This window comes from Labeo rohita, chromosome 8, assembly GCF_022985175.1.
Source record: "Labeo rohita strain BAU-BD-2019 chromosome 8, IGBB_LRoh.1.0, whole genome shotgun sequence".
NCBI lineage: Eukaryota > Metazoa > Chordata > Actinopteri > Cypriniformes > Cyprinidae > Labeo > Labeo rohita.
Window position 1 is genome coordinate 2,315,536 of NC_066876.1, and position 222,797 is coordinate 2,538,332.

Here is a 222,797-nt window from a genome sequence, read left to right on the forward strand (position 1 = left end):
TAAATATTCTACTAGAGAGGTTTATTTTATTTTATCATATTTATTTTATTTATTTTCATTTTTTTTTTTTTTTTTTAATTTTATTTATTTATTTATTAAGTCATTATTCAGGTGTAAATTTGCCCAGACAGTACATGGACGGCATAATGTGTATTCAAGAAAGCTGGAGGGTTAGATTTCTTGTTGAAATGTGACTTGGAGGTTTCCAAACTGCCAATTAAGCTTTCTAAATTCCATAAACAAATTTTATATTATTGGAAAATAATATTCACCCATAATTTCACACCGCACAATTCTACCTTGTGGAATAACAGAACCATTGCAATAAATAGAAAAACTGTATTTAAACAGGAATGGTATGAAAAAAAGGTGTTATATGTTGTAGATTTGTTAGATGAAACTGGTCAATTTATTCATCATAATTCATTCATGGAGAAATTTGAGATAAAATGTTCCTTTAGAGAATGTAATACTCTGTGTAAAGCCATCCCTCCTTCGTTAAAACAATTAATGCAAAACACCCTCACATATTCAAATGTATCTGTTAAATTGAGTTGGAGATTAGAGGAATACATACTGGGGACAAAAAGTGTAAGAACAAAGAAATAGGAAATGTATTAAAAAGTATATTATTTTCAGATTTTAATACACCTGCAAAAATAAAACTTTTTGATAATGAGGTATTTAAAAATAAATTTTGTAATTATCTTAAATGGCCAATTCTACCTAAAATGAAGGATATTCAGTTTAGAATTATAAACAATGTTTATCCAGCTGCTGAAATTTTACGGAAAATATTCCGTTTTGAGGTAGATCCTTGTGTTTTTTGTTTAGAAGTGCCTGAAACTGTTGAACATTTATTTTTTTCTTGTCCAGTCACATTACAGTTTTGGCAGGATATCTACAGCTGGCTAAATATTGATATTAGTTCTAATATTCCATCATTTAATTTGTTTCAGGTGTTGGTTTATGTTGATGGTTTTTCGAAAAAGATGTCATTGATGGTAAACATAATTGTGACAATGGGTAAATATCATTCACATAAAAGTAAGTGGAATAACAGTAAACCCTCTATACATTGTTTTAAAAATGAGTGTAAAAAATACATAAAATCTTTAAAACACTTATCCAAATATAATGAACCCCTTGGTGAATGGTATAAAACCATGTATGAGTCTCTTTCCTTTTAAAAATTGTAAGATTTTGTATATTTTATTCATTTATTTTCCTTGCAACCCCCCAAAAAATGTTTTGTTTGTTTGTTGTTTATTGTGTGTAGATTTATATATACACATGGACATTTATGTATGACTGGGATTTAATTATGTAAAAGTGTATATTTTTCATATGCATATTTGTGTTCCCCACTTGAGTTTGTAAATTAATATTGATCAATAAAAAATACAAAATAAAAGTACATGGACGGCATAAAGTTAGTCACAAGGTACTTGTTACTTTTTTAAGTGCTTATTAGATGGACCTAAATTGATTAATTGGTCCTACTACAAAATTCAAAATAAAATAAAATAATAAAATAAAAAGGTTTAAATGATTGGACTGGAGTCTTTGTCGTCAGTTAGGGACTTGGGTGTGCTATTTGACAACTGTCATTTGAAAGCCACATTACTAAAACTTCTCAAACCTATTTTTTTCATTTTAAAAATATTCTAAGGAAGAATACAGATCATCTAAAGGAACTGAACAAACTTTAGAATCAAATCACTTTTGGGAATATTAGAACTTACTAAATAAATGAAGATCATAATGAAGATCTGGCCATTTAGAATAGAGGTGTCTGGGTAAAACACTTACCACAACCTTATGCAAAGCACAATACAACAAACTGTCTTTTAGTGCCATTTGTCAAAGACCATTGGACTATTATACTAACTGAATTACTGAACAAAATATTAACCTTAAAATCCACAAAAGCTTGTTGTATTGACACCGTCCTAAACAAAATTATTAAATACACAGACTGCAAATTTAAATTGGCCGTATCTTAGGTCTTTTTAAAATCATTCTCGGTGCAGGTGTATTTCCCAAAATCTGAAACAATGGTTTCATTACTGAAACTATTAGCCCTATTTATAAAAGCAAAGACAAATTCATCCTCAACTACTGTGGTACATGTTTAAACAGTAACCTCTTCTGCAACATTCACTGGCTTCCAACCAAAACACTGCAGACCATTTCCACATTGTACATAAACTAAGTGACAAGCAAATTTCTTCTCATGCTTTGTTGATTTCAAAGAAGTTCTGACTCAGTCAGGCATGAACATAAATTGAACACTCTAAAAATAAATACATAAATAAGTAAATAAAATAAAAATGTCCTGCTCATTGTTATTATTTTATCAAACATTTTTGTGTGTGCAAAATGTGTATTTCTGTAATTTAAAGTTACCAGTGTTTTGGCAAAATAAAGCCTTTTCAACACGCAAATAAGTCTCTTGAATCTTGACAGAGAGAAATCGCGAGGTGGTCTCCAGTGTAAATCTCGCGAGAGTTTTGCGTAGGACGGTTACCTTATAGAGCCGTTCACAAATAAAGTTTGGCTCTTCAGCTGTGCTCAGCTGCTCAAAATGACGCTGTTGAAGTGTCAGCATTGTGTTGGAGAGGATAAAGCAGCAGAGGATACAGAGCATGTGGAGGTTTGTAGTCATTTATATTTTCAGAAGCAGCTGTTTTCACCATTAAAGAGCGAGGCCTGAGTTTGTGTGAGCTAGTCGGCTAACGTTAGCACATCTGGTACAGTTCATTTAGAATATTTACCTTCAGCGATAACAAATTACTTTACTATTATACGGCTCGATAACCTGTTAAAGTAGTGTTTTAATAAAACAAAGTCTTGCCCAGTGTGAATCTATACAATAGTTATAGCATAGTTATACCAATGTATGTATCATAACATTAGTTATTACCTTTAGGTATAACCATGTGGTTCCTGTATTTTCCATAAAATATGTTACGAAACATACACGGAAAAGGTCTAACACATGCAGAGCTAATCACTGCTGCCATAGTAAAAACAAGACATATTATATAATGCTATATAATTCTTGGTGCAAAAACACAAGTTACTTATTCTATCTATCTATTAGCCATTGTTTTCAGTGTGAAATTATTTTCATGAGAGTTAGGAATATTTCTTCCTTAAATTGTCATTAATGTGAATGAAGTACACTGCCTGGTAAGCAGTCGATTTAAATAAGCAACAACTTTTAGGTACGAATAGATTTTTAGGATCGAATCATTATTTGTAGCGATAAAAATGTTTCTGGCTTGTTGTATTTTTGGCAACAGTTCTTTGGCAAAAACTGATGCAGTGTGCAGCCTTTTATTTTCCAAACAACCATGTCAGAAGACATACCCATGTTCATATTCAGGATGACAGTGTCAGGATTGCTGATGTTCAAGTTGCGAAAGATTTGCCACCACAGAGTCCTGACCTTAACCCCACTGAAAGGCTTTGGGATGTGCTGGAGTCATCTTTACACTGCCTGTCTAAAAAGAAGTTGCACATTCTAATATTTAAGCTTTGATAACATTATGTTCTTTTGTTGTGGCGTTGTTTTAACAGCATTATTCAACGTCACAATGTTTATTTCCATCAAGCATTAATATTTTTGGCCAAGATGTTGTATTGAAAATGGTAGAGTAAAGCCACTAAAGTCTACTCCAGCACATCCCAAGGATTTTAAATAGGCTTAAGGTCAGGATTCTGTGGCCAATTCATGCATGAAAATAACTCCTCATGCTCACCAAATTACTATTTAATAATTTGGGTCCAATGAATCTTGACATCGTCATCCTGGAATAAGGGAAATGGGTATGTCCTGCAACATGGTTGTTTAAAAAATGAAAAGTTACACAAGCTACGGTTAAAATAATTATTGCAAAACATTCAACATACTAGAAACATTAATCACTGTAATAATGATCCAATCCAATATTTACTTGTATATGCAAATGCCAAATTCAAATATATTTATTTAATTTATTTGGCCAGGCAGTGTATAATACATCATGATAGGTGGTTGCTGTTCTGCATTAAGTTATGGTGATTTAAGCACAAATTCATTGTACTGCAATATTTCAAATCCCTATTGTTATAGTAATGAAAAATTTCATGCAAATAATTAAAAAATAAATTGAAAAATAAAACATTGTGATGCATTACAGTAATGTGACTTGGACATGTTCTTGTGAGATTGTGTGTGTTTTATTAACTAACACTTTTCATGGCAGAAAATCTTGCCACCCGGCTATAGTCATCTACTTTGTCATCATGAACTGCTGGAAATGTCCGGGGATGTTGAAAACTTCAGAGCGGCTCTTAAATTGCAAATGACTACTGAGGAGCAGGTCCAGAAGTGGCTGGAGGACTTCCAAAAGTCCTCAGCTTTAACATGGAGGAAATCTAGGACGTATCCTGACTCTGGACGCTACAACAAATACAGAGTAGGAACAGCCTGTTAATGTATACTTTAAATGCAACATGATATCAAAATAGATGCTGTTTACCTTTCTTAATAGACACACCGTTCTTATTGTATGTAATTGATTAGTGTAATAACATTCTCTAAAATTACTTTTTTTTTGTTGAATCATCAAATCACCTTGGCTAAAGTAAAGCTTTGGTGATAAGTATTGTAATAAAGAAATTAAATGATGATTAACAATAATGTAATAATGGTGACAGGATTGTGGCATATTTTGGAAAAAAAGGATTTCATGTTTAGTATTAATTTGAGAGTTTGTGTTTATTTCACAGGTGGATCTGAGATGCCAACACAAAACATACAGTTCATCATCCAAGACGACCAAAAATACCAACTGCCCTGCCACCATGTTTCTTATTCTCAAGAGATTTATGTATGAAAGAAAGTCCAGGTGAGACAAAAATGAGACCAAGGTAATGTACTATAAATACAGTTCAGCTACATTTTGAGCACCCAAACATGTGTTCACAACAAATGTAATTCACAGAGTCATGCGATTTATTTTGAAACTCTACATTGCAACATAATACTTCATTTATCCTTCCACAGATCAGGAGACCCACACATTGAAGAGGGTTATTTCCTTCATGTGAACCTGAGGAATGAACATAATCATAGACTGAACACAGCAGAGGTCATGAGGTGGAGAGATGTGTCAAATGACACCATTGAAAAGCTACAACAGCTCTACAAAAGCGGTCACTCTCCTTCATCTGCCCTCAAAACTATTAAATACAATCTGCAGGAAGAGGAAGGCGATAACTACATTTATGCTATAGCCGATCGATCTGTTTGCCCAGACCTTCAGTTCTGCTACAGGTCAGTCATTCAGTACAATCTGTATTTAAAATGTGTAACGTTAATGCAGTGAAGCTGTTTATGAGTCAATGAATTTTCATTAAAATATCTTTAAAAATATCTTTATAAAACGTGTTCAGATTCTTAAAAATCTTTTTGATAATAGCTTTTATGTTTATTTCACATGTTTTTGGAAAACGTTTTACATACAGTTTTGTTTAATGAGTTAAAAAAGAGGTGGCGTCACATATATTTAATCCTAAATATTGTGATGTTTCTTAAGGATTTTATCATTTGACAAAGTGAATTAACCTTGAGAAGACAACATTTGTGATTTTTAAAAGACTTCCTGAATTGACAAAGTCATAATCCTGCCTCTGATGACATTTACATTTTGATCACATGATGCTGACTTTGATTTTGTGGACAAGGTTTTCAATATATTAAGAATTAATTCTTAAAAACATGTTAATGAAGCTTTTTTTTACTGACTTGGTGCTGAATTGACACAGTCATAATCTCTGTGATGCCATTTATGTATTTCTACATTTTGTTCACACAGTGCTGAGTCAGATATTATGGACAAAGGTTTTCAATATGTTAATTATTATTATAATTTTTTAACACCACCTAAATCAGTGCTTCTGGGAAAAATAGCATCAACTCTATCTTATGTAAATATGCATGTTGTTACTATTGAATATTAAAACAGAATTTTTATTATATTTCACTACAGATTATACCACAAGCTTTTTCAGAAAACATGTGCTGAACCTGCAGGTGAGACAATTCTGCCAAACCTGGAGTGTGTGTGTATATATACACTGCCCTCCAAAAGTTTGGAAACGCCCTAGAAAAGTGGGGTTTTGGACAATATTGGCATGAATCCTTTTTAATTTGTGATAATTTTGCACTGGTAAGGGACAACACAAATTACGAAGACATATTTTATTACGGAAACAGTTTATACATAGAAAAAAACGTACATTTTCGATTCATCAAAATATCCAGCATTAGCAGCTATTACAGCTCTGCATAATCTGGGCCTAAATTCATTGTATTCTAAACTTGATTAGCAATCAATTGTTGAAGATATTAAGGTGTGCTGACCCAAAAATCTTTTAAAAACCTGGGCCAAGTTTAAACCAGTAACCAGGCATCACAGCTGACAAAGGGGCATGTCTGACTTTGACATGTATATTGCCATTATTATGTGATCAAAATGAAAATTATTATTGCTGCTCTTCAATGATAATGACAACTTACTTTAATGTCCAAAACCACACTTTGCCAGGGGTGTTTCCATCTTTTCGAGGGCAGTATATATTACTGAACAGACATCACTGTCAGAGAAGTCTTCTAGCAGAAAAATAACGCTTAATGAATCTGTCTCTTTAGTATTGAGACAATATTGTAAATATACTCCGCTAGATGTGATGCCTTTAGAATGACTAGCAATGCACCTTAAGCACCTTTAGCAATGACTACATTCACAATATAGCATGGCCTTTTGTACTTGATTTTTAGGCTGAATAGCGATATATAGTATATATCTTCTGTTTTTTTCTAAAGTGGGCTAAATGTTAAGTTGTCTTTACATAAGGTGTCTCAGGTCACACAATGTGGAAATGGAAAGCTATGAAAACAAATAAAGTGAATGTATCTGCACACAGAAAAATAGGGGTATAAAATTGTACCTTTGGGGGGTACCACAGCTTGTCGTTGGAGTAGTACCCTTAAAAGGACATCTTTGTTTTTTTTACCCCTAATAGGTAATACCTTAGAGTAGTAATATGTACCCTTAAGGTACTAATATGTATCTATTAGGGGTAAAAAAAAAAGGGGGTACTGCTCCAGTGACAAGCTGTTGTACCCAAAAAGGTACAATTTGAAACCCCTATTTTTTGTGTGTGTGTGTGTGTGTAGGCTAGGCTATATAAAAGGTAAAAATTTACATTATTAATCAAAAAAAGTATTGCTTTTTAAGGCAGAACTTAAACAAATTTGAGATTAAATAAAACAAAAGCACAGACTAAATGTTAAGACCTTTGATTTACCCCATTACAACAGTCCATATACAGTTACCACTTTTGTGTGGAATGGAACTAATAACACCTACAGTACCTACATGGTAATGAAATTTAAGGAAAAGGTGCTTTAAACTATATGCTTATGAAGCGTTATTGAAGCGCTTAAAATAAAGCATGTCACATGTTTAGGACAATTTGGATATTGCACTGTCTCTAAAGCAGTCACTCTGTGTACTCATTATTTGTGCTTGCAAATAATCACACTACTCTATAATCATGTAAACGGTAGTCTTGTGTTTTTGAAAAGATACTGATATATCTTACAAAGTCAATATACCGCCCATTCCACCTTTTTGCCTAATTGTAACTCAGAGTTACATTAGTGTGTGTGTCTATAAATACAATAGAATGTATACTTTAAAGGGGTCATCGGATGCCCATTTTCCACAAGTTGATATGATTCTTTAGGGTCTTAATGAAAAGTCTATAATATACTTTGATTAAAAATTCTCAATGGTTGTGTAAAACAACACCCTTTTTACCTTGTCAAAAACAGCTCTGCAAAAATCATCTCATTCTAAGGGGTTGTTCCTTTAAATGCAAATGAGCTCTGCTCGCCCCGCCCCTCTCTTCTCTCTGTGGAGTGACGAGCTTGTTTACATTAGCCGCATTTAGCCGCGTTTAGCCGCTAAACTTACTAACTACCACGTTATAAGGAAAGACGATCGCAAAGATTCATAAAAAAACCCTTATACTCACTTCTGCTGTAAGTGAAGCTGGATCATGAATGATTCGCGTGAACATGGACGGATATATGTAGATCGGGAGGCGCATTCCATTTACAAACAAACATAATCCACTGCATCTTCAGCGGCTCAGATGTCGGGAGTAAATGACGACCACTATGTTCATTATTACATCCAGCAACACAACACCTCAGTCGCTTAATCTAACTTACATCCCTGCTCCGGCATCAGAACTATAGAGGTTATTGGACTGTTACAGCTGATCTGAGGTAAGACGCTCATGTCAATCAACTATCGTGGGAGCGGCCTCTGGCATTTGAGAACGGCTCGATTTGAAAAAGGGGATATTATTTTTAAAGATTAATTAAAAACCACTGCATGGATTTTTATCATTATAGGGTAGATTTGTACATACACTGACAACACACATTAATGTTCAAACAACATGTAAAAGTGAACTTTGCATCCGATGACCCCTTTAAAAAAGTGTCAGATATATTCGTCATTTATGCTTTTTTTTTAATTGAATTATATCATATTAAATTGCTTGGCAAAAACTGTTGTTTAATTCCAATTTTTGTGGGGGGGCAATATATGGGTGTCTGCAGAGAAGGACATTTCAGACGAGCTTTTTAAACCGTTAGAGTTGGAACAATCATGGGAGACGGCAGCAGTGACAGGTGAATAGAAACATTTCATGCACCTGCTGAAATGAACCAAGTCTACATCAAAAATAGTTGACTATAAAAAGATATAGAAAAGATTTCACAACATTGTCCTTTCTCTAAAACAAGCAGATGGACACAGTGCGTGCATTGAAGATGGAGTGTCTGTTGACGCTGTACCAATGATCACCACAGGTGAAGCACAGTTCACATACATTATGTAAATATGTGATTATTACATGGGCTATTAAACAGTCTTTCTGTTTAGAAGCAGAGCATTTCACAGAAGACAATGAGCCAGGCCCAAGTACGTTATTTTCAAGCATCTTACATTAATCTCACATTAATCAGACTAATCCTGTTAAGAGTCAACACAGTCATTGTCATTGTATCGGTGTGTTTAGGTGCAACTGAAGAGGTCGTTGGGTCTTTGGATGGACAGCTTGAAGAGATCTTTGGGATGCTGAAAAGGAAGCTGAATGAGGATGCAAGTTTTACACCGCCTATAAGAGCTTTTGTGTCCAGTTTCTTTCAAATAAAGACTGACAGTGCTCTTCAGGCATCACTCTTTTCCTTTGGTAAGGCCACTCCGATAATCAATCAGATCAATTTACTACCAGCTACAAGTCCACGGAGAAGAGGGGCTTTGGCTGGACGAAGAGCTGTTGGCAGACCCCCAAAGAACTCAAGAAGAGAGCACCCATACTGCAACAGCAGATCCAACAACACTCCCCAAACTCTCACATTCTGTTTGCAAGACAATAATACCCTTGAGAAGACAGATTAACCACCTATCCCCAACACATTACCACCTCCAGCAGCAGCATTTGGTGGGTGTACACATCCAAACACTATATAGAGGCTTGAATCAATAAGCCTTCAGAAGATTGGCATGAACATCATGAAACATGAACATTTCAACATGAAATCAATATTTACCCCATTTACTTTATATTTCTGGTCTTGATTGCACAGTTCAACAGTGCATGTTATTCTAGAAGAGAAAACATTTGTGTTTGTAATTTTGATCACAGTGTAATAACTGTTTTTTTTTTCATGTATGAAACTCAACTTTTCATCATGTGGTCAATTGACTGATCAAGTTCTACCTTAGGTTGTTTTTTTTTTCTCTCAATTGAATCAGTTTCACTCTGCAGTGTCATATCATGACTTAATAAAGTAACTGCAAATGCTGGCCACCATATATTTAAAGGTGTCCAGACACCTGAACCTGTTATTTTAACGACCCTATAGAAAGAGAAAATATGTTTCTGATATCTTCATTGTCCAGACCCATGTAATGTGAACAAGCATTACTGCTTTTATGTCATATGTCACCAAAGTTTATTTATGTCCAATGCTGCTTCAGGGTTGTGTGTGATGGTGTGGTTTACATTTTGTCAAAATATCACTTGATATCACATGTAAATTCATGGGTTTTCAGTATCATGAATGGGATGATTTAAATAAATAGTGTAATAAATAGTGTAGTTGTGCTTTGTAAACAATGTACGAATAGTATGTTGTGCTATTTTGATCGGAAGACATTCAAATCCTGTTTAAAGTGTAGTTATAGATTTAGTACTGGCCTTTGTAAAGTACATTTAAAAATAAACCTGTAAAGTCATGATTAGTACCTATATAGCTGCGACTAAAATCATTTAGTTTTGCTGTTATATTGCATTGCTGCAATATAGTTACCACAATAAAATAATATTTTGAAAAAACAATCACTAAAAGCGGGACGCCGCCTAACCTTCAATAGTTTGTGAATTAGGAAGCGTTAACCCTAATCTAGTATTTTGCCTAGGGATAGCTACAGTTCTCCCCATAGAAATTTAATGGCTTTGTTTGTTGTCCACAAGAAAGATGAATTACCCAAGAAAGCCATGCAGTTCATAATGTTAAAGATATTTCAAATAGGAATGCATTTCACAAGCCAGTCAAAACCTTTATTTAGTTTATTGCATGTGCCAAAGCCCAGCAGATTGAAAAGGTTATACAAAACAGTCCAGAACTTGCACAGTTAAAAAAGGCTTTACATGGTATGGACAGATACTTTGAATTCCCTGGTTTATTTGAATGTATTGAAAGCTGTCTTGTGATGCATCATGGCTTCGCAGTTGAAAGCACAGCTTCTGTCTTGCAGTCCAGTCATATCTTTCCTGGGTCCTCCTTAAGCGTAACAGTTCTGTTGAACACCAGCTGGGGGAAAAAGGTGACAAAGATGAGGGACTGTTTTTCTCTACTGTATGTTAATCTCTTATGTAATTGTGTGTTTCTGGAAATACCTTTTCAGACGTGCTATCAGGGTCCACAGAGAAATACCCCACTCGCTCAAACTGAAACTTATCAAACACTTTGGCCTTGCCCACGGAGCGGTCTACTAAGGCACTTTGTATCACTGTTAAGGAATTCTAAGAATGGCAAAAAAAGAAAAACAGTGATTAAAGGTGAAGTCCACTTCCAAAAGAAAGATTCACATATAATGTACTCACCCCCTTGTCATCCAAGATGTTCATGTCTTTCTTTCTTCTGTCGTAAAGAAATTATGTTTTTTGAGGAAAACATTTCAGCATTTTTCTCCATATAATGGACTGATATGGTGCCCCGAGTTTGAACTTTCAAAATACAGTTTAAATGTGGCTTCAAACGATCACAAATGTGGTTGTAAACGATCCCAGCCAAGAAAGAAAGGTCTTCACTAGGGATCTAGTGAAACGATTGGTTATTTTCATAAAAAAAAAAATACAATTTAAATACTTTTTAATCTTAAACACTCGTCTTGTCTTTCTCTCCCTGAACTCTGTGTATTGTGGTTCAAGACCGTTAGTGTATGTCGAAAAACTCCAATCGTATTTTCTCCCTCAACTTCAAAAATCATTTTAAAATTACCCTACATCACTGTAGAAGTACCGACACAGTCTTTACAAAGTGAACATGCAAAGAAGATCAAACACTCTTAACAAAAAAGGTAAAACAGCGATATAGGACGATTTTGAAGTTGAGGGAGAACATGAGATGGGAGTTTTTCGACATACACTAACTGACATGAACAGGAACAAAAACAGTCCAGACAGAGTAAGACAAGATGAGTGTTTGACATTAATAAGTATATAAATTGTATTTTTTTTAATGGGATTATTTACAGCTGCATTTGTGATTGTTTGAAGCCGCATTTAAACTGCATTTTGGAAGTTCAAACTCGGGGCACCATATCAGTCCATTATATGGAGAAAAATCCTGAAATGTTTCCTCAAAAAACACTATTTCTTTATGACTGAAGAAAGAAAGACATGAACATCTTGGATGACAATGGGACAATCAACTTTTTCAAAAAGTTGTAACCAATAAGAGAAATGTCTATATTATTACATTCATTTTCTGCAGTTCGATTGCTTTGGTTGTTTAGGTAATCACTACTACACTGCTCATATACTTAGAGTTACAAGTTTTTCAAATCTTCAGTTTTGGTATAATTTCTTACGGGGTTAATGTCACTCAGGAATCCAGCAGGAACTTCAGCTGGGTCCTCTGGGTTTTTATGGAGAAACCTACAGAAAGGAACAAGAGAGAGTGAAGATGTGACATCATAAAATATTATTCAAAGTAAAATTCTCAGGTTTGTCAATACACAAGGAGACTTACAGGTTTTCATACAGGCGCACTTCACACTGCAGTGGATCGCTCACCCAGTGAATGAACGCTTTGGGTTTTTCTACAGAGTCCGAGCTGGCACACGTCACCTCTAGCTCACACACTTTACCACTGCCATCCTGACAACAAAACAAGAAGATATTAAATAACATTGTAATTTATTATGCATTTTCAACAGTTCTGAGTTGATCCTTAATTTTGTCTGAACAAAAAGGGTGCTAATGTACAATCACTTGTCTGTATTTGCACTCTTCAGTTTACTTTCAGTCTGTGCTTTAGTGGTAGGGATTTTTTAGTGACCTTTTTATTGTTACACCAGTTGGTGATAACAAATGAATAAAAGTTAGTCACTGAATCATTAACTCAACTGACACAGAGTTATTCAGGAATAAAGCAATAAATGACAGATTAATCAAATTCATGATATGTATTCGGACAATTTTACCTTGAAATGTAAACTTATTTTTACTTATGTCACCTATTTTAGCCTGCATATTTTTTTGAATGGTGCATAAACTTGTGAAATGAAAGCTGCCAATAACAAATTCAACAAATATCAGTCAATGTCTGTTATATGCCTTTATAAGCACACTAACCATGTAGGAATTACATTAATGACAATGTTTTGACTTGTAAAGACAATTTTATGAAGGCCAGTTTAATATGAAGTAATAAACTAAACCATGTAAATCATGTGAATGACAGGAAAGTGAGTGGTTGTTCACCTTGATGACACGCTGTACAGAGATGACATATCCCGCATGTCTCAAGCCCACCGGCTGATCTGGAGTCAGGCGCTTATAGCCCTTCTCCATAACCTACAGCAAAAACAAGATCACCTTTGCTTATATGGGATGCTAATGCATGTATATTTTTTTTTTAATCTTAAGAAAAAACAAAAAACAACAAACCTCTCTAAAGTCACTCTGCTCAATGAAAATGGTCTTTGAGAAGGGAACCACGTGACTGCCTTTGGCTTCATTGGCTGGAAAATCTGGGACTCGAACCTCCTTCTGAATGGGGGAAAACAAAGAAGTGATCCACTGCAGTTATGAAAGCACACTTATACAACCATCTACATTATATTATATTATATTACATTATAAATTATATTTTACTGTTGTCCATTCTCAGTGCTACCAGCAGTCTTTGTTTCAAGACCACTAGCAACTACAGTAAATTACCTCAGAGGTACAGCATTATTTTGCATAATGTGCATAAATCTATAAAAAGCAAGAAAGAAAAGCTAAATGATACTAAATACTAACTAATTCACAGAAATAGCAACAAATTACATATAAACAAATACTTTTGTAATTTTTTGCAATGGAGATTGCCTTTGATGTTGTAATAGACATTTTTAACACATGCTTTTACCTTACCATAGTTTTTAAATTTATTAAATTGAATTATATTTACTCACTAAACTCATTAAAACAGTAATTACATGAATATTTAATTTAAATTTATTTATGTGATGAGTAGCCACTTAATAAGCAGAATAATGTACTTCCAGTCAGTCACTAGATCAAAACTGCAAGGTTGCTAAACTGTTGGGATTTATTTTGTGATAATGATGACAAGCTGCATATTATCACATGTAATGAAGGCTTATGAACTTCTGCATGTGTTCACCTGTGCACTGGTTGGCAGGTTGGTGATGGTGACTTTGAGAGGCTCGAGTATGGCCATGGCACGAGGAGCGGTATCGTTAAGCACGTCTCTAACACACGCCTCCAGCAGGTGTGGCTCCATTGTAGTCTGGGCAACAGTCACACCCACCTAAAACAGAACAACATATGTTGACAGCTGGTAACAATTTCTAATAGTTAAAGCCAAAATCTGCTTTTTTTTTAAATTATAAGCATCAGCCAATAAGTTTTCCTGTTAGACAGTTTAGAGTTGGAAGCAAGACTATTAGAAGTTCCACAGTGAAGCACAGATGCACACAACTTCTATAAAACAATGTACTTTTAATATTTGTTAATATTTGGCAACTATTCGGAATATTTCAGAATCGATTCTGAGCTTAAAAGCGTTGTAAAGCGGCTTTCACACCGAACTATTTTGAACTTTAAGCACAGTTTGTGCACCAGTGGTGTGCTCCGCTGCGCATGTTCTTTGGTCCACGCAGAAACAAACCATCCTCGCACGGCACAAGCAATTGAAGGGAATGGGGTTTCATAGCGCAGCGCTTTCCGCGTTCCGTGTGAAAGCTGCTAGACACATGCGCACTGCTTGACAGTGTGTGCTTCCACCCGCCGTGTTTTACTTTAGATATGCTTTCATTAATATCGTTTGTAATGCAATACTATTAGATGCACGAAACTCATACACTGAAGGACTTTCACGTGGGCTTTGTGTATGTTGTCCTGAAGATCGAATGCGGCTGCGGTTAAATGCACTTCCATTTTTGAATACTTTTCTATGAAATTGATGTTCACACAGTCAGTTATGTTTTCAGAGCAGGACAAAACATCTGATATATGGAAATAGATCTGTGCATTAGTGTGAATACAGTCTGTTAAAGCTGCCCCTGTCTATGATCTCATCAGGAATAATCAAATGGCAATAATGCTGAGGAAAAAAGAAAAACCCATAACTACTGTCTGAAAACTTTTGGATACTTTAAGAACAATTATTTTAAATAAGTGATTGTTTTAAAAAGTAGCCAGTTTATATAATAAAAAAAGTAAAGTTTGCACAAAATAAATTTGATATAAAATGTATATGAAATGTAGCCATGTGCAGTAGTATTGAAAACTGAGAATGTGATGCATAGTAATATTGAGCTGATAATGAAAATTGTAATTGAACTGAATCATAAAATCAGTGAAAATTCACATGCCTACTTTTAAGATGACAGTACTGACATATAGTACCATACATTTATAACCATACATTCCAACTATAAACAAAGCAAAGAATCTGCAATTTTGGTTAAAATGTAAGGTTGTAAAGATGTATTTGCACAGCAGAAGAATTAATTGGGGGAAAAAAAAAAATTCAGATCCTGAATCGTTTCGGTTTCGGATTGTGACTCCCAGAATCGGAATCGGATCGGATCATGAAGTGCCTGAAAATTCCCACCCCTATTTACTAGTATTATATTTAAAAAGACTCCATTTCATAAGACAATAAAATAAAAATAAAACGTGTCAGTAGTGATGAAGCCTAGCTATTTGTGTTTTTTTTGTTGTTGTTGTTGTTGTTTTAATAATAAGAAAACTTCAGCACTATTTGATATTACGTGGAATGTTTTTGTTTATATTATTGATTTTTATAATCCATCAGTGATTAATAAGTCATCAGGTGCATTTTTCACTTTTACTTATTGATATCGTCAACAACCAGTATTGGTTGACCTCTAGAGGTGATCATTAGCTATTTTTCTTTTCTCTCTCACCCGGGCACAGAAATTGTTAATAGCTTGCGAAGGGAACCCACGTCTCCTGAGAGCTGTGAGAGTAAAAAGTCGTGGATCATCCCAATCTCTGAAAAATACAAGAGACCAACACAATACAATAATTTACAATTCACAATTAAATGGCACACACAAGACTTTGTAAAATGTATGTGTGTTACCTAACAGTTCCTGTTTCCACCAGTTTAATGATCTTCCTCTTGGAAACAACAGTGTAAGTGAGGTTGAGTCGACCATATTCCCACTGCACCGGGCAGTACACATCCAGAGCATTACACAACCAGAAATATGAGGATCGTCTGAGAGAGAGAAGAAAAACAAGCATGTAGTACACACAGCAACGTTCTATTAGTAAAAATCCTACTTTGATAGAGAAACTAATTGTTTGACATAATGTTTTAATAAATAAATATTGTTACACTGACAGTGCGCTCTAAAGTATGCTGTCTGACACATATTCTCAACATGAAGTTGTTTAATTGCAAATGTATATGGATAGTTGGATGCATGAATCTTGATTGGACAATGCAGAATTCCAATGTACTAAAATAAACAATATGGTACCAGCCATATAGTGAAACAGCTGTTCACTCACTACTCTGTATAAAATGCATGACAGCTTATATTTATATGCATATTTTTTTTGAGGTGTTTTATTTTATTTATTTATTTTTTTACATAATTTGCATACAATGTTTACATTAAATAATACTTATAACAGCATTTTATAATTATGATACTAGACTTAGCCACGGAATTGTATGGGGGTAGAATTGTTGCATTACTCCAAATGAATAGATTATGATCCACAAATAAATGTGAAGTAATTAACAACAATTTAATACTTTTATACTTTTGGTGAACCAATATAGATTCTTAGTAGGGCTGCAACGATTAATCGCACGATGTCGTGAGGCGCGTTTAGTCAAAGCGAGTAATACACAGAGCCGTACATCACTGACAAGCTACGCCAAATCGCGCGCAAAATCGAATTCAATTTTGAGCGCGATTTTGGCGTAGCTTGTCAGTGATTTACGGCTCTGTGTATTACTTGCCGCTCCAGCTGAACGCACGTGATGGAGCTTTACTACTAATCAAAGTACCGGCTTCATTGACTAAACGCGCCTCACGACATCGTGCGATTAATCGTTGCAGCCCTAATTCTTAGAGCCCCAGATTGATCATCTTTTCATCTGATCAGTGAACAAAACTTCACTAAGCCTATTCAAAGAGTACAGATAAAACCCCTATAAACATATTAAATAATCTCTTTTGAAAAAATGGTTTAAAGACTGAAATGTAATGTTTACTATTTTATAAAACTTTTTTTTGTCAAAACTTTATTTCAACATGAATTGCATGTTAAAGGAGAAGTCCACTTTCAAAACAAAGATTCACAAATAATGTACTCCCCCTTGTCATCCAAGATGTTCATGTCTTTCTTTCTTCAGTCGTAAAGAAATTATGATTTTTGAGGAAAATATTTTATTTTCAAAATATTTCTCCGTATAATGGACAGATATGGTGCCCTGATTTTGAACTTCCAAAATGCAGTTTTAATGCAGTTTTTTTTTTTTCATTAAAAAAAATACAATTTAAATACATTTTAATCTCAAACGCTCGTCTTGTCTTTCTCTCCCTGAACTCTGTATATTCTGACTCAAGACAGTTAGTGTATGTCAAAAAACTCCAATTGTATTTTCTCCCTCAACTTCAAAAATCATTTCAAAATCATCCTACATCACTGCAGAAGAACCGACACAGTCTTTGCAAAGTGAACATGCAAAGAAGATCAAACACCCTTTACAAAAAAGTTAAATATAGCAATATGGGGCGATTTTGAAGTTGAGGGAGAACATGAGACATACACTAACTGTCATGCACCACAACAAAAACAGTCCAGACAGAGTAAGACAAGACGAGTGTTTGAGATTTAAAAGTATATAAATTGTATTATTTTTATGAAAATAACCGATCGTTACGCTACATAAGGTCCTTCTTCCTCAGCTGGGATCGTTTACATCAGCATTTGTGATTGTTTGAAGCTGCATTTAAACTGCATTTTGGTGGTTCAAAATCTGGGCACCATATCAGTCCATTATATGGAGAAAAATGCTGAAATGTTTTCCTCAAACATACCATCCCTCACATAATTTTTTTACGACTGAAGACAGAAAGACATGAACATCTTGGATGACAAAGGGGTGAGTACATTATATGTAATTGTTGTTCTGGAGGTGGACTTCTCCTTTAATAGATAACATGTTGGGCCCTATTTTAACGATCAAAGCACATGGTCTGAACATTCACTTAGGGTGTGTCTGGATCCACTTTTGCTAATTTAACGATAAAAAGTGGTCAGCACATCAGGGGCATAGTTGAAAAGGGTTGTACATATTCTCTTAATGAGTCATGGGTGCGTTCTGGGTGTAACATGCGATAAACCAGAGTCTCACCTCCCATTGCCTTTAAAAGCCAGTTGGGCTTGCACCATGATGGATTCGCAAGTGCATTTACTATTGAAACAACGTGGCGCTGGAAGTGAAAATGATAACTGCATCAGGCTGAAACTAGCAAAAAAACACTTGCGTTGTACCCGGTGTCACATTGTGCCAGGTGTATGGTAGGGCCCGTTATTTTGTAAATCACCCAACCATTTTGGTAATTTAAAATTCATCCATCAGTGTTAATGTTATTATTTTAATGTTTATGCAAACAAAAAGTGCTAATAATTTTATTTTGTTTATTTTGATGAGTTACTGTTACTATAGCCACCATTTAAAATGTTTATTTTCCAACAACAAACTGGAGTAGAAACATAACTATATCTTTAAAGGGGTCATCGGATGCAAAGTTCACTTTTTCATGTTGTTTGAACATTAATGTGTGTTGTCAGTGTATGTACAAATCTACACTATAATGATAAAAATCCATGCAGTGGTTTTTAATTAATCTGTAAAAATAATATCCCCTTTTTCAAATCGAGCCGTTCTCAGATGCCGCTCCCACGATAGTTGATTGACATGAGCTCTTACCTCAGATCAGCTGTAACAGTCCGACCTCCATTGTTTCAATGCGGGAATTAGACAAGAATATCTCAGATTGAGTGACTGAGGTGTTGTGTTGCTGGATGTAATAATGAACATAGTGGTCGTCATTTACTCCCTGACATCTGAGCTGCTGAAGATGCAGTGGATTACGTTTGTTTGTGAAGGGAATGCGCCTCCCGATCTACATATATCCGTCTATGTTCACGTGAATCACTCATGATGCAGCTTCACTTACAGCAGAAGTGAGTATAAGCGGTTTTTTTTTATGAATCTTTACGATCGCCTTTCCTAATAACGTTCTAGTTAGCAAGTTTAGCGGCTAAACACGGCTAAAATAAACAGGCTCGTCACTCCACAGAGAGAAGAGAGGGGCGGGGCGAGCAGAGCTCATTTGCATTTAAAGCAACCTCGACCAGAATGAGATGATTAAGGCAGAGCTGATTTTGGCAAGTTAAAAAGGGTGTTGTTTTACACAACTATTGAGAATTTTTAACCAAAGTATATTATAGACTTTTCTTTAAGACCCTAAAGAATCATATCAACTTGTGGAAAATGGGCATCCGATGACCCCTTTAAATAAAAAAAAAAAAATAGCCTTATGTGCAATTAAAGTTTTTGTATATTTTTGATGGCTTATTATTATTATATCTAAAAATGCTAATAAATGTAATACTTTGAACTTGTTAGTTTTAATCTTTAATAGTATAGTAATGTACCAACTGTACAGATTACAGCTGTAGTAGAGACATTTTTCCCCAATTGCTCCCAGGACGCCAGAGAAATGTCTGCCCACTGCTCCGGGTGTGTGTTCACAGTGTGTGTGTGTGTGTGTTGGTTTACTTCTCTCTGCTGTGTGTGTGCACTTGGATGGGTTAAATGCAGAGCACCAATTTCGAGTATGGGTCACCATACTTGACAACACATCACGACTTTCACTTTTTCATCTGATATATATCCATATACTGAGCAGAATTGAGATTGGAATAAAACAGAAATCAAGAACTCAAAAGAATCAAAATTGAATCTGTGTCAATACCCAGGAGATATACTGACAAAATAAAATACATCAGCGTTGAGTGACATACCTGGACTGAAACTCTTTAGTGCACAGTGAGTGTGTGATGTTCTCAATGGAATCACACAGACAGTGTGTGTAATCATATGTAGGGTATATACACCTGTACACAGAAAAGAACGTTACAACAATAATAAACACAAACCACATCATGTGATCAAAATTAAGGGTCTTACCAAGTGTCTCCTGTCCTGTGATGTGGCGTGTATTTGATCCGGTATGCCACAGGGTCCATTTTTCCATCTTCCATCACCATCTTCATTCTGAGAGTGACTTCTCCCTCCGCAAACATGCCCTTTTTCATCCTGTCAAACAAAACCAACGATTCTTCCACAGGTCGGTCTCTCCATGGGGAGGGAGGGACGTTGTGACCCTTGAGTTCCTCTCCACGCTGGTGGCACACGTATGCATGACCCCTGACACACAAACAAAAAGAATCATTAATCAATCATATAAACCACATTCAGATCCAACACACACTAATGACACTGCTCTGGTAATTTCACTGCTCAAAATATTAACAGTAACAGTAGTCAATATAGCTTCAAGTATATCAGTATGTCCGGTTAGAAAGCATAAGTCATCATAAATCAGTTGCCACATTAACATAGACACTTTTTGTTTCAACTGGAATTAAATCATTCCAGTTTACTAATCCGAATACAGTGTTTACATGAACGCTAAACATAGCGATTGGGGTGATGTGCATATTTATGTCACGTGTTTCAAATTGGATTTAATCTTTTGACATGCACACACTGCACAAATATACTGAATTTCCCACTGTTTTCGCATACTTTCATATCCTCCTTTTCTTTGCTTTAAAACACAGAATTAATATTTATGTATTTGGGGTCCAGATTGATAGATGACAAGCACACAAAGCTTTGTGCAATTATGCTGTACAAGTGTTTACATGTCCTATCGAATGGATTAAAAAAGGTTTGTCCCATCCCTCTTAAACCGAATGAAATTCCAAACTGTATGGGCATTTTTGTACTAAATGAGGTGTTTACATGCAGCTTTTTCGTTCCGACCAGACTTTTAAACCAACTGTATTTGGAATACAACGCTCTAACGCATCTATTTTCTTCTGCTTTGGTGCATGAAAGTACATGAGAAATACTCCTGCCACCACAGCTGGAAAAAATGCTAGAGGAAACACTGAAAGTTGCTTTGATGAAATTCTTTAAATTTCATTAAATGTTTTACTTTAATTTCTGGTGTGATTTTGACTTCCAGTGACCACTGTCACATTTTATTCCCAATGAATTACAGTGTATACAAGTAAAGATTTTCAATTTGAATATTTCACTCACTGGGATGTGTGTGATTTAAGCATTCCCTTAATTTTTTTGAGCAGTGTACGCATAATAATTCCATTTAAAGAGGTCATATTATCAGTGGTTATATATTATATTTTAAAGCAAAAGTTTACTAAGTTTATTACTATGAAAGAAAATCTAAATCTAAAAAAGGGCGAAGGGCCCTGAGGCGTCAGATTCGTAATCCCACCTGCGAATGAGATCAACAGCAAGATCGTAGAGAAGCTGGAAGTGATCAGAGGCGTGTGTAACAGCATATGGTTTGTACCCTGAGTGAAAAAAAACAACAAACAAACAACAATGTCTTTAATGAAAGTTCACATTTGAAATGTTGTAATATTTGTTGTCCAATACAAAGCCTTTTCTTGATCTTTTTTCATTTAAAATCTAGTTTTAAAATGTGTTTAAGTGCATAATGCATTGCAAACGCACACTGCTGCAAAGGGTGGTATAGTAGGTTAAGTATGCTGTTCATTTTTGAGTAAACTACTCACTGAATACCAGCTGTAAACAGCAATCAGCAATGACAGGCAAGTCAGATACTCACCCAGCCATTCCACCATTTCTTTGATGGCAGTAAAGTACTTCTCTTCTTCTTTTTCAGGGTTTGTGTCATCATACCGCAGGAAACAGATCCCATTATTGGCCTTCAAACATACACAGAAAGGAAAAGTCAGAAAGGAATTTCTTATTAGACACACGTTGTTCATATGAGTGTGTGTGTGTGTGTGTGTGTATACCTTGGCATAACCAAAATTGAAATTGATTGCTTTGGCATGACCAATATGCAGAATCCCATTAGGCTCAGGGGGAAAACGGGTGCGCACCTACAAAGGAGGAGGAAAAACGAGAACTGGATTTAAACAAAATATTAGATAAAAACAAAACTGTTTTTTAAATAGAATATTAAATAGATAAAAACAAAAGTGTTACGATCATAATTTTGGTCAGTGTAATAACCTCTACACCTCTGATGACACTTGGGTCACAGCGATGAAATGTTAACCAAAAGACTTCTAGGCATTTAGTAAACCTGCATTCAGTTCATACCTGTCCTCCAGTGATTTCCAAGTGCTTCTTGAGCAAATCCATGGTGTTGGGTGTCACAACATAACCCTCCGTCTTGTAATTCTCCCCTAGATAGAAAGAGAAAAATAAACCACATGATTTACTTTTAGCCATTGTGCATAACACTGCACACTGAGGATCTGTTTCAAACTCTGCAGAGTCTATGAAGATGCCAGTGATTCCTGGACAAAGACATGTCAACAGTCTCACCTGGTTTATGGAACTTGAGCGATTCTCCTCTCAGCTGCTCCATCAATGATTTCCCCTCTGTGTTTGCTTCACCTACAAAGACACATATACAAGTATGATCATATGTATAAGTATGACATCGCTATATATGATGAACAGCTTGAATTTAGGCTTTTTTTGGACGATCACTTTAAAGGAATTGTTTGACCAAAATTTACATAATTTGTCATCATTTAGTCTATGTCTACACTAATACAGGTACTTTTAAAAATGCATCTGTTTCTCTATGTTCTGTCATTGATGAGAATGTTTTCATCCAGTGAAAACTGAGCTTTTTAAAGAGACTCTCTGAAGTGGATAAATTTGAGTAAATTATCTGTACATTTTTGTTCTGGAAGTTAACTTATCCTTTAAGCCAGCATATGTCACCAAAGAGAAGTCTGTAGTTTCATCAAGTTGGGAAATTTCTATTAAATATTACTGGGGTTATTTTTATTTATTTAAAAAAAAAAAAAAAACTATCCACAGATTAATTTTTCACAATAGGTTCTAAAACATTAATTTAGAACATTTTAATCATGTCCACTTTAATCAAAAACATTAACTTCCCCTTCCCTGATGCTGACAAATTTGCATTGGTGCAAGGGCTGGGTAAAAATCCCTCCCATCCACCAACCTGTCACTCACATGAGATCTAACCTGTCACTCACTATTTGCAAAGGACAACGATCCAATAATTTCCAGATGGACAAAATCAAGTCTCATCCTACATTTTTTTCACATTTTTGAGACCATGTCACTCAGATAAACATCACAATAGATAAGGAAAAAAATGATCGCAATGTGCTGCACTGCAATATTTACATACAGTACTTGCAATGTACAGGATATAGAAAATCTCCTAAAAAAACAAACTATATTTTCGGCACAATATATCATCATACTACCCAACCCTAGTACCGCTGACGCAGCATTTAATTTACACAAAACCAAAGATGCATGAGAGTCACATTAAATTGCTGTGAAAAAAAAAATCTGTGTTACCGTTTACTACAGAAGCCTGCTCAATCTTCACATCTTTCTCTGCAGCTTTCGGTTTGGCAGCCTGTTAAGAGAGAAAAAAAAAAAAAAAAAAAAAAAAAAAAAACACTTTTCACAGGTGCACTGCTGACAATAACAACAACAACTGGCATGCACTGTAATGAGATTAGATGCCCAAATTTGAATTGTAATTGGGCATATTCAACATAGACTTGCAGAACAAGACTCATAGAACATAGAATGCAGTCAGTTATGTCTTAAGTGAACGTAAACAGCTGGGAGAATATCGGATGTGCATCAGTATATTGGATCCGTGCATTTGGTCTTAAAATGACAGCATCCTAATATACCTGCTACTGCCTGTGCCCTTAATCTTAATCAAATAACAAAACTGCTCCTGACTGAATCACTTTAGTAGCTATAAAATAAAAAATATATATATTGAATTTATACAAATAAATATGTCTGCTTGAAAGAATGAAGATGTTGTTCACAAATTGTTACAATGAATGCATATATAACCATTGGTCTTTTAATGAAATGAAGGACATGTTTGTGTTCCTTTACGGTTTTATTTAAACATAAGATGAATAAAGAAACGTCATATGTCACAACAGTTAAATCTGTGTCTGTACTGCATATTCAAACCTTACTGTCATTCATATTAACAGGTTAACAGATGTCTTCACCTAGAGCATATAATGATTTTTGGCATGTTAGATAAATGTTTAATTAATGCATTATAATTACTTAAGAAGTCTAAAACCTGGAGTAAGAGACTGTGATGCACCTTTTTTGGACTGGTACAACATAACCTGCCTATATACAGTTACATCATGGAAAATGTTATGGGAAATTTTGTTTTGTTATGGTTTGAAACAGACCAGTAGAAAGGGGTATGTGCGTGCCACAAGAAAACAGAGAACGTGAAAATATACCTTGGGCTTTTTCTCCAGATCTGCCTCAGTTTTTGGGCCCAATAGGTGCAGCACCTGGGTAACAACACAAAGTTTCAGTGCATATACACACAATGATACACAAAGATTTGGACTGATTTGAGCAAGACAATAAATCTTGTCACACAAACCTGCATATCCACTTCACTCTTGACAATCTTTCCATCAGCCCATTTGAGAGCAGTTCTGGCCTCACCTGTAGATCACAAAACAAAACTATTTCTCACCAGCACCACACATGACTGTATTCAGACACGTATGATATGCTGCCTCACCCATGAGTATCCCCATGTTAAAGCGATATCTCTCTGCCAGCAGCTGATCTTTGTGCTTCCTGATGATCAGTTCTACCTGTGGAATTATTAAAGTGAATGGCAGATTAGAATTAACAAAGAGCTAATTGGAAACTCTTAAAATGTAACATATTTGAAAAATGTTGTTATTCAGTTTAACCATTTTGGTGCTTGGACACTAAATAAACAGTTACACAGACCAGTCATTCAGATGAACCTACTTATCATCATAAACATAACAGTACTACTACTAATAATAAAAATATTCATATTCTGAAAATAGTAATAATAATAAATAAGTAGAACTGGCAAATTTTATGTCCTCCCACAAGTAGGGATGGGCGCTATGGGCTTAAAAACTTATTACGATAATTTCTGGTATTTATTGCGATAACGTTATCTATGATAATAATTCAGGGAAACACAGTTTTTTAGACAAAAGTATTATCTTTCCTTTTTTTGTTGTTGTTGTTGTTGTGAGCAGTACTGAGTACACACATAATGTAATGAGTTTGTACTTTCTAGGGATGCAACAATACAGTTAGTCCACGGTTCAATACGTACCTCGGTTTTTAACCACGGTTTTCCGTTCGGTTCTGTAGCTTGCCACACCAGTGTGTTTTGTTTTTTTGTTTTTTTGCATCTAATTAATAACAAAATACTTCTGTAAATCTCAGTACACTGGAAAAAGCGTGGATTATTATATGTCTGCTTAATATTTCTTTTAAGAGAGGTATTATTTTTTTCGATTTTTACGCAAAATAGGATGGGTTTCATCAATACTGGACGCCAAAGGGCGCCCTCATGCAGAAAATCCACATATGCATCAAAGAGAAAACACTGATGACGTTCCAGCCAGGAAATCTCTAATATGGATAAAAGCATCGCTATTGCTGTAAATGAATAAAAACAAGATGCAGCGTTGAACGTTTTGAATGATGAAATGTAAGGAGAATAAACGCTCGTCTGCAATAATCTATGGTTTATCTGTGTTCATCAAGCCATCTCGGGTATTTTCATAATGATTAAGTGTATTTGTAAGTAGGGCTGCACGATTAATTGCACAAGCTACGCCAAATCGCGCTCATAATCGCAGATGAATCGCATACGATTATGAGCGCGATTTGGCGTAGCTTGTCAGTGATTTACGGCTCTGTGTATTAATTGCCGCTCCAACTGAACGCACGTGATGGAGCTTTACTACTAATCAAAGTACCGGCTTCATTGACTAAGCGCGCCTCACAATATCGTGCGATTAATCGTGCAGCCCTATTTGTAAGCCATTGCTAATGAACATACAGTATAGATTATATTGTCAGCCTCATTCTATGATAAGAAGCCACATCAGATCACAAAAGAAAGTTCAAACACTCGACTGATGCTGTGAAGTAAATATAAGTTATAATGTTCTCTTTTGTTGGACAACAGCTTTAGAAAGGCTTATCATTGAATGTCATTAGAAGGGAAGATGCTCTGCAAGTGTTGCTTTTTCAAATATAAACGGGGAGGTGTTTCCTCATTTCAGCATGTGAAATCATGGCCACACACAGCAAATTTCGAAAAAAGGAGGAAATTATTTAAACGCAAAACCGAAAAAACGCAATTCATAAGTGCGTACTGAACCCGTGGATGTCGTACCGAACGGTTCAATATTATATTGAGTATTGTGACATCACTAGTACTTTTTCCACTGGAAGCTCCTAACATTAAGACGAATTCCTTGTGTGTGAAACACACTTGTCAATAAAGCTCTTTCTGATTCGGAAGCCGGAGGGCGGCATTGCACAGAAACTCCACATATGCTTTATAGCAGAAGTAATAGTACTGACTCTAATCCAGAGTTATTAAGGTGATTTTGAGAAATAGCATGCCAATAAATTATATCTTTGTTGGACAACAGGCTTGTAAACAGGCTCAAACACATGCAAAACTGCACCGCACACATTTGCTACAAGTACAGTTAATGTTATTTAAGGCTCAGACTGTTTTTTTGTTTTGTTTTTTTCACACTGCACAGTTTTGACCAAGCAAGTTCCAGATTGAAGCTCCTCATTTAGCGATATACTAGTTTCACGTCTGTCTTCAACATGTCACTCCGCACTGTCGTGTTGCACACAGAAATATGTCAACAACTAGACTTTATCATTATTATCGCGGGGGAAATTTTTTACCGGTATATCGCAAATAATAAGATATCGCCCATCCCTACCCACAAGTCATGCCACAAAAAACCTTGGCGATTGAGGTATCCTTACCGCATCCTCTATCTGCTCAGGTGTAACCACCACTCCCACCCCACAAGCGGTCTCAAATTCATGTCGATCCAGATTCTCCTGAGGGTGGCTTTTTAAAAAGTCCAACGCCGCTGAGAAAAAAAACAAAAACAAAACAAAACGTCAACAAGTTGTAAAATGCACATTATTGAAGCCCTATGAACCATGAGTAACTTTACATATTATGTAGATATCTGCTGTAATAAATCACCATGTCAACCAGTTGCGTGTCTTGGTTTTGGTTTTCCACAATCACGATTACGGTTTAAAAACATTCACGTCGCAATGAAAAATCACACAATCACTGCTGAATTTAATTAGTTTATAATTACACAAGGAGTGCACTTATTATAAAATCTCTTAAACAATAAGTACAAGTTCCTTAAATGTACTTTTTTGAGATGTTTTTTCTCATTCACTTTCATTTTCATTTTGTTATAGTACTTCAGTGAGGTGTTTTGTTTTTTTTTGCAAACAAAAAAGATTTTATTAGAAAAACACAAAACCTATGCATCATTATTTGGATTTTTTTTTTTTTTTTTTTTTTTAACTGGCATACATATTATTTTAATACTGAGAAAAGAACAGAGTGACAGAAGGAAAATCAGATACCTGACAGCTGCAGTTCTGTGGTTATTTTCCGTGTAACTATGTATTCTGTGAGGAAAGACAGACGATTGGGGTCTTTGAGTCGGGTCACCATACTGTACAGCAGAGTGCCGACAGTCTTATCAATGCTAGTAGAGCCCAGCAGCCCTTGAGCCTGAAACATAAACACAGCGGCAACATCAGCAATAATATTACAAATCACTTCCTAGTACTTTCTGTAAATGTAACGGGTAAAGAAACTGTCATGTAAGTGAAGTCCTCTAGAGGCTGATGAGGCTGACAGCGCACAGCAGCAACTTCTTATGATCCGTATTAATTAATTATGCGACGTTACCTGCTCGACTGCCTTCTTGAGTGTTGATGAGAGCGCTTCATTTTTCAAGGTTTCCTTAGCTTTTTGCTCACTAAGGCCAATGGACATGAAAATAGACACCGCGTCCGCCATTTCCCTTCCTGCACACACGCCGGTTTACACTTCCGCCAACCCTGCAGAAGGCGTGGATTTACGACAACCCTCAGCCAGCGTAGATTCTGATTGGTACAAACCACGAATTCTCCAATCAGATTTGTGCATCATTCCACCAATCATCGTTGTGCTTCTGTTGACACATAGTTGCATCAGTCGAACTTTGCCATGTGAAGTGTAACAAATTGATACATAAAAATATTTAATCAGTGTAAATGTTTTAAACTAAGCCGTGTAAAGGAGCTCTGCACCAGTTTAGATATGTTGATGTAAATGTACAGATCAAGACCACGGTGAAGAAGACAGGAATAGTTTACTTATGGCCAGTTAAACATTTTTAGACTCTGGCTCAGATTGTCCGACAGAAAAATCTTAGCAGCCCAGACATTCTCTCTGATTACCTATTTGATAGACAATTCCCATATTTTATTTTTTATTTACTGTGTATTTTAAAGTGTATATATATATATATATATATATATATATATATATATATATAATTTTACTATTTAAAATAACTGCTTTCTATTTGTATGTATTTTAAAATGTAAATTATTCCTGTGATCAAAGCTAAATTTTTAGCATCATTACTCCAGTCTTCAGTGTCACATCGAGATCCTTCAGAAATCATTGTAATATGCTGATTTGCTGTTCAAGACATTTATTTATTTATTTATTTATTTATTTATTTGTTATTTTTAGTATTAGCTTTATTAATATTTAAAACAGCTGAGTACATCAAGACTCTTTGATGAATAGAAAGATCCGAAGATCAGCATTTATCTGAAATAAAAAGCTTTTGTAACACTATTCCTTTCAAAAGCTTGCAGTTAGTATTTAAAAAAGATCAAAAGTGATGACAAAGACATTTGTAATGTTACAAAAGATTTCTGTTTCAGATAAATGCTGTTCTATTTATCAAAGAAACCTGAAAATATTCTTCTCGGCTGTTTAAAATAATAATAAATGTTTTTTGAGCAGCAAATCAGAATATTCTAATAATCTCTGAAGGATCATGTGACTGGAGTGATTGAAAACTTTTGAAATCACAGGAATAAATTACATTTTAAAATACATTAAACTAGAAAGCAGTTATTTTCAGTAGTAGACATATTTCAAAACTGTACTGTTTTTGCTGTGCTTTGGATCAAATAAAGGCAGGCTTGTAAGCAGACCTGTAGTGTACACGAACTGGACTTTATGTTAATACATAATTCACTAAGCGGAGTCCTTCAAATGAACTGAGGAGGGCAGCAACACGCCTTTAATGCGTCTGTCTGCCGCAGATCAGAAGAAGAAGACGGCTGGCCGTATCACCATCGTTTCCTAGTGCTAGTCTAGTAGGAGGTTTCGATTTGTATGTCATATACCAGTTCTTGGCATTATTATATTTAACACATTTTTTTGGAACAGATTTAAGTACGTAACAATAAAACGTCTGGAATAAAAACAAACAAATTGAGATTTTTTTTAATGCATCTTGATGGAGGATTTCTCGTTTTGTGTTGTTGAGCATTAGCTAACAACAACCCTAAGGGTATTTGTACATGCACGATGATATATTAAGTACACTGCCATAGTGTGCCTCAAATGTGTCTCTTTGTAAGCTACAGAACTCATTCCTGTTCACTTTTCTTATGTGCAAACCAAAAGCATGTATTTTAATGTGTTTTAGTTTGATTTATTATTTCCTTTAATGTATTTTTGTTATCACAGTTGCTGACTTGATTTGTCCTAATGGTGTAAGGAACAGAACTACATAATGTCCCAGCATGCTCTGCTCTCGGCTGGTTGTAAGGCATGGCGGTCACTGTCATGTCCACGGTCAGAGCTTCGGCTGGATCTCACTCTGGGATGTGGTCAGACGTTCCGGTAAACTTTCTACTACTCAGATAGCACACGCACGTCTGCAAGATGTCTGTTAAAGATCTGGAAAGCATCTGCTGTGTACAAACATCTGAAGAACATCTTTAAGATGTCCGTTTCATAAACATCTGAAAGACATTTTCTAAATAAATAAATTCAACAACTTAACATGACGCCTCCTAGAGACTTACTGACGATGAGACAAACACTCTAAAAAAAATACATCTTCCAGATGTCACATGCATCAAGTAGACGTCTCTGAGATGTACGTGTGCAATCAGGGTACTGTTTCATTGCTGTCTTCAAAAGTAGCTTTTAAGATTTAAAGAGGTCACCTTTTTGTTGAATTGTCTTGATGTCCATTTACTGACATACTGATATGAAAATGTGGGTGGTATTTTAAAAAAGCTGTAAGCAGTGTACAGTATATACAGTAGCACTGTGCACTATTGTGTAATTAGTAAACTAGCATTCCATTCTGAATAACGCCTTAGAATAAAACAAGCAGGGTTTTTTGTTTGTTTGTTTGTTTTTTGATATTGCATATGAACTTCTGTTTGGTTTTTTATTATATGATCATATTGCCCATCTTTTTAGTTGGCGTGAAACTGCGGATGATCACTGGACGGGAGTAATGCGAGGAAAAGTCTGGACACTAACGCAAACAGAAGATACGTTATGGTACTATGTTTACAGTCATCAAATACATGCCGGAACAGAAAACAGACTGAAACAGGTGAAAGATGAAGAGCAGTTATTGGGGAATATGCCAAAACGAAAGATGGAAATAAAGCAGGAAATTGACATAAAGCAGGAAGAGGCAGGATTGTGCACAGTGATGTCAAAGCCTGACAAAAAGAGGAGGAACTTCTGAGGGACTATTTCCAGTTAGATGTTAAATTAGAGGATCTCTACAGGGATTGGAGCACCGTGGATCCACACTTCAAACATACAGCAAACATCTTCACAGGTACATGTCTCATTAAAGGAATAGTTCACACAAAATGACAATTATTTTATGATTTTCTCATGTCATATGATTTTCCACTGAACACAAATGTTTGCCTGAATGTTCATGATGCTTTTTCCATACATTGCAAGAATATATGCTTTCTTATAATGTTGATATGTATATATAATCATAAATAATTGTAATTCTGATTTAATGCTGGCAAAAATAGAACCACTTGAGAGAAAACTGCCAGGAGATTTATTTCTTAGCATAAAAGAGAACAACCAGTTATAAGAGGAATACCAAACTATTGTTTTAATTGTGAAAATATAGCCGAAGTACCACTGACATTTAAAAACAATGGACTTTTGACCAGGCTCCTGAAACAATCAGGTCTTCACTTTAAGTTTCATTTAGTGATGAGTGAGTTTTTGCTAGAAAAAGTGTTCAGAGCCAACAAAAGCTATAAAAAGAGTGACACGGCCTGCAGAAGTGACATGCATGGTTGTTGTCACCATGAGAATGACCTACTGCATCCAAAGCACAATAAACTCATTTAACCTTTTCCAAGGCCCATATTTACAAAATATAGACTTCTGGGAATCCATACTCTGATCTCAAGAGACCAAGTTAATCATTTTGAATGCAAAAGCATCCAAAATGTTCTGTTGTTGCTGGAGGAGGAGTACAGTGAGAAGCGTCTGGTTCCCACAGTGACGTTCAGTGGTAGTAAAGCTCTTCTATAGGGATGTATGAGTGCTGAAGGTGTGAGGGAGTTGTGTTTTATCAATGCTGTCATGAATTTACACACCACTGTGTGATGTAATACAAAAAACTGAAACAGAAGATGCTACCCACTCTTAATTCCCTGCATTGTTGGGCATTTTTTCAGCATGACACTGAAGATATTTATTATCACAAGGTGAAAATCCTTCAGTGGACATGTATTTTACTCAGTCTTAACACTCTTGATCAGCTGTGTGGGATTCTGTAGAGACGAGCTGAGCAAAACTCCCTGTTAAAGACCAGGGCATTTAAGGAGGTCGTCTTCCAGGAGTTAAACAGGACAGATGTGGCATTTGGTCGTGAGCTTGTACTCTCAGTGCCTAGAGGAGTCAGAGCAGTATACTAGAATATTATACATTTGCTGAATTAAATCTAGGGTGTACTCATTTCTGCAATTCTTCTTTTAAACAAAATTGGCTTATTTACTTATTTTACAGAAAATGTACGTTTTGCCATCTTTTCATGAATTATATTAGTGATCATTAAGAAAATACATCTTTTATATTTATTAAGAGGGGGTGTACTCATTTATGCTGTGCACTGTATATGCTAAGAAATAAATCTTCTGGCAGTTTTCTCGCAAGTGGTTTCATTGTTGCCAGCATTAAGTCTGAGTATGATTCAGGAAGCTATAGAACATTTTTAATTGTCAGGAAATTACTTGTCTTTAAAAGTTTTGGTTCAATATACAGATCTGTTGATCAAAAATTGCCTTAAACCTACACTATTAATTTATTTATTTTTTTGTTTTGTTTTAATTACTAATTAATAATTTAATGTATTACTAACTTTCAGGAGGGTGTACTCATTTTTGCAACACAACCTTTTAGCACTTTGATAACAAAAATCTTATTTTCCTAAATAATTTTGACATTGTTCTTTGGTAATTGATCAAGCAGGCTTGTTGGAACATTATATCTCCAAAGAACCTTAACATGTCTTCAAAGTTAAAGGAGCTCCAGTTCCAGAACAATAATTTACAAATAATTTACTCACCCCCTTGTCATCCAAAATGTTCATGTCTTTCTGTCTATAGTCATGAAGAAATTATGGATTTTAAGGGAAGCATTTCAGGATTTTTCTCCATATAATAAACTGATATGGTGCCCCAATTTTGAACTTCCAAAATACAGTTTAAATGCGGCTTCAAACGATCACAAATGTGGTTGTAAATGATCCCAGCTGAGGAAGAAGCATCTTATCTAGCGTAACGATCTGTCATTTTTTTTTCAAATAATAAAAATTGATATACTTATTAAGCACAAAAGCTTGTGTAGCACAGGCTCTGGGATGCGCATCCACAATGCTACGAGTTAGTAATGGGTCATCCTTGAACGATTCTTTCTTGAACGTTCTGTACTGGAATTAGTTCACGTGTTTTGAGTCACGTGATGAACGAACAACTCAAACCGAAAAATTGTCAGATAAGAGGTGAGGTGAGCTAATCATAGACTAAAGACCCAGGTAAACAATGAATGAATCTTTTCTGTTTCTTATAGCATTATAGTTTTGTCTTGTTTGTAGTGTGATCAACGTTGTGTAAGCAGTAGATGTGTTAGGGAAGTAACACGTAACATTTTAATTATATTTTGCTAAAATGAACGAAATGACTTGAAAAAAGATTTGTTCATTTTGCTGAACGAGACTCAAAGGTCCGAGTCTGTAAAATGATCTGAACGTCCCATCACTACTACGAATCACATGTAAGTTCATCGTCTGTGTACTGAGTATGACGAAAATCTCCATCTTATTTTCTCCTACACCTTGAGAGGAGGACATCGTTGTACCTTTTTGTTTGTAAACAGTGTTTGACTTACTTGCACTTTCTTAGTCTTTGCGCGTTCGCTTTGTAAACACTGGGTCTGTAGATCCGCGTGACCTTTCGACGTGATTCAATAGTACGTAGCGTCGTGAACGCGCATCCCAGAGCCTGTGCTACATGAGCTTTTGTGCTTAAAAAGTATATAAAAAAATGATTTTCTGAGAAAAAACGACCAATCGTTTCTCTAGATAAGACCCTTCTTCCTCGGCTGGGATCGTTTAGAGCCTTTGAAGCTGCATTTAAACTACATTTTGGAAGTTCAAAATTGGGGCACCAATGAAGTCCATTATATGGAGAAAAATCCTGAAATGCTTTCCTCAAAAACCATAATTTCTTTTCGACTGAAGACAGAAAGACATGAACATCTTGGATGACAAGGGGGTGAGTAAATTGTTTGTAAAATGTTGTTTTGGAAGTGGACTTCTCCTTTAAGAGTAATTGGTGAATCTTTTAAGTTTTAGAGGAGGTGTACTAACTTACACTGTGCACTATATATATATATGTGTGTGTGTGTGTGTCTTTGTATGTTTTCAAAGTCATATGTGTGGGACAATTGAATAATAATTTTGTAATATATGTGCATTAACTGGGATATACTTTTGAGAAACTGATTAATAATGGCTGAGTGCATACAGTATATATACATTATAATAACATATGTAACTGAAATTATTTGCTTCTGCAAGAGGCTGCATTAACAGTGTATATCTACATTACAATAACATCCGTAACGGAAAATATTTGTTTCTGCATAAGGCTGCATTACATTGCTTACATATTTTTAAGTGCAACATAAACCAAAATATACTGAGGTCATCTTTAACAATGCAGAAGAAAGAGTCTTTTGGAAAGTCTTTAATACAAAACACCTTTTTTTCTCTGTGTTTGTCTGTTTGACCATCTCAGGAGTGCGTTTGTTGCGTCAAGACCCCATCGAGTGTCTTTTCTCATTCATCTGTAGCTCGAATAATCACATCTCGCGGATTCAGGGCATGGTCGACAGACTGTGTCAGACACTTGGGACTCTCCTCTGCAAGCTTGATGATGTGGCCTATCATGATTTTCCCCCTCTGCAAGCTCTTACAGGTAGCTTTACTGGCTTTCGTTGTACTGATATGTAATATTTGTAATTATAAATAAGACAGTTATGGCTTTTACCAATAATTTAAAATCTATATGAAATACAGAAGTAGTTATAAATAATGTACAGTGTAAATACTGGTAAAAATGTTTGACTGGCCAACATTATATAGCTGTTTTTAGGTGCTTTTTTTCACATTTGTGTTCATCCATATTATTTACAAAATACCACTGCCCTCTGAAACAACACATCCACAGTATTCCTACACATTATAGAAAAGTATGGAAAATTATGGCAGCCTACATTTTTTATAAAAACTAATGTTTTTCTCTTATAAGTAATTCAGGCTTTGTAGTAGTGTCGGCAAAAGTACCAGTACTTTGATACTGTCAGTACTGAAATTTAAAAATTTAATTATATAAGCTCTTCCATGCATTTTTGTGATGAGTTTCTATTCACAACGTATCTTCGAAGCATTGACTATTGTAGCCAATTACAGATATGTCTGTTGAGCTAAAGAATGCAGTGGCCATTCAGACGTGTTTAAGTTTGAGACTGCTCGAAATGCCAGAGTTTATATTTCAATTTTTATTCATGCTATGTTTTATTTCAACATAGATTGATAAGTAGTGTAACAAATACACAACATATATATATATATATATATATATATAATCATAAATAATTGTAATTCAGACTTAATGCTGGCAACAATGGAACCACGTGAGAGAAAACTGCCAGGAGATTTATTTCTTAGCATAAAAGAGAACAACCAGTAAGAGGAATACCAAACTATTGTTTTAACTGTGAAAATATAGCAGAAGTACCACTGACATTTAAAAACAATGGACTTTTGACCAGGCTCCTGAAACAATCAGGTCTTCACTTTAAGTTTTCATTTAGTGATGAGTGAGTTTTGCTAGAAAAAGTGTTCAGAGCCAACAAAAGCTATAAAAAGAGTGACACGGCCTGCAGAAGTGACATGCATGGTTGTTGTCACCATGAGAATGACCTACTGCATCCAAAGCACAATAAACTAAATTAACCTTTTCCAAGGCCCATATTTACAAAATATAGACTTCTGGGAATCCATACTCTGGTCTCAAGAGACCAAGTCAAACATTTTGGATCTAAAAGCATCCAAAATGTTCTGGTGTTGCTAGAGGAGGAGTACAGTGTGAAGTGCCTGGTTCCCACAGTGACATTCAGTGATAGTAAAGCTCTTCTATAGGGATGTATGAGTGCTGAAGGTGTGACAATAATAATAAAAACATATCTCAATCTCATACTAGTTTGGCTGAGGTAAAGATTTAAATAATATTTCATACCACCGTATTTCAGACATAATGTACATATTAATGTTTAGAAAATATCCTTTTCTGCTTCTGAAAATGTACAATCTTCTTCCAAACAATCATTTAATCAAATACAAATAACCAGAAACAGGCAAGCCATTTTATTTCAGTTCATGAAGCTTAGTGCAAGTAATCCATTGAACCTATAATAGAATATAAAAAAAGTTAATTAGTTAACAAATAAAAATGTACTATGGAGGTCTGTTGTTGGCAATTTATTTATTAATTTACCATTTTAGTTGCATTTTTGCCACAAGCAGTGGTTAAATGTGTATTAAATAAAAAATAAATGAATACACATAAAATATATTGATTTGAATTTAAATTAGTCTTAGATATCGTAATAAAATAATAACTAATAATCTGAGAGATTTGAATCCTTCCACTGAAAGACCATTCATCCAAATCTTGGCTTGATTTATGCGTGAGAAACATGAGATCTGTTCTCACATGTCATGCAAACACATTTGAGCTTCTACAAGAACCAATGAGATCTGTTCTTGCGTGTCATGTATGTTGTGAATAAAAGCTGAAATTAAATCTGTTTATCATGTAAAACTATCATTGAAAGTCTTTGATTAAACTGCTCAATATTAAACCACTTCATATGGATATATGATTTTATGTAAGTTACATAAGTTTTAGGAGAATGGATATTCATTGGAGTGACAGATATCTTTCAGATTTCATAAACATATTTGTTTATTTCTGAAGATAAATTAAAATCTCATTGATTTGGAACATTAGGAGGGAGAGTAAATGATGACAAAAATTGTTATACTTGGGTGAACTATCTCTTTAAATAATTTTATTAATGGGAAACGTAAAGAGCATGGAATGATATGAGAGACATAAAAATGGCACATGTGTAAGAAATGGGTTGCGTGTGACCAGTGTTGGGGGTAATGCATTACAAGTTACGTAATAATAATGCATTACTTTTGAATTTCTAAGAAAATATCTGAGTTACGTTTCCAAATAAGTAATGCCAGTTACCTTTTTCGCCATGTATTGATTGACAAATCTCCTGTCGGGAAATTGTGAGTAAACATGATGTTACTGTAATCTAAATTAAATGTGAACATGCATGAATTCATCTCACTCACCAAAAAACAGGTTCAGTATTCCTCAAAATGAATAAAAACAGTGAAATGCAAACTCAGAATATGACGCAACCCTGCAATAATTAAATATGTTAAATAAAACAAATATCCTAAATGTATTTAGTCCCGTTTTATTAACCAGTGTCTTTGCTTCTGACCTGCAATGATGCAACTCAACCCTACTAATAAGCAAAAATTACTTTAGATAAACCAACATTTGTGCTTCATTTTTTTTTTTTATAGCTGAAGAGTGATCTCCTGCATAAATGTACTTTTCTTTCAGCCTGAGGTGAATTCATTTCACTTTTGGTGTGAAAGGGCTTTTACATTAGAATTGTTTTATATTAAAAACAAAGAAGCAAGCCCCGCCCAGATTTAAAAAGTAACACATTACTTTCCATAAAAAGTAACAAAGTAACGTAATTGGTTACTTTTTCAGGGAGTAACGCAAAATTGTAATGCATTACTTTTAAAGGACTTTCCCCAACACTGCCTGTGACATCAGTTAGTTTTACAGTTTACCATCATTATACAAATGTATTTGGCTATGGCTGCTGAATAAATATTTCTGAAAATCACTGACACATCATAATCCAAAATTATAAAAGCTCTTAATATTTAATATTTGAATGTTGTTTGTTTGTATGTACGTGACAGACCCTAGTGTGGAGATGCGTTTGCGTGACTTAGGTTTTGGCTACCGTGCTCGTTTCCTGCAGCAGAGCTCACAAACCATCGTGAACTCTCATGGCCCCGACTGGCTCCAGTCGCTCCGCAGCGCCCCCTACCTGCAGGCCAGAGATGCTCTGAGAAGTCTTCCTGGAGTTGGTCTCAAAGTAATTGTTTATTCAGTCTGCATTTATGCATGAAAATACTCTATGCAAGTACATGAATGGAAACACTTCTAACCTCACAACTGCAATGCGAGTAGCATTAGCACACCTTCTGAGGAGGATATTCAACTGTTTTGGGAGAGCGACAGTTTAAAGCTGAGAAAGATGAAGTTACATAAATTGTTAGCATGTTCATAATTATTTGGAAATAATATATTTGATTTAATGGCACAGGCATTTGACAGTAACTCAATTGGTAAAACAGGAGAGAAAGTGTACCAACTGTAGAATGTACTGCCACAGTACATACTACCGAGTGTACTGTAGTATGTACAATGGGACACATGCTTAAAATGCAATGCAACACGTTTGTGTTTGTATACTTGCATAGAATATGCTTTTGACGTATGCTCCTCTGGCATTCTTCCTTCACTTTAGATTTTTTATTTTGGCCTGTTAGATTGTTTGTTCTGGCTATTAAATGCAGGCATTTATCATATCATTTATTATTTATAACTGTTCTACATGTGTAAAATATATGTTTTCCGGGGATCAGGTAGCTGACTGTGTATGTCTGATGTCACTGGACAAGTTTGAAGCTCTTCCTGTGGACACACATGTGTGGCAGATTGCCAAACGTGACTACAGCTTTGCTGCCGGGAACAGCCAGAAGACTTTGACTGATAGAGTCTACAAAGAGATTGGTTAGTACCCAAGAAAGATAACCCTGCCCTGAAAACTATGCACAGCAGCCTAGCATTTGTGCTTGTGAGTTCTGGACTGACAAACACCAAAAATCTACTTTACTTTTAAAGTAAATTACATATTTTTGATCCTCTTTTGCAGGTGACTTCTTTAGAAAACTCTGGGGTCCCTATGCAGGCTGGGCACACTCTGTAAGTAATACTGTGCAGCATTCATCAGATATTATTAGGGGCCAAGTACCAAAGTGCGAAGGCATCTATTGTATCCGTTGGCGTTCTTCTTCTTCTTCTTCTTCCGCTCTTGTGTCTATGGCAGCCCATAGAACCGCTTTTAAACCGTAAAGTTGTGAAATTTGGCACACTGATGGAGGACCGTCCCAACATTAACCATAGCAAATTTGGAGTCTCTAACTCAAACTCTCTAGCGCCACCACTTGTCCAAACTTTCACTCATGTTTAAGATAATTATCTTTTGAAGGCACAGAAGGAAAATTCTTTTTTTTTCTCTGAATTCTTGGATCATGCCAAAGTCCAAAATTCAAAAATCTTAAGGTTTAGTTTTTTTTGCTATTTTTAATTGTTTAAAAAAACCTACTTTTTCGAACTCGTCCTAGACGGTTTGTCTGATTTTCACCAAAATTGGCTCAGATCATCTTCAGACCATGCTGGCAAAAAGTTATGGAATTCAAGTTGATTAGTCGAACTGTTTTCGAATAACACACAACAATTTCTACGTAAAGCACACAAACATGGTTGTGAGGCTATATCTCAGCAACAGTTTGCCATATTGAGACCAAACTTGGTGTGTGTCATAACAAGCATGACCTGAGGCAACCTGCAGTGTTTTGGCGCAGTGCCACCTAGTGGTCAGGAGATATGAAAAATTGTAATTTTTGGTTATAACTTCTGAATGGTTTGGCCAAAAATCACAAAACTGGTCTCTTTAGATTCGGTGCATCATGACAAGTCGAACCATACCCAATTTCCCCATGTCAGCCATTTTGGGTGTTGGCCATATTGTTCAAAAAGCTATATTTTACGAACGCATTGACGTATCGTTACGAAACTCGGTATATGTCTTCAGCTCCATGCCCTGACAGTACTCAAAAAGTTTGGTGGCACCGACACCTTGTGGCCAAAGTTATAAAGAAGTTTACAAAAATGCTAATAACTTCTGCTTACATTAGCATAGTGTAATATCTCAATAGATTCCTTGGGTCAAGCCGAGAACATTGATACCCATTATGCCAATATTGGCCAAACATCATGTCTGCCATTTGATTAATGTACAAAACATACTTTTTTGAACTCCTCCTAGACCATTAGTTCGATTGTCACCAAATTGGACTGAGATCATCTTCAGACATTGCTGGCAAAAAATTGTGCATTTCGTGTCGATATACAAAACGGTTTTCGTTTATTGCATCAATGAATTTGCTGGAAAGATGCCAAACTACATCTGAGGCTGTATCTCTGCAAAGCTTTGACATACTTGCACCAAATTTTATATGTGCCATTGTCACCTCACACTGACCACGCCACATCAATTTGGTAACAGCGCCACCTATTGGTCAGAAGTGCTACACCATTCATTAAACATTAATAACGAAATTTCCAAAAATGCTAATAACTTCTGATTGCATTAGCCTATTGTAATAAAACTGGTCTCAAAATATTCCTTGGGTCATGCCGACAACATACATACCAATTACATTACCGAACTTCCTTTCTGCCATCTTGATTAATGTACAAAACCTACTTGTTCGAACTCCTCCTAGACCGTTGGTCTGATTCTCAACAAATTTGACTCAAACCATCTGCAGACTGTACTTAAACGAAGTTATGGATTTCATGTCGATAGACAAAACCGTTCTCGTACAGCACCACTACACATTTGTGGCATGATGCCAAAAAGACTCTGAGGCTGTATCTTTGTAAAGCTTTGATATAATGACACCAAACTTTGTGTGTGTCATCTCACACAGAACACGCCACATCAATTTGAAAACCCCACCACCTATTGGTCAAAAGTGATAAGCCATTAAATTGTATTATTTTTGGTTGTATTTATGTTTTTTTCAGCCATTTCAAATGATCTCATCCTAAAATGGCTTTAATTACTCGTTGTAGTCGGTCTGTTGCGCTGTGCCGTGCTTAGCTCCTTACTCTGCCTCTTTTGTGCTTGGCCCCGCAATTGCTGCTTGCAGCTATATTTATTATCATTATTATTATTATTAAAGATTTATTTATTCTTTATTATTTCTTTTTGGGGTCTCAGATACTTTTCTGTGCTGATCTAAAGAGGTTTCAGAAGCTGAAAGAAGAGATTCCTGTACTGAAAGATGAGAAAACAGAGCTGAAGAAAAAGATGAAAGAGAGAAGACATGACAGAAATGAAGAAAAACAAAGCGAAAAAGGCAAAAAGCATCAGAGGACATAAAATTATATGAAAGCATGGACAACATTCATCACTAATGCACTCAGACTTCAGCAAGTCTGCTTCCATTGTGCACTTTTTTATAAGTGTCGAGGAAACTAATTGAATTTCTACAATAGCTGTCAGAATCTCAAACAGCTCAATTTAATCTGTAATTTCAAAGAAAGGACAATATTTTTACACTTAAGTGTATAATAAATGTGCAGTTAAACACATTGAAGGGCTCTATTGAATACTCTATTTTCTAAGATCCATAAATCATGTAATGGCATTATTTTTTTAACATTATTTAAAGATAACATTAATATTAACTAGATCGCATCCCTGTTAACAATCTCAGTTTCTCTTGATTGTAAATCAAGCGCCTCTTCACAAACGTACTGTGACTTTTCTAAGCAACAGAGACACTCAGAAATGAATTAATATAAATGTCCTCTCAGGCAATAATGTTAAATATGGATTGACTTAAGCTTACAAATTTATTCAAGTTTATTCACTTGGCCATTGCTGTCTTCATTTGAAACCCCTCCACCCTTTGACAGGCCGAAGGATAATAATGTATGTAATAATTTACATGCATTTAATCGTTTTATTTATTTATTTATTTTTTTAGCAAAATGCTGTCCCCCTGCATATAGTGCATACCTCATTTTTACGCTTGTGTGTACAGTATGTGTGGTTGTGTAATTCAGTAATTCATTATAAGCTTTGTTAGTTCTAAGTTGGTTATTTCTGGCATTACATTTGATTCTATAGCGTATAGGAAGAGAAACTACACTGCAATTACCATGAATACCTTCAACATTCCCATTAAACAAGCACAAAAATTCATGCAGTAAGAGCAAGAGCAGGCCAATCGCCTGGAGACGCAAACAGTGACACTAAAAAAGGAAAGACTGGACTGAGTCAGTGGCTTATGTAAGTGTGACCCATGCTCTGTTCTTGCTCTGAGGGGCTTACAGCATGCCAAGCAATGTCAGAATAACTTGCATAATAGAAATGTTTTATCAGAGGACCAGATATCAGACAAAGACATTTTCAGGACTGAAAGTCTGTTTGGCTCCCACCCTCAGACATTGTATTGCTGTATATGTCTGCGTTGATGTGTAAAAAAAGAACAAGTTAACTGTGGATCTGCAACCGTAGTTATACGCATGTATGAATATCTATATCTACAGTAGCCTTCAGCAGACGATTTTGCTAAACTAATGCAATACAACAAGATGAAGGCATTAGCTAACACAACTTTTAAAATGTACCATAGTTTAAAAAAGTAATATTAAGTTAATAATATAGAAACACAAACCAACACATTCTCACTTGTGAAAGGTTATCCCATTTCTTAAGGAATTTAAATCTTGAGGATCTCTACAACCAGAGAGGCTGCACAATATTGTGGTATCTTGGAAAAATTTATTTTTACTGTTGAGTGTTGACACGGTGACCATTGAGAAGTCGAATGTGGAATACGTATACATATCAATGGTTAATATCTGAAGCAGAAAACACTTGCCTGAGATGCCTCGTTTGTAGTCCTGCTATTATTTCTGTGACTGCAGCATGTTACACATTTGAATAATGCCTACTTTGAGCTGGCCTCAAAGAACAATTGGGTAAACACTTCATATGTGAACTTTAAAGGGGTCATTGGATGCCCATTTTTCACAAGCTGATATGGTTCTATAACATACTTTGGTTAAAATTTATCAGTGGTAGTGTAAAAACACCTCAGAGTGAGCCATTCTATTGCATGTTCCTTTAAATGCTAATGAGCTCTGATCGCCCCACCCCTCTCTTCTGTGGGGTGACAAGCCGGTCTGTTTACTTTAGCCGCGTTTAGATGCTAAACCTGCTAACTAACACATTATTAAGAAAGGCGTCTTGCAAAAATGCATTAAAAAACCCTTATACTCACTTCTGCTGTACACTGTAAAAAACAATTTGTTGATAATTTCTAACCTGGCTGCCTTAAAATTTTAAGTTCAGCCAACTCAAAAAAAGTTAATTCAACTTGAAATGTTAAATTATACTAAGTGACAACTTAGATATTTGAGTTGAATCAACTTAAAATTTTAAGGCAGCTGGGTTACTTACCTATCTGTTAAGTTTAGCAAACACAAACATCTAAGTTGTTACTTAGTACAACTTAACATTTCAAGTTGACTAAACTTATTTTAGTTGACTGAACTTAAAATTTTAAGGGAGCAGGGTAACAAATTATTTTAAGCTGACTCAACAAATTGTGTTTTTTTATTTTTTACAGTGTTGGTGAAGCTGCATGATGAACAGGGGCGGATCTAGAAAAAAAATTTTAGGGTGGCAAAGGGGTGGCATGGGGTCTATGAGGGGTGGCAACACCAAAGCAAGCCCCCATGCATAGTTTTTGGGGATTTGTAGTCACACAGTTGTGTTTACAAATATTGCATTCCCATCAAGAAGACATGCGGCTCTATTAAAATACTAAGATGGTATAAATCACGTTTTAGTGCAAGTTTAAGATGTTAATGTTGATGATTTAATGTTGATTTTCTAACATTAGAAAGAAATACAATAATTTCAAAGCACTGAAACTGGATACGTTTTGGAAACACTGTTTGATGTGTTATTAACAGAGGTGGGAATGTCTGTAATCACCCAGAACACACTATCAGAACACACTATATAATCTAGCAACACCCCAGCAACTGCACAGCAAGAGTTTAGCAACCACCCAGAATATCCTAGCAACTAACTGGCAACACCTTAGCAAACATCTGTCTTTACTTATACAATCAAGTAATGTTGACTAAACATTACTTAAAATTTTGCATTTTGGACCTATTACTTAAAAATATGAGTTCATTTAACTTATTTACTATCAAAATGCATAAACTTAAGATTTCAAGTGTTGTGAGCTCAAAATCATGATTAATCATTTGAAAAAAAAAATCATTTTAAAAAGTCATCTTGAATGTTGAATTTTCAATACAACTGAAATATTTGAGAGAACATCACACAAGCTGACTTCATAAATTAATGTTGATTTTCCTGAAAAGGTTTTTTTTTTTTTTTTTTTTTTTTTTTTTTTTTTAAATACTCACCATTATAGTGAATAGTGTTACTTTTGGTTGGGCACTTTGGAACTTTGTTTATATTACTATAGTTTTCTTTCTGTTGTTGCAGCAATGCAGCATGAAATCAGAGTTCTTTGATTTCAAAGAAAGAAAAGTAATAAATAGATTGCTTTTAGAAGGTGATCTATATTCTAATTAAATCATTAGGTTTTTTAGGTAATTAAATCATGAGTGTTTTTCATGCTGATTAATGATTTTACAATTTTACTGATTTTCTTTTTTTTATAAACACTATAAGAAGCTTTTAACTGCGTTTATATAATCTTTTAATATTTGGGGTAATGTGCGTGAGTCACACACAGACTTCAATATTCAGCATGTGAATCACAACAGTGGTAACAACTCAATTTTATTTATTTTTATTAACTATCAATAACCATTTTATGAGCTTTTTTTGTTTGTTTTTTGTTGTGCTACTACTGACATGACTTGCAGTCAAATATAAGAACATTGTTTAACAGTTTTAAGTTACATTTTCATGTTGAGTTAACTTAAATATATAAGTACACTTAAAAAAATGAATACCAAGTGAACACAATCGTTTAAGTACATTAAATAAGTGCTAAGTTTGTTGAACTGAATGATTTAAGTACAGTCTACAAAACCGCCAAGTTAAATAAACTTAAATATGCAAGTTTTGGAAGATTCCATTACTCAATTAAATTGAGGCAACGAGTTTACTCAATCAATTTAGTCCAATTAACTTATTAGGGTTTTCAGTGTAGAACATCTGACCAAACTATTTGTTTTTAAACAAGACTTTGTCTTTCAAACTTTTCTATCTAGTTATTGCAGGTATTCTTAAATGTAACTATAGCAGTTTCTTGGTCTCCTGACACAAGACTATATATCTAGTAATTTCTCAATTCTGCAAAAATGCAGTAGGCTGTATAAAGTGGTTACAAATATAATTTGACAGTCACACTTGTGAAGGTGTACAACATGTGCTACAGTTTACTGTTACTGTGAAATTTCCATCATCTAATATACTGGTACTGTACTGTGTAATTATACTGTATGTGTAAGTATAAAACATGTAGATGTTTCGTTCATTTCTCTCCGTTGGATGCAGAGATTCTGATTGGTGTGTCATCAGTTTTGCTACTTAATGTTTAACTTTTTGAGAAATGCGTCTTTGTTTCCTGGTGAAAAAAACAGCATATGCTGGTAGGTATGTTTTGATGCTGGTTTAAGCTGGTCCTTTGCTGGTTTATGCTGGTCCTTAGCTGGTTTAAGCTGGTCCTTTGCTGGTTTATGCTGGTCCTTAGCTGGTTTAAGCTGGTCCTTTGCTGGTTTATGCTGGTCATGTTGCTGGTCAAGGACCATCATAAACCAGCAAAGGACCAGCATGAACCAGCAAAGGACCAGCTTAAACCAGCATCAAAACCTACCTAACCAGCATTCCAGCATCAAAACATACCTACCAGCATATGCTGTTTTTTTCGCCAAAATTCAAAAGCCTTTTGAAGATATCGCTGAATATTTATTTTACCATAGTAAAAGTAAATTTTTGGCTGAAGTAAATTTTTCTTCTCCATTTTTAGTATTCATTTAAAATTAGTCAAATCTGCTATTATTTTAATCGTCAATCTGTTATTTATCAGTTCAGATAATGCTTGGCAAGTCAGCAGAAGACACTAACCAGTTTTATATTCCAGTTGCGCTGATGAGGAAAGTTGTAACACTGCGTTACAATCTGCCCCGCTGTATTAAACTATGCTATTCTATGACATTAGCCATATCATTTTCACTATTTTATTGTATGGATTTTAAAAAGAAACCACAAGAAACAAGTAAATAAAGACTCACAATCGATGTTTAATGTTGAGAAATTATTTAAAAAAATGTAAGCATGTTACAACGTACCCCTCGCATGTGCCCCTCGCTCCCCTACAATATAGATGCCATAACTACACACTCCGCAAAGAGAAAAGCAAAATTTAGCTGTGAATTATTTTTATTAATTTTATTATTATTATTAATTTTTTTTTTTTTTGCAAGCATGTATTGTACATATTGTATTCTGTGAGCTTCACACAAGGAGTGTTAAGTTTATGTTGAGTTTTTACCTATACATAAGCTTTTGTATTTCTCATTCTGAACCATAACACTAAACTGTGCATTATATGTATATGTCGGTTTGTGATTATTCTGGTGTAAAGGATGAGTCTATATTGTCAGCTGCATTGCTCCCATGTGTACCTCACATGAATGAACAAAGCACTGTCTGTCCATATCAGATGGCCCCTTCTACAAATTTGTGCTTGTGCAAGTGTGTGTATGTTTGTGGATTGAGCTTCTCATTGATGATTATGCAACTGTTTTTGTGCCACAAACACTTTCTCTTGGTGGCCTAAATCTGTTATTTCTCATGTTAGGCTTATATCTTTCATTACACTGAAACCCTCACACATATTCAGTTACACAGTACAGCTTTCTCCATATTCAAACCATTCATTGTTGTGCGCCCAGTGGACGTTTATAGTTATTATAATCGCTCTGCCCCAAATGTTTGAAACAACCTTGAAACTTCATAATTCATTTAAAAATGGACATAAACAAAAAGCTGTAGGATTTTAAGAAGTAAGTTAATGTTATGATGTAAAATCAAGAAATATTGGAAACACTTTACACCTCAAGTCACCTGTATTTATATAGTGCTTTATACAACACAGATTTACAGCTGCTTTACATTGATAAACACTGAAAATACAATAGTAAACAGTCATTTATTCATTTTATTCATTAAGCATTCATTAAGATGTTCTCTACTACATTGTCAAATCATGCCGACTAACTTGGATTATCAGGTTTTGTTCATACTAGCTAAACTGCTAACATCAACATCTCAACCATGCAAGGCATGAACAGACAGCAATAGCACAGCATTGTTGCCATGAATGAATGCACTGGGAATGCTTGTGTGCAGTGTGATGTAATTACTGCTCACTGGGCAGCCGTGGGGAGAAACATGAAGTCAAACACAAAAGCCCTGGAGTTATATTTTCTGTTTGGTGTTCAGTGGTATTCAAATGAGGAAGCATCACTGTTCTTTTTATAAGCATTTTTTACATTTATATTGTTTAATTAAATCATTCTATCATTAAAATAATAATTTTCAGAATGCAGTAAAAATGTACATTCATGTATATCATTGCTGTGTTATTACTGTGTCTGTGCTCTTGGTTTATGTATTTGTTTAATTTGTAGTTCTAGTTCTTGTTTCTGTTTCCCTTTTTACTGTGTTCCTGGCCAAATTCTAGTCAATAATAAATATCCCTGTGCCCCACTGACTCTGAGGGGCAGAAGCTTTGAAGTGGGCACTTTTGAGGGAGGAGGGCACTTGTGTGGCATAATGAAGCCATTTAGAGCGCACTTGATGCCAATGGAACACTTCCAGGTGAACGGGTGTCTAAAGCATGTGTGTGCATTTGCCAGTCTCTGATTGGCCTGAGGATATAGATGTGATGTAGCACAGCGTCATCAGATTGAAATGCACGTCATCAGATTATAATTGTCTAAAGGAGAAACAAAGACACGACTGAGGCGTGGAATTGCGATGCCAAGGTTTGTTCAAAGGTTTGTTCGCTATGTATGTAACCTGGTTACATACATAGCCCAAGACATTCCACTGCGTTTTAACATCAGTTCTGCCATGCCACGGTAAAGTGCCTGCCCAACAAGGCTGTGTAACTCTGGCACAAACAATTGTTGAGTGCAAACAAGGACCTGGATCAACCATGAAGGACCTGAGGCCCTGGAGTTCAATCTATGTCCAAACAGTAAAATCTGATAAATATATGCGGATGCATGCAGCCCCTCAAGGACTGACCAGGCATGCTCCCAAACATATTACACACATATTACTGTGAATTTCCACCTGGAATAAAGCAGGGACACAAACACATTTCCCAAACTCATATCTTGTCATGGTGCAGACTAACTCCTGTGCTAAGCACACATGCTTGAGTTTTTCCACACACAAACGTTCTCATCAAGCATGTAGCTTCAGGATTGTCTTGTGTGCAATGCTTCAGACACCGGCGCACACAGTGCCATTGTGCCACAATGAGTTCCATTCTAAAGGAACAACATCACTGTAACATGCAAGACACTAAAAAAAATGCATTGAAGTGGCATATTTTGCTATTTTAGGTTTCTAATTTTGTTTTAGGCATTTCCAACAATAGGTTTACATGCATCCAAGGTCAAAAAAAAAACATTTTTCGTTTTTTTTTTTTTTTTCCTGTACAAATTACAAACAGTTTGGTTACTAACTATAAGTAACTTTGAAACTACATGTCAACTAACATTAATTTGCAACTAACTGTCAGCTAACTCTTTGGCCCGGTTTCAAAGACAAGGCTTAGACTAAACCAGGATTAGGCCACAGTTCAGTTAGGAAAATTAAGTAATTTTTATAAACGTGCCAATAAAAAAACATTACTGGTGTCCATCTTGAGAAAAAAAAACAAAGGCACGGATATATTTTAAGATCAGTTATTGCAAGTTTCTTTTAGTTGAAACAGCTCAGATTTACATTTTAGTCTGGGATTAGGCTTAAGCCTTCTCTGTGAAACCAGGGGTTAGAGTATTAGTAGACCATTAGGTTAAGGTTTGGGTTAGTAGAATAAATTGACATGTCCTCACAAAGTTACTTACAGTTAGAATGTCTAAAATGGACTACAAAATTATAAAAATTGTTACCAACAGTGTACCATTCTATTGTGGGCACATTTTCCAGTGCTTAAAACATGCTACATGCATAGGTCACATATCTCTTATGCCTAAAATTGGCCATGGACTCCCCTGATGGTGACAGAGTCTAGTCACACTCGTGGCCATAAAAGAGAATGAAAGTAAATGTCCTTGTCAGATTACTGTAATCCTGTTAACCTACAAAGGATTAGTGTCATATTTATGCTCCTCATATAATCTGACATTACATATCTTACCCAAATGTAAAATTGCAATCAAAATTGTTCAACCCCCAGAACAACAACAACAAAAAGCATCAGCAGTTTAGAGACATATTAAAACTTATGCAGCTATGTCATAATTATTCAACCCCTATTCAACATTGCTGTTTTTTAAATGACTTATGGTAGAGTACAAAATTATGTTAAATCACAATTAAGCCTTTAGAAGCAATACAACAAAACTTAATTAGCTTGAGCCGTTACATATAAATTCAGTACATACATGTGCTATCAAGTTGAGTAGCAAATATGGTCAAGTCAAAAGAGCTCCCTGTTAAAATGTGTTGTACCAGAAAACCTTTGAGGGAATTCATAAAAAAACGTTTGATCAGAGCAACTGTGAAAACCCCTCAGTTTACTACAAAGACTTGCAAGATGACCTGATGAAAGAAGGAAAAAATATTTCAATGCAGGATATAAGAAAAACAAAATAACTAAAAAAGCATGGCCATCATGTTGGGACATCTTGGCGAACACTACTCTTGACCAAGGAGAATATCAAATACCAACTTGAATATGCTCAGATGAATTTGGATAGACCTGTGGAGTTCCAGAGGAATGTTTTATGAGAGATGTGACTGAGCCAGAACTTACTGTACCCATGAATCATACAAAAAAGGCATAGCTCATGAACAGAAGAACACCATCACCACAGTCATACATGGAGGTGAACCAGTCGTGTTATAGGGTGTTTGCTGTTGCATGAAGTGGAAATGTTGACTGTATGAAGGACATCATGGATTCTTTAATGTGTCAGGCCTTTGGCAAAGATTATAATGCCTCCAGCGCATAGACTAAAGCTTGATGATCACTGGACATTCCAACAGGACAGTCATCCCAAATACATCCAAATCTAGTTTGGTTCCGAGATGGGTACTAAAATGTTCTTGAACTTCAGATTTAAATCTCATTACAAATCTTTAGTGTGTTTTGACTAAAGCAGAGGCAACATGAAAACCAAGGATTGTGAGTGATCTGGAAGCTTTTCCAAGCAAGGAATGTGCCAAGATCCCACTAGAGAGGTCTCAGAAGCTTGTAAGGACTTATTATAAGCAATATTTATTGGAGGTTTTAAAGAAATAATAAGATTCTCTACAAAATTTGACTTGTGGGGGTTAAATAAACAAGTTAGAGCCAATTCAGAATTTTTATTTTTTATTTTTCATCAGCTATAGAATCACTTAAATGTGTATTAAAGGGGTCATGACATGAGAAACCAAATTTCCTTTGATCTTTTGACATATAAGAGGTCTTTGTATGCTTGAAGGGTTATTTCACCCCAAAATGAAAATTCTGTCATTAATTATTCACCCTCCTGTTGTTCCAATCCCGTAAGACATTCATCAGACATTCATCTTCAGAACACAAATTAAGATATTTTTAATGAAATCCGAGAGGTCTCTGATTCTCCCATAGGCAGCAAGGGTACTACCACGTTAAGGCTCAGAAAAGTACCAAGATGAACGTTAACTTTGATGTGTTTGGTTTAAACAGCTCGTTTGCGTCTTTGTACAGAACAATCCCAGCATAAGGAACAAGTGGATCGTTTTATTTTAATGGCATCCTAAATTGTGCTGAGGAATGTCCGGAGAGTTCACAAAGAAACATTTGTTGTAAGATGAAGCGATACTAAATCTGACTGCAGCTGCATCACAACCCGTAAGTAAACGATTTCATAATGCTTTATCTGGAAATGATTATTTCATTTTGATCATGCTGTCAAAACATGCATGCAATAGTGAGGGGTGGGGCACTGATGCTGTTGATAACAGTGACTGACTACCTACAGGGTCAGAATGAGGGTTGAAAATAATCATTTTTCCACAAATGTATTTATTTATTATTTTTTTGTGGAAGAAATCCACATCACCACCCCTTTAATAGACGTTCTGTAATATTTGACTTATGTTTTGGTTTGATTGTTTTCATATAATTTTGTTCACAACAGCAAAATGTCTTGTCAAAGGGGTTGAATAATTTTGATGCAACTGTATGCAAATAAAAACCCAAAATGCAGTCATATTTTCAGCTGCCTTTATGACTGATAATTCAGACTGATCTCATTATATTTCTAAGTACACATTTTTATATGGTTAGATACCTAGCTATAAGTATAGGTATAGTATAGGTCGGTGCCACTCTCTCTCTATCCCTCTCTCTCTCTCTCTCTCTCTCTCTCTCTCCCTCCCTCTGGTTCGAACGAACGAGCATAGGCGCTGTATTCTGTGTCGCAATGTCTTCATGGACAGAATTGCTTAAGGAAATACGAATCACAAATGAATGAACGGCGCCAACGTCTAAACTGCAACAAACGACACAGGTAAGAATGCTTTATTTACTCCTCTCTGAGAACACATTGTTAAATATTAATGAAAATACGTGTGTATGCGCGCGCGAGTGTAATAAGATGGTTCATGACCATGACAGCTGCTTGCGCAGTGAACTCTTTCGACTTGACGTCTCTCGTGAAGCGCACATATTCAGATGAAAATGCTTAATTAGAGATATATGTTACTGTTGATTTTAGTGTCATTGCGTTGGGGAAAGCGTCGCGCTGAAGGACGTATCTACATATACAGAAAAATGGGAAGCGACTGCAGCACGTCTATAGCGCAACCCCGGACAGCAGAGGGTTTTTCCATACTGAACGGTCATACTCCACTCTAAAGATGCAGGCTATGTGCCTTAAGGAAATCGTGAATGCTGCACGGGTGTACACCCTCGAATACTTTGTCCGGTAACCTGATATGTGCTATATGTGATGCGTCAGGTTATACACATGAAAGTCATTTTAGCGGTAAGATCACGTAGAAATAGGTGAAACAACGACACAGTTTCACAAATCACAAGAATTACAAATATGCTTTTCAGTTATTTACATTATGTTTATAGAGGTTAGTTTATAAAGTTTGCTCTCAGGGGGAGTTACCGCTTTCAAAAATGCAAGCAAATGCCCAATGCTGTGATTGGCGAACTTAATCGTACCGTATCCACGCTCACCTCTGTGCCATGTCTCACGTGTTTTGATGCTCGAGATGGCCAGCAATGTATGTGGCCAGTGCAACCACAGTTGCAACAGTCTGTTACAGCATGGCAATTGCTTGTGCTTGCTATTATCTATTAAATTATTATTATAACTAGCATCTGGCGAAACTATTATTATTAAACTGAGAATATTACAAAAAGTCTCATGAAATGATTAAAACATTCTCATTCAGTCACCCAGGCGTGTCGTTCACTTACGTTTTACTTACCCTCATGTCATTGCAAAGCTGGAAGACTCTTGCTCATCTAAGGAACACAAATGATAATCATTTTAATGCAATCTGAGAGATTTGTTCCACTATTGAGAGTCTATTCACCCAAAACTGGATGCTTCAAAACATTCGAAATGAGATCAAAAAATAATTCCATGTCTTCTGAAGAGACACAATGCATTTATACAATGAATACAACCGATTTTACTCACAAAAGTTTTTATGAAGAAGATGGAGAGAATTAATTTCACCAGATGTTTAACCAGGTAATAAGTTAGAATGAGAGGTGAGTGTCGGATCTACTGACCTCGTGTCAATATGAGAATGCATAGGCTTAATGATGTCACAGACTATATAACCCTGTGAGAGAATAGTGTTGTTTTGGTTGATCAAGTGAGTCAAATTCTGATTGTACGAGCCACTCTGAATTCAAGCTGCAGCTTTGTTCATTGTTAGTAATCTTTGCTTGTTTGAGACACGTTTGACTTTGTATATTCCTGTTATACGTGTTTCTGTGCAAATAGTTCTGCTTCACTCAGCCCTATCCTACAATTAGAAGAAATTAGAACAGTGGAAGAAATATGTCTTCATTTAGGTGTAGCGTTTTATTTAATCTGCGTTGCATTAAGGAATTATGAATGAGACATTCCTCAGAGTATGAATTGTTTATGTAAAACAGCTGCTGTATACCTTTGTCACAAATTCAGACAAATCAATCAATCCATACATGTCTCTAAACTGACAGGAATGTTGTAAAACTTTTTGTTCTGACCTCAGTCAGACACACACACACAGTTAAATGGTTAAAGTTAACGGGACACAGTTCTGATCTTACTGCATACAAATGGGCCTCTGTCTGTGCCTGGAAACATTCATGGAAATGTACGGAAATGTCTGACTGTATGGAATCTGAGGGTGCATGGGAGGGAAATAGGGAGGCCAGCTGCACTAATAGACTCTCTTTCAACTGGAAACTTTCTTGATGCAATCATGTGGAATGTAACACTTTTTTGGGGGATCTTGTTTGTGTTTCTTTTACTCTGCTTAAATGTGTTTGAATTTATCTTACAATGTATTTTAACCTTTATAATTAGGGTCAATGACATGATGTTTATTTTTTTCCAGTGTGGATTAAAAGTAATGCAGTTATTATAGACAATGATTTCAGTACATCTCTTCTATTATTAACATGTTTCAAACATGTTTAATGTGTTAAAATCAAGCCGGCAACCTAAGCCCCAAAAATGGTAACCTAAATAAAAAGATTAAAGCGCACAGGGAAAAGAAAGCCACAGCAGTCAGGAGCATCATGTTGTAAACAATACTGACAACATGCACTTTCAACAGTTGCTGATAGTAATTTAACCAAAGTAACAAAGTGCCCATCTAAACAGGAACAGTAATGGTCACTTGCAGACAGATTTTAACAACTTTTGTACACACACTGTTTGTTGTGGTCTTGCTGGGATTATACCAGCATCCAAAAGATGACATATGCTGGTCATCTAGCATGCCAGCATCCCATGCTGTGGACCAGCATAACAGCACCAGCATCCCAAGCTGCTCCATAGCGATGGAATATTCAAGTTTTCTTACGGATATTGTGTGTAGGCTTATTCTTTCACTGCGTTTAACTTTTTTTTTGGAAAAAAAGCCTATGCACAAAGTGCATTATACAGGGTTTTTGGTGGTGTGCATAGATGTTTCAGCTGTATTTTGTCTTGACAAGAAAAGCATTGACTGTCCAACACAAACAAACACACACACGCATTTTTGTCATTATAAAAACTATAGAAGTCTATGGAAAGTCCCCACAATTCACACACACAGACACACACAAACACACTTTGTCAAGGAAAAAATAATTTCCTGATAACACAGCAACTGTACGTGTGAAAACACATTGACACATGTTGAACAAACAGAAACTGCCTGAAGGAAATGATCAAATCTGATTTTTCCAGGAACAGCAGAGCCAGACGGAGATCCTCTCTTTCCTTATAAAACCCCCCCTTTTCTTCTTATCTCTTCATCTTTGTTGATCCGTTACGCTCTTGGTCATAAAACATGTTATAACAGATCTTAAAAATGACATCTGAAAATGACAAATTAGACCCTTAAAAGGACTTCCATTGGTATTCAGCTTGATTCAGCCAAATAAAATAATATATATGCCCTTTTTTAACAAATGAAATACATTTTAGATTATCTGATTAAACTTTTAAAAACAGTATGCTAACAATTCCAGTTCACTAAATGTAAAAATGTTTAGATGTTTCAGAATCAGATAACTAGCAAAACAGGAACAGCTCAACGTGATGTCATGACTAAACTTAGGTATTAATACATTAGTGCATAGTACATAGAACCCCATAGAGGCCCTGTTGTGAGCATTCTCTCCCCTTGGTTTTCCAAGGATTCTTTTGTTGTTTTGTGAACTAATTTTTTCCTGAGTGGATTCTCTGAGTGATATTGTGTTAATTTACCACTGTTGCACTTCCATCCTTACAACTAGAATACTGGGTGTATTTGGGTGTATTTGTTTGTAAGCTAACTTTGTTTGTATTTTGTTTTGTTATGAGGTCTTGAACTTAAGTTTTTGTATTGTTAATTTAGAATGGGGTTTATTAGAGAGGGGGTGCTATTTTCTTTCTGGACTTGTTTTCTGTTGTTCTCTTGTTGTTAGTTAATGAGTTAGGGTATTTTGATGTATTTTCTTTTGGTAGATTATTTAGTTTCTGTTTACCAGTTAGATGCCTCTTTATAATAAAAATGTTAAGCTTTTCTTCATTTAAGTTGTAAAGTGGGTTTTCTCTTTTATCAGTTACTTTCTTGAGGTTGTTGATTGATCCTCAGTGCTAACACACACACACAACACCAACTTTTATTCTGTTATGTAACCTTCCCTCCCTAGACATAAAATAGGAATGTAACAAAAGAAATTAATACTTTTACAGCAACGATGTGATAAATTGCTAAAGAAGTACTGTTTTGTTAGAAAAGGCTTCTATTTGCCATTCTTTTTAACTTTTTATTCATCAAAGAATCCTGCAAAAAGGTTTGACATTGACATCAACATTGAGAATAAATGAGCATATTAGATTGATTTTTGAAGGATCATGTGACACTGAAAACTGGAGTAATGGCTGATGAAAATTCAGGTTTGCATCACAGAAATAAATTAAATTTTAAATTATAATAACATTTCACAGTATTTCTGCTTTTTCTCTATTGATCAAATTAATGTAGCCTTGATGAGCCTAAGAGACTTCTTTAAAAAACATTACAAATCTTACTTTTGAATGGCAGTGTAGGTCTGCTGCAGAAAGTCAATGACACTATTCAGAGCGCAGATTCATCTGCAGATTGCTAGAAAGTAGATTTGAGAATCTTATCATATGAGACAGCTCTCTTGCTCACGGTCAGGCACGTAGGAGAGCTTCATTGTAGAGTCACCTTGCACTGAGTTTATTGCAAGGTGTGGTTCAGAATGGCTCAGAGATCACTCTGTGACCAGATACGGAATTTACACCACAGGTCACAACATCTACTTATGTTTACCCTTTCAGCTACCTGGGTTCAATTCCCAGAGAATGCATCTTCAAAATCTGAGATTTCAGACAGTGCTAGGAATGCCAGCACCAGTAAATATACTGTTTAAGCGGAGATAGTCACACCGGATCATCAAAACTATCTCATTGGCATACTAGTGTGCAGAAAAGGAAACCCCTCCTATAGAGTGGTATATGTCAAATGACTTAAACCAAAACAATCTGCACTTAACCCACACAGATTCAGTGCCTTGCTTAAGGGTCATCTGCCAAGTATCAAGACTTGAACCCACAACCTTTGGGTGATAAGTCCAACTTGCTAACCATTAGGCCACAACTGCTGCTGTCTCTGTTACCCAGTATAACCTTGGATGTCTGAGAGAAAGGAGTGGGACAGACAGGGGCATCCCACAATTCCACCCATCTTTTAGAGCATATAAATCTAAGTACGAATCAGCTGCTAGTTAGACTTATAGTAAGTTGGAGGTATTGCCTTAGAGCCAGCAGCCAATTCCTGCTGCTGAAAGCATGTTTAGTAACTGCTTCAAGAGCTTTCTCTCAAAGGCGCAACTCCTATAATGTGGTCTATGTCTCACTTCTTTCCTTCAGAAAACTAAGGTAACCAGGCATTTTTGTGTTTGCCTAATATACAGATACTTCCTAAAGATGCACTTCATTCCCTGTTCCTGTCATGTTGCTTTTTGAACTACAATCAAGTTGAGTCACATTTATTTATATAGCACTTTATACAGTACAGATTGTCAAAGCAGCTTCACAGTGTTAAAGGAACACTTCACTTTTTTTGAAAATAGGCTCATTTTCCAACTCCCCTAGAGTTAAACAGTTGAGTCTTACCCTTTTCAAATCCATTCAGCCGATCTCCAGGTCTGGCGGTAGCACTTTTAGCGTAGCTTAGCATAGATCATTGAATCTGATTAGACCGTTAGCTTCTCACTCAAAAATGAACAAAGATTTTCAATATTTTTCCTATTTAAAACTTGACTCTTCTGTAGTTACATTGTGTACTAAGACTGACAGAAAATGAAAAGTTGTGATTTTCTAGATAGATATGTCTAGGAACTATACTCTCATTTCGGCTTAATAATCAAGGAACTGCTGCAGTACCATGGGCGCAGCAGGTGCAATGATATTTCGCAGCCGTCAGCACTTTCAGGCTTTGCATAATATCATTGCGCCTGCTGCACCCATGGTATAGCAGCAAAGTTCCTTGATTATTACGCCAGAATTTTTGTTTGTTCATACGATCCTGTTGCATATATTTAACATGCTAAATAGTAGTTGTAATGTTTGTCCAATGAAGATGTGTCCTGTAGAAGATAAAAAGAAAGTCCAAAATAGTACAAATAAAAAGCTATATATATTAACGAAACAAACACAGGTAATCCACAGATGAGTGAGCACCATAACACCGTGTAGACACAACAATACCCAACAATGAACTGAAACTCAAGAAGTACATAAATAAAACACTAGTTGGCAAGCTGGCAACCATTAGCCAAAAAAGCGTAACGGCTAAAGCTAACGCTTCCAGTCTAGCAGTACATGTGAAAGGAGACCAGGGGCTGTTTTTTAATAGATGTCAATGGAAGAGAGGCTTCACTACACTGAATAAACAGCTTTTTAGATTAAACGGCTTATAATTTAATCAATCGACAGCCTATTTGTGAATCATCAACATGTTTTACACTAAACAATACTTTTGGATTGAACTATTTTTTGAGTTTACTATGAAAAAAAAATGCTGTTTTATATGAGAAGTCACTGACTTTTTGCGACAGGAGGGATTCAGCTTACAGCAATTCTCATTTATTCCTATGGTATCCGTAAATGGCGAGTGTCATACAACCCTGACTGAAATTTTGGTTATTAAAGAACACATGATCCAAGTTAGCTGTTACGCTTTCTCCAATAGCAAGTAATACAGACCCTCTCATCTCCCTATAGTAAGGCAATCTCTGACATAAATAAACAGTAATAAACTATATGAAGACAAACCACACTGAATGTGATTGTGACTGTAATTTAAAGGGCCATTCTCACAAAGCTTTTATACATATTTGCTTACACAATCATTTATGAATAGTCTTAAATTGGCTTAAATTGTCATTTGATTCAAATCCAGACCAGAGTTTGCCTATTGTGCACCCCTAGTCTATGCGGACAGTTGTAAATCTCAAAAAATGTGGCCAGCATTGTCCATTATCTTTCAGCAGCTATTATACAATATTAACAAAGCATGAAGTGCCTTTTCTCTGACATGTCTTGGCCAGGATTTCAATATTTCCTAAAATATCCTGGTTTTGCTGATCACTCATCAGTCGATTAAAGTTGAGCGCACCTTATATGTACGCGTATTTGCATCGCTGTGACTGTTCTCTGTAGACCCCACCTTCTCACGCCTGACGACTGATTGATTATGTACAATGCCTGCATGTTATTGGTGAGACTACTTCTCGATCTTTACCTTCAGCAAGTATGAAAAAAGGAAAAAACAAAGCCAAAGCAAATCCTGGCCAGGATGTGTCTGAGTAAAATGGCACTTATGGTCACTCTAGTTTGACTCTTGGCCCCAGAGCTCTGTGAGAAAAGTAAAACTAAATGGCATATAAATGTTGTATATAAAGGACCTAGTACTCTCTAGGTCAGTGATCATCAAAAAACATTACATTTTGCATTTGGATGGCTACAGGAGGGTGATTTCAAAATATGGAGTGACCCACTGCACTTTGAAATCCTGTAATTCCTAAATGTAACTTCAAAACTTTACGAAATTAAGCGCATTTGACATATGATTACAAGTAAAAAGCAAGCAAATCAGTGGAAATCAGGCAATATGTAAAACCCAACATACACTTAAATGTACACTGTAAAATCCACTAGTTTACCTTACTTTGTTATAATTAGTTATCTTTACTTAATTGCTATACTTACTAGGTTTTATTAGATTACTTACTGCTTTGAGTGACGCTTACTTAAAATATTTAAGTAGCCACAAATTGGCATTAATAAACCAGTGAGAGGCAGCAGTGCACTAATATGTTGCTAATTTGCAAAATAACAACAGAAGAAGAAGAAAGGAAAAGTTTTTGAGGTGGAGCAATTCCTAATCTGCAGTTATCTTTCACTAGTTGCATTCACTCATTTCCCAAAGTCATCTTGAATGTTGTTTCAATACAACTGAAATATTTGAGAGAACGTCACATAAGCTGACTTCATAAATTGATGTTGATTTTCGTAAAATGTTGTTTGTGTGTTTTTTTAACTTACCATTGTGGTGATTAATGTTCCCTTTAGTTGAGCACTTGGGATTTTGTTTTTTTGTTATAATTTCTTCCTATTGATGCAGCAATGCAATATGAAATCATAATTTTCAATTTCAATGGAAGAAAAATAATATGTAGATTGTTTTTAGAAGATAACCTTCTAATTCTGTTCTTCTAATTAGCTGAATCTTTCAATTCTATAGTTAATATGTTTTTTTGCGTTTACTAATGATCTTTTACAATTTTGTTGTTCTTCATAAACAGCTTGAGAAACTTAATTGGGTTGAAACAATCTTTTAATATTTGTGGTAATATGAGCATGTCACAGACAGACTTCAACATTCAGCATGTGAATCACAACAATGGTAACAATTCGATTTTATTTATTTTTATTAATTGTGACAATAACCATTTTATTATTTTATTTTCTCTTCTCTTGTTGTGCCACTACTGACACTGTCAGTAAATAAAATTAGCAAATAAAAACAAAGCAATTGCATAATTTATTCATGCCGCAATGCATTCTGGGAGTGAGTGAGTAGCTATATTCAGTCAAGCGAAAACCCAAAGTAAAGGATCAAGTACCCCTACAGTTCTTTCTTAGTTGCTAGAACTCTCGTGTAAGTAAACAATACTAACTAAGCATTTGTCAGTACAACATACTATTCCTATTTTACTTCATTTCGTTTTTTTAAGGCAATCGGTTTGCATGTTTTTTTTTAAGTAAGCCCAACTAATTAGATTTTACAGTGTACATTACTGCAGTAATATTTAACATGTCTGGCTGACCTTCTGTGCACAAGACATTTCTTGTCCTGTGAACACTGCACTACATCCACTTCACCTGCCTCTAGTAACCTAGAAGGACAGATCAATTTCCTTGGTAGACACACGTTCAACTTTACCTCTTTAAAAGATGTAACCTTTGAATTTTGGAATAATTCATAGTCTGCTGATGGGTACCATATAATACTATGTAATCAATATAGGTAAAGATGTTGCTTGCTGAATGTAATGTGTGACTTTTTATGTTTTAAAATTGCAGGCAGGTGTGGTAAAGCCAGTTGGAAATAAACTTTCCAGGACGGTGGGTCCGCAGGAGCAGGGTTGAAGACCTCTGGTGTGGAGAATTGAAGCTGCAACAACGAACTGATGAAATGCAATGCAACAGCAAAATCCATCCATTTATCAGGTATACCTGCAACAATAATTAAAAAGCTTAGTTAAAACTGATGTTTATCTACTGATCAACAGTAAGAATAGTTTGTTTTTAATAGCATTTGTGAATTTCATTTTAAATGAATGCATTTGTTTTTGTCTGCAGGAGAAGAAATGAGAAGAAACGGGTGAGCATATGATTTCAACAAGAAGCCACAGCCATAGGCAGTTTCACTATAGGGCAGACTATCACTATGGTGCCTCTACTCCAACTCTTTCTTCTAATGCCTCTAATTAAGCCAGTCACAAATCACGTCCATGGAAACTCTCGTTTTCCTCTGACCACTCACTCAAATCATAGCCTTTTTTCTCAGACTTACGTGCTTGTCAGAAAAACTGGCTATAAATTGGAAGCCAGTGCTACGTTAGAAACTGTGAGACCGTTTCTTCATGGCTTCGATCGGAAAAGTGTCATTAAAAGTGGAAATTCAAATGAATGGACTGAAGGCAGAAATACCAAGGACACATTGTCAGCAAAAATGTTGCATACTGACATAACTGGGTCGAGAAGTACATTTTTGTTGTCACCCAAAAACAGAGTCAAAAGAGGTCCTACCCAAAATGTCATACTATCACAAAATGCCGATGGAAAGGAAAATAAGACTGCTGATGAGACACAGTCAGTGACAGATGAACCACTCACTGAATTTGAAGAGAAAGACTTGTCAACAGTTGGGTCAGGTGATATGTTAATACCTGGAGAAACTGCCTTTGTTGGGTCAATAACAAAGACTATAATATCTCTGGATAAAAAGCATTCCCAATACAGACCGCATGTTCAGACTGCTCATAGTGTGCTGGCTAGTTTGGGCACAGTACAAACAAATCCAACAATCAACTCTTCACTTCAGACCAGCCCTTCTACAACTTCACCACCTAATGAAAAGCCTGTATCCACTCCCAGTAGGATGAGCCAATTGGATACCAACAGGACTCAACTGGAAATAGGTAGAGTACAGATGTAGTAATGCTGCGTTAACTGTGAATAACAGTAATTAAAAAATGGAACCTCTGAGATTCTATTCTTTCCTCAATCATATGTTTCTATAGCAGCAATCACAGTTAAATAGTTCACTATATTATTTAACCTATTTATTCTGGTAAAAAAACATTTTTTTTTAGGCTGTGAACTCATAATTACAGTAGTTCCATGTTGTCTTTAACAAAAACAAGAGAAAAACAACTTTGATTTTGATGTTACTGTACCATTCCTTAAATTTTCTTTTGTTTATCAGGTAGGCTGGGGACAACCACTCCAGCTAAAAGTCAGCCAAAAAGACAGTTTACCACTTTACAATCACATATTGAAGCCACCTCTGTTAGCACAAGAACAACGAATCTACAACTAGAGGCACCATTACCGGGAGTGGACGTCATTAGTTCCAACTATTCACAATCAAAAAGCACTTCACAGTCAACAAAATCAGCAAAAATACCCAGCGAGCAGCCAAAGGAGCCAGGAACGAAAAGAACTGTGACTGATATAAAGAACACTAAAGGTATGATTTGTCTGAATGAAATTCACATCCAATTCACATCTATTAACTATGACTTTTGCCTCAATAAACTCCAAATTTGCTGCGTATTAATAATTGGTAAGGTAGTTGTTAAGTTTAGGTATGGGGTAGGAATGGGATCTAAAATATGGCCATGCAGAATAAGGCATTAATATGTGCTTTATAAGTACTAATGAACAGCAAATATGCTAGTAATATACATGCTAATAAGCAACTGACTGCAAGTTGCTGAATCCTTAAGGAACATTCATGTTTTTAATGTGTTTACACCTGTGATCAGATCATCTAAGGCCAAGTAGTTAGCCTGCTAGTCTACTTTTTATGTACTTATCAGATGTATACTTAATTATACATAAATATACCTGGCTTATACTGACAAGTATACAGAAAAGTCTAAGTCATCTTTTGATTAAGATATACTTAAGTATTTTACCTGGCTATTCATTTTTCCCCCCCATATTGGCTTTCTCTGAGGTAGTACTGTAGTTTTACATACTATCCTATAAACTTATATGCTAGCTTTGGGATGGAATATTTATTAATTTAACTTAAGTAAAGTTTAATATTTTACATTAGGTAGTAAGCATACCAAAATTAGTGCACTAGTAGTATGTGTTATTTATGTGGTATTTAAATGTTTTTTTAGTTTGAAAATGCACTTTGAAGAACTGCTAGTTTAATCATTTTTATATTGCAAGTGTACTTTGTCTAAGCAAATTTAACAATATATCACTTACTATTTTACATTGCCTGAAAAAAATATTCAAATAAAGTATTTGTTCAATAAAAATATTCATATGCCAATAACAATGACAGACAACAATTTATATAATTGTATTACATGTTAAAATGTTGTCTATTAATGTTATTGGCTTATGCTTAATTTTATTGAACACATATTCTAAATTGGGTGGCATGTTCTTCCCATTTCCTTTTGGTTTCTCCATAATCCACATACATGCAGGATAGGTGTCTGTCTGCAGGTGTAAATGTGTGGGTCTGGTATTGTGATCTAGTGAGTGAAATGGCTTATGGAACAAGAAAAAAACAAGCAAAATGTAGGATCGAACAGAGGAGAGGATTCAGTCATATCACAGGAAGATCACACTCTTCAAAACATCTTCTTTTGTGTTCAGCAGTAAAATGTAGTTCATAGAGGCTTGAGTAAATTATGACAGAATTTTCATTTTGGGTTAATTATCCTTTTAAATGTATACAAGCATTCAGTTGTCCAATTTACGTTAATCAGTTGTCATTTTATTTTGTCAAAATTCTAGCATTAACAATCAAAATTTACTAACCGCAAAACAATGCTCCAATCTATTTATTAGGCAATTTAAGAATTTAGATTCATAACTATCTATTTTATATTGTTTTATTTAAAAAATGGTATGAAAATGATTGTATATTGTTGTGTGGAGTTATGTTTACATCATAATCACACCCATGACCTTGGTGTTGCTATAGCACACTGCACTATTGTTTGAGCTAAGGAAAGCCAATGTGCTTGGTTCATGGTATGAATTTCACTTTAACTTTAATTTTCATTTTTAATTATGAATGTACACGACGATATAGGCTTATGCATTTATTTTGAAAAGAACAGATGAGACTGTGTAAGTTTTCATGTTTAACCCCACAGTGACAGCGATTTTAATATATTCTCATTTTTATGAACAAGTATCAATTTGTAAATCCTAACAGATCTTTTGGTCTATGCTGTTTGTTTTCGGGTGATGAATGAACAGTACATAGTGCACCTCCCATCCAATAAATCGCAATAGGCTAGGCTTTGTGTTACTTTTTATGAAACAAAGTCTTGGATTTCAAATTCTGTCCATTTCATTAAGAAATTTAAGCAATAAATACTGTTTTGGCGCTCTTTAATGTGGCGTGATAGATCGTTGTAGCTTCTGGGTACTCGCCTGCGCGTAATCAAACGCATAGCAAAAGATTCGTGACAGTTTCGTTTTTGTTCTGGATCCCGTGCTCTGCTGCTACACTGGAACGCACAGTTACAGTTACAAGTTACAATAGATCACCCTCAGTGTAATCTGTAAAAAAATTCCGTCAATGACAGACAATTTTCGGTTAACGCGACCTCTGACCTCAATAATACTTGCTCTCCGTCTTTTGCTTTTCACAGGTATACCCACTTTTCTAAGGACTGCCTCCCCTCACCCGACTGGACATGGACGTTTTCTATTCTCAGAAAATGATGGAAGATCTACAGAGAAAGACCAGTCAGTCTCACACAGAATAGTCCCATCTTTGAAGTCAAACCCTGCCTCTCCAACCTATGCCCTACCCAAGGACCCCTGTGCTTCTGGTGTGGGTCCCTGTGTTTTTTCCAAAGATCAAAACGATGATGACTACGGCGCAACAAATGGGAGCTTTTTAGTGTGGGCGGACTTAAAACGCACACTTTCATTTGCATGGGAGCTGCATGTATTTGGTTCTGCTGCCCTTTTCCTTCTATTGACTGCTAGCTCAGCCCTTGGTTTAGCATTAGCCCCCAGCTTGCACTGCCCTCACCGTGGTGAACTGATACTTACCAATAGCCTCTTGCTAGTTGTAGGTGCAGTTAGAGCAGGCCACTTCTTGCTGGACCCATATGGGACTCGGCTCCTCCTTCCACCTCCTGTCGTAATAGCTTTATACACCCTGCCGTTACCGCTGTTAATTCTGGCACAGGCTGCGTTAGTGATACTGGTATTAAAAGAGACAGGGGTAACCTGGCTTCCACCAGCACTTCAGCGCCCCCCTCTGTTAGGAGTGTTAGCTGTTTTCCAATGCACTCTCCTGCTTGCTGCAGACTTACTTTCCCCTGCACTTTCGCCTGCTGTTCCCATTGTCCTACAGAGCCTCACGCTGACTGCAGGCCTGGTACTGTGTTTAGGCTATCTTTTCTTGGCACTGCCACGCTTCTCTCACACACATGCAGCTCGGGCAGGAAATAAGGGGATGGGTGAAGGAAAGGTGCGGGTTTTAGCACGGGTACTGGCCGTGTGCGCTGTTCTTGGGGCACTGTGTTGTCTGTTGCACATTTACACCAGCCTGTGGCTGTATGGACTACTTGGAGACTGGAGGCGCTTTCGTTGGGCATGGTGGCTCTGCCAGTTCTGGGGACGACTGTTGGAGCTTGCCTGGGCTTTCTGCCTGCTTCTCATGTCCTCCTGGGTCTTCTGGAGACCCAGTGGAGGAGCACCGAGACAGGAAGGAGCTGCCACAGAAAGCTTGCCCTCACCCTCTCAATCATCGAACTCTACCGGCAGACATACATGCTGGGCGAAGATTGTGCAGAGCCTCAAGGTAAGGCAACAAAGGAAATCTGAAAGCAATGGGATTGGAGGGTCGACTAGTGGCGCAGTGGCTGGAGAGTTGCCCAATAACTGGACAGGACAGGAGCGATCAGGAGCAGACATTAGCAAGAGCCTCATACGAAATCGCGATCCACTCAAAGACAGCAATCATTTACGCAATCTGAAAAGCTACGCAGGGGGTTCTGCGGGTTCATTGCTGAGGCTGCAAGCTCTTTCTCAGCCGCCTCGGCGCTCTTTAAGCAGCAGTTTGGACATGGACAAGGAGTCAGCCATCTCACTCTGCGATTTTGACCTGCGCCCTCCAACTCCAATTGACCTCAGCCGCAGTATTGACGAGGCACTTCATCGTGAGCATCTGTTAAGGGGGGAAAGTTTGTTCAAGCCACTGCGACCGCCATCACCTCCTCCATCTCCGAACCTGTGGATGCGACGGAATAGTGACCCCCAGATCACACTGTCATTGAGCAGTGATGAACACACATTGCTCACAGAGTCCTCCGCAGGTCTGGATCGCTCCATTCCTAGTGCTGTGCCCAGCAGACAAGTCACGGCCCCCCCTACACCCACTCATCAGGGCTTCCGTTGGGTCTCTGAGGCACAAGTGCCTTCCTCTTTGTCCTGCCCGGTCTCACTGCACCCTTCCCCAAGCACAAGCTGTGCCCTCATGCCCAGCGCAGAAACCACAAGGCCCTTTCTAACCCCTGACCTCGACAGTTCGCAATCAAATTCCAGAGGGGGGCAAAGTTACTTGAAAGTTGCTCGAAATGATGACTCAGCCAGTGTCAGCAGTGACATTATTGACCTTTGAATATGTTATGACAGACAGCAACTCCAGATTACAGCGCAATCACATTCTAGAGATCCTACATTTAATCATGACTTGCGATTTAATTGTTGCATTTAAAAGGCAAGAGGAACAGATTAAGCGGCTTCATCAGATTTTATTAAATGGACTGAAATGTTAAGTGGAATAAGCACTGAAAATATTTACATCTCATTTTTCCTTCAAAAGTCTTGTTTACAGTAATGCACACACTATAGAAATCTATGGGGCAAGGCATACCAGAGACAGAACATCTGAAGCTTGTATTTGCTATTATTAATGTTTTTGTACAAAATGTGTGTTATTTGATCTGTAAACATTTTTTTTAATGGTGGAACTACTATTTTAGACAAATTAACCTCTAGTTGTGAATTAATGTCATTTCTATTGGTGTAGTTGCTCCATGTATAATACTTTGGCAAATAGTAGTCTCCCGTTGTTATATGTAATATTTAAGTTTTGTGGCTGTACTTTGCAGTAGTTTGTGTATTTTAATGTTAATTCTGGTGCAGTGCCTTGTCCCATAGAGTAACCTAAGTGCTACCTTAGCATGTATTGTGAAGAGCTGTGTCTGGATAATGCCAGAACAAAAATTATACTGGATTTGCCAGAACATGTTGACTTTCTGGCCCATGCTTTGTACTTCCAGTTTATTCCTGCAATGCAGCATATCTGAAACATACTAAACTATTCTCACAGCTAGAGTTATGTTTAGTAAAATAATTTTGATATTAATGACTTGTCAGAATAGAGGACCAGTACTTTGTTTGTTGGTGTATTCAGCAGTTTAGTCAAAATCTCAACACAGCTGGATGCTCAACACATCACTACTTTGTTCGGTACAGAAGAACTCTCATGTGAGCAATAAATTATAAAAAGCTGTGAGTATAACTTAAAAAGATTATGTACATATTATATTTTTGTTTGTAAATAATGATGCATTCTGATTACATTTAATGCATTTACTGTGAATGACAATCTTTCCTACAGCAAAGATATACTGTTCCTGGCAAAATAAGGACTAAAAATACACTACCTTTCTCCAGACGTATCTGTCTGTAGGACAACAGGTACACATCCTGATTAATGTCAGTGATTAATATGCTTTGTACTCATTTTCTTTTTGTTTATTTGAATGGTTTGGTTCTTCTCCCTTTCATTTTTAAAATGGCAAGTAATGGTTTTAATATTACTTTCATATTTGCAAATAAATAGGATGCTGTATACTGTAGAAATTCCAGTCAGAGGCTGATGAGTGAGTTTTTGTTTAGTGGTCACAGTTTGGCAAAATAGTAGAGTGTGCTGTCAAATCACCCAGTGACAAAAGTTCTTTCCCCGTTCATCCTTTTGTTTAAGTTGCCATTCATTTTCAGTCACTGACAGCTACAGTACATTAACATAGCTGCATTAACATTTGCACAGCATTCCCTCTTAAAAAAAAAAAAAAAAAAAAATCAGTGCCATAGCAGAAAACAAACACTTTGACTCAAACAGGCACTACCTGTGCTTGTGCTTTGCCATATTTTGATTCTTTTCAGTTTCAGACTCAAATTGAACTTTATAGAATGCACCGTTTTCATGGTACAACTGACATTTTGCTGTTGCCGATTGTGGAAAGCAGGAGTACTATTATAGATCACAGCAACGGTAGTTCATCAAATGATGCTCAATAATGAATAAGCACATTATAACTGGGCAACAGTCTAACACTTAGAACTGGCCTGCATGTTTACACCATTTACTTTATTTGCAAATTTTTGTGAGTCCTAGAATAAAGCAGACAGTGCATTTAAAAAAAACAACACTATGTGGGCACAGTTTATTCTTAGTGAGTTTTCCACTGTATTTGTTTGTCTCCATGTATTTTTTGTGGTCAAATTAGCTTTTGAATAAAACAGATGAAAGTACTGTCATCAACGTACTGTACTAAATATGATAAATATAAATATCGGAGGGTCAGTTTACACACTAAGCTATCTTTTACAACACTCTAATCATCTAAATAAGCAGTGCTGTCTTTAGTATTTGCAAAGAGTTTGCTCTTTCACAAGGTTTTTGTATAAAACACATTTACCACTTTTTGCAGTAATCAGCACACTGATGGTGTATTTGTACTTTTCTTTATTGCATATTACACTGGGATAGGGAAACATAACTGGAATATATTTTTAATAAAACATTATCATATTCAAATGATTATTTATTTAGTGATAATTCTTAGTGATAAGGTTCAAAACTCAAGTAAAAATTCAATAAAAAAAATCAATTAAATCTCAGTGCGGAACTTGACAGTGGTGTTCTTCATCTTCTGTTTGTAGACCTCATCAAACTGTTCATTTTGTGCCACAGTGAAGTGATTTTTCCAGTCTCCAACTTTACCTTTTGAAACAAAAAAACAAGAAGATGATTAAAGCAATTAAGTAAAAGGACAGAACTCAGAAGGACAAAATTAGATTGTGGTTTATTAACCTTTTCTCATGAAGGGTGAGATCTTGAAGTCCATGACTGGGATAGTGGAATAGTTGGTCATTTTGTTCTGTTTCATGGAGTCAAATTGAACCCCTTTTGTTATTTTCTCCCTCTCTTCAACTGAAGTGGACAAACCCAAGAAGGAGCACAAACGTTCCACCTCACGTCCTGTGTCCTGAGTAAGACGTGTAAAATACACATTATACACATTAAATGTATATAAATTTTATGCTTCATAAAAAGGTCACTGAACTGAACTTACTTCAACCAGATCTTCATAGAACAGGTACAGTAAGTTGGAATATGCCTGTTTTTTCTCCCACCATCCATTAACATGGTCAAACCAAGAACCAAACACTTCTAAAGGGAATATTAAAATAATTCCTTGGGTTTTTTTTTTTTTTTTTTTTTTCATTCATGTAGGTTATGTATGAGTTGCACATAAAAGAGAAATTTATTATTTTTACTCTCTCAGTGGTTTTGTATTTGGAACATGTTATTATAATATCTAAATATACTACCAAAATGGGTACAAAAATACCCATTGTAACTGACTAATACAATTTAATTTCATTACATTACAAAAATTTTTACTCACTCTTTCCCTCTATAAAGTTCTGTAAGTAGGTGTTCCAGTCTCCTGGTTCAGGTTCTCCCATGTTCATTCGATCAAAATGAAAATAGGAAACTGCATTGTCTTTTGCATTCCGTGCTACATACACAACCTGGTGTATGTGGAAAATGGACGAAAATATTATGACAAGAAACAAGATTTGCATTAAATTCCACAAATTAAATTACACAGCCAATGCAGTCTTCAACTGATGAAGTTAAGCTGTTCCACAGGGTTTCCTTCATTTAAGTGATGTTTCTAAGATGTGGACTTGAGTTTGACATCACACTACGCCAGATTCATTAAATATTACCAGCTATGTCACATCAAGAATGAAATCCCATATACTTTACCCTTGAGTTCTGCTCCCAGAAGGACTTGGGCACAAGCTGAACAGGTAAATGAGTTTTGATGAGGCGAGGAGAAGTGGGCAGATTATCAGCCAGTTCTGTCCCTGAAAGTCAAAAATGTGGTTCTTTAATAGTGACCAAGTTGTCATTGTGGTTAAGCCAAGACATACAGTATGTAAAAAATATTTAAAGCATTCATACTGTTTATATTCATTTATTTAGTGTCATTCAATAATTCAGGCACAAAACCTCAAAATTTATGTATTAGTACCTGTCGAAAGGGTGCTGCTCCACTGACCGCTTTTGTACATTTTTCTGAGAGTTTAGAGCAGGGGTCACCAAACTTGATCCTGAAGGGCCGGTGTCCTGCAGAGTTTAGATCCAACTCACCTCAACACACCTGCCTGGAAGTTTCAAGTATGACTAGTAGGACCTTGATCATCTGGTTCAGGTGTGTTTGATTAGTGTTGGAGCTAAACTCTGCAGGACACCGGCCCTCCAGGACCGAGTGTGGTGACCCCTGGTCTAGAGGCATCTTGCCCATTCATACTTTTGAGCCAGTTGACTACTTGCACTATACATTGTCAAGTTTGTTACTTCTGTTTAGTAATTGACTAGTTTTACATTTACATACTGTGTTTTCCAGGTGCTGTCACCTAGTTCAGGTTAGAAAGGGTTAAAAGAACACTCCGCTTTTTTTAAAATAGGCTCATTTTTCAACTCCCCTAGAGTTAAACAGTTGAGTTTTACGTTTTTCGAATCCATTCAGCCGATCTCCGGGTCTGGCGGTAGCACTTTTAGCGTAGCTTAGCATAGATTATGCTAAATATATTTTCAAAAAAAGTGGAGTGTTCCTTTAAGGTTAATTTAATACCTTTAATATCTTTAACTCAAGTAACGCTGTGCCTAGAAGAAGAGCACCAAATTACACACACACTTGGGTTTCCATGTTTTTATTCCCATAGACAATGATTTTTATACTGTACAAACTGTATTTTCTATCCCCTTCCCCTAAACCTATACCTCTCACAGAAAGTTTTCTGCATTTTCAGATTTTCAAAAAAATTAACTAAAAATATGGTGAATAAATGGGAACACACTGTTAATAAGGAGACCAAACCGGTGTCGGATTGATTCAGGTTAGTGGAAAAATATATTAATGTTGTTACCAAAAACAACTGAGCCATTCTACGTAGAACGTGGAATAAGTTGTGCATGTAGTCTGTTGGATTTTGAATGCAATTTCCAAAAAACAAACAAAAAAGCAAATATTTTCACCTTGGTTTTTAAATATCCCAATTAATGTTGTTAAAATAGTGTGAGTGCTGCCCATTTGTATATTTAAATTAAATGCAGCAGCACCTGCACAGTAAAGCCAGCAGAGGACCTCAGTGTGTGCTGCATATGACCTGTATCTGAAGACTACAGAGAACTGCTTCTGATTTGCAAGAAATGCAGAGATGACAGGCATTTTACCTTTTTACAGTATATACAGTCAAACCAAAAATTATTCAGACACCAGATATAATTTCTGATCGTTTTTTTTTTACTAGTGGGTGCAGGACACTATAGTTCATTTATACAAGTGAGGATAGCAAAATAAAGAAAACTATGACATATACCCCAAAAAATCTTCATATAGTGGACTACCAGTAAAACGGATACAAATTTGGGATCAAAAATTATTCAGACACTTTGGCCTGACCATGTTTTACTTAAGTGTTTTTATATCGCAGACTGAACAAAATTAAGCATTGCTTGGTAATTGGTTGAGCTAAATTGGTATTATCTAATTGTGTACTTAAATTTAACAGCTGACAGCTATTCAACCTAATTTATTACATACCTTTCTATCAAAGTTATCTGACATTATAAAGATGAATTTGTTCTGACACAGTTTAACTATGAGTTCTTGTCATACTTTATTACCATTTTCTAAATTATAGTGAATAAACTGAGATAATGTGAGAAATGTTAAAGGTATCTGAATACATTTTGATTTGACTGTAAATTATGAAACATATGGAACACAGAATCTGTGTAGGACTTTAAAACGTGATAAAACTCTGACCTGATGGTATCACTTTAAAACATGACTCCAGGAATGGCACTCTCATATAGATAGGCTGGGAGGTCTGCCGCTCTGGAGCATCATTACCAAAGTACAAAAGGTCTAGAATATATGACACCCAGGTGGTACCTAGAAAATCAGAGGAGAGTAGAAATTATTACATGCTTTAGACTCTTCCCTTAGAAACATAACAATGGTATAAGAAGATATGAAAAAAGAACCTAGAAAATAGATGCTTTTTGCATCACAATATGTGTCTTAAATCTTGGATTTGTAATAGACTTTTGTAAAAGACTTAAAATCAATTGCAAGTTTGGAATTTTGGGTTACACATGATAATGCAATTTTGTAATTTTTTGTTGTGTATATACTGTAAAAATGTAACAATTATTTTGACAGTGCAATGAGAGAGAAACTGTTATCATTTTCATACCAAAGTCTCATTTTCTTATTTCATACTGTTGTAACTGGTTAATTTGAAGGGGTCGTATAATGAGGAATCAAATTTTATTAAATGAAATATATAACTGTACTATAAAATCTTTCAGAAAGATTTAAAAGAGCATTTACTGGAACTTCTTAATAGCCAGGTTATATTTTCTTTTGAACACATGCCAAAAAGCACCATATCTAGGGAGGGCTATATAAGTGTTTTCAAGATAGATGTGCCTTCTCTTGCTTGCACAGTGATCGCTCAAGCTATATGTCTGCAAAACCAACAAATGTACACTCTGCCCCACCCCCATCCATTGCACAAGGCCTGATGACTATAGCTTCTCTACATCAATCCTCCCCCTTCTCCGCAGAGTGGGCAGGGTCTGTCTCATGGATCTTTGTCCAAAACCACAGCTTTCTGACACAAGGCACAATGCCTGTTTAGTGTTCAGGAACCTGTTGAATCACTGTATAGAGTCACTGTATAGTAATATAATTATAATAAGTAATATAAGTAAAAATAAATGATTTACGAGAAACATTATATAAGTTGTTATAGTTGGCTATATATATATATATATATATATATATATATATATATATATAACGTGTAACAGGATTCTGTGATGAGTAGCAAGTAATTGAGAAAATAACTAAAATTGTAACATTGTCTTTTGATCAAATTAATGTGTTTTTGCAAAATAATACTATTAATTTCTTAAATAAATAAATAAATATAAACCTAGAAGTATGCAATGCTCTCACCTGCTTTAGGGTAAGTTGCGATTAGAATATCATCAGGTCTTGCTTGAAAGTTTTTCACTTTTTCCCAGTTGTCAGTGAAATAGTGGACCATAGAAACACCCTCAAAATCGAACAACTCAGGTCGACTAGGTAGTTTCATCTGTATTGAAAAATGTCATTTTTATTGCTGAATTATCAGTGGTCATTAACAATGTCTGTTAACAAGTTAGATTTCAGATGCCAGTTACAAAAACAATTAACAGGTTATGTAGTAAGCATGTAGAAAAAAAAACATGCTTTTTGTCATAACTTTTATAAATAGAATTATATTGAAAAATTATTTCATATACTCATATTTCTAACACTCAATAATGGCACATATCAACATGATAAACTTGATAAATGGAGAATACAGTATAGAGTAATGGAGAATACAATATTAGTATACTGTAAGTACAGTACTTTGCAATTTGTACTTGAACCTGGAGATGGGAGTTCTTTCACTCTCCTACCACAACTTAGACAAGAAAGGGGTCGTAACAATGCATGCTATGAAAAAGTACAATTACTCACTGAGGACAAGTCTGGGATTTCCATTATGTTGAAATAGTGCTGTTCCTGTAAATCCTGTAAACTTCTGCTCTTCTCAAATGTGTCTTGCAGCCCTTCTGTGTTAAATTTATTCTGTGCTGTCACACTGTGCTTTTCCCTTTCTCTCTCTCTCTCTCTCTCTCTCTCTCTCTCTCTCTCTCTCTCTCTCTCTCTCTCTCTCTCTCTCTCTCTCTCTCTCTCTCTCTCTCTCTCTCTCTCTCTCTCTCTCTCTCTCTCTACTTTGACCCAAACTCAAACAACCGGTTATGCAAGTTCAGACAGACTTCCCTCTATTCATTCCTCCAAAATCATAGTGACAGATGAAATTTGAGTCCTCCCCCTACACTCTCTTTCTCTCTCTCACGCACATACACTCAGTATAGATTCCTATACTGTACAAACTTTCATTTTCAAAATAATAAAAATAAAATAAAATAAAAAGATTTATACGCTGTTTTCCTTATACTGAGCTAAGGATATTATCTGTATTTTAATATTCTCCTTCCCACTTGCTCCTTGAGAAATTGCTTTTGTTTCTCTTTTGTCACTTCGAATAAAATCATCTGCTAATTGCATAAATGTAAATGTAAAAATGTATAATGTTATGACAACCAGAAAAAGTATTATAAAAAAGTATTACAAAAGACACTTCTCAGGGCTTGTGGGGCTCCTCATACAATAGTTTAGTTTAGTTTAGTACCCATGTCATTATACACATTTGTGTCCTCATAAACATACCAGAACACACACACACACACACACACACACACACATCTATAGATTTATCTGGGTAATCAGTTCATATACTGTATTAGCTGTGAATGCTCTGCATACCCAAGCCATTTGATAGATTAAATTCGGGGACTAGTATCATTGTTATAAATTCCCTTGTCATTACAAGTATAACAGCTTATGTATGTAACAGAGACATGGTGTTCTGAAATGAGGAGGCAAAGACCTGACAGTTTCTTCATTATTTATTTATGTATTATAACTCAAATGTCAATTCATATCCCAGTCATACTTAGTGTTGTCACAGTGTAGCTCCATTTGGCTCTAAAACACCTACTTGGAAGTTATCTGGTTCAGTATCTTTAATTAGGGCTGAGGCTAAACTCTGCAGGACAGTGGTCCTCCAGGTACTAAATTCAACACTGCTGATTTTCACAGGCCCTTTCACACCGAGTGTGACGTGATAAAGTGAAGCGAATCACTGACAAATGGTGCTTTCAGACCAAACACAGAATGATTGATCACCTTTGGCTAATTCACACCTTTACAATAGGTGGCGCTAACCTAGAATGCTGTAAAAATACAACACTGCTGAAACAGACCTGGCTCCAGTGTGTATTTATGTTTGCACTCTGTGGAGCATCAAAGGTTTCTATTTACAACATGTTTTAGCAGCATTGAGCAATGTAGCCAATCACTGACACATTTTACCCAGGTTTATTGAAAATACATGCCTCTACTGACATTTCTGCAAAACTCAAAAACCTATCAAATGAACAGTTGAAATGAACACTAGAGGCAGCAACTCTGACAACTTTTATTTTTTGTTTTACGGTTTACATTTACTTAATGACAAGTTTACGCTACAGGATTTTAAGGCTGATTTAAGACAGATTTGCAAGTCACTGAGCTCGCTGACAGTTCAAGCTGTGATCGGGGGAAAACCGATCCATTGCTGAAACATCACAGATGCCAAACAAATATCTAGCATGCTAAATATCTGGACCTGTTGGCCAATTTGACAACCCGTGATGTCAGGTGTCGCGGCAAGCTACAGCCAATAAAAGAGCAAGGTATGGGTTAAGGTCACTGAAAGAAAAACAACAACAGAAACATGGCTTAAAGAAAAGTGTGGACACAAGAAATGGAGACATTTTTTTAGAACAGATCATCACGCAAACAGTTTGCAGTGCTAATTTCCTCCTGACGTCCATTATGAAAGGTTCCAACGCTCACTGATGCTCCAGAAGGAAAAACAATGCATTAAGAGCCGGGGGGTAAAATACTTTTGAACAGAATGGAAATGTATACATTTTTCTTATTTTGCCTAAATATCATATTTTTTTTATTTAGTACTGCCCTTCAGAAGCTACAGAAGATACTTACATGTTTCCCAGAAGACAAAATAAGTTAAATTAAACTTTTGACCTGTATGTCAGCTCGTGTTTGTGACTCCCTGTTGCAGGTCATTTACGTAGTGTCACAAAGTGTGAACAGCACTGCGATCTGCCGACGTTTAAAGTCGTGTAGTCTGAACTAGGCTTGAGACATAACCGACTGTGTTTACAAGGGTATTTTGTTCGAATTTTGTGTGTATTTGTCCGTTCAAGCTCACCATTGTCCGAACTTACGATGCATTCACACAGGACATTGACTGGATGATTGGATGCTGATGGGCCCATCATAGTGACAACAGCCAATCACATTACTTTTTTGGTGTTGCATAAACGAAAAAAATGTGAAGTTAATAGTTTTTTGTTAAAATGGGATGCACTGGGCATCAGTGTTGGGGAGTAACTAGTTACATGTAGTGGAATTACGTAATTTAATTACAAAAATGATTACAAAAGGGGTTGCATCTAATTTGTTTCACACACACCCACACACAGATTTAATTAACTTCTTTCATAAATTGCACTGACTGCTCTAAAATGAGACACCAATGTTTCAAGAGTTTAGGACACAGAATAGGACACATGCTTATTCAATAACTGTTTTATTTCCTATTTGGTTTATGCATATACTTTTTTAGGATTGTTTTTTTCAAGGCATTGTTAGATGCCAGTATTTCCTGTCATAACTATGCAAACATTTGATTTCAAAACTGTTAGACTATTTCTTGTTATGATTTTAGATCTGTATTTAACATCAGAATGATCTCAAAGTAAATCAGAGGTGTTAAGTCTGAATTTGTGGTGGCTGTGCTTAAATTGAATTATTACACAGCTCTGTGGAATGCTTGATTCTGATTGGTCAGTCGTGACATTACAAGGTGTGTTATTCCCTGATAACAACCGGTAAAAGCTAATAACACACACTCATCCGGGCAACTTAAGTCGATCGATAGTTTTTCTTGGTGGAAGCTTTGCGTTCAAATATTTCAACTCAGATCAGTGCTTAGTGTCTAATTATTTACTCTTGTGGCAAGCAGCTGTGTAATAAGTGGGATAATGTACATCCAGCCAGTTGTCATCACAAAATAAAGATGTATATTATCCCATACTTATTATAATCTTAATTCAAGTGATAAAGTTGTTAAGTGCTACTGTAAGGTTAACTCTGCCTGGTGTAATTGTTTCAAAATGATTAACAGTTGAAAATATTAGAAATTTAGAAAAGTAATCAAAAAGTAATCAAATATAATAAGTTGCATTACTTTTTTTTAGTTGAAACAGCTCAGACTTACATTTTAGTCTAGGACTAGGGTTAAGCTGTGTCTGTGAAACCAGGGGTTACTGTATTTTGGAATCCAGCAATATGGTAATTTGACATTAAGTGAATGTACCTGTCACACTCTCTACTTTTATATTGATTTCATTTTGTGGTATCAGTGTTTTTAGTTCTTGTATGCTTTTCTTTGTTTCCTTTGTTTCTTTGGTTTCCATAAGTATGTTTTCAATAGTTTCCGTAACTGTTCCCCAGTTCAGCTGTTGCATCCTTGAAAGGATGTGGATATCCTTGATGGTTGATCCAAAAATGGTTAATTTTAGGACACTCTAGCCAATAAAGGACTGCACCTGTCACCTAGCAACTGTGACACCTGCTGTTGATAAGCTGCAGTAACATTTGTATTGGACATTTTTGAAAGTGATATTCATATGTATACTTACTTTGCCCACCCCCGACTCCCCCCTCATATATATATATATATGTGACCCTGGACCACAAAACCAGTCTTAAGTCACTGGGGTATATGTGTAGCAATAGCCAAAAATACATTGTATAGGTCCAAATTATTGATTTTTCTTTTATGCCAAAAGTCATTAGGAAATTAAGTAAAAATCATGTTCCATGAAGATATTTTGTAAAATTCCTACTGTAAATATATCAGAACTTAATTTTTGATTAGTAATATGCATTATTAAGAACTTAATTTGAACAGCTTTAAAGGCAATTTTCTCATTATTTAGATTTTTTTGCACCCTCAGATTCCAGTTGTTCAAATAACTGTATCTCGGCCAAATATTGTCCTTTCATAACAATCATACATCAATGGAAGGCTTATTTATTGAACCTTTAGATAATGTATAAATCTCAATTTCGAAAAATTGACCCTTATGACTGGTTTTGTGGTCCAGGGTCACATATATATGTGTGTATATATATATGTATATATATATATATAGTACCCTCATGCACAGGAAGTATATATAATCTCTCTACAAGTATAATCTTTAGTCATTTTATATGTTCATAAACCATCAGTATATCAACATAACATTGTAAATATAAACCAAAATATACCCTTTTAAATAAAATGATTGTTAAAAGCATTATTTTGAACCAGATGTGGTTTCATCACAGTGTTTTTGTATACAAAGGCACTTTTTAAAAAGTCATGTCACTGGTTAGTTTTAAAAGCTTTACAATTTTTCACATGAGTCAACCTATGAATGGCTTAGTTACTGTATATTTAATTATAAGTCAAATATCTCTAAATTAACTGCATTTAGACTTCAGTCAGACACATTTTTAGAGATCCAGAACTCAAGTATTAAATCTCAGTGCGGAACTTGACAGTGGTGTTCTTCATCTTCTGTTTGTAGACCTCATCAAACTGTTCATTTTGTGCCACAGTGAAGTGATTTTTCCAGTCTCCAACTTTACCTTTTAGAAAGAAAAAAAAAATAAAAATAAAATAAAAGCAAGTGAAAGAACAGATTTTAGAAGAACTACGTTAGATGATTAGGTAGTTTATCAACCTTTCCGCATGAAGGGTGAGATCTTGAAGTCCATGACTGGGATAGTGGAATAGTTGGTCATCTTGTTCTGTTTCATGGAGTCAAACTGAACCCCTTTTGTTATTTTCTCCCTTTCTTCAACTGAAGTGGACAAACCCAAGAAGGAGCACAAACGTTCCACCTCACGTCCTGTGTCCTGAAAAAGTCATGGTAAAATCTATACTTTTGACACATTAAACACTCTGATTTTACTCTCAGTTAAAATGTTACTTTATGAACTGAACTTACTTCAACCAGATCTTCATAGAACAGGTATAGTAAATTAGAATATGTCTGTTTTTTCTCCCACCATCCATTAACATGGTCATACCAAGGACCAAACACATCTAGGAAGAAATGTCTGCTGTTAAATCATATTAGTTGGTGGCAAATTTATTATATTTAATTTTTCCCTCATATTAAAATGGTTCTCTAAAACGTTTTACAATGCAACTGGCCAGAATAAAAAAAAAAAAATGTTATTTTTATTATTATTATAAGGCTTTAACAATTATTTTACTTACTCTTTCCATCCATAAATTTATGTAAGAAAGTGTTCCAGTCTCCTGGTTCAGGCTGTACCATGTTCATTCGATCAAAATGAAAATAGGAAACTGCGTTGTCTTTTCCATTTCGAGCTACATACACAACCTAAAATGAGTAAAAAAACAAACGAACAAACAAAAAAACAACAATTATAACATGAAACAGAATATCAGGATGAGAAAAACCATGGTACTTTTGACTTAAAACCACACCTAAAATGTAAGAAATAATGTATCTGTGTAATGCAATTTTTAACAAACCATTTTAATTTGCAATTTACCACAACTGCTAAACATTTCACTTAAATAAAATTGCAATACAGTAAGGCACTTTCTATCAAACATAACTCTTTAAAACACAAAATAAAAACATGATGAAATGAGGATAGAACAAAAAGTACACTCAAAAAAATGGTTTTGTGCCACTGTACGTTTTACCCAGGTATTTATTGTTAAAACAACACAAGTATGTTTCTTTTCCCGCCAAAACACTATCATATTGTGCTCTATTAATTTAAACTGTTTAAGTTTCCATTTTACTTAATTATCAATCGTTAAACTAACATAAATGGTTTAATTTCGCCGTTCAAAAAAACGGATATGACGTTTCCAACGCATTTGATGAAGATGGTGTGAAGGAGGTGTATCATGGCGTCAGAGCTAGAAGTACCAGTCAGATAAGAAAATCTAAAGTTTTCTTTGTGTCAAGTCAAAGTCTTTAATTTCTGTAAGTGATTTACTACACCTGCTGTTAACAAGCAGAATCACTGAATAAAAGAGAAACACAAGAATTACAACTGATTTCAGCCTCAGATTAAATCAACTGAAATAAAAGACATTAAATCTCTCAAAATCTGATTAAACAACTCCACAAACAGCATCACCAGCTTCACTCATTACTAAGCAGACTGGCTTAATTGTAAAAAAAGAAACATAATGCCACCATAATTGTGGTCAAGGTTTGCTTTAGTTTGTCTCTTGACCCTTTTAATAACTTGCAATAATTTTGTTTCACAACAAACATTTGTGTATTGCTGAATCAAATGTTTAAAGCAACAGATTATTTTACACTTTGTGCTTATAGCTCATTTGTGCGAACATTATGAATTGATCTTTCTCTTTGGTTTGTTGATGGGCATATTGCTGAAAAAAGGTCCTATTAAACAATCACCACCATAAAGCTTCAATTTTGAAAAAAAGAGGTGCATTTGTTCAGGATTTTAGACATGAACACTTACCATATGATCCTCAACAGTGGTGACAACAATTATTCATACTGCAGTGCATGATGGGAGTTTTTACTATGTTGTTACCCAGCATGCATTGCAGCATAAAGCATTTTGCTGATTCTCACCATTGTTGAGATTCATATGGTGTTTACATATGCTTTACATGAACCTAAAATAATTCTTTACTATTACATTGTAGTTTTTTCTTTTGACTGCTGAAGTTTCACAGGGCTGGTTATGGTTATCTAAATGCATAAATTGTCCATAATTTAAATGAGTTGTCTGAAACAAACCTCCTTATGTTGATAAAGTGAAACACATTTGGCCAGTTTTTAATAAACCAAAACATGTTCACTGAACTGAATCAGTTTAAGTTACAAGGAAGTGAATAAATTGAGTTGGTTGGAAACTATTATTTCACATAAATTCTTCCTCATTCAGCTGTGTTGTCACAACACAAAGAGTTTGCATAGATTCAAAATATTCCATTCATGTTCATCAAAAACAATTTGGTTGTGTGGAACCACTGTCCATAATTGAATTAAGTAGGTTTAAAGAATCATTTTTTTGAGTGTAATACAAATAGAAGGATGATTATATGAAATCAGTTTTACAACATTATCATTCTGTGATTAATTGAAGATTACCTACCACATCACTAAATGTCGTCACCTACCACATCAGTAAATTAAATAAGGCCCATGTACTTTACCCTTGAGTTCTGCTCCCAGAAGGACTTGGGCACAAACTGAACAGGTAAATGAGTTTTGATGAGGCGAGGAGATGTGGGCAGATTATCAGCCAGTTCTGTCCCTGAAAGTCAAAAATAAATGTGGTTCTAAATTTAAAATGGTCCTAGTTTCATTGTGGTTCAGCTAAGACATGATTTGATGCCACTCAGAAATAGGAGGTATTTGAATGCATACATGGAACAGTGACATATTAGAACATTTTATGTGTTTAGGTAGATTTGTCTGTAGATTTGTCTAGACTGAGAACCTGCAGCTGTGTAATTACTTTTCCTTAATTTTTTCAGCTTCAATCTATTCTTAGCTCTAATCAGAATTTTTTAACTTTCCAGTCAGTCTAAGCATAGCACAGAGTCTGTTTTACAATAGGTATTTAATAATACAGTCTAGCAGGTGTGGCGACCATCGGTCCTGGAGAGCCATAGTCCTGCAGAGTTTGCTCCAGCCTTGATAAAAACTCACCTGCCTGTAGCTTTCTAGTAACCCTTAGACCTTGATTAGCTTCTTCAGGTGTGTTTGATAGGGTTGGAGCGAAAAACTGCAAGACTGTGTCTCTCCAGGACTGATGTTTGGCACTACTGCATTAGAGTGACCGACTCTATTACTCTGTGGACCTAGTATTTTAGACCTAATCAAAGCTGTTGATATAGCACAGCCTAACACTTTTTGAATCTCTCAGTTTGTGTAAATCCACGTGGGGTTCAGAGTACAATTTTTTATCCACGTTATTAAATATGTAGCTTTGTTTCATAATTACAGTGTGTACGTTTTTTGTTATTTACCTCAAAAAGAAAGGAAGTGAAAAGTGACAACATGCCCCATATGTGGGGAACATTGTAACATGTGAGGGGCATGTTGTAACATGACCATATGACAGCTTAAAATGTTGTCTGATCAAATTAAAAATATATACACAACAAATTAAAATATTTTGTCAATAAAATAAAATGATTAAATTTTTCAAATAAAATAATGGCGTTTTTTAAGAATAAAAAAAATGTCTAATTTTTGAGGTTTACAATGAACACATCGCTGTCATGCGTGGGACGGATATAATCGCGAAACACAGCTATTTTAAAATCCATAAAAGTAAATAGCGAAAATTACATTGCTAATGTCATAGAATAGCATGGTTTGATATAGCGGGGCAGATTGTAACGCAGTGTTACAACGCTCCCTATCAGTGAGATTGGAATATAAAAGTGGTTTGTGTCTTCTAAATGACAGATTGGAGATTAAAATAATAGCAGATTTGTTTCATTTTGGATGAATACTAAAAATTGAGATGAAAAACTTACTTCAGCCAGAAATTTACTTTTGCGTTTAAATCTTTTTTATTAAGGTATTCAGTGAAACAGTGCAGTAGTTATTGTTACATACCATGGTTTTAGTTATATAACCCTTTACCTCCCTCTCCACCCTAGGGACTTAAAATCATGCCACACTAATGGAGCGGTCAACACCGTGTGATTACTCAGCCTGCATTATCAAGATATATGAGAAGAGGACACCAGATCTTATAAAAATTGTCAAATTTATTTGCCATCAGGAATCAATTTTTTTCCAAATGTAGTACCTTAATCGTTTCTTCCAACCATAGTTTAGCTGATGGGGTTTCTGTTGTTTTCCAAAACCTTAGGATAAGTTTCTTTGCTACAGTAAGTCCACAGGACAGCAACTGTTGTTGAGATTTTTTAAGTGACATAATTTTATCAGAACTTCCAAATATCACAAGAAGTGGGTCGGGCACTAATACAATATGTAAAATATCTGACAGAGTTTTAAATACTTCAGTCCAGAATGAGATTAATTTAGAACAAAGAACATAACTATGCAAGGGAGTGGCTAAATCAGTCTGACATTTGTCGCAAAATGGGGAGACATCTGGAAAAACTCTATGTATTTTTGTTTTAGTATAATGGAGTTGATGGATAATCTTAAATTGAATAAGGCAATGCCTAGAGTTGACAGAGCATGTATGGATATTCTCTAATGCCTCAGTCCAGAATTCTGAACATATCTCCTCCCCCAGTTCTTGCTCTCACTGCAATTTTAAATTCTCTGTAGTAGGCAAGCTCTTTGATAACAATGAGTTGTACAACAGAGATATCAAATGACTGACCCCACCTCCAAGCCCCAAGAGATCATCCAACCTAGCAGGAATAACCTCATTCAGACAGGGTGTGTGCTTTCTTACGTAATCCCTAATCTGCAAATATCTAAAAAAAGTTACTTGCATGCAAACCGTATTGATCCTGCAACTGTCTAAAGGAGGCAAATGTACCACTTATGAAAAGGTTTCCAATAGTCTGAGCACCTAACTCCTTCCACTGTGTAAAAGCAGAATCCATGGTAGAAGGGATACATGAAGGGTTCCCACTGATTGGTAAAAGGAAAGACAATGGCTTTATTTCAAATTTTGATTTGATCTGCTTCCAAATACGAATTGTACTATGGATCATACAGTTATGGTTATATATTGACTTGTCTATCTTTATTGGAGACAGTATGATTGCACCAATATCATACGGGTTACATGCCTCTTTTCCATTTGGATCCAAATTGAGTGTGCTACAGTGTGATCTAGCCACATTATGATAGTATGAAGAGCACAAGCATAACAGTAAAGGGCAAAATCTGGAAGGCCCATAGAGGGGTCACTAGAGGGGGGAACTTGGCTTTATATAATGACTGAAAATCTTTTGTGACCTCAGTTCCTAAATATGTAAATTTATATTGTGTCATTTTAAATGGGAAGGTTTGGAGAACAGAAATGTCTCTGACCTTTATCGGCATTAATTCACCTGAAAATGTACCGTAATGACAGACCATTTCTAAGATTGTAGAAATAGTAGACTGAGGTTTGGTGACATATAACAGGATATCATCAGCATATAATGATATTATGCTTACTGCATTCTTTGTGCTATATCCATGTATGTTAGGGTTAGAGCGAATAGACTGTGCAGGAGGCTCAAGGGCCAGGGCAAAGAGTAAAGGCGATAGTGAGCAGCCCTGTCTAGAACCTCTGTGTAGGCTGAATGGAGGAGAAAGAATTCTGTTAGTAAGAATCCTTGCGCGTGACTTATGATAGAGAATTCGCATCCACTTTTCAAAATTATCGCCAGTTTCAAATTTTCTTAGGGCTGCGAAAAGATAAGGCCATTCTAATTGGTCGAAAGCTTTCTCTGCATCAAGAGAAACAATGACCAGATCGTCTGTGTGTACGTTTTGAGAATAGATTATATTAAAAAGACGTCTGAGATTCGAAGATGAGTGTCTTTTGGGAATAAATCCGGTCTGATGAATAAGTTTGTCAATTACAGAACTAAGTCTTACAGATAAAGCCTTGGCCAGGATTTTTTGGTCACATGGCAAAAGTGATATTGGCCTATAGCTACTTACTTCTACTGGGTCTTTCCCTTTCTTAGGTAAGACTGTTATGATGGCTTCATTTAAAGTAGGAGGTAACCTGCCAACCTCATATGCTTGAGTATACACTTTGAATAGATAAGGTGAGAGGAGATCGCCAAATTCTTTATAAAACTCGTTGGGATAGCCGTCTGGCCCAGGCGCTTTGTGACATTTCATTTTCTTGATGGTATCTAATATTTCTGAAACCGAGAGCTCAGAATTGAGGGCATTACGATCTTTCTGGGCTAAAGTGGGAAGGTCACAACTATCTAAGAAGTTTTTGACAACTTGATCATCATTTAGAAACCTAGAAAAGTATAACTCTTCATAGAATTGTTTAAATCTGATAAATCTGATTTCATTATGTGTGTTAAAATGTCATCATTTTCTGACTTTCTATTTTTCTAATTTGTCTTGCCAGCAACTTTTGGGGTTTGTCACCAATTTTAAAAAATTTTTTGCTGTGTGTATAGGAATTGTCTGACGATATGATCTGAAAGTATCTGATTATGTTTAAATCTTAAAGAAGGTATTTTCTTATAAGTCTCTATGGATGGATTTGTAGCATTTTCTTTATCTAAACGATTTATTTGCTGTTCCAGCTCTACCAATTTAACCCTTTTCCTTATCTTGCTTGCAGCCTGGAAAGAAATAATACAACCCCTGATATAAGCTTTCATAGTTTCCCAAAGTATTGAGGGGGAAGTTTCAGGGCGATCATTCATCTCAAAGAAAAAGGAGATTTGTTCTCTTATAAAATCACAAAATTTTGGTTGCTTTAGGAGCTGTGGATCAAGTCTCCATATCCTATCACAATGAGGCATGCTAGAAAAGTTTAAAGAAAATGAGAGAGGAGCATGATCTGAGATCACACGACTTTACTGGTGAGGGGCATCAATTTAGCATCTACTAAGAAGTAATCTATACATGTATATACATTATGAACATTAGAATGAAAAGAGTATGCTCTGTCCTGTGGATTAAAAATCCTCCTAATATCAAACAGATTAGAGTTGTTACAAAATTCCTTCAGAAAGATACTGGAGTTTGAAGGAGGAGCTCTGCGAGGAGACGAACGGTCTAAGTATGGATCCAAAACTAAATTCAGATCACCCCCAACAAGTAAATTAGTGTGCAAAATATCAGGGATTTTTGCGAAAACATGTTTATAAAATGAGGGCGAGTCCGTATTAGGTCCATACATTTTTATCAAAGTTATGGGTAGGGAGTACAATTCTCCAGCTAGTATTAAATACCTGCCCTCCTTATCTGCAATAGTTGACTTATGAATAAATGGTGTTCCTTTTCTAAAGAGAATGGCCACTCCTCTTGACCTAACTGCGCATGTAGCATGGTACATTTGACCAATCCACCTACACTTTAGCTTAACATATTCATTTTTATTTAGGTGCGTTTCTTGAAAAAAATGATGTCACTTGATAATGATTTTAAATGTGGCAGCACCTTACTCCTTTTAACTGGTTGGTTCAGTCCTTTAACATTCCAAGTAACCACAGTAAATTGTCTCCCCTTCTCTAATTGCATCATATTATTCTGCATAACGCAGGTTCATACCCAGCTACTGTATATACCATTGTGTGAAGTGAATAGATACAGATTGAATAGAAATGTACCAAAATTGCCTACCCCTTAACATACCCAATGTCTTGCCTATACTGAGAACCCTTCAAAGTAAGGCGTGACCTCGCTAAGGAAGTAACAGGGAAAGACAAAACAAATAAAACCATCAACAAAAATAAACAATCACTACTTCCCTTATTAAACACTTCTAATAGTAGAAGCCTAGAACAGCCCCACAAATAACAAATGTTCTGAAATCCAAAATTGACATTTTGAAGACCTAAACTTATTACAAATGTCCTGAATATCAGTGACAGAACAAAAAACAATGGTGTGAACAGCCACCATAGACTTATAAACAACCTAGAAGGTCATCTCTGTGAAGAAGCACGTACCTTTAAATGAAAAAAAAACAGTCCTTAAACCTGGACATTGAACCACTGTCCCCCCCCAGAGCGCTATTGTTAATATCAACCACTACTTTCAGCATCCTTTCGGCCAGCGCCAAAATGTAGCTCGGCGAACTCTTCGGCTTTTCTCGCGTCAGTGAAAACAGACTCTGTGCCATTGAAAGTTACTCTCAACTTTGCTGGGAATAGTGTTCCATACCGCACCCCTGGCTTGTCACGGAATAATTCTCTTGCTCTGTTGAACGCTGCTCTGGGCTTTGCAACTTCAGGAGTAAAATCCGGAAATATACGGATCTTTTGGCCAGTGTAGACAAGGTCCCTTCGTTCTGCAGCTTTCCTTAGGATCACTCTCACGTCTCAAAAATAGTGTAGTCACATTACGAGAGAACGCGGCGGGTCGGTGTCATTCGGGTGTGTACGCAGAGCCCTGTGAGCACGATCTACAAGCGGGTATTCATCCATGGAAAGCGCCTCTTTCAGAAGTTCAGAAACAAATGTATTCATCTCCTTGCCCCACTCGGTCCCTTCTTTTAGTCTGACAATCCGCATGTTTTGTCTTCTAGATTGTCCCTCCAAATCCATGCACTTATCTCTCAGTATGTTCACTTCTGAGCTTAGGCGTTTCACCTCTGATTGAAGCTTGGATACAGCATCCGAAGAATGTGTGGCCGACTGCTCTAGATCGGTGGGGGTAGAGCCATGTTGCTCTGTCGTAGTTTGCAGGGCCTGAATAGCTGCCTGGGTTTCCGATTTAAGAGCAGATATTTCCCTTCTAACAGTAGAGGCCATTTCTTTGATCCGAGTGTTGAACGTCTGACATATTTCTACTTTGGTAGCTCGTAGATCGGAATGTAACGCGTTAATGGCCTCCAAAATAGTAACGTCTGTCGATCATTACGAAACCTCGTCTGGTCGCCCAGCGTTGTCAGGAGAGCTCAGAGGCGTAGGGCCTATTTCGCACTGCTTTTTTCCTCTCAAGGTTTGTTGCTTCGAACTCGCTTTCATCTTGTCACCAATAAGAATGTGAAAAACTTAAGCTAACTAGAGCTTTAATGAAACTTTTTATGCAGATATAGTCCTTCAAAATGTCAGTTTATCTTTGATTTTTGCAGGAGCTGCCAAAGAGTGCATCCTATTGAACCATTGCTCGCTAGCACCCCCAGAAATTTACTTTTACTATGATAAAATAAAAATTCAGCGATATCTTCAAAAGGCTTTTTAATTTTGGCCCATTTTTTTCTCTGTATAGTGTTGCTATAGCAACTAGTAAACGCCGTTAATTTGGTAACGCCAGCGTGTGTGGAAATATTTAAGCCATGCGTGTTACAACTAACCCCACGTTAGGTTGTGCCCCGCTGAAGCCGGAGTTAGCACAATAAAAAATCACCACGCTCAGATGTCTTCAGGAAAAGGGCTACCAAGCCACTTCTGAAACAGTAACATGTAATGAATCTAGAATATATGAAAGTTTCAGTTTTTGAAATAAGTTACAAACAAAAAATGAACTTTTTCACGATATTCAAATTTTTTGAGATGGATTGGATTGCTGTGTGAGCATGCAGGGAACAGTCTTTCCATATCTAACAACAGAAGGTTCACTGTTAGATTGGGTGATTAAGTCTTCTCAGTCTGCCTGCACATATTTCCTGTGGAGTGCCACAGTTATCAATTCTTGTACCCACACATATACTCTTTTGCTCAAATGACAAATATAGGGATAGCTGTTGTTTTTTTAATGGCAAAATATGGAAATAATCTGTGATTTTTATCCTTTTGTTTACTGTATTTAGTGAAGTGATATGGACAGGTAATGTGGTCAAGAGCTGCCTGGAACTACGTTCAATACACATTTACCTGAAAATAACTGCACACCTTAGAACGTTCGTCAGCCAATCAGATTAAAGCATTCAGTGGCCCCCTGGTATAAGGCCCTGCTTAAACTAGTGCATTTTCGTTTAAAACTGCATTTTAAAATGAAAATGATCCTTGTCTACACTAGCGTTTTCACTGCATTTCAGAAACAATCTCCTACACACAACTGAAAACGCATGTCACATGACCATTCATGCAGGTACAACCATAGATATGTGTAGATGCCCTATTATTTGTGGACAGTGGGGAAAAAAAAGAACGAAAAGAAATTCAGTGAACACTTATTTTACTATGGTCTCTTACCTGGTGGCATCACTTTAAAACATGACTCCAGGAAGGGCACTCTCATATAGATGGGCTGGGAAGTCTGGCGCTCTGGATCAGTGTTACCAAAATACAGAAGGTCCAAAATATATGACACCCAGGTGGTACCTAGAATGAATGAAGAGTAGACTGTAGGCATTACTGCCTAAATCTTAGGTAATGGACCTGTGTAGTTCTAAATTTTAGAACAAGTGCAGGTCTCAAACTAACAGCAATATAGACCTATACACAGGATGATAATCAACAACCTAAAAGCACATGAATAACGTACTCCAACTCCAACAGAAAGGTACCAAGAACATCAATAAAATAGTCCATGTGACATCAGTGGTCAACCGTAATTTTATGAAGCTACGTGTTTTTTGCACAAAAAAGTATTCTCGTAGCTTCATAAAATTACGGTTGAACCACTGATTTCACATGGACTATTTTGTCGATGTTCTTGGTACTGTTCTGGGCCTTGAACATGGAAGGACCCTATCTATGGAGAGTCAAAAAACTCTTGAATTTCATCAAATATCTTAATTTGTATTCTGAAGATGAACAAAGGTCTAGGGGTTTGGAATGACATGAGGTTGAGTAATTAATGACAGCATTTTCATTTTTGGGTGAAATATCCCTTTAATTTGGATTGAGGAACATGTAGGAGAATTTGTGCATTAGTAATGATCTCTGACTGTTGAACATGAATAAGATCAGCAGTGTATAGAAGGGCTGCTCCATGCAAGGATTTTAAAAACAAGGAATAAAATAGATTAAAAATTAGCTTTGACAACTTCACTTACTTGAGTTACATTTTAAAGCACTGTCACAGATCACACCCAGATTTTTTTATTTGATGGTTCCTAAAAGAGCTCAATGTACCCAGATTAATCACCTCTATTTTTGATTAAAACATCCCTATAGTAACCACAAACACCCCAAGACACTGGAAGAGTTTGAGTTAAAAGGCAAATACAGTTGTGTGTCATCGGCGTTAGAATGAAAGGACACAATAAATTAATCCAAAATCATTGCTAACGGTAGAATATAAAGAGAAAAGAAAAAGGGTGCTAAGATAGAACAAAATCATTGTCCTTTGAAAAAAATAAGAAGGTACAAGGGGAACAAAAGAGAGGAAAACCAGGTAAAAGTCCATAAAACAGAACATAATTGTGCCAGCTAATTCAACTCCCTCTCTGTTACACATTTGACAGGATGGCTCACACACCCTGGTGCCACTAAAAGCTTTCTGATATCAGATGAAAATATTAACCAATGCCTATTCAGCATTCAAAAACTTGCCAGTCCAGACACCATCAAGTGCTCTCACCTGCTTTGGGGTAAGTGGCGATTAGAATGTCATCAGGTCTTGCTTGAAAGTTTTTCACCTTTTCCCAGTTGTCAGTGAAGTAGTTGATCATAGAAATACCCTCAAAATCAATCAGTTCAGGCCTACTTTGTTTAATCTGTGGCAGTGAAAAGTGTCAGTTTATTATTGAGGTTTCACTTCACTGAATAATTATCAAGCAAGACTACAAATGCTAATCACAACAACAACAATAAATAAAACAATACAATACACTATGCAGTAAGTACTGAGAAAACCATTAGGCTTTTCATTGTCATCCCTTTTAGGAATAGGACTCTTTTTGTTTCAGATTTGAGGTTTTGGAGTCTTTTACAGGTACACTGTAAAAATGCTTTTTCAAAGTTGTAAATAAAACAAAGAATATTTCTAATACTTTGTACAAGAAAATACTTTCTGTGTCTTTCAAGTTTAAAATGTCATGTTTCATTTAATGTGCTATTTGATGTTTCTTTGAAATGCTTTGGATAGTGCCGTACCAGTGTTTTAGCTTGCGAAACACAGCAGGTAATGTCATTTCAACATGGCAAACTACACTGAGAGTGGTGACCTGCACCATACATACAGTCATTTTTTTTAGCATGCTGTTATCTCAGTTATAACTTGCTATGTCTTTTCCCAATTTGTCACACCCAAAAGTAAAAAAAAAAAAACTGCTTTTGATTTATTAATGTGGTTTTCTTTAAAACACTTAAATATTTAATGTATTCTACTCACTGACGAGAAGTCAGGGTTTTCCATAATGACGATTCCTTGACAGCTGTTTTCTTAATCTTTCCTTTCCCCTTTCGCTCTTCTCTTTTGCTTTTTCCAGTTTCTTGTAGCTCTTCTTTGTTAAACTATATTCCATGCAGTTCTTATATGCTGATTCTACAAATCACAACGTATCTTATCCGTCCTCCCTTTTCCTGGCCCATCCCTCTCTCTCTCTCTCTGTCTCTCTCACTCTCTTTCTCTTACTTTCTTTGTACTTTGCACTCAACCTCAAACAACAGGTTATGTAAGTTCAGGCAGTAAATGTAATACAAAGGACACTTCCCAGGGCCCCCAAGCACTGGCTTTTGGTTCTCACAGGAAGTGAGTGTATATCTCAAAGGAGCAGTGTTTTTTTTTTTTTTTTTTTTTTTTTTGGGAGACTTGGAGAAAATGAATAGGCCCCTTTCCTTAGTGGTCCCAGATTACTTCCAGATTACTTTTTTCTTTCCTGAAACACCCGTAAAAACATTTAAGGAATGTATTTCACCATCACTTTATTATTTCCAGTAGACCTGTTCATTGGGCTTTAAGCTGTTCATGGTAGAAATTATTTATACATATGTGGTGATAAAGTATTTTGGAGCTGACACATCTAGGAAAGTATTCAATTTTCAATTAGATTTTTAAAAAGATGAGAAACACCACCACCACCAACAACAGCAACAACGTTGTATTGTTTAATAATTAATGTTTGTTTAAAAGATTTTACTTCAATTAATTATTGAATGAATGTTACAATTCCTTACTATTTCCAGGTTTTCACTGAAGTCTAGTGATTGGTGAAATTGGTGAAAAATCATAAAAACAACCACTAGTAATATGATTTAATGGGTTTTCCCTTTTGACCAATAGGTGGCGCTATTATCAAATCGATGTGGTATGGTCAGTGTAAAAAGACAATTGCTTATACAAAGTTTGGTGTCAATATGTCAAAGCTTTGCAGAGATACAGCCTCAAACGTAGTCTGGCATCGTGCCTCATGTTGCATCACTATACAAAAACATTAATGTCTATCGACACAAAATCTATAACATTTTGTCAGCACAGTCTGAAGATGATCTGAATTGATTTTGGTGAAAATTGGACCAACTGTCAAGGAGGAGTTTGAAAAAGTAGGTTTTCAATATAAATCAAAATGGCGGACAGGAAGTTCAGGCCACAATGGCATAATTGGTATCTATGTTGTCGGCATGACCCAAGGAATATTTGAGACCAGTTTCATTACAACAGGCTAATGCAATGAAAAGTTATTAGCATTTTTGGAAATTTCATAGTTAATGGTTAATGAATGGTTTAGTACTCTTGACCAATAGGTGGCGCTGTTACCAAATTGATGTTGCGTGGTCAGTGTGAGGTGACAATGGCACATAAAACATTTGCCATCAATATGTAAAAGCTTTGCAGAGTTACAACATGCAGTTTGGCATCTTTCCAGCTGCATCAATTCGTTGATGCGCTAAACGAAAACGGTGTCCTACTGTATATCGACATGAAATCAATAACTTTTTGTCAGCATGGTCTGATGATGATTTGAGCCAATTTTGGTGAAAATCAGACAAACCGTCTAGGGCGAGTTCGAAAAAGTAGGTTTTTCAAACAATTAAAAATCGCAAAAAAACTAAACCTTACAATTTTTGCATTTGTATTTGGTATTCATTCGACTTGAATCAGAAGAAAAAAGAATTTCTGTTTGATTCAAAAGTTATTAGCATAAACATGAGTGAAAATTTGGACAAGTGGCGGTGCTAGAGAGTTTGAGTTAGAGACTCCAAATTTGCTATGGTTAATGTTGAGACTGTCCTCTATCAGTGTGCCAAATTTCACAACTTTCCCACAAGTGGTTCTATGGGCTTCCATAGCGGAAGAAGAAGAAGAAGAAGAAAAAAGAATGCTAACGGATACAATCAGTGCCATTGCACCTTCAGTGCTTGGCCCCTAATAAAATAAAATAAAATAAAAATCTCATCATACATGTTAATACTATCCAGAATCTTTCACTTTCTCAACTACAGCCCTAGTGGCTTCTGGAGCAGTTTCACCTTCACTATCCGAAAAGCACTGATGTCTTTGGCATTTGTGACTGGTCAGTTTATATAAATGAACCTTAAGACAAAATATGGTTTAAAGCATTTCTTTATTTGAACCAGTAAAACAAATTAAACGTTAAATTTGCAGCCTATTTCCAAAGAATTTCCCCCAAACACTTCTACCTGCTGGGGGAACAGATAATCCCACTCCAATGTGACAGCATTAGTTGAATAATTGTTATTGTCTCTGCATACAGTATAACACTGGGATAAAGGAAGATGATATTTAAAAAAATATTTATAATATATTCTGTAAGTCAAAGCAGAGAAGCCATAATTAGGCTTCTGTTCTGGTGCAGTATTAAATCTCAGTGCGGAACTTGACAGTGGTGTTCTTCATCTTCTGTTTGTAGACCTCATCGAACTGTTCATTCTGTGCCACAGTGAAGTGATTTTTCCAGTCTCCAACTTTACCTTTTGAAACGGAAACAAAAAGATAAAAGCAAGTGAAATGATAGAATCCAGAAGGTCTAAAGTACTTGCACTTAGTGGTTTATTAACCTTTCCGCATGAAGGGTGAGATCTTGAAGTCCATGACTGGGACTGTGGAATAGTTGGTCATCTTGTTCTGTTTCATGGCGTCAAACTGAACTCCTTTTGTTATTTTCTCCCTCTCTTCAACTGAAGTGGACAAACCCAAGAAGGAGCACAAACGTTCCACCTCGCGTCCTGTGTCCTGAGGAAGACATACAGACAGCATCCACCAAACCTTACTGATTTTATGCTAATATGTTTGCCAAAAATCTCATTTTATATACTGACCTTACCTCAGCCAAATCCTCATAAAACATGTACAGTAAGTTGGAATATGTCTGTTTTTTCTCCCACCATCCATTGACATGGTCGAACCAAGGACCAAACACTTCTATTGGGAAATTTTGGATGTTAAAACAAATTCTTCAGTGACAAATTCGGTGACAATTTTCTTGATTTAAATGTAAGTGTTGCACAAAAAAAGAGCAATCAAATCTTTTTACTCTACCAATGCACATGTAGATTGTGTGTTTATGTAAACAACATATTCTGACATTAAAATGGTTCAAGCAATTTTTCCAACAACTTGCTAAACACATTGTCATGTTGACTGAAAACATTTTTATACTGATTTTGCAGCACCACAGTGGAAAAATATCCATTTCAGCTCGACATGAAATTGAAGTTTATTTTTTCACTGTAGTGCTGTGAAATTAGAATAAAAATGTTCTCAATAAATATGTTCCTTTGGAGATAATACAGCTGTGAAACTGTGATTGGAGTAAGTACACTATTATGATTGATCATTTTTAGGATTTTTTTTTTTTTTTATTATTATTCTTAACAATGACTCAAGATTTTCTTTTTTGTTTTGCTTCACCAGTGTGTAGAAATTATAAAACCCATGATGCAAAACAGAAAGCAAAGACAAGGCAAGACAAGAGCTTATGTTTTATATCTTGTCTTCTGTGAAGACAAACACAAAAGCTAGAAGTTCCCAGTCTAGCTACAAAAGCCTTTCATTTACATTAGTAACATTTAATTTACAGTAGTTACATTAGTAATATACCTATGTTTTAATGAGTTATTTGAAGGCGTAGAAAAGCAACTACAACCGTTCCTTTAATCTGCTTTGATTGGTTTGGTTTGATGGTGGAAAAGTTGCTTTAGTCATATCCACATTGTTATTGAAAAATATGATATAATTTCATTATTTTACCTCACAAAATATTTTACTTACTCTTTCCTTCCATAAATTTCTGCAAGTAAGTGTTCCAGTTTCCAGGTTCAGGTTCCCCCATGTTCATTCGATCAAAATGAAAATAGGAAACTGCATTGTCTTTTGCATTTCGAGCTACATACACAACCTGAATGAGTGGGGGAAAAAGACAAGAAACAAGATTTTCATTAAATTCATTAATGCTAATAACAATTATTCGGTATAACAACATGACGCAACGTCAAAGTTTCTACGACAGGGAATCTAAGGATCCACTTAAGAAACCTTAAGGCGGGGGGGTTGTAAGTTTTTTTTTTTTTTAATGTAGGTCTATATAAAGGCTAGTACAGAAATAGACTACAGACATTTCATGAAGTAATAAATAAAAAATAAAACACTGCAAAATCTTCACTGTATACATTAAAGATAATTCTTATTACAGTTAATAAGTGATTCAGTGAAGAACAGTGAGTGATTTTCTCTTTTTCTTTTGTTGTTTGATCATTGTTTGACGTGGTCGGCTGCTGCTTAAGGTTTACTTAAGACAAAACCGACTTCATTTACATGAATAGTCTCCAATACGAGCATGTGTGTAGCAATAACACACTGAAAAAAATGTTATGTTGAATTTACTTAATTTTATTACGTCAAGGGGTTGCACGAAATAAATTTATCTAAGTCCAGATATATTTTTTAAGTTGAGAGAATTTATATTTTATAAGTTGAGTTTACTTATATTTTATAAATTGGTTGTACTTATATTTTATACATTGAGTTTATTAATCTCTTTTCCACAAACAACATTACAGTTTGACTTGATTTCTGTCATATATCCACAAATATTATTTGAGAACATCTAAACAGAGGTTTAGATGTTTTATTAAAAAAGTTTTTCAGTTTCATTTGACCTCACCATCATGGCGAACAGGGTTTACTTTAGTTGGGCTCTTGAGCCTTCACTTTCTTAATATAATTTTTTTGTTCTTTGGTTGCTGTAATTGTGTTTACAGAGCACATTTGTTATAGCGCCAAAAAAAAAAAAAAAAACAAGGGGAGGGCCTTATTAAATGTTCTTGGTTAATTATTATTGATGGTGTAATCATCATCCAGTGGTCTGATTTGCTGATATCGTTCTATGGTTTACCTCTTAGTTTCATGATATTCACAATAGTTGTATGAACTCTTACTATTACTACTTTAAGATCTCCAGCATTACTTAGACACACACAGACATCAAGAATCAGCATATGAATCTCAACAATGGTGATATTCAACAGCTGCATGCTGGGAGTCATGGGTGAGTTTTATAATCTGCTGTTACCCAGCATGCAGCTGTTGAATGTCACCATTGTTGAGATTCAAATGCTGATTCTTGATGTCTGTGTGTGTCAAAGGGACACCGTAGATTTCAAGGTTTAGTGTATAAGATAAACATCCATAATAGTTCATACACTTGTTGTAAATATTATGAAAATAATAGACTAACCACTGCATGAGATCAGTGCATCAGGCCACTGGATGTTAGTGATTTCCCCACAAACAAAAATTAACCAAAAACACCTAATCAGACTTCTTTTTGGCTTTGTTATTTTGCTGTAATAGATGTGCTTCATACACATAATTATAGCAGCCAAAAAAAAAATAAAAAATCAAGAGTCCAACTAAAGTAAACCCTGATCGCCATGATGGTGAGGTCAATTGAAACATAAAAATATATATATATATATATATATAAAACATCTAAACCTCTGTTTAGATGTTCTGAAATAATATTTGTAGATATATGACAGAAATCAAGCCAAACTGTAATGTTTGTGGAGTTGTTTAATCAGAGATTTAATGTATATTAAATTTATTATATTAATTTCATTTTATCTTTGGCTGTGTCTGATTCTTGTGTTTCTCTTTCCTTCTGTGATTCTGCTTGTAAACAGCAGGTGTTGATCATTATTGGTCAATCATGACATAATGATCTCCTTAACTCCAACACTGTGTCAATGCTACTTGAACACTCTGTAGTGTGGAAACACATGAACACTGAGCAGGGTTTGTTTAACACTGGGAAATGTTACATAAACTTTACCTGTTTCATTTACGTAAGACTGATGTATTTGAATTACATTAAGTTTAATTGATTTGTTTAAATTAAAACTATGTAATCTAAATGCATGGAACTGATGTATGTAATTGAATTAAGTTTAGGGCTGAAATATTTTTTGAGTGTATATGGAAATTAAATGAAACTTATTTTTTTCTAATTACTTTTAATTGAATGAAATTAACTTGTTTTAAACAAGGGCAGTGAATTTGAAAATTAATAATAAAAAATAAGTAGGATTAAATAACACATTAAAATCAGTGAAATTAACCAGATAAAAACATGTAACATTTACAAGGGGTCAGAATCATTTTTTTCAGTGCAGACCCTATTAGAAGCGAAAGAGAACTCTGTATTCGCACACTGACTGAGAGGCGCGTTCTGGGATCGCGCTTTGAGTGTGCGCGCACTAGTGATGGGCGGATGGCGGGTCGGGTGAGTCGGGTAATAAAAAAATGCATTCTGATTATTTGCCGGTGGGTCGCGGGTGGATGAGATGAATCAATAGTGAGGCAAATATTAACTACATTTTCTAAAATATGAACCTGTTCTAAATACTTTTTTCAGGCAAACGATTTTATATTTGTGTGTGTGTCTGTGTGTTCACCTGTTCGAGAAGTTGTGACAGAAAAAAAGACATTCCAGATCAAGTTTGAAGGGAGTTACGCCTGTGTTAATGCTATTGAGTAGGGTAATATTTAGTGGTGTAGTGCAGTACCTGCGGATACCCATTTTTTAATCCGTCGGCTTTGCGTATACCCACTTCTAAATCCCCTTTGATGCGCATCATTCAGTAGTGTGTATCATGACAGGCCACCATTTCTAATTCAATCGTATGTGAATAAATGCAAATATTCGCTCAAAACACATAAAGACGGTAGGGAATGTGGCGCCGGCTTCCTTTGAAATATGTTCGATGATTGCGCCTGACACGCGCCCGCGCCCGCTCCGTCCGCGCCAGCACCAGATTTGCCGAGTAGTAAAATTAACAATTATTATTGATTACTAATTTGAATCAGTACGAAAACAATACCTTAAAAATGAAAAGAAATAGATTTTTAAGATCTGAAATTTCTTAAACTGGGTGAACCCCTGTAATCTTTTGTCCAAGGATCCAGTAGATTGCGGAGAGTCACGTCCAGATGTCAGTTAACGTTATTCTTTTTAGCGTGGCTTCGGCTTAAAAGCACGAACGATTAATCTTATGTAAGTGTGCAGCGATGTGCAGATCAGCTGAATCAATCTGCTGTTAAAAATGAACCATCCATTCATCATATCATCATGCAAAACTAACAATTAGAATAATCGTAAAGGACGATCGGGTGCGGGTTGGGTGGTGTTATCTAAATCAGAGAAAAATACAGGTGCGGGTGGGTGGCGGGCGTATAATTTATTTGAAGCTGCGGATTCGGGTGAAGACTGAGCTCATCCGCGCATCTCTAGTGCGCACATAAACCCGTCGGCTTTCAAGTAGCCTACTGGACAAGACTTTCGTGATAATGAATCGAGTCAGTGACATTCCGTCAACTGTCTCTGGACTCGGACGGACTCGGGATATTTTCCGAGTCCGAAAGGCTTGAGTCCGAGTCAAGTCCGAGTAAAAATGCATCCGAGTCCGTGACAAGTCCGAGTCGCCTAAAAATTGTACTCGAGACCGGACTCGAGTCCGAGTACGAGTCCGAGTACCCCAACTCTAGAAAATAGTGCAAGAAAAATGCCAAATTATTCAGTTTTCCTTCACAGTCAAAATAATAGATACTAACATTGTCTTTCATTGTCCTTGTTAGAATCTAAGAAAATGTAGTTTAGTGTTTCATAACCCTTAAATGTTGTTATGCATTCCAACAAATGCATAGTCCTTATTTAACCTTTAAAAAGAATTGAGAAAATTAAAAATCAAGGAAAACAAGTCCCTATGGCATCTGCTTGAAATGCAATGGATGGAGTCAAGAAAGAAATGGAAAGAACTATTCTGTAGTGTAATGTCATTGTGTCATGTAAAGAAAAGGGATTCATTCAAACTATAATCTCACATAGCTAGATCTACATAATCTATAGTCTCAAATATACTTTATAATCAAACCATCAGAACAATTACCGAATCTGTTAGGATGCTAGTAAATTACAGAGCTGGTGCAAACATATCCACATCATTATCTTTGTGCTTATTTTGTTATTGAGAGGAAAGTGTGCAGGCACAGCATATATTTACATATCCATCTTACATATTCATCAGTGTTTGGATGTTTGGTAACATATTGCTGCAAAGGTATTTCCAACTTTTTTTTTCTAAGCAAAGAAAATAAATCTGCAATGTAACAGAACATTTTCTGTTAAACATGAATCTCTGAAGCACAAATTAAAAATATTATTTTAAATTTCATAATAGGATGATCAATATAGACTGCTATTTCTAAGCTGTGGCAGATTCATGACATGTCGTCACCTACCACATCACTAAATGAAATTAACCCTCATATACTTTACTCTTGAGTTCTGCTCCCAGAAGGACTTGGGCACAAGCTGAACAGGTAAATGAGTTTTAATGAGGCGAGGAGATGTAGGCAGATTATCAGCCAGTTCCGTCCCTGTAAGTGAAAACATTAGATGTGTTTGTAAAAATGAACGTCCTATTTGTCATTGCATTTAAGCCAGAACATACAGATAAAAATTGTAATCTTCATATAATCATCAGTTTCAATCTTCAGATTATACAGTTTAGTGCATCACCATGCCCTCACTTTGTATTAATGAGTAGGGGTGTAACGGTACACAGATGTCACGGTTCAGTACGTACCTCGGTTCGAGGGTCACGTTTCGAAACGATTTCGGTGCAACAGAAAAAAAACAAATCTACTATGCTAGATTTCTTTCCATTTATTTTAAACAGACAGTAGTACAAATTACAATTTTTCCACCTTCATGTGAAAATACTAAATATTATATCAAATTAATGTCATATTTAGGCTATAAAATCTGCAGTACATACACTACCGTTCAAAAGTTTGGGGTCAGTAAGACTTGTAATAGTCTTTAAAGTAGTCTCTTATGCTCATCAAGGCTGCATTTATTTGATAAAAAAAAAAAAAAAAAAAAAAAGTAATATTGCAAAATGTTTTTACAATATAAAATAATGTTTAATAAGAATTTATTCCTGTGATGAAAAGCTGAATTTTTATCAGCTGTTACTCCAGTCTTAAGTGTCACATGATCCTTCAGAAATCATTCTAATATGTGGATTTATTATTAGAATGATCAGTGTTGGATAATATCAACAGTTGTGCTGCCAAATATTTTTTGGAACCTGTAATTTTTTTTTTCAGGATTCTTTCATGAATAACAAGTTTAAAAAGTACAGTGTTTATTCAAAATATAAATATTTTATAACAATGTAAATTATTTATTAATAACTTTTAATAAACTTTTAATTATTAACTTAATACATCCTTGGTGAATAAAAGTATTAATTTCTTTAAAAAAAAAAAAAATAAAAAAAAATAAACAATAAAAATGTACTGACCCCAAACTTTTGAACGGTAGTGTATATTCATACAAGGAATAAATACTTGACATATTTAATTTAGTTAACTGATAGACAAGGGGAAAAAAACTGTGCCACATGTAACGTAGCCTAAATTTGCTCAGTTTCAGTTCAGTTTTGTGACAAAAAGGAAACTCAAATGGCAGAAAGTGACATTCTGTTTATTTTTTGTTTTGAGTTGATTTTGCTGGTATGAGGAAAGTTGAAGTAATTTCAACACAAACACAAAACATATCAGTTCTAGGCTTCTAGCATTGCTAACTTGACAGCGCAGTTGGTACTTTATCAAAATAAAATACAGTGAACCAAACATCAGCGCGTCTGCCTCACTGTGTCACCGTTAGAACGCGACTGAAGTACAAAGTCTATCATTTACATAATAAATAATAGTTCAGCATTTGGATGCATTGCAAATATGGAAATATTATGGAATATGAGAGAGGTAGGAGCACAAAGCTCCATTTCGCAAACAGCTGAGTTTAAAGTAACCTTTAAAGTAACCTTATACTCCTATGTCAGGGAGAGATGCATTCAGAATCAGCACAGTCAGTCAGTCACTGTCTAGTGGGCTTTGTTTTTGAGTGCGCAACTCCTGCCATTCACTGTTCTCACTGTTCATAGAGTTGCATTACTGCGGGTGCCCCCTTCTGGATTGAGGGTGAATTGCCTGTATTCGTTGTAAGGCCTCATGCACTGAACTGAGATGCCCGTACCATGACGGTTCGGTATGAATACATGTATCGTTACACCCCTATTAACAAGTGACGACATACACGATCTGTTATGTGTCTTTGCATGTGCTGGTGCAGACCACTTCACAATATAAAAGCATTGCTGTCATTTGGTTCTCTTCTTGAGGGAGGATCGTCAAGTGGTTGCACCCTGTGGCCCATGCATGCCCCCCGCGACCCTGCTTCAGACACTGTCACACCCTGAAGTATTCCCCACAGCACAGCTCTGAAGTAGTGTCTCATCTTACTCCACGGATCTAAGATTACATATTTAACCAAGATGTTTTCTGCCCAATTCAAGCTTTTATTAGTAGGATAGACTGGAAAAATTTACTTCTGATGAGTCTCGACTATGACAGGATTTCATGAGTTCTGATCCTTACTGCATCTAATTCTGGGTGTATTTAAAAGGCAGAGCTGCTTGACTGAAATGTCAATCGTTCAGTCACAGATACCATGGCATTTCCAGGCGGGGTAATAAAAAACATTTGCGTGCCCTTATTTTCAGAAGTTGTGTAAAACCAGCTAATCAGATTAGATCTAACTAGACAAAGAAAGTGTTTTCCAGTGTTGTGTGTAATATAGATCAGACAGTTGCATGCACTGTGGACTGCCTGCTTGTGTGATGCCTGAGGCTGAGACTTTTTTTAGTGAACTGACCTGATGGTACCCCTTGAATACAGGCCTCCAAGAATGGCACTCTCATATAGATGGGCTGGGAAGTCTGGCGCTCTGGAGCATCGTTACCAAAGTACAGAAGGTCAAGTATATAAGAGACCCAGGTTGTACCTAGACAGTGTTAGAAACATAACTGTCAAAAAAATGTGAAAAGAAAAATAAACACTGTAAGGTGGTTCTTCATGGTCTCTGCATTACAATACATGTTTAAATTTTAGGCAATTTATTTGTTACAAAAATATAAAACTGTGACAGTTATTTTGACAATGTTCATGCATAGGTGAATGTTCTCTGAATTTTAATGATTAGATATACAGTTTGGGAATAAAAAAAAAAATAAATAAAAAAATAAATTATTACCATACCAAAGCACCATTTTTCGTCCACATATTAAAAGTCATTTACTTCAGAAGTAAAGTTCATATTAAGACATTGTAAAAGTAATTTATTGATCAGTTTATCTGAAATCTACTTAAGAGGCATGGTGGAGGCAGTGGACTGGTCATCACATGCTGACCAAAAAAAAAAAAAAAACCTGTAAAGCTCTCACCTGCTTTGGGGTAAGTGGCAATTAGAATGTCATCAGGTCTTGCCTGAAAGTTTTTCACCTTTTCCCAGTTGTCAGTGAAGTAGTGGGTCATAGAAATTCCCTCAAAATCAAACAACTCAGGTCGACTAGTTGGTTTCATCTGTAATATCGAGAGGTGTCAGTTTTATGATTGAAATGCCTGCAATTAATGGTCAGTAGAAAATCAGCTTTGGTTAATAACATTTTCAAAATGTGAAAACCTGTAAATAACAAGCAAAATTTTGGATGTCAGTAACAATATAAATTAAATATGATAATAAGTTTTAGGAAAAAAAAAGTTATAATTTTCATGGTTTTATTGTCATCACTTTTAGGAATAGAATAATATTTTATGAACAGAATTCTAGAATTCTGAATTATTAGGGGTGGTAAACTCAGTTCCTGGAGGGCCACAGCCCTGCTGAGTTTAGTTCCAACCCTTCCCAAACACACATACCATGTAGTGTTCAGATAAGGATTGAATAAGCTGAACTCTGCACCCCTGGTGTATTTCCTATTGTAATTGTTTCAAGGTCATATTAATAGCTACAGTATACAGTTAATGGTTTAATACTTGCCAGTTCTTATTCCCAAATACTCACACTCAAAGGTGAACGAAACAGCTATTAATTCAAGATTAGTTGATAATTACAGGTGTTGGGACTTACGTCAGGCGAGAGGCCAGGCCAGGAGCTGGGTTAGGGAGTTAAGTAGGTCAAGTATTTTTCCAACTATACTACGAAACTTTATAGAAAAGTATTTACTTACGGAGAACAAGTCAGGAATTTCCATTATGTTAAAAAGTTGTTGTTCTTTTAAATCCTTTTTTTTTTTTTTTTTTTTTTGGTTGTTTGTCTGATCCTCTCTTCTGCTCTCTTCAGAAGTCTGTTGCAGCTCTTCTGTGTTAAGCTACATTTTGTGCTGTCATGTAGTGCTGATGTCTGCAAATCACGGCTTATCTTATCTTCAGGGTGCTAATTAAGGCCAGTTAACATTGCTCCAACAAGCTCAAATAAACACCACAAACTCTTAGAAACTTAGAATGTTAGAAGACACATTTAGTGTGTGATATGACCAAAATCCTACACCACAATATGAGTAATTTCCAATCACAGTAATTACATAGTAATTATCATAGTATAGGAATTTTGTCTGAAACTAGTTATGTCTCTAGATTACTAATTGAAATGAAAGATATAATCTATATTACTCAAGGTCAAAACAAAACTGATTAATGTTTAAATCTTTTAGATATATCTGACCATTCCTATACATTTGCCCTATACACTGCAAATATTAGTCACACAGAACATGCTCACAGAAACTGTACAGCTTGTTTTACTGCCACACTGTTGAATATTCTCTCTCTTGCTCTCTGAATCAGTAATTTCACGTAATTCTTCTTACTAAAAGTGGCACTTGTTTATTCGCTAGACAAATAAATAAATGCAATATAGCTAAATCTCAAATGGTGGCTCATTTATATCATCAACAGACATCATCATATCGCCAAGCCCTAAAACTGCTTCATGTTGTAAAGCATTAAGGCATTGTAGACATGACTTGACCCAACAAAACCTAACTACCATGTTTTAATGGCACACGTTTGTTGTGGCAGTGCGAATCAGCTTTACACAACCTTTATGGAGGTCAGATGGTGTCATATGATTTTTTTAATTGCCAATCCTTACAACAAGTTTGTGTATAGGTGGTTTCCAACCGTGTTCCTGGAGTACCATTGCACATTTTGCAAGTCTCCTATATCTTGGTTAATGTTTATTGTATAATGTTTATATAACTATGCGTGTTCATTGTTAGATTATATTAGTTCTTGATGTTACAACACTTTATTTTAATATGATTAAATTAATGAGTGCATGTTCAAAGTGACAGAAATCACTGTTTAAATAGCTTTAAGAATAATGTGTAGTCTTAGTTTATGTTAACTAATGTTTGTATATGCATCTTTACAGCAGTTTTATTGATACACTGATTGCCCCGCTGCTTCTTCCTGTCAGGATGTGTGTAGGAAGGAGCCGAGGACGAGGAAATATAACAAATGGGCTTTAATGGAATAATCCAAACAAGGGTACAGGACTCTCGTCTCGCGCCATAACATATACACTGGGGAGGGGGGGTGGGTGCCCTGGAGGCTCGTGCAGGGCAGACACAGGACGGAGAAAAGGAAGTACTCCAGGGCAGATCAGGGATCTCAGGAAGCCATGGCGGGTCAGGCAGCTCAGGGAGCCATGGCGGATCCATGCCATCAACCGCTCCATGGCAGCTATGGTAGCCACAGAGAGACATTTGTGGCTAAACTTATCGGGGATGAAGGAAAAGGACTGGGCCTTCCTCCTAGATGCCCCGATATTGCCTCTGGTCTGTTTGGCGAAGCAGTCAATATGGTCATTGACAAGTTTCAGGAGGCAAAAAAGCAAACTGCGGCTTTTAAGCAGTACCTCCCTCGCCGCTCAAAATCTAAGATGGCTGCTCCGAGTGGGTGGCCCCAGCTATCAGTTAGCTCACTGTACCAGGAGGTACAAAAGGAGAGTGTCCCTCCTCAGGGATTTCTGTTTGTTACTACAGGGTTAATGAGTACAGTGCCTATGATAGAAATGTAGAAATTTTTAAAAGAAAAAAATAAATATACATCCATGCCAAGATGTTCTTAGAAATGCACTATTGTCACGATAATGCAGGGATGAGAGCAGAGACAGAGATAAGGTGCAAACCAAATAGGAGTTTTATTGAAATTAAATATGAAATATGAAATATGGAGACCTTGTTCTTCTTTAACCATTTTTTTGGTATAATGACTTGTGTGCTTGTGGTCATTGTCTTGCTGAATGACCCACTTTCTTCTAAGATTCAGTTCTCGGACAGATCTTCTGACATTTTCCTTTAGAATTTCCTGCTATAATTCAGAATTCATTGTTCCATCAATGCAGCAAAGCAGCAAAGCAGGCCCAAACCATGATACAACCACCACCATGCTTCACAGATGTAATAAGGTTCTTATGCTGGAATGAAGTGTTTTTCTTTTTCCAAACTTGTCCACATGATCCTTGCAACTCTGCCATTTATACCATGGTTTCTCAGTGTTCTCCTGATGATGGACTCATGAACATTAATATTAACCAATGTGAGAAAGGCGTTTATGTGCTTAAAAGTTACCCTGAGTTCCTTTGCAACCTTGCAGACTATTACAAGTCTTGCTTTGGAGAGATCTTTGTTGGTCGACCACTCCTAGTGAGGGTAATAGTGGTCTTGATTTTCCTCCATTTGTAAACAATCTGTCTGACTGTGGATTTGTGGAGGCCAAACTCTTTAGAGATGGTTTTGTAACCTTTTCTAGCCAGATGAGTAACAACAACGCTACAACAACAAGATCTACTTTGTTCATGCCATGATTCACTTCCACAAACATGATTCATCCTACTGACTGACAACACATCTGAACAAGTCTAATTTCACCTTAAAATGAACTGCTAATCCTAGAGATTCACATACTTTTGCAACACACAGATATATAACACCGGACCATTTTTCTCAATAAATAAGTGACAAACTATAAATTTTCATCTCTTTCAGGACTTGTGTGAAAATTTGATTAACTTTTTTTGTTATATTTATGCACAAATATAAAAATTCTTAAGGGTTCACAAACTTTTAGGGACCACTTTATATGTTTTCAAAAACAACAGAAAAGCTCTCGCTGTTTCCCTGCCTTAAAATTTTTAGTTTAGTCAACTTGAAATTTTAAGTTACTTAATGTTAATTTAGGTGACAACTTGAATATTTTAGTTGACTAAACTAAAAATGTTAAGGCAGTGGGGTAACAAATTATTTTAAGTTGAAACAACTATTTTTTTTTCACAGTGAACATACGTTTAAAAATTGTGATCCAGAATTTTCTCTCATGGCTCATGGCTACTCTCGTTCACCTCTTTCTAGTTAAGTACTTAGTTTCCGCTGTGTATTTTTAGACCTGTGTTTCAGTTCAGTAGTTCTTGTCAAGACTGATTTGGTCTCTTGATTTTTTCTCTTGTACTCGAGTGTTTTGTTTGAAATAAATATACTGTATGCTACATCCTCTCATCAACTCTTCCTTGCCTGGAAACAACTGGTGACAATATCCTCATACACAGAAAACATTAATAGTCTCTTTACAAGTATAATATTTAGCTAAACTCATTTTATGTATTTGCAAATCACCAATATATAAACATAACTTTGTAAATATAAACCAAACACTCATTTAAACAAAATGGGTGCTAAAAGCATTACGTTGAACTAGACGACAGGAATAAAAATAAGGCCCTATAAATACACATATACACTTTGAACTAAGTCATGTCACTGGTTTGTTTTGAAAGCTTTACAATTTTTCCACATAAGTCAACCTATAAATGGCTTAATTACTGTATATTTAATTATAAGTCAAATGTCTCTAAATTAACTGCATTTAGACTTCAGTCAGACACATTTTTAGAGATCCAGAACTCAAGTATTAAATCTCAGTGCGGAACTTGACAGTGGTGTTCTTCATCTTCTGTTTGTAGACCTCATCGAACTGTTCATTCTGTGCCACAGTGAAGTGATTTTTCCAGTCTCCAACTTTACCTTTTGGAAAGAAAAAAAAAATAAATAAAATAAAAGCAAGTGAAAGAACAGATTTTAGAAGAACTACGTTAGATGATTAGGTAGTTTATCAACCTTTCCGCATGAAGGGTGAGATCTTGAAGTCCATGACTGGGATAGTGGAATAGTTGGTCATCTTGTTCTGTTTCATAGCATCAAACTGAACACTTTTCGATATTTTCTCCCTCTCTTCAACAGAAGTGGACAAACCCAAGAAGGAGCACAAACGTTCCACCTCACGTCCTGTGTCCTGAAAAAGTCATGATAAAACATATTTTGACACATTAACACACTGACACACTGATTTTACTCTCAATAAAAATGTTACTTTATGAACTGAACTTACTTCAACCAGATCTTCATAGAACAGGTATAGTGAATTAGAATATGTCTGTTTTTTCTCCCACCATCCACTGACATGATCAAACCAAGGACCAAACACACCTAGGATGAAATGTTTGAAAGTTAATCTTTTTACTTCTCAATGTTCGTGTAGTGATAATAATATATTTATTTTTTCCTCATATAAAACTGTTTTTTTTTTTTAACATTTAACAATGTAATGGCCAGAAGAAAAAAAACTTTATTATTATAGACTTTAACAATTATTTTACTTACTCTTTCCTTCCATAAATTTCTGTAAGAAAGTGTTCCAGTCTCCTGGGTCAGGCTGCACCATGGTCATTTGATTGAAATGAAAATAGGAAACGGCAATGTCTTTTGCATTCCGTGCTACATACACAATCTAAAATGAGCGAAAGTGATTGAAAAAAACAAAAACAATAATAAATATTATAACATTAAAACGGGACATGAAACACACATTAAACAGTGTGTTGTAACGGGTTTGAATCAGTTTGTAAAACTGCTTTGGAAAAAACTGCATTGTATAAAGGGCAATATAAAGATAGATGACTTGACTTGAAAAAATGGTTGTCACACCTAAAATGTAAAACCACACCTAAAATGTAAGAAACAATGAATTTAATTTGTAAAAATGTATTGTAATGTAATAACAGTTTTTACAAACCACTTTAACTGGCAATTTACCTCAACTGCTAACATTTCAAATAAACGGCAATTTAATAAGACACCTTCTATCAAACATGAATTTTTAAAACAATAAATAAACAAATACAATTAAGATCTACAATTAAGAACATCTTACTAAAGTAAGCCACATAATAAAATGATTATATGAAATGAGTTCTACATCATCATTCTGTGATTAATTGAAGATTAATGTCATCACCTACCGCATTACTAAATTAAATAAAGGCCCATACTTTACCCTTGAGTTCTGCTCCCAGAAGGACTTGGGCACAAGCTGAACAGGTAAATGAGTTTTGATGAGGCGAGGAGATGTGGGCAGATTATCAGCCAGCTCTGTCCCTGAAAATCAAAAATTAAATGTGGTTCTAAATTTAAAAATGTTTCATTGTGGTTCAGCCAAGACATGATTTCATGTCACTAAATAGGAGGTATATGAATGCATACATGGAACAGTGAAATATGAGAACATTTTATGCTTAAGTAGATTTGCCTGAGACTAAGAACCTGCAGCTGTGTTTGCATACACGGTCCATTGCCTTGTCTTGACTTTAAAATATTGTGGTTGTTTAAAATGTTGTGGGGAAAGGCAACACTAAACCTGTTAATAAAGTGTAATCATTGTTTTGTTTTTTTTTTAATAAATTTATTAATGCATTTAGTCATTTTGTTGGTGAATTTATAACTAATTATGAGCATTTTTTTAATTTGTGATTTTAATATTAATGTGGGCTGTCAGATGTATTTGATTAGAGTTGGAGCGAAACTCTACAGGACTGTCTCTCCAGGACTGATGTTCGCCACTTCTGGACTATAGCAATTATTACTAGTCCTATTTGACTTAACCGCAGCTTTTGATACAACTGAACACACAATTCTCCTGTCCCGACTGGATTGCTGTGTGGGCATGCAGGGAACCACATCATGCTGTCTGTTGTGCTCGTGTTTGCTTGTCTGGTTGTATGCTCTGTCTTGACAACAAGGAGTAACTCACGGAAATCTGAGCTCACTAAACAGAGCGTCCTCATCTCCTGTTATTATTTCCTCACCGAAGATGGCATTAATAAATGCCCGTTCCTTGGTGAACAACACTATTTTATTAAATGACTTTTACTCATCTCACAACTTTTATGTTTATCACAGAATTCTGGATAAAGGTTGGTGATCTAACTCCTTTCTCAGATTTAGTCCCTGTTGACTGTACATTTTTTACCTCTCCTCGCTTGAGTGGTCGTGGGGGTGGGATAGTAACTATTTTAAAGAACTCTCTCTCTGCATGCTGTCGGCCATCTTCAGCTTCTTCACTTAGACTGGAATGGTCCTGTCTGTTTAAGGGTGATTTACCACCCTCCACACTCTACTAAGGACTTTTTATAGCAATTCACTGAACTTATCAGCAATATCGCCACTAATTATGATCACTTTTTATTGGTGGGTAATTTTAATATCCATGTCTGCTGTCCATCTTACCCCTTATTGCATGACTTTCTTAATCTTATTGATGCTTTTAATCTATCACAGTGGATCAAAGACTGTACTCATATTTAGGGCCATACGCTGGATTCTGCTCTCTGATCATAAGCCTATATTATTCTCACCGACTCTTCCAGAACTTTCTTGGTTCTACTCCCCACAATTTCAACTTGTGCTTTGCTGAATTTTGCTCACAGTTGCATCTGGATCAACCATTTTCTTACTTGGATGCTGATAAACATCATAGCCTCATGAATTCTGTCTGGCTTAAGGCAGTAAATGCAACTGCTCGACTTAAGCCTCACAAGCTCCAACCAAAATCTGAACTGTGACAAAACTCTGACACCCTTCTCTTAAGACAAAACTGCAGAAAAGCAGAACGCAAATGGAAAAAGGACAGGCTGCATATCTCTTTACAAATGTTTAAAGACTCTCTTACGTCTTACCAGACTGCTGCTAAATCTGTGAAAGCTGCATATTTTTCTAATCTAATTGAAACAAATTACTCTAAACCTAAGGTTTTCCTTTCAGTTATTCAATCTGTTGCAAATCCTTCTATTAACACCTTGGCTGTTGCCTCTGATGCTCTCTGTGAAAGCATCTTGAGATAATAGTGACAAAATAACTAAATTAAAACTGAGAGTGTGCCCCACTTTATTTGTGAATGTCTCTCCAATCATGTCGTCTGCCTCTGCTGTTTGGGATACTTTTGAACCTACCAATTTCCAGGCATTGAAGGAGGTGATTGACAAGTTTAAACCTTCATTCTGTTCTAACAATATCATTCATCTGAGATTTTTAAAATTAAGTATAGATTAGAACGGGCCTGGTCTCACAACTGGCTTTGTTCCTGCCAATCTTAAAGTGGCTACAGTCACTCCTCTGCTCAAGAAGCCTTCACTGGGTCCTTCTGTCCTTAAAAAAAAAAAAAAAAAATTGGCCTCTTTCTGTCTTACTTTTCATTTCAAAGATTTTGGAGAAAATTGTGCTGGATCAACTTCAACATTTTCTGACAAGCAATTGTATTTATGAGGTCTGCTTACAGCACTGAGTCTGCCCTTTTGAGAGTGCTAAATGATATTTACCTTTCTACTGATTCCGGTGACTTCGTGGTTCTTATGCTTTTAGATTTATCGGCCACCTTTGACACTGTAGACCACTCCACACTATTATGTAGCTTAGGGTTTCGGGTAGGTCTAAAAGCAAACTGAAATGGTTTCAGTCATACTTGTCTGACAAAAAGTTTTTAGTATAGTTGGGTAATTTTACCTCTTCCTCTGCTCCTCTGACCTGTGGCCTTCCACAAGGCTCTATTTTAGCTCTCTATTCTCTCTCTACATGCTACGTCTGGGCTCTAAACATGGTCCCAGAAATCTGAGATCCACTAGTGAGTGAATAGCCTGCCTTTAGAGATTAGAACAGCGCCTACTCTGTCTGTTTTTAGGTACTTGCTAAAAACCTATTTGTTTTCCTTAGTGTACTTTCCACTGCTGCACCACTGCGGGTATGTTGATTATCCCTTTGGTGCCACTCGCACGTAGTTTGGGAGCGAGGTTTGCACTGCCCAAGCTCATTCGGACAGTCCGACTCAGCTACGCGATTCAGTTTGCCAGGTGACCCCCCAAGTCCTTGAGACTTTGGTGGCAGATTGAGACGCCTATTGACGAAGGATGCAATCGAACCTGTCCCTCCAGCTGAGATGGAGTCGTTGTTTTGCAGCCCTTACTTTATCATGCCCAAAAAAGGTGGTGGCGTTCGACCAATTCAGGATCCGCGAGTCTTTCATGTCTCGATTCTTCCTCGACACAGGCCGTTCCTATGGTTTGCGTTCGATGGTCGGGCATGGCAGTACAAGGTCCTCCCCTCCGGGTTGTCCCTGTCCCCCTGTGTCTTTACAAAGGTCACCCTTGCTCCATTACATGAAGTGGGCATCAGGATCCTCAATCTCGATGACTGGCTCATCATGGCTCACTTGTGAGAACATTTGTGTGATTAAGGGAACGCGTTGCTCCGGCACCTCAGCCAGTTGGGACTTTGGGTCAACTGGGAAAAGAGCAAGCTTTCCAACATGCAGAGAATCTCTTTTCTCGGTATGAAGTATGACAATGCATCTCACCAACGGGCATTCCCAATCAGTGCTGAACTGCCTGAGTTCCTTCAGAGGCAGGAATGTGGTATCTCTGAAACATTTTCAGAGGCTCCTGGGGCATATGGCATCCACAGCTACAGTTATGCTGCTCGGATTGCTTCATTTAAGACCACTTCAGCACTGGTTACACTCCCGAGATGGGCATGGTGTCACGGTACATGGGCAGGCAGCCTCGGGGCTCTGGTCAGGAGCTCAATTGCTTTGGCACATCAACTGCCTCGAGTTGCTGGCAGTGCTACTAGCCTTGCAGCTGTTCCGCCCGCTGTTGCTTGGCGAGCACGTGTTGGTCTGCACGGACAACACTGTGTCCGTTTCGTACATCAACCAGCAGGGTTGTCTACGATCACATCGCATGTCACAACTCAGCCTCGGCTTGAATCGCTGTGCACCGTCCACATTCTGGGGGAGCTCAATCGTGCGGCCAACACGCATCAAGGCAGCTTACTTTCCCTGAACAATGACGACTCCATCCCCAACCGGTCCAGCTGATCTGGAGTCGATTCGGGGAAGCTCAGGGGAACATGTTTGCTTCTGAGTCCTCCCACTGCCTTCTATACTATTCCCTGACCCAGGCCCCCCTTGGCACAGATGCATTAGCACAGAGTTCCCTAACCACCGGGTCGCACCCACTACCGGGCCGTGGAAGAATTTCTACCGGATCATGAGAACGTTCTGGGGAAAATTTGTATAGATATGACACTCTCTGTTATTTATTGTGGGTAATTGATTGTTTTAATTATTCTGGGCAGAGCAGTCTGATGCCAGACCCAGTGTAGGTGTTAGCTTGCCCAGGTCTCCAGTACTGGGCTACATATGGCTTGTTTCCTTCAGGTGATCCCATATGAGTGTTCTTCTACGGTAAGGTTTCTCTCTTGGTAAACCCGACACGGGTCTGGGAAACCACTTTTGGAGGGAAAGTTTACGACTATTTGTCTTAGAGCAGTGGTTTTCAAACCGGTCCTGTGAGCACCCCTGCCCTGCACATTTTGTATGTCTCCCTTATCAGACACACTCAATTTATGTGCAGTTTCTACTAACGAGCTGATAAGTTTAATCAGGTGTGTTAGATGAGGGAGACATACAAAATGTGCAGGGCAGGGGTGCTCGCAGGACCGGTTTGCAAACCACTGTCTTAGAGCATGGTATTTTGCATACGTGATTCAATTGGGTGTTGATGCAAAAACTACTAAAGATTCTTAGAACACTAATATGTTGCATAGGTATCAACATGTAATATACACTCTCATTTAGATCATCAGAAGATGAATTCAAAGAGACCAATCATGGTATTGGTTGAGACTAATTAGTGTTTCTATCATAAGCATGCATAAAACAGTATACAATACAAAAGACAATATACAAGAACAGTAATAATACACACAATGATTTGAGGATATGTGTGTTCATTCACAGAAATGTTTGTCTATGAATTAATTAAAGAAGTCATTTCCTATGACAGTATGTGTCTGTTTTAGAGAGAATTAAGTAGGGGAAGAGTCTCTCTACATACTTTTAGGTTTTAAAAGTTTATCTGGTCTGGCATCCAGTGCGGTGGATTGGGTGAGGGGGTCTGTGATTGTTTTCTAATCTAATGATTGGTCCAAATGCCACATATTAGTGTATATATTATAGAATTATATAAGTGATAAATAATCTGGACAATGAACATAAAATGGGAAGGCTGTGGGGAAAAAAAATGTGAATAAATTCAGCAAACACTTATTATACTGTAGTCTCTAACCTGATGGTATCACTTTAAAAAATGACTCCAGGAATGGCACTCTCATATAGATAGGCTGGGAAGTCTGGCGCTCTGGAGCATCATTACCAAAATACAGAAGGTCCAGAATATATGACATCCAGGTGGTACCTAGAATGAATGAAGAGTAGATTGTAGGCATTATTACATGATGAAAAACCATCTTTAAAAAAACAAAAAAAACAAAAAAAACAATTGCCAATTGAACAAGGGGAACAAATGAAACAAGAACAAAACCAAGGAAAACCAGGTAAAACAAACTAAAATCCTGTAAAACAGAACATAACTGCACCAGCCAATTCAACTCTCTCTCTGTTACTCATTCAGTGGGATGGTGACCCTGGTGTCACTGAAAGCAAACTTGCACAACTTCTGATTTCAGATGAACACATTTACATGTCATCACTGCCGATTCAGCATGTGTGTGAATAGTGAGGGAATTTCAAGTACAGTAGCAATAGCTTGATTATTTCTGGTCCCAAAAATATGTACTAATAGTAAAAATAGACCTCAGGGGAAAAATAACAGATAAATAAATAAAAATATATATATTATATTTATCATACATGGAAAATATATATTATATTAAGTGGTCACGTGAAATGCTGGCAAAATTGTTAAACATGCAGTGTTCTCACCTGCTTTGGGGTAAGTGGCGATTAGAATGTCATCAGGTCTTGCTTGAAAGTTTTTCACCTTTTCCCAGTTGTCAGTGAAGTAGTGGGTCATAGAAATTCCCTCAAAATCAACCAGTTCAGGCCTTTGTAGTTTAACCTGTAGCATTCAAAATTGTAGCATTGTCAATTTATTATTAAGGTTTCACTACACTGAATAATTATCAAAGAGATTGTTTCATAGTTCTGGTGCAACATCATACAATAATAATAATTTAAAAAATCAATAATATTCGAGCAATACCAGCACCAGTTTGTTCTGACCCCTTGCGGCAAACAACAAATGAAAAAATTCTAACTTGCAAACAACAAATGAAAAAAAAAAAAATCATATATCATCCACCAATCACAAAATTCATCAAACAAATAACCCAATAACCAACTTAAAAAAGAATAAATTAAAAAATTAGTCAAAAATTAGTTAAAAAGGTTAGTCATCCCCGTTGTCAGCCACACTGCATTTGGAGGTTTGCCATGCCCACGCCCGGTTGTACGGAGTTAGACGTGCTAAATACCCAGACTCATTGTGTAGTTTAGAGAGCTTCGTTGATTATAACAGAACATGTGAGATCGCGATGAACTAAGATGAGTGACACTTTTATACGTGATAATAAAGTGAGCGAGCTTTGCGCACTTTCTAGGCTATAATCCGTTCAGAATTTGTATGAAACGTTCGTTTTATACGGTGCAATGTTTCGGGATGACATCTGCATATTTATGCTAGATTCGTTCTTCGCCCGGCCCGAGTCCGACCCGAGCCCGTCTTTTTTCCCTCTTTTCCCAAAACAGCTAATACTACTCTTTCAGCTATTAAAATAGTCCGGTTTTGTATGCAATGGCAAAGTGATTATATTTCGTTTTTTATCAAGTTAATTTAAACGTTTTGAAGCATTTTTTTTGTTCGTTAAATATAAGTTTTTGTTTTTTAAAGTAACGACCAAGCGGCCGTTCACGACTTGCCTAAAATAAAATATCTATAGATGTAAAACAGTTCAAGTACAAGTCAATGTTAGTTTAAACGTTAAACCTAGACAAATGTGCGCTATTGGCGCATATCCAATCATTTGTGTGGAAGCTAAAACCGCTTTGCAGAACATGGAGGCGCCAGTGCGAACACTTTTCAGTGGAAACCATTTTAAATATTCCGTCATTTTTGCTGATAAAAGTAAGAATAATACATCATTCGGAACTGTAAAGGGTCTACTTTTATTTGTGTGCACTCACAATATCAACAAAACGTTGCAAATGGTGCTTCTAAAATAAAGAAAACAAACTTGATGCGCTGTCTGTGGTCTCAACAGGAGCGCTTCACAAAAATGAACCGAAACTCAGCCAATACATAACTCACAGACATTATACATATATCTATGGAAAGCTTTAAATTATTACTTAACGAAATGAAGCAAATCGAAAACAAAAACTATTTCATTATGTAATCTTTAAGGATACATTTCTCTCTAAAGAAGAGATGGCGAGTTAGGATCGGCAACTTCATACTTGCGACACTGACTCAGAAAACACTAGTTTATTAATGAATAATTCAAAAATCCCCTTACTATTTCCCCCCGACACATTCATGGTAATAACTTTCGCCGGTGCTTTGTGGCAAGACACTAAACGCCTTCCGAGCTGGTCTCAAAAGTGAAAGCAAAAGTGAAGTCTCGTGTTGTTTCCACCAGCGCGGATTTTTTTTTTCATCGCCATATTTGGTGGATGTCTAAAATATAAACATAAGAAGAAGCCTAAAACAGGCCCGAAGCCCGTCCCGCGTCTGAACTACGACGTGAAAATTGTCCCGAAGCCCGGCCCTAGGGACGTAAAAAAGTCGGGGCCCGTGGGGATCGGGCTGCCATGCAGGCTTCTATCGGGACATATCAACCACTAGCCTAATTTCATTGCCAGTAACGGACGGTAAATTTCAGAAATGAATAGCATGCGATATATGACAAAATAGTCCCACAACTGATCGTTCATTTTTTCTTAACGTGTTTCACTTTTAGTAACAACGAATCAAAACGGATACATGTCACGTGACACGGGAAAACGACACGGAAAATCAGAAAAGCAGCGTGCACATTTGGTTAAAAATGAGAGGCTGTCAACTGACACTTAAAACGGGAAGCTTTGCCAGATTCAAGAGTCAAAAGCTCGTCCACGGTTTAGTAAACGTTGGCAACCTCTGTAAGTTATTCTTGACTGCGCTGTATTGACTGCTTTGGTGCGTTGCAATACGGTAGGGAATTGTTTTGATGCTTATCCGAAATTATTTTTTCTTGCCCCCCCCCTGACTCAAGAGTCAAATGTCGCCCATATATATATATATATGATAAATTCAGATGCAAAACCAGCTAAAAGCCTTCTCGGTCAAAAATGAGATAATGATACTGAGTGAATGCTCTTGACACATATTATATGTCCATCAAATACTTTTACTTCAAACTCGCTAAAATACCAGCCTCAGCCCAATCAGAAGTACCGGTACTTACATAGAAATCTATACAAAGTAGCCAGAAAGATATGCTCATTTTAAAGAAATACGTCAGACGGATTTAGAGGCTTTTGCATCTGAACTCTTCATATATACATATATATCTATCTATATCTATATCTATCTATCTATCTATCTATCTATCTCTATATATGTATATATATATATATATCAGTGGCGATTTCTTTAAGACTGCAAGGGAAGCTCAGCTTCCCCTATAATGTCACAAAATTAATGGTCAAATTATGTACTATTGTATTAACATTTTATTGACTAAAAATGCGTTAGAAAACGTTCATCTCAAAGACGAGTTCGTTCAGAATCAGTTAGATATAGCAGGTCGGCTGACTTGATTTTGTTCTCATACATTCCCGTAGCGTCACAGTGCATTTCCCCGTTGAAGCCCAGCGTCCATTGACTTCAATGCGGCTGCTTTGAACGTTTTTTTTCAGTGCTTTGAAACTAGACGGTCATTGGATAAACGCTGCGATTATGTCCCGCCCACGGACGCTCAGCGTCTCTGGGGGTGAATGAGGAGCAAATGAGGAGTGGGCTGGCCTGGACTCCGAGCTTCTGCGTGATGATTGGAGGGTCTGTCGAAAGATTGCATCTCCTTTTGACTGACAGCGATTTTGTACTATAAGGAATCGCTGAAGCTATTCGCGCTCAGTCCCATCGCGGATTTCTCAAGTTCAGTCGAAATAAAAACTGCTGCAACCTATTTCTTTATATTTGCTTGGCGAAATTGCTTGATTTTCATCATACATTTCACACAATTATACACCACATTCCTTGTTTCACTTTTACAGAGTTTAATATTTTTTTTAGATCGTTCATTCATTCATTCATGTTAATATTTAATGTAGTAATCAATATATATATATATATATATAGATTACTATAGGATGACTATAAATTAATATAGATTAATATAAATATATATATATATATAGTAATCTTGAAAAATTTTAACATAACATAATGAAACCTTATATTTATATTAAAATACTTTATAAATAAATAAATCTCCATAATAACCTTATTTAAATTGCAAAATATTTATACTATATAGTAGCATCTGACTAAAAGAAAAAATACATCATATTTTGCATAATAAAACTTTTTTTTTTTTTTTTTTTTTTTACGATTGTTTGCATTGTGACTTACTTATGACAATAAGGCACATTCTTGTGAATAAATAAATAGACAATTTTATGATGTAGGCCGAAAATGAGCTTCCCCTATTTGACAGACCAGTAGCCGCCACTGATATATATATATATATATATATATATACAGGTGCTGGTCATATAATTAGAATATCTTCAAAAAGTTGATTTATTTCACTAATTCCATTCAAGAAGTGAAACTTGTATAATGTATACATTCATTCCACACAGACTGATATACTTCAAGTGTTTATTTCTTTTAATTTTGATGATTATAACTGACAACTAATGAAAACCCCAAATTAAATATTCAGTATCTCAGAAAATTAGAATATTGTGAAAAGGTTCAGTACTGAAGACACCTGCATGGTGCCACACTCTAATCAGCTAATGAACTCAAAACACCTGCAAAGGTCTTTAAATGGTCTCTCAGTCTAGTTCTGAAGGCTACACAATAATGGGGAAGACTGCTGATTTGACAGTTGTCCAAAAGACGACTATTGACACCTTGCCCAAGGAGGGCAAGACACAAAAGGTCATTGCCAAAGAGCCTGGCTGTTCACAGAGCTCTGTGTCCAAGCACATTAATAGAGAGGCGAAGGGAAGGAAAAGATGTGGTAGAAAAAAGTATACAAGCAATAGGGATAACCACACCCTGGAGAGAACTGTGAAACAAAACCCATTCAAAAAAGTGGGGGAGATTCACAAAGAGTGGACTGCAGCTGGAGTCAGTGCTTCAAGAACCACTACACACAGACGTATGCAAGACATGGGTTTCAGCTGTCACATTCCTTGTGTCAAGCCACTCTTGAACAACAGACAGCATATGAAGCGTCTCGCCTGGGCTAAAGACAAAAAGGATTACTGCATTGCTGCAGTAATTAAGGCAAAAGGAGCCCCAACTAAGTATTGAGTGCTGTACATGCTCATACTTTTCATGTTCATACTTTTCAGTTGGCCAAGATTTCTAAAAATCCTTTCTTTGTATTGGTAGTAATATTCTAATTTTCATTAGTTGTCAGTTATAATCATCAAAATTAAAAGAAATAAACACTTGAAATATATCAGTGTTATATATATATATATATATATATATATATATATATATACATAAAAAAAAATGAAATTTGTGGTTGTGGGATGGTAAATTATCAAATTTTTTGATTGGCTGTTTGCAAGTTTGAATTTTGTCCTTGTTTGTATTTAAAGGAACCTATGTATACCTGTAATTTTTTTTACGCCTGTGTGCCGAAATAAAATTCCATTTTTAATTACATCCTTTGTTTGTTCTGACTTCTTGACAGTGTTGCTGGTATTGTTTAAAATATAACTGAATAATTATCAAGAGAGATTTCAAATGCTACTCACAACAACAATTAATAACATAAAAAAATACACTATTTTTCACTCTTTTCAGATTTGTAGTTCTGTGTCTTTTACAGGTGCACTGTAAAAATACTTTTTCGAAGTTGTAAATAAAAGAAAGAATATTTCTAATACTTATTTACAATAAAATACTTTTTAACTCTTTCAACTTTAAAATTTTGTTTCATTTAATGAGTTATTTGCTGTTTCTTTGTAAATGTTTTTGAACATTGTTGAACAATGTTTTCTAAGTGAAAATGATTTCAAAGTAAATCCTGTACCTTTTTTTTTTCAGAGTAAACAAATCTGGAAAAGCCCTCAGCTTTTGTATAAGGCCCCACCAATGTTTTAGTTTGTGAAACAGCAGGTCATTTCAACATGGCACAAACTACACTGAGAGTGGTGACCTGCACCATACAGTTTTTTTACAGTAAACATGCTGATATCTCAATAATAATTTGCTAATTCTTATTCCCAATCTGTCACACCCAAGGGTCAAACTAACTTCTGATTTATTAATGTTGTTTTATCTAAAATATTTAATATATTTTACTCACTGACGAAAAGTCAGGGATTTCCATTATGGCGATTCCTTGACAAATGTTTTCGTAATCTTTTCCTCCCTTTTTGCACAACTCTTTTGCTCCCTTCAGATGTTTCTTGCAGCTCGTCCTTGTTAAACTACATTTCATAACACCATGCAGTTCTGATATGCTGAAGTCTATAAATGACAGCGTACCTTATCTTTCCTCCCACTTTCGGCTCATCCCTCCTCTCTCTCTCTCTCTCTCTCTCTTTATCTTCTCATGCTTTATTGGCATGACAGTTGTTACAATGTACTGCCAAAGCATAGTGTTTACACTGAATCTAGAACAGATAAAAAAAACAAATAAATAAATAAATACATGTATGTATATATAATTAAATAAAATAGAATAAATCAATTCTATGAATTCTAGAATTCTATCAACAATTTAAAATTTAGTGTGGTGTTTGTGGGCGCATCACTGATATGTTGACTCCACCCTCAATGTATCTTGCTTCTAGTAAGATACAATCTTGTTTGTCAGTCAAATCAATGAAGTTATGGGCAGTGTTTCAAATCTGGGATAAAATGTCTTTCTAATGTCTTGATAGTTGGTTACAGTATGAGCAGATGCCCGCCTCTAAAGTCAGAGTATGATTGCTTGGTCTGTACCTCGTCATTTGTCTTCTTATTCTCTATTTAAGGCCAAATAACATTCAAGTATACTTTGTTTTTCTGTTATTTCATTCTAGAAGGTTAGATAATTTTGTTTTTGTGCTTTTATAATTTGGTTAGGCCGAATTTTGTGAATGAACATTTCAGAGTCCTGATGCTGGATGTTGTTAGTCATGTTAGTTATTTTTGCAGCTTCAGGAACATTTGAAGGGTGCTTTTTTCAGGGTTCACTTAATGGCTTTTAAAGGGCTTTAAAATGGTAAGAGCTGAGATCACTCATTTTAGGTGTTTCCAAAATTTGATGGCTTCTCAATGCGCATTAGTAGAGGATATTGGCCTAATTCTGCCCTGCGTGCGTTGTTCAGTGTGTTCCTCTGTAGTCTTACAGAACTTACAGAACTCAGCATGCAGAACTTCAGTCAGATTTTTGTCCCATTTTTCAGATTCGTAATTTAGGAAATGACCCACACTTCACTGCCATATAATGCAATAGGTTCTATGACTGATTGGAATTTTTTGAGCCAGATTCTAATTGGTATTTGAATTTGGATAGATCTTTTGATGGCCCGCGGTAGGTGTAGTTTGTGGCATATTCAATTTTGGTCATAGCAAGGGTGAAATTGTCTTTTTCCCTGACATCTGGGTCTTTTCTGGAATGTTAGTACTTCAGTTTTGTTAGGATTAATAGTCAGGGCCCTGGTCTGACAGAACTTGTGCAGGATGACTCTCTTCTGTTGGAAACAGCAGAACCAGATCATCTGCAAACAGTCAGAACTTTATGCTGGAGTCATGTAGTGTGAGGCCAGGTGCTGTTGATTGTTCCAGGAGTTTTGCTAATTCATTAATGTAAATATTGAAGACGGTCTGTGATAGTGGGTAGCCCTGCCTCAAACCCCACCCTTGATTGAAGAATTATGTTTGTTTATTTCCAATTTTAATTGTGCATTGATTGTTTGAATACATTGTTTTTTAATACATTGTTTTACCCCCAATACCTGATTCTAGAAGTTTGGACAGCAGACCTTTATGCCAAATTGAATCAAAGGCCTTTTGGAAATTTACAAAGCAAGCAAATATTTTGGTTTGTTTTGGGTAATGTATTTGTCTATTAGGGTGTGTAGGGTGATGATGCGGTCTGTTGTTCTATAATTTTTTTTAAGAATCCAATTTTACTTTTGCTTAGGACATTGTGCTCTGTAAGGAAGTGTACAAGTCTTGTGTTGATGATATTGCAGAACCACTTCCCCAGATTAGGGTAGACCGGGTACAGTTGGTATTGTTTGGGTCTGATTAGTCTCCACCCTTGAATATGGGCGTTATGAATCCTAGATTCCAGGTTTGAGGAAGTTAAACAGTTCTAGTAGGGCCAATCTTAATTTGTGCTCTGTGTTCTTAAGCATTTTGTTGAGAATGCCATCTGGTCCACTTGCTTTTTTTTCAGTTTTTTTTCTATAATGGGGCAGCATTTATAGACATTTTGAACTCCACTGGGGTTAGACAACACGTGTCAGCGCCTACTAATTGTCGAAACCATACTCTAGATTTAGTACTGTCACATGGATTTGATGTTAATGGCTGCAGCAAAGTGATGATATCTCAGATCATTATGGTAACCAGGCAGGAGTAATAAAAAATAGGTGTGCCCTTACTTTCACAGAGAAAGTGTTTTACATTGTTGTGGATCAGACAGCTGCATGCGCTGTGGACTGCCAACTGGTGTGATGCTTGAGACCGACACTTTTCAGTGAACTGACCTGATGGTACCCCTTGAATACAGGCCTCCAAGAACAGCACTCTCAGATAGGCTGGGAAGTCTGGCGCTCTGGAGCATTGTTACCAAAGTACAGAAGGTCAAGTATATAAGAGACCCAGGTAGTACTTAGAAAGTGTTAGAAACATAACTGTAAAAAATTTTTGAAATAAATAAACACTATAAGCTCTGCATGGTATCTGCATTATAATACATGTCTTAAATGTCAATTTATTTTCTTACAAAAGTAAAAAGCTGTGACAGTTATTTTGACAATTTTCATGACTGAAAAAAAAACCAAACAAAAACCTTTCCAGAACACAAAAAGAGCAAAGAGCAGTTTTAAACAGAATTTATTGAAATATAGCAGGGCCAGATTGACTTGGGCATTTAACTTTATCATTTGGACACATATGCACCACTTCTAGTGAAATAGAAATCCAGTCACTGTGAAGTAATGGAAAAAGAGCATTAGAGATGCAATATTATTCCTAAATGGCAGAATAACTAGTTTTAAGAGTAAAATGTAGTGAATTGGTCATCACATGCTGACCCTGCACCCTGAGTTTAGTTCCAACCCTTCTCAAACACACATCTCATGTAGTTTCCAGATAAGTCTGAAGAAACTGATTAGCTGCATCAGGTGTGAGTCTTAGGGTTGAAGAAGATAAACCAGGGTTCCTCAAATCTGACTGGCGAGATCCACTTTCATGCGGAGTTTAGCTCTGATGAACCCTGATCAAGCTCACCTACCTGTGACTTTCTTATGATCTTGAAGACATTGATTAGCATGCCCAGGTGTGTTTGATTAGGGTTAGAGCTAAACTCTGTAGGAAAGTGGATCTTGCAAGCCAGATCCGAGGATCCCTGAGCTAAATTCTACACCACGATACTGCTATATAAACTTGCATCAGACATTTCAACAACTGATTATTACTTACCAAAACAAGTGACCATATTTATATAAATATTTCTGAGAACTGCTTTCATTAATCATTTTATTCCTACATTTGCCCTATATACTACAAATATTAGTCACACAGAACATGCTCACAGAAACTGTACAGCTTGTTTTACCGCCACAGTGTTGAATCTTCTCTCTCTTGCTCTCTGAATCAGTAATTTCCTGTAATTCTTCTTACTAAATTAATAAATACAATATAGCTAAATCTTAAATGGTGGCTTATTTATATCATCAACACACATCATCATATGCCCTAAAACTGCTTCACGTTAAAGCATTAAGCCATTATAGACATGACTTGACCCAACAAAACCCAACTGCCATGTTTTAATGGCACAAGTTTGTTGTGGCAGTGTGAATTCACCTTTCATGCACAACATTTATGGAGGTCAGATGGTGTCGTATGACAGAAATCCTTTACAACAAGTTTGGGTAACACTTTATAATAACGTTCATTAATAAATCATTAACAAACATTATGTAATGCTTAACAGATCATTGGTTAATATATATTCACATATCTTTAAATGTGAAATCATGTGATTGTTACGGTTTACTAATAAATGTATTAAACATTACCTAATAATTAACATTTCCCCAACCCTAAAAAAAAAAAAAAAAAAAAAAAAAAAAAAAAAAGATCAATAGTCTCAACTTTAGATTGTGTACTGCAAAAACATTAACAAATTATTAATAAATGATTTTTAAAGATAAATTCCGGTCATTTGGGACACTTTTTGCAATTAAAATGACTCTTCATAAAGGTACTAATGATTAGTAATTGTTTATAAACATTTAAAATTGATGAACAGTTTCCACTTTAGACTGGGTACTGCAAAAACAAATCATTAACAAGTGATTAATAAATGATTTAAAATGTGACAATAGTACAAATCTTCACAACAAAGACCAAATATATGACCTTTACAGACCGTGATTATGAGTTAATGAATATATTAACATGAATGATTTGTGAAGTGCTTTAAATGACTAATTAAGCAATATTTTCACAACATTTGTAAATGTAAAAATGAGCAATAGCTAATGTGAACTGAAGTTTAATGACATCTGTAAGAATTTAAAAGTACATTAACAAATAAACTTGTAATCATTGTATATAATTTCTGTTCAAATCATTTGTACGTTTTTAAAACACATTGAAAGTGGAATGACATTTGTAAATATTAACTAATGATCCGTAAAGCATTATATAATGTTTGTTAATGATTTATTAATGAAGCTTTTAGTAGATGTAAACCATGTCAAAAATCGTTTGAAGACTTTTTTAAAAATGCATGATCATATGAATTGAAAGTTTGATGACATTTGTAGGCATTTCAATTCACACTAAATAATGATCTGTTAATCATTTCTTAATGTTCAATAAGGTGATTAGTTAACATTAGCAAGCACATGATCTCATATTTGTAGATATGTGAATATATATTACAGTAGGTAATGATTAGTTAAACTTTTTATAATGTTTGTTAATGATATATTAATGAAAGTTATTATATAGTGTTACCCAAGTTTGTTTACATCAGTGTGCTCCTGGAGTACCTCCAACACTGCACATTTTGCATGTCCCCCATATTTGTTTATCTTGGTTAATGTTTATTGTATAATGTTTATATAACTATCGTTGTTCGTTGTTAGATCATGCTAGTTTCTTGCTGTTAAAAAACATTATTTTAATATTATTAAATTAATTAGTGCATGTACAAATTGACAGAAGTCACAATTTACACTTGCTCATTTTTCCTGCTTTTAACACATGGAATTTTAGGACAAAATGTTCACTTGCTACCTAATATATCCCTCCCACTAACAGGTGCTGTGATAAAGAGATAATCAGTGTTATTCACTTCACCTGTCAGTGGTCATAATGTTATGCCTGATCTTTGTATATAATAGTTTAATAGAGCTTTACAGTGTCAAACAGGAAATAGTTTGTCAATAATGCAAAAGGAAAATAACAAACACTCAATTTTTCAATTAAAGTTAGTTCATTGTTGATTCGGTGATGTCATCATCAGCTCTCTTCCAATAGTGCCTGCACAATTAAGTTGACAATATTGCCAGAAATAAACTGTGCCCGTGTAAATAGTTGACAAGGTCTTCGCAGGGGATAATCTCTAGGGCTTGTCTATTTGACATGGTCTCTGCTGACATTCAGGGCTGTTGAGGAAGTCTCTAGGTGCTGATCCGCCATCTGATCTGGATGCGGACTGGATCTGGGTGGCTATGGTGACCATCTGGTCTTGGAATTTAAAATATTAGTATTTATGTATTTTTTGACAGTTCATCTTATAAATTCTTATTAGGTAGCCTACTGGCTGTGTTTCAGCCTTCCTTACCTAGCAAATCTAGGAAATCTTACATCCTGGTTTGTACTTCTGGTGACTCCTGGAAGGTTGCAATTCTAGAAAATGGTGGCACTTGAGACTGAATGATTTCTGGTGGTTCACCACTAAATTCTTTGCCTTAATGTCTTTTGCAGCTAATATGCATCTTTTCTTAGCCAGTTTTTTGAGACACTGCTGACTATTTTTAACAAAGTTAAAGTTACGTAATTGTCTAATGGTCACCCCTTAATTTTATACATTTTAAATGATAAATTATGTATATATATAGATAGGTCCGTATATATTTGGACACAGGCACAATTTTTTAATTTTAGCTGCTGACCAAAACATTTTTTTCAAGTTACAGTTATACAATGAATGTGGGCTTAAAGTGCACAATCTGCACAGAGTACACAGATCTTTAATTTGAGAGTATTCACATCACAATTGGAGGAAATGTTAAGAAATTACAGGAATTACTTTAATATGTACCTCCCTCTTTTTTCAAGGGATCATAAGTAATTGGACAATTCACATGTTCTCACTCCCAACTTCTTGATGCTTGATCAGGACCCTTTGGCGTCACTTCTGGACACTCAGGGTACCCCTTTAGCTTCATTTTTCAACGTGCAGGTTCCTCCATTATTGCATATATGTTCCCCTATACGGGGAGGCTGCAGCCCTGGAGCAAGGCAGATCTACGGCCCAGGCAGTTTTATGCCCCTGTTGTTCCGGATGCGTCCAGTAGGGGGATATACGGCGAAATAACATAATTCAAATCAACGCACGACACTCTCACGTTAATACACGTCCCATTCATAGATGTTGACTTGTTAACTTAAATCGAAACGTCACATTTACATAACAGATAGATCGTGTAATAAAGCACTAATGACACTTAGATATAGATATGATTTTCACTGTTCGTATTCATACATAGCCCACAAAGGACAACAGAATTGCAATTGAATGTAGGCTAATGTTTTTATGAATTGTAAAATTAATACACAGTTGGATCAGATGAACAATGTAATGTGATCAGCTGTAACCTAGTTAATGTAGGTTTTCATATAGAAATATTGTGTGATAAAGTTACATTCAGATAACGTCTCGGTTACATCCGTAACCCTCGTTCCCTGAAGGAGGGAACGGAGACGTTACGTCATAACTGACGTATTTGGGGTCTCCCTTGGGAGGCCAATCACCTCTGAGCCAACTGGAAAAAGCCAATGAAAATTGGCGAGTGGATTTTGCATGCCAAGCCACTCCCCCGTACATACGGGTATATAAGATGGCGGCGTGCATCCACTCATTCAGATTTAAGCTGAGGAGCTAAGCCAAAACCGAGCCCCCCAGCGCGGTCCCGAATTGTGGCAAGAGGACGTAACGTTTCCGTTCCCTCCTTCAGGGAACGAGGGTTACGGATGTAACCGAGACGTTCCCCTTCAGTCGTTCTCTACGACGTTACGTCATAACTGACGTATTTGGGGTCTCCTCTGGAAAACACCACAATTCTGAACTGCGTTACGTGATTTGAGATACAAATGCTGACAAGCAAGCGAGTCAGAACAGATGAATCTCAACACGTAACCTTCCCAACGCCCTGAAGGCCAGAAACCGGGCCTACCAGGGGTGCCAGGTAACTGAAGCAAGCGTTGGGGGGGGGGCGGAGACACTTGATAAGGTCAAGTGGAAGAGGTTGGATAGAAGAGAGAATATGGGCAGCTCTACAGATGTCTGCTAGAGAGGCGCCGTGCACCAACGCATAGGAGGAGGCGACACTCCGGTGGAGTGGGCTTGAACTCCCAGGGGGCACGGCTCACCCTGACACTGGTAAGTCAGGGTGATGGCATCAACCACCCAATGAGCCAACCTCTGCTCGGAGACAGTATTCCCCATCTGCTGCCCTCCAAGCAAACAAAGAGCTGCTCGGAGCGTCTGAAGCTCCGGGTGTGGTCCACGTAAGTGCGCAGGGCACGAACGGGACACAGCAACGACAAGGCCGGGTCTGCCTCCTCCGAGGGCAGAGCTTGCAGGCTCACCACCTTATCTCTAAAGGGAGTGGTGGGAACCTTGGGCACATAACCAGGCCGGGGTCTCAAAGTCACGTGAGAATCAGCCGGACCAAACTCAAGGTACGACTCGCTGAGTGAGAAGGCGTGCAGGTCCCCCACCCTCTTGATAGACGTAAGCGCGATCAGGAGCAATGTCTTAAAAGACAGATATACAGCTCGACTGATGCAAGCAGCTCAAGGGGGGCCCTCCGAAGGCCTAATAGCACAACGGAGAGATCCCAAGAGGGGATGAGGTGCGAGCGAGGGGTTTGATTTAGCCTCCTAGCACCTCTCAGGAACCTGGCGATCAGGTGATGCTTCTCAAGGGACAGGCCATCGACTGCATCATGGTATGCAGCGATGGCCGCCCCGTATGCTTTTAAGTGGAGGGGGACAGCCTCCGCTCCAACTTATCTTGAAGAAAGGAGAGCACCACACCGACTGAGCATCTCTGTGGGTCCTCCCAGCGGGAGGAACACCAATCAGCGAACAGACCCCACTTCAGGGCATAGGCCTGCCTGGTAGAGGGGGCTCTAGCCTGAATGATGGTATTAATCACGGCCTGGGGAAGGCCAGTGAGGTCTGCCGAGTCCCGTCCAGAAGCCACACATGGAGGTTCCAGAGGTCGGGACGCGGGTGCCGGATTGTGCCCATCCCCTGAGGAAGAAGGTCCTACCTCAGGGGAATCTTCCAGGGAGGGGCTGTCGTGAGGAGCATAGGGTCGGCAAACCAGGTCCGGGTGGGCCAGTAAAGCGCAACCAACAAGACCTACTCCTCGTCCTCCCTGATCTTGCACAGAGTCTGTGCAGGCAGGCTTACTGGGGAAAGGTGTACTTGGTGAGACCCCGGGGCCAGCTGTGTGCCAGCGCGTCCCCGCCGGGGGGGGCCTCGGACAGGGCATAAAACAGCCGGCAGTGGGAGGATTCCGGGGAGGCGAACAGGTCCACCTGAGCCTCTCCGAATCAACTCCAAATTAGCTGGACCACCTGGGGGTGGAGTCGCCATTTTCCGGGACGAGTGAGCTGTCGTGAAAGCGCATCGGCTGCACGATTCAGTTCCCCCGGGATGTGAACGGCCCGCAGCGATCTGAGCCACGTCTGACTCCACAGGAGGAGATGACGGGCGAGTTGCGACATACGACGGCAGCGCAAACCACCCTGCCGGTTGATATACGCTTCCGTCGGAACATTGTCTGTTCGAGTCAGCACATGCTTGTCGCGCAGCATCGGAGAAACCGACGCAGCGCTAGAAGCACTGCGAGCAACTCGAGGCAATTGATTTGCCACTGCAGTCGAGGTCCCAACCAGGAGCCCGAAGCTGTCTGCCCATTGCAAACGGCACCCCAGCCCGTCTTGGAGGCATCTGTAACCATGTGCCTCGACCCCTGACCCAAGGGCACAGCGGCCCGGGCTGAAAGGCGGCGACATTCCGGGGTATACGCCAACCCGGAACGTGCCGCGGTGCCATGCCCATCTCGGGATTCGGCCATAGAGCCAGTGCTGAAGCGGCCTCATATGGAGCAGTCCGAGCAGCATAACTGCGGCTGCAGCTGCCATATGCCCCAGGAGCCTCTGAAACAGTTTGAGAGGAACCGCTGTCCGGTGTCTGAAAGGTTCAGACAATTTAGCACTGACTGAGTGCGCTCTATTGACCGAATCCAACTCCATGTCAAGAAAAGAGATACTCTGCACAGGGGAGAGTCTGCTCTTCTCCTGGTTGACCTGAAGCCCTAGATGGCTCGAAGGGGAGGACTCTGTACTGATATGCCCGACCCTCGAAGGCAAACCCAAGAAACGGTCTGTGTCGAGGAAGAATCGAGACATGAAAGTACGCATCCTTCAGGTCGATGGCTGCAAACCAATCCTGGTGACGAAGCACGACAAAAAGCGCTTCGCTGTCAGCATCCTGAACAGTAGCCTGCGAAGGGACTGGTTCAGAACCCGAAGTCCAGGATAGGACGTAACCCGCCGGACTTCTTGGGTACGATGAAATAGGGGCTGCAAAACCCCGAATTCATCTTGGCTGGAGGGACCGGCTCGATCGCGTTCGTCGTTTTCCAGAAGAACCGCAATCTCCGCACACAGCACAGAGGCATCTGTGTCCGAATGGACAGAGGTGAAAAAGGTGGCTCTGAAACTGGGCGGGCGCCGTTTGAATTGGATCGTATAGCCGAGCCGGATTGTCCGGATCAATCAGCGAGACGGGCTGGGGAGCGATAACCACGCTGCCAGACTCCGAGCAAGCGGGATCAACGGAACAGTCACTGACGTACCCCTGGTGGGGCGGCCTGGGGGGGAAGGTGACCCGGCAAGGTCCTGAACAGTGTCGCTGAAGAGGCTGGTCTGAAGGATGAAACACCAAGAAAGCGAGCTTTGTCAGTGTTGTGCATCCCACCAGATTCAGCCAACGTTATTTTCTCTTAGGCCACCAAGATGGACATCACCTGACCAAGGGAGTGCATCGAGACCTTGCGATCACCGTATGCAGTTCCTGCCTCAACCTTAAGCCAGAACTCTCCTCGTGCACAACAAAATCATGGCCTATATGATGCAGGAGGGCCATGGCGTGCAGGGCGGAGGTGGCATGGCCTGCAGCACTGTGAGCCTCGCTCACAGCAAGGCTGACAGTGCTCACAAGCCAGGAGGAACACGGGCAGCCCACCAGGTGGCGGCGTACTGCGTGCACGAATGCACCACAACCGCACACTCCACCAGAGAGTGTCAACGTGCTCCACGCCACCCCCACCATGTGCAGGGCGGAGGTGGCATGGCCTGCAGTTACTGTGAGCCCCGCTTTAAGGCAAGGCCGGCAGCACTAACAAGCCAAGAGGAAACACGGACCACCCACCAGGTGGCGGCGTATTGCGTGCACGAGTGCACCGCAATCGCACACTCCACCAGAGGGCATCAACGTGCTTCCCGCCACCCCCAACCGCGAGGAGGGCGCGGGGGAAAAGCCGAACACGTAGTTAAATCTGTCTGAACCTCCGGGAAGAAAGGCCCCAGGGAGGGCGCGGCAAAAGCCGTGTCCGTCGCTGAGAACCAATCGTCAGACCGCGAACGACCAGGGGAGGCGGGAATCCGACCCCCCGCCTGGTCGCCGCGGCAGCCCGGAGGAACACAGCAGTCAACCTAGATATAAGACATACTTGACCACACAGCACATCCTTTCCTTTCTATATTATGGATAAAAATACTCTATTATAAATCTGTCTTTTGTATGTTCATATCCAACATGTACACTAATGTTACTTCAAAACACATGTGGAGTGTGAAAAGAAACGGTTAGAAGAATATCTTACCAGAAAAGGCCATCTCACGCAAGCTAGAGACAAAAAACAGACAAAAAAAATAAATAAGTGAGAGTAAGTAGGACTACATAAAATATGGGGCAGCTAAACTTTGACGTGGTTAGCTAAAATTGAGACAGACAAACCATCAACCTGACTGTCAATATTGTCTTTGCATATAAATAAAGATGTCTCTTCACATATTGAAACGAATTTTTGCGACCTTTGTTTTATAGAACAATAGTAACTTTATCGAGTATTTAACATACCTCTTCTTCGTCTTCTTCTTGCTTATGGCGGTTGGCAAACAAACTTCTTTTCATCCCCGCATAGGTATAGGGTTCTGATGGCTCATTTACTGTTACCCCCTACTGGATGCATCAAGAACAACAGGGGCGTAAAACTGTCTGGGGCGTAGATCTGCCTTGCTCCAGGTCTGCAGCCTCCCCCTACTCTATATGTTGGGGTGTGATTTTTTTTTCAATGCAGATAGTCACAACAGTTTTATTTCTATTACACTATTTACACATTTAACCCAACCGCTGCCCCTAAACCTAACCATTTGTCAACAAAACACAAGATATAACAAGAAGATATAACTATATACATAATTTATTCAAAAAGTATTAATATTCCAAAAGCGAAAAGGTTCCAAAGCAAAACAACTGATTTGTGAAAAGAATAAATGCGATCGCCATCTCTGTCCGCCGTTCTGTGTGCTGCTGCAGTCTGTCTGAGCGTGAATTCAAAAAATGCCGCCAGAAGAAGCAAGCCTTGCTTGTGAAATGCTATTGGCTCCTGGGTGTCCCGTGACCGATTGCGTCATGCTAAAGTTCGGGAGTATCTTTCTGAATGAGATATGAGCGTGTTAACAGAGTGGGATCATTTTCAGCGATTGAAACCAGTTATTTGCATAAGGACATCCAATGGCTTCAGAAGACTCAGAATGCAACAGGACTTGTTTGTAATGCTTTTATACTGCTTGTTTATGGTCAGTTTTTGCAATAAACACCTGTGACTGTTCTCATATTAGCCTGTTACATGTTTTACATTGTTCAGAAGTGGGTAGGTTTAGGGTAGGAGTGGGTATTGCCAGACCTGGGACTCAAACCCACAACCTTTCAGTTACAAGCCTGACTCCCTAACCATTAGGCCACGGCTGCCCCCTGACCTGCTCTTATTATCCAATTGTGGTTGTATCTCTCTATTAGTGCTACTGGATCTTCCCGCTGCATTTGACACTATTGACCACAACTTTCTTTTGAATAGATTAGAAAATTATGTTGACATTAGTGGTAGAGCATTGGCATGGTAAAAATCTTAGCATTGAATGAAGAGGTATCATACCAATCACAAGTGCAGTATGGAGTACCTTAAGGGTCAGTACTAGGACCATTGCTTTTCACGCTTTACATGTTACCCTTGGGAGATATCATTAGGAAATACAGTGTTAGCTTTTACTGTTATGCTGATGATACTCAGTTCATGTGTCTTTGTGGCCCAACAAAGCATACCAATTTGCCAAACTAGAGGAATGCATAATTGATATAAAAAACTGGATGACTAGTAATATTTCCTACTGCTAAATTCTGAAAAAGCAGAGGTGTTAATTATTGGACCACGAACCTTCAAATGTAATACGCTAGAACACTGTCTAACACTTAATGGCTGCTCTGTCAATTCTTAATCATTAATTAGGAACCTACAGTAGGTGTGCTTTTTGATATCAATCTTTCATTTGAAAGCCACGCTTCTAGCATTTGTAAAACTGCATTTTTCCATCTCAGAAATCTAAATGATCTAAATTACAATATTCTCTCAATGTCAAATGCAGAAATGTTAATTCATGCATTCATGACCTCAAGGTTAGATTATTGTAATGCTTTATTGGATGATTGCTCTGCATGCTTAATAAACAAACTCCAGCTGGTCCAAAATGCAACAGCTAGATTTCTTACTAGAACATTGTCTAAATATGACCATATTGACCTGGTTCTGTCAACACTGCGCTGGCTTGTATACATTTTAAAATCTTGCAAATTACTTATAAGGCCCTGAATCGTTTAGCGGCTTAGTACTTGAGTGAGCTCTTATCGCATTATAGTCCGTGTCCGTTGCGTTCTCAAAACTGGCCTTTTGATAATGGCTTGAATATCAAAATCAACAGCAGGTGGCAGATACTTTTTCTATTTTGGAACAATCTACCTTGACATAAGCACAAGACCAGGGTAACCAGATGAGTCCTCTGCACAATCTAACTTTGTTGCGGCCTGGAATTAAACTGCTGATTTCGTCTGGCCAGAGCAGAACGATGGAGTTTTGATTCCTTCGAAACACAATTTTCCTGTTTAATACGGCAAAGCTGCTTTCACACAGTCTGGATGGTAAAAAAAAAATAACGGTAACTTGACTTTTATGTTGCAATATGTAAATGTAAAATATATTTCAATTACTTTTTTTTTTTTTTGGTGGGGGGTTAAGGTCACTGTTTTCCCTAATTCAGTATAGGATGTCCTGAAACCAAAAATAGAGATGCTGTTTTTAAGAATTTATTTTTTCAGCACTTAAGCAGCTGTGGCCTAATGGTTAGGGAGTCGGGCTTATAACGGAAAGGTTGTGGGTTTGGGTCCCAGGTCTGGCAGGGATTGAAGGTGGGGGGAGTGAATAACCAGTGCTCTCTTGACCCTCAACAACTGAGGTGAGTCCCTTGAGCAAGGCACTGAACCCCCAACTGCTCCTGGGCGCTGCAGCGATAGCAATACTGCTCCGGGTTTGTGTTCATGGTGTGTGTTTGTTCATTACTCACTACTGTGTGTGTGCACTTGGATGGGTTAAATGCAGAGCACAAATTCCAAGTATGGGTCACACATCCTTTCCTTTCCATTTAGCATTCTCAGCCTTCTAGGAAATCACCACAGAAATCACCATACAATCTCATAATGTATACATATCACTTTTTTATTTCCTCACCACCTCTAAACTGAAAATACTTTGTGACTAATCCAACAAACCACTGCTGAGAGCTCAGAAGGTTACAGTTTGTTACACAAGAGTTTGTTTTAATTTGTAAATGTATGTAGTTTACGGGGAGATGTTTGTGGTGTAATGCTCTACTTAATAACTGATTGACATATCTTTCATGAGTTTAGATATGGAAATGGGCATTTAAATTAGTGAATAGAGTGGTTTAAGCAAATAGAAATGTGTTTTAAGCAAATTAGGAGTACTATATGAGTCACACTAATCTCAAACAGACAGCCACTGCACATCCCTGTTTAATGACCAAGCGGCCCATCTTAAACCATGCTTCTCAGTAGAATTTGTGTTTTCCTTTTGTGCTTTACTACTTGTTTCTCTTTCAAAGTTTCTTGGCCACTTTCAGCGTCTGACTTTAGCTTGGAGGGAGATTATTTATTGGGTGGCCTTTTTACTTTACATGAAATTGACCAAGAGACACCCCTTTTCACCCCGGAGACCACTGAATGTTTCAGGTAAGCAAAAACCTTTTACCAGTCTAGGGTTATCGTCAAGTCAAGTTACTGTTATAGCATTTTTTACAATACAGATTGTGTCAGCTTTACAGTATTAAACAGGAAAATAGTGTGTCAAAGAAACTAATACTCCATCTATTGCTATGTAGTATTTTAAATCAAAGAAGCATTTCATATTTCTAAACTGAATATCCAATTACATGCTATTAACTTCCTCAGTGCTGTTTTTTTTTTAGACATAGCACCTCCATATCGGGCTATCAGATGTTGCAAGTGATGAGGTTTGCTGTTGAGGAAATTAATAACTCCACCAGTCTTCTGCCCAATGTTTCCCTGGGATATGAGATTTTTGACCATTGCTCTAATACAAAGAACTTCCGTTCAGTCTTAAGTTTTATCTCAAAGAATGCCTCAATAAAGCCCAAAGAAAATCTCAACAACTATCAGCCTAAAGTGATTGCCTTAACAGGACCATATGGAAGCACAAGAACTATTACTATCACACCACTGATTACAATGGGATTTATACCATTGGTAAATTACATTTGTTTTTACATAAAAAGTACACTTAAAAACACATTATCTACTCTTTATTCAAAACACCAAGTTATAATGCTAAATGAGTTGTTTATAATATATTGTTTTCTTCTCTTTCAAAGGTGAATTATGGAGCTTCTAGCTATGCATTAAGCAATAAACTGTATTATCCTACTTTTGTAAGAACAGTCCCTAGCAACAAAGACATGATAGAAATGATTATTCACATCATACGGTGGTTTGGCTGGAACTGGGTCGCCTTTCTTGGTAGCCAAGACAATTACAGTTCAGATGGACTGAAGCTGTTTAACAAGTATATAAACAATACTGGCATTTGTTTGGCCTATCAAGAGGGTCTGAGCCTAAATGCGAACTACAGTCAAACGCTTAAAAAGATTGATATGCTCAACATCAATGTCATTGTTGTTTTCGCCGTACCACAATATGCAGTCAACATAATCAAAACAGCCATAGCAGAGAATATCCGAGACAAAGTATGGATCGCGAGTGAAACATGGGCTATGAATCAACAGCTTCCAAGAGAGCCAGGAATTGGGAAAATTGGTACAGTCATTGGCATTACTGAGAGATTGTTGACACTACCTGGATTTGATGACTTCATCTATAAAGACAGGAGAACAATCAATGCTTATAGTGCTGAGAGTAACGTACAGAGTAATAGTAAGACATGTAATCAAGTTTGTGATTACTGCTCATTGTTGACTGCAGAAAAGATTATAAACGAGAATCCCTCGTTCTCCTTCGCCATCTATGCTGCCATATATACCATAGCTCATGCATTACATAATGTTCTGCAGTGTGACATGAATGAATGCCCAAAAAACACAAAGGCTAAGCCATACATGGTGAGTGAATTCATTTTAATTAATGAAAAGATATTGCAATGTTTTAATGAATGAAAAATTAACAACATGTTGTGCTGATATTTTAAGCAAGTTATGTATGTGTTAATGAATTATATTGTATTATCATTTATACTATGATGTATGGATTATACATGGATTATGGATTATATGGATTATTTTTTGCATTTTTTTTGGTATTTGACAACACTTCACAACAGCTCATGGGAGAAATGAGGAAGTTGGATTTTCCGCTCAATGGCCGCCAGGTGAAATACGATGAAAATTATGATCCCACCATCAGTTATGCAGTTGTGCTCTGGCACACTGATGTGAATCCTCCACAGTTTGAGATGGTGGGCACATATGATACTTATCCAAAGACTACTTTTACCATTGACAACTCTCTCTTGCCCTGGCTTAACAATGATTCCGTAAGTTGTACTTGTTTACTTTTGGTGAGCTTTTACCTAATCACCTGTTTGATGTATTTCTGCACCTGATAATAATCTCAAAACAATTAACACAGCCATCAAGCAAAACGATTCATGCAAATTATTCAGCTAACACAAAAAACAAATCCTGATGTCAAAACTTTCTCAGCTGATTACATATTCTTACACAAGTATAATATTGAAAAAGACCATTTATCTTAAAGTTGACACGAAGGAGATGTTTCTTTCCATGTGTTTGTCTTGAGCTATGGATCTAAAGAAAGGACGGTGTAACTTCACTTAAATTCCTGCCTGGCACACATATGCCTCAATATCTATGCAGGCCTCTTCTGTTGCTTGGAGAAGAGTTACTTTTTCGTAAAGGTTGTGGTCAAAACCCCCCTATGTCCAGATGATGAAATCTCACAAATGGAGAATATGGTGGAAGCATCATCATCACAAAATGTAGGTGAATTTAGCATTCTGGAACTGGTCACTGGCCCAAACCCAAGAAAACCTTGCTATCTATTTTTATTGCTGTTTACTGAGAGCACAAACCAAGCAGACAAACAAAACAGGTGGTGATATTTGGTCACTGTTGACCAACACACTGTGGCAGACTGACCAATGAAAGACTGACCATAGATAGAATAGAAACCAGATAGAGACCAAGCTTCATTTTTTAGAGGGCACCCCATCTCATTTTATTCTTTCCTTAATGCTTTCGATGCTCAAGTGTAAGGGTGATTCTTACCCTTTCCTCTTCACAGATTCCATCGGTTACACTTCAGTTTAGTGACCAATCCTTACCATTAACTATTAACTACTAACGTTTTTACTTCAGTAAACTTCAAATTTGCTGCTTATTAATAGTTGGTAAAGTAGTTGTTAAGTTTAGGATTATTGGATCCAAAATATGGTTATAAGACATTAATATGTCCTTTATAAGTACTAAAACAGCCAATGTGCTAGTAATATGCTAATCAGAATTGGTCCTTAAAATAGAGTGTTAATTCCGTTTACACGTCCTCAACCCCGTCCACCAATTCTCATGCAACATCTCTGATTTGTCCTATCATTTTTTATATTTGCTCTTGATTTTCTCAGATGATCACTTTTATGCAAAGCAAATGCAAAGTAAATACTCATACATATCAATTTGCCAGTAAAATAATAATGATGGCTTTATTTTAGTTGTCTATTAACTGATTTGAGTGTTGTGTTTAAGGGAATTATGTCATTTGTATTTTGTAATTTTCAGAAATTACATAGTGTTCAGGCTGTGTTAATTGTTTGGGAACATTGAACTTAGTTTAAAAAAAAAACTTTAATAACATATTTTCTAATTCCTTAAAGGTTCCTTTCTCAAACTGCTCAGCTGAATGTAAGCCGGGATATTCAAGGCAGCCTGAAGGTTTTCATAGTTGCTGTTTTAGGTGTAAAAAATGTCCACGTAACAGCTATGTGGATTATTCTCGTAAGTACCTTACGAGACAGTTGTGCTCAATTACACCTTGGTATTCAAGCTTCTTCACTCCATTTTATTACCAGTGTTTTACTGGAATTAGGGTGCTTTTTGAAAATGGTATCATTTAAACATTCATATTATTTTAACTGTTTTTTTCTTCTTCTTCTTCTTCTTCTTCTTCTTCAGGGGACCCCTATACCTGTTTTCCGTGTTTAGAGAGTGAATGGTCTGATGAGGGGAGCACAAGATGTAAAACACGTACTGTTGTCTATCTTGAGTTTGCAGAAATCTTCTCTGTCACTGTCATGCTTTCTGTCGCATGCCTAATTGTTCTCCTTATTGCCATACTTTGTCTTTTTGCCTACAACTTCAGCACACCTGTGGTGAGGTCTGCTGGTGGCAGCATGTGTCACCTTATGTTAATGTGTCTGATTATGTCTAGCACAAGTGTGTTCTTTTTCTTTGGAAAACCCACATTTGTATTTTGCCTCCTGAGAAATGCCATTTTTGCATTTTTCTTCACTGTCTGTATTTCCTGTTTGACTGTCCGTTCCTTTCAAATTATTTGTGTTTTTAAAATGGCTGCTCAGTTTCCTAAGGTGCACAGCCTTTGGGTAAAGCACAATGGACAGTGGCTCTTCATTGCATTTTCTTCTTTCATTCATTTTATTTCTTGTGTGATATGGATGACTGTCTCTCCCGACAAACCCATTGCTGACTCGTGGACTTTTAAAGACCAAATTTTGCTCATGTGTGAAATGGGGAACGCTATAACCTTTACCATAGTCGTGTTTATAAGTTGGTTTCTTGGTCTCCTGTGTCTCATATTTTCTTACATGGGAAGAGATCTGCCAAAAAATTACAATGAGGCCAAATCAATAACCTTTAGTCTAATCTTGTACTATCTGAGCTGGATTATATATTTCACAGCGTATCTCTCTGTCAAAAGCAAGTACATCATGCTTCTGAATGCAATGGCCCAGATATCTAGTATATATGGAATTCTCTTCAGTTATTTCGTACCGAAATCTTACATCATAATATTCCAACCGCAAAAGAACACTGCCGCATACTTTCAGTCATCTATTCAGAATTACACACAAACTATTAGTAGGACTTAGACCACAACAAAGATGCATTTAAAGTCAATCCATCCAATTGCACAATTGTATGTATTTGACAGATAAATACAATTTAGAAAGCATTTCCTCTCTACATACCCTGTAAACGTTAGCGTATATATATAAACTTCCATGTATATGGTTAAATTGGTTGCTCAAGGTCAAAGTGTCGATAAGTGTAATAGGCCATCTTAACTTTTAAGCTGTTAGTGGCTTAGATTCTTTACTATTATGTTGGCACAGTCTTAAAGAAACACATAGGTAAAGTAGAGGAGGAAGATTTACTCTGGGGTTCCTTTTACACTAATGTGATTTGTGACAATAAAAAAAATTATTTGAATATTTATACAGCTGTTGTTTACAGGCTAGCATTTACACCCAAGAATGCTTCTTTTTACATGTAATAAAGAACATTTTCAACACTTTCATAATGTAGTGTCCAATTAATTAATAGAAAGAATAAACAGATTTAGATTATCAGTCTTATATATTTAATGACATACTGATTGTCTGTCCAAACCTACATTTGTAGCAGTATATAATATATACTTTCCATTACAAATTGCATTATAAACATTACTTTTGAAAATGTGCAAAAATGACATGTATTTATTTTGTCCATGTTTTATTTTGCATGTGCATAACAAAACAAAGAATTGATTTGATCCCACTGCAGTTATTTGCTTAATTTCACTGTATAATAAAACGCTGTATCTTTTTTTTTTTTGATAATGCATTGTTTAAATGTATTAAAAATACATTTTAACAACAAAACTATATTCATGTTCTTTATATAATTCTTATACCATGGGGCTCTTAATGCTTGATTCTGATTGGTTGTCGAACATTCTAAGTTGTGCAATTATTTTCCAGCAAGCAAACAGCTATGAAGCGGTCTGTCAGCAGCATCAAAGTTCCATATCACTTCGCCAAATATTTCAAAGGTCCTTACAGCCTACAATAGAAGGTGAACCAAAATCCACAAAGACAATGACTAAGCAAACAAATATGACTGCCAATAGGATAAAAATGTCAGTTTCTAAGTTTTTGCAATTAAATTAGCTTTTACAGTTTTCCCCAGTTGTTTACATACTAATCGTCCTAAACACACAGTTCTCTATATTAGACACATATATTCAGAGTTACATTCTTTTTAGTCCCTTTTGAAAACAATGTCAATCACACTGCCAGGTTCTCCTCTCAACAGTAGAGTAGTTGCTGAATTGTTTGCTTAGAAAGAGTTTAAAAACTATGACTGAATTTGTGAATGTCTGTTTTGTTCTGAATATAGATCTGATGTACTATATTCATTACAATAACTGGCTAATATCCAGAACCTACCACTAAACCTAACCTTAAACCATGCAGTTACCTTATATTACCAGTATTTCTTTGTACAAAAGAAATTACACTGTAAGTACACACATACTTGTACATGGCTGGGGTGTAATGGTTGTTTACTGAGCTAAAAAGTTTTCCATCCCCTAACCCTAACCCTAAACAAAGCCCTAATTTCCGTTTAATATTTATGTATTTATTTATTTATAAGCAATTTGGTTTATTTGACAATTTGGACAACAGGAAGGTTAACATTAACATACAACTTCTCAACAACATTCTCCCTTAGTGTGAATGATTCTAAATTTTATATAACCAACAGAAGAAAAACAAGTTCTACCATGTGGCTAAAGTCACAAGATAGATCTGTACATGCACATTTCCATGGACACAAAATTGACAAAGTGCAGCCAACCCTGTCCATATCTACAGAACTGTTGCTTAATGCTTAATCACTTAATGAGTTCTGTGTGTGAAACAAAACGATATCAACTTATCGGTATACAGTAATGCATGGGTGAAAGTTCATAAATGACACAATCATGTTTGGACTCTTCAGCACATGTCTGGGTTAATCTGAGAATATGAAAAGAGAGCTATGCATAGGAAAAAAACATAAAGACAAAGACACTGTTCTGTGAACTTTAAGCAAATACACAAGAGGGTCATCGCCCCCAATCACAATTCTGCACTGTAAGGGTGCATTTGCAATTCCCTCTGTGCAGAACAAATTACAAGGTTCTCTTTCTCTATGTCTCAATTTTCAATTAAGGTGTGCTTTACTGGCATGGCAAAAAAGTACATTTTGTTTTTTTTAAAGCAATGGCGGCTAGGCTGTGTCCAAAAAAATTATATTTATATTGTGTGCAATATAAAGTACAATAATCAGGGCTAAATTTAAGGGGGTATGAGAGGAAATCCCCCTTGGCAACCCCCTTTTTGAAAAAAAAAATGACAAAAAGCATCCCTTCTGTAAACAAACCCCCACTCCATTTTAATAATCTTGTGTATTATGAAAAACTTACCAAGCAAATTAAATATTTAAATTCTCTGCATATAATAATTTATGAATTAAACTAAATAAAGATGATTGGCTGATTAGAACTCAATATTGTAACGAGCTGTAGCTCATGCATGTTTTTGTCAAAACGCAACTTTTGACATTCTTTAAAAAGAAGACAACAGAATGTAAAATATTTCCTTTATTGGAATTTAAAGACATTGCCCTGACAACATTTTTTGCGCCGTATGTGTGACTGTGAGGAACAGAGAGGCGATACAGAGAGATGACATTATAAAATTTATCACTGATCACACAGAGATTGTGTGTGTGCATGCATGTGTGTACTTGTTAACAAGGCAAATCCAGCGTTATGGATGTGACATTTTGCATTATGCATGTGGCATATAAATGCTTAGAGGATGTATGTGTTACCAACGTACCAAACCATCCCTTTATATTTTAATAAACCCTTGTTGAGTCTAAACATCAGAAAAATATCAGTCTACGAGTTTTCTATGTTTTTGACACCGTTTTTGAGAGACTATTTGTACGAAATGCACAAACCAAATGCAATAATATCCAACAAATAGAGAAGCAATGGCCCTTCTCAGAACATATAATTGTTACTTTATTTTAATTTTGATGTGTCTATTTATAAGGAAATACGTACTGTCAGGGATGTGATAAGCTTGAAAATAACACTTACAAGACTATGGAAAATAGTGCTAAAAAAGAAAACAAAAATGCTTTAAAAACTTTGAGACCTCAGATGTTGACATCTGTGCTATCAGTATAGTAAAAACCTTTGGTAAAAACTTTATTTTTTCATGGTAAGGTTGACATTTGCATAGAATTACCTAACTACATTGTGAGGACCAAATATAGGACCAAAGGGCTAATAAATAATCTAATATGTTATCTGATATCTTGAATATGTTCCTTGGCCTATATCCGGGGTGGCGAACTCCAGTCCTGGAAAGCCACAGCCCTGCAGAGTTCAGCTCCAACTCTAATAAAAACTCACCTGCTTGTAGCTTCGTAGTAACCTATTATGCCTTGATTAGCTTGCTCAGGTGTGTTTGATTAGGGTTTTAGCAAAACTCTGCAGGGCTGCGGCTCTCCAGGACCGACCTATATCATGAATAAGTATCTGGATAAACTGTTGCATAGACCTGCCTCCTGTAGGCGATTTCTCTCCAGCTGAACAAAGACAGGCAGAGGGGACATATAAGGAAGAAAGCATACTGTATGTTTTGCACAGATGATTTATGAGGACACATGGAGGACAGTCCCCTAGCGCCTTCTACTGGCCAGACAGTTATTATGTATTTGTTGTAAAAAGAAGCTCTCTTTCTCTCAGAAGAGCTCACTCTTGGAAATGGTGTAGTGAAAAAGAAACACAAGTAAGTTCTTGCAAGAAGGAATCTGGGAAGTGTGGAAACAATAGCAGCAAAAAAATGACCACATGGGCTTTCTGCACAAACTTCAAAATCTTCTCTTCAGGGATTCACCGTCTGCATGTTTGTCTGGATCTGCACAGCTTTCAGAATATTAACCTTCAACATTCATCTTTGATTTGCGTGTTTCATTCCTTCTCTGTGCACTAGAAGTTCCACAATACTTTGTGTTCGAGACGCGGGAGTTAACAGACTCATTACATCACCGTAAAGTAAATATCACTTTACCAAACCTCTTTCCAGAGACCTTCCCTGGTGAGAAAACCAGCATTTGCTGGTAGGTAAGTTCTGATGCTGGGATGCTGGTTTAAACTGGTCCTTAGCTGGTTTATGCTGGTCCTCTGCTCGTTTGGCAACATGACCAGCTTAAACCAGCATCAGAACATACCTACCAGCATATGTTGTTTTTTTTTCACCAGGGCTGGCATTAGTGTAATTGTCACAGTATGATTTTATAATTTGCACTAGGTTTTGTATGGCTCTCTTGTAATGACAAATAATTATTTATTTGTTGACTTCAGAGTAAGGTATACCTTATAAGTCTCAGAGAAACAACAGTTTCATAAGATAACGCAACTCTGCTAATAACATCTAAAATGTATCAATCTTGTGCACTTTGTCCATTTATTGTAGATGTTAGTTACTCTAGTCTATCTTTTTGTTAATAAAACACTTTTATTACATGTGTGTCTTCCTTGTGTTGACAATACACAAGTGGATCTACAAGTTAACATCTTACAAGTCCTTCAGATTCAAACTTGAAAAACTTCTAAACTGGTCATATTTACATGGCTTTCAGTCCGCTCGCCACCAGAGGTCGCCTTGCCATTTCACATTACACAGTTGCACCACACCCCGGACTACCAAAAAGAATCGATTCCTCGATCACATCAAGGGGAATCGACTCTCCATTCATAGCCGTTTGCAATTCAACAAGGCTTATCTATGGGCGCCTCTCAAACGAAAGGCTGCATATCTCGGCTGTTGTTATCAAACGTCGTTGAACATCAATTCACGAAAATAAACTAAATGAAAAGAGTCGGTACTGAGCTCGTCTGAGTTTGAGGATGCAGCCTTGTTCGCTAATAGTGATTATAAGTCTGATTCGTTTACACAAAAAGGTTCTTTCGGAAAGATTGTTTTAATGAACCAGTTCAAAAACGATTCAGAAGTTATTTTATGGTGGAATTGCCTTATATTGTCAACAGTTTTGAGCGCTGCACGACAGAACACATCATGACGCGATCGAGGGTCTTGATCCTATTTCCATCTTAAATAAAATACTATTTTTAACCTTTCTATCAGCCAATGATAATTCTGAAAGAAAACGCAGAGAGCGCGTTTGATCTGACAGATAAACCACCAGCTCTTATATCAGTGTTGTTGTTCTGGTTATTTTGTTTCAGTGTACAGTTTGTTAATTTTGCGCAAAGCATAGGCAACCGGCGTTAAAGTACACATCATTCAGCTGAAATGTGCCTTGTTCCATTCATGCAGTAAACGCATGTCCACTGCTGCACTGTGGGCTATGACTAGGCTTGCAAAATTCCGGGAATTTTCAAGACTGGAAACTTTCCATGGGAATTAACAGGAATATATGGGAATTAACGGGAATTAATGGGAATATATGGGAATTAATGGAAATTATTGGGAATAAACTGGGAATTTGCAAAATTGCAGGAACTGGGAATGTAAATGTAGATGAGAAGAAAAACTTGCAGCATAATCTTGGTTAAAACAACCATGTTTAATGCAATTTTAGTTTAATTTCTGACCTACACACTGCTCAGTCACATGCACACTGCTTACTGCAGGGCTGTTAAGGCCACACACCCTACATCCACTGTACATTCCTCTATAACATGCACAGATCAAACTATCAAAATATATTATGGTTAGTGTTCATGTAAATTACATAAATATTACAAAAATATATATGTTTATAACTTCCTTGTGCTGTGTGTAAGCTACTGCGCAACTAAATTATGCCATTGTTAAAACAAATACACTGGCTGAGCAAACATTTAGGTGAGATAATAATTTAAAAAAACAGTCTAAAAACGACCCTCCCCCACACAGTCCCCCTAGCAGTCACCTAAGGGGGGAATTCCCCCCCCCATTTTCTCTGAAGGCACAGTTGCTGCATTTGAGCCCAAGGGCTACATCTAAATTTTGATATTACTTGTGTAAAGTAAGTAAGTTTAGGTAAGTTTAACTAGCAAAAACCAAAATGTTTATACAGTATATCTCATGTCCCAGTGTTTATACAGTAGCTGGCCAGTAAATCAGATATGAACAATCTAAGCTAGTTAGCATTATTTCATTTACTATTTAGGAAGTATCATGTGCTAGCTAGCTTAAGCTGCAGTGCTATTCCTTATACCTTCTGCTAGCCAGTTTCATACAGAAGTACAGAACTGGTCAAAAGTTTGGACACATTCCTATTTTTGATGTTTTCTGAACATCTCTTATGATTTCTTATGTACATCAAGCCTTCATTTATTTTTCAGCAAAATTACAGAACAAAACAGTAATATTGTGAAGTATTACAATTTAAAATAATGGTTTTCTGTTTTAATATACTTTAAATTATAATGTATTGCTATAAAAAAAGCTGAATTTACTACAGTCTTCACTGTCACATTGACGTAATCCTTCAGAAATCATTCTGAAATGCTGATTTATCAATTTTGGAAACAGCTGTGCTGCTTAATTTTTTTTTAATTCCCTTTTCTTACAGGATTCTTTAATGAAAAAGAACAGCATTTATTTAAAATATAAGTCCTTTTTTAATAGTACAGTACTGTTCAAAAGTTTGGGGTCAGTATGTTTTTTTTTTTCAATACTTTTATTAAACAAGGATGTGTTCAGTTAATAAAAAGTAATAGTAAAGACTTATATTGTTAGAAAAGATTTCAGTTTTGAATAAATTATGTTCTTTTTAAGTTAAATCCAGGAAAAAAGCATCACAGATTCCAAAAAAATCAAAAAAAGTCATTTTTAAAATTTGTATTAGTTTGCATGCATGTCAGCTTATAATCAAACAAAATGTTGAAATTTATATTTGTTTATGATACAGCTTCTCTAAATTTCCCCAAATTTCCAATTAATTCCCATAAATTCCCATAAATTCCTGTAAATTCCCTCAAATTCCCGTAAATTTCTGTTAAATTTCCAAATTGGAATATTTCCAAAATTCCCCGGACAAAGTTTCCATGGAAAGTTTCCGGAAATTTACCGGAAAATTTCCGCCCCTTTGCAACCCTAGCTATGACTAATTTCATGTGCAATACAGACAAAATTTCAATTTAAATACAGAAATGTATCATATTTCTTTACAAAAAAGCTTAAAATTATGATAAGGCTACTTTCTATGACCTTTCTATGACATTTCTATGACATCCTGGCGAAATTAGGTTCCTCCAAAACAAGAATCGAAAACAACAGTAAGGAATCGATTTTTGGAATCGAATTAATCGATTCCAGAACAAGGAAAATTTTCGGAATCGAACAGCCCTACAATGCTGCCACTCAGTCTTTTTGGCACTCAGTGGGCGGAGCCGCAGCCACTACAGCTGACGGTGACGTCACATGTATACCCTCTATATAAGCCTTGTACTTCCTCTTCCTAGTTGCCCAGTATTGTATTGTACATTGCGTTTAGCACTCTCCTAATGTTAGCAATCATTACCGAGCCATCTTCTAGTATTCTGTATTTTGTCTGGTTTTCTGAGTTTTGTATTCTTGCCTAAAACAAAACACATACACACTCACAGAAATCATATGGCCGCCTTCTACTGTACCACACACAGGACCGAATTAATTTCTTTTGCAGTTTTTAATAACTAGGTGGCACTGATATATCTGCCAGATAAAATAAACACACCATAGCTTGATCTCAGCCAGTTGATCATGTAAGTGAACCACCGCTCTGCACATTTTGTATTTCAGATGTCTGTTCTATTCAAAAGTAAGTGCCCTGTGAACTTGAAATATTCTGCCCCGATTCCAGTTCGAAGACAGCGTATATGTTCCATTCAACGAGCATTAAAGTGTGCAACATGAAGACATGAGTTTAAATTACATTTATTTACAGAGGTATATTATGTCACACGTCTCTAGTAAGTTCTGTCTGTCTGTAAAGATGTTGCAGGTGGTGGCGTAGCGCAAATCCATGAATGCATATTGCTAAGTAAAGTAAGTGCTGATGTATTTAATCATATATATCACCTAATTTTATTAAGAGATGAAGTGCAATAAGTATTACTGGACTTAAATTGAACAAATACATAATTTCTTACAAAGCGCTGATGAACAGTAAATCAGATGAGTTGCTTTATGAACACTGACAGTGATTGCAACGAGTCATATCACAGATTAAATTACGTTTCCAAACGTGTTATTCATAGCGTGAGCACTTACAAATTCATGTGGATTGGAAATTATGAATCTGTAATAAATAATAAATACAAACGACAAAGCCAGATTTTGAAGTTGTTTATTTTAATTGAGTTGTTTTTTCGCCATTGTGTTGTTTCAAGCTGAAAAGCATAAAATTGTGCTTCATTTTAGATCCGTTCTCCACTCCGGTCATGTCAGTAAATATGGCAGTTTTGTCACAGCAAGCTTCTCCATTCTAATGTGTTTTTAAATGTACAATATACATTTTAACATCTGCCTCCACTATTACCCAGTGTAGTCTGTAGTGTCCCTGTCCGAAAGTCCCAGAATGCCGTGCATTGCTGACGTCACGTTCCTATACTCAATATACCTGTTTACCGATGTTTGATCCTGCCTGCTGTTTTGACCCTGTCTCATGTCAATAAAAGCTTTGCATTTGGATCCGCCCACTTCACGCGTCTTTCACTCCGTTACAGTAACACAGACAAAAGGTATAAACATACTGATGGGATAAATAGTAGTGTTTTGTGTTGAGCACATTAGATTGTTGGTGGCTGGTAAATAGGTCTATTCATGCAACACCTGCATTTTGGTGCAAAAATAATTTTGTGAAGACATAAAATAGTTGTGGATGTAGTGTTTGCTTTTGCTACAGAATTATAGAGTTTTGCATTTTCTGGTTTTGTATTTTGGGCCAGACATTTTGCAAACATTTGTAAATTACAAAAAAAGTAAGCTGCACTTAAATTGGTGGCTACTCACAGATGACCGCACTTGTCAGTCTGCATGCCTCATGATATCCTCACCTGTTCCCTCTCTCCCTCACAATGTCACAACTGTCACATTTACCACATTGGTGGTGTAATGTGACAGTTCTTCACTGACAAATCGAAAATATTGTCAAATATGCAAACGCATTTGCACAGATGCAGGAAATGGGTTATGCAAATTAAAAAATGTAAAGTATATACAAATAATCTTCCTGATAGAAGGTCACATTCCCCGTTCAATAGCAGTGAGTTTTCTCAAACTTCAAATATTGATAATGTTTATCTGTTGGTTCATTAGAGACCTATGAATATCAGTTTCACTTCTATGGTTTTAGTTGTTTTGTTCAGCATATGTGTTCCTTTATTCCAGCTAACAAGAACATTTCCACCAATTTTAACATAATACTCAAAGATAAACTATCAATAGCAATCTTGGCTTTTAAAAATTTTGGATACATTTTTGCCTCAAGAAGAGTTATTTGTCAATATATGTTTCAAACCAAGTTTTTCTACATGTATGAAATACAGATAAAAGCAGAACCTTTCCTTCGTGTGCACTATTGTACAGTTTTTCTCAATTGTTTACACACTAAAATTGGAACCTGAAGCACAGTCACCAAAACCAAACTCATGTACCCAACCCCTAATCCAAGTCTGCAAGCACAGTACCTGCTTAACATTTAGTTTTCAATTTGATTAACTGTTTTGCAAAACAGTACACACAGTTCACAACCACTCAAAGCATTCAAAATTCTCTTTAGTCTACTGGGAGAAAAAGGGTTAATCACCATGCCAAACACTTCACTCAAATTGGTAGCACACAGTCCTCTAAACAATATGAATTTGAATTTAAAAATCAAGATTTTACTTACAAATCAGAGCTTTAGTGCTGTAATACAATTACACAGAAAAGCGTTCCTATTTTGTAGGGAAAATGGTAAATGGCTAGTGCTAGAGGTGATGGAATGGGAGTAAGAGAATGAGAAAAGAGTTGTCTCGGATAAGATCTAAGTTGGAAGGAACATTATTATTGTCTTTGTGAAAGACTTTGGACAGCATTAACCAGCAGGCTGTTCTCTGTCACCATGCCAAACTCAGTCCTTACAACACTCTACTCATCACATTCCTGGAGACACCATATGGTCTCTTCATTTCAGTCGACCAGAACAGCCCATTTGTGATCTGGAACAATGTGAGTTCCCACCAGGCTGCTGTGGTCTGAAACTGGTTCATCAGCCAACTGATTCTTCCACGGTTCTATATCTCCCATCATGTTCCCCATTCCGAAATCTTTTTAAAACCTTTTCCTTTTTGGAGTGTCTATTAACAGTAAGTGCAAAAAGCCTGCCTTGTTGGCAGAGGCTATTTGCATCTAATTGATTCTGATTGTCTGAAGAAGCACGTGCAGACATGCCTGAAGTATTGCAACGAGACACAATTATGTAACTGAGACATTCCCTTTTAATTAAAATCTAAAGAGCTGAAGAGCCACATGCCTAGGGCAAATGCATCCTTAATTCGATGAGACATACATTGTTTTGTGGTGGCAGCAGAATAATTAACTGATCTGTGTGGTGTATGTAATCCCTAAAGTGTCTCACATGGCATAACAGATGACTGGGAATAACAGATTGCAGCGGTGGACAGAAGACTTGATACATTACTGACTGGGTGGTAGAGGAAGGCACCTACAGAATATAATCCAAACTAGGATGCAATAGTCTTCTGACCATGGCACAGTATAAGCAGAATAAGGCAACTGAAAGGGCCTCCAAAACTCTTCATTTTAATGCCAACATCAGATCAATCTTCAAAATTAGAATTCCTTAAAAACTTACTTTAGAAGCTCCAAAAAAAAAAAAAAAAAATCAGAATAATCTTCCAGGGCATTAGATAGGTCCAAGAAGGAGCTCTCACAGGCCTCAGCCATCTGAGCCATGAAATATGTGAGAAATTAGAGAGTATCTCCCAGTGAAGTGGCACCTGTTGGCACACACACCATGATGCAAAAGGCTGCCATTTCAGAACATCTAGTATCCTAGTAGAGGAAGTTCTAGAATTCAAATTTTAGAATTTAATATTGGGTCCCTCGGCCATGTCTGAGACATTGCATCCAAGCCAAGGTTTAAAGTGCCCTTATTATGGATTATAAAAGGTTCATATTTTGGTTTTGGGAATCCCCAACAACAAACTGACATGCATTCAAGGTCAAAAACACTTTTATTGTCTTATAATATGCATTTATTTTTACCTTATTTGCTCAACGACTCCCAAAAGGTTCGTTAAAACGAATCATTTGTCCAAACCACTCCTTGCACCACTGCTGACACTAATCTGTGGTGATTGGTCCGATGACCCGGTCTTTTGTGATTGGTTTAACTTTACCGCGTGCAGCGAATTTCAAACACGGAACGCCCATCACCGTTACTCTCGCCCACAACTCGGTGGTAAACAACAACACCCAAACAGCCATAGTATATGCGTCAACCCAACACAGAAACGTATTGATAAAGCACTGCAGCTTGTACACAAACATATTGTTCTATTCTTTGTCAGAACTTAAAGTAATAACAACGACAAACATTCACTATTCATCGACACATTTCTAGGCAATAGCGAGTGAACAAATAAAGCTGTCAGCCGGTTAGCCAGAGACCTATGAGCTGCGCCGAGCGAATACAACACACACAACTAAATACATATTTTGCATGATACAGAGTAACATTACATGCGTTAACAAGCCTTTGGTGAATCCCGCATTTCCACGTGGAAATTTAAGTGATGTTTTATTAACAAATTTCGGGAGGAGCACGCACAGATAATTAACACGGCCAATTGATCATCAGCAATCACACTCCCTATCGAGTCAGCACAAGAGAATCCCTACAAATAACCAAAGCAGTCTTACCGTCATTTTTCTTGTCTCGCAGCACTCGGTTCGCTCCTTTAGCTATTATATCACAGACCCATTGTCGGATCCTCCGCAGCAATCCGCCTGCCGCAGGATTACTCCTTTTCCCACAGTCACCGCCGGCGAACCTCCCGCTCCATCACGGCCACCGCTCTACTCAACATGCCTCACGATTTCCCCGACGCTGAGGCTCAACCTCGCTTCCACTGCCGAAACGTCCAACTTCCCCGGCATCCTCGTATCATTCGGCCGCGCCAACAATTCCTCCGATCGGAAAGTGGACAGCATCAAAGCCCGAGGCAAACGTTATCAATTCCGACGCATCGCTTTCACGGAAGGTAATCAAGCGGATCTGTACGATCTATTCGTCACCCTCCAAATCAGCCAACCTCACTCCTAAATCCACACCAGCCGCCAAGGCGGCCAACAGATCAAGCAAAGCCACCATTGTACCGACACCACCATTGTACCGCACAAGATCCGGCTCCTCGCGAACATCGGGTCTCAGCAGCAGGCCTTCAACGAGCCTGGGCCGCGCCCCAGTTCTCACCCCACTCACTCGCTTCCTGCTTCGGCTCAGCCTTTCACCGCGGCTCTCCCGGCCGCAGCGCCGCTAGCCGCTCAGGCCACCCGCGTTGCCTAATAATTTTCAGGTAAAAATCGCTAAGGTAGGTCATACGTTGCTAAAAGTTGTCAAACGACCTTGCAACAGCATCGGACGTTAATGTCATTACGTAACCACGACACAAAGTGCTTGGAATACGCACTGAAATTACTCAAACTTTCCCTATTTTTTCAGCAGCATTTTTACCCGCGTTTCATTTACACATCGCGTTCAGGAAAATGAATAGACAAGAGGGGTGAGATTAATCATTTGTTTCCTGGAGGAGATTAGCAGCTGCAAAAAGACTTTCACCGGTGACCACAGTGGACCAACAGTAAATGACTAACAATCAATAAATAAATTGTATAAATAAATAATGAATAAATAATAACATAAGTTTAAAAAAAAAAAAAAAAAAAAAACTTTTTATCATAACTTTTAAAGGTTGTTAAAATAGCTACAGTCGCCGTTAGTTGCTTCAAAAAAAAAAAAAAAAAAAAAAAAAAAAAAAAAGCTAAATCTAGCAACAAAATTGCCCATTCTGCAACACTGCAGGCTACCAGGACATTTCTGCACGTCCGGCCAAAAAGTCACAAACCACCCCCCTTTCAGCCACATCAGAAGCAAGCACAAAGCTGTATTCGCCTCAGATCACAAACTTCTTTTCCTTCTCAGCAGCCTCCAGCTGCCGTAGTGGACACTAGCACAAGGCCGCCTTTGCTAGCACTGCAAGCTACACAGACTTCCAGCCTTTTTCATGAATGTCACAAACTCCATGGACTACAGCTACAACAGCTGAAGCAAACGCAAAGCTGCTTTCGCCTGAGCACAGGCCCTCACATGTTCTTCCTCCTGTTACTTCTGTTTTAACCCCCCTTTTTCTTTTTCAGATGCCTCTAGCTCCCATAGTAGACCCTCTAGCGGCACAGACTACATAGGCTCTTCAGGATGTCACAAACTACACTCTCTTCCCATGACCTATAGCAGCCGAAGCAATCCGACCTCCATAGGAGACGCTAGCCTCCGCTAGCGGTGCAGACCAATCCACAGCTTTTTGCTCCAAAGAAGCAACTACCTTTAAGTTGAATGATAATGCTACAGGATATTATAGACCTCTTTTTCTACAACCCGGAGCTGAAAAACAAACTGAGACTTTCAAAAAACGTGACTGTCAATGCAGTATCATGCTGCACCACAAGGGGGAGACGATGAGATTGTATAACGCTGAAAGCAGGTGTGAAAAGCCAACCAAAGCGTGAGCATGCCTCCGCAAGCGGTTCCGGCAGCTATCCTTTCTCCTCCCCCTCGCATGCTCACCCTTTCTTCTCTCTATCCTCTGCCATTCCCTACCCATCCCTCCAAATGCTCCCGCCTCAGAACCACGTAGCCAGCAGCATCAGGACTCAGATTTTGCCAGTGTTCGGAAGCCAGAGGCCTTCAAGACCTACATGCAGTCAGACCGCTTTCATGTCAAAGAAGCTCACCGAATCCTCATCAGCCGACTACTTTAACGCTAGACTATCGCTATTTACTCGAACTTCAGACCCACCATAGCCACCCCCTTGGACACCACCAAAACCACCCACAGTGGTTCATCCCCACTCCAACCATCCCAGCAGCACCCCGCTACTGCAGGAGCCCTTTCTGCATTTCCCCACTGCCCCAGCAGTGCTTGCTCCCGCAGAAGGTTCTCTGTATTTCCACACTGCCGCAGTAGTGTCCGCTCCCAGGAGCCTCCTCTGTATTTCCACCCTGCCGTAGCAACGATTGCTCCCGCAGGAGCCTTTCCTCCATTTCCACACTGCCGCAGCAGTATCTTCTCCCGCAGGAGCCTTTTTTGTATTTCCACACTGCCGCAGTAGTGTCGTTCCCTCAGGAACCTTTTCTCTACTTCCTCACTGCCGCAGCAGTGACTGCTTCCCAGGAGCCTGTACCTTTGCTTCCCTCTCTCCTTCCCCACCACAGCAAACGCCCGCTTCCTCCAGAGCCCCATCCTTTCTCCCAACTCCACCGCAACGATTCTTTCCAAGCGACGTCTAGCACCCCTCTATCCATAAACTCTGCATGTCTGGGGGGTTATCGCTGCCCCATGTTGGCTGCTGTCCTGCGATAATAGCCTCAGCAGGGGGAGCACTTTAGGTTCGGGCTAAAATGCCGCAGCTAGTGACCCCTCCCCCGGGCAGGGGCAGTCTCCCCTGCCTCGGGAATGCAGTGCCCCCCGGACAGCACGCCAAACAGTTTTCTCTGTATTTTCAATGCCGCAGTGGTGTCTGACTCCCGCAGAAGCCTTCTATTTTTCAATAAAACAGAAAGTGCCGCAGAAAAAGTGACAAACGTAGGGGGACCCCTGGTTTCCTTCTCCCACTGCTTCAGCAGTGCCCGCCTAACACAAGTTTTCTCTGTATTTTCACACTGCCGCAGTAGTGTCTGCTCCCGCAGGAGCCTTCTCTGTATTTCCACATGGTTGCAGTAGTGACCCCTCCCGTAGGACCCCTTTTTCTATTCTCCCACTGCCTCAGCAGTGCCCACCTAACACAAGTTTTCTCTGTATTTTCGCACTGCCGCAGTAGTGTCCGCTCCCGCAGGAGCCTCCTCTGTATTTCCACCCTGCCGTAGCAACGATTGCTCCCGCAGGAGCCTTTCCTCCATTTCCCCACTGCCGCAGCAGTGCCTGCCCAGCAGGAGCTTTCCCTCAATTTCCCCACTGCCGCAGCAGTATCTTCTCCCGCAGGAGCCTTTTTTGTATTTCCACACTGCCGCAGTAGTGTCGTCCCCTCAGGAACCTTTTCTCTACTTCCTCACTGCCCCATCAGCAGTGCCGCCAGACCAGGAGCCTTTTCAGTGCCCCTCCTCACTCCGCAGCACGTCCACACCCGCAGGAGCCTTTTCTCTACTGCCGCAGCAGCGTCCGCCCCTGCAGGAGCCTCTTCTCTGCTTTCTCACTACTGCAGCAGGGTCCGCCCCCGCAGGAGCCTCTTCTCTGCTTCCTCACCGCTGCAGCAGTGACTGCTTCCCAGGAGCCTGTACCTCTGTTTCCCACTCTCCTTCCCCGCCACAGCAAACGCCCGCTTCCTCCAGAGCCCCATCCTTCCTCCCAACACCACCGCAACGATTCAGAGAAAGCGACGTCCAGCACCCCTCTATCCATAAGCTCTGCATGTTTGGGGGTTATCTAAATGCCCCATGCTGGCTGCTGTCCTGCGATAATAGGCTCTTTGGGGGAGCACTTTAGGTCCGGGTAAAATGCCTAGCTTGGACCTTTTGCGAGCGGGCAGGGGATGACGTCATCAGGTGATTCCCACTGCGCTGCTCTAAGCTCCCCCCACGCCTGCATTCTCAAACATGTGTCACGGGGGCGGAGCAAAGCGACAGACACAGTGGGTGTGACGTCAGGCCTCGGAGAGGCTTTTATTAAACAATAAAACAGAAAGTGTCCAAAAAGGGGGAAAAAGTGTCCAAAAGAAAAAGGGGGATCTGGTGTCCTCGATGTGACGGGGTTCCGTGAAGGAGGGGTAGTGTTCCGAAGGGAAGGGTCCAGGTAAGGGGCGGAGTCCGGCGGCCGCACGCGCTCCCCACTCAGGTCCGGGGTGCGAGGGGCGGCGGCTTCTCTAGCGGCATCGTCCTCCTCCACCCACGTGGCGCTTCTGGGGGATATCACGGCCCGGCATCTTGGCCCGTCAGCCGTCACGGGTGCGGTCCTCATCCGAACCCGCGGGGTCCGGCAACTCGTCCTGCGGCGCTGGTTCCCTCTTCACCCCTTCCTGGACCCACGAGGACACCAGCGTGCATGCACGGGGAAGAGACCGGTCTCCTGAGGAGAGGCGCGCTCGGCATTTTAACAGCGGCGGTGATGAGGCTTCATTCACATCAGGTGTGCCCCATCACACGCCGCCAGACCTGGATGTTTCAGCGCCCCTCCTCCTCCCACACGCCCACTCCCGTCGGGAGCCTGGTGAAGGGCGGCGATTACCGACAGGGTGCAGCTGACAATAAGGGGGGAGGCAGTCGACTCGTCACACATGCATAACCTTTACTCAGTTTATTATATGTAAGTGTGAACTCGTGAACTGTGTTTGTGGGCGGGCAAGTTGTTCGCGACGTAGAACGTGGGCGGACATTATGCAAATGTGTTACTTTGTGACGTACAGCCGTAACAGAAAAAGATTTTAATTCCTGACGACTCGTTCAGGCGATTGTGAACCGACTCTTTTTTTTTTTTGATAGACAATAACTTTATTTATCGTGCACTGTCGACTTCACAACTTTGCAGTTATTTTATGTTCACATACAGCTACATGACACACTGCATGAAAGGTCATATTTGAAAAGGCATAATAGGAGCACTTTAAGAAATATATTATGTACGAAATAAACCCAAGTTGAAGCCTTTATTCAGCAATCATCATCTTTATCCTCAGCAGTATTCCTAAAGTGATATCAAGTGCTCATTGGCTCTCACACAGATTGTAGCATGCCGTATTTCAGGTGATGTGTACTGAACTGAGGAATTACAAAGACAGTGCTGTGTTGTGGCACAGTGATAATCAATCTACTTTCAAACCACAGGCAAAACCCTTGATTAGCCTACACTGGTTATACATCTCACCTAATACATTTATGTGCTTATTTTCACTTTATTTATTTATTTATTTATTTATTTATTATTTGTGTGTGTGTTGTTTGTCTTCTGTCTGGTATTTAATCAGTTGTGTGAAGTTTTTGAGATATTGAGGAAAAAACAGATGGACGTGAGGCAGGATAAAGGTGTAATGATCTACAACAAAACGGAGAGAGCAAAACTGAACTAAGCAAAAATGTAATTCAAATACTAATACAAATAACATCACAGGAAAAGAGGAAAAAGTTGTTAAAAAAACACACATTTCACACAAATCGGCCACCATCCACAATTTCTATGTGGCATTCCATATGGTGGACAATGTGGCATAATAATCAGATTTGAATGTACCTTGTTGCCTGCTTATCTTCAGCTTTCTGAAGCTGAAACCAACCACTCTCATACTTGATCTCCTCATGTAAAATTCTTTGAAAATAACTCTCCTGGCCACCAAGTGGTGCCATTTTCTGCCTACTTAGTGGATCCCTGTTTTGCCTTATTTATGTTTGCCTGTTTGACACATTTGTAGTCGGTCTTGCCTTATTGCATGATGAGCTATGGTTCAGAAACATTTTCACAATACATTTCACAAATAATTATAAAAATGGCAGATATCACATTGAATTTTGAAGGAGAAAGACTGAAGTAGTATTTTCTATTTGTGTTTCATATACAACTTTAAAAATCTTTAAAAAAAAATCACTCTTTGTGTATTTACATTGATATTTTGCATGTGTTGATTTTGATGTGGTTTACTGCTCTACTTAACAACTGACTGATGTAAACTTTTTTAAGCTGAGATATGGAAATTGTCCTTGTATCAGTAAATGTAGTGGTTTAAGCAAATTGAATTGTGTTTTAAGCAAATTCAGTAGTTTTATATAAGCCTGACAATTGCCACTACAGATTTCAGTTTCACAACCAACGGTCCACCATAAACCATGCATCTAAGTAGCATTTGCTCTTTTTTTTCAGCTTTTATTAATTGTTTGTTTTTCAAAGTGTTTTGCTTGGAATCTGAGTTCAGCCTGAAGGGAGATTACATATTGGGTGGTCTTTTTGCTTTACATGAAGTTCAGCAGACAACACCGTTGTCTTCCCCAGAAGCCACTGAATGTTTCAGGTAAGAAAGTTTTTTTTTTTTTGTTGCAGCAGCATTTTCTCAGTATTTAGTTTCAAGTCACATTTCTAAAACAAAGATTTGATTAAGCTCTACACTGTAAAAAATAAAAAACACAATTTGTTGAGACAGCGTAAAATAATTTGTTACCCTGCTGCCTTAAAATTAGTTAATAATTTAATTAAATTAATAAGTTTAGTCAACTTGAAATGTTAAGTTCTGCTAATTAACAACTTAGATATTTGTGTTTGCTAAACTTAACAGATGGGTAAGTAACCCAGCTGCCTTAAAATTTTCAGTTGATTCAACTCAAATATCTAAGTTGTCACTCAGTATAATTTAACATTTCAAGTTGAATAAACTTTTTTTGAGTTGACTGAACGTAAAATTTTAAGGCAGCCAGGTTACAAATGATTTTAGGTTGACTCAACAAATTGTTTTTTTTACGGTGTATTCACTGATATTTTCCAGATACGCTTTCTCAAAATCTGGCTATCAAATGCTGCAAGTAATGAGGTTTGCTGTTGAGGAGATTAATAATTCCACCAGTCTTCTGCCAAATGTTTCTCTTGGATATGAGATTTTTGACCACTGTTCTGACACAAAGAATTTCCCTTCAGTCTTCAGTTTTATCTCAAAGAATGGCTCAATAAAACCTAAAGAAAAACTCAACAACTATCAGCCTAAAGTGATTGCCTTAACAGGGCCGTATGGAAGCACAAGAACTATTACTGTTGCGCCATTAATGACAATGGACATTATACCATTGGTAATTATTTTTTAACAATTTACTTCTTTTTGTTCAGGACTACCAACTCACTATATAATGCTAATAAAATGGAATGTTTTCTTCTCTTTCAAAGGTGAATTATGGAGCTTCTAGCTATGCATTAAGCAATAAACTTCAGTATCCTTCCTTTGTAAGAACAATCCCTAGCAACAAGAACCTGATAGAAATGATTATTCACATCATACGGTGGTTTGGATGGAACTGGGTCGCTTTTCTTGGTAGCCAAGACAATTACAGTTCAGATGGACTGAAGCTGTTTAACAAGTATATCAGCAATACTGGCATTTGTTTGGCCTATCAAGAGGGTCTGAGCCTAAACGCGAACTACAGTCAAACGCTTAAAAAGATTAATATGCTAAACATCAATGTCATTGTTGTTTTCGCCGTACCACAATATGCAGTCAACATAATCAAAACAGCCATAGCAGAGAATATCCGAGACAAAGTATGGATCGCGAGTGAAACCTGGGCTATGAATCAACAACTTCCAAGAGAGCCAGGAATTGGGAAAATTGGTACAGTCATTGGCATTACTGAGAGATTGTTGACATTACCTGGATTTGATGAATTCGTCTATAAAGAAAGGAGAACAATCAATGCTTATAGCGCTGAGAGTGTCATCCATGGAAAGAGTAAGACATGTAATCAAGTTTGTGATTACTGCACATCGTTGACCGCAGAGGAGATTATAAATGAGAATCCCACATTCTCCTTCGCCATCTATGCTGCCATATATACCATAGCTCATGCATTACATAATGTTCTGCACTGTGACATGAATGAATGCCCAAAAAACATAACAGCTAAGCCATACATGGTGAGTAAATGCATCATAAGATTAAAATGAAAATTTTCATGAAAAGTAATAGCATTTATTACTATATTATTAATGCTTAATACTGTTTTTTTTTTTTTTTTTTTTTTTTTTTTTTTTTTTTGGGGGGAATTTTTACCACACTTTACAACAGCTTCTGGAACAAATGAAAAAGTTGGACTTCCCACTTAATGGCCGTCAGGTGAAATATGACGATAACGGTGATCCAACCGTCAATTTTGCAGTCGTACTATGGAATACTGAAACAAATCCTCCACAGTTTGAGATGGTGGGCACATATGATACATATCCAAATATAACTTTTACCATCAACAACTCTCTGTTGCCCTGGAATAACAATGGTTCTGTAAGTTATCTTTTCGGCAAGTATTCAACTAAACATTTACCTAATTTTGATTAATGTTTATAACACATTTTCCCATTCCACAAAGGTTCCATTCTCAAACTGCACTGCTGAATGCAATGAGGGATTTTCAAGGGAACCTAATGGATTTCATAGTTGCTGTTTTCTGTGTAAAAAATGTCCACGTGACAGCTATGCAGATTATTCTCGTGAGTACTTTAAGCAAAATATTGGCTTTTCAGCTTCCTCATTCCATGCTACCACCACATGAGCAAAAGATAAGGGAAGATGACATATTTAAAGTTTAGCATGTATCAGATTATAATTAATCTTCTAATGCATTTAAATATTTAATAATTTAGTTGTCTTCAAAAAAAGGGGCAGGGCAGGGGTATCCAAACTACGGCCCATGGGCCAGTATAATTTACAAATCTTGCAGTTACTTTTTACCATGGTAGTGCCATATGTGGTTTATATGTGCTGATTCCACTGGTGTCTGGTATGACAGAAATATCAGTTTACATTTCCAAACATTCATTTTGCCATTAATTGTAATAATCCAGTGAGATTTTTGTTTGCACAGGGAGTCTGACAAAAGCCAGTGCTCCTTCTCTGTCCGCATCCAGAGCAACAATTCACAAATAGTTTACTATAACGCGCATCCCAGAGCCTGTGCTACACAAGCTTTTGTGCTTAAAAAGTTTACAAAATGTTATTTTCCTAAATAAACAACCGATCGTTTCACTAGATAAGACCCTTCTTCCTTGGCTGGGATCGTTTAGAGCCCTTTGAAGCTGCATTTAAGCTACATTTTGGAAGTTCAAATTCAGGCCACCAATGAAGTCCATTATATGGAGAAAAATCCTGAAATGTTTTCCTCAAAAACCATAATTTCTTTACGACTGAAGACAGAAAGACAAAAACATCTTGGATGACAAGGGGGTGAGTACATTATTTGTGAATTGTTGTTCTGGAAGTAAACTTTTCCTTTAATGGCCAAATGAATGTTTGGAAATGTAAACTGATATTTCCTACTGACACAATACAGCAAAAGACAGAAATTGCAGACTTTCATTCTTTAGCTGGTGAAAATACTACTGGCCTAAGACTTTTGCACAGTACTGTATGTGTGTGTGCGTATATATACACGCACAAACAATCATATAGTAAATTCACAAATGAAAATAAATAAATATTCAGATTTAATAGATCTCGAAAATGTTCAGATAAAATGTCAGAATGGATAGCTAAATGCTAAATGTGCTGGTATTTGGTTCAAGAAGAAAAAAAAAACATTGAAGGGACATTTTTACCTCATCTTCTTCATTATTGCATTCTCACGTCCATCCCCATACCAACTCTAAAGATGTCATTATTTTAATAAATCACCTTATTAACTGCACTGTTACCAAATCATTTTGAATGCATTTTCACAAATATGTCCCACCATCATGCAGTGTATTATCAGTTTTTGTTTTGAAAGAAATAAAATTGGATCATCTGTTTTGTACTGTTTGAACTTCATGATCACAAACGTCTAATTTTGGCTGTATCGCATTCATATTTTGCTGTTTTTCAGGGGACCCCTATACCTGTTTTCCGTGTTTAGAGAGTGAATGGTCTGATGAGGGGAGCACAACATGTAAGACACGTACTGTTGCCTATCTTGAGTTTGCAGAAATTTCCTCCGTCATTGTCATGCTTTTTGCCGCATGCCTAATCACTCTCCTTATTGCCATATTTTGTCTTTTTGCTCATGATTACAAAACACCAGTGGTGAGGTCTGCTGGTGGCAGCATGTGTTTCCTCATGTTGATGTGTTTGATGATGTCTACAATAAGTGTGTTCTTTTTTGGGGAAACCCACAATTGTACATTGTCTGCTGAGAAATGCCATTTTTGCATTTTTTTTTCATCGTTTTTCTCTCCTGTATGGCTGTTCGTTCCTTTCAAATTATTTGTATTTTCAAAATGGCTGTTAAGTTCCCTAACATGCACAGCCTTTGGGTAAAGCACAGTGGACAGTGGCTCTTTGTTGGATTTTTTTCTGTCATTAATTTCATTTCTTGTGTACTGTGGTTGACTGTGGTCCCAACTCCCAAACCATCCAGAGACTCTTTAACTTTTAAAGACCAGATTATACTCAGCTGTGAAATGGGGAACACTGTAACTATTAGCATAGTTATGTTTCTAGGTTGGTTTCTTGGATTTCTGTGTCTCGTATTTTCTTACATGGGAAGAGATCTGCCAAAAAATTACAATGAGGCAAAATCAATAACTTTCAGTCTAATTTTATTCTATCTGAGCTGGATTGTATACTTCACAGCATACCTCACTATCAAAAGCAAACACATCCAGCTTGTTAACGCAATGACACAGCTATCTAGTATATATGGAATTCTCTTCAGTTATTTCATACCAAAATCTTACATCATAATATTCCAACCACAAAAGAACACTGCCGCATACTTTCAATCATCTATTCAGAATTACACACAAACCATTAGTAGGACTTAGCACAGCTCATTTAGGATTGAGTGAATTGGGAAAATAATTATAATTATTTCTATTTAATATATAATTCTATATAATATACACATATTTTATTGCCATGTAACTGAATTTTTTATTTAAAAAAAAAAAAAGTTGTGAACCTTTGTTTTGGGAGTGAACACAAGAAACCTTGTGTGTGTGGTGGGTTAGATTAGTTGTTTTTATGTTACCTTTGCAAACCGGTGTCTGGGATTCAGTGTGGATTGATTTAAGACAATTTAAATAGTTATGTTCAAAAATCTGCTGATTACAAGCTAGCATTAAATGAGCATGCGCTTCTTTTTAATTAGATGTCCATTTTCCATAAAATACCGACATTCTTCTTCAGATCCACTTGTTGATATATATCACTTCTCATTTGTATCTGTTGTTATGTCTGTTGTTGTTAGTGCTGACATTTCACATCATGCTGGCATAAGCCTAAATCGTGATTAAAACATCCCTCTTGTGATTAAAATAGTAGTTCACCCTGTCATTATTTTTTTCACTTTAATGTCATTCATGAGACACAAAAGATGTTCTATTAACAGTGATTTACCAGGTTCATAGAGATTCTCATTTGGCTCAAAATCTAAATTTTAACTACAGATTAGTAGAAATATTCATATGATTCATGATCATTTAACATTACAGACCAATAGATATTTACTTTAATAAAACCCTGGACCTCCAGGAGTGGCGTTAAAGAGTCCTGCTTTATATTTTCCCGCCAGTGCTCCATTTGGCCACTTGGTGGCATAACTTGATATATCTTTAAAATAATATTCCAGTGAATATGTGCTAGTTGTCTTTTCTATGACTGTCTCCTAACTGTAGAATACACACATTTCACTGTCGTTCTCACTTTTAGCTCGAATGTCCTCTCTAATCGTTGGTTGCTTTTTAAATAGCATTTAATTAAACGGACTTGATTGCTTACCCTTCACTATTTGGTTAATCTCACCGTTTCAGTTTTGATATAGGCCTATACAACCTGTGAGAGGATGAACCTTGAAATCAGGGCGAAATCCGACCTGGTGCACTGTGGCGCTGCCTGCTTACTGAATCCTGAAGTAAATCGTGCGTTTCATACAATTTCAATGGATATGTGCTTCTCCTTGCACCTTGTTGGTCGAAGAATAGGCCTACAATTAAAAAATAAATAAAAATATAAAAATAACACCCTGTAATAATTCTTTGCAGTAGTAGCAAGGCAAAAGTGTTGGGCTATTAATAATGAATTGAACAGAAAATCACAAACATCCAATTCTCTCTCTCTCTCTCTCTCTCTCTGTCTCTCTCTCCATTTTTTGCATCAGCGAACCCATTCATTCTTTTAACAGAACGCATATTTTGTGCGCCAAAAATACGAAGCGAGGAAAATTGACGGGCCGCCCCCACCTTTTCAGAAGCTGGTGCCGATTTTCCACATTTTGGAGTTATAAAGAACGTTTGCTGGGAAACCTACGATTAGGCTATACTTTAACACAGAAGCATAACCATAACAACCCTCTATCGTATTACAGCCGTTGTTGCATGAAACTAGGCCTACAGTTCCTTTGTTAAATACATTCAGTAGATCCCTTATTTATAGCCACCCGACGTGATTTCACATCTCTTTAGACGACTGGAAATAACAAGCAGTAGTATCGAAAATATAGTAGTACTGTAGCTATTGGAGAAAGACTGTATCTTTCAAAAGAAAGACTTCCATATTTAAAATTAAGTATAAGTGACAATACAGAGAAATATGTACCTGTTTGCCCACAGAACCATACCTGTATTTGATTCCTTGTCTTATTTTTCGTTTAAACGAATGCAGTGTACACAAGTCTTTTATTCTTATACAAATGAGTCTCAAGTTCTGACGAGTAAATGGCAGATGTTTTGCAATTCAAGGCGCATCCATAGACAGGATTTAGGGCTTCACAATGAGGGGGCTCGTCTTTTGTTAAGCCCTTGTGTTTCTTATTGAAAAGCTTTACAAAGGGTTCATCCTTCATGGAGTTTTAAAGTTACTTTCCACTAGTTCATTTCAGCCCTTGAGAAAACCTAAAGCAATGTTAATGTCCCTCTCTTCTTCTTTGAGACCGAGATCTCAGTCCACACAACCAAACACAGGGCATTGTGCAACAGAACCAAAGCCTTCTGAATAACCTGGAGTCTATAGAAATTCATTATAGAACATGTTTGATTAGCCCAATACAAACAGGACGGACGCGTGGCATTTTACAGTGACACAAATTAAATATGTCAAATTGCGGGCTGTGTATACTTCATTAAATATAGCTGATACCAAGTTTGGTGTTTTGTTGAACTTTGCGGGAAGCCATTTGTTTCACTTAGTTTTTCTTTCTTTTCTTTTTTAAACTTCTGAATAGTAAAGGCGGTCCTCCGATTTGTTTCGCTCTTGGTTGACCCGTTCCGTTGACATTCAGTGAGAATTCCGAAGACACGCCGTCATCTTTTGCATGCGCTAAATTCGTTAAGGCCTATATCATATTTTCAAAATAGAGTAAAGAAAGACAAAAAGAAAGAGTAAAATTACTAATGTAAACATTCAAATTTAAGGTGCATATGTGTGTGTGTGTGTGTGTGTAATTCAAGAACATAAAGAAAACTATATCACTGTGTAAAAAAAAAAAAAGGTTATTGTTATTTTGCCCTCACGTATTGCGTTGTGTTTTACAGTTAAAGGAAATGTCCATAGTTAAGGGATAGGCCCCTAATGTTTTAGGAGACAATACCAGTACATTTTTTTCCCTGTAAAAGTCATCTCTTCAAAATGTTCTGCAAGAGTAGTTTCAGTCCAGAAAATTAACGGATAATGTTCTAGCAGTACATTTCAGTATTACCAGTGTATTTTATTCAAATTGTCCTGCAAAAGTTGTTTCAGTTTTTTGTGGGGGGGAAAGAACGCACATTCATCTATTTACACGTGCATATATATTTTTGTAACTGTATATTGTCTGTATTTATTGTTTCTGTTGTAGTGCTGTATTTATATGCATGGATTTATATTCATATCACGAGTAATAAAACGAGTCTGTTTTTTTTTCTGTTTTGCTGTCATAGCACACTCAGAGTGTTTGCAAAGTTTTTTTCCTGAATTTTTCATTTGTGTGTGTCTGGCTTCAATTTAATGCATAGGGCCTAATTGTAAGCAGAGACTGTGGTAGCTAAATTAAAGGGCTAATGTGGTGCAACGTGTTGAATTTAAGCGTGAAAACAGCGTGATAAACAGCACCGGTGAGACACAAAGGAGAGAAGCCATCCACCTTGTACTTAACTGCTGTGGTCCAATTTCATACCGATTTCGCGCTACTTTGCAGGACAGCACTGCAGCGTTTTGAAACAATTATTCGGCGAATTACACGCAGTTTAATCGGAGATGTATATGCTAAGTGATTTCCTGTAGCAACATAATCAATAAGCACAAACAAATCAGTATGCATATATTTTATTTCTTCACTAATTAAATACAAAATTACTTAATTTACAGTTATATCTGATATTAGACTATAATTCAGCAATCGATTTGATTTTTTAAATTAAAGGTTGCAGTTCTATAGGCGTTATCTTAATGACGCTCATATTTATTTGATAACACAAAAGGAAAGGAAAGAAAAACTCCTGAAGCTACAAACTGCCATTCATCATGTCGCGGTGTCTGCGTCTTAAGTCAACGTCACAATCTTTCTCATTTTCTCTAATTGCAGGAAATTGTGATACAGTCTGTGATAGGTCTAGACGTCATTTTTAAAGTGGAATTCTGTTTTTCTCCAAAACATGCATATTTTTGTAGACCACATATTAAACGATTAACGTTGTTATTATGCATAAATGCTGAGTAAGTTATGAAAATGTGCAGATACAAAGTAAAAGACAACGTCCTACAGCGAATGCATGTTGCTCACAGTTAGCCTAATGCTAAGTCAAAGACTTTCTCAGGGACCCACTCTATTGATGGGGAAGTGTGGAAAATCAGGCGGATAGGGCCCTCGAGGAGGCGTTCCTCTGATTCTCCTCGCTCTGCTGTTTGAAGGGAGCATCTGTGACAATTCTTTTTTTTTAGACAATACGTCCAAACTACAAAAATACAAAAGATATAACTTTACGGTTGCGGATTTTATCCAAACACAAAAGAAGCGATCATATTATGAAAAACGTGTGCGCATAACCTTGTGCATTCGAATTATTAACCTATTGCTACTTTGAGTGCTACTTGTGCAAGTCGCGGATATAGCTTAAAGTTTTAATAGTTCGTTTGCAGGTCTGCCACACACCGGGTGACTGTTTAAGACATTTACCAGTTTACAGCTGTTCTTTTCACTACACATAAGACTGTCTCAAACATTATATAGCTTTCAAAGAAAATAAGTAATAAAAAAGAAGAAAAGGACAGCACACTGTCACATGCTGCCAAACTATATGACGGAAAACATTTTGACCATTTAAGTCTTTAAGGTAGTCAAAAACTTACAACTTTTAATGGCTAATAAATAGTCGTGGGCAACTAACAAGATAACAATTAACCTACCTAAGATAACAATCAAAACGCACGCACGCGCACACACACACACACACACTCACAGGACTCCCTGAATACAAATCAATCAAATGACTAGCTTTACACGTCTTGTCTGGCTCAAATGTAGCCTACCTGATTCAGTACCTTGGACAACGACAACACAAGCCGTGGTGTCCGAGGGATCCGATAACATATATACATTTATATTTATGTAAATATACATTTAATACATTTGCATGTATTACACAAGATAAAAACAAAAATACTATAAACAAATAACTTTGTACGTTTTAAGACAGTTGTGCGCAAATGGTGAAGCTGTCCACTCTTAATAAGAAAAAAATCTTCCAGTTGTACAAAAAGTGACTATATGATGTTGAGATTCAGTTTTCACATGGACCCACAAAAGATGCAGTTTGCAAAAGCAGTATACTGAAGACGACGGAGAATGACCGCAGTGGGATACCAGTCACCATGACGATATGCTTATTAGAGAGGTAAATTGCCACTTTGTTCGCTCATTGAGACCTCTGCTGTGCGGAACCGGAGGATGAACCGTGAAAACTGGAACGAATAGTTTCAATAGCAATTCGCAACGTAGCATATGGTGCTGCAAACGCACCGAACGCTGACACCAACAAATTGCTGATTTCATACTAATTTTCTCTGGAGGGAAATTTCATGCCACCCACGCGACTCATCTGTGTGGCTTCTTATGTTGTTTTGTTTTTCAGTCTAGGCTAGCATTCTGAAGCTACGTAGAAATCTAAATAGCCTACAAAAAAAGACAAAATAAAACAAATAAATTAGTGAGGACATCTAATAGATTTCCTTAAACTAACTCATACCCCTAAACTCTCAAACAAACCTATGCAAAACGCTAATGCCAAAATGTCTAAACATTTGGCCGTTTTATAAGCCGTTAACTCATTAGTCGGGGTTCAACAAGTTTCACTATATTTAGTAAAGACATTTTTGCTTACTAAAAATTTCGGGACATTGCATATACTTCCATTGCCAGATTGCGCTGGCGCACATCTGAATTTTTGAGAGGTCTAAACCAACAAATGATTTCAATCTGCCATGAACCGAACAAAGAATAAAAGAAAATTATATATTTAGTTTATTTACCACTAGTATTTAATTATTTGTGGCAGATGAAAGAACATCTCACTACAATATATATTAAAATATGCATATTGTTATTTTGTTTGGAAAGAAGAAAAGCCACGCATTTTAAAATGTACGATTATTTACAATAAAAACTTTCATCAACAGGCATTTCGCGATAAGTCAATATGTGCTGCTAAATTTGAACTAAAAACAGTGTTCACAAGTCTTCGTTCTTATACAGATTTGTTGCTTATTCTGAGCTAAATGACAGATGCTTTGCAACTCAAAGAGCCTCAATAGACAAGATGTGGTGCTTAACAATGTGAGGGGCCTTTTGTCTTTCGTTTCTGATTGAATGGCTTCACGCAGCTTCCATCCTTCGCCAGGTTTTAAGTTACTATCCACTAATTTATTTCAGCCCCTAAGAATACCCAAAGCAATGTTAATGTGCCCTTCTGTTTCCCCCCTTAGCTAGTAACCTTAGTGCACACAGCCAAACACAAGACCGTGCACGTCTAATTCAAAGACTTCTCAAAGACTTGCGGTCTAGTCTATAGAAATTCATGACATACAGTGTTTGATCAGACCAAAATAAATAAATAAAAGTATTGTCGCGTGGCATTCAAATGTTTGTAATATATATATATTATTTAATAAACAATATGTGGATCATCATTTTATAACATGAACATAAGTTCAATGCTTGTGAATTATATACATTATACTGTGGAATTTATTTGTAATTTAAATAATCAGAAAAGTTGAAGTTTGGAAAATGTGCCTTGCTCACATGTAGTAGATCATCTGCACCACTGTAAGTACGTTATCACAATAAAAATGCAACATTAAAAAGGAAACGCTAAAACAAATCTTTCAGAATACAAAAACAACCCTGCCTCAGAAACATAATGCAGCAGATTTATTGAAATTAAACTGGCGAAATATTCGAAAGAACCTTTGAGAATTTAATTTCAAATGTCTTTGAATTGTGATGAAGCTTACTTGTTTTTGTTTGACTGGTTTATATTGTTGGTGACTCTGTCATTTTAAGCCCAAGAACATCAGGTGAATCTCTTTTACCGCCATGCTTTTTGTATTTACATGTTAACAATGAATGACAGTCCTTTGGAAAAGGAACGTTTATTGCAGTAATTGTATAATTACTTCGCTAATTGTTGTTAACAAGCCATAGGATACTTCAGTCACTACAGGATCTTCTAACTAAGCGCGCATGATAAAAGGCAGTTAGGGTTAATCAGTTACAGATGGAGAAAAGTGAAAGCACTTCCAAGCTTTTGATAAACATGCGCTTAACCTTTATCGCAGTCTCTTATTATGCCAAACTCGAGCACAAATTGTTCCTGTCTTGTTTCTGACAAGGTGGAGGAAACGGTGAAAACTCCTATGAAACGGCATTAAAGTGATTTTTTCCAGCTAAGCTTTGCGTGTTTACTATATATTTCATCTGATCTAAAACTATGCTTTGGCACAGTTAACTAAGTAAATTGATTTGCTGTTGAAAATTAACTGCTAATACAATGGTGGTGCTTCTGCGCGTGAGACTGACGTGTAAATCAGCTTCACAAAAGAGAGCTGATTTGCTCCGATTTCATACTGATTTGTGCTATTTTACGCTGTGAAAAGAGAAACAACTGCAGCGTTTTGAACCAATTTTTGGCCATTACAAACAAATGAATTTCAAATGCTATAACAACCATGCTTCTGTGACCCGCCTGTCTCTTAGTTAGTAAACATACGGAAACAACAGAAAAGCTATTAATTTATAATCATATATAGAATTTATAATTATAGTCTATTATGTCTTCTCAAATAAACCATACAATAAACTAAATAAAAGCAAAGCTAAAATAAGCTATACAATATACAAAATACAATAAAATACAATAAACTACTTCAGTTGTCAAAAGACCAACTGGTGTGTGTGTATATCTATCTATCTATCTATCTATCTATCTATCTATCTATATCTATATCTATCTATAGTGCTAGATTAAGCTTAAAATAGCAAAAACTTTTTATTTCAGTGTATTTAAGTTAATCTTGTAAACACTGTACACTCTTTGCAAAGTTTGGTGCAATATTATTGTGTCGTAATAAAAAGAATTGCATTCCTTGAAAGAGAACTTATTTTAGAAGATTTACAATAGACCCCAAAGATCAATCGTTTCTCTATACATATATGAACTGAAGTGTTTTTCATTGCCTTCTAAAGGCTGTTGACCGGAGCTGCTGAAATGGTAATGTGAGTCCATCTCGGTGTCACGTCATTTGTTCCCTCTGTATAAATAAAGCCATTGTATAGTGGGGCCGTCTCAAGTGAAAAAAGTCTTAAAGCTATCAATGGACATTCATTCATCCTGTCGCGTGTCACGTTTTTGAAGTCATTCCCCGTTTTTTTGTGTGTGTGTGTGTGTGTGTGCAACAGGACAGTCTAATTTTGACCAAAGAAAAAATAAGAACCAAAACGTCATTGCTTCAGCAATGTGTATACAATTTTTAAAAATAAAGTTAACCTGGAATTAAAGTACACTAAAATACTTTATGCTGTGACATGAAATTGGCACGAGACTGTGTGTTGATTTCCACATGTTCATCATTTGTGAAACTAGTTTTTCCTCAGTGGAAACTACAGGGCCTTTACTTAAAAGTTTTTTTTTTTTTTTTTTTTTTTTTTGTGGAAAAACCCTGTATGACATTTCCAAGGACAGGCTCTATTGACGGGAAAGTGTGGAAAATCAGGCGGATAGGGTCCTCGGACAGGAGGCGTTCCTCTGATTCTCCTCGGTTTGCTCTTTGAAGGGAACATCTGTGAGAATTCTACTTCTCTTTGAGAACATGTATGTTATCAAGCTTAAAACTTATAGCTCTACTTGTACCATGACCGTCTGTATTCTACAGACAACCAAAGAATCCTAGAGCGTTTTGGCAGTTTTAGAAAATGTAGCTTTGGTTTGTAGAATCTTGACGTTTTAATTCTGTAAAGGTGATTCCCCTTCCTTATTGGCAGAAAATTGCTACGTTGTGAAGACACGGAAAAGATTTCCACGGTGCTGCCTGTCTCAACGTGGCGTGAAACTTGAAGAGAAAGGGATGAATAGTCAGAGCTAATTCCTCTACATCTCGACTGGTTATTTGTAACATTTTCCATTTTACGGTGTTTCTATGGAACTCTCTATACATTTCACCCCACACGATGTCTTAGACGAGAGCTTGTTTGTTCATTTCTATCTAAACTAATGCAAATAAAAATAACATATGATATAAAATATAAGATAATATGATTGTAAGGGTTAGCCCATGTTTTGAAAAGCCACAGTTTGAAATTTCAAATAAAATATATTAGACTTGCAAGTGATGCGAGGAAAGACAATTACGCATTACTCCAATACGACCAAGTAATACAAATATTTTTTATTTTATCGTGTATTTTGTTTTTGATTTTATAAATTAGAAGTCTCATGGTTTATAAAAAAGTCAATCTTAAGCTGCTTTTGAGAACAAAAGCACAGCCAGGAAAGCAACTTCATGCTGATTGGGTGTTCAGCAGAAACTAAATGGATGCTCTTTTTGCGCACCAATGATGTGAGCAGTGCATTGAGATGTTAAGTGAGTCTCTCTTTATAAAGCAGGATGCTAGGAGGAATTCCTTCACTCTAACACAAGGAAGCTGGATAATTCATCTGGGTATCTAAGCGCATCGAGCATTTGAGGACAATGGCTGCAGCAACGGACAGAGTGGTAACAGGGAAAACTCAGAGCGTTAAAAAGGTAATTAGAGTTATGAGTTACATTCATTTTTTAAACAAAAAAATTCTAGAATTTCTTTATCAGCGTGTGTTTATTGTATTTTAAATAAAATGAACGTTTTTCTTTCTTTCAGGTGTCTAAACCACAGATGGAGAAGAAAAGAAGGGCGCGTATCAATAAATGTTTGAATCAACTGAAAAGTCTCCTGGAGAGTGTCTGCTCGAACAATGTAAGAAATTTAAACGGATTTAATCTTCTAAAGTGATTATTTATTCAAATCCTAACATCAAATATCTGTCTCATAAACTAACGGATCTGTTTTTATATTTGAATATTTTACATTATTCAGATTCGCAAGCGAAAATTGGAAAAGGCTGACATTTTGGAGCTGACTGTTAAACATCTGATGCATCTGCAAAACACCAAAAGAGGTTTGTGTGCCATTCGCATATAATATATATAGCCTACACTACATTTCTGTCTTAATATATAAGTGTATTATTGGAAAACATTAGCTAATTAATGATTTATCGAATTACAGGAATACCCACAGTTTGTGACTCTGCTGAATATCGCGCTGGCTACAGAAGTTGTCTCGCCACTGTCAGTCATTATCTTCTAGCATCGGACGCGGACAGAGATTCCCGCTCCATCGTGCTGACACATCTTACCAGCGGTCCTACCCACGCCAGACTTCCTGGTTTCAGTACCGCGGAGAGCGATCCTGCACAAGTCCTTGCAACAACAAGTACACTTCGTCGATCACACAAGGTTTCGCTTAAAACAGACGCTCCTTATTCCAACCTGCAGCAAACTTCAGACAGAAATTACTGCTCTGTGCCGAAGAGGACTGAAATTTGTGATATTGACAAAATATCATTTAACGCACAGGCTGGGACCCACGGATTTAAGAAGCTCAAATCCGCACACGTCAGTCTTAAAAATACAAAGGTTGATGAGTGCTGCAATTTATCTGACGCATTGAAACAGAGTTATTGGCGGCCTTGGTAAATCTGAAGAATTTCACCGGTTTAACACTTAGACTTTATAAAGTAGCTCTAATTTTGTTTCTCATGCACTGTATATGTAGATCCTATTTTTTCATAAATGATGAAAGATGTTTATTTTAATAAAAAAAAAAAAACACTACAACATTGGACTGAATTTGCTTATTATGTAAACGCGACTTAAATTTGTATATTACTAAATATAGATATCAGCTGTGGCGGAGATCTAATCAATGTTTTTTACTTTGAACTTTGTAGAATGCACTAGTTTTACGATCATTCTTTATGAAAAGTAATCTTTATGTGAGACAGGCCTACCTCATGCTGTTGTTATGCTGTTGACTCAACATGTAAAAAATCTGAATGACGCTTTCCAAACACCTGGTTCTCACTGTAAAAAAAAAAAATCCCAAACAAAAATATACATTGTGGTAAGCGTATCTTAAGGTGTTCAGTTAAAATGGAAAATTTATATTGACCTAACATATTCAATTGTGCTCAGTCTATCTATCAAAACGAAGTGAAATAACCAAATAACTGTAAACGCATGCTCAACGTGAGCCAGAGAAAAAACCGTTCGTACTGTGAATTCAAATTCAAATTCGGATGCGCGGGAGAACCAGCAGACGCCGAAGAACATAATAAACATCAGTCTCAAAAGAAGACAGATACTCATGCACACAAGTTTGAAGATGTTATGGTGCGTGGTGGGAGGTGTAAACAGGCTGGGTCTGACGAACGGCCCTTAAGAAAATTAAGCATAGTTGAACTCGTGAAAATGATTTCAATTAAAATTAAGATTATTATTATTATTATTCAAGCGCAAATGAATTGTGGTTATACAAATGGTAATCAAAAAAAAAAAAAAAAAAAAAAAAAATAATAATAATAATATATATATAATAAAAATAAATAAATAAAAAAGGTTAGTACAATTTTACTCTAAAATTTTTTCCAGTTTTCCAAGGAGGGGGGAAATGCTGCTGACCAAGCCTCTTGACATCAAGGCACATAAGTAGAGACATTTGCTAATTTAGTTGTTATAGCACAAAATGTAAAATTGGCCCTCCTACTGTATCTGGGGTAAGAAGCCCCCATTGATAAAATTTTACATAATGTATAAATGACTTGAAAGTTCTCATGTCACAAGAGAAATTTCGTTGTGTTACACAATGACAATAAAGTACTTGACTTGGCTTATTAAACTTATGTATATATTTTAAAGTGTTATTAATGTAAAAACTAAACCAGCTATTGTTTTTAAAATTTACTTTTAGTAATTATTTACAATTTAGTTGAATATTTGAATAACTGACGACAGAAAAAAACAGAATCCCAGTAAAAGAGGTTTATATGAAGGGAAAAATTATTCTATGACTTATACACTGAATATTTACATATTTCATTGACCATATAATTGAAGATATGTCACAATAGCAGCGCTATGAATGTCTGAAATTTAATAACACTAGTAACAACATGCCATTTGTGACCTTCTATGCCAATTCTGGGGGAGACACAAAAACAATAATATAACTACAGAGACACAAAACTAAATCTCTCAACTGTCAAAAGTGCTGAGATGTGATTTTGTGGCATCTATTTTCAAGAAAAAAATTATGTGGTGGGGGTCATCTTACCCCATTTTACTGTAATTAGCTACCTTGGTCTGTTTTTTTTTTTACCCTTACAAACACTGATGGCAAGAACAGAGTAATGCAGACAAGGAATATGTTTTTCTGTCTTGTAACATACAGATTCGTTTTTTAAAGTCAACAGGCTAACCTGCTGTGCGACACAGAAAAGAAAGGTGTAGCATTATAACAAGTTTTCACTATTTTCACTAATATAATGGAATAGTCTAGCCTGTTATTAAGAAATAGCTGTCTACACTGTATACAGTGTATGTAGGTTATCATTATTTGTGGTGGGTTTAAACAATTGTTTCCAGCAATATTCAAGAGAGACGGGATGAAAGACAAAATCAGAAAAATGATTCAGAACTTGGAATGGTGATTTTCACAGACGTATTTACAGTTTATATATCACCAGCTCAGTCAACACTACTACACCCCAGTTCCAACTATAAAAAGTAAATAAATAATGAACACAAAACCGTTTGTACATGCATACAGTTACTCACCTTTCGCCACTGAAATGAATTCAGTTTATTTCATCTTGCATGACAGCATCCCAACCTCACCAAGGACATACTGGAGAATGAACCTGTTTTAATCATTATACAAATACAAAACGTACCATAAAAAGTATTATTCACTGGAGTAAAAATGTGACTTAGACATTATCGTGTATATAAGATAGCATCTACATGCTACTTGAAGGTGAACTGTGTTTTGAAAAAAATTTACACTCGGGACAGGGGAACAATTCTTAATCATGTCACCTGTCTTTGGGTCTAATGATCTCAGCCTATGGCAATAAAAGATCTGATGACAAGGCACGCAGGGCTTATTATAGCATAAGAAAATCATTGTTAATTTGCACCTAATCAATTTTAAAAATGATCAAATAATCTATAATAAAATTAATTAATTAATTAATAAAAATGCTGCTGATGAAGAATTGTGTAAAACATTGGTCTCAAACTCAATTCCTGGAGGGCCACAGCTCTGTACAGTTTTGCTATAACCCTAATCAAACACACCTGATCCAGCTAGTCAAGGTCTTCAGGATTACTAAACAAGGACAAGTTGCATTTCTCTACAGATATATTTGTGTGGGTTTATTATTTTTTTATGTGTGTGTGTAATATGTTTATTGCTTAATGTTCAGCAAAACTGTGCTACTCTACATAATCATGCCATTAAAGGAGAAGTCCACTTCCAGAACAACAATTCACAAATAATGTACTCACCCCCTTGTCATCCAAAATGTTTCTGTCTTTCTGTCTTCAGTCTTAAAGAAATTATGGTTTTTGAGGAAAATATTTTAGGATTTTTCTGCATATAATGGACTTCATTGGTGCCCGAATTTGAACTTCTAAAATGTAGTTTAAATGCGGCTTCAAAGGCTCTAAACGATCCCAGACGAGGAAGAAGGGTCTTATCTAGTGAAACGATCTGTCATTTTTTTTGGAAAATAAAAAAGGCGCAAAGACTAAGAAAGTGCAAGTAAGTCAAACGCTGTTTACAAACAAAAAGGTACAACAATGTCGGATGATTCTGAAGTTGTAGGAGAAAATAACATTTTTTTTTTCAACATACTCTAACTTTTTGAGCCAGAGTACACAGACGATGAACTTGTGGTGATTTGAAGACGTGATTCGTAGTAGTGATGGGAAGTTCAGATCATTTTACTGACTCGGACCTTTGAGTCCTGTTCAGCAATATGAACGAATCTTTTTTTCGAGTCATTTTGTTCATTTTAGCAAAATCAGCATCACGTGACAGCTCCATAAGATGAACGAATGACTCGAAAAACCTGAAGACTCTAAACAGGTGAACTAATTCCAGTACAGAACCTAATAGGATGCTGCGCATGCACGACTGAATGAATCACTCCCCAAGACGTGATTCCAGAGTCACATTAAAGATTTGTTCAATATGAACGAATCATTCAAGAACGTGCATCCCAGAGCCTGTGCTACACAAGCTTTTGTGCTTAAAAAGTAAACAAACTTGTATTTTTTGAAAAAAAAATGACAGATCGTTTCGCTAGATAAGACCCTTCTTCCTCGTCTGGGATCGTTTAGAGCCTTCGAAACTGCATTTAAACTAGATTTTGGAAGTTCAAATTTGGGGCACCAATGAAGTCCATTATATAAAGAAGAATCCTGAAATGTTTTCCTCAAAAAAACAATTTCTGTATGACTGAAGACAGGAAGACAGAAAGACATGAACATCTTGGATGACAAGGGGGTGAGTAAATTATTTGTAAATTGTTATTCTGGAAGTGGACTTCCCCTTTAAGCACAGTTCAAGCTCATTTGAACTGAATCGAACTGAACTGAAAGAGAAAGAGCATGAGCAACAAAACAGTGTTATAGGCAGAGATAAAAATGTTTAAATTGGTACAATTAAGTGAGTTTAACACAGTGCATTTTCATGAGTGCACCGACACAACATAATCCTTGTAATCTCAGAAGTAGTTTTAAAACTCCATTAAATTACATTTTAATGTATAATATAAGCTTGTTTGAAACTGAACAGGTCTGGTTGCATTCATAATTAAATGATTCACAATACCCACTGTGTTACTGCAATAGTGATCATTCTCACCATGAATGTAGACTCAAATTTGTGTATCATAGTGGCTTATGTTTCAGTGCTACATATCATTCTAGATAAATGTGACACGTCATATATAACTGGTTATATAAAACAAGGCTTAGGCCATTTCAAGTTGATCTTAGTTAATATATATTCCGTCAGGTACCAAACCTTTTACACATTCATTTTAAAGCCATCTCAGCTATGATGTTAAAAATGACTGTCTTTAAAAGCCAGTGAGAAACAATTTTAAAAAAAAAAAAAAAAAAAACTTGTACAACTATCCAGATTACAGGAGGAGGAAGACTCTTATTTATGCCCCTAATGTGTATTAGACTAAGGGGCAATCTGCAGGTTTCCACATGAAATATGAAGAATGTCCGAATGGATCACATGTGAAGCTGCCTAGGTATCAAGCACCATTTGATACTTCAACACCATGGAAAGTACAAAAGTGCATGCTGGCAGCAAGCATGGATTTTTATATAAATGAACAAAAAACCTGATGTCTTGGGATACGTGTAGAAAATCTGGTCATATATAACATAAAAGAATACACCAAATATCCAATTTTGATTTAGTGGTTTTGCCTACCATAACAAATCCAATTGCACCAGCTTTCGAAAGGTCTTATTCTCCACATGACAAAAGATTATGTCACTTATTTTGTAAAAAAGTGCATGTCAACTGCAGGCTGTGGGTGTTTTTAAATAGCATCACTTTTCATATCATACTCTGTTACGGCTACCAGACAAATAAGACTGTAATCATGAGAATAACAATGCATCAGATATACATTTTCAATCATCACAAAGCACTTAACACAAACTCTTTTAAAACATATCTGTGAAAAGAAACATTTTAGCCATAAACATGTCTGGATCTACAAAGAGAACCTTGTGCTCCAAAAATATGAATTCAAACGATATAACAAAATATCTTTTTAGTTTACTTAAAAAAATATTAAAAACATGCCACACCACCAGAAACAACAAAAACACATTTAAAGAGTTAAAAGCTCTGTGAGCTAAAGTGTTGTAAAGAAACGCTATGTAACTTACGTACTTAAATCTTACTGCTAACCTTTTCCAGAACCAAACTGACCTTTGAGGTTTTATTAAATGAAGGGAATAAAATCTGCAAAGCCAGCAGTTTTTCAAAATATCTAATATTGCTACCTCTTCCCCTATGCTATGAGACAAGGGCAATTTGGCCAAAAAATAAAGAAACATTGGCTAAAATTAGGCTTTTTTAACCATCAAAGACATATTCAAGCATGAAAGCATGTTGGAAATGTTAAAAGTATTTTTGATCTCCCAGCTCCACTTTGGGGGAAAAATTATAATAATAATTATCATTAGATATATTTATATGTAGATATACACAAAGTGATGGAACGACCCCTTACTTCCCAGTCAAGAAAGGCAGTATTTTGACGAGAATACTAAATTCTCATTGAAACCTAAAAGCCGAAAACTGTCATGGGCCTCAGTATAAAGCTCATGAGTATGAGCAGAAGGCCTTGTGCTCATTCGAACTGTAAGTGCTGAGCTCAGGATCTTTATCTGTTGCTCAGCTTCCCTCACCTTGGAGGTCCACTGACCCCACTGGCCGAACCCATAATCCAGCCCTGGATCAGCAACACATAAACAAAACAACAAAAAAAGCAACAACGATGTCCGAATATATCACGTCTCAAAAACCCAGTTTCTAACAAAAACATTCCACTTAGTCAAAGCTTTAATACTAATAAGCATATCAGTGGACTACTTTGAAATCCTCATAAAAGTGTTGCTTAGTTTGTGGATCCTATGGATGTCATATAGCCCGACGATGCAGACTGTGAGCTTATAAAACTATTTGTGCTTCCTTTGCTTTCCCCTTTAGGCAGGTGCTTCTGGTCCACCCAAGCAGTTGCATCTACCTGTCCTGTCCTTATACTTGAAGACTGATCCCCTGTCCGTGCACCCTGTCCCAACGGAACAAGCTCTGATGCACGCTTGGCAACAACATGACTGTGCTCAGGGCAACCCTTAATGCCCGAGCCTTCACCGCTGACGCTCCTGCCTTCGTTACCGTCCTTTGCCTTTCTCTGCAGATCCTGAGAGCCTCCTTTGCTGTGCTCAGAGCAACGTCTCAACGCTTGAGGCTCGCGCTCAAAGTGCGTGAGTGGGAAATGTGGCAGCAAGACAACGTGCTGCTCAAACGTCTCTGGAACCAGAGAGATCGCAGAGGCTCGCCGGGGGCTCCTCATTGGACTAGCAAGTGGTGTCTCGTCAATGAAGTTAATCACTTCGTCGCGGCTAAAGCACTTGAAATCGTCCTCATAACGCTCGACTCGTGGAATCTGCTTGAGTGAATGCATGTCCTCGGATCGCCTCCTTTTGCGGTGTGGGTGGCTCTCCTCGTGGTAGGACGCGGGGCTGCTCCGACGTCTCTCGTGGCGTGGCGAGCTGTATTGCGGGATGCCAATGATGTCCTCTGTGGAGCCCCAGCGATGCAGGTAAGACGGGATCTGACCGGTGGTCCACATGTCGGTTTCGTCGTGGGAGTATCTTCTTGTAGGGGGCACCTGGAGTAACACAGAGACGAATGAACCAGGACATTTCTACAAAAAAAAAATAAAAAATAAGCTAAATTCCGGCTCAAACTAAAGACCTAAAACGTTCTCAAAGCTTCTGCATCTCTAATAATGCCAGAATCAATGGAATTTTGTGAACTATTGTGGCAACACAGGCCTGTTTTCACTTTAAAGTATTAAATATTAATAGATCTACCTTTTAATAGTGGTAATATTCTTTTTGTTTCGCTTATAATCACTCATTCTACAAACAGATACTCACATTCCACATTGTTCTGAGAACTACACAGGAAAGACAAAATGAGTTTTTAGTATTTGAAATAACTTTAAGTACACTATCCAAAGCATACAGCACAAGCCTAGCATGAAAGCAACTGTATTGGTTAATGCAGGAATGAGACAGCAGTTTACAAAGAAGCCCTATGCATTATGAGGGCTGATTGATAGGTGTACTATTCTCTGGCCAGTAGAGGGAAGCAAAGCATCATTAAAGCAATGGCATTCAGTTTTTGGGTAGTTGGATTTCTTTGAAAACTGATTCTGATGATCTTATCTATTTAAATACATCAACTAATACACAAGCTTAATTATACTACAGGACCAGCAAAAGTTAACACTTAAATATTTTTTTATGTTTTGGTATTTAGAAACCTTGTCACTCAACTCATTTAAATGGTAATTCTGTTTGATAAAAGCTTGTCATTTTATACTGCCCACTGATAAAATATTGTTTTGTCTCATATAAATATAAAGATGGACTTATTTCACAATTGTTAGACAGTGCTAAATATTATTGTTTGGCAGCCTCTAATATTCTATAAGCCCAAATGGCTTGACAGCAGAAACAGTAACAGCTTATACTTCCCAATTATTATGGCATTCCAATACTCGATGATGATGATGTAAAACACTGGTGAAATTGAAAAAGAACATTGTTTCTACATAAATACTATTCTAAAATCATCAGAAAGTGAATAACGTTCTAATGCAGACACATCAGCTTGGCGTTCTTTATCAATACGCATCAGTGTTTTTTTGTTTTTTGCAGAACATCTCTGGAACAATTCTAACACACACAATGTTAATGGTAGTTTTCTTAACTTTGAAGAGAACTTCAAAAGTTGTTTCGTGCAATGTATATAGCAATAAAATCAGCAAATGGAAAGCAGTCAAGCACTGCAGATTGCCTAACAGAGCTTTGGGAAGTGTTCGGCGTACACATTTATGGCATATTCTCCACATTTAACCTCCAAGTCCAAATTTTCATTCCAGACAGGCATATTTTAATAGCTGGTTAATAATTTACCCACAGAGAAAAATGGATGACATGTAAAAGGTCAATGAAAGTTACATGTGGAGGTTACATGTGAGCGCTTATGGGCAGTATGTGAAGTAATCATTTGAATGTAAAAAGGTTAAAAGTTTGAAGTGAAGCATTGCACAACTCTAAAACGTACTGGCAGCATGTTATGTTAATCACCTTCATAGTACCATTTCCTTGTGGGAGTGGTTCAAATCATTGGACTGATTTCTAATTTTCTGTATTTCACATTTAAAGAACTAAATTTAGATTGTGCCATGAAAGTATAAACTCCCAAACAGATCACACATCAGCTAATAAAATTAATGTCAGCCTTAGTATCAATATCAAGGGATTTTTACAACATACTGAGCAATTTTGACTTTTTCTTTACTCATTTAAATTTGCAATGACTTCAAGCTTTTAACTTTAAAATATAAACTGAAAAGCCATCACAGTGGCAGTCATCACATGAGCCCTGCAACAGCAGAAAAAACCCTACATAAAAATACCTAGATTTCACTGGGGTAAAGAAACAAAAGTGTTTGTTAGATCATATTTTCCAAGAATCTCCAATTTTAAAGTCTGACGTTTAAGAATTCAAATAGGTCACACAACAGGAATGTAAAACGATTCCAGTAAAAGAGCTGACAGTAATATAGTGACTGTACGTTTTGGCAAATACTGAGGTGGAGGGCCATTGCAGCATGCACATTTTTAGTTAAAAAAATAAAGAAAATATCAATTTGAAAACAAAATCAATGGAAATATACCTGCAAATAGTGCATTTTATCTTCCTGAAGCTCCCTCAATGGATAACCCTGGGGGCCCCCCCCTTTCTAAGGTTGAGAATTCGTACTTGGCAATACGGTCTACCGTCATGATATCACCAGCAGAGCTATAGTCAAACGGTCTGTCAAATATTAAGTCCGGATGAATGCCTCCATCCTGGCTGTTTTCTGCAAACGCAGAAAGCATATATATGTATCAGGATTAAAAATCAGTGTGCTCAAAAAACACAGACAGACAGACAGACAGACGAATAGGTTAAAAGAGAAGAAAAACAATTCCCTCTTATAGATTTCCGGTGTCCGCATTAGAATTTGAGAGGTTGTAAAAAATTGCTTCATGTGAAATCATTAGGATTCACTGAAGTGTCTCGTACTGAAAATCACAACTGACTGTCGCTGTTTACTAATTATGAAGTGCTGCAGATTGCAGCTAGAGCAAACTGTCATTTAAACAAATTCCCTAAAATATGTTTTGGGGCAAAAGATTGTTTGAGGGGAACAAACATTTTTTTTTAAACTTTAAAAACAGTTGTAGGGCAATGTGAAATGCTGGTCTTAAGGCAAAATGGGGGCACACAGCGGGATGACAGATGAGATTAGCTGTTAGCACAGGCAGCTTAGCATGCATTTGAGTGAGACACAAGTACAAGAAGCAACCCTTATACATACAACTGAGTTGTGTTACACAAGGCAAACCGTCTGGAAAGAAGCAGAGCACTGGTAAAATTAAGATCACACAATCCATTTCTTGCACATATTCCTTATGATTGCAAACTTAGAAATGGGTAAGTGGCAAATAGCAGGAAGGGTAATGAAATACAGCTAGCAGCAAAGTCACACACTTAACACCCACATTCATCAGTACATACTGACAGCCTCAGGTTACTAATAGTTTGTGATTAAGCATATCGATCATATAATTATCATGTGACCTTTGGGAATCCAGATCATTTTTTGTTTTTATATTTTACATCGTTCCTGTAAAAAAACAACACAACTATATATTGCAAGCAAAATAACATTGTTTCTGCCAAAGTACTGTTTTTGCTGTAAAATCAAAGTAATTCTACATGGAATATCCATGAAAGCTTTTTTTCTGTAATTTTGTTTAATTAATTATTTTATTTCTGGTTGCTAATTCAAAGTTTTTTTGTAGTAACAATGGCTGCAGTAACTATGGGATTTTGGCCAGTGGTCCTGCCAGTCTGTTGGGGCCCTTTGGTCACATTTCAAAGGAATAGTGGCATCATGCATCTCTGTGACACTTCACTTGAGAGTAAAGCAACATTGCAGCAAAACCTCTACAGTGGAATTCACTCCAAAGGCATCTCAGCAGGTGCTCAAGTTATATATTTGTTTCTGAGTGAGAGTCAACATACATTAACAAGACACTTATGAAACTAATATCCATCCATCTCCAAATGCAGGTCACATGATAAATCCAATGACTGTGGTCATCATTGGTTGACCTATAGATTCAAGTGTTTTTATTTATTTATTTATTTTACAAACATCGCAGTAATACATACGTTAAATAAATATCCAAGTATCCAAATACTAAATAAAATAAAATGATAACACTCTACAATAAGGTTCCATTTTTAACCACGTTTAATGCATTAACTAACATTAACAATGAGCAATACATTAATTACATTAACAATAATTAATTAAAATTCGACTGTTCATTGTTAGTCCATGGTCCGTTAAATAACACTAACAGATACAACTTTTGATTTTAATAATGTGTAAGTAAATGCCGGAATGAGTAATGCTTTTTTAAAAGCATTTGAAAGTTAGTTTATGTTAAGTAATGTTGTTAACTAATGCTAACAAGTGGAACCTTATTGTAAAGTGATACCAATAAAATTACTATCACACTACACATACTACTGGAAATAAATTTTGTAGGCACTATACATACTAGGCATCATTTAAGATAATTTACCTTATGCATGTTTTAGCAGGATGATCTATCATTGTCACTAAAATTAAAGCTCAGTTGCTGCAATGTCTGTAATTTTACGTTTTATTTCATTCTCCTGTTAATCCTGCCGAGTGAAGTTATGTGACAGTTTAATACTAGACTTTACCAATATATATTGCTGTGAACTGTGTTTTATATATTGTCTTATATATTCTTTTCAAATAAACACTGGTGTAGCAGGATGTAAGTAGCCCAACGCTGTGTTATTTTGAACACTGCATTGGTTTCTCCTTGGAACATGCTAAAAGAGAGATCAATGATCCTTACCTTCATCCACCTCATCATTGGACATGATGGCCACACATTTCTCCCAGACCATCTTGACGTCTGCTCTGTAGCGGTCACAAGCCCACAGGAACATGGGAAGCAGGATTGACTGTGCTATGGAGCACCAGAGGACACACAGGACCATCCAGCTGTAGGAGCGGTCAAATTTCAGGCTGGCAAAGCTCACCACCTGCAATGGAGCACTGCAATTATTTACATGCTAAAAAGCAAATTCAAATGGTAACACATACATTTCCTCTTATAATATATGCACATCGCAAAAAAGGATCGCTTGTTACTACACTAAATTGTTATAAATTGATAACTATAAATATAATTGTAATTATATGCTGTTTTATCCACCAACATACAGTACATAATTAGGCTCATCACTAAACTTTATTGTTATAAATAATATAAATTGAATAAGTAGTGTAACTTTTCAGTTACTTTATTAAAGTAATGTAACTTACATTTGATTACTTTTTGATTACTTTTCTAAATTTCTAATATTTTCAACTGTTAATCATTTTGAAGCATTTAAATCAGGCAGAGTTAACCTTACTGTAGCACTCAACACTGATTACTGTAAAATCCTTTATCACTTGAATTAAGATTATAATAAGTAAGGACAATATACATCTTTATTTTGCGATAACAACTGGCTGGATGTACATTATCCCACTTATTACACAGCTGCTTGCCACAAAAGTAAATAATTAGACACGAAACACTGATCTGAGCTGAAATATTTGAACGCAAAGCTGCAATGAAGAAATCAGCTGCTAGCAAGCAGCAACTTCAAACTAGATGGACATTTAAGGGATACAGTGCAGTCATACCACTTTTATTACACAACATTCACAGTACTTACAGTTTGTTAGTTATCTTATAATAATTACAGTTGGCAGCAGCTGCATTTGTATGAAACAACAGAGCGAGTCCACGATATCAGGATGACAGAATTAAGAAATTGTACACATAATACTGAATTAAGTTTTAATATATTATCAGCTAACCAAATGCAAAGCTCCCACCAAGAAAACTATCAATCGACTTAAGTTGCCCGGTGTGTGTCATTATCTTTCACCAGTTGTTATCGGGGAATAACACACCTTGGAATGTCATGACTGACCAATCAGAATCAGACACCACCAATTTAGACTTAACACCTCTTATTTACTTTGAGATCATTCTGAGGTTAATTACAGATTTGCAATCATAGCAAGAAATAGTTGAATAGCTGTGATACTGTTTTTAAAATGTTGCATTTAAAATGTTTGCATAGTTATGACAGGAAACACTGTCATCTAAAACAATTGGAAAAAAACAATTAATCTTAAAAAAATAAAGTATATGCATAAATCCAAATAGGAAAAAAAAACAGTTATCAAAACAAGCATGTGCCCTGTGTCCTAAACTCCTGAAACACTGGTGTCTCATTTTAGAGCAGTCAATGCAATTTATGTAAGAAGTCAATTAAATCTGTGTGTGTGTGTGTGTGTGTGTGTGTGAAAAATTCAGATTTAACCCCCTTTGTATTCATTAGCATTTTCAAAAGTAACTGTAATTTAATTACACATTTTTTTTCTCAGTAACTGTAACTAATTAAAATTACATTTATTTTGTAATTAAATTACGTAATTCCATTACATGTAACTAGTTACTCCCCAACACTGATTATTTCCACTAAGTACTCTGCATAGATATACTAAAGTGTACTTTTCACAAGAGTATTCTATCGCCTTAAATAACAATGAAACTATAACATGTATTTTAGGCAGGACACTATTTTGATGCCGATATCTTGATTACCAGAACTACCACAAAGAAAATTCAAAATACTGGTGAAATGACATATGGAAAAATTACTTATAGAAAAATCCTTCACATTAATACAGTACATTGTACATTATTTTTACAGATTATTTTTACAGTGCGTAGCTGGGTGCGTCTCACAAACCGATTCCCAGGCCAAATTTCACTCCAAGATAATTTATTATTATTATTATTATTATTATAGGCACAATATATCGTTACACCCCTAGTAAAAAACAATTTATTCAAAAACCAAGATACTGTAGGGCACAGTTTAGCGACCTCTCCACAGGGCTTTTCCTACTTTGAATGTTTCTTTACATATATTCTTCCACCATTAGTTTATGAATTGCATTTCTGACAAAGAAAACAGCTTTACTTAGAGGAAATGCATCATACATGCTAATACTCAGATGACTGTCTAAAAAATCTATATTCAATGGCCTTAATGTATGAAGATATGTACGAATTCTATTTCTCAAAGTTTTTATTTCTCAGAGAGTTTAAGAGCAGCACCCGAATTATTGTGGCTTGGTAGTGTGTTATTTCAAAAGGCCTATGATGAAAACTGAAACAGGGCCTTTGACAAACCTATAACTGTTTGGGAGACCTACTTAGAGTTCCTTTAATACACAACAGTGAACACGAAAGACTATACATATCGATGTGAAAACAAAGAATCCTAATTACAATTCAGGTGAGGGTGACGCCTGCTGGTGAAATGGCTGTACTGCAAGAATGAAAATTATACTACTACAGACTGGGTCACACTTTAGTTTGGGGACCAATTCTCACTATTAACTATTAACTCTAACTTTTACCCCAGTCAACTCCTAATTTGCCGCTTATTAACTGTTTGTAATGTTGTTGTTAAATTTAGATATGGAGTAGGATTAAGGGATCTAAAATATGGTCATGCAGAATAAGGGATTAATATGTGCTTTATAAGTACTAATAAAAGCCAGTATGTTAGTATGCATACTAATAAGCAACTAGTGAGAATGATCCCTAAAATGAAGTGTTACCATAAAATGACTAGATGGATTAAAAGCATTGCAAACTCATGCCAACACAAGAACAACAAGCAAACTGTGGCAATTATGTGATGATTGCTGCTGAACATGCAACAGGTGATAATGTTTCTTTGGGGAGGTATTCACTCGTTTCCTGTTTCATGTGTGGGACAAAGTGCCTGACTTTCCGACCTGCGTTCCTTCTCGGGACTTATCTATAGTCCTAAAAGTTTCACCAAGCCTCATTTTGAACTACTTGAGTCCGATTTAGACAGAATTCTTGTTGCAATTTACATCCCTTGTAAAAGAGGACTGGTGATTTATGCTGTATGGATTCAGTTTCCTCTTTGGTGAAAGTTTTGGTTACTAGGAATGTTGCTTCTTTTCAGGCGTTTACATGAAGTTGCATTTTTGGAGGACATTTGTGTAGTGACAGGCTAATCTTTTTCACACACTTTTTCAGATTTTATAATCTAGACATAGTTTTGACTGTGCTTCTTGGTTTTGCGTTTCCACAGTGTGCGTGAATCTATAAATTTAAACGTATCTGTTATGCATGTAACCCTGGGTTTCTGAGTAGATTACAGACAATTGGTAAGACTTGGATGTTAGGGGAAAACAGTGCTAAACACAAATAAAATGCAAGAAAGCAAAATAAGAAGAGAGAAGAAAACCAGGTCTTCTATTAGTGTTGTCATCAAAGGTTTGCAACCAATCAAACTCTCCAATACTTACAATATTTACTCGCTGCCCAAAGCATGAAGCCATTGAAACTAGAGACATTTAGATACCATACACAAGTCTGTGTATTATTATAAACTAAATCTCCATAATCACAACAAACCATCAAAAAGTAAACCACACTTCTGCTGTTGTTTATATGTTCTGTGTCAGTTTACCAATTTTGTCATGTTTGCAAAACTAGTTGAAAACCCAATATATTTATATTTGGAAAAGTTCTATAAAGTGTATAAATATTAGGGGTGTAACAAGACACTTATTCCACGAGACGAGACACGAGACTGGGTTCACGAGAACGAGACGAGATTTTTAAACTTTTCGTAAGAAATCCTCAATGATGAAATATACAGGGAAAATAGTCTTACTCAACTGAAAAAGACAAAACGCAAAAAAAATGAAGGTGAATTTTGAACTTCATGAAATTAAACTTCCATTTTAATGAATTATATGGAGTAATAAACAACATTTAAACGAGCTTCACGATTCTGGATCAATTGAGAATCCCAGCTGTTTTTAATAAATTGGAGACCATGATTCTCTCATGATTCTGGAGAAAAAATATTAGAAATCTAAACAAAATAACATAATTTACTAGTGGTTTTGACAAACTGTTCGTTACTGAAGCCTTTTAAAAACATATATTCATTTAAACAAAATAAAAAAAAAACATTCAGTGAAGGAGTCAGTGTCTCACTTCATTAAGTCTTGCTTGACTTGAAATCTGAATGAATGATTCAGTGACATGTTTTAAACGGGCAGTTGTTGCGACCTCCTGGCAGAAGAGGATAAGCGTTACTATACATACAAGTCTTAAGATACTTTCGTTTTGATCGCTACTGTACACAATAAGTGTTTATACCCAAACTACATCTTTCTGCTTTCACATTTACCCCGACCCTCTGATTCATTAACATTGGCAGCCACTAAATGTGCTTCTCACGCTCCACTGACACTCGCGATGCGAAACAGTCCTAATAGACAAATCTAAATCGTTGTCATTCAGGAATAAAATCGCGTGGGTGTTTGAATCGAGATCTTGATATTTTAAGGATTAATGGTGCAGCTCTAGTGTAAAAAGCGCAAAATGTTTTACAAAGATATGGTCACGAGATCTCGCAAGATCCGACTGGTCTCGCCAGACACATCGGATCTCGCCGGATTTTGTGCCACGAGATCTGGTCACATCCCTAATAAATATAGAATATGGGGAAGAGATTTGTTCCTTTTCTTCAAAAGATGGGCTTTTATGACTGAGTTCACAACAGATTCACTGTAAAAAAAAAAAAAAAAAAAGATTACTGCAATTAGTTATCACAACTTAAAATTAAACATTAGAACAAGTAACAATGTGTTGTTTCAACTTAAAAAAAAAAAAACAAGTATCTCTACCAGGGGTGCATCTAGTACTCACAAAGAAAACTATGGGTGTTCCAGAAGGGGAACAAATGATCAGAAATGGTGGATCCTGTTGCAGAACAAAAAATCCACATCACATAATTAGAAAAGTAAAAAGGCTTTTGTAATTATGCGAGTGCCTGGATGTGACTTTTCTTGTTGTGCAGTTTCATCCACCTACCATTTTTAAAAAAAGCATGTGTTCTTTATTTTACGTAAGTTGGATATTATCTTAACTAAATGCAGCAGCATGTTTTTACAGAGATGCAAGGGAGTTTTCAGACTGACACATTTGATCATTATAATCAAAAGCACTCTCTTCATTGATAGTTCTCAAGTCAATATCATTCATAGGTCACAGCAGACAACTCCCTAACTCACATGCAAAGATAAACATCATTGATGCTCTAATCTTTGTGTATAATCATGTCCTTTTAAATGAAAACTCACCAATATGGGGAATCCTGTTAGAAAGTCGTATATGAAGACTATTCCACTGATCAGATAGGTGATCTGCAGCGATGTCTTAATGGGCTCTGAGCCATCGATGGATGAGCGCCTCTTGCCCTGGGCATCCTCTACTACAATGGTGGGCACGTTAAATTTGTTCTTGTCCACGTTTTGACCCATCTGGATGGAAAAGGTCTGGAAGAGGGCAATTCCAATACAGATGACACCCATCACCACACTCCCGCTGATCAGCAGCAGGAAGCAGACGCCAAAGCCCAGGCCAATTTCGGTCACAATGAAGCGGCAGTTGTCATGGGTGTAAAATCGTTCTGTGGTATCATGCCAGCCCACAGCGGGCAGGGTGGACAGAATGAATGACACCATCCAGATGCCCATGACGGTATGAACCGCCTGCTTTTTGGTGTTACTCAACCTGGTGGAAGATAAGGGAGATTAAATATTACATGTTAATAATAAAACAAAGACTATACTGGTTATATAAGAGGTTAATAAAACTAAATTACATTGAGCAAAACATTCTTGCCACATTGATACTAAACTGTGTGGTCCGGTTAATTTTACAGAGGATGGTTGTAACAACTGGGTGAATAACACCATCAGTTAGAAACCATTTAGAAAACACTGTAGACATAGGGATGAAATAAACATGAAATGTCCGCCACTGTGCCACACTTTTCTAATAGTGTTTACCTCCACCCCACCTACTGACGTAACAACAACAGTCTTTGTACTTGCCATTAATTTACACAGTAGTGTTGTTATGATACCAATATTTTGACTTCGATACCTGACAAAAAATATCACTTTAAAAAAAATAAAATAATAAACTAATATTAATCACATGTCAGTGCCACTGCACAGGATTATGGCGAACAACTACCGAGCCTACAGGTGTGTAGAGATCTTTGCTATATTGGTAAGTTCGCTTAAAGCATAAAGCCAAATCTTATTTCAAGATATAGTAATTTTACTATATCTTAAATACAGTACTAGTAAAATGCGGAATCGTACTATTTTAAAAAGCAGGGTATCGCAATACTTTTTAAGTACCGGTATATCGTGCTAAACTACTACACAGTGTGAAAATGATATCAGTGTTTGAGATAAATAGTGTGAAAACCATAAAACAAAACAAACAAACAAAACAGAATCAGTTTTTTATAAACAAAATGATTTTAAAACAAAATGTGTTACTATCATCCCTGTCATGATCCAGTCAATTCCTGACCGATAGAATCAAGTTTCACTCAGAAATGTTACAGAAGTGAAAATGATTATAAACAATGTTTTATGTTGACTTTAAGTAAGCTGTTTAGAGAACAGTGTTGATTAGAAATTACTTGATTGAATAACATAAGACTAAAAATCTTTCCTAAAAATGAGAAATTTTTAGTTAAAGGTTTAGCGCTATCTTGAGGACTGCTCATGTCTTAAGTAAAATTTTCATAGTCTCCTGTCAGCAAAGAGGAATAATGATTCTTACCCTTCCAGTCACTACTATAATTAACAATACATTTATTACACTATTTATTAACTTTTGTTAATATTAGTTAATATAAATACAGTCCTTCATTTTTCACTTTGCATTAACTGTTAACAAACACCTTATTTTAATAATGCTTTAGTAAATGCTGAAATTAACATTAACTAGGATCAATAAATGCTGTAGAAATATTAATTCATGGTTCATGGTAACTAATGTAGTTAACTAATGAACCTTGTTGTAAAGTGTTACCAATGACTTCACATACAAATCCCTTCTGTGAAGATGTGCTTTTTAGTATATAAAATAGTATAAACATTTTATTCTGGCAATACCATTGAATCATTTTTCTTGGTTTAAACCAGGGGGTCAAGATTTTAGCATGGTGGCCACTTTAAATGCTATGCTGCACCATTACTGCCCAAAAAGCAAGCTTCTCCACGGCTAGTCATTTAAAGGTAGCCTTTGCAAGCATATTCAGTGACAGTTTTTTTGGAAAGCTCCCAACAGCATAAAATAGACTTTTTTTTTGCAGTTTGATTCAATGACTTTTAGTATAGCATAAGTAACATAGAACACTGTTATTATGTCACATAAAACTTATTTTTAAACCAACAAAGAAGCAGTAGTATTTAATAAAATAATTATATAATAAAAACTGTAGTATTTATATTTAGAACAAAACACTTTGTGGAGTCCTCTGTAACTAAAATGTAAAAATGACAAATTTAACCAATGAATCATGGGAAAGCACAACACGGAACACACTGTACGCCTACGTTTAGGCCTTCAAGCATTGTTTTCACTTGTGTCATCTAAGGTCTGTCCTAATGAAATGATTTAATTCAACTCCCTAGCTGTGTGTAATAAGATACTGGACCAATCGACATGATGTAAGCCTCCAGTTCTTTGACCAGTGAGGAAAATCTGCTATGCATCGTGCAATGCAGAATGTTGAATGAGGTTTACAGATTGTGATCAGGCACTCCGTTCATGAAACGCCTCTGGAATTATTATATATAGGCCTAAATGATTATCCTAGAACATCAAAAGATAACATTGCATAGCACTGGTATAAATACCTTATAAATCTCATATTCCTTAAATTAGAGTAATCACAGGACATAAAGACTCTCATAAGATGTCTATCCATGCAGATCTCAACTGTGTTGAACAACAGATAATGGACATTGGCTTTGTTCGTATACTCGTGAGCTGACATACTGACTACACTGATAGCATCTAAGTGAAACTGAACCCCATAGGTGAGCAATTTAAACACTATACATAGGCAGTAACTGGTCCTCAATGTAAAATTCATTTAAGTAGCTATCTGCTATTTTGAATTAATACATTTGAATATGAATGATCAATTCACTAAATCCACTCCCTGTCTATTAAAGTGTGCTCATCAACTTGTCTTTTCCCAGCAACTAGTAATGACAGAGGTAATGCACATTAGCTCTTAACATTAATTAACATTAGTCAAATCAAAATTCTAAAAATATAATTTCTACATGCACTCCTAAAAATAAAGGTGCTTTAAAAGGTTCTTCACAACCATAGAAGAACCATTTTTGGTTCCACAAAGAACCATTCAGTCAAAGGTTCTTTAAAGAATCATCTCTTTCTTACCTTTTTATAATCTGAAGAACCTGCTTTCGCCACAAAGAACCTTTTGTGAAACAGAAAGGTTCTTCAGATGTTTAAGGTTCTTTATGGAACCATTTAGACAAAAAAGGTTCTTCTATGGCATCATGAAGCACCTTTATTTTTAAAAGTGTATGCACAAATAAACATTCTAATGTAAAAGAGTTCCCCTTCTTTAACTAGGCAGACAGATAAACCATTTTCCCAAGCTGAATTGAAGGATAGATTTATTAGCATCACAACTTCAAATAAAAAGTGAAACGGGTAAAAAAAAAAGATAACACTTCTATAAATGATTGCAAAGATGACAGACAGATTGAAAATAGCAGCTTGAACTGTGTGACTGTCTTTACCAACTGAGTAAAACAAGATGCTGCTACAAAGGTCAGAGTTTAACTCACTAAAATAACATGTAAAACATACATTTAATAGCACCATCTCTATGATAAACTATGCTGGGAATAGTACACTCCATGCCTGGCATCTGTAAGATGCCATTATTAAGCAGACTAAAATAACATTAACTATTCAGACTCAGGAGACAGCAGTTTAACATCTCAGAAACACCTCAGATGATCCCTCTTTGAGCCTTTTCATCTCTGCTGGGAAATGTGTTCAGTGTAATAATACCTTTACAGATAATAACTTTAATTTGTATTTAATTTAATAATAACAGTCGTTTTCCTTTACTTTAAATTGTACTCAAACTCTGTAAAATTACTGTAAAAACAATAAGATGTTATTGTAAATATTATGCCATTAAGGACACATTACAGTAATTCTCATTTTTTATAAAGAAAACAATGTATATTTGTAGTGTATTTTTCAGTTTTCTTAAATCACACAGAAATAAACGTAAGTAAAATTGCAAAAATAATTTATTAAATAATAATTTGTGAAATCACCACCAGATGGTGCCAATTGACAGATGGCACCATTGCTTACACTGTTAAAAAAATACACAACATAATAATAGTAATAATAATAATAATGACCGGCTGTCAAACAAAAATTAAAGTAAAATATCCTAATTTAAAAGTGCAACAGAATTTTAATTAAATGTTATATATAAAAACCACTTATTTCACAGGTATTTCCTGAATTATTATGATCAAATGCCTTCACTTTAAAATAATAATAACAATAAATGATCAAATGAATGGCAGCAATAGCTGCCAAACAAAAAACGTACAATTAAAGTAATTTAAATTAAATTATAGTGTGAAAATGATTACAGAAATTAGCTTTAAACTTTTAACAGAAAAACTCTCTTATTTTACAGGCATTTCCTGAATTATTATGAGCAAAAACCTTCGCTATAAGAAGAAAAAATAAAAAAGACTGACAGCAACAGAACACTAAAAACAAACATCTCACTCAAGATCTCAGCACCTTCACCTACTACTTACCAATTTGACTTCATTTTTATACAGAAGTTTTTGTTGAGAATTAACAGAGGTTTAGATGCTAATGCTTTACTGAAAATAGCAAAGTGTCGCAGTGATGGAGATTAGTTTTTTTTTTTTTTTTTTTTTTTCTGGCTGTTTTAACTGTGTTTCTGAAGCCTGATTGTCATCATGTGGTGGCCTGGTTCATTGATCTCATCCAGAGGCTAATTTTAATTTTGCCTTGTTCACTGCAGCTTTGTGATATTATGTCATCAGTGCAGCTCCGGGCAGATGATGTAAGTTGTCAGCGTTGTGCACGCAATACTCAGAAGTGACGAACGCGGACACGCAGGGGAGAGACCAAAACACAAAACAACGGTCACGAATTAGAAGTACAAAACGAAGATTTGTAAAGAAGAATGTCAGATGATTTCAATATAAGCCAAGAGGAGACTAGTTTTCCATTGCTAAAGTAAGAAAACTTTGCTTCCTTTGCTCCTGTAAACAAACAATGGTTTTCACAAGACTCACTTCATGTTTACGCAACGCAAACATACTACGTCATCCGCCTGGGACGGCTTCCATGTACAACAGTTTGTGCAAGCTAGATTAAAGTGATTATTACGTTTTAAATATGGGTATTTTTCTTACAAAAATGTATTGATTCGCTACAGGAGGCCTTTATGCACCCCAGGAGCCATGTGAGGCACTTTTTATTACAGATGGATGCATTACAGATGGATGCACTTTACTGGACTTGTTTTGGACTGTTGAAGAGAAGCACCCACCTATTGCCATGATAGATCTTGAAAGAGCCAGGAGATTTTTTAATATAACTCCGATTGGATTTGTCTGAAAGAAGAAAGTCATATATACCTAGGATGGCTTGAGGGTGAGTAAATAATGGGCTAATTTTCATTTTTGGATGAACTGTGTTGTCAATAGCACAGTGTCGTTTATATCTACATTAGTTCACGCGTCTGTGTTATTAGCTGACCAATGACTGCAAGAATTAACATTTTACAGTGAAGTAACAATTCAGAAAAAATAAAACAACAGTGTTTGGAAATCGTCTTGTTAAAAATGACTACAAGTTAATAAAACTGATCTGAGATCAGGTAAAATCATATGCTGGTTCACCACTAGGGGGCGATATCAGTGTACTCATTGATTCACAGGTTCATTCATGGGCAGTTGTGGCCTAATGACAGAGCGGATTGTCACTCAAAGGTCGTGGGACACACGTCACGTCCTTTATTTTACAGAGGTTCCCCCCAATGACACTCCACTGAAACTGATTCACAAAAGTTTCGAAGCTTCATGAGGCAGTGCTTCAAAAACGTTCCATCACTGCCAGTCATTTGACCATTTTTTAATGATTTTTTATTCATTATTATTTTTTATAGCGCAGTCATTTCTCTTGGCTTGACTATATAGCATAATATCCCTCATTCTGAGCTCTTTTTTTTTTAGCAGCTTGTGATGTTGAGAGGTATTTCTTTCTCCACTGATGCCAGAATGTATTGTCCAAGCTTTGGACTTGCCTCCGCTAATGATTAAAGTGGTCATTTTCACTGAATTTGTTTGGCGAGTGAGGAACTGCAGAAGTTTGAGTAAGTAGAATTGTTGATGTCAAAGTAATTGGAGCATCTGGATCTGTTGACACAGGTACCAGGGGTGAGTGACTATGGCTGTGACCTCCACCATGACAGGGATTTGTTGTCATAGCATTCCTCTTCTCGTGTCCATATCATGCTGAGGCCACGTGTTTAGTTGAATCTGGGCCAAGCCACTTTATGAGCAGTTCTTTCCAGGTTTAAGAGTCCTTCAATAACATTACAGAAGGTAGACTTCCAAGCCCAGTAGTTCTCTGGCCTATCATAAAATTTTGTTTAGCTGTCAGAAGATCACAGCATTGTGATGTAAGAGTTTAGTGGCTTGTCAATTTAATGTTGTCTCTTGGAAATAATGCCTCATGCAATGTGGAGTTAACTGTAGTGCATTTCCACCTGCTTTTTTTTAAAGAACTGAGCGTGAATATGCATAGTGTGGCAGTTGAGGAGTGTCCTAGTTTGTCTGAAAACACTAGTAGACCCTTTGTCTCTATGGCAGGTCCTGAAACGGAATATTGTGCACAAAGAGACAGACTGTGACTGATCAATATTGGCTTGTGTTCAGTGTTAGAGGTTAGTGTAAGCATTGCCAACTGCCTCTCTTTATTGTATTTGTGCTGATCTTCCACATAGTCTTTAGTTCTTTGCAATTAATCACATAAAGTCAATCTATGGTACACAGATTTTTGATATGTGATTTAACAGTATTTATAATATTTAATACATAAGATTTTCTTATCCTGTGGCTTCCTCTAGACATCTATTGTATTATTCCTATTGATAGAAATGGCTGAGTTTTTAGAAATTGTGGTTAGCATTTTCACAGGTGAAATGGGCCACACCTAACAAATATATCAGATCTGCAAAACGATTCAGCCAAAAAAAGACATACATTTTATATGGCTTGATGCAAGTATTCAAACAAAATGACAATTTTGATGCTGGCATAGACAGAAACAGAGTTGCTAGCAAAAACAAAGATGCTTTACAGTATTACAATATTCTTTCAAGATTTGTTACACAGCCACGTGGTGACACTGTGTATCAATTAGTCCATTCTGATTTTCCATTTTAAGATGTTGAAGATTCATTGGCTACTGGTTCCATGCTTGTTGAACTGTCCAAGTGATATTCAAAATACATGTAAGTTTTTGACCCAAAAAAAAAAAAAAAAAATGAACTTGATTAATGATACAGCTGTGGAGTTACCAAGCATGTTTCAGTTATAGTTCCCCCTATGATTGGAATTCCATGCAACTTGGCACGTGTCCTGAGAATGTCCTGTAACATCCTGATTGTACAACAGCAACAAACAACAACAACTGAACAAAATCATTTAAAACAAGAGTTAGAGCAAATACTTTTGTTTGCTTAAACATTTTTATATTCAGCAATAAACTATCTGCAAAATCAGATACTAGTTACACTGTCACAGATATTCCATATCATAGCAATCAAAGCTTTTAACTACTGAAAAAACTAAATGCTATGAACCACTCTCAAGCTCTCACAGCTAGCCATTTTAGCAGAGTGCCTGGTGTTTTCAGCTTCCTAAAAACACCTTGGTGGACTGCATATATTTTGGGCATTCTTGAGAAATAGTTTGGCAGGTCTGTTTATCTACGCTTTGATGTATCAATATTCTTTTAATAATATTTGTCATGATGGTCTATAAACAATAAATACCAAGTTTTATGCTAATTGGACCAACAATCTAGGAGGAGGTTTTTCTAAGAAAAAAACAAAAAAACAAAAGTGCAATAAAATCACATCTTTGCAGGGCTTCACTCAAGGATTGAAAAGAAAAAAAATACTTTAGCCCTTATTGATCCAAAGTTCTGAACATAAATGCAAATGTACTTGTAGTGCCACCTAGTGTTTCAACAGATGTTTGTGGGAGTGCTTATGTAAGGGGGGAATTGGAACTGTACCACCAAGTTTGTGATCTCTATTGCTCCTTTTCCATCAGCAGGCACCAGGTATGTCCAGACCAGAGATTTCCAGATAGGGGCGGGATCTCCTAACCTTCAAAATGGGGCGGGGTCTCGTCATGTCAATTGTTATTGATTTACATTTCAAAATAAAACTTTATAAATTAGACACTGTTTCTAGTCGTTCTAAATAGTTGTTCTGGTTAATGATGTAAACGGGAATCCCCCGCGAGCCGTCCCAGTGCAGTACAGGAGAAAGGTTTTACTTTATCCCTTTGTTTTAAGAAACGGGGGCATCCCAGGACTTGAAATTCGCAGGGTAGGATGGTGTAGTGATGCTGAGTGTAACTAAAAAGGCCCCATTGTTCGGTGAGGTCCGGTTGGGGAGTTACGGAATGGCCCGGCGATCTTATATCGCATAATCTTATTAACTGTTTATCCACCACGCTATTTAGTGCCAATCCCACCGTGCTGTCAGTTTCACTGGTTAAGGTTAGGGTCAGGTGTGGGGTAGGTTTAGGGGTTAGCATTGTTTGTAGCATAGTGTAAGAAATCAACACTGTGACTGACACAACCAATAAAACCTTTAGAATCAGCTGTGGGGCGGAGTTTGCACTGAAGTGGATTGGGGGAAAAATTGTGCATGGGTGTCATGTGCCTGTCTGTCAATGGGAGGAAGCCACACCATATTTTGGAGCTCCCACCCCGTTTTGAAGTTCCCGTCCCCATTTGGAGATCTCCAGGCTGCAGTTATACCCTTCTCCCCCAGCCCGTTGCAAGCGGTTCTTACCTCTAAACCAGAAATGTTTTGGTGCTACTTACGAATGACCTTTCCTGGTTCTGAGCTGGTGCTTTGGGTGTCGATAGACAAAGAACCGATTTGAATCTAGGCTTTGGCTCTGAACCAGCGCTCAAACTGCCTTGGTGGAAAAGGGGTAACTGACTTACACCCTCTGACACCTAGACACTTCTAAGGGAATAAAAAGAATATTTTAGGTCCGTGCTTCTCAAACTTGTCCTGGGACTCCAGTTCATGTTTTGCAGTCATTACTATTGAACTGATGAGTTGAATCAGGTGTGTCAGATGAAGGAGACATCTAAAGCGAGCAGTGTGGTGTACAGATGTATAGACCTGCTACAAGATTTATGTATGTCCATTCGTGCAGCAGCAGCATATCTTACACGCTCACAGCAGCATATCTGGGCATGTACTGGCAGTAGCAAATCTCCATAATTGCTCTACAGCAGCATACAAGACCAAATACATTAACATTTTTATATTCATTAATATTCTAAAACTATCACAAAAATGTCAGAAATGTGGTGTAAACCTAAATGGTAAAACCAAAGGTTTTTTTAAAGAAAAGATTACATTTAATGCCTTAATGCCACATGAAATGTCATTTCCTCTGCCACTCAATATGAAATCAAAAAGTGATCAAGACTATTTGCCTCCTCTAGGCCATTGTCATGATGTCTACTGCCAGTTTCCTTTGAGCAAGCATAGGCTCAGTTCAAGAAACAGTGCAACTGCTGAGTAAACATTGCAAATGTGCTTAAACGTCTCTACTGTTCAAAATGAATTTCGGAAAATGGGCACTTTGAAACAATCAAATTTTCAAATCTTTGTATCTTGAAATATAGGATTTGAAATGATATCTAAAATAATCATGCATTCAAATGCTCTGAGGACTGTTACTGAAGAAACAGTGATAACATGAATGTTTATGTATGAAACCTTGTCAAGACACATTTCCCATTAAAGCCCATTAACACTGAGAGTGAATAATCATTATGAATTTGTGCTGTGAACAAGACTTGTGCTGTTTAAACATAAACAGCAATGGGCACAAAGTGGCAAAACAAAGCAAACAATGATCAGTTGTGCCATGGTGAGACGACATAAAAACAAAAACAGAATTTTTGTCCTCTGTACTCAGTTGTTTTATCGTCATTATTTATTCATATGTTCCACCTCTACACTATGATGCCAAATATTGACTTTAGTGCTTCTTTTCATAGTTTGAAAAGAGAATTACACTCTAGAAAAGCATTCATTCTGAGAAGAGGATAGACATAAATAATAATCACATTATGAAAGAAAGACATAAAAAACACTCTGATGTCTCTCCAAACATCTCTCTGAGATAAAGCATCTATGATTAAAGGACAATTGTCCTGAAACTGAATTGCTGGCCAGATGGCTCCAAATGAACTGACTGCCTGTCTAGAAAATGTATCTAATAGTCTATTAGCGACATTGTCAATGGCAGGACTTTTTCCAGCAGCTTAACACCAAAATCCAGCACAACCGCATCAGCAAGGTCTTGTTGTTTTATATAACAGGTTTGACCAAAAGGACTGAATGAGTTAAATTCACTTGAGTGCAACAAAATTCAGTTAACCACTGCTGTGAACTGTATCTCCCTGAAGACAGTCCTTAACACAAATAAGATGCAAAACAAAGGAAGCAGTTTAAAGAACGGCCACAGTAGTGTTTACACTAATTTGGATCAATCTGAATGAATCAGATCTGAAGGTTTTTTAAATGAACCTTTAATAATTTAATTAAAAATGATTTAATAATAATTTACATGTGCATTACATGTATTCTGAAAGAACTTCAGTGCATGTGCAGTATGAATCCTGTGAAACTGTAGTTCGAAAAAACAACCTACATACAAGGAAGTCAAAATAGAAACAATTGCATTTTCATACCACTTTTGCATTTGTTAGGGTCTGGGACACACAAGACGATTTTCCATCCTAACCAATTTTAAAACCATGGGAGACCACAGACTTGAAGACTTGATGTTATGAACGTGCACACTGGATGATTCAACCACACACTTATTGACTGTAGGAGCAATTTCACGGTGACACGAGATCTCACGGAGACTCGTGAGATCAAACGTGACTAGAAACAAAAAACACATGGAGGACAATTAACATTGTCAGCTGGCTCTCCTGGTGCACGTTCTATTGTACAGTGGAAAAAAACCCAGAAAAACAAGAATATAGGTGATGTTCTTTCTCAGCACTCTACTTTTGTGGCATGTTTGTGGCTGCCAAGTTTTAGCTGTAGAAGCATGCAAACATCTGGTAGGTGACTCACTCTCATTGGCCATCAAGGCTTAAAGGGGTCCTATTATGCTCTTTAACAGAAGCTTGATTTTGTTTTGGGGGTGTACTAGAACATGCTTTCATGCTTAGTGGTTCGAAAAACACATTATCTTTAACATAATTTACATTATTACAATACATTTCTCCCAGCCTGGCACAAATCACTCGATTAGTTCCGGGTTCCACCTTCCGAAAAACAAAATGTGCTGTGATTGGTTAGCTGTCCCACTGTGTTGCGATTGGCGAACAGCTTAGACAGTGTTTCAGTACTGCCGCGCCCCTTGACAAAGAAGCAAGTTCTGTGTACAACTGTTAGCGCAAACTAGATTAAAGTGATACTTAGATTTTAAATATGGATTTTTTCTTACAAAAACCCATCGATTCAGTACAGGAGGCCTTTATTAACCCACCCCCTGGTTAGCCTATAGCCTATTCTAGTGCAAGTTTATGCATTTTAAAAACATTTGCGTTATAAGTGAAGCTAACGTTATCTACACTGTATGATGAATAAATCTCTTACCACACACTGCACACGTCTGCAGCACGTTATGGCTCTGACTCGGCAACCGGAGTAGACCGTGGCTGCGGCATATGTTTTCACCCCCTGTACTGCACACGTCTGCAGTGCATTACTGCTCTGAATCGGCTACTCTAGTCAATGCTTGTGTTTATACCCGTTGCGCTGCGATTCGTTGAAACAGTTCTCCGTGCTGCATCGTTAGGGTAATCCCCCACCTCATCCCTACATCGACCAACAATTCGAATTTCTGTGGGCAGGATTTAATTTAATGATATTCTAGTGGACCATGTTGTGACATCATTGCATGCGGAAAACAAACGTTGTAGTCCAAAGGAGCCATTTGTTGTAGTTCTTGAAAAGGGATTTTTTAAGAATGTAATATCTCCCTTTGGAGTGGACTTTGAGATTTTTAACTTTGTAGATTTTTTTTTATGCCCAAACATACACACCACACACTGACTGAAGTTCAAAAATTGAAAAAGCATAATAGCATAATAAAAAAAAAAAAAAATCTCCCTTAAAATATTCAAGTGAGTGGCCAGCCTGACATTGGGTGGGTTTAGGGTTGGGTTTGGTGTAGGGGTATGTTATTGTCCAGCACAACAGAGCGTTAACCTTTTAGCAAACACTCACCGGACATTTGAATTCTGAACCGCCACAATATCTGAAGCAACATAATAAATAATAACAGCAATATGAGCCTGTACCAACATAATAAAAACGCACAGTCTCACTTTGAAACTGCCACGAAATGTGCATTAAGGTACGTAATATTTCTGTTGCTTGCAGAAACGTCGCCACAAGCATGTATTTTCAGTGAGCCTGGGTTGGATTTTGACCTTTTGAAGCATTGCAGATATAATTTGCATGAATATCTAGTGTTTACATAGTATACTATTAAAATATTTTGACATACTTGAATGGAATATGTTTGCAATATGAGTGTTTGTTTCATTTTTTATCTTTTATCTAAACACAGAGCAAAATTTTAGTTTATGGTGTCATTCAATACACATTAACATAAATTACCTACAATTTCAAACACAGTTAAAGAGTATTATACACTAAGACTAGGTTTACTACGGATGCATTTGCTGATCTGTTTAAAAAACTTCAAACAGCATTTATGTGTAATATAATAAATTCCCACTATAAATTAAAATGTCTCTTATTAATGTCTTTCGCTTACCTATAGTTGACAGGCCAGCGGACCATCCACATGCGGTGGTAGGACAGGGAGGTGACAGAGAAGCAGGTGACCAGGGTGAGGGTGTAGAAGGTGGAGACAAACACCTTGCAGAGTCCTTCGTTCCACTCATAGTTGGAGTGTTGTCGCCGCAGCTGAATGACACAATACATGGTGATAGGGATACCCATGTTGAGAATGTGCGTCCCAGCCAGTGTGCAGATGAGGAATTCCAGAGGCTTCCACTTCTTCTGCTTGGCGCTCACGCTCAGGATTCCCCAGGCATTGGCCAGGATGGACACTCCTGAGCAGACCAGCCAGGCCAGTGCGTTAGTGCTGATGACCTCATCGTTCATGATGGAGCAGCCTGCGAGAGCTGGTGGGGGGTGGAATGGCAAAAGGTGTGGGAGCAGCCGCGGGCAGAGGCAGGTGCCAGGCCCGAACAGGCATTCCTACAGGGACGGGCAGTCCTTCCTCCGGATATGCTGAGAGGACAGGGCGAGGGGCATAGCAGTGAGAGGCGGCAGTGGGCTCGGGCAGAATAGGAGCACATGCACTGAGAGCCAGTCCATTGCCGTAATAATCCTGAAAAGAAAAAGAAAAGACAGATATGACAAGGATAAAGAGATGAGAAGAGACAGGTGGAAGACATACAGTGCTTGTAGAAACTCATCATACCCTGTGAAAACCTTTACCTTTTGTCATATTACACCCTGGAAAATAAAATAAATGAAGTCTGCATGTGAGCCGCATGTACACATTATACACCTCATCATTAAAATAAAAAAATCGTTTTAAAAAATCTGGAGGATTATTAAAAAATAATCAGTGAAATGCCTGGTTTGGTAAAATGATCAGCCCCTTAGAGTATACCATTAGAAACTTGCTCAGGTGCAAGTAATCAACTTCCAGATTAAACACTAAACAGGCTAATTGTCCCACCTGACATCAATAGTAATGGTGTTTAGCTGTTTCTTGAAGATTCCACTGTTAGTAGTGCATGGTACGGCCAAGAATTCACCATGGTTGGGAAAGTGCTTTCAAAAGACCTCCGGGATAAAGTTGTAGAAAGGCGCAATTTGAGAGAAGGCTACAAAAACATTTCAAAGGATTTATTTATGCATCGGATTACTATTCAGAGCATCATTAAGAAGTGGAAAGTGTATGGCACTACTGGCACATTGCCTAGATCAGGCCGTCCATCCAAAGTGGATGACAGAGCCAGGAGGACATTAATAAGAGAAGCTACCAGAAGGCCAAAGGCAACTTTGAAGGACTTACAAGGCTTTATGGCTGGGTCTGGCCAGTTTGTGCATGTGACAACTATCTCCCAAGCTTTACACAAAGCTGGCCTGAATGGTAGGGTGGCACGAAAGAAGAAAACACATTTGGAAGAGTCTGATACCATCTGGCAAAAGGTGCTATGGTCTGATGAGACCAAAATGGACCTTTTTGGATTGACTGGTCAGAATTGTGGGGAAAATGCCAAGTACATCCAAATTATTGAGGAAAACTTGCGTCCCTCTGCTAGACACCTGGAGATGGGCAGGTCATTCACCTTCCAACACGACAATGACCCTAAACATACTGCCAAAACAACAATGAAATGGTTTAAGGATAAGAAGGTGAATGTCCTTGAGTGGCCAAGTCAGAGCCCTGACTTAAATCCAATCAAAAATCTGTGGATGGATTTGAAGAGAGCAATTCATTGCTGCTCACCACAGAATCTGACTGAACTTGAGCAATTCTGTAAGGAAGAATGGGCAAATATTCACCAATCAAGGTTTGCAATGCTAGTACAGACATATCAAAAAAGACATGACTGTTAAATTAACCCAGTGGTTCTCAGTACTGGTCCCAGCACCCCACTGCTCTGAACATTTTGTATGTCTCTCTTATCTAAGGCTGCGTTTACACTTGGCATTAACATGCGACCTGTTTTCAGACACATTGTGATCGGATCTCAGTGTAAATGCAATCCAGACATTATGTCTGCATTCCAGGTTGTTGTCACGAGAAACCCCTCCCCTCTCTCTCGTATTTTCAGAAGAAAGACAGAGGAAAGTACCCAAAAGTTGCAGGACTACTCATTCTCTGTAAAGAATGCGCATTTTCCTCACCACAGCTGCCAAAAAAGCAAACTGACCACTTCTGGTCAACTATTCACCAGGGCAATCCACTACAGACTTATTTAAATGTTGTGCGGGGAAAGACAGATCCGATCAATTATCCAGATAGAGAAGTCAGTTGATGTTGCCAAGTGTAAACGTGCCATGTTCTGATGGATCTGCTTTAACGGATCATGGTGATGCATGTTAATGCCAAGTGTAAACACAGCCTAACACACCTGATTCAGATAATCAGCACTTTAGTAGAGAGCTCCATGAATTGAACTGAGGCCTAGTACACAGAGTTTTCCTCCTTTGTTTAAAAAATCTTGCCTAAAAAAAAGCCTAAAAAAAGCATGCACTCTGACATCACAAGCCAATGTTTTACCAGTGTTTTCTCCTGTTTTACCAGCTACACAACAACTCTGGAACCGGAGTTTCTGAAAATCTTCAAGTTTTCAAAAAGGTTTGGTTTTGGTGACCAAACCGTAAAGAAAAAGCTGCAGTTTTGAAAATACCCGTATTCATGTGGACAGGGCCTGAGTGTGTCAGTTTTTGAGAGACATACTCTCAGAATGAACTCAAAGTAAAACAAAAGCATTCTGAACACTCACAAAGTAACCACTAAAACAGTCACAATTTTATGAGCCATGTTTTATACAAAGAAATTCACATGACCATAAAATCTTTCAGTGGTAAAGGTTATCTTGGCATGCTTTCTGCGATGGCTCGCGGAGGAGACATAGCTCTAATAATCACTGCTATGGGTCTGTTACATGAAGATGAAAGCCAGTGGAGGGCCAGTGTCCCTAAACGCTCGGCTCCATCCCTAATCAAAGACACCTGAAAAATCCAAACAAACTCTTGATGATTACTTGCAAATTACAGGCAGGTGTGTTTGATTAGGGATGACACTAAACTGTGGTGGAGCTGGGAAGGTGGAGGGAAGCTAGATCAACTAACACCAGATTAAAGTAAACGGCTGCTTTTATGCTTTGATGGTTTATTAGAAGATTAGATGGGATTAGTCCTGAAACTTCATTAAATAGCATTACTGACGAATATGTGTAAACGCTGTACATTGCTAAGCCCAAATGCTGTCCCTGGAGAGCTAGCATCCTGCAGTGCAGTTCTAACCTTTTTTTCTAATACACATCTTTGTAATGACCAAGAGTTCCTAAAAAGGTGTATTAAATTAGGGGTCGAGCTGAACAGGATGGTAGAGCTCCTGCTCCACTGAAGCATGGCCACTATTTACCAACTCTAATGCCACATTTGGGGTTTAAATCATAGCTTTGATATTGTTCATAATATTGCAGGATTTTATATAGCCACCAAAAATGATCATGTACACACTGAATATGCAATACATACAATAAAAATTGCTTTGTTATTATCTTTATTATTGCTTACATTGCCTAAAATTAGGATCAGGGGCCTGTTTCATAAAACAAGTTTACCCAATAAGCCAGGCTTATTTCAGTTAACCAAATCAACTGACAATAGTTCAGACAATAGTACATTAGGTAAAGAAAAAAAGCTCTTTGAGGAAAAGTTTCTGATGCCTATAGGAGTAAGAATGGTTTCAAAACCATTTCCAAGCAATTTGTAGTGAATTACACCACTGTTTGAAATCAGCAGCAAATGAAGAGCATTTCAAACCGCTGAGATTATATCCAGGACCACCAAATTTTGCCAATGAATATAGACGTAAGTTGTTGTAACACAGTTCTAAGAAGCCCAGCATATATAGTTCTGGTGTATTCAATTAGGATTTAAGATGATCTGTTGGAAGGCAGATCTCCACAAACAGGATGAGAGGAAGATTCCAATATCAGTGATCTAATAAAAGCTGTTTTATTCTATATGAAGCCATTTCACTACATAATAAACTGTTGTAAAGTAAAACAAAATTATCACCTTCCAAGTCCACTTCCAGAACAAAAATTGACAGATAATGTACTCACCCCTTGTCATCCAAGATGTTCATGTCTTACTTTCTTCAGCCGTAAAGAAATTATGTTTTTTGAAGACTTCAAAATTGTCCTATATCACTGTTTTTTTGTTAAGGGTGTTTGATCTTCTTTGCATGTTCACTTTGCAAAGACTGGGTTGGTACTTCTGCAGTGAGGATGATTTTGAAATGATTTTTGAAGTTGAGGGTGAAAATACGATTGGAGTTTTTCGACATACCCTAACTGTCTTGAGTCAGAATACACACAATTCACACAAGCATTTGAGATGAAAAAGTATTTAAATTGTATTTTTAAATGAAAATAACTGATCGTTTCGCTAAATAAGACCCTTCTTCCTCGTCTGGGATCGTTTACAACCGTGTTTGGGATCGTTTGAAGCCGCATTTAAACTGCATTTTGGAAGTTCAAAATCGGGGCACCATATCAGTCCATTATAAGGAGAAAAATGCTGAAATGCTTCCCTCAAAACACATAATTTCTTTATGGCTGAAGTAAGAAAGACATGAACATTTTGGATGACAAGGGGGTGAGTACATTATCTGTAATTTTTTTTTCTAGAAGTGGACTTCTCCTTTAAACCACTTAAATTGCACAAGGTTTGACACAAACTTAGGTTGCCTGCTCCACTGAAGCACGGCCACTATTCACCATGTCACATCTCTGATATGTCCCAAATATTTATCATTTTCATGTGGTCTAGATATGCCATTTCCAGATCGCCATAAAAAAGCTTGCTATGCATTTTGGTATATAAATGTGCAATAATGATATAAAAAAGCAACAACCACTCCTTTCATTTATCCTGTAATCGTCTGTTTCAAATTGCAAGACACCACAAGAATAGATATGCAAATTACAGAAAACCAGGCCATAATAACAGTCAATCACACTGTCAGATTCTCATGGATAAACCCTTTATTTGGATAAGATAATAAAATAGCAGTAACATAGCGCCTTTGTGTTATTCACAGATTGTCCTTTCAAACAAATCTGATAAGCACAAGTGCTTGTTTGTGTGTGTGTGTGTGTGTGTGTGTGTGTGTGTGTCAACACAGAAGTGGCAAGCATTAATGACAAACATCTGAGAATATTTTTTGCTGTTTGTTTTTGCCAAAGACGCCTGACAATCATGCCAATGTTTATTTATTATGAAGGATATATGTTAAACCAAATGCTGTTTTGTGTGTTTTTCAAGTCTTTGTCATTAAAGGCTTGCTGGAACATTTCTCAGGTTGGTGTGTGATACATAGCAGAACGCTGGGCATCTGTGGACACAGATTGAATTAAAAATAGCAAAATGTTTAATTTCTTTTTCAATTAGGGGGAGCCCAGTTTTTACACAGTAAAAATCTAGGTTAAAATAATTTGGCTGTTTTTTACACACAGTTGTTTTATGCCCAGCTCCAGGTAACAGGATGACTTCAGTATGTCTACAGAGCTGGGTAGTAACTGATTACATGTAATCTGGATCAGTGGTTCCCAACCACGTTCCTGGAGGCCCCCCAACTCTGCACATTTTGCATCTCTCCTTTGTCTGACACACCCATTTCAGGTCTTGGAGTCTCTACTAATAAGCTAACGATCTGAATCAGGTGTGTTTGATTAAGGTGACATGGAAAACATGCAGTGTTGGGGGGCCTCCAGGAACATGGCTGGGAACCACTGATCTGGATTACGTAATCATATTCCAAAAATTAAGTACTTGTAATTATAGTAAGTTACATTTTAAAATACTCGTAATCAAACTACAGTTACTTTTTTATTGATTACATGATTACATGATTATTCACACAATAGCAATAAATTATTCATAATTTATTGATTCTCTCTATTTTTTTTTTTTTATCTTTTACATTTTATTTTCTAAAATAGTCTACTGCTTATATACAATCAGAACGTCCAGTTTTGTGGATATTCACACATAGACAGTCATGAGTCAGGTGGCGACACAGCATTTTGGACAATGCACTTACAAAAATAATTTCAGGTTTAAGAAGTGTTTCACCATTGCATCAACTACTGATGAACACATTCATTTTTATTTGAATTATCACTCAGTAGGTTAACCATGTATTATTACACTGACCAAAATTATAAACACAACACTTTTGTTTTTGCCCCCATTTTTCATGAGCTGAACTCAAAGATCTAAGACTTTTTCTATGTACACAAAATGCCTATTTCTCTTAAATATTGTTCACAAATCTGTCTAAATCTGTGTTAGTGAGCACTTCTCCTTTGCCGAAATAATCCATCCACCTCACAGGTGTGGCATATCAAGATGCTGATTAGACAGCATGATCATTGCACAGGTGTGCCTTAGGCTGGCCACAATAAAAGGCCACTCTAAAATGTGCAGTTTTATCGCACAGCATAATGCCACAGGTTTTGAAAGTTTGGAGAGAGTGTGCAACTGACATGCTGACTGCAGGAATGTCCACCAGAGCTGTTGCCCGTGAATTTAATGTTCATTTCTCTACCATAAGCCGTCTCCAAAGGCGTTTCAGAGAATTTGGCAGCACATCCAACTGGCCTCACAACCGCAGACCACGTGTAACCACACCAGCCCAGGACCTCCACATCCAACATCTTCACCTCCAAGATCATCTGAGACCAGACACCCGGACAGCTGCTGCAACAATCGGTTTGCATAACCAAAGAATTTCTGCACAAACTGTAAGAAACCGTCTCAGGGAAGCTCATCTGCATGCTCGTTGTCCTCATCGGGGTCTCGATCTGACTGCAGTTCGTCATCGTAACTGACTTGAGTAGGCAAATGCTCACATTCGATGGCGTCTGGCACTTTGGAGAGGTGTTCTCTTCACGGATGAATCCCGATTTTCACTGTATAGGGCAGATGGCAGACAGCGTGTATGGCGTCGTATGGGTGAGCGGTTTGCTGATGTCAACGTTGTGGATCGAGTGGCCCATGGTGGCGGTGGGTTTATGGTATGGGCAGGTATGTTATGGACATGAACACAGGTGCATTTTATTGATGGCATTCTGAATGCACAGAGATACCGTGACGAGATCCTGAGGCCCATTGTTGTGCCATTCATCCACGACCATCACCTCATGTTGCAGCATGATAATGCACGGCCCCATGTTGTAAGGATCTGTACACAATTCCTGGAAGCTGAAAACATCCCAGTTCTTGCATGGCCAGCATACTCACTGGACATGTCACCCATTGAGCATGTTTGGGATGCTCTGGATCGGAGTATACGACAGCGTGTTCCAGTTCCTGCCAATATCCAGCAACTTCGCACAGCCATTGAAGAGGAGTGGACCAACATTCCACAGGCCACAATCAACAACCTGATCAACTCTATGTGAAGGAGATGTGTTGTATGGCGTGAGGCAAATGGTGGTCACGTCAGATACTGACTGGTTTTCGGTTGTAATTAATCTACCCAGCTCAGTATGTCTATAATAAAATTGCTTTGTGCATAAAAAAGTGATCTTTATTATTACTTAAAATGCCTAAAATTAGGATTAGGTCTAATGGTTTCAAAACCATTTCCAAATGTTTTGCAGTGAATCACACCACTGTTTGAAATCAGCAACAAATAAAGAACATTTTAAATCACTGACAATCTATTCAGGACCACCAAATTTTGCCCATAAGCATGAACATAAAAATGCTGTAAAACAACTCTAAGAAGCCCAGGATAACAACAAGAATTACATGCACATCTTGCCTCAGTCAATGTCAAAGTGCATGAGTCAACTATCCAAAACAGACCACACAGCTTTGCCCTACATGTGAGGTTAGGATGGAAGAATCCACTCCTCTCAAAGGGGAATTCAAGATGAGATTTATCGACAGTACAGATGCTGTAAGATGGAGTCTATATTTGAAGAGTTCAGATGCAAAACCAGCTAAAAGCCACCTCGGTCAAATATGAGATAAAGATACTGAGTGAATGCTCCTGACACAGAGTATATGTCCATCAAATACTTCAAACTCACTAAATTCCAGCCTCAGCCCAATCAGAAGTACCGGTACCTACTTAGAAATCTATACAAAGTAGCCAGAAAGAAATGCTCATTTTAAAGTTCAGATGGATTTAGAGGCTTTTGCATCTGAACTCTTCACATATAGTTTTCTCCTCAGTGGCCATAAGACTGAATAGAGAGCAATGTAGGCTTTCTCTTGCATTTCCTACTTAGACAAATCAGACATTTCCTCTGATAAAAAGACCTCTGAGAACATTTTCTTCATCAGTTTTAGAAAAGACCTCAACTCACTGAGCTCAGATTTAACAAGATGCCAATGAAAAGTTTCAGTAAGATCTCCACAAGAATGCAAACATTTCTCATCAAACAAAGAAATCACCCAGACGGACTTAGCTAAAAAATTCTTTATCAAATATCAATGCACTTAGAACCGACTAGCTGCAGTTACTGTTTTTAGGAAAAAGAAATTCCAGCTGTTTGCTAATTAAGACATCAAAGTGACTAAGGACTGTGCTGCATGGCCTTCATTCAAAATGTATCTGATGTTTAATAATTGACCGCTATAACTAGACGAAATGACTGAGAGCGGGTAACTTCAGTTCACCAAAAAAAAAAACTAAAATTCTGTCATCATTTACAGAATGATTACATCATGTTGTTCCAAACATGTATGACCTTCTTTCTTCTGCAGAGCACAAAAAAAATATATGTGTATCTTCTTTTGTGCACTGTACGTACGTTATTTCTCAAGAATCAGTCAATCAATTTGTATTCCAAAAGAACATTCATTTGTTTCCCCTGTTTCTATCTCAGGATACCCATCCTAAGCTCACTAGAACCTTCAACTTTGATTCAGCTGCATATCCCACTTCCACTGTTACTGAGCAAGAAATCCAAACTACAGCCATAGTCCCATACAAAGCATTTTAGAAAATGGATTTCACGAATAAACGAAGGACATTGTTTAGTTTAGTTTTAAAGGAGAAGCCCACTTCCAGATCAACAATTTACAGATAATGTACTCACCCTCTTGTCATCCAAGATGTTCATGTCTTTCTTTCTTCAGTCGTAAAGAAATTATGTTTTTTGAGTTAAACATTTCAGCATTTTTTTCCATATAATGGACTGATATGGTGCCCCGATTTTGAACTTATAAAATGCAGTTTAAATGCAGCTTCAAACGATCCCAAATGCAGTTGTAAATGATCCCAGCCGAGGAAGAAGGGTCTTATCTAGCGAAACAATCTGTTATTTTCATAAAAATAATACAATTAATATACTTTTTAATGTCAAACGTTCGTCTTGTCTTACTCTGCCTGAACTCTGTGTATTCTGGCTCAAGACAGTTAGGGTATGTCGAAAAACTCTGACTCAACTTCAAAATCGTCTTATATCACTGTTTTACCATTCTTGTTAAGGGTGTTTGATCTTCTTTGCATGTTCACTTTGCAAAGACTAGGTCGGTACTTCTGCAGTGATGTAGGATGATTTTGAAATTATTTTTGAAGTTGGGGGAGAAATACGACTGGAGTTTTACGACATACCCTAACTGTCTTGAGTCAGAATACACAGAGTTCACGGAGAGTAAGACAAGACGAGCATTTGAGATGAAAAAGTATTTAAATTGTATTTTTAAATGAACATAACTGATCGTTTCGCTAAATAAGACCCTTCTTCCTCGTCTGGGACCATTTACAACCGCATTTGGGATTGTTTGAAGCTGCATTTAAACTGCATTTTGTAAGTTTAAAATCAGGGCACCATATCAGTCCATTATATGGAGAAAAATACACAGTTCAGGGAGAGAAAGACAAGACGAGCGTTGGCATTAAAAAGTATATGAATTGTATTATTTTTATGAAAATAACCAATTGTTTCGCTAGATAAGACCATTCTTCCTCCACTGGGATCATTTACAACCGCATTTGTGATCGTTTGAAGCTGCATTTAAACTGCATTTTGGAAGTTCAAACTCGGGGCGCCATACCAAAATGCTGAAATTTTTTCCTCAAAAAACATAACTTCTCTACGACTGAAGAAAGAAAGACATGAACATCTTGGATGAGTACTGGAAGTGGAGTTCTCACTAATAGATAGATCAACAGATCACTACATTTCTATTTTCCAATGTTTAATTGATTGCACGCAATGAAATTAAGCCGACAAATATTCAACGACTATTGCATAAGGTAATTTTTATTAAGTAAACTGAGCAAGCAGCAAAATGATTATCAGTTGAGAAAACAGCATTTGGTTAGTACTGGAAGCGATTGTTTAGTGTTGGATTTCTACTATTTTTAAGTACATTTAAAAAAATCTTTTTATTTATAAATACTTAAAACATGACAGTTGCAATCAGTGAATTTACTGCCAGGACTGATCCGACCTCATGATCAAGTATAATGTGCGTATGTTTACATTTCTGTGTGAAGAGAGATGTAATGCTGACCTACATCTGCATCTATCTTAGCAGGATGTCTTTGCACAGCTCTCCAAGATTGTGGCACTCATGTTAATACTTCACTCAAAAATACTTACAGCTATTATCGAAACATAAAAGGAGATAAAACAAAATGTCCAAGCTGTCTAACATGCAAATAAAATGGATGCTTATTCAAACGGTCAAGCTCCAAAATGGACTAAAAAGCACCATAATGACTTGTGCAACCCAATGCTGGCCTTATATAGAATAGGAATAAACACAGCCTTAATTTGGCAGATGCATATGTTTAAACTAGGTGGGTCATGTGACTCACAAGAATGCTGCTTGCTATCAATGACATCAAGCTTGGCACAGCGCATTTGCACATCAGTATAGTAGCACTAACTTTATTATGGTTTCCATTATTATGCACTCATTAGATAGGAGACTTTCTGCTGACAATGGCATGTCAAACTGATCTTGTTTGTAAAGGAGCAACAGAACAATTCTGCTGCAGTATAAATGGTCTGCAGTGGAAACACTTCACACATAATTGCTGTGTTGAACAAGTTTCCAAAACATAATTAAAGAGAGAATGTCTGACAATGAGCAGGCCTGTGAGCAGAGCCGAGGGTAAACCAGGCATTACTTACTCACACACGTGCTTTGCTCTATAACAGATATTTGTGGGTTATTTTTGTATATTAATTTGCAACACTCTAGTAAGAAACCATTCTGCACAGCCTGAAGTGTTTATACTATTGTTTGAACACTCTCTCAGTGAGTTTTCTATTTCATATTTCCTTTAGGCATTCATTTAAAAAGAACAGTGCAGCACTGCTTATAAGGTTAAGGCTGTTGATTGTTGAATTGCTGGCGAGTCAAGCAGTTTATTGTAATGCTGCTTGCTAAACTCCAGACTGCAAGCCACATCAAGTGGCAGGAATACATTTGTGAACCCTTTGGAAAATCTGGATCTTTGCAAATCTGGATTTTTGTATTGCTTACACATAAAATGTAGTCTGATCTTAATTTTTGTCACACTCTACAAACAAAGTCTAAGCATCACACTTTTCATTTTATTAATGCATTGAGTAATCATTCAAAGCACAGAGTGGAGAAAATAAGAGAAACATTGAATTTGTAGATCCTCCTTTAGCAACAGCCTCCACCAAACAATTTTAACCTGTTTTGGACCATCACTCCCCACAAATCATTGTGTGAAAATTGTAGTGTATTAATATTTCTTGATAGCACACTTATGCCACAGTTTAAGCCTTAAATGGAATAAAGTCAAAACTAAGAAAAACATTTTTTTTTTTTTGTCAGTAACCAGGCTTTTTGTGCCTCCATTTAAAGGGCAGGGCATTGATGCAACCTACACATCCAGTATCATCTCCTCATTTACACTAATTAGCTTTTGGAAAAGTCATAACACAGAGGTTCACTTACTTTCTCCACCCTGCACTGTGATTACTCATCTTCAAAAAAAAAAAAAAAAAAAAAAAAAAAAAATTTAAAAGTGCAACTGTTTGTGTTTCATTCCTTTGGACACTTTTTTTTTTGTTTGTTTGTTTTATCAATGTGACAAATTAAAACCAGACCACATTTAATGTTTCCAAAGGTTTCACAAACATAGTCTTGCCACTGTACAGTATACTGTACAACAAATGCATAAAATATATTTTTTAGTATGTAACTTTTAAAGAAAGCAATACGATCAGGGCATGGAAGGATAGGACAATCCACACAATAATTAACAAGTGTTCAATTTTGTTTTAATCTCTTTAAACTAGCCATTAAAAGAAAAGCAAACCATAAAATAAAAGCAAAATGAATGTTCAAAATTCAACTGCCAGGAATACTTCCTTAATTTATCTGAGCTTACATCCTCAGTTGGCATCACATGACCGTGCTTTTGGACTAATTTGTTTTTCATGTATCTTTACTTCACTCTGTGTAAAACAGAAGTGCACTTTAGCATGAACGAGTATACTTATTGCAGAAAAAGAATAAACTTGTTGCAGATTGTGTACATATACACAGGTACAACTGAATGTAGTGTTTTGTGCACTCCTTTGCATGTTAACCGCAATTAAATGAATATGTATTATAGTTTAAATTGACTGTATATTAAATGCAATTAGCTTTTGAGTGCTTTTTTGACCCATTTATGTAGGACTTCACTACATCTGAATCATAATTACTTCTATTGCCTTCAAAATATGGTTAAAGTGTACTTCTGAATGTACAGACAAACATTTATGTTAAACTACTGAAACTTGTCATGTATTACAATATATTAGTAATTACACATTTGATAATTAAGTTCTAGTTTAGTACAATTAAAATATATTACTTTAAATGTAATACTGAACAACACTCTACAGCTGAAATTCTAATCAAGTACTTCACATGTTTGACTTTGTTAGTCAAAGCATCAAAATAAGTGTGCTTCTGTAAGGCATGGCAAAAGATATGAAAACATAATGATTTAAAATGTATGTAAGTAAAGACTAATGCACAAATACAGTATATTGCTAATTGTTAGTTCATGGTTGCTAACTATAGTGGTAATGCATGAGACCTTATTGTACAGTTATATCACTAATGTTTATTTTAGTATTGTTATATTAGCAAGCCGCCTGCATTTTTTAAAGATAAAATTCACAATGTTATTGTATATGCTTAAACCCAAACAAATTTAGCTGTTTGTCCAGCAGAAGTAACATGTTTGGTTACGTTAGTTCCTAAGTGTCAAAAAAAAAGGCTGAAAAATGTTATCTTAGATTATGTCATCTGATCTTGTCATCTTAGATGGTTATCCTATTATACAACAGCTATACAAAAAAAAAAGAAGAAAAAAAAGACACAATATTCATGACAGAACAAAATACCAAATAAATTAAACGAATGGACGGATTGATTTACCTTGCTTGCAATATTAAAGCAGACAAGTTTCCAAAAACGTGACGAGGAATATGTACCCCTGATGTGTAATATAATAGATGATGGCTAAATGCAGCCATTTACAGTCAGCTAAAGGAGGGAGCTGATGTCAATATGCTTACACTAGACGTTTTCTTGATGACATCTGAAATGTCTTAACTGCAAACTGTTAATTATTTGAGTGTCACATAGCTAACGTGTTTGTTTTCGTACCCCGTAGTATAAATAATAGATCGTCACCGATTGTTAAAATGCAAATGAAGCAGTTTAATAAACGACATTTGCAGTAATGAATAGTTGACTGCAGTGGTGTAGGTGTTCAGTATAGACTATGATGTTGTTTGTAATGTGAGCTCTGTGGGCGATATGTCACATGTGATAATGTTGAACTGTATTAAATGAAGCCACGGCGATATCTTCTCTCTTCAACTCACATTTGCTCCTATCAGCTTCTTATCGGCTATCGAGAAAACAACTAAATGTTAAATCACGTTAAATGCGTGTAACCCAAAAACGAACATGTTACGCTCAAATATGCATCATAAAAATCACAGACATTTCCACTGAGATTACATTTACTGTTTAAGTGGTTCGCGAAAGGAAACGTTACCGTGGTAACCCACCTTTTTGTAGATATCCGTCGATATCTCCAGATTTTAAATGTATTGCTGCTTCATTGTCAACCTTTATTTCCTCAGTTTCGGTTTGTGCGCTATTCTATTCCAAACACGAGAACCGCACTCCAGAAACGGAAACAATATGGCTAAATGTGGCAGTAACTGCTGAAGAAAGACCACCATTTACGCATCCAGAGGTGAACGGGAGATGAATTCATGGAGCACAGCGATGAAACAACAATGGTTGTCCGTTATCGCGACGTCTCATTGAGGTCTTGCTGGAGGAGGAGGATGAATGAGCATCAGATGATGGGAGGCTGGGATCAGATCTCTCTCTCTCTCTCTCTCTCTCTCTCTCTCTCTCTCTCTCTCTCTCTCTCTCTCTCTCTCTCTGACTGTAACCAGATGATGTTCAAAAATGTGCACTTTAGCGCATACTAAAGGTTTCTAAACGGTCAATGAATCAACTTTTTAAGAAGTTAGTCTGGTGAATCTCGCCCAGGTTACATTTAATCCATTTTAATCTTGTTGTTTTTTTGTGTGTGTGACGTGAAACATGATGATAATATCGGCTATATAGTATCTCTGTGCTTTAAGTAGACCTTTAAGTAAAATAAAATCGCCTCAAGGACTTTCATGCATGAACGGTAAATGAGTGAAATATGTAAACACACACATATATAACATATATATATATATATATAAGAAGAGTTGTCTTGTACAATCGTTAATTATGCCTTACACAATTATAGCTTCATTATTATACAAAAAATCTGCCCCTTCATATGCAAATGCCGTCATGACCACTCAAACAAATGGAGAGCCGCAAAAATAATGAACTGCAGGCTAATTCATTACTCGTGTGAGAACAGCGAACAGTGGCCATCATGTTGGTTTTCTTATTTCATTGACACTATCACACAGTTACATAACACGCTTGGGGAAGATTTCCTTCTTTATAAGTTGCTTAATGTATGAATAGATCTTCCCTTAAGGCTACTATAGCGCCAAAAAAAAAAAAAAAAAGTCCAATTCAATGGATCAACAAAATAGCCTTTCATAATAACACCCAGTCATTATGGAAGTACATCCAAATACATGATCTCATATTCAACAAAAAAGAACATCCATCCATTCTCCAAACTTCTTGTCATATGTACAGTGGGTACGGAAAGTATTCAGACCCCCTTAAATTTTTCACTCTTTGTTATATTGCAGCCATTTGCTAAAATCATTTAAGTTAATTTTTTTCCTCATTAATGTACACACAGCACCCCATATTGACAGAAAAACACAGAATTGTTGACATTTTTGCAGATTTATTAAAAAAGAAAAACTGAAATATCACATGGTCCTAAGTATTCAGACCCTTTGCTGTGACACTCAGGTTTAACTTTTAAAACTCAGTCTTTAACTCAGGTGCTGTCTATTTCTTCTGATCCTCCGTGAGATGGTTCTACACCTTCATCTGAGTCCAGCTGTGTTTGATTATACTGACTGGACTTGATTAGGAAAGCCACACACCTGTCTATATTAGACCTTACAGCTCACAGTGCATGTCAGAGCAAATGAGAATCATGAGGTCAAAGGAACTGCCTGAAGAGCTCAGAGACAGAATTGTGGCAAGGCACAGATCTGGCCAAGGTTACAAAAAAATTCTGCTGCACTTAAGGTTCCTAAGAGCACAGTGGCCTCCATAATCCTTAAATGGAAGATGTTTGGGACGACCAGAACCCTTCCTAGAGCTGGCCGTCCGGCCAAACTGAGCTATCGGGGGAGAAGAGCCCAAAGATCACTGTGGCTGAGCTCCAGAGATGCAGTCGGGAGATGGGAGAAAGTTGTAGAAAGTCAACCATCACTGCAGCCCTCCACCAGTCGGGGTTTTATGGAAGAGTGGCCCGACGGAAGCCTCTCCTCAGCGCAAGACACATGAAAGCCCGCATGGAGTTTGCTAAAAAACACCTGAAGGACTCCAAGATGGTGAGAAATAAGATTCTCTGGTCTGATGAGACCAAGATAGAACTTTTTGGCCTTAATTCTAAGCGGTATGTGTGGAGAAAACCAGGCACTGCTCATCACCTGTCCAATATAGTCCCAACAGTGAAGCATGGTGGTGGCAGCATCATGCTGTGGGGGTGTTTTTCAGCTGCAGGGACAGGACGACTGGTTGCAATCGAGGGAAAGATGAATGAGGCCAAGTCCAGGGATATCCTGGACGAAAACCTTCTCCAGAGTGCTCAGGAACTCAGACTGGGCCGACGGTTTACCTTCCAGCAAGACAATGACCCTAAGCACACAGCTAAAATAATGAAGGAGTGGCTTCACAACAACTCCGTGACTGTTCTTGAATGGCCCAGCCAGAGCCCTGACTTAAACCCAATTGAGCATCTCTGGAGAGACCTAAAAATGGCTGTCCACCAACGTTTACCATCCAACCTGACAGAACTGGAGAGGATCTGCAAGGAGGAATGGCAGAGGATCCCCAAATCCAGGTGTCAAAAACTTGTTGCATCTTTCCCAAAAAGACTCATGGCTGTATTAGATCAAAAGGGTGCTTCTACTAAATACTGAGCAAAGGGTCTGAATACTTAGGACCATGTGATATTTCAGTTTTTCTTTTTTAATAAATCTGCAAAAATGTCAACAATTCTGTGTTTTTCTGTCAATATGGGGTGCTGTGTGTACATTAATGAGGAAAAAAAAAGAACTTAAATGATTTTAGCAAATGGCTGCAATATAACAAAGTGAAAAATTTAAGGGGGTCTGAATACTTTCCGTACCCACTGTATGTTGTGCTGCCATCGCAGCATTTCAGACCATAGGCAGGGAAACACCGTGAACAGATGACCAGTCAATCAGAGCAGTACATACAGTCAAAAATACTTAATGTTTCTCTCAAGTTCTGAAAAAATGTCAGCAGTCTTTATGGACATAACGATTTTAAGTCTACCTTGCCTTAAAGGAACACTCTCATTCTGGCGTAATAATCAAGGAACTTTGCTGCCGTATCATGAGCGCAGCAGGCGCAATGATATCACGCAGCGCCTGAAAGTGACCGGCACAAAGTTTGTGTAGATCAGAGTTGCAGCTAGCAGAGTCGACGGCTGTGTAATATCATTGCACCTGCTGCATCAATGGTACGGCAGCAAAGTTCTTTGATTATTACACCGAAATAAGAGTATAGTTCCTAGCCATATCGACCTAAAAATCGCAACTTTTCATTTTTCGTCCGTCTTTTTACATGATGTACCTACAGAAGAGTCAAGTTTTAAATAGGAAAAATATCGAAATTCTTTGTTCATTTTTGAGTGAGATGCTAACGGTCTAATCAGATTCAATGATCTATGCTAAGCTATGCTAAAAGTGCTACCGCCAGACCCGGAGATCGAATGAATGGATTCAAAAACGGTCAAACTCAACTGTTTAACTCTAGGGGAGTTGGAAAATTAGGCTATTTTCAAAAAAAAGTGGAGTGTTCCTTTAAGGTGCTTTATGATTATGCCATTTTCTTCTGTTTCCATCTGTGGAAATTACTGTCTTTAATCCAGCACACTGCCTTTATTAAGGATTCATTTAAAAAGAGCCAACCTATTGTAATTCTCAATGTAAAGGTGATCAGCGTGGAGAAAAAAAACAACTTTATTTGTTAAGAACATTGTAATGATTTGAAACAAGGATGTGGAAAGATACTGCATTGAAATAGAAGCTATTGATGCTGTTTCTTTGTTGGAGCGTTGACCTGGGCTACAGTGTGTGAGAATTGGAAGCTGTACTATGGAATCAAACATCTCTTGAAGCCTGACTGCACATTTATTACATAATAACATTCTCCCCCGGAATCACATGGAGTAAATCATTTTGAAATGAAAATACAGCTCATACTTTTGCATAAACACATTTTGATAATAGTGCTCATACATAGCAATGCGAGTCACTGCTTTTCCTTTTAACATTTTTGCAGGGCATGTGTAAGTTGTATCATATGTATAAACAGATAATTGCAATGCACATTTTGATACATACATTTTACATTATATAAATTAAAATACAGCATTGCATCATCAAAGATTTCTACATTTTTATATGGATACAGCCTTGTTGGGTTGTTTGTTAAACTATTCTGATAACAGAAAATATTCATTAAAGGAGTCCATTTCCAGAACAGCAATTTAGAAATAATTTACTCAACCCCTTGTCATCCAAGATGTTCATGTCTTTCTGTCTTCAGTCCTAAAGAAATTATGGTTTTTGAGGAAAACATTTCAGGATTTTCTCCATATAATGGACTTCATTGGTGCCCTGATTTTGAGCTTCCAAAATGTAGTTTAAATGCAGCTTCAAAGGCTCTAAACGATCCCAGCTGAGGAAGAAGGGTCTTATCTAGCGAAACGATCGGCCATTTTTTTCAGAAAATAAAAATTAGTATACTTTTTAAGCACAAAAGCTTGTGTAGCACAGCCTCTGGCATGCGCGTCCAGACTACAGACCCAGTGTTTACAAAGTGAAAATTAAGGAAGTGCAAGTAAGTCAAACGCTGTTAACAAACAAAAAGATACAACAATGTCGGAAGATTCTGAAGTTGTAGGAGAAAATGAGATGGAGTTTTTTTCGACATACTCTACCTTTTTGAGCCAGAGTACACAGATGATGAACTTAGATGTGATTTGTAGTGTCGTGGACGCACATCCCAGAGCCTGTGCTACACGAGCTTTTGTGCTTAAGCATACAAAATTTTATTTTTCAAAAAAAAAAAATTGACCGATCGTTTCTCTAGATAAGACCCTTCTTCCTCGGCTGGGATCGTTCAGAGTCCTTTGAAGCTGCATTTAAACTACATTTTGGAAGTTCAAAATCGGGGCACCAATGAAGTCCCTTATATGCAGAAAAATCCTGAAATGTTTTCCTCAAAAAACATAATTTCTTCATGACTGAAGACAGAAACACATGAACATCTTGGATGACAAGGGGGTGAATAAATTATTTGTAAATTGCTGTTCTGGAAGTGGACTTATCCTTTAATCCTTTAAAGTCATCCACTCTACATTTTACAACAGTAAAACATTAGCTTATGGCAGAACACATAGGCCATGATAGAGGACATTTACCATTTACAGAATTGGCCCTGGATTAATATTGTTAGTACATTTTATACAGAGTGAACAAACCAAGAATCATTTGTGGTTTACTTAAACTATTAGCCTGACTCCTGTTTGAGCACATTAGTATTTTCTACACTGATTCTAGCCCAGCTGCACAGCTTTTACATAAAGAAATTGTTTCTTACCAGACATGAAATATTCATTTGATTCAAGGGAAGAAGGCAGGAGCTTGACGTTACACTGAATATCAATAGAGAGAGAAGCAGTAATATATAAGGAATAGCAGGAAATTATTACAGTACCTCCCTCTTTTCTGCTTTGAGCCAGGTGACCTGGAAGTAAAATATGACAGCAAACATCTCAGCCTACTCATTCACCCCGGCCTCAGGCACAGCCGCTCCTCTTCTTCTCTGCTTCATGGAGCTCTGGGGACATCTCCAGAACTTCAGCATGAGAGCAGACAGCAGCACTCCTACCTGCTGATCTACACGCTGAGAAACTGAGCTTTATTCCTTCCCTTCTCTAATGTTGGCATGTATAGCACATCTCCTCTCTCTCTTAATAAAAAAAAAAGTTTCTGTCTGACATCACATGTCATTCTTTCATACATTTCATACATCTAAAGTAGTAACATACACTAAAAATATTCAAAATACCTCAGCAGCCATATCGCTGGAAATATTAGCAATGGCATATACCACTCATTTTATTCAGTAAACCTTATCAGTTGACTTTAACAGCAATAATTTAAATTTTATGGTTAAAAGAGGCTTCAATCTGTAACATTAGCAAAACTGACAACTAACAAGAACAATCACTTTAAACCAATTACAAGCGACCGATTAAAATCATCCTGAATCATTCTGTTTAGGCAAATATGTAGCTTTTAATGACCGAGACATTCTTTAATCAAACAAATATTCCCATTCCGTTGTCTTATAATAAGACAATATTAAAATGAAGCAATATTACTGCCCTCAATTTAAATAATGTCACAGACTACCATCTGTCACATGGTGCAGTTTCCCAGCTAAAATTAATTCCTTGTTCATCCGTATGTCTTTCCATGTACTCCCATGAGAACAGAGTTCAACCCAGTATAAATATAACCACTTTCCCTACTTTGGACTAAATTTGGCATGACTAGATATTCTGTGCAAATTAAGATAACTAGATTACATTTTTTAATATAGATAAGGCTGTTTACTTTGGTTGGTTGTAGAACAGTTTTGCCATGGAAGACACCCCCTCCACATTTCACAACAGTAAATCATTGGCTTATGGCAGAACACAGAGGCCATGATAAAGAACATTTACCACTTATACAATTAACCCCAGATTTAACATTGTTTGTACACGGTATCAAGAAGCTATTTACTTATATTAGCCTCACTCCTGTTTGAGCACTTTAGTATTTTTTACACAATGGTTCTAGCCCAGCTGCACCTACAACTTTTACATAAAGAGGTTGTTTCTAACTACATATATACTTTCCAGGAAATCTAATGAATGTAGATATTCTGTAAAAATTATGATAACATAATGAGAGGTGTCACACCTTTGTCAGCCTTCTCTTTCTGTGCACACTGAATGAACTGCTAATCACATACTCCTGACATCATTTATCATCCCAATTAAGCTTTATTACCCACCACAAACACACAGACATTGCCTGGTCTCCACCAACGACAGTCAGACTCTCTTATACCATTGGATTTTCCTGCATTCTTTGTGCGTTACCATGTTTTAACTTTGTTTCCTTGTGTCTCTGTGAGTCTGTTTGACCGTAAAACAAATCAGCATTATCAAGTTAAGTTCTCATCATTATGTTCATCTGATTACTTACCTGTACAATTCTCCAAACCTGCCATAAAACTCCCACTCCTTGTGTTCTTATAGTGTCGGTAGCACTTTAATTATCATAGATACATGTAACAGTACATGCACTTATTAGAGTAATAACAGTAAATTATACATATTAAAAAAAAAAAAAAACGAACCCCAAACCAAACCCATAATCTTAACCGTGTAGTAAGTATATGTACTATATAATATTACTTGTGCAATTACATTGTAACAACATCACCTTAAAATGTAACTTTAATAATGTATTTAACAAAATGATAGTGTCATGCGTCATATTTAAAGGGGTCCTATTATGCTTTTTCGTTTTGAATTGTAGTCAGTGTGTGGTGTGTATGTTTGGGCATAAAAAGACCTACAAAGTACTTGTCTCAAAGTCCACTCCAAAGGGACATATTTCGTTTTTTTTTTTTTTTTTTTTTAAAGTCCCTTTTCAAGAACTACAACGAATGGCTCCTTTGGACTACAGTGTTTGTTTTCTGCATGTTATGATGTCACAGCGCGGCCCATTAGAATATCATTGAAATAAATCCCACCTACTGAAATTTGAATAGGGATGGGGGTGTAGGGATGAGGTGGGTGATTAGCCTTACTTTAGTAATGCAGCGTGGTATAAACAAGCACTGATTAGAGTTGCCGTATCAGACATGCAGTGTGTGGTAAGAGATTTATTCATCATACAGTGTGGATAGATTCACTTATAACGCAAGTGTTTTTTAAAATGCATAAACTTGCATTAGATTAGGCTAGGCTGATCAGTGATGATGTTCTTTGATAATGTCAATGTTAGGGTGCTTTTAGCCTTATGCTGGAGCTGGTTTTGGGCAGTGAAACTAAATATGTAAATAATTAAATACATTAGCACG

The 222,797-nt window shown here is 36.9% G+C and overlaps 11 protein-coding genes across 14 annotated transcripts; 6 read left to right on the plus strand and 5 right to left on the minus strand.

The window, feature by feature from the left end:
• Positions 1-2,523: 2,523 nt before the first annotated feature.
• On the plus strand, positions 2,524-10,231 carry si:dkey-75a21.2 (uncharacterized protein LOC794385 homolog). 2 transcript variants are annotated; one of them, XM_051116413.1, is made up of 9 exons: positions 2,524-2,656; positions 4,254-4,466; positions 4,780-4,898; positions 5,057-5,326; positions 6,042-6,085; positions 8,690-8,761; positions 8,876-8,941; positions 9,015-9,053; positions 9,151-10,231. In XM_051116413.1, exons 1-9 carry the CDS (start codon positions 2,588-2,590, stop codon positions 9,531-9,533), a joined length of 1,275 nt encoding a protein of 424 aa, XP_050972370.1. In that variant the 5' UTR covers positions 2,524-2,587; the 3' UTR covers positions 9,534-10,231. The 2 variants fall into 2 exon arrangements, with proteins under 2 accessions (XP_050972370.1, XP_050972371.1); XM_051116414.1 differs by having other exon boundaries at positions 2,526-2,656; positions 8,879-8,941.
• A 458-nt stretch (positions 10,232-10,689) lies between these two features.
• On the minus strand, positions 10,690-28,192 carry qars1 (glutaminyl-tRNA synthetase 1). Its single transcript, XM_051116409.1, has 23 exons — positions 28,041-28,192; positions 27,710-27,860; positions 27,080-27,189; positions 24,807-24,882; positions 24,663-24,727; positions 24,514-24,567; positions 23,579-23,639; positions 22,556-22,627; positions 22,328-22,413; positions 22,018-22,104; positions 21,825-21,924; positions 21,468-21,546; positions 20,129-20,368; positions 19,963-20,055; positions 15,989-16,126; positions 15,810-15,897; positions 14,039-14,185; positions 13,315-13,416; positions 13,129-13,221; positions 12,395-12,522; positions 12,234-12,300; positions 11,038-11,163; positions 10,690-10,951 (listed from the first exon to the last, which is right to left on the minus strand). Exons 1-23 carry the CDS (start codon positions 28,149-28,151, stop codon positions 10,901-10,903), a joined length of 2,325 nt encoding a protein of 774 aa, XP_050972366.1. The 5' UTR covers positions 28,152-28,192; the 3' UTR covers positions 10,690-10,900.
• Positions 28,193-29,476: 1,284 nt separating this feature from the next.
• ogg1 (8-oxoguanine DNA glycosylase) lies at positions 29,477-41,326 on the plus strand. Its single transcript, XM_051116415.1, is given in 9 exon segments — positions 29,477-29,774; positions 29,889-30,044; positions 30,636-30,889; positions 30,892-31,008; positions 34,505-34,684; positions 37,795-37,973; positions 38,527-38,674; positions 38,817-38,866; positions 40,953-41,326. Coding segments are annotated over 8 exon segments (1,200 nt in total). The 5' UTR covers positions 29,477-29,774; positions 29,889-29,934; the 3' UTR covers positions 41,115-41,326.
• A 10,067-nt stretch (positions 41,327-51,393) lies between these two features.
• On the plus strand, positions 51,394-67,875 carry LOC127169201 (proline-rich transmembrane protein 3). Its single transcript, XM_051116396.1, has 5 exons — positions 51,394-51,523; positions 60,341-60,487; positions 60,620-61,461; positions 61,749-62,012; positions 64,177-67,875. Exons 3-5 carry the CDS (start codon positions 60,708-60,710, stop codon positions 66,159-66,161), a joined length of 3,003 nt encoding a protein of 1,000 aa, XP_050972353.1. The 5' UTR covers positions 51,394-51,523; positions 60,341-60,487; positions 60,620-60,707; the 3' UTR covers positions 66,162-67,875.
• A 405-nt stretch (positions 67,876-68,280) lies between these two features.
• LOC127169217 (cytosolic sulfotransferase 3-like) lies at positions 68,281-73,562 on the minus strand. The gene is made up of 8 exons (XM_051116435.1): positions 73,432-73,562; positions 72,880-73,018; positions 71,680-71,808; positions 69,612-69,712; positions 69,244-69,370; positions 68,908-69,005; positions 68,646-68,820; positions 68,281-68,555 (listed from the first exon to the last, which is right to left on the minus strand). The coding sequence occupies exons 1-8, from the start codon at positions 73,453-73,455 to the stop codon at positions 68,443-68,445; spliced, it is 906 nt and encodes a 301-aa protein (XP_050972392.1). The 5' UTR covers positions 73,456-73,562; the 3' UTR covers positions 68,281-68,442.
• Positions 73,563-74,411: 849 nt separating this feature from the next.
• LOC127169216 (cytosolic sulfotransferase 3) lies at positions 74,412-102,861 on the minus strand. 3 transcript variants are annotated; one of them, XM_051116432.1, is made up of 9 exons: positions 102,794-102,832; positions 102,066-102,146; positions 89,838-89,895; positions 88,505-88,633; positions 80,888-80,988; positions 78,926-79,052; positions 78,651-78,748; positions 78,384-78,558; positions 74,412-78,288 (listed from the first exon to the last, which is right to left on the minus strand). In XM_051116432.1, exons 1-9 carry the CDS (start codon positions 102,815-102,817, stop codon positions 78,176-78,178), a joined length of 906 nt encoding a protein of 301 aa, XP_050972389.1. In that variant the 5' UTR covers positions 102,818-102,832; the 3' UTR covers positions 74,412-78,175. The 3 variants fall into 3 exon arrangements, with proteins under 3 accessions (XP_050972389.1, XP_050972391.1, XP_050972390.1); XM_051116434.1 differs by lacking the exons at positions 102,066-102,146; positions 102,794-102,832 and adding an exon at positions 90,591-90,804 and having other exon boundaries at positions 89,838-89,973; XM_051116433.1 differs by lacking the exons at positions 74,412-78,288; positions 78,384-78,558; positions 78,651-78,748; ... (2 more) ...; positions 88,505-88,633; positions 89,838-89,895 and adding exons at positions 92,793-93,130; positions 93,218-93,392; positions 93,484-93,581; ... (1 more) ...; positions 98,995-99,095; positions 101,440-101,568 and having other exon boundaries at positions 102,008-102,146; positions 102,794-102,861.
• A 3,504-nt stretch (positions 102,862-106,365) lies between these two features.
• LOC127169214 (cytosolic sulfotransferase 3-like) lies at positions 106,366-119,498 on the minus strand. The gene is made up of 8 exons (XM_051116427.1): positions 119,351-119,498; positions 113,736-113,871; positions 113,080-113,208; positions 107,958-108,058; positions 107,285-107,411; positions 107,013-107,110; positions 106,742-106,916; positions 106,366-106,648 (listed from the first exon to the last, which is right to left on the minus strand). The coding sequence occupies exons 1-8, from the start codon at positions 119,483-119,485 to the stop codon at positions 106,536-106,538; spliced, it is 1,014 nt and encodes a 337-aa protein (XP_050972384.1). The 5' UTR covers positions 119,486-119,498; the 3' UTR covers positions 106,366-106,535.
• Positions 119,499-133,699: 14,201 nt separating this feature from the next.
• LOC127169204 (taste receptor type 1 member 1) lies at positions 133,700-138,310 on the plus strand. The gene is made up of 6 exons (XM_051116408.1): positions 133,700-133,887; positions 134,124-134,421; positions 134,547-135,290; positions 135,509-135,721; positions 137,078-137,198; positions 137,376-138,310. The coding sequence occupies exons 1-6, from the start codon at positions 133,700-133,702 to the stop codon at positions 138,308-138,310; spliced, it is 2,499 nt and encodes an 832-aa protein (XP_050972365.1).
• Positions 138,311-157,043: 18,733 nt separating this feature from the next.
• On the plus strand, positions 157,044-167,194 carry LOC127169858 (taste receptor type 1 member 1-like). The gene is given in 8 exon segments (XM_051117518.1): positions 157,044-157,301; positions 157,396-158,139; positions 158,291-158,503; positions 158,589-158,709; positions 160,080-160,353; positions 160,355-160,387; positions 160,389-160,506; positions 167,147-167,194. Coding segments are annotated over 8 exon segments (1,809 nt in total).
• A 3,207-nt stretch (positions 167,195-170,401) lies between these two features.
• Positions 170,402-171,454, plus strand: her3 (hairy-related 3). The gene is made up of 4 exons (XM_051117519.1): positions 170,402-170,464; positions 170,577-170,672; positions 170,793-170,874; positions 170,985-171,454. The coding sequence occupies exons 1-4, from the start codon at positions 170,411-170,413 to the stop codon at positions 171,452-171,454; spliced, it is 702 nt and encodes a 233-aa protein (XP_050973476.1). The 5' UTR covers positions 170,402-170,410.
• Positions 171,455-176,242: 4,788 nt separating this feature from the next.
• On the minus strand, positions 176,243-215,290 carry LOC127169208 (probable G-protein coupled receptor 153). The gene is given in 7 exon segments (XM_051116412.1): positions 176,243-178,251; positions 180,334-180,396; positions 180,398-180,519; positions 182,606-182,795; positions 188,023-188,455; positions 200,941-201,522; positions 214,976-215,290. Coding segments are annotated over 6 exon segments (1,938 nt in total). The 5' UTR covers positions 201,294-201,522; positions 214,976-215,290; the 3' UTR covers positions 176,243-177,474.
• Between the last annotated feature and the right edge of the window lie 7,507 nt (positions 215,291-222,797).

Coding starts and splice junctions, on each gene's coding strand:
- si:dkey-75a21.2 (XM_051116413.1), top strand. CDS start 2,588: ATGACGCTGTTGAAGTGTCAGCATTGTGTTGGAGAGGATAAAGCAGCA. Junction 4,467..4,779: donor GACGCTACAACAAATACAGA/GTAGGAACAGCC, acceptor TTTATTTCACAG/GTGGATCTGAGATGCCAACA. Junction 5,327..6,041: donor GACCTTCAGTTCTGCTACAG/GTCAGTCATTCA, acceptor ATTTCACTACAG/ATTATACCACAAGCTTTTTC.
- qars1 (XM_051116409.1), bottom strand. CDS start 28,151: ATGGCGGACGCGGTGTCTATTTTCATGTCCATTGGCCTTAGTGAGCAA. Junction 27,190..27,709: donor CACAGAACTGCAGCTGTCAG/GTATCTGATTTT, acceptor TTTTTTTCTCAG/CGGCGTTGGACTTTTTAAAA. Junction 13,417..14,038: donor ACCTGCCAACCAGTGCACAG/GTGAACACATGC, acceptor TCCCCCATTCAG/AAGGAGGTTCGAGTCCCAGA.
- LOC127169201 (XM_051116396.1), top strand. CDS start 60,708: ATGGTGCCTCTACTCCAACTCTTTCTTCTAATGCCTCTAATTAAGCCA. Junction 61,462..61,748: donor CAGGACTCAACTGGAAATAG/GTAGAGTACAGA, acceptor TTTGTTTATCAG/GTAGGCTGGGGACAACCACT. Junction 62,013..64,176: donor TGATATAAAGAACACTAAAG/GTATGATTTGTC, acceptor TGCTTTTCACAG/GTATACCCACTTTTCTAAGG.
- LOC127169217 (XM_051116435.1), bottom strand. CDS start 73,455: ATGGAAATCCCAGACTTGTCCTCA. Junction 71,809..72,879: donor CGCAACTTACCCTAAAGCAG/GTGAGAGCATTG, acceptor CTGATTTTCTAG/GTACCACCTGGGTGTCATAT. Junction 69,713..71,679: donor TTTTAAAGTGATACCATCAG/GTCAGAGTTTTA, acceptor TTTGACTTTCAG/GGACAGAACTGGCTGATAAT.
- LOC127169216 (XM_051116432.1), bottom strand. CDS start 102,817: ATGGAAATTCCTGACTTGTTCTCC. Junction 102,147..102,793: donor AAATTCCTGACTTGTTCTCC/GTAAGTAAATAC, acceptor TCGATATTACAG/ATGAAACCAACTAGTCGACC. Junction 78,559..78,650: donor TCTATGAAGATCTGGTTGAA/GTAAGTTCAGTT, acceptor TGACTTTTTCAG/GACACAGGACGTGAGGTGGA.
- LOC127169214 (XM_051116427.1), bottom strand. CDS start 119,485: ATGAAATGTAGTTTAACAAGGACGAGCTGCAAGAAACATCTGAAGGGA. Junction 113,209..113,735: donor CGCCACTTACCCCAAAGCAG/GTGAGAACACTG, acceptor CATTCATTCTAG/GTACCACCTGGATGTCATAT. Junction 107,412..107,957: donor TCTGGGAGCAGAACTCAAGG/GTAAAGTATGGG, acceptor CGCTCATTTTAG/ATTGTGTATGTAGCACGGAA.
- LOC127169204 (XM_051116408.1), top strand. CDS start 133,700: ATGCTTCTCAGTAGAATTTGTGTTTTCCTTTTGTGCTTTACTACTTGT. Junction 134,422..134,546: donor CAATGGGATTTATACCATTG/GTAAATTACATT, acceptor TCTCTTTCAAAG/GTGAATTATGGAGCTTCTAG. Junction 137,199..137,375: donor CAGCTATGTGGATTATTCTC/GTAAGTACCTTA, acceptor CTTCTTCTTCAG/GGGACCCCTATACCTGTTTT.
- her3 (XM_051117519.1), top strand. CDS start 170,411: ATGGCTGCAGCAACGGACAGAGTGGTAACAGGGAAAACTCAGAGCGTT. Junction 170,465..170,576: donor AAACTCAGAGCGTTAAAAAG/GTAATTAGAGTT, acceptor TCTTTCTTTCAG/GTGTCTAAACCACAGATGGA. Junction 170,673..170,792: donor AGAGTGTCTGCTCGAACAAT/GTAAGAAATTTA, acceptor TACATTATTCAG/ATTCGCAAGCGAAAATTGGA.